Source organism: Prosopis cineraria, unplaced genomic scaffold (assembly GCF_029017545.1).
Source record: "Prosopis cineraria cultivar Desert tree isolate PC_DT_omini unplaced genomic scaffold, ASM2901754v1 PC5, whole genome shotgun sequence".
NCBI classification, from domain to species: Eukaryota; Viridiplantae; Streptophyta; class Magnoliopsida; order Fabales; family Fabaceae; genus Prosopis; species Prosopis cineraria.
Window position 1 is genome coordinate 39215101 of NW_026555336.1, and position 287765 is coordinate 39502865.

A 287765-nucleotide genomic window follows, 5' to 3' on the forward strand; every position below is an offset into this window, starting at 1 on the left:
AAGGAATATATATATTCCAACATTCCTGCAAAGCACATAGATCGATAAAGAAAAACAATAATCCAATTAACTACAAGCCATTGCACTCATCCAAAGCATTTAATAACTCGACACCCACCCTGCAAAATCATTTAACATCAATTACGCATTTCATTGCAGGAAAAATTGTACCGCGTACGTATACAAAGCTTAAATATGTTTTAAGCGCTCTACGTAGTATACCAGGGGTCTACCATGTTGATGTGAAATTGGATTTGATTCTATATATACATGCAAATGCAAGACCACCAAAGTCGAAATACACTTGGATCCATAATTTCAATGCAAGACGGAACGTAACTAAGATAGTGATAAAAATGGACTAGAGTACCGTAAAACATTGATCTCTTCTATTCCTTATTGAAGCACATATACCTTACCCTAAGGAATTTAGCATGAACCGAAGTACCGAACATGAACTTAACACTTAAACAAGATGCAAAATACTAGAAATTAATATACATGCTCTGAATTAACCTGCTCTAATTCCAAAACTAGATATATGGAGTAAGGCATATGTTGGCAAAATTTCATCACCAATATTAAAATTTAAACCAATGGGAATTGTATGACCCGACATCTCAAGAGAATATGAAACCAAAAGCATCAACGCATCATGATTAACCCAAGTCTTCAAGCTCAAAAGGATACTTATCAACAGATGCCAAATTGTCAATCAAAGAGTAACAATACTGACATGGTTCGATCGAATCTCAAGGTCAAACAGAGAAAATAACAACAAAAATGCTTGTTCATCAGATGTACAAACTATGGCTCCTTAATCAGCAGACACATATTTAGGAGCAAACAGGAACATGACATTATTATGTCTTTAAAATTCTCTCGCAGCATAATTAGACGCCTGCTGAATCGCCAGAAGGTGGAGGAATATTTTTTCCCTGTTAAGAAATGATATATACAACTCAAATAATAATAGTGACATGCATTTAAGTTGACGATTCGAAAATGATCAATCAAGTAAGTGAAGAGTACCTTTAGAAAAGTGGGCAACATGGCATCCAATTGGAGTTGGATCCTGTAGTCTATCTCACCTTTCATCCACAGGTGAAGCTGAGCTCTCTCTTTTTCAAACTTCCTTTCCAACTCTTCACGCTCCTCTTGGAATTTCCGAATCATCTCTTCGCGCTCCTCTTCAAGTTTCATCTCCATTGATTTCTGCTCTTCTTGCTGCCTCATTTCCATTTCTTCATGCAAATGAGACTCAGTCTTTCAACATAGAACAGAAATGGTAGAAGTTTGTGTGGAAGGTAATTAACAATGTTTTTTAGGAGGAGTATTAAGAAGAACGGCTGGAGTGACTATCCAGAAACGAGTTGAGAGAACAATGGAGCGAAGAGAAGTGTATGACACCACATCTTAATTATAAATCTCAAGACATGTACTATATATATTAATTATTAAATCTAGCTTTATTTGGTGTGAGATTTTTCATATTAATTCAAGTCCATTTACGATTAAATAACCTAACAAGGATAGAATTCCTAACATACATGCAGAGAGTTAGATATCTTTTAATTTGAAAAGTTACCTTCCCAAGACTCAGACCTGATATCATTGGGGTGATTCATATTATGCCAGGCTTCAGCTAGGAATTTTTCAACAAGAATTTTATGTTCATTTTTGTTCATCGGCGCCATGTGAATCTTTGATTTTCTGAAATGTATGTGACATCATGATGTATAGTAATAGAGATGAAAGAAATGAGTTATAAACCCAAACCACATATTTGTAAAAATTTGCAAGTAAAACTCACCCTTTGTTATTCTTTCCAGCAACTGATCCCTCTGCACGAGTTTCAATACTCGGGCTCGTTTCTTCTGTCTCCTTGGCCTCCATTTTTCAAACAATTTCAACTTCAAATCCCCACACGTGCACACACATATATACAAACATATACAATAGTACTAGGGAGAAATAACTGATTGAACTCACTTTCTTTTCAGCAACAATGATTTCCTCTTCGTTTTCCTTTCCTTTGGTTCCAGGACGAATTCCATGTAACGTATACCTTTCTACTTCTTTCAGTGAACGGCATCTCACATTGGTCTCTATGTGATAGTAAAACTGCAACAAAAACATTAACGTCGATGATAATATTGTTGCTTAATATATGTGTGTGTTATTACAAAGAATGGTACCTTATCTACCACTCCATTTTTTCGAGTTCTCGCCTCACAAATCCATCCTTCAGGTGTTTCAGATGATCTCCTCTAAGTGGGACAATGGCACAAATTAGAAGAATGAGTCTCCATATATGAATTTAAGAAGCAAAAGAAATATAATTGCTTCAATATAATATGTATAATGTCAAATCCATAATATTGATACATTAGAAATATTTGACATTAGGGTACAACAATTAGAGTATATTGCTTAATATTTATGCATAGCTTTTCCCAACATACTAGCTTATCGAGTGGTCCACTCCATAACAGTTCATTCAATTATATTTTTTGTTGGTTAGAAGTAAGTCTTTGCATAAGTTAAAAAGAATGTACATATTAAAAGACTAACTTATAAGATGAAAGAGCCCTTCACACTTATAAATTACACCTATTTTGTAATGTTTTTTGATGTGAGACTTATAACAAGTATTCACTCTAACATTCTTGAGATTACTAGAATGATATCGCATTGCTAAATACCCTATTTCTGTAAAATACTATCGCATGGGTTTTTTATTAGTTTCCTCCAAAAAAGAGTCAGCAAATGAACTAGTTAAGGAAGAAGAGCACCGACTATAGTCTTTTAAGAATATAAATTTTATGAGCAAAAGTAATTTACATATACCTTTCTCCTTGAAGAAGTGGATGCTGTGATGATAGCATCATCGCTTGGCCGTTTATATGACAATGGAAATACAATAATCGCTTGCGAGGTTGTTTTGGAATTGGGCTGCAATTAAATATAATGTAGATACATTTTGATGAAAATCACTATTATAGTAAAGAGAAAACATACTATTAAGATGGTTAACAGAAAATAAAAACGAACTTTGTTATATAGACAACATTAAATAATTACATTTAAAGCATAACATATTGAGAAAGACCCAAAAACATTATTGCGTATCTATGTAAATCTCATCTCAATGATCACTAAATCTAACAACATAATATAATCAATGGAAACAAAAATTATGGCTAATGTTAAAGAAATACGTTTTCCTAATGTTGTAATGAATCTTAAATAAGTAAGAGAGCTCAACACAAACCCCCCCCCAAAATGAAGATTCAATTAATTAGGGCATAAAAGTGGTTATATTGTGGCAAAGATAATCTCTTTTATAGCTATTATTGTTTTCTTCTTAATTATCTTCTGAGGTTCATTGCACCCCCGCAAGTGTGGCACATTGAGTAAGAAATTTTAATCATTCTCGTGAAAATGTTTGTTCTCCAATTGCAACATATATATCAAATTGATGGGAAAAAAAATCACAACTGGTTGCACGACATTCCATCATCTATTAGGCCTAGATACACAATAACTCATCATTCAAATCGTATAATTAAAAGTAAATCTAATTTGATCAAACATAAATTTATTCTAGGTCTTTTCCCTTTTACAGAACAAATTAAAATTTCCCTCCCCAAGTTTATATCTGTTTTCAACTTCACTCTTTGTATTCCCATGTAAAATACCAATCCTTGATGACCTGTGAATACAGTGGAACCATATATATGTGCAATGTATGTGTTTAACTGGCTTAGTTAAAATTCATGTTTGATTGGACTATATATGACAATAATATTGCAATGAGGCTCTTAGACAAAGAGATTCATTTTCTCCTGGTCATGGCATAGATTTAGGTTTGAGATCGAGTGGATAAGTAATTAGCAAAACTACCCAAAAAAACAAATATCAATTAATTTTCAAAATGCAAAAAAGAGAAGATGTACTTGGTCTTGGATTTTGAAGCTTCAAAAAACTAATTTGTGAAAGAAAATGATCTACTTGTAAAATCATAATTTTTCAATCTAATTCTCTTTCAAAATTACTTTCGAGAAGAATCTTCCCTGATAAAAAAATGGGGATCGAAATTATGTTTACAAATATTTTCAATTTAAAGTAAAAATACAAAAAAAATGCAGAGAAATATCAAGAAAACAAGTGAGTAAATCTAGGAAGGCTTGAAGGAGATGGAAAAAAATAGCACAAATATAAAATCTCTTCGATGTTTACTACCAGATAATTAATTTTGAAGGGTGAAAAATCAATTTATAGTTGAAAATTACTCATTTGAGTTTTAGATCAAAACCATAAGCTTCTCATCAATTTTTTTAACTGACTGTACATAAACGCATAAGAAGCGAATTTAACAAAGATTATTCCAAAAAATTAGAAAAAATACACAAAATATTTAAAAAATGGAAGACAAGAAAACATCGCAAGGGAAGAATGAAGGATCTTCAAGATAAGAGAATAGTTGGAAAATCTTGGGGAAAAATAAAAGAAAAGCCACTAAGCAAGTTACTTACTGTCTGTTTTTCTCGATCATCATCAGGAGTATCGTTTGTTTGTAGATCTGAAGTTGAATTCATTTCTTCTAGTAACGTAGAGAAGGTGAGTTAAGAGAATCAGAGTATTCAAAATTTTAGATCTGAGAGAGAACGAATGAAAATGAAGTAGCTCTTTGAAATATGAAGAGACTATGTGCAAAGTAAAGTAACTGTCACCGTGTCATTTAGTATGGATTGCGTGTATACATTTTATTCTAGAAGTCTCTTTTAGTAAAAGTGATTATTATGCACAATATTATGAATAAATTCAGTTTGTCAATAATGTAATATATTAGACACACTTTTGACAAAAAATTGCAAATTAATTGTGTACTTTTTCTATGGTTTCAAAGTACATCTCACACACAATGAATACCAAAAAAAAAAAAAACTCTGGTTTTCACCATTGTATTAGAGATGGTTATAAAATCCACGGTTAAAACAAAAAACTTAATGACATTTTTTCAAAATTGCAATCATTTTTAGTGACAATATGAAAAACTAAATTAAGAATTATGATAGGTTTTTTTTTGAACTGACAATAAACATGTACAGAACTAACAAAGATGACTTTGTTTTTGATTTACTATCTCGCACCTTTATAAAAATATTTAAAATTTAAAAACATTTTGATGAATAAAATTTTAAAGGAAACATTTGCAACGGTTTTCAAGAAAACCGCCGCCAATTCACATTAACAATGACTTGGTACCAAAACATCAATATGGCATTAGCTTTTGGCCTCAAGTAAAACAATTTTGAAACTTCGGAGCATCTATTCATGCTCCTTTTGAAGCTTCACTCTCTTTATCTTGTTGCTTGTGTTCACGCTTCATTTCATTTTTTTCAAGCAAATGAGAGTCGAGCTTTCAATATATAATTACTATTATTTATTGCACATGTTGTAGATATAAGATGTGTAAGGGAGAGAGAAGCGAGAATGACCATATAACATCAAGATGAGATAAATGAGTTAATCGAACCACAAATATGTAGTTTATGATAATAAAGTTGATTCAAAAACAGTTTATCGATGAAAATCGTAAGAGATCAGTAAAGTTGAAAAATATGATATATATATATATATATATATATATATATACAAGAAGAACAACTATCAAGTTGTTCGCCACCTTTCAGTCTTCCCCCCTGATCCTTGTTGGACGTAAGGAGCATTCATTTGTTGATTAGAAGCTAAATCCATTGCTTCATTGTTTTAATTTTTTGTTGATATGAAGTTGATTTTCCTATGATGAAACAATGAATTTCAAATATGAGATTATTAAAAATTTTGAATCTGTGAGTGAGTGAAATGAAGCTCTTTGAAAGACACATAAAGATTATAAACAATCAAACAAAATAATTGTTGTTACGTTATTTAGTCTAGATTTCATACTTGTATTTTATACAAGAAATCTCTTTTAGTAGAAGTGATTATCGTGAATATTTTATTTGCATTCACCAAAATGTCTAATTAAAATTATACTTTTTAAGAGGGGATGATCAATTTTCTTTGCGATAATGTAATATTTAGACAACTTCTGATATTTTACAACTTACTTTTTCTAGAATATAGTTTCAAGATACATCCTCCACACAATCTATGCAATACCACAAAATTGAGATCTAGTATCGGTTCCAAAAACCACTGTAAAGGCATAAAATAATAGAGGTGACCTCTCATCAATCACTAAAATAATTAAGAATCGCGAACATCGTTGTTGATTTTTCAAATTACCAATAAATATATTTGCGAAGCTAGTAAAAATTTCTAGCATGTATATAGCAGCTTTGCCAACGATGAACAATTTGCATGACATTAACATGACACAAAATTGTGGCATGGAATAAAAATTGAAAATCTCACCACTTAATTAGTGTAGTTTTGGAAAATTTTAACCAAAATGGCAAGAACTTTTCGTTCATGGGTTTGTAAATTAGTTTTCCCTTACTTCACCTGTGGTTGTGGAAAAAGCTCAATTCTTTAGCAACAGTTATAGCCAATTAACTTCTAATTAATGGCATTTATCAAAATATTTGCAAAAAAATTTTGCTTATGGGGTGTTTGGTTGGAGGGAAGGGAAGGGATTGGAATGGGAGAGGCAAAATTTATCATATACTTTAATCACTATGCTCTTGGTAATAAATTTAAAAATACAAATATACGTTTTCAACATCTCAACACTTACAACGTGAGGATAAAGTTGTACATATATAATTATTTTTTCTTCCATCCTCTTAACATCAAACACTTATTTTTTCTTTCATTGAAATTCCTCTCCTTCACTTGAACCAATCACGCTAAAGTTGTAGATTTTTAGAGGTAATTCAAATCACTCTTAATTCAAGCAAAATTTCACCTGCGCCATTATTATTTCTGACACTTTATTTCTTTTTCTTTTTGGCCAATACATTAACTTCCTTTTACTCCATCCTTTACTCGTGTCTCGTGTCATGACATCGCTTCGAGACTGGATTGGTGAATGAAGCTGGCATATGGATGGAGAATAAAATTTGAAAATAATAGAGAATCATTATACAGAAATTTAAGAATATACACATGAATGTTTTCTACATCTTACATTAATTCTGCTTCGCTTAATTATGAGCATATATTTTAAACATGGGATTGTAATTGATCCTGCCTAACTAAATTTTTTGCATGAATTGAAATTAATTTATATACATGTAGCCAAAACATCAAATTTAGATTATATTAGGTTAAAATATATATTTAATTCTTTAATTTTATAAAAAAATTTATTTTAATTCCTTAACTTTATAAAATTTTTTGTTAGTTTTGGAACTCTAATACCGTTAGTATCTTAATAAATTTTTATATTAAACTTTTAAATATTAATAAATATTCTCAAATGTTGACATATTAAATTTATTTTTTTAAAAATAATATTAATTAATATAAAAAATAATTATTTAAAATTAATGATGTTAGAGTTAAAAATTAAAAAAATATTTTATAAAATTAAAAAATTAAATTAAAACTTTATATAAAATTAAAGAATTAAAAATATTTTATATTATGACATAACTAGTTGTATGCATATATTTGGAGCTGGATTTTATTAAGAATCGATCTTGAAAATTTATTAACAAATTGAATTGCTTCGTCAATTGGAGTAATCATTGTCCTTTATTGGTCGATTCGGTTTTCATGAAATCTAATATTTAATTTGTGCATGTGTCTTGATATAGAGTTCAGATGCAGATATATATATATATATATATATATATATAGTCCAGACAGGTTCAGGTTATGTATATAGAGGCAAAGCAAAATATATAGTAAAAAAAATGTAATGATTAAAAATAAAGGAATGAAATGCAGACTGTGAACACATTGTACTTTAATTTTCTGTTAAACCAGATAGAATCCCTCTTTCACCACAAATGTATTATTTTTAAAACGTCAAAATAATCTCTCAATTTCTTAATTATTTTCATCATTTCAAAGTAAAAACAATTTCCTTAATTTTTTTTATGACAAAAACTTTTTTGTACTGTTCAATCCTTTAATTTTACACTAATTTAATTGTTTAGTTTTATTAATTTATTTTTAATCTTCTTGACTTCTAAAATCTCGCATAAAAACTTCCCTTTTTTAACAAGTTTAATTTATTTGATAAAAAATGCTTATATAAAATTAATCTTTTTCCAGATTATATAAAATTGAATTTAAGAAATAAAAGATGACATTTCTTCTCTCTTTCATTCATCTCTCAATTTTTTTAGTTAAGAAAATACTTGTAAATCTATAATATATATATAATTACGGTCAATTTTCAATGGGGAAACGAGAAAACTGTGTACCAAAATTTACAACTGGGATTGTCAAAAAAAAAAAAAAATACAACTGGAAAATAGAACAACAATATCGCAACCCTCTAAAAATTCCTTGGCAATGCAAAAATTTCTCCAAGGTCAGGACAATATTGAAATTTGTTCAATTCTTTCACCCAAGTTTTGCTTGGTCTGTACTAATTAAGAGATTAATCAAGAAAAATAGAGGGCAAGGCAAGAAGAGCGTCTATATCACAAGCAATGATGCGTTTGAATATTCTCATCAGAACCCTTCATCACGAAGAAAAATTGTCAGAAAATTTCACACAGAACAGACACTACCATCTTTTAGGATCAATTCATACGCAACGTTCACACACACACACACACACATTGATTAACAGAGAGAAGGAGAAGAAAGCAGCGTTATTCAGATATCCATATATAGCTTAGCTTGTTGCATTTTGAATATGGGCCAATGCGCGTCTCATCACAAGGATGGAAGTTCTGGTGCTTCTTACAGAAGAAGACAAGGGTGCTTCGTCATGTTGAAGGAGCAGAAGTCCAGGTTCTATATTGCTAGCAGATGCATAAAGATGCTAATTTGTTGGCACAAATATGGCAAGTGTTGATCACCACATTTTGTTTCCTTTTCTTTTCGTTTCTTGAAGTTCAGATAATCAGTTTGTGTATTTTGTACAAAAACAGAACGGGTTTGACCAAAAGGTCGAAGCCTATATGTTAAGTCCAGTCCAAGTGATCCAGGAAAAAAAAAAAACAGAGAGAGAGAATTTGTATATTTATTAGCAAGTGAAAGATCAGGACAAATTAGATTTACGATGACTGTCAGTTCATTAATAACAGGAAATACAACAGAGTTTAGCCACATGATTGTGAATAAAATTGTGATTAAACCTTGACTTGCCCAAAATTATAAAAACTACAGTTAAATCATTGTTTAGCTTCAATTTTTTAATCATAGGTAAACCGTATGATATAACCATGCATATAAAGCTTGTGCTTTGGAGTAAAACACTCTTAACAATAGGGTTCAGTTGGAGGAATGTAATAAGAGGGTGTTGACTGAACAACTAGCCAATGTAGCCAAAGCTGAGAAATCAGTGAAGGATTAAGGTTGTTTGGGACAAAGAAGAGATTTACTGAAGGTCAGGATTCATTCGTTGTAAGTTGGTGACAGTAGAATGCTAGAATTTTGAGGAGGGAAAGGAACAAAATACTAAAGATTGAAGAGGGGAGAATAGGTGTTGTTTAGAGAAAGCTAAGCAGTAGGAAGAAGGGCGGGAACTATGAATTTTCTTTGAAAATTGAGATGAATAAGGCTTACAATGGGGTGGAATGTGGTTCTTTTAAGGCTTTAATGCTGAAAATCGGCTCTGATGAGCAATTGGTGAGGTGGATCATGACGAGTGTGTGTCTGTATCTTCAAGCAGTTTTGGGGTTCAAGTCTTCGGTAGAAATGTGAATGACATTGTACCTACCAGGGAAATTAGGCAAGGTAATCCTATATCACTTTATCTAGCCATCATAGCTGCAGGTGTGTTTGTCCTAAATGGAGAAGCATCAAGTGGAGTGGGGTGAGAGAATTTCATTGTTTTTTTTCACATGATGCTTTATTTTGTTTTGTTCTTTTTTGTTTTTTGGCAAGTGGTGAGAGTGAGATTTGTTTAAAATTGAAATGTACCATAGATGCCTATTGCCGTACCTCAAGTCAGCAAGTGAATCTTGACAAATCATGATTTTTTTCCAAGAAAAGAAAAAGTACTTCAAACTTCAAAGTAAGTCAGGGATGAGGCAATGGAGGGGTTGGAGATGAAGGATATCGAAGATCCAGGCAGATACTTGGGCTAGCTTATGGTGTGGGGAAGGTCCAAGTATGAAATATGAAGCACTTCCGTTTGTGAAGAATATGGAGGGTTAAGAAGGTGCAAAGATGGGAACATGAATTACTGTCCAGAATTGATCCTGCTATATTTGAATACGTGATAGGAAGTGGGATATTCGTTTGCCGGATAGAAGGATTTAGGAGGAAGATAAATCAAAAGATTCTAAAAAGTTCAATTACCAAGAAGACAGGTGAGAAACATAATTGTGTGGATTAAAGCAAGGGATTGAGTGCATGGACTGGGGTTTATCCTGCATGAAGAAGAGCCAAAGGTCATAAAAGTTTAAATTTTATGGAAATCGTTTTATGGGTGTCCCTATTCATTTCTAATTCATTGGTTTTTGACATAATCTTTTTTACATAAAAAGTTGAAATGAGTTGTATCTTAACTCAAATAACTTATATTTTTTACTTATCTTTAACTTGATTTTTAAGTTGATTTGGCTAAATTGGCAATAGGTAAGGGCATGTTTGTTTTCAGTTTTTAAAATTTGTTTTTTATTTTTGAAATCAAAAAAATTTATTTGAATAAGTGTTTTCAATTTAATTGTTTTCAGAACCATTTTTGTTTTTGTTTTTGAAAACAAAAAATAGAAACAATTTCAAGTTGTTTTGATTAGAGGTGTTCACAAGATGAAACGAATCAGGACAATTCTGTCTCATGTCCCATCCAAAAAAAAAAGATTGAAATTGAATTTTTGTCACGTATCTCATTCCATTTCAAAAGTCTTCCCGTCCCTTAAGAATCGAGATGAAACAAGGACAAGATCAAGACGTCCCGTCATCTTGATAAATCGAACAATGTAGAAGAAATATCTCAATAATAACATTCATTAAAATTTTAAATCACATAATTTATTAATTTTAAAACCAAAACAACATGAATGCATCAATCACAACAATTCAAAGTCATTTATTAAATTACATCAATTACAGCTACAAGTGTATAACACATTATGATAGTAATTATAAGTAAAAATATAAGATATAAGAGTGATAACAACAAACAAACTAGATGCAACATCAAGTTATTGTTTTTCTTTTTTAGTTGAAATATGCTATGTAATTACTCTTTTAAAAATAAAGTAAGAAATATAGTATAAACAAAAGTTATTTAATAGATAGATATAAGAATAAATTATATTAATATATTTAATATGTTATAAAAAAATATATTACCATGTACTGCTTGTTTTGTGTCATTAAAATTATCAATATAAAAAACTTAATTTTAAATAAGAATTGCACTTATTAAAATTATAATTGATATAATTAAAATAAGTATAAATTATATTAATATATTTAATATATATTTTTAAAATAAAAAATAATATATATAATATACGAAACTAACAAGACGTCCCAAAGACAATCTAGTGTCTCGTCCCATCTCAAACTCCTTTTTTATTTTGTCTTTTAAAGTCCTATCCTGATTGCTTTTTAGTAGAGACAAAACCCTTTCTGATATGATCGGGACAGAATCGAGCCAATCGGGATTAATATAAGTTAAACACTCCTAGTTTTTATTTTATTTTTCTTATTTTCAAAATACATTATATTTGATTTTTTAAAATTACAATTACTTTGACTAATTTTTATTATAAGCTATTATCATTAACCACCTATAACTATCATCATTAGTCTATTTTTTAATTTTGAAAATATTTTTAAATTAATATAACTAAATGAATTTTCATTTTTATTTTGTTTTGAAAAACAATTTTCAAAACTATACTACAAAATATTTTTTAAAAAAATTTGGAAACAAAAATCAAACCGGCTTTTAAAAACTGTATTAAGAGCATCTTTGGTTTCTATTTTTATTATAAAAAAATATTTTGCAATACAATTTTAAACATTGATTTTCAAAAAAAAACAAAATGAAATTAGTTTGGTTATGTTAATTTTAAAAATAATTTTATAATTAAAAATAAATTGATAGTGATAGTTATAAATAGTGAATGATGATTATTTATGATAAAAATTGATCAAGATAATTATAATTTTTAATAATCACAAAGCAATGTTTTTAAAAACACGAAAAACAAATTAAAATAACTTGAAATATTTTCTATTTTTTTAATAATAATAATAATAATAGCTTTAAACACAATTAAATCAAAAATACATATTTAAATAAGTTTTTAATTTTTTTATTTTTCAAATCAAAAAATAGTTTTTAAAAATAAAAAAAAACAGGCCCCTAAGTCATCGATTTTTCAGTTTTTTTTTTTTTTGGGTTGGTTAAACTAACAACTTCAATCCAATTTTCTTATTTCCTTAACCTTGATTATATTACAATGTTGTGCCAAGTCTAGCATCCAAGTCGGGGACAATATCAATATGTAATAAAATTTTTTAAAAAATTGGAATTTATTTTTTAAAGTATCAGATATCTATATAAATTTGTGATCCTCCTGTGAACCGTAGATGAATAGTGGCAACCACGTAAGCTTTTTTTGTTTTTACTTTTTTAATCATCAAATACTCAGATGAAAAAGAACATGAATAGTTCACCTTTCATATTGGGTTGCGTTTCCTGTTATTTTTTTATGTTTTCCTGATAGCATGTTCTATAAGGATTCTTTTTTAATTCAAATTTTCCTCTTCGATCGCCTGCCTATTTCATTCATTCACTCTTTACTCTTTAATCAGAACAATTCCATAGCCTCTGTCCTTAAGGCTTTGTTTAGTTAGAGAGGAGGGGAGGGAGATCTGAATCCCTCCAAATTTTCCCTCCCCTCTAACCAAACGCTACCTACGTATTTTCCTATTCAACTTCTCTTGGCCTCTCCAATCTCCATTAGCAAGTTCATATGTTCACTTACTTCCCTTAGTTGCTTTGAATTTTGTCTGCTACTCAACCTTCGCTTCTCTAATATCCTCTATGTTTCATGCATTTGCACTAGGCACCCCTACATGTCCGTCCATAGGTGGGGATGCGGAAGATGATCCTTCAATCGTCCTTTTCTGGTGGGAGTCAACCGTTCATGACTGTCAACGGGCACTTCCATCCACTCAACACGATGGCGGAAGCTTCATAAACCAAGGGCAAGATTGGAATCCACATTTTAATCCAAGACCTTCACCACCTTACCATCCGAACCCACGATGATGGAGAAGCCTCCGTAGCTACTCACCCTTCACTCTGCGACAGATCTATATTCAACCTTCCATGACCCTGTTGAATCAAGTGGCTGAACCCGTTAACATTGTCGCTGCGCCTAGGATCTCCACTTCCATTTATGGGTTCCGACATGGCTTCCAGTGATTAGTGTCAAGTGAACACAGTTTTGTGATGTCGACAATGAGGTAATGTACAATTTGCGAGTTCTCTGTGTATTGTCCTTTCATTATATTGTTGCTGCTGCTCATATTTTGGTGAGGAATGCGTAGGTGATGCAATTAGATGTGGGACGGATGGTTGCCTCCGTGATCCTTATTCGAACTGCACTGTGTTAAAATCGGAGAGATGTTTTGTACTCTGTATTTCGTTTCCTTTTGAATGAATTTTCCCTTTTCATTAAAAAAATTAAAACTATTTATAAAATAAAGTCAGAGAAGTCTGGAATATATGAAGAATTATTTATGGTATTGATAGTAGGGGCCTGGTTTGCCACCATCAGTGGACATGGATTCAATCTTCATTCTGGCATTTTCTATTGAGGGTCATATGATTGTCCCAACAATTCGTTTTCTTTTTGAACATTTTTAATGCATGTTGAATCATTAAGTAGTCCTATAGTTGTATGTGTACTGTGAAAAAAGGGAGGACATATAGGTAAGGAATTATAGCTATGATGAGCCTCTTTCCCGTTATATTAATTTACATTACCGCTATTTTGTAAATTGCTTTTGCCCTTAAATATCATCTAGAGATGTGCTAATAAAGCTTGCTGCTATGGTACAATGATGATGCGTTTGGTAAGGCTGTACAGTAGTAGCCAGTTTGAGGCTTAATCATTGTGGTGTAATGTACCTGAAAGTATCTTCAAGTTTGGAATCTGTCAAATTCGTTTTGGTATGATATACCATTATTACAAATATAATCGTATTATATCTGGCAAAACTATACCATTGTAAGCTGACATTCGCAAAGATTTTCACTAGACGGTAATGTTGCAAGGATCAAAAAATGACTGCTGGGATTGTACACTCTGTTGACATTCATCCATCATGAAAGCACACTTGTCTAGTAAGATGGTTATCCCACTTCCCCTTATTTCTTATCGTGTTAAGACTTCTATTTTGATCAATGTGAGCCACTAATGTTTATTTTCATTATTTAGTGTTTAAATGCATATTATTCTACAAATAATCATTTCTTTTAAAGGTGTAATAATCTTGTAAGTTTTCAATTACAAGTATGATATTATGCCATGACAGTTACGATATGCTTCCATCTCTACTGTAATCTAACTATTGCTTTGTGAGACTTTTTGTGAACTATTACAATAACTATTGCTATGACTTCACAGCAAGCTCAAAACTTTCTTTAATAAAGTTAAACGTTAGATGTTATATGAAGTTTTAACTACTGTTTGAAAAAGGCCATTGCTTTTCTTTTGGTCCTTACCACCAAGTTCTAACATTTCTGGAATTGTAGTTTTTTTACCAGGCAACTGGTTCCTTAAGTACTCTTTTTGCCTGGTGTCTCAAGTGGCAGCAGCAGCCTATTATTCTTTCAAGGGCAAGGACGGGAGTGAAACAACGAAGTCCACTTACCATTTGAAAGTGAGGCTTGGGAGGTTTAGTATGATCATAACACTAAGTCTAACATGCCATCCATGGATCAACCTGGATCTTATCTGCCATGATCTGCTCAGAGGATGGATTCCTTGCTGTCATTAAGCATGGTATGTATAGTTGCAACATATTGATAAGTCTAACATGCCATCCATTGGATCATCTTTCCTCCATTTGCAGGTTTGGTGGAAAGAGTAGGCAAACAAGCAAGGAGCAAGAAAACTCAATAGCATACATTTTTTCCTTCCTAGATTTAGTGACTTTCATTTACGAAGATACTGGAATTTTGTTGATTATATAGTTCAAATATAGAAAATCACTTGCAATTGAGTTTTTTTGTTTTTGAAGTTATAAATAATTTTTGTGTGATTTTTAGAAAATCTATTGAAAATGTGCATGGAGTGCTTAAAGAAGATTTAAGCATTTAAAAGCGTTATCTATGTCATATCTTGTAGAAAGTGCTTTATAGAAACTTCAAATATTATATTTGATTTGGTTTATTTTTTTAATGATTTTCCTTATTTTTTTATTTTTTAAATGGTCAATATAGTATATTTGATTTGATTTATGCTATTTAAAACCCATCTATTGTAAATTACATGCATAATTTATGATGAAATACTTTATTATTTTTTGATTAATAATTGAATTACTCCATTGTTATTGTTGTATGGTTTATGTTGGATGATTGATGGGATATGGAATTAATTAATTTCATATTTTTATTTTATTAGAATGGTTTTAGGATTTGATTTGAATAAATGTATTCTTTTATATTACTAGGCTATCTTTTAAATTATTTTAGAATATTTGTATTATTTAATTATGGGTTAATGAGTAAATAAGACTGAATTCGTGCTTGAAAATTACTCTAGACCTTGAATTCTTAAAATATATAAAATAAATCTTAAATTTTTAAATTCATAACAAAATAAACCTGACTGATAGTTTTTTTAATGATGTTACTATTCACGCAAATACTGTAACAGTCAAGCTTAAATTTGTAAGAAAATAAATCGTGAACAGTACATGTGAACAGTAATAATGTTATAAAAATTAATGATTAGGGTTTATTTTATTATGAATTTAAAAGTTTAAGAATGATGTTGCACATTTTAAGAGTTTATGGTCTAGAGTAATTTTCGAGCAATAATTTAAGGTCCTATTTGTTCATTAAGCATTTAATTATTAGGATTTATAAAATATTATGCTTTTAACACTTTTATTTCTAGGGTTAAATTATGGCTTATAAATAACATCTTAATGTATTTGTTATATACTTTTTTTAAAAAAGAATAAAAATTGATATTGATTTACTTTTTCTCCTTTTTTGTCTCTACTTTCTTCCTCTATTCTTTTTTCCTCTTGTTTCCCCCTCCCCCATCTTGCATCAATGATTGAATTAAATGGGGAATAGTGAGTTAATTAGATAACAAGATGAGAGCTGTTAGTTGTCTGGAATTTTTTTTTTCAAGTGAAGCAATAAATACATACATATTCATATATACACACACACACACACACACAAAAGTAGTCTAATTATAATAAATAGAATTTTTTTTTCTTGTCATAAGTGTATGGGACTGCATTTGCGTTTTTTTTTTTCCCGAAAATGTACTTTGATGAGGTTAGAGGATAAGTCTTTATATACTATTTGATGTGTTAGTTTTGTATATCACTTTAAATTACCTTTATTCGTATGACCACGTAAGGTTACTAATTGAATTGTATAAAATATGGAAGACATAAAAATATTATACAAATCTAAGAATGAATCTTGCATAATGCACGGACTTATTTAATAACTTTTACATTCTTTATTTTATTATAGCAACTTAATTTGTTAATGCTGTTTTCCCCCAATTTTCTTTTACTATTATCATCTTTAAAATTTACGATACTAATTTTTATGACAAAAGAATATCCAGTAAACGTATTTTTAGTTACTTAACTCATAATAGTTTTAGCAATAAACAATCACAATTTTATAGAACATGATTAATTATTAACTAAAAATTATAATATGAAAGGGAAATCAATGAGTGCTTTGAATTCACAAATTTTTTGTTGTTGAAACTGCCTTTTGTTTTTAAAGTATAAGTGTTTTTATTTACTAAGCATGAATTTCATTTTTGGCATGGGGAGGAAGTTATATTTTTAGAACATTAAATTACAAAATAATGTCAATTTTTTTATTTGTGTTTATATGCTTCTAACATTTCACTATAGTCATAGTCCAAAAACATTGAATAACTTACTTAATACTTTACTAATAAAATAAGACATCAATCATTATAAGTTCCTCCATACATGTAATTTGTTTGGTCAGATAAAAATAAATTTACACCTAAAAGACTTAAAAAATTTAAAAATATTGATCAACAACAAAAATAATGTAACGTCTTCAAGAATAATTAATATTATATTTAATTAGATATTTCATAACATTAATGAAAATGGACTGCAATTCTTTTTCGTGTTATACCTTGCAATGGTTATTTTCTTAAACTTTTGCTTATGATTTGTATTTATTTATAAAAATTAATTATGATTATATCATTTACAGTTATTATTGGTTCAACTGGTTGCAAATTAATGCAATTTAGCTAAAGACTATACTTAGTAAAAAAATTAAATAACACATTAATGTTGATTTGAAATATATAATATATAACAACAATGATGCTTTAAAATATAGTTTATTTTATAAGAAAATAATTTTTAAAACACACGTGAATTAATCTAATTAGATTGGATGACATCCCGCCCGTGCAATACTAGTTTTCAATAAAATCTATTTTCCTCCAAAGTCGCTGAATTGGAGTAGGTGAAGCAGGGGAACACTGCGACATTTCGAAAACTTGAGATATGGAAGGCCATGACTCGGATGATGCAGCGCTTCCCAACATGACGACCATTTCTTGGCACAATTTCGGCGACGACCCTGAAAAGCCTGAATTGTGCATCTCCGTCATTGAGGTCCCCTTTTTTCCCGGATACTCGATTCTCTTCGTAATTGGAAACGTAACCATATCAGTGTTATGTCCATGTTGTTGGCGACTTAACGCAGAATATGAAGGAAGACTATGGCCTTTTCGTCTGGCCTTGCAGTATAGTCTTAGCCGAGTATGTTTGGCAACAAAGGCAACGGTTTGCTGGAACTACTGTTGTTGAGGTATGATTTTAATTCAAGCATTGACCTATAGTCGCTCTGTTATTCATTTGATTGTTTTCACGCAGCTTGGCGCTGGAACTTCCTTGCCTGGCTTGGTTACTGCTAAAGTGGGAGCTGATGTCACCCTTACAGATGACTCCAGTAGATTAGAGGTATTGCTTATTGTTTTAATCTTCTTTTAAAGTCTATCAATCATACTTAAGCATGGTAATAAAATGACTTTTGCACTTGCAGTTTGAGATCTTGGATGTCATTGCTTGCATAATTTTGATTGTTACAGTGAAATGTTTTAAATACTCCTTTTTTGTCTTACTTTTGTTTCTATTGGAGTTGGACGTACAAATTGATACCGTGAAATCTGCACTTAATTTTTTTTTTTTGGCATTGTTCTGTAGGCTAGAAGAGCTGTCTTGGGTTCAGTATTGATGACTCGCTAAGTTCTTGCTAAGTATCTGGACTAAAACATTGTAGCCAATTGAGAGCCTTTATTCCTTTCGCACATGAAGCTAAAAATATTGCTGATAGTAACACGGGTTTTAAACTATTCTCTTCTGGAAATGTGAATTTATTTGATGGGCTGATCTGGCCTCTGGAGACAGCCTGAAAGAAAGAAATATTACATGATAAAAAGAAGCATCGTTCTTACTCCACCTTGTTAGACTGTTATCTACCATGGCTGGAACTTCTATATCTGTGAGCTGACTGTTAATTGTATTGGAGCTGCAGGTACTTGACAACATGCGTAAAGTTTGTGCCTTGAATAATCTTAAGTGCAATGTAAGCCACCACCTCAGTTCCTGTCTCAACTATTCCTTGTTTTACAGATTGTGTGCATAAACATGATTTCACCCTCTCTGTTTCTCGGGTGACTTCTCTAATAGGGGGTATCTCCAAGCCCAATTGCCATTGCCTTGTACATCTGATATACCTCATCCAAGATTCAAAAATTTTATTTTGCCATTCTTTCTTAGTTTCCTTAAAGGACTTCCTTTTACTTTGTAGGTTCTGGGATTGACATGGGGAGTGTGGGATTCATTCATATTCCGTTTACAGCCCAAATTTATTCTTGGGGCTGATGTTTTGTATGACTCAAATGGTGAAAAATCTTCATTCTTTTGTTTATTAACTTCCCTATATAATTTGATCTGGAATATTGATTCTTTTCGTATTGTTCAGCCTTTGATGACCTCTTTGCTACCGTGACATTCCTGCTTCAAAAATCTCCTGGCTCAGTTTTTATAACATCATATCATAATCGGAGGTATACTTTAATCTGTTCTATGCTTTGTGCTTGAGATGCATTGGCTTTCTCCTGTATTCTAAATTGTCCATCAGATCATGTGCAGTGGGCATCACCTTATTGAGTTTTTAATGGTAAAATGGGGCCTGAAGTGTGTCAAGCTTCTTGATGGGTTTTCTTTCCTACCACCCTGCAAGGCATCTATGCTAAGCGGTAACATTCAATTGGCAGAAATTACTCTTATGTGAAAACATAAAGCTTGAGGTGGCTAATAATTTACAAGTGACATTCAGAATTTATTTGGTGACACAATGGCATTACTGTTGTTATACTGGTGTGTGCTGCTTTAAAGCTTCATATCTATAATATCGAGTGGTGCAGTTAACCACGTAAGTTGATGTTTACTTATTCACTAATCACAATTTATTCTAAAATGGTTAATCAGATAGAGTCCTTCTCTACCTTATCTTGGAAGTAGTGGACTTCCTTCTAGATTTCGTTGCTTGACGTTAAATTGGACTGAGTATTGAAGTAGTTTCTTTGTGGAGAGAGCAAAGATTCTATATGATGTGGAATTCTTTGGCATTGCCGTTGCCATTGCTGTTGCCGTTATTTCTATTTTTTAGCTTCTAATGTACAATTTTGGCTTGTTTGATCCACTCTTTAGAGTTATGAGGCAATCAATTTTGCAAAATTTGCAGAGATGTCAACAAATTTGTACCTGTGCTACTGTCAATTGGTTCAGAATCTTCTAACTATTTTTGAGCAGACAACTTTAAATCATTCTTTTTTGCAATAAAAATGGTTTTGTCCTCTGTGATATTTCAGCCTGATTTCCTTATAAACACTTCTCCCTCAGTTTTTCTTAGGAGGAGGGATGGTGGTGGTTATGAAAAAAGGAGAAAAAAGCATGGATGCTTGAACACCCACCACATCTTTAGGTTTCTGGATCGTATTGTTCACTTTCAAGCCATGTTTCCTTAGTTGGAGTGGAAGTGTTTATAAGGAAATCAGGCTGAAATATCACAGAGGACAAAACCATTTTTATTGCAAAAAAGAATGATTTAAAGTTGTCTGCTCAAAAATAGTTTTTCTTAGGAGGAGGGATGGTGGTGGTTATGAAAAAAGGAGAAAAGAGCATGGATGCTTGAACACCCACCACATCTTTAGGTTTCTGAATCGTATTGTTCACTTTCAAGCCATGTTTCCTTAGTTGGAGTAGTTTAATTCAGTCGAGGTTATAAAATGTTATGCATATGACAACATTGAAGAGGTTCTTTAATTTAATAATGTCCTTTGTTCTCTCAGATGGTAATGAGATCATTAGAATTTTGTTCTCTTGGATTAAGATGCAAATCATATCTTCTCTGGTAGTTACAAGGATGTGTTACCAGAAATCTTGAGCTCATAATTTTGCGAAGAAACTCATGGCACGGATAAGAAGAGTATGTATCTTAGTTAGCACTTCCAGTGGCCAGGCATATTTTACCTTCAATTCATAGATTAACTCTTAAAGATCTTGAGCTTCATTACAATCAGATAAAAATCCTTTATCAGTATCATCAGATAAGCAATTTCTTGACATCAGGTATGATCTACAGCTTTCATACCTCATTATTTTCAAATTCGTAGCTTACCCTGAATTGGACTGAGCGTTAAGATAGACATCCTAGTTGACAACCCTGCAGTCCTTCCTAATCTCTTGCCCACCATTGATGCTACTCATTTTGATCATTGAATTGGCAAAAGCTTTGAAGAAGGCCTCTCGTGAGGTAGCAAACTCAGACACCAAGTCCTTGGTCTTTGGGGTATCAAGCAGAGCTTGGTCAGAAGAAAATAAACTCTTCCCTTGGAGGATTGCCTTGAAATATATGTTATCAAAAGTAGTTGAAGAAGGGTCTATGGTGGTGCCAGTATTCTTTGCTTGATTTTTCAGAGGACAAATTGACTTCAATTTTGCAGCGAAGGATGGATTTAATGAAGGATCCACATCGTGTGTAGCATTGAAATTTTGAATTCTGTTCTGGAAGGATGAGCAATGAGAGAAACCTAAAGTATGTCCTCCTACATTGAGTCAAAATATATATTACTCGAAACACTTTTCAGATGTATACTGGAATATTATTCAAAGAAAAAAGATATATACTGGAATAGGATATGCTTAGATGAAGAAGTATTGGCAATTTGGATCTTTAGCGTTGCTTGCCTGACAAGGTGACCAGATCCTCGGTTGACAGACCTCTTTGAGAGAAGCTATGCTGCAACTGTGATATGTTGAAGGTTGGTGCTGGTAATTGTCTGGTTTCACTGGCCATAGATGTTCTGCCATCCTTTCTTCCTTTAGGCACATCCCAACCTGGACCTCCAGACTGTAAAAAGTTACAATAAGATATGCATCAGAGAGTCCATAGCTGCAAGTTCACTGAAACTAACCAAACATATCAGTGCCAAGTACAAAATAGCTTTTCAAATCTATACTAAAACTTCGTTTTCTTACAAGAAAAACTGCATCCCTTGCTGCTAGTGCTAGGATGTCAGCACATGAGACCACACCAGGGCATGACTTTTCTACTTCGCTCTTCACATTATCAATGACGTAGAATGCATGCAATGAAATGTTTGGTGGTCCATCCTTTTCTGCTTTGTTGTTTCCTTTTGAGTTTAGCAGCACTGAGGCATCACATCCCTTTGGAATTAGGGGGGAAAATTAGTTTCAGTCAGTTAATGAAGATGTATATGAGTAAAAGGAACGAACAGAGTGGGAGGGCAGAAAATGGGGAGGGATTCTTAATGTCATTACCCTAATGAAACAATCATGGAAGTGCATTCGAAGAAGTGCTGCGGGAACAGTTTTGTCCTTAGAAGTTGCTTCCCTCACGACCCTAGCAGCAATGAACTCCAGATCAGGGCATGTCTTCTCATAGTAGTTCAAGCTAAGTGAATTACCTATAGGAACAACTGAGAACATAATAATTGAGCTCATGACTGCAATTATGATAGCCATTTTAACGAGAAGACTTGATAATCTTCAGCTTTTGGCTGTGGAGAATGCAGATTGATGAAGTGTGTATTTATAGAGAGAAAACTAGATTAGTTATGGACGGGGGATATGTGGCCCCAATCAATAATCATTTAATTAAGCAAGCCTGCATATGTAGTAACGTTTAAGCATCATCATTATCAAAAGACAACCCTTTTTAATACATTGTAGACTGAAGATTAAAACCTCCGGTGGTTTGTAGTGTCTTGGTACCTGCGATGTTAGATACACACTCAAAGGAAAGTGAGGGTACTTGTAGAAGCCCAAAAAAACTCTGAAATTTTGTGGCGTCTTATGGTTACTCTAGTAATTTGGATTCTCTACTCATCACTTTTCTACATGCTCTCTGTCACTCAACTTTAACAGTTCAGATTTGACATCTCGATCATTATCTTTTCTAAATATCACGTTTAAATCTTTCAGATTTAATCCAGACAACGTAGAGACCGAATACTAGATAAAAGTATAGGAATGATGGGTCGAGAAACAGGATTCTTGCCTGATTTGGATTCTCTGCTGCTCTCATGCTCCTCAACTTCATAAGTATTTAGAGGAATTTTAAACTGCTCAATTTTTATTTTTATTTTTGTTGGGTGAAATTTTACTGAGTTTTGACATTTGAATCATTTCTTTTTTTGAAATATTAAATCTAAATCATTGAGATTTGATATAAAAAGCGCACAGCCCCCGAATGGTTAGTAAATGAGCGGCACAGGAATTGGCTTATTATAGTTGTCATTATGATTGATGTTCTTTTCTTTTTGAGAGATAATTATGCAGCTTACACTTTTAATCTGACGGACTGGATAATGATGATGACTGGTAAGCTTATAGTATCACGCCTGTTGCAGCATAATAGTGAATATTATATTACTTTATGAAATTGTCCTGATTTGAGAAGCGATGAAATGTTAGAGGCTAGTACGATCTTTCTGGGATGGTACTGCATTTTGGAGTTGTGTGCAAATGGGGATTTGAGCCTAATATCCATGTGTTTTATTTGAATGAGCTGGAAGGTCACTGATCAGAACCAACCGAATCAGCCTTTAGACTTTGTGTGTTGGATTTTTGTTAGATAGGAATGCCTTTGGTGGTTGAGGTTGAGCTATCCAAGTTGTTATTTTTGTTGCCTGAACATGAAACTTAAATCGCAAGTCTTCAACTTTGTTATGACTTAGTCAATTGAGGTCTTTGCTATTATTATTAATTGTTATATTCCTTTCCCAATTGATAATCAAGGTCCCAAATGAAGCTTCCTGTGTGTTTCAGTGAGAAATAGTTGTCCAATAAGGATCCAGAAGTACATAATCCGTTATCCTGTACTAGAGAAGGATGTACAAAAATTGAGATAATCAAATATCAAAGTTTTTATTACTTTCTCAACTCACATGATAGATATTTTTTATATGTAGAATTATTTTATTCTATATTATTTTTATTTTTTATTTATAAAACAAACCTTGCGCACACTGTGATAAATGACGTGTTGCCTTGCCTATGTCACTCCTAACCTCTTGATGAGCTAGATTTGAATTCGATGTTGATTTTAAAGACGAGTGGTATCCAAATTTAAAGCCTACCAATTTTAATTAGAAAATTATCTTTATTTTTCATTTTATGTTTGTTGAAATAAAAAAGATTTTAAAACCTTCAGAATAAAATAAAATAAAATCTGTATTCTAATTTAAATACTCTAAGTTTAATTGGAGTCTTTCAATTGTCATACTAACCTGATATGACCAGATAACATACATATTTGACTTGGCTTCTTTTACTAAACTTTGTTTTTGAATTTTCAAAAGCCAGGGAACCAAAAAATCATCATCACCATCATCACCATCACCATCATCTTATTATTATTATTATTATTATTATACCAAAACAAGGAAATTATCATCGGAACACAAAAAGAAGCTTGGAAATGACACCATGAGTAAGTAAAGAAAGGGGAATTTCGAAGTTCAAAATTAAGCTAACCAAAGATTGGATACCTTCACGGATATGTGGAACACAAAAAATTATGTATAAGTCACATAAAGAGTCACTCTCGTATTATTCTCTCCTGATACATGATTGCGTCAATAGACAGGATCCAATTTGAATTTAAGGTGAGATTGGGAAATGAAATGTTAAGTTACTAAAAAAATCATGTTGAAGAACTATTAGAGCATATTAATTGTAAAAAAGAATCAAAGCATTTTGAATTTATTTTGAAGTCCCTATATTTGATAATAAAATCAAAGGAGAAAAGACAAAAATAGTTACGCTTGTTATTTTTTGCCATCATTCTTATTATTTTCCATACTCGTGATTGATAAATTGATATAGTTGTCGTTTTTTTATTATATCCATACCAATCAAAACAATACTCTTGTAATTTTTCACAATATACTTGTCAGAACATTTCATTTGTTATTTCTCACATTTGCGCTTGGTAAAATGTCATGACTATTTATCATTTTTTATGTATGCTTGTGAGAACAATGTCCTTTGTTGTCATTTTCACTATCATGCTTATTAAACATTATACTTGTTATTTTCAACACTTGTATTTATTAAAACTTTATGAGTACCTGTCAATTTTTTATGCATATGTTTGTCAAAACAATATTTCTACTAGTTGAAATTCAAAACAGTTAATTCTCTCTCTCTCTCTCTCTCTTCGATCTTATTGATAAATGTAATGTCAAAGACTCCTTAGAATAAATTCAGAATACTTTGATCTTTTTCAATTTATTCCCTTCGTTCTTATATATAAAAGGTTTTTTAGAATTTTTTTTGTTTTTAAATATAAGAGATTGTTAACATATTTTTTAATAAACGAACCATTATACCTTTATTAAATTGAAAAGAGAAAAAGATAATACTCTCATTAATTTACTTTGAAAAAAAGTTTCATTTTTTATTTACAATAATTAACGACAAAATTGAAAAGTAGCTGTACTTTTAATTAGATAACCAACTTTTATTAATTTGAGTGATTTAGTTAAAAACATCTTAATATAGAGACAGAAGGAATAATATACTCCAACGATCCTTTAATGCAATTTTCCCTTAGTTATTCAAACCATGGTTCAACTTCAATCCAAAAACAAGAATACATGATATAACTGCAACTAATCTTACCTATCAGAAGAAATGACAAGTAGAGTTCAATAAAAATGCAGATCACCGCTTTCTCCACATCTCAAAGAGCTTTGGGGAAAAAGGTGATAGGAAAATTACAGAAGCCTTTATATGATTTATGTCAATGTCAAAATACATTAATCACGTACGTGGACGGAAAAAAATTTTGCTTTATCACCAAGCCAAAGTATTTTACCCTATACTTCAAATAATACAATACTGAATATATATATATATATATATATTGTGAATGTGAAGAGCACTCTGTGAATTAATTTTAAATAAAAATAAAATGGATAGCTGAGAACTTCAATATACAAATTGATCAGGAGAAAGGGAAAGACAGAGAGGTAGAACCTGCTTTTGTAAAACTCAAGTTTCACCCCTTGCTTTGTTTCTCTCTTCTCAATTTGGCTGAATTATGCTTTAGAGAATTCGAATTCGACCAGAGTGATCAAAAAATTGCAAATCCTGTGAAAAGAACCAGAAGAAATGTGACCATAAAAGGTTTGATCTTGAATGAGTGATTAGGCTGCTGCGGCCTTGAACTGTCAGACTGGTTAATTGTGGCTTCAGTTTTTGTAGAACGTGCAGGAGAAACAGCAGGCGAAACAACAGGAGAAACTGCCGGAGAATGTGCAGTGTTTATAGTTGATGCATTTGAGACCTTGTCATCATAACCTGAGTGAAACATCTCGTTGGAATATAAGACAATTCTTGACACGCGCGCAAAAAAATTCGTTGCAGAATAGCCAAACTATACTCACAGCTGGAATTCTTCCAACCCAGAAGCATGTTATCACGATCAAAGACTATATGGTAACCAGTCATGAAATTCTCTGCATCATGAAGTAAGATGAATATAGCAAACTGAAAACTATTGACTGGCATATATGTCTGCTACGCAATCATGCATTAATGCTTTTAGCAATGACTGTTCTTTGTAAAACATCAATGTTGTATCTCGGGATGCTGTTTTTTAAAGTCATGATTTGACAGAATTAAATTTCCAACAACATACATGAACAGAGTGAAAATTTTCATGACCATGTATCTTATTTAGGAGTGTATCAATTGGATACTCACGTCCTATGATATTCACACCATCATCACCTTTCACGATGCCGAGGCAAATCGCTGTGCTGACGGTTTCAACATCCTGGAGACCACAAGAAGAATTAGAAGACTGAGAAGAAAGATGATATATCATATAATCATGTGTCAGGAACTTGTATGAATAACCAATAAAAACCTTTCAAAATAAGTGTTTCAAAGGTGAAAACCAGTGATACGTCCATTTTAGTTAAATATCAGGTGGGTTCTATATTGTATGATGCGTCTAGGTGGGATTTTGTGCATCATAAAATGTGTCGACTTTTTCCTAGCAAAAAGTCGTATTGTTTACGACTTGTAAACATGACGCTTCGCACAGGTTTATTACATAGAAGATTTTTGTGCACCGTATGGTTAGTTTCACCTCTATTGCTTTAACTTAACAAAGAACGTGTGTAAAAAATTCTTGATATCATGTACTAGTCAGATCTTCCTTACCTCAAAAACAATATAAACAAGCGGATCAATAACATAATAATTGTCTCCCCCTTTCATTTTCAAATTCAAGGAGGGAAATTCAAGTCTGGTCTGATTGCTGCAGATCACATAAAAGACAGAAAATTGTTAAAAAAGTGAAAATTTGAAAGAACTGAAGAGTAACTTAAGATAAACCAACCTCGTTGTATTTTCATAACAATACTCAAAGGGAATTTCAATATGAGAATCAAATTGATAGCGTTTTCCTTTGACCATGGAATTGAACTGCAAATTAAAAAAAGTTTAGCGACTCAGCACAGGAAACAAAATGATGTCATCATAAAATACAGTGAACACGGATTACTTACACTGCTCGTAATGTTTGCATAAGCAGGATCGTTTAGGTATGTAAACGAAGTTCCAGAGTCAAAAATTGCATTGAACTCGGAGTCTGTAGCTTTTTCTCCAACAATAATTTGAGTGATAGTGATATTGTAACTTGGACTGACAAATTAGTTGCGAAAGAAAATTAGTATAATTAGTGTGAAAAATAGATGCAAGATTTTCACGTGTCAATGATGTCCTCTGCATGCATTGTGAGTGGCTTCTAATATACCAAAATAACCAAAGAGATTAATTCAGTTGGAAGGAGAAATAAGAGTTCATCTTAACAATTACGTTCAAACTTTTTGAAACCGGTCACTATTGGAGAGCATATCTTTAAAATCTCTTCTGAGAAAGAGTTTAATCTAAACAAAATCCAAGACACCTACCTTAATAACAAGAAAAAAGATAAAAGAATCCATGTGATGAGAATCTAATTCTACCAATGGGAAACCAATGAACCAGTCTCTAAACCAATTTGGTTAGCCAAGAAAAAAAATTAGCTCAAAAATTTGTCAAACCTAGTAGTACCACCAGTTCGAGCAGAACTAGTCAATAAACTATGAACAAATGCGTCTACTGATTTAATGATCAATCCAACTTTGAAAACATTGAAAAGAATGACCACTTACTGCAATGCTTCAAGGTTGATCGGTGTTTTTCTTTGGTCTGAGCTGCCATTATCTCCAAATCGTATTCTCCCTACACCATCATCCCCAAAACACATAGAGAAAGAATTTGAAGTGAGCCCTTCTTTAGCTAATATGCTTGGCACTGATATATTGCTTATACCAAGCCCAAACAAACCATTCGGTGCTGCACCAGTCAAGAAAGAACCTGTTTGAACAATACCACATCTGCAACAAATTGAACCTCAAGCAGCTTCAGCAAGCAAGAATCAAACACAAGCCATTGCAATGAAAATAACTTTCATATCATCTTAAAAAAAAAAAAAAAAAAAACTCTGGTTTCCATGACTATACATGGCTTCTATCATAAGAAATCATCCCATTTTGAATAAGGTCTTAGAGAGTTATTTACCCAAAATCAATACGTGCCTCAACTTCTTTGGTCTGTTCATCATCCGTAATTAAGTGCAAGACATCTTCCACTAGGACTCCAGTTGATGATGTGTTCCTTGTAAGATAGCGAACTTGATATTCACAACTGCTGTCAGATGAAGGACATTGTTTCTTATGCCTACATATGGTGCTGTTACAGAGAACATTCTTGCTTGTTGAGGATGCATGAGTATCATAGATGTTGAGTTTCAATCTCTGTAAAATGCAAGTGCTGAAGAAATCAGTGTCATTTTGGTTTAGCATGAAGGACATTGTAAGACACCCCTCAAATCATAGTCGATTACGCCTCTATCCTTAGAACTTGTAAAAGCATGAACGTAGACCACCAGGGAAGACATGTTGCGATGACAAATATCAGTGTGAATTTGTGAGACACGATGAAGATAACAAATGACATGTGAGCATGTAATATGTAGTATTTAAAAGTGGAAAAACATGAAAACAAGAAACTAGGAACATAAGATGCAACAAATATTAGATTAGATCTGGGGGGTTTCGGGCATTGCACGAAGCGACAAGTCATATTGTTCATGGCTTGTAATCAGTGCAACTTGTCAAAACTTTTAGAAATTTATTAAAGATATGTACCTTCCCTTTTGGTGTCCGCAAGGCATGCACACAATTCGTGGCGGTACAATTGCATGGCAACCAGAACAAGTTGCTACCAGTGTCTAATGCCACAAGAAACCATACAGGTGGTGTCCCAACAGAAACATTGGCGTAATGCAAACTGAATTCCACAACACAGGCATAAAATATTACTGGTCAATTCCATGATTTGCAGAAGTAACTTCCCAAAAAAACAATTATATCTCTTCTGATGTTTGGTGCATATAATAAGTGTAAAGTATTTACAAAAAAACGTATTTCATTGGTCAGTTGTTGAATATAGTGCTTTGAGGACGTGGGAAATGACTTCCAGGGACAAAAGAAACTCCAGAAAATTTCCACATGATGCATTATTTTCTGTTAAATGTATGCGGGAAAATATTTCAGTTGGGACCAATTTTCTTGCGGAATTATATCCGGTGAACAATTTGTTTCTCATAGACGCAGCAAAGGGAAAAAAAAAGTGATTCCTTTGATTTTCTTTTTCAATTTTTTTTAAAATTTAGAATAGGGATCAGGGACGGAGAGGTCGGGCAGTGCCAGTCTCCCAATGTTTTGGGAAAAAAATATATATATATATATATATATATATAAACCTTAATAAAATGGGGCCGAAAATGATGTTTGCCCCTGTTCCCCCCCCCCCCAAAGCCACTCGCTCTCTGTATATATAAATATAAATTATATTTTTATATTTGTGTCTATCTTAATAAAAAAAAAAAACTATTGGCAACAATATTCTGAAATCTGTCCTCCTACTTTTACGCAAAACTTGGATTTACCAGCAAATTTCTACTTTCGAAACAAAATGTGGGAAATATGAAAATATAATAAATAATAATTATTTCACCAAATAATAAAAAAATAATATTTCTCGATTTTTGTTAAAATAAAACTATACTATTACGAACCTTTCCAACACAGATGATAAATTAAACTGACTTGTCTTAAAAAATAAAGAAATTACTCCCTCCGGTCCTAAACATCTTTCAAATTAATAAAAAAAAATTGATGAAAATATATTATTATTAATTTTTTTCATCCGTGAAAAGAAAGTCGTAAATGAAGGTGGTAAATTTAAAGATACAAAGAATCTAAGTTATATAAGAGGTAAACGTTCGCCAATATATATATATATATATATATAAGAGGTAAAAGGAGAAAAGAAATTTATAGGATCTAAGTTGTTTATACTGTAGATAAGATTATCGGAAAGAAAATGGGGCAATTAGCCAGGCTTCTATTATATTCAGTTAATAAATTACACAAATGAATTTTTTTGACGAAATAAATTACGCAAATTCATCCCAAAAAAAATTACACAAATTAATTGTGTATTTTTAAAACCTACACAAATTTTCACGAGGATAACATCCACAATTTTTATATATATATATATATATATATTGTAACCAAATTAAGCCAAATTCTCTGATATAAATAATGAAAAATAAATCAAAAAATGGAGTAACTGAGCAATAGTTGAAGAAGACATACAATCCCAAGGAGGAAATACGACGAGTATCGTTGCCGGCGGCGAACGTCAGAGCCTTAGGATCCACACCGGCGAGTCCACGAACTCGGACTAGGCGGTCTCTGTAAGACATGGCCACATAGTATTCTCGACTTCCCTTGGCAGGTAGGTCGTGAATGCCCATAATTCCCTTAACGGGATCCGAATACCGGTGGTGCATAGCGAAACCGAGGGTCCGGAATCCATGACAGCTTCGTGAACCCAAGCTCAACATTACCATGAACAGGAGCAATCCACAAGCAGAACTTAACGGCGAAGCCATGATTGGGTGAAACTGTTGACGGAATTGAGCCGAGATGAAGAAGCCTAGGAGGTAGAAACAAATGAGGAATTACCCCTGCTGGGGTGGCCTAGACTTCTGTAATTTACTCTTTCAAGCCGTGAGGCTTGCCCTGTTTATTGCAACAACAAAAAAGAAACGAGAAGAAATAAATGAGGAAGCCTAAGGTCGTCCGGGAGACGAAGTGAGAAAGAGAGGCTGGGAAAGAGGGAAGTTTGGGGTAGTGTCATGGTACTATGTCTAGGAAGAAAAGTCAAAGCTTCCAAGCGCGGCGGAGGACGGAGAATGGTGACATGGGGTCATCGCCATGAGTGTGTCCCACGAGTTGAGGAGTGAAGAGTTTTCTTTCTTTCTTTCTTTCTTTTTTTCTTAATAAACAAAAATCCACAATTCCTTGTTAAGGCAACCGAACGACACCACTCAGAGAAGATGGGTGTGATGCAGGATCACGAGTCACGACTCCGTAGTGACAGTGGAAGCCTCCACGTATCGCGGAAGACGAAGAATAGTGATGAGGTGGGTCCCACGAGTTGAAGTACCCAATTTTACGGAGACCGAGAGGTATGCAGAGAATATTTGCGCGTGACAGAGTCAAGAGTGAAGAGTCAGTCGGCCCGGGCAAAAGTCCCAGAGTCACCAGTACTTGTTAGGGAGTCAAGGGGAAGTTTCTTATTTTTAGCCCCATTGGGTTAAAAATCTCAGTCTTCCGAGCCTACAAGCGCCATTTAATTGGGAGAATTACTAGGAAATCCCACCACAAGATTTAGTAAATAATAATGAAATCCAAGGTCCTTAAATTATAACTTTGTTTTCTTATGTAATTCTATAAATGAAGCTGAATGAATAAGCTTCTTTGACCTTTCACTACTTCCTTGAAATTCATAGGCCTCTGGAGAAGTGTGATCAGTGGCCCAGGTTGAGTCCAATTCAAGATCGCAAAAAGTTATTAAGCCACCGGGCCCGCAGTTTCCAACATTGACTGAATGGAGCGGGTCGAGGGAGAATATTGAATGAGGTGGTTGTGCCTGTGGTGGCGACTGGGCGTGCGAAGAAATTCTGGGGCTGAGACAAATATTCTGAGAGGCTTAGTATATTCAAATTTTTTATTTGACATTTGTATCATTTTAAATGCTATAAAAAATTTTAAAAAAATCGTAATTTCAAATAAAAAGTAATATAAACCGTAAAAAAGTGTAACAAATACACATGAAGTGGCCACCATCTTAAATCTATTATTAGTATTTTTTTTTTTAATTTCAATTAGGTAGCAAGCTAAAAATTCTAATAAACAAAAATTATTTGGCAAATGAGTGACAATGCAATAGGGTAATATTTTCTTTCAAAAAGAAAATGATGATAGCAGCAATGAGAATTGTTAGATGCTAACAAAGTGGTTCTTGTCCATTCTATATATTGTGGCGGTATGTTAATGTTACCCAATGGCTGATTGATATTAGAAAATGAGAATGATAGATACAGTGAAACACAGGATTATGAATTATGAATTCTTAATGAAAAGATGTAATTAATAGTAATATTTAACAGCAATAATAAACGAATTTTTTTGAAGCACAAGGCAATTGCCTCATTTGCCAAACCGGCGATTATGGCTGCGATGGAGGGAAAAGCAATGATGACGTGATAGGGAAGACGTGTCGAAGAGAGAATGCTGGTGGTGGTGGTGGTGGTGGTGTCCAAAAGAGGAATCAGAGATGGGGGTGCCGTTGGTCTTTATTATACAAAAACTGAAAAAGAATGGTGGGTTTGAAAGGAGGAGGTCGAAGAACAGGGAAGAAGGCGGAGGTCGAAGAACTGAAAGTGTCTTCATTCTCCTTTTGTTTTTTAAGGCAGCAGGGCATTCAAGTAATGACATTGGAAATTTTATTAGTAAAATCACATCCAGTCCCCTCTTAAAAAAATTAATCATAAATAAGGATTAATGCAAAATGGGTTGTTATTAAAATAAAAAAATTACTTGTTTTTTCTAATGGGATTTGTTATTAGTCTTTATATGTGATTATTTCCTTTGAGAGGGGATTGGATGTAATTCTCCAAATTTAATAAGGATTAAGGATTAATGCAAAATGGGTTGTTGTTAAAATGAAAAAATTACTTGTTTTTTCTAATGGGATTTGGGATTTCAGAATTATTTGTAGATTTGGTGGGATTATAGTATATTTAGCCTTGTGGGGTGGGACTTCCAAATGACTCTCACATTTTAATAACAGGATAGAGATAGACCATGATCCATGACCGTGTTAACGATTTTAGTTTTTCTTTAAAAATAGCTAAAATTTTAATTTTGGTAAAAATAAGCCAAGAAATAGTTTTCAAGTAAAAACACGGGACTTTTTTTTTTAAAAAAAAATACAGTATATTTAGTTTTTGGCCAACCAAAAATACATTTTATTTACCATTTAGATCACCAAACTCACAACATGGACATTGAGCATAGGTCTGCAGATGTTCCTTGATGGAGCGTAGAAATCTCTTGTGAGCCAATTTGCATTTTAAGCTCCATTCTCCTGCCGTTCTCTCTTATTAGACAAATCGATGTCAGAGTCTTTATACTCTAAAGAGTGGGGAAAGCAAATAAAGTTTTAATGGAACTCTAGTTGTATTTGAACAATTTTACGAAAAATAAGCATGAAACAAAATGGAAGATATTGGCGTTCTGTGTTGACTAAATATATTTTAACTAGTTAGACATTTTATTGTGTATTTTACAGAATTTTAAACATAAGCCACAACAGGTTGCATTTTTTTAAAAGAAAAAAATTACTATACATATCATTATTGACTGTTAGGTGCTTCCTTTAACTAGGGGATTTGAATTTGACGCAACGACTGATAGGAGGATCATGTACCTTTTGAAATCTAGTCCGAATCTATCTTTACCTATATCATATGTAAATATTTGGTGACAAATCTGTTGTGAGCATGAATGTAAAAGAAGAACTCATCCTAGAATATTGGCTTGGTAAGAAAGAGATCCCTTTACATTTATAAATCACACTTTAATGCGATTATAATATAATCTCACCCCATTGTCATAATAGCCTGAACACTACCCTAATTATCCCTTTACATTTATAAATCACACTTTAATGCGATTATAATATAATCTCACCCTATTGTCATAATAGCCTGAACACTACTCTAATTATCTTCTTTATGAAAACTTCACCCCACTAGATGATCTTAGGTGGAATAACCCTTTAGGTCACAAAAAAATTATAATAAAATAAGTTGTAAATATTAATTCAGAACAAATGAAAAATTGTAAATATGATAATTTTGAGCTACAAATCATTAGCAGTGACCTATAAGACTTATGTAACTGATTTACAATTCCCATATTTGCAACACTGATTCTAAAATTGGCTTCACCAACATTATCCTGATCTCCTATGAAACTCATATGATGTTTTTGCATAATTAGGATCTATTTTGGTCTAAATCCAAATAAATATCCTGTGGCCAACAACCACTCAGGGTTGCATGTTGCGTTCATTTGAGTTTTTTGGGCCACTAATAAGTAGTAACTTTTTTTCACCATTTTACATTCATTTTTAAAATTAAATTTTTGGCCATTTAAGCTTATCCTTGAGCTCATATTAGGCTATAGCATGTTGCCCAACTATCTCCAAACATTGGCTGCCGACTAAACTTCGTTATTTACCGTGAACCTCCAATGGATCAAACAAATGGATGGTCATAGACAACGTAACCCAAAAAAAAAAAGGGAAAAGAGAAATCCAAAGAAAGACAGAAGTGAAGTGCGATTGTAGTGAGAACTGAGAAGGTGATGCCCTTGACCTCTGAGAATCGGTTCGGGTCTTTGTGGTTGATTTTGGTGCAGAGTGGTTGCCAATGCCAACCCCTGCCGCTACAGCAGGAGGCACATTATTTGAGTGTGGCTTCGCTGGAACTTGATCCTCAACGTCATAACCTGTTAATGGTATCAAAATGTGAAAGATAAATCCCAGTCTACAACCCCCAATAAAATGGAGAAACAGTTCATATAGAGAGAGATTTGTAAAGCTCAATATCTCCATCATTTCTTGTATAGAAGATCTGGACAGAACAGTCACTATGAGAAGAAAAATAACACTTACAATCAATTTTTTCCAGCCCAATATGAGCTTTTCGCGGTCAAATACAACCCGGTAGCCCGTCATGAAGTTTTCTGCAATGAACATCAAAATACACTTGGGCTAAGAATTATCATCTCTGGGAGAAAGACTGATGAGAATAAGCAAATGTTTTATTTTGCAATAAATTGACAATAATTTACTGATTCCATTAATCAACACGCATTTACTGGTATGCAAGGCAAGGGCAAGTCCCATATTTTGTCACTTTGATCTCGTATCACAAGTTAAGCATGCCTCAGTTTTACTCAATTTACTTCAACTTCATGGCATACTAACTCTATATATGATCTAAGAATGTAATAAGAAGGAAAAAAGAGAAAACAACTTACGTCCGATTATATTTAGCTCAGTACTCTTGACAACTGCTAGGCAATATACAAGTTCACTCTGCAAAATAATTAGGAAGGGAAGACACAACTTTAGTTTTATCCTAAGCTTAAAAAGCATGCTCCTAGTAAAGAGGTGCACGGATTTAACAACCACCTGAGTAGAGATGATAATTATTGGATCATAAACAGAAAAATGACTTCCTCCTCTCATAGTTAAGCCCATGCTAGGTGTCGAGCTTGTATTTGCATCAGAACTGTCCACAAAGTAAGCATATTAAGCTTTCAGAGGTTATATCCGCACATACAGACAGACACACAAAATATAAGTTGGACTAATGATTCTATGACCTCATATCATAACAAAATTCAAAAGGAATTCTTGAATCAGGTGGACGCCTCCTATCTCGTATGTGGGAATGAAACTGCAAAGATAACAATTTTGGTAAGGTCCAGTGTCAAATGATATTTAAGCCGTATTTAAACAGAACTGGTCCCTTTTCAGTGCTTACACTCTCAGAAAGCCTTTGGTAGGTTGGATCAATCAAGTATGTAAAAGATGTCCCAGAATCAAAAAGAGCAGTAAATTCCACCTCAATTAGAGTTGTTCCTACTTGGACTTGAGTGACTGTGATGTTATAGGTAGGGCTGTGAGATAGGTAAAAGCATAAGACTTAATATTTTCACAAGCATCCGTAAGCAGCAGCAGTACTATTTTGATTCCTGAAGTCAGTGACAACAAGTAAGCAGGGAATTACCACTTACTGCGATGGGTTCAAATTAAATGGGGTCTCTTCTTGATCAGGACTACCCTTGTCCCCAAAACTTATCCTTCCAATGCCGTCACGTCCAAAACACATGGAGAATGAATCTGCTGTGAAACCTTCTCTGGATAACATGCTAGGAACTGATATTTTCTCCATGCCAAGCCCAAACAAACCATTAGGAGCTGCAACATCTAAAAAAGATCCACTTTGAACTTGTCCACAGCTGCACAAGTGTTAATTTCAATTCTAGTATGTGTAAGTGACAGAAGAAAAACGATAGAAGAGCCAGAAAGCTAAAAGCACTAGACTGACGTATGAATGCTGATGAAACAGTGTTCAGATCATTTCGGTAATATTATAATGAAACTAACCCAAATATGACGTATGCCTCAACAAGCTCATTATGATTATCTTCTTTCGTCAAGTGCAGAACGTCCTCAACAAGTATTCCAGACGTGGAAGTTTCAGCAGAGACATAAGAGACCATATAGGGGCAGTTGCTGAAAGTCCCAAGGCACTGATTGCGGTGTACACACAAACTGTTGTTACAAGTGACCTTTTTGCTCGTTGAAGAACCATTAGGATTGTACACACTAAGATCAAAATCCTGCTACAACATATTTTCATTTTCAAGAACAAATATCCATAAGCAATCCAGAATTTCTTTGCAAATATCCAGAATTTCTAGTATCAAATCTTAATAAGTAGAAGGGAACATACTGAAGCAAAAGCTGTGCTATCAGCTGCTGCACATCTGGTACAATCACATGGTACCCAGAACAGGTCACTTCCTGTATCAAGAGCCACCATAAACTTCACTCCTGGTGTCCCCAGTTGAACTGTTGTATAATGCAGACTGCATGAACAAACAAAAGAAAGGAGAAAGTTAAAGAAATGAGGGAGCAACATCCAAGAACAAGGACTAATTCAAGGGGACAAATTAGATTAATAATTATTCAATATATATATATATATATATGCAAGTTGCATTTAAAAAGAAAAGACACAGAAAAAGAAAGAAACATACAAACCCAGCGAGCTGATCCGAAATGTGGAATTGCCATCAGAGAATGCCAGGGGTGCGTCATCTTTACCGGAAAGTTTGCGGCCACGGAAGAAACGATCGCGATCGGCCAGCCCCGCGTAGTACTCAAAACTCCCCTTCTCAGGCCAGGCATCCACCGCTGAGAACTTTCCAGAGGTGGTCTCCGACCACTTCTTGACAGGCTCGGAGAAACGATGGTGCATCGTGAAGGTGAAGACGCGAGCATGGCAGGAAGCCCAGAAGCTCCAGAATAAAAGAAAGACGAGGATGGTTCTGCCCAATATAATCATTCTTTCGTCAATGAGAGCCAAAACCCCAAAAGAACTGAAATCGAGAACATAGATCTTGGAAGAGAAAGCGAATTAAGTAGAACTAAGGAGAATTAGGGTTTGGAGATTTGGATTTCACACATAAAGAGAGGATCTTGGGATTTTGAGAGTGAAGCGGGGGTAAGATCTTGAAGTACTCGGCAGTGAAGGAGAGTGAGGGAGTCAAGCTAGCACAGGTAGGTATCTACAACGTGAACAAGTGCGTGGGCCCCACGACGCTTGTCTTTGACAGTTGATAACGGTCGGCGGGTTGGCGGGGATCAAAGCCACGTTTACCGTTGAATTTTTTCGGTTCCCTTTGATCTATATCTGCCATTCCCTGTAAGTTACGCTTGTTTTCGTCTTCGGTTCCAAAACGTGGTTTTCTCAAGACTCAAGAGAGACAAAAAGCACCTTGAAAAATCAAAACTTGTTTTGGAAAGCTTTCAAAAATCAATAATTTTTTATTTCAAAAATATAATATTTTTAAAAGTTTATTTGCTTACAGCTAATCACGTGTCCAAACTCCAAATTTACTTTTAATTTTTGAACAATTTTGAGTTGACTTTCAATAATAATAATAATAATAGTAATATATTTGATGAAGTCATAATACTATAATTTTATTACAGCATTCCCAATAATTAACAACGATTTTCCCTGCAAACATTTGCAGGTGCGGTTGATCTATTTGAAAAGAAAAATTGAATACTTTTATTTAAAATTGAATACTTTTGTATTCTTTTAATCCGCCATTCATTGATCTTGACGATGATAACATAATTGGCTCATAATAGACACTAGTCTATACAAAATACATTCAAAGTCTATTCAGCTCACAGTATATACATATCAGGATTCCCGTACGCAATATATGACTTATACTAATTATTATTCTCTACAAAAAAAGAATACTTATCTCTCAATTGGTATATATATATATATATATCCTTTGCAAGTGTTCATTTCTTCGTTAGAACAACTTGGTAGATCCCTTATGTACTGCACAGAGTATGAAAAATGATCAGCCATTTTGTTCATGGCTTGTAAATAGTACAGCTTGCTGTAGATTTTGTATTCTATATTGACGGCTGATTTTGAGAATCAGATTCGTCGGTGTTGGATCAAGCAGAGGTAAAAGCACATTTATCAGAGAGTTTGGTGCGTGAAAATGGCGAAACAATGTCCATTTGATGAAGAAACTCCACGTCATGGATCAGTGGGTTTTCTGTCCGGCGCGGTGGAGAGCCTGAGTAACAAGAAGGTAAGCATCCAGCACTGCATACCAGCTCCTTCTCATGTGTATTCTGCACAAACATGCATTCATCACATATGTTAAGCTCTTTTATTAGGATCATTAATCATTTTGATGATTAAGCTAATCTAAGCCAGAACCTTTTCTGTGATCATGTTCAGAACTCTACTTTCTTCATTGCCTTTTGGCTGACTGTTAAAGAAAGAAAACCAAATCAGAAACATAACCACTGGATATGAATTTTATATTTGTATTAGATTGAGGAACTAGGGAACAAACCTGTGTGTGCTACATCTGAGTGGCTTGAGGAACTCAGGAACTGCAGGAGGAAGCTTTCTGGGCTTAGGGCAAAGGGGTTGATCACATTCATATCCTTTTGATCCTACCTTTTCTTTCTCTGTAGTTGCACCAGATAAATTGCTTTTGACTTCTTGATGATGCATTATATATGTTTCTCTCTTACGCGCGCGAACGCACCCCGTTCCTAGCTTACAAAAAGTTAAAGAAGCAGCTTGCTGCAGATGACTTTGTGACTCGATCGCTATTCAATTTAGCCACACGTCGATCTTCGCAATTAGAGATCAGAAAGACTTGTGATTTACTTATATAAGGGACATGTTAAAATGGATTGAAGAAGAGAGTGTTGTGTTTTTCTTGGCTGAGAGTGGATATAGCATTGCTCTTTGACAACTATGTGGCATTCATTTCCTTATTCTTCTCCATTTCTCGTGTTTTTTTCCTACCATTTATTTGGTCCAGCTCTATTCCAACATTCCAGATCTTCTGGAACCTGTCCTTTTCTCATCAACGTCTTTTTTAAAAAAAAAAAATCATATGCCAATCTATTCCACTAGTTGAGTAAAGAAATATTTTGACAAAGGAAAAATTGTACCTTTTCAATGTTGTTTAAGATCCGGGAATCTCACAAGCAGAGATAGGGGTGTTTGCAGGTGAGACTGGGTCAAATACTTTTATTTGCCCTGCCATGCCAATGTGCGTCGGGTCCAACCCGGAACACTCTCGGACCAATTTGTTTTATTCATAACTCGGCCCGACCCGAGTTGGTCTGGTTTTTGGTTGGGCCAAGTCAGACTCTACTTACTCTTGTACGAAATTGAAGGACGAAATATTATGGCTATGCAACGTGCATATTTGAATTTGAATGGTTTATTTCTCTTATGTCCATATGACCTTGTGGCAATGACAAGGCATGGATTTTTTTTTCTGTTTTAATCAATATATTTTTAAAAACGGTGTTGGCAATTGGTAGGAAGTCACAATACACAAGTCGTATTGATTCACTGATAGTTTCTTTTAAACAAGTTATTTTTCAATGGGGTGTTACTTTTTTGTAACAACTGTTTTTGAATATTATCATGCAGCTAAAGCAAAATAATTTAGAAGCTCGTTTTTCACACATAAAAAATTGTGAGAATTTCTCACGGACATAAATTGGAGCCACGAGAAATTCTTACAAAATATTTCCGTAAGAAAATATGGCACCGATTCCAACCAAAACATGCTAATGTTCCCGCCAATGTTATCACACATTTCTCACATATTTTTTCTCTCAGGTATCTTCCAGTGAAAAATCTGCGAGAAACTTACAAAGTTTGTACTTTCGTAAGAAATTTTGCGACAATTTCTTGCTACAATTTATTCAATGAGAAATATCTCTATTAGTGAGGATGCATATATATATATATATATATATATATATAAAAAGAGACTGGTCTAAAATTAACAAAAAAAGTAAAACCTAAATCTTTCTCGCCACACCATTCTGGCATGCAAAAGGTTAGTAGTTAGGTGGTTTTATTTAGAGTAGCTGTTGTTTGCTGTCAATTAAAGTACCTCCTCCGCGGATCCATTTGTTGGATATGTTATGACAGGAATAATCCTTTAAAAGGGTTCTTTTCCTAAATTTCAAGAAAATTATATATATATATATATATATATATAATTTAACCATTTTCTCTCTCTTCAGAGTTCAGACACACTAACGTTCTTATATTCAGATCAACAAAAGGGTTGAGTAGTCTATATATATGACGCAAAAACAAGTCCACCGGAAGCCGCGATACTACACATATAAACACACTACGAGCATTAATCTATCACGTACCTAAATATACTTCTTGCAATAACCCCATAACATTTCTTCACAAGTCACAACCTTTGGGAGCTCTCATGATGTAGTAGCTCACTTCCACAACCTTATATATTTTCTTCTCAGTTCTCACTGGTTAGAACCAGTAAGCCAACATGTGGTGCTGGATAATCATCTCCGTTATGTTCATCAAGTGATTGCCCCTGTGCCATTGAACTATCTCGGCCACCTCCAAAGGCTGATCACCACCGCCATGCCCGACGTCAACGATCTGATCCGCCAACTCGATAGGGTGAAGGATCTCAGCCGCCTCCGTCAGGTGGTTATGGTGGTTCCGGTGAATGACCTTAGCCGCCTCCATAAAGTGAGCGGTGCACAGGAGACCCACAATAAGAGGAGTCATCACGAGGACTAGAGCCACCATGATCACCGGGATAGCCTTATCATCGACACAAGAGAAAGAGTCAAAATCAAAATTTGAATTTTCCAGATCAGAGGAGAAATAATACAGGAAGATGGTAATTAAATTCGCCATATTCGAGATATATGAGAGCCTCATCAAACTTACCATAATCTTCGTAGTTCTCAAGATAATGCCTAGGTGTTGGAAATCTTAGCTATGAGTTTCTCTCTGTGCATGACTGAAGTATGATGAAGTTCGTGGATCCTTGTTCGTACTGCATGACCCAAGTCGGATAATGGTACTAGACTCAATTTGTCAATTGCAGTAATCTTTTTTACACAACACATACTGCATGCTCACTTTTTTCCATTAATAATGTAGTTGGGCGGCACAGAGCAAGTTTTTCCATTACCTTTGACTTTTTTTTTTGAAAAATTAATTATTTAGTTTTTATAATTTTGATCTAATTGTAATTCAGTTCTTAAATATAATTTTAACTCATTATAATTCAGTTTTTAAAGTTTTGATTCAATTATAAATCAGTTTCTAAACTTTGCCTCTTATAATTAGTCTCTGAAGTTTTAACCTTTTAAATATTGGTCCTTATATTTTAAAAAATAAAATTATAAAGATTAAAAATATTTTAAAATTTATTACTGATATATTAAATTACTAAAGCCTTTTAATTTTTATAAATATTATAAATATTTTAAAATATTTTTAACCTTTATACTTTTATTTTTTAAAATATAAGGATCAATATTTAAGAGGTAGAAACTCCAAAGACTAAATTGTAGGAAGCAAAGTTTAAAAATTAATTTATAATTCGAGTTAAAACTTTATGGACTAAGTTATAATGAGTTAAATTTAGAGATCGAGTTATAACTAGATTAAAATTATAAAAATTAAATGATTAATTTTTTTTGTTGGGTAACGAATTACTCATTATGGCTACTCTCACTCAAATTTACACTCCTATCCCATTAAAGAAAATACACATCCATCACTTTTTTGCCTAACTCGGGGCTCAAGCGCACAACCTCTTGGATTAGAGGAGGGGTGCTAATGCCACGAAGCCATTAGGATCTCGATAGATTATCTTTAACTTAAACTCTAGCAAATAATTGTTTTCTACGAGAGAGTAAAAGAATTCCAAGGGGATTTAATTAGTTTAATTTAATTAACACATTATCAAGTTATTATTTACCTAAAACTAAGTTGTTGTTTTTTATTTTGAATAGCAACTACACACATATAATATTGTGCAATACATTGTCAAAGTGTATCAATAGCCTATTGGTTGGTCTTTAAAAAAAAAAAAAACAAGTGATCCTGAACAAATAAAATTAAATATTGATATTTTAATAATTGAATATGAAAATTTATTTATACATAACGAACTTGAGGCTTCAAAAATGTTTATACAAATATGCATTTCAATAAAACTCATTAAATAAATTATATAACCTTATTTTTTAAAAATAAAAATATAAACTTTAAAAGATATCGTTTATTTAATATAATAGCAAATGATTAATTAGAGAGAGTATAATAAAAAAAGAAGGGTAATATAAGAAAAATACATTTAATGAAATCTTATTTTTATTAAATTATTTTGTATTTTAAAATAATAAATTATTTTTAAAATAATTTTACAATTTGGGACGGAATAGAATAATCTCAAACTCCATACAAAAAACACGACCAAAGTCTTGTGTGTGTGAAATTCTTTGAGGAGAGATATCCAATTATTAATGTTAACATGATTTAATTAATAATGCCATAAAACCTGAGTCGATTGATGGAGATGTACAAAGTAGTTGAAGGTTGAAACTAAATGCTGAGGTTGTGAAGTCGGTGAGCAGTAATATGTGATATCAAATGCCGCTGACATGATCGCTTGACGACATGAAATTTACTATGCCTGCTTACCACAACCATGAGCAGAAATTACCCTCCCATCTTTTTATTATATTTTATTTCCTTGATTTTTATATATAATTTTTTTTAATTGAGTCATGTAAAGTAATAAAAATTAATTATGTAATTAAAAGTATAGTAATATTTTAATTTTGCTTGTAATTATTGTAAATAAAAAATAAATTTTTTTAAAGTAAAGAAATGAGAGTACTTTTTTTTTAAATTGAATAAAGATATAATGATTCATTTATTAAAAGATATGCTAACAACCCTTTATATTTAGGGATAAAAAATATTTTAAAAAATTTTTTATATAAAAGGATGGAGGAAGTATCTTTTAAAGGAGGAAATTTGCTCCATATTACGTGTTTTGTACAAATTTTGAATCAATATTTAAATTATTAATGATATTTATTTTATTAAATCCTATCCGGATTGGCTGACCAGATCAATGAACTGAGTTGAATGGGTTGGATTTTATATATTTGTCTCTCTCCTTATGAACTTGAAGGGATATTGTTTGAGTTAAAAATGCATTAAAAAAAAGTAATCTATTATATTTCTACTTTTAAAACTCTATTTTTTTGGATTATATGTGATTTATATATGAATATTTTTATTTGCTTGTGATTTAATTTTTTTTATTTAAATATTACTCTTTTCAAGGTTTCTGATATATGAGTATTTTTATATATTTTAATTAATTTATATTATTTTAATCATAACTATATTAATTCTGGATGAATCATTGACATTTGAATTGTTATGTCGACTGGTTTATAACGCATCCCAATATTTGAGATGCTCGATTGATGTAGCATATAGCGGCTTTCTCCCATTTAAGAAACAGGACCATAGCTACGACTTATGGAGAGAGGAATTGACTTAAGAGGGGGACGCAGGCCCAAATATTATCATTTTTTTTAAAAGATGATATCAAGCTTTTCAAAAAGAACAAAAATAATCGTTAAATAAAAGAAGAACTTAAAAAATAAACAAATAATAAAATCAGTGAACCCAATTGTATTTTTATTAAAGTGCAAAAATATTTAGGGTGAAGAAGTGCAGTGGTTAGTTAAGTTACTTAATGAACTTTTATAATTTGAGAGAATGCCTAATGATTGAAGGAAAATCCCTTTAGCTCTTATTTACAAAAATAAATGGATATTTAAAATTGTGATAACTATAGGAGAGTAAACTTATGAGTTATTCAATTCATTGTGAAAAAAAGTGATTGATTGAGCATAAGTGAGATGAAAATTGGTATTTTTGAGAATTGTTTTGGCTTTATATTAGGTAGGGGAAACTATAAGAGCGTTTATTTATTAAGGAGATTAATGAAAAATATAAATGTAAAAATTAAAGATTTACATGTGATTTTTATTAATTTGAAAAAAAAGTTTATGATCATATGTCAAGAAAAGGCATTGAAAGATAATGGTATCCAAGTTGACTATATTCGAGCTATACGAGAGACACGTGTAAAGGGGCAACAACTAGAATAAAAGCATCTAGTGGCGAGGCAAAAGACTTTCTCATAAAAATTATACTGCATTAGATATTATCTTTGAATCCTTATTTATTTGACCTAATGTTAGATGTTTTGGCTGAGCAAATTCAAGAAGAAATTTCTAAATGCATGCTTTTAGCGGAAAATTATATAACCTTATTTTTTAAAAATAAAAATATAAACTTTAAAAGATATCGTTTATTTAATATAATAGCAAATGATTAATTAGAGAGAGTATAATAAAAAAGAAGGGTAATATAAGAAAAATACATTTAATGAAATCTTATTTTATTAAATTATTTTGTATTTTAAAATAATAAATTATTTTTAAAATAATTTTACAATTTGGGACGGAATAGAATAATCTCAAACTCCATACAAAAAACACGACCAAAGTCTTGTGTGTGTGAAATTCTTTGAGGAGAGATATCCAATTATTAATGTTAACATGATTTAATTAATAATGCCATAAAACCTGAGTCGATTGATGGAGATGTACAAAGTAGTTGAAGGTTGAAACTAAATGCTGAGGTTGTGAAGTCGGTGAGCAGTAATATGTGATATCAAATGCCGCTGACATGATCGCTTGACGACATGAAATTTACTATGCCTGCTTACCACAACCATGAGCAGAAATTACCCTCCCATCTTTTTTATTATATTTATTTCCTTGATTTTTATATATATTTTTTTTTAATTGAGTCATGTAAAGTAATAAAAATTAATTATGTAATTAAAAGTATAGTAATATTTTAATTTTGCTTGTAATTATTGTAAATAAAAAATAAATTTTTTTAAAGTAAAGAAATGAGAGTACTTTTTTTTAAATTGAATAAAATATAATGATTCATTTATTAAAAGATATGCTAACAACCCTTTATATTTAGGGATAAAAAATATTTTAAAAAATTTTTTATATAAAAGGATGGAGGAAGTATCTTTTAAAGGAGGAAATTTGCTCCATATTACGTGTTTTGTACAAATTTTGAATCAATATTTAAATTATTAATGATATTTATTTTTAAAATCCTATCCGGATTGGCTGACCCAGATCAATGAACTGAGTTGAATGGGTTGGATTTTATATATTTGTCTCTCTCCTTATGAACTTGAAGGGATATTGTTTGAGTTAAAAATGCATTAAAAAAAAGTAATCTATTATATTTCTACTTTTAAAAACTCTATTTTTTTGGATTATATGTGATTTATATATGAATATTTTTATTTGCTTGTGATTTAATTTTTTTTTATTTAAATATTACTCTTTTCAAGGTTTCTGATATATGAGTATTTTTATATATTTTAATTAATTTATATTATTTTAATCATAACTATATTAATTCTGGATGAATCATTGACATTTGAATTATTGTGTCGACTGGTTTATAACGCATCCCAATATTTGAGATGCTCGATTGATGTAGCATCATAGCGGCTTTCTCCCATTTAAGAAACAGGACCATAGCTACGACTTATGGAGAGAGGAATTGACTTAAGAGGGGGACGCAGGCCCAAATATTATCATTTTTTTTTAAAAGATGATATCAAGCTTTTCAAAAAGAACAAAAATTGTTATTCCATCCAAAAATACATCGTTAGGAAGTAAAAGAAGAACTTAAAAAATAACAATAATAAAATCAGTGAACCCAATTGTATTTTTATTAAAGTGCAAAAATATTAGGGTGAAGAAGTGCAGTGGTTAGTTAAGTTACTTAATGAACTTTTATAATTTGAGAGAATGCCTAATGATTGAAGGAAAATCCCTTTAGCTCTTATTTACAAAAATAAATGGAATATTTAAAATTGTGATAACTATAGGAGAGTTAAACTTATGAGTTATTCAATTCATTGTGAAAAAAAGTGATTGAGCATAAGTTGAGATTGAAAATTGGTATTTTTGAGAATTGTTTTGGCTTTATATTAGGTAGGGAAACTATAAGAGCGATTTATTTATTAAGGAGATTAATGAAAAAATATCAATGTAAAATTAAAGATTTACATGTGATTTTTATTAATTTGAAAAAAAAGTTTATGATCATATGTCAAGAAAAGTACTGTAGAAGGCATTGAAAGATAATGGTATCCAAGTTGACTATATTCGAGCTATACGAGAGACACGTGTAAAGGGGCAACAACTAGAATAAAAGCATCTAGTGGCGAGGCAAAAGACTTTCTCATAAAAATTATACTGCATTAGATATTATCTTTGAATCCTTATTTATTTGACCTAATGTTAGATGTTTTGGCTGAGCAAATTCAAGAAGAAATTTCTAAATGCATGCTTTTAGCGGATGATATAGTTCTTATTATAGAGACAAGAGAAGAGATTAACTGTAAATTTAAATTATGAAGGAAGACATTAGAGTCAAAAAGTTTCTACTTGAGTAGGAGTAAGACAAGACAAATATCTACATTATAATTTTGATAAGAAGTCAATGAGTCATAATTTGAAAGTGAAATTGAATGATCAGATTATACCTTAAATTAAAAAGTTTCAATATTTGGGAGTGATTATTCAACATAATGAAAAAATAAATGGAGATATTGCACATAGGATATAAATTAAGTGGTTTAATTGAAAAAAAGCTAAAAGAGTTAATTGCGATTGTAAGGTATCTAATAAATTTAAAGGAAAGTTTTATTGAACTAATATAAGATTAGAAATATTATATGTTAGTGAATGTTGGGCTTTAACGAATTAGTAATGACATAAAGTTAAAATTGCAGATATGAGGATGTTCAAATGGATGTGCAAACATATATGTGAAAATAAAATTCAAAATGAGCGCGTATGTGAAAAAGTGGGTGTCACATCTATTAAAGAAAAAATGGTAAAAAATCGTTTGAGGTAGTTTGGATATATACAAAGAAAATTATTGAAGGCACCTGTGAGGAGAGTGAATAAATAATAATTTTGAACCTTATCAAGAAGGTAGAAATGTTAAAGAGAATACTTTTAAAAGTTGTTAATTGAGACATCTTAATTAACAATATTTTTAAAAATTTTATAAATTATAGAACATAATGATATCATATAATCCATGCAACTGACCCTATCTAGTGGGATATGACTTGTTGTTGTTAATATCAACCTTTCACTTCTTCATTTTTTTTTTTAAAAAAAAGGGGCGCTTTTAAAGTTAATAACAAATTGATAGTTAATTATCGATTTTCTCTCTACACTCTTTTTTTAAAAAATAATTATTTTATACTCCTTCTGTTAAAAAATATAATGCATTTTTTGAGAAGTTGGATGTTAAAAAATATAAGATATTTTTAGTCTTTTAAGGTGCAATCATTATTTTTTTTTCAAAAATGCCCCTATTAATAACTGATTTTATATTAATTGTAAGGCATTTAATAAAAATAAATATGAAAAGATAGGGTTAGTTTGAAAGTAACAACTTTATTGGTGGGTAAGATTCAGTTAAAAATATCTTACATTTTTAAATGAAGAAAGTATATGATATTATCAAGTTTATTTTTTACTAGTAAATCTGATATTATCAAGTTAATAAAAATAACACACACACACACACAAATAAAATAATATTAAATTTGGACAACTTAATTTCAAGTTAGGTTGTTTAAATTTAAGAGAAAATTACATATAAGAGCTATGAAGTTGACTTATTTATAAATAAATTTTATAAAATTTAAAAATCATGACTAGGTCCGTAGGGACTTAAGAGTAATTTAAAATTGAGCTTAAAAGATAATAATGTCTTTATTAAATATATATACATTATATCAATAAAATAATTTACAACTATTTTACTAGTAATTTATAATTATAACTTCAATTTTTTACAATTATAAGTTCACATATTCAATAGTTAAACTGATCAATTTAATTATTGAATATGTGAAGTTATAATTGTAAAATGTTAAAATTATAATTATAAATACTCATAAAATAGTTGTAAATAATTAATATTAAACTTTATTAGTAACACATGATTGTTTAACTATTAGATATGTGAGATTATAATTATAAAAAGTTAAATTATAATTGTAAATTACTAATAAAGTAGTTATAAATTAATAATTTGATTAATGTAATATATGTTTTATAAAATTTTATTATCTTTACAGCCTAATTTTAAATTATATCCTGATTTTTGAATTTTGCAAAACTTATTTATGAATAAGTTTACTTCACGAAACCTATACATAATTTTCTTAAATTTAATGATAAGACCTAGACTTACTCTTAAATGATGGTCTTATTATTCAAAAGTTATAAATTAAAAATTTAAAACCAATCCAAACTTTAAATTAGATTTGGAGTTTTAATAGCACCTTATAGTCTTTTTTTTTTTTTTTTAATCAATGAAAGTTTAAGTGAGTTGGATCGCAAAAACTTATCAGATCCTAAGCATAAGGGGAACAAAGTTAGGTTGTTGGCCATATATATCACCTAAAACCCAAAATGAACAAGCAGAAAATGATACAAATTCCTCTCCAGTTTGTTTTGCTTTGAAGCAGATCCAGATCAGTAAAAAAAAATATATATATATATATATATATATATATGTGTGTAAGTATGAGAATATGCGATGCATGTCTATCTGATATGGATAGCTATACTCATTTTAAGTATAGGTGCAACATTGAACAAAAATAAGGAATGAAAGTATCAGGAATGAGCAAACGTGTATTCATCAATTCAATTTACTTGCTCCCAGTTGAAAAGAAAAACATTCAAGGGTATAACCTCAGAAATATTTTATTTATATTCAGTGTTATTGGAAAAGTATACAATAATTGAAGAAATTTAAAGATACGAAGAAAGGATCGTGGGTAGGTGTTGTAATTAAGAAGGGAGAATTTTACGGTCGAAGAGAGATACAGCAAGAGCTGTTAGTAGAATAGCAGGTGAGGTTGAGGAAGAGGTTGATGACCCCATGTCATTTCATTACGCTCCTCGTTTGCGCAATCGACCATCTCATTGTCAGCCCCTCAGGTCAAGTTCATCCAGCTCCATCCTCCATGTGCTACCCATGGAGAGAGAAAACAGTCTGCTTTTTGGTTGGGGTGGGGGACACAACAGAGCCTGTCAAGTTCCAACTACTTTTTGTTTTTTTTTTTTTGTTTTATTAGCCAAATAGAAGTTCGCACGTATAAAAGGGGATGAGATGACCATTGAATTCCCGATCCATCAAAGCTCATCGTATCTATCTATCTTGTCTACATCAACGAAGTCGATGACTTGTTGAAATTTAAGACAAATTAGACAAATACCCAATCTTTATAAGTTATGTTTTAAAATTAGCAAAGGCAAAGGCAAATCCCTTCTCTGCCCTACAACAGGCATATGCCAAGATGACATGATCTGATCCATACTATATAATTACAAACATATGTTTTTAAACTAAAATATTAGATCATACATAAATTTCTCAACTCTATAACATAGACAAATTAAATTAATTTTTTTCGGGGTATTTCCAGATGGAGCAAAACAGTCATGGAGCGGTGAGGAAAAAAAATAAAAAAAGGAAGAATAAACAATAAAATTATGGAACAATAAGTGACAATAGTTTTTCGTTTGAAAAAAGAGAAAAATAAGAACTAAATATCGTTCCATTGTCATCTCTATCCCAACATTTTCGCGTAATATTTCGGCCAATAAACTAATTCCTGACCAGAAAAACAAGTAAAATGTTCACCCTCTAGCTTTCTTACTCCTCTTTGCCTTTTGCCAGTAGGAGGCGAGGCTAAATCTTAAGCAATCATTTATGAACATGAAGGCAAATTGAGGAACTAGAGAACACTATGTTGTTAAAATATCAGGAATTGTAGGGGAATGAGATCCCATAACTTTCCCGCCAACATCGACGAAAGTCTCGTATCCGGGTAAAGGGCTAACCTTCCCATCAGCATCTACTTGTACAGGATACTTCAGAATATGTCCCTGCAATAATGAGAAGTTCTCTGAAGTGTATCTTCCCCAATTCTTCTGCAATAGAATTCACCTTACGCACACATTCCAGACTCTCTGGTTCTTCAAAATTTGCGTCCAGCAACCCAAGATGCTCTGCCCACAGTGACATTCTGTAACCATAAATCTGCAGGCACACACACATATCAAACCATCCATCTCAAGCTAAGCAACACACAGCTGATGAACACTGATACAACGAGTCATGTGATTTCCAGATCATTCATGAGACGAGGAATTTGTAATTGGCAAGAGAAGGAAAAAATCTCCAATTCAAATATTTGCTGCGCGAAGAAAATATCTTTGCCAAACACGACAATGGAGTAGGCATCATTATAGATAAGGAGTGGAAGAAGAACTTTGTAAGCATTAGCAGAATGTTGGAGATAGAATTATTTCTTTAAAAATGATAATTGGACGTGAGACTGTTAATATTATTAGCGCTTATGCGCCGCAAGTCGGACAGAAGCCAGTCTTAAGGAATTATTTTGGGAGGATCTAGAGGGGTTGATTCGACACATACCACAGAGTGAAAAGATTTTTATTGGAGGAGACTTAATGGGCATGTCGGGAGGGAAGCTGGTCAGTATGCGAGGGTGCATGGTGGTTTTGGTTTTGGAGAGCTAAACAATGAAGGACAACTCTTCTTGATTTCTCATTGGCGTATGATTTTAAGATTGCCAACACTTGTTTCAAGAAGAGAGATGAGCATCTCATCACTTACAAAAGTGGAGCCTCAAGGTCGCAGATTGATTTTCTTTTGGTTAGGAACACAGATAGAAAACTTTGTAAAAATTGTAAGGTGATACCCGGAGATGCTGTAACGACACAACATAGGGTCCTAGTCCTTGATGTGGGTATTATGAGTAAAATCCAAAACGTCGACAAGTAGTAACACCAAGGATTAGATGGTGGCAATTAAAAGGTGAGAAGCAAGATATTTTCAAGCGAAATCTTTTGGATAAAGGAATTTGGGATTCTCAGGGAAGTGCTAACATTATATGGGAGGATATGGCTAAAAAGATACGGGAGGTTGCAAAAGTAGTTTTGGGAGAATCGAAAGGTTCTGGTCCGAGAGATAAGGAGTCTTGGTGGTGGAATAATAGTGTACAGGACAAAATCAAGTATAAGAAGAACTGTTTTTAAAGCCATACATTTGTGTAACAATGAGGAAAATTGGGAGAGGTACCGTATGGCTAAGAAGGAAACTAAGAGAGCTGTGGGTGAAGCTCGTTCTAAAGCTTTTTAAGAATTTTATAAGAACCTTGAGACGAAGGAAGGAGAGCAAAATATTTATAAGATTGCCAAGAGTAGGGAAAGAAAATCAAGAGATCTAGAACAGGTAAGGTGTATTAAGGATGAAGAGGGAAGAATTTAGTTACAGATGATGAAATTAAAATAGATGGGAGACTTATTTTTCTAAACTTTTCAATGATGGAGAGGATTCATCTAGTAACTTGGAGGATTTAGTAACTGGTGAAGGAGAACAAAATTTGTCATTCTATCGAAAATACGTGATAAGGAGGTAAGGAAGCTCTTAAGAAAATGGCAAATGGTAGAGCCAACGGACCTGTTGTATATCTATCGAAGCGTGGGAAATGTTTAGGTGAAGAAGGGGTGAGATGGTTAACTAAGTTATTTAATGTGATTTTACGGTCCAAGAAAATGCCTGATGAGTGGAGGAGAAGTACATTAATTCCTATTTATAAAAATAAAGGAGATATTCAGAATTGTACTAACTATAGAGGGATTAAACTCATGAGCCACACAATGAAATTGTGGGAGAAAGTAATTGAGCACAGGTTGAGATTGGAGACAAGTATTTCTGAGAATCAATTTGGTTTTATGCCAGGTAGATCAACTACAGAGGCGATTTATCTACTAAGGGGATTAATGGAAAAGTATCGTTGTAAAGATAAAGATCTACACATGGTTTTTATTGATTTGGAAAAAGCTTATGACCGTATACCAAGAGAAGTGCTTTGGAAAGCGTTGGAAAAAAAGGGAGTACGGATTGCTTATATTAAAGCCATACAAGATATATATGAGGGGGGTAAAAACTAGTATAAGAACGCCTAGTGGTCAAACAAAGGATTTTCCTATAAAGATTGGACTACATCAGGGATCATCTCTGAGTCCTTATTTGTTTAACTTGATTTTAAATGTTTTGACGGAACATATTCAAGAGGAAATCCCGAAATGTATGCTCTTCGCGGATGATATAGTTCTTATAGCAGAGACAAGAGAAGAGGTTAATTGCAAACTTGAGTTATGGAGGAGGACATTGGAGTCGAAAGGTTTTCGTCTGAGTAGAAGTAAGACGGAATATTTATATTGTAAATTTGGTAAAGGACTATTCGAAAATAATTTGGAAGTGAAATTGGGAGATCAAATTATACCCTCAAGTGGAAAAGTTTAGATATTTGGGAGCCATTATTCAAAATGATGGCGAAATCAGTGGAGATATTTCACATAGGAGAAAAAGCGAAAGGAGAAAAAGCGAAAGGAGTTATTTGTGACCGTAAGGTGCCTAATAAACTTAAAGGAAAGTTTTATCGTACTGCTATCAGACCGGCAATGTTATATAGTAGTGAATGCTGGGCTCTAACGGGACAGCAAGAGCATAAAGTTGGAGTAGCAGAGATGAGAATGTTTACGATGGATGTGCGGACATACACGTAAGATAAATTCGAAATGAGCACATACGCGAAAAAAGTGAGGGTGGCACCTATTGAGGAAAAAATGGTAGAAAATCGGTTGAGATGGTTTGGGCATGTACAAAGAAGACCAAGGGAGGCACCAGTGAGAAGAGTGGAACATATAACTTTGAGTCCGATTAAGAGAGGGTAGAGGAAGGCCTAAGAGAACACTCTTGGTAAGTTGTTGAACGTGTCTCTTAATTAATAATATTTTCTAAAGCTTAATAAATGAAGAGCACAATGGCGTCTTGCAATCCATGTAGCCGACCCCACCTAGTGGGATAAAGGCTGTTGTTGTTGTTGTTTTGTTGTTTTTTTTTTTTTAAGTTTCTGAATCTTTTTTTCATACCTAAATTATTACTCTTCTTTTCATTAATCTATAAAGCTCTAATCAATCTTTCCATTATCCATGTGAGTAGATTTTAACAGTTTTACTTTCTCTTTAAACAATAAGAACCAAATTGATAAAAAATTAAACTTGAAAGACCAAATCGATAACTAAGACAAACTTGAGAGACTAAAAGTTTCATTATCCCTAAAAACTGATTAACCAGCCATATCATATCAGCCAAACTAGCATTTTCTACCCTGAAACATGCCAGTTATCAGGATCATCTTCACTGTTGACCCATAGTAAAGGATTATCTCCTGGAACAGTTGTGCTACCATCCTTTGAGGGAGGCAAGGGAGGACTTAATATCCATGAGATGCGTTCTATTTTCAGTAAAGCGTCATCATGCCAATGAGAAGCCTTTTTGAAAAGTATTCCAAACTCTTTCCACTTTGTTGCTTTTCTCCACCGCTGCTCAAATTAAGAAGAACATCATATGCAGCAGGTCCATCTATTCTGCAGTGCAAATCATGCCTGGTTGCCTAGGAGTCCTTGTCCAGCCTATCAGAAACAAAAGATATGAGCCACCGTCATAAATTGAATGATACATCAATTATATTTTTGAGAGAAAGTTTAAAATTCAGCGTATCAGCCCATCAGGATGATAATAAACCACTACGCCCAACACATGCTAATCGCCAAAAATGACTGTAAAATAGAAAAACATTTCATATTCTTTGTGATAATGGCTACACCATATTACTTATAAATTGGAGCTGACATTTACAGAAAGTGGCATACGACTCATTACCCCCCACACGGTCCTCTGACGAAGACCTATAAAGTTGATATCTCAAACTGTTCTATTACATCATTTATTTTTTTTTAAAAAAAAAAGTTGAGTTACTAATTCAAATTAGATTTGCATTCGAAAACATGATATATAATCCACAGCTTCCACTTCCAGCTGAGCAGCCTGAGATTTGAGGGGCTGACCAGGTTACCCAACTAACTAAATGAGGAGAAATATTTATCTCAGTGGCCCACATGACTGAAATCACAATCTTTCATATAAGTTCTAAATTTTATGTAATGTGTTAGGTCATGTCCTCGAATGAATGCTTGAAGACACGAGAGTGATAATTATGGTGCATGCTTTCCCTGACATTTTGGATGATATTATAAAATATAAAATTTGCATACTTGGCAGCCAAAACATCGTAACAAATTGTCTAAGCAGCAGTCTAAGAATTTAACAGTGTGGCCTTCAACCCATTAACTCAGGGCTTGAGTTTTGCCAAGACATAGCAGATGATAGTACATATATCAATTTCTATCAAGAAGCTTTTACACATTCAATGATCAGAACATGAATAATGCAGCGTAAAATCCATTTTTGTGCAATATAATCAGTGTAGCCCGTCAACATAGTAACTAGGGTTTTACTGCTACGTCATGGCTGGCTTCAACACAAAATTATGTTGAGAAGTCTATATACTTAGTCACCAAAACGTGCATAATGGTGAGTTTGGACAACACTTTTCATACTACTTAAATAGAAGTAATTTCAACATACAAATATGCCCAGCTGAGCTGACAACTTACTGAAAATGTAGGATTGTGAAAATCACCCGAAAATACAGTATCAAGATCATGAAAAAGTCGATGCTCAGGTGTGTCATAGCGACCATCACATAGATCAAGGCCTCCTAAAAAAGCAGTGATCTTACGGTTATTACCAAAGGCCTGTGTGTCAACAAGGACACATTTTTGGTGATGTGTGAAAACAGTTCCAACAACCTGTATGAATTCACACAGACAATTTTATAATGGATTTTATCTCAAAAGACAATTTAATAAATATCACTAATGACTTAACGATATTAGCAAGTAGAGAAATGAATAGAATGTCAGAGTGAATAAACGTGTTTTTGTCAAAACAGAGAAGGTGAGTAGTAGGAGAATTTGAGATATACATCTTCCACATGCCAGTTTACGTTTACAAATACAGGGCATTTAAAAATTACTGGAAAGAGGAAACTCGACTCTTCAGTACACGTGCTCAAATATTAACTACAAAATAAAATAAACATTAAAAATGCACCTTAAAATGGTATAAAGTCTGTTCAAAAGTGAATTTGCAGGTTAGAGTCTCACCGACTTGAAGAACAACGTGTTCATGGAAGTCTTATCATCCCAAATCAGCAAGAAACTCGCACCCCTTCTCAGATTTGTATTTGAGCAATTCACCAAGAGTTAAATCCCCACCTCGTGGCAAAGGCTTGCTAGGTTCCCTCACAATCTTTACTTTGTGGTAGATTGACCAACCCACAAGATAAACCATATGATGAGCCTCAGATATAGCATAACAAATATCCTCCCAACACTTTCCATGCTTGTAAACCTCTCCCCCCCTCTAGCTTTATCTCAGGTAGGATCCCATTTGGAACATGGGCATCTTGGTACACCTCACCGAGCTTCCCTTCCGCAAAGGAAAATACGTTTGCCTCACGCCCTTGTGCTCCGGATCAGCCGCAATGCCTCGCCGTAGAACGAGTTCTCTTCAACGGCTATGAACTTCATTTCTATACGAAGAGCGGTGTCCGGCTTGGGAGGCTTACCGGAAGAACCAAGAATGGGGAACCATCCGGCTATCAACTCACCGGAGGCAATTTCCTGTGCAGGAATACTGACAGTTCCCAATAGCTGAGCACCAAATAAGTCGTCGTCTTTGACTCGAAATTCCAAATACTCCCACGGGGTGTGCCAATGGGATACTGAATCGCTCGTTCCACTGAGGGTCCGGCATATTCTTTATCACACGCGTCCGGGCAACAGTAGACTGCGGCACCGAGACGGTGACGTATGAGTCGCTGTGATAATGCTCCGAATGCGACGACGGTGAGTCTTCCGGTGGCCAGCATCCGAGGAATGGAACTTGATATTGTCACAGGCGGTGATGCAACGACGGAAATGCTCAGAGAAAGCATCCATGTTGGGCAAGTTTCGGGCCTCAAAGATGGTCAAGTACAGGTCGCCGTGAAGATAGCTAATTCCCGTCTCGCCGTGTAACCGTTCTCCGACATTGTTCCTGGATTTTGGATTTTCAATGCTGACAAAAGATGTGAATATGGTTTCTGGTTTATGATTACATGTACATCGTCTACATGTCGCGGGCACGTTGCGCCTCGGTGGCGCCCTCACTCATTTTTGGGGAATTTTTTAAAACTTCTCCACTGTTCTCAATACGCACTATTTTATTTTATTTTATTCTTCTAATACAGTATTTTATTTTATTGTTAAAAAAATGTAATTGTAATTCTAGATTAAAACAATTCTTGGTACATTCACACTCTTGTTTGGCGTTCAATAATATTAATAAATAAAATACAGTAATCTCCTTTCATTTTATTAAGAATACAGAGACTTGTCATCTATTTTAAAATCTGCACTTTAATCCAACATTTACTATCAATAAGAATATTTCACTCAAAATTTTAAAATATTTAATTTTTTTATTTCTAATTATTTAAAATTATTAATTTTCTCATAGAGTATGATTTATTTATCTTCTCTCTCCCAATTTTAAAAAAATAAAAAAAATTAAGCATGTCTTAAAAATTAGGTTACATGTAATGAAATTTAAATAAAAATAAACGTAAATTATATTGAGTAATTTATTATTGAATTCTTATTTCATAATTTTAACCACATTTTTGCATATTATTTTTTCAATTTATGCATTTAATGTTTAAAAAATTATTAAATAGAGACAATTGTATAATTAAAAATTTTAAAATATAGTTTATAAAAAAATTGAAATATAAATAAAAATTAAAAAAATATATAGGCAGTAATTTTAGGTATTTTGAATTATTTTTATCCACAGAAAATATTTTAATTTAATATTTGTGACTTAACTGTGTATTAGTGATTGAATAGATGAAAATAAAATATTAAAAATAAAAGAAATTTTCATATATTTATAATTATTTATATTAAAAATATTTCTATAGGTTTTAAAAATAATAATCTCCGTAATTAAGATAAAAAAGAGGAAAGTTCTGCATATTTTACTATGTTAATAACTGCTACAGTTTTTGTAACAAAAAAAAAGAAAGAAGGAAAGAAAGAAAACAACAACAACAGTTCACATACGGTGGAACACTGCGTAGAAATATCAAATAGTCCAATATTTCTTTTCAGAGGACAGTATGAAAATTTCGGCGAGGAATTAAATTTTAAGATGAAAATGTGGGGTTCGAGAGGAGAATTAAACTAATGACAGCATATATATTCATTTTATTCCGTTTTAAAATCTATTATATTATTTGTCACATATTAATATTATAATATATGGTATATAATACAAAATTTATAATAAATCATATTATTTATAGCATATAGTATCATTTTTCGAACATGTACTAACTATATAACACTTAAGCAGCGAATAATATAGTTTATTTTAATTTTATGTAAATCTGAATAGATAAAACCTTGATAAAAAGGGATAAAACCCGCCCTACCTACTAATGAAAGAAAGAACTCCCTTTATCTTAAATTATAAATATTTTTAGATAAAATTTCACGTATCAATAAATCTCATTAAATACATTTAACAACTTTATTTTTTCAAAATAAAAATATAACTTTTAAAAATACCTTTCTTTCATTTGATAACTTTAAATCTACATTTAATTAAAATTAAATAGAGGGAGAAAGGATAACATTAGAATAAGCTTATTTAATATAACAAATATTAATCTTTTCAAAATGTTTTATATTTTGTGATAACAAATCTTTTTCAAAAGTGCCTTATAATTTGATATTGATAGAGTATTATTTATTTTTTTTAACAGCAAAATTTAGATACTAAAGACATTTTGACTGATAGAGTTGTTTTCTATATTTGACAACTGGATTTTGTATGTATTTTACTTTCTCTGAAACTTAAAATAATTGATAAATTTTTTAATTTAAAATATTTGATATAAAATTTCTGTGGCTTGGTTTGAGAATCGAGTCTAGAGGATAATGCCCCTTAAGTGTTTGACAAGCATACTTTTAGAATAAACACTCGAAAGAGTGACTAAAATCAAGTAATTGTATGGGTTCTTAATATCTTTTACTGTGATTTTCTTGGAGTGTCAAAGATGTACAAGAAACAAGGATACACCAAGTGACGCATGAAAGTCTATTGCATTGTAAAAATGCAAGTTCAACTAGTGCTCCATCAAACGGAGGGAAACAAAGTAAGGACTAGTTTGGGAATCCTAAGCTAATATGAACAAAATGAGTCGCGTTGGCATTCTTGGGTAACATTGGGTTAAAAAGTCGAATCTTTGCGTAGGACAAGTTGAGTTGATTTTGGGTTAATTGTGCAAAACGTCGAGAGATCATAAGTTACATGCTTGCGGCCTACTTATAGAGGAAAACAGCTGTGTGCTCTTTCAATTTGAATTTTGGCACTTGCAGATAACAAGTAACTTTTCGCACCACCACCTTATTGCAAGGTAGCAAGTAAAGTTGATCACCTGAATTTATTATGATTTGTTTTATGGACAGACCGAGAAGAGCAAAGAAGACGAGAATTGTCCTAAAGAATCAAAGAAAAAAAAATTATAATCCTCACGCCTCACCACGTTATTGTAAGGGAAATATTGAAAAGAAAGAGTTAAAATCTATTCCATTCTATACAACTACTCTTATTTTATTTAAAAGTCATTTTTAATATATTTTATCAAAATTAAAAAAATTTTAAATTTTATTAACTTTGACTTAAAATTTAATAAGTTTTCATCTCTACCCCAAATAAAAACAAAAAAAAACTATTTTTAATGATTTTTTTGACATTTAATAAATACATAAATTGTAAAAATAAATATAGAAAATAGTAAATTGCTTTATAAATAAAACTAAAATTATACTCGCAACATTTTGTTCTATTCTGCTCTATTACATACCACTAATAATTATTATGTTCCATTTAATTTCATCCTAACCTCCAGAAACACCCTTAAAGTTATACTTTCATCGTGCTGTTATAAAAAAATAAAATAATATTAAAACCTAACAACCTGCATATTAAATTTTGTTGTCCTCCTCGCATAAAAAAAATTATAATCCTCACGTCTCATCACGTTATTGCAAGGGCAATATTAATAGGAATAAGTCACAATCTATTTCGTTCTATAAACTACAAGGCAACATTAAAACACCCTTAAAGTTACATTTTCATGGTGCTGTTATAAAAATAAAATAATATTAAAACCAAACAACCTGCATATTAAATTTTGTCGTCATTCTCGCATAAAAGGAAGTAACGCACTTGATCTGGGGCAAAATATTGTACCCGGGTGAACCTTCAACTAGACCCCTCACAGAAACAGAACACAGCTAGCCCGAACCCGAATGCCATAACCCTGTTCTCTAAAATTACCATGTCAAAAACTGCCGTTCTCAGCCGAACCCTCCTAATAGTTCCCGGGGAAGAAGTCAAGAGACATTTTTTGCGGGGTTTGCATACTTCCCTTGTGGCGACTAAAGGAAAGCATCAGTCTCATTGGGAAACGGTTCTTTTAGGCGAAGTGAAACTGATATAAATGTACAAATAATATTCAATTTTGATACAATAGAGAACTCATTCAGCGTTAGCGACGACATTTGAACCTTGCACTGAATATTTAAATTATTCAGCGGGTACTGGTACACACTTTTGTCCGTGTTCAAATACCATAGGATCAAACAGACAAGCATGTATAGATCGCTCTGCCAGTTAAAAAGTTGTAGCCCAAAAAACAAATGCCTTGATGAACTTGATATTTCCCAGCAACAAATGCTGAACTAACGCAATCATGCTCATCTCTTAGAAGGGTAAAGCTTGAAACATCTCAAAGGACCCAGAAAGGCTTTGCTACTCAATCCCCTGCGCGTAGCCTAAAGTGGCTCTTTCACATTGACAATTGCCAATTAGTCCTGATATCTACATTTTGCGGCAAATTGACAAATGTTATATATATTAATTGCAATAAATCAAAGTCGAAATGCAGAAAAGAAATACACCGATGGAATTATTCTTGGGCCTGATCAAGGAAAATTTATTCAAAGCACATACTCTTTCATTTTGTGTCCCGACACCATACAACTTCTTTGGACCTATCTTGTACGAAGTTCTATCGAAATTTATCTCGTCTCCTTTCCACCATTATATTGGGAAAAAAATTAATGTTCGGTAACTTTTTATCCTGACCTGACTGTTATGAACACTTCCCGTACATTTTGAATGTTGAATTATATTATGGGGAAACAATACTCAATTAAAAAGATCAATTTAATAATAGTTAAATTTTCAAAAAAAAAATTGTCGAAAGCTGAGTTGCAATATCAATTTAGATAGTTACAAGGAAAAACACAATCATTGATCTCTGTAGTTTCATCAAATTTTGCTTTTAATAGTCCCTATAGTTTTTTCAATATTTTCAATCCTTATAATTTCAGCAACATTGGATGACATTTGTTACTTAAGTCCCTAACGATGTTAAATTAAAGGAACTATAAGGACTGAAAATAAATTATAAGGATTAAAGTAAAACTCAATAAAATTATAAGGACAAGTAATTGTGTCACTCCTAGTTACAAATATGGGAGGGTTAGTTGCGAATCAATCATTTAAGTCTTGCAGGTCACTCTCAATGATTTGCTACTAATACTCCCACATTTACAAGGGTATCTGGATCCATATTCGGAATTTTATCTTTCAACAAAATTTTTAAAACCTGTCATTAAATTAATCTTTTGGGGCCCAAGTGTCATTCCCCCTTGTTTTAGTGCTTTCTGTTTACCCGAATACACCATGGGGTGCAACACGTTCATTAACATAAAAGCTTAAATTCGCAGTCTAATCTCACTCCAATAAAGCTCTCTAAAGCAGTTATGCACCTCAGCGAGAACTCCGATCATCCTTGTCACTAGTCTGTGGAGTGTACTGGCTGGTAGATGATGGCGAGTACCCAGGCTGACTCGGCGAGTAACCAGTACTGGGACTGCAAAGTATCCCATAAAATCAAAACAGTCATAAATTGATCACACTTGTGGATCACTGTGACATTGAAAAACAAAGAATAGAAATGCTCACCTGAATTGTGGAGAACTTGGGCTATAGTCCGGGCTTACACCAGAATTATATGGGCTAAAAAAACAAAGACAAAATATGTACCGTCAAACACCAGATTTTGAACTATTCAACTCTCCCGCTTTCATGACAGATTAAACGTAGAGATAGAAGTCAGGATAAATAGCAACTTCCATGTACAATAATAAGCCAACTGCTTCATGAGCATAGATCATAAATGGAGTTGACTTACCTGCTGGGGCTGTATGTTGGGCTTGATGGTGAATAAGATGGAGATGTTGGTGAATATGATGGTGAAGTAGGGCTGGACCAAACAAAAAGACAAGCTACTCAGTGGAAAGCTCTAACACGATGAATTAGCAATTGATTTATATTTTAAAAAAAAAAGTACAGCAATTACACACACACACACACACACACACACACACAGGATCAACCAACTAGCTAACAATTAAATAACTTGAAATCAAGAGACAAATCAATGATATAGAATCCAGTTATCATTCAAAAGTTCTATATAAACCATTTAGTATGAAATACTTTATAAGTCCAAAGATGACTCGCCTGTAATTTGGGGACGTAGGACTGTAAGGACTTGATGGAGATAGCCTTGGACTGCTTGGGGAATAAGCCAGTGACGGGCTGTACCTTGCTGATTGTGGATTGTAACTAGGGGAAGTGGGGCTATAACTTGGTGAGGTAGGACTGTAACTAGGTGATGTTGGACTGTAGCCAGGAGATGTGGGGCTATATGCTGGGGATGTTGGGCTATATGATGGGGATGTGGGGCTGTAGGATGGGGAAGTTGGGCTGTAGGATGGTGATGTTGGGCTGTAGGATGGTGATGTTGGGCTGTAGGAAGGGGAAGTGGGGCTGTAGGCAGGGGAAGTGGGGCTGTAGGCTGGGGAGGTGGGGCTGTAAGCTGGCGAGGTGGGGCTGTAGCTCGGTGAGGTGGGGCTGTAGCTCGGAGAGGTGGGGCTGTAGCTGGGTGAGGTGGGGCTGTAGCTTGGTGACGTAGGCGAATAAGAAGGGCTTGTAGGTGAATATGCAGGACTAGTTGGACTATATCCTGGAGAGCTAGGACTGTAAGTAGGAGAGGGTGGGGCTGTAACCAGGTGACGTGGGACTGTACCCAGGTGACGTGGGACTGTACCCAGGTGATGTGGGACTGTACCCGGGAGAGGAGGGACTGTAACCTGGTGATGATGGGCTGTAACCAGGAGAAGAAGTTGGGGAGAACGCCATTCCACCAACATAAGGAGAAAACTGTGCATCAGTAGTAGGTGACAGCCGCAGATTAGGGCTCAGCAAATAACTTGGTGACATCATGCCTTCATGATAAGGAGTTCCTGAGATGGGGGATCTTGCAGGTGTCATGCCAAAATCAAGACCTTCCATGTAACTAGGTAGCTGGAGCTCTATAGCATTCTTCAGCATCTCGTCGTTGAGATACAAGGCACAGCTTCCAGTTCCAATGGGGGCAAGCTGGCCTAACATAATATTTTCAGTGACACCCCTCAAGTAATCAGACTCAGCATATACTGCAGCATCAAGGAGAATATCCACCGTCTCTTCAAATGAAACACCTCATCATTGGTCCAGTGTCATTACGATTAATGCCATGACGAGTTATTGCCATCAAATGGCCACGATAAGTCATGGTATCACAAAGAATAGCCAGATGCCGGTAATACGAGCCATAAAGATATAACACATTGCTCATCATTAAATATACAAGTCAAATCATCGTCAAATTCAGGTTGATCTTTTCAGCAATGTCAGCCATACTTAACTTCTTATCCACCATCATTTCTCGATTTAATTCTATGCGAAGTAACCAAGGAGATATTTTTTCAGGGAAATTTCTTCATCTGGCATTTCATAGTAGGATTTCACAAAATCAACATCCTCTTCGATAATTGTGCTCATTGGGTCTGGATCATACCACACTTCTGTGGCTTGTGTAACACTCCTAAGAGTAGTGTATTCCAAGGCACATTGAACATTCTTTGCCCTCTCTTTTGTCTTACTGACCTCAGGTTTCAGGTAGACAGAGAGAGAAGGTGTTTTGATTCTTTTTGCTACATTAATGATTTCCCTCAACCTAGGAACACCCAGAGTAACGTTCTTAGCACTGACACCAGCATAGTGAAAGGTGTTCAGAGTCATTTGAGTGGCTGGCTCACCAATAGACTGAGCTGCAACACAGCCAATCATTTCTCCAGGGGCTACAAGTGACTGTAAGAATCGGGATTCAATTTCCCCCACAACCCACTCAAATGCCTCACGAGAAAGCCTGTATTCCTCTAAGACCCTCTTACTAGCAAAAGTGCTACGGAGGAGAATGTTGAACAGGAGAGTTGCATTCTTTTGAGCTTCTTGACTCAAGAGATCTTCACCAGGAACAACCTTCAATCTCTCTTGGAGCTTATCAATGGCTTCAACAATTTCCATAGGATGCATATCTGAAGGCCTTCGGAAATCCACCTTGAATGTCTTCTGAGCATTCCAGATCAGTCTCTTCAGATTTACAGGTAGGGGCAGAGAACTATCACCAGAAGTTACTATCTCATTTGCAAGCTGGTATCTGTCTGCTTCAAGCTTTTGAACTTCAGCTTCAAACACATTCCGGAATTCTCTGATGGTTTTCAGGTCTTCTACAGGTTCTTCAAGCATATAATTAGGTTTCCAGTTTTCATCATCAAACTCATACCTGAAAGACTTGTCAAATTCTGATTTTTTCATTTTTAATGAATCCAACTTCTGTGTTTCTATCCAGACAGCATCCATACCGTCTTCTCCATACAGAAATTGAATAACATCTCCCAACGAGTTCCTAACTGTACCATCATATTTAACCATAATATCCTCCATAGCCTTTACAAGTCTCCTTTGAATGTACCCAGTTTCAGAGGTCTTAACTGCAGTATCGATAAGACCTTCCCTCCCACCCATGGCATGAAAAAAGAACTCTTGAGGGGTTAGTCCACGAAGGTATGAGTTCTCCACAAAGCCACGGCTTTCAGGCCCATAATCATCCTTTGTAAAATGGGGCAATGTCCGATCTATGAACCCATATGGAATTCGCTTACCCTCAACATTCTGCTGGCCCACACAAGCAGTCATCTGAGATATGTTAATGAAACTTCCTTTTGAACCAGCCGTAACCATTGCTTTCAGATTATTACTCTCGGACAAACTTTTCTGTGCACTATTTCCAGCATCATCACGAGCTTTATTCAGTGTCTAAGAGTATTCCACAAAAAAACTAACGAACATTAGGCTCAACTGAAGAAGCAAGAAAATTTAATAAAGCAATGCAATACAATGTGAGCACCTGATTCACTCTATTTTCAAAGGATTCCATCATTGTTCGTCCTGGTTCAGCCTCCAACTTTTTCTCCTGTGCATCCCTAATAAGCCTTTTCACCTCCTCTTTAGCATTAGCGATAGTCTGATTAATAGTCTCCATGGTTGCAGCATCTGCAATTGTGTCGCCAATTCCAATCGTAAAACCATTTTGCAAAAGCCAATAGTTGACAAGCCACTGAGTATGACCAAGGAATTTACGAGCTGCATCAGGGCCAACCTCCTCCCTGTATTCAAAGCAGACATTCAGTAAACAAGAGAAAGAATACAGGAAAAGTTTACTCAAATAGCCGCTGAGAACCACAAGCTTCAATAATATTTTTATAAAGAATATTCCACGATATAACAAGCAATCTTCTTAGAAGATGGATTTTCATCAACACCCCAAATTCATCAATGTTAGGCTTGGGAAGTTGACCCAAAAACTTGTTATTTCTAAAGAGGTTGTAGCTGCAGATATGATCTTAGTTGTTGTATTCAGAAATGATGTAAGCTATAAATGCTATAACAATAATTATATACGTAAATTACATACCAAATGACATGTACAAGACTTCCAGTAGATGTTCCAAGCGTCTTTTTACAAAGAGTTCCAGTAAGTAATTCCCCTTTCTCTATTCTGACAAGGGTATCACCTGGAGTTGCATACCCAGATTCACCTTCTTGGTGCCAGCTTGACTGTCTAATGAGATTTATTTGTTTTGGTATGATGAGATTGAAAACTTGCTTTCCAGTCCACAATGGCTCTGGCTTCAGAATTGCTGGAGCTGGCACCTTCCCATCAAAATCTTCCCACCACATCAAAATGTTCATAAAAACATCCTACAAAGAATAGCTTTTATCATACTTCTGAATGGATCATACAACAACAAACAAGTAAAATGCAACAACAAAGAGTTGTCTAAATCAAACCTTTGTGATGAAGGTATCCCTCTTGGTGATTTTTCTGCATCCTAGAAGTGTATCTTGGACAATTCCCATGACTGGCCTATTTGACTGAGGCGATACAATGCACTTAGGCACCATCATGAGCTCTAACACCTCAGCTCTGGTTTCAAATGACTGAGGAACATGCATATTCATTTCATCCCCATCAAAATCAGCATTATATGGTGAAGTAACAGACAAGTTCAAACGGAAGGTAGAATAAGGCATGATTTTGATTCTGTGCCCCATGATAGACATTTTATGAAGGCTGGGCTGACGGTTGAATAGGACAAAGTCTCCATCATTCAAATGACGCTCCACCTAAAACCACATCATTAAAAGTTGTAAGAAGACAGTGAGACTAAAATTTAACCTAGAAGTTAGCCATAGTTTAAAAACGATGCCTTGTATCCAAGCTCCAGATGGTGATCACTACTTTTCTTCAAATATCGAAGATCAAGCCTTTGCCCATCATCTCGAATGATGTACTTGGCACCAGTTTTGCCAGGTGGAGGATGAGGTCCATATTCAACTAGTTCCTTCAACCTGTTTTTTTTTTTTTAATTCCCAATATAAATAATATAACATGTGTATAAAGCAACAAAAAGCATATAATTTAACCTTTCGATGTTATAAGGAGTCACTGTCTCAGGGTACGTAAGATTCAGAGCAATACTCCACGGCACTCCCAATTGATCAATGTTAATTGTTGGATCTGGTGTGATTACTGTTCGTGCAGAAAAATCTACTCTCTTCCCCATCAAGTTACCTCTAATCCGGCCTTCTTTTGCCTTAAGCCTGCTGCATATTGATTTGATAGGCCTACCTGATCTTTGTGTAGCCTATAAGAAAACATAAAATGAATTTAAAAAGAATGTATCATCCTCAAGCATCATAAAATACGCCAAAGGTTCAAGTCAGCATAAAATATATCACCAATAAGTACTAAACGCCTATGTATAAACAATTATACCCTTGGCAACCCAGGCAATTCATTATCAAAATATGTAGCTATGTGAAACTGCAGCAACTGGGCAAACTCAGAAATAATATGTGCAGGCGATCCATTTCTCTCCTGTCTCTTCAAATTCTCATTGTGCCTAATGATCATCGCCAGCTGATGAGTCAAATCATCCTACACAAGACAGAAATAATCAGTATCAACATATCACCAAAAAAAATTACAGTTGGCCAGCAAAAACCACCAGAAATCACTAACAATAGACAGTAGGAAAAGAAAATCAACAAGAACCGAGAACAAGGTGTTAATTAGATTTTAAAAAAAAAAAAGGTGCTTGCCTCACTCCTAGAGGAAGTGTCCATCATTACAGAAGGCCTCACAGGTGGTGGAGGAATAGGAAGAACTTGTAAAATCATCCAGTCAGGACGGGCATACTTAGGATCCAAACCCAACAATTGGCAGTCTTCATCACTAATCCTTTTTAAAACACTAAGAACCTTCAACAGATTCAACAAATCATAATCAACACATATTATTTAGCAGTGGACATATAAGTTCAATAAGTTCAAATCATTACCCTTTCCGCAGTAAGAGTCTGTTTCCTTTCCACAGGTTCAGGAAGTTGTTCCAGGTCATCACTTTTCTTCCTTTGAGCTTTGTACTCCGCAATCATTTTCATACCCTCAATAGTGAGCTTTGGTTGCTGGGCACCGCAGCCACCCCGACTCTTCTTAACTGGTTTTTCAGAGTCTTGAGAATGAACATCAATCTCATCACCACCTTCACATTTGGTTTTGTTTTTACACGCATCCAAAATCTTTTTCAGCCTATTTTTCGGATTCCTTATCCTCAAGGCTTGCTTAAATTTATGATCTTCCTACAGAATGAACAACCAAATCAAAACTTACAATATGGTTAACAGTTTTCTGCACTTAAAACAGAGAATCAAATAAGAAAACACAAAACAAAAGCCTGTCACAATGGAGGTAACAGAATCCTATCAGCGAAAGCAGCAATAGTTACATTATTGTACCATAGACCAACCATGAAAAATCAACCGACCCAACAGAAAGACAAAAATTTAAACTTCCATGATCAAGCATAAGAAGAAAATCACACGTGAAACTGACTTCCTGAGTGTGTGCTTGCCTGCAAGCTTCATACAAAAAATGATGTGTTCGACCATCAAAACAAATGCACATGACTGAGAGCTGACAAACATGGAAACCATCTCATCTGTGCTCATTCATACAAAAGTTTAAGTTGCCAACATTTTGTGAATCAAGTACAAAGTATAAATCGAGAATGGTTTCATGGAATTCAAATTCACGTCCAAAAATATAATGTAGCCGTGCAAAACCCACTTGATCCTTTGTGAAGGTAATCAAGTACCTCATCGGCTAGAATCTTAGAGCAGTTGAAGCAAACACAACGCATAATAGTGAGCACAGTCTTTATGAACCCAATATGAAACATAGGCTTTGCAAGCTCCAGGTGCCCAAAGTGGCCCGGGCACTCTGCCATGTTCGCTGTACACGTTTCGCACTTCATCTTCCTATCAATGGTACCAAGCCGAGGGTCACTCAATCCTCCAATCTTCGGCTTGCCCCTCTCCGTTGTCTCTCCATGTTCAATCTGCACCACAGACATTTGCCTCTGCGCAAGCCAAACCGAGTAAAAATAAGTTCAGAAACTACCTTTGCAACCACACAAATCAATCAGAAACTGAAGATTCTCATTTCCATCGTGTTCCAAGAAAACTTAAAGAAGTAAATACGATAGCGAGAATTACGATCTCATCGGGACTGAGTATGCCGAACTGAACCAGACGGACTTTGGCGACCTCAGCCGGCGAGTAGGGGAACCGTATATCCATGAGGGGTGTTGATCGAGAAGGGAATATATCAGATAGGGTTCGAGAGTAAATGCTTGAAATTAAGCTCAGAACTAAGTTTCGCCAGCACTTTTCTTATGGGTTTTTGGTTTATTTGTCGTTGTTGTACTTCTCAGTTTCCCTCGCTTTCTCGGTTTTAAGCAGCTTCGAGGGGATCTGCTGCAAAATCCTTTCCGCGAGAGGAATTCTCCTCGGGACGAAAGGGCAAGAAGGCAGGCCCGGAGGCCTTATTTATAGACGGAAAACCGCGCAGCCGACCTTAACGATAGCTATCGTACGCCGTATGCGCGCTGTGCCAAAAGTCAAAGGTTTCATCGTTGAGATTACTTCCCACGTTAAAAAATATAAATATTTTTAAATAAATTTTATCATCAATAAAATAATTACATATTTTTAAATTAATTTTATTTTTATATTTATTTTTATTAAATATTTTGTAATAAATATAAAATTTAATAGAAATATTTTTAAAAAAATTATAATGATTATATTTAAAAAAAATTAAAAATATCTTATATTTTTAACATTTAATTTTTTAAAAAAATACTTTATATTTTTTAATAGAGGGAGTACATTCACTCAAAATAATAATAATTACAACAGCAACAACATCATAATAATAATTATAATACATGTTTGCAATATCTAGACTAAATTTGGATCCTCTCATAATTTTTCTCTTCCTTTCTTCTCATCTGATAACATTTAGATCTATTGAGATTTTGCAACAATAAATTCATTTTTGGTGTAATCGTTTCCTTTTCAATTTTAAAAACAAAACAATGTGACTTCTAGTTAATAAATTATTAATATATATTACAAACGTAAAAATTATCATACTTTTTAAAAATTTCATAAATTAAGATATTTTTAATCCTATGAATTAAATTACTCATATTTTTATAAATGCATCCACCTACTCATTAATTGTCTTATTTTTTACCTTTATTTTTTTAATTAATTTCTTTTTATCAAGCAAACAGGGCCTAAATTATAACTAAACAATACTTTTTAAAGAATCATCTGTTAAGGAACTATTTAATCTATGATAAAAGAGGTAACAAGAAGGAATAGATGGATAGTAATGAAAAAGAATTGAATAAGAAAGAATGAAATAATTATGACTATAGATAGATTTACAAGGCAAAGAGGGGTTCTTGCCACCTAAAGAGTCACACATTCTTTAGTAGAAGTTTTTTTTTTCTTTGCAAAATAGTTTAAACTAAATTTTAGCCACCCATTTCTTATTTTATTTTCAATTTGGCCCCCAATCATAAAAGTCAAATCCATCCCTAGTTATGACTATAAGGTATTGTTTGGTTGTTAAAATAGAGCTGATTAAAAAATTAATAAAAAAATGACTCAAATCACCCTTCTACTTCATGACAAATATGATAAAATTTATTAACATATACTAAAAATAGAAAAATCATTACACTTTTTAAAAATCTTATGAATCTTAATTCTTAGTCTTATAAACTAAATTACCGCTCTCATTCATGAATATGACTCACCGTCCTTTTTAACCATTTCATTTTTACCTTTATTTTTCACTTTATTTCATTCAATTATTTTCTAGTAATCAAATGAGACCTAAATTTATTTGATAAGATAACATGTGAGAATGGAATTTATGAATTTTACTTAGAGTATGAGATGAACTAAGTAACCTTTATTTATGCATTTGCCTTTATCATTTTATTTGGCCTTTCTCTAAAAAATAAATATCATGAACATGAAATTACATTTGAACTCTCATCAAAATTCAAAAACTTTTTAAAGAAGAAAATTACTGTAAGTTTTAAAGTATTTTGAAGGGGACATGTAAATAAAATTAAACCTAAGAAAATGGTAATGAAATATTTTTTAAGAAAATATGCTTAAAAAACATAAAACTAACAATCGGAGTGGCTGTTTTTGTCTATATAAAAAGATTGTTAAGACATTTTAGCAAAATAGTTATTGGACCAAGGTGGGTGACATGATTCCTTTTGTTTTTCAAAGGTGGACATTCTTGAAAATATGATAACCCTCGTTCTTGGGACTGGTCATTCATATCTCCAAAAATAATGAAACATGAATAAGGCAATACTTGAGCCATGATCACCATTCTATAACACAATATTGTTACAATCAAATTGTAACATCTCAGTTTTTTTTTTTAATTTTGATTATAGACCCCTCAAACAACAAGCTAGTCCAAAAAATCAAGTGAGATTGAAATAAGATTTCATGATAATTGGAAATAGTTGCTAAATACTTAAAAAAAAAAAAAGAGTAGGCACACGCGCCAAAGGTCCACCATTGATTTTGATCTCTGTGTGTATTATACCTTTACAATGTGGCTACATCCAGCATTTTCTCCAACATTATGAGACGTTATGTGTATTTGGATTAACTCTCCACCTAAGGTTAACTTGGCCCAAACCTTTATAGGGTTAAAAGCTCTTTACTTAGGTTAAAATCTTGTTTGGATTTAAAAAAAAATTAAATGAGCATTTTCATGAAAGCTGGGATGAGTAGCTTTTTAACGTAATGTGGGGGTGGAGCGTTGGGATATTGCAAATTTTTTTCTCTCTCCTCACATCTTTACTTTCAGATTGCTACTCCTTTCTCTGCCCAACCTCCCATCGTCACGAGCGCTGTCTTCACCTCCTTCTTGCCGCCGTTGTTGACTAGCCATTGTGCCAGCTGGCATCATTGTCTAAGGAAGTCAAGGGTGTTGTGACGGCTTGTGTAGGTTTAGCCAAGATTTCTTTATCCCTTATTTTCTTCCACTGTGTTGCTCGGTATTAGTTGAGCTTCCTGGATCTGTACGTCCTTGCTTTATAGCCACCGTTCGGTGCTTCTCATAGTTGTGCTCACTAGATTAGCTCTTTGTTGCTGTAACTGAATTCATAAAAGGCAAGAAACTCCGATCCCCTAAAACAAACCAAAAGCTTGGCCAGGGGCAAGGAAGAAAAAGTTGCACTCCTTGTAATTACAGGATGTTGATTCGATGATGGAGAAACAATATATTAATTTATTTGCTTGGGGTTTTTGATCTTGAAGGGAGCTTTGACTTGTTCTTCGTGGCTGGATTTTTTCCCCCTTCGTGAACAGTGTCTTTTTTTTTTTGGTTCTGTGTCTTTTTTTTTTGTTTATTATTTCAAATTTAGTTTAAACATCTCTCTCTCTCTAAATTTTGAATGAAGCTTAGTGCTTGATTATCTTTAGATATACTCTAATTTTCATTATTTTTTTGTTTTGTCCACTGGGTGTTAATTTGTAATTACTGAATCAATTTTTCCAGTTACGTGCAATGGACTAATTATATACTCATCCCTTTTTGTTTTATTTCTAGAAGAAGTTCACAAATAATGGAAATCAATAAAAAAAATACCAATGAAGAGTTTTTAATTTACCAATTCATTTTATATTTTAAATTCTAATTTTAAAAAAATTATAATTTCAAGTTTAATATTTTTTCCACAATATTAAATTAATCACCAAAATATATTCAAAAAATTTATGTCTATTTTTGTCATTATACATCTTAACTAGCTTTTAAATTAAATCATTTAAATAAATTTCAGTTTGTCCAATTGACTTAAAAAAAACTATCCAACATAAATTACATTATATTTATAAACTTTTCTCTTGACCTTAATTTGTTAACTTTATTTGAGTTCTAACTTAAATTATAAATTTTTTAATTTAAACACTCACTTTTATTTCCAACACCGTGAGATTGTACGAGCGAGAGAGGGATTGAGTTCGAGAGTAACTATTAAGCGTGAGAATTTTATTTCGATGTTGTTGAGCCCCAACAAATTTTGAGACTTTTAAAAATTAGGTGAATAATTTATGTGTTCTTTTTTTTCTCTCTCTGATTTTTTTTGGATTTGACAAGGATAAAAATGTAGAGTTGGATGGAAAATAAATTTGTTAAGTATTTTTAACTGATCGTTGAACTATCAAGAGAGCTAAAAAGTTCAGGCTGAGTGTCTATATGTATTGGTTTTGCCCAAATAATTGATCTTACGGATTTTAGAGTAGTTTTTAATATTCTAAGATATTTACAATTAATAATGATTTATTTGTGACCTAACAGGCTGGAAAACTTCTCTAAAATTTAAATTTATTTATAACTAAGTTGCATATAAAAATTAGAATTTAATATATGAATGTGAGATAAATTTAAAAAATATAATTTGAGTCTTTTAAAAAAATTGAATATAAGGAGTTTTTATTAAATTTGTATAAATAAAAATTGGACAAAATCTATGGAGATTAATTTAAGTTAAATGATAAAATAGTAAGAGATTAAATGGAAAACGTTGAGAAATGTTAGAATCAGCTTTGGATAAAATAAATTATTGACACTTATTAAATAATTATATTTATTATTGTTATTAATGATACTGGTATACTAGCATTTGTACTGGTGGTTCTTTGAAGGTTTCAGAATGTATATTTTTAATTTAAAAAGGAGGTAATAATAGTTTTTATTAAATTTATAGAAATAAAAAATGGACAAAATTTATGGAGATTAATTTAAGTTAAATGATAAAATAGTTAAGAGATTAAATGAAAAACATTGGGAAATGTTAGAATCAACTGTGGACAAAATAAATTATTGAGACTTATTAAATAATATAATAATAATAATAATAATAATAATAATTATCATCATCATTATTATTAATGATATTGGTATACTAGCATTTGTATGGGTAGTTCTTTGAAAGTTTCAAAATGTATAGTTTTAGTTTAAAAAAAGGTAATAATAGTTATTCTTTTTACAGTGGGAAGCTATTTTATATATGTACATGAACTGTGTTGGGAATACTCTGCCCCACTGTGTGCATATTTGATTGCTGAAAATTTATGTTATAAACTTAATAGCATGTTTATGTGATATTTGAGCTGTTATATAGTTATTTTATTCTTTTCAAATATGTTAGTTTTTGTTGAGTGATGATTGAATTGTGAGAATGATTTTTTATGATGGTTTAATTTTTTCAAGCATGTTTGGATGTTTTGAAAATTAAAAATAATATGATTTAAACTTTTTAAGAGCATGCACGTGTGTTTGAAATTATTTAAATATGATGCACTTATAGAGAGTATAAAAAAGAATATGGTTATAGTAGATGATTTGAAGACTTTGTTGTTGTTTTTGCCATATGATAACCCACTACTAAGTATCTGGTGATTGACAATTTTTGTTAGGCCCTTCCCCTAGTGTGAAATTGTAAGACACTAGACACTTTCTATTTTAGAATAGGAGTTTAGTCTCATAGGCAATGCGCTTTTAGTCATATAAATCCTCGAGCTAAACTTCAATAAGATGGATAAGAGACATAAGGGAAGGTCAAGATGCATGACTTGTTTGTATAATTCTTCCAACATGCTTTTGCTTTGTGAAAAAAGTATTAAAAGATATTATATATATGTAAATATATATTGAAAAATTAGATTTTAAATTGGTTTGCTGTATATTTAAAATTCTCATTTGCTATTCAGACATTACATCTCATTTGTTATTTCTTATAATTTTTAGGCAAGAGTTCTGATATGTTACAAGAGAAGACGCAGGAGAATTGAGCACGTGTGTTCGAAAAAAAAAAAACTTAGTTTAGCACAAGTTTCGTTTTTAATTAATTGCCGATATTACAAAAATTTATTTAATATTTGAGAACTCTGGTGAACTTAGCATTTAAATACTTGAGTTTTAGCCGAGAGTAGATTTATTAGCCAGTATTATTTAAAAATGAGATATTTATGCCCGCTCATAACCATCTAAAAATTTAAGAATTTGTCCGGGCCGCATGAGGCAAAACAAGTTAGATTCAAGCATAAAGAGACATCTCCAAACTTCTGAAGTGCAGAGAATAGAGATTGCTCCCGCAGAGTGCAGTGTTGCCCTTCCATCCAAAATTACCTCACCCGTTGTGAGTATTTTTGTACACTTCTTGAGCCCGTGGAAATACATTTTAGTTTTCTCTCAAATAACTAATCAGCTTCTAAAAGAATTACAACATGTTTTCAACATACACGGTTAATGTTAATGCTCAATCATTCTGCACGCCAAATGTTGCATTTACTATTCTGTTTTGTTTTATTTAAGCGTATATAAATTTTATTAAATTTTCCCATTCGGGATAATTTACAAATTCTAGTGCTTATTAATTAATTCACTTACATAGTTATATTTAAAACAACATTTTTATATACAGACATTTATGGTAAAATATTAACCTGCTTAGTAACGATTAATTTCCATTATTTTTATAAAATGTTAAAATATTAGTATTTATTTTTCTTCACATGGAGCGGATGCCACAAATGTTTTCACATCTCTCCTTTCCACTTCCTTCAAAAACAGTTTTAGAATAATTATTATCATATATAGATGTTTTAAGTGTTATTTTTCTTCACAATGGGCCAGAAAAGCACCATTTTCCTCGTCGAGTAATCAAGTTCTTGTTATTGATTAATCACTATTATCATACTTATAATATTGATTTAATTTAATAAAACAGGTGGTTTTTTAACATCACGATACTTTATATATTTATTTATCAAGAATTAATTAATTATATTATTATATATATATTTATATATATTGCATACAGATCATGTTCAATGTAATGCTAACCATGTCTGACAAACCATATTACCTGAACAAAACTTGATTGACAAACGGTAGTTAATTTGACAAATCTGCTTGTAAAAAAATTGACAAATCGTCTTCAGGGGATGCAAAGTCCATATTGGGAGGATACGGAGTCGGGCTTATTAAATCTATAATAAATACCAATACTTATGAGGAGCCCACAGACTCATTCTCAGACGATCCACAGAAACGCAAGACGATGCCATCTCGTGGGAGCTAAGTTCAGCTAGCCGAAGGTAGAAACTGGAACTTGCGAGGCAGTGTAGTTCATATTTTGATTCCATTATATTCATTCGATTTGATTCACTGGGATCTGCGTTGAGTTTCCAGATCAATTTTCGAATTTCGATCCCGGAGATCCACGATGGTGAAGCCCAGGTACTCGCGCCTTCCTCATCGGAAATCGTCTTTGTCCACGCTCATCCTCACCTTGCTCGTTATCTTCACCTTCCTCATTCTTATCCTTCTTGCTCTCGGCATCCTCTCCGTTCCTAGTAGTTCTGGTGGTCGCGATTTGCCCAAGGCCAACGATCTCAACTCCATTATTCGTAACACTCACGACAGGTATAGCCATAGGTGGCGTTCAATTCGATCTGGTTATCCTTTTCTTCTTTTTTTGTTTATCTGTCAGATGGTTTGAATTTTCTGTTCTCACTGTTATCAAGCAGAAGTGAGGGTGAAGAGGGAAAGGGAGAGCGATGGGTTGAAATAATATCATGGGAGCCTAGAGCTTTTGTTTATCATAATTTTCTGGTGAGTTTAAGCAAGAATCTTTGTTGTTTTGTTGATTGTTTGTCGGCATTCTTAATTTTTTGTCTCTTCTGTCTATACTTGGAAGATCTGGGGAGTGTTGTCCAGCGGTAACTGAAAAATGAAGCTTGTCTGATTGGCAAACTACATATGTATGTCTGATGAGTGATAAATGAAAAACATGATTTTTTTTTTTTTTTGCTGATGTCACTTGCAATCCAGGTTTATCGGATGCATTCAGATGGTTTGCTAATAATAATGCCATCTCGAGATTCATGAAAGGTTTCCAAAATGGGATGCTATTTTTGTAAAATTGAAAATTTTATCTGAATTATTGTCATGATCTCTTAGAAAGAAGACTTGCATAATATTTGGCAATATCAATGCATTTTATGAAAATGATTGAGTACAGCAACGGCTTCTATGTTGTCTCAGAGGAAAAAGTACCGGGGATGGTTTGAATACTGCAGAACTGGATGTAAAACCGGTGTTCTTGTAAAATTCCTCGCTTTACCTCCATTTTCATCGGTTGATGGTTACTGCAGCATTTTATCTATGTTTTCTATGACCATGCCATGCTTGGCAGAACAATCAGATGATGTGTCTCATAGTTACAATGTTACTTTTGCAATGTGTCAAACTCTAGGTTAAGGTTCAGGCTCTGCTGGAGCGTTAATATGATTATATTATGTGGTCTTCGCTTTTCAAATGCTAAAGTTGAACTGATTAATCTGAGCAGACAAAGGAGGAATGTGAATATCTAATCGAGATGGCCAAGCCACATATGCATAAGTCAACAGTCGTTGATAGTGAAACTGGAAAGAGTAAAGACAGCAGGTTTGGTTATTCCCCCATCATTTTCTATCAAGTGTCTTGTGAATTCATTATTCATTATTGAAGATAATAATGACTTATTTCCGAAAATAAAAGAGAAAAAAATAATGACTTATGACTTGCTTTATTTAGATGCACTTATCCTTCCCTGATATAATATTTTAACTGTCCACACTACTTTTACATTTAGAGTACGTACGAGTTCTGGAACATTTCTGACCAGAGGACGTGATAAGATTGTGAGGAATATCGAGAAAAGAATTGCTGATTTTACTTTTATACCTGTAGGTAAGTGCTTAAGGCCTCTTCAATTCACACTAGTATTTAGCTTGTCATTAAGAAATTTATCCTGTATGATATGTCAATGCAGACTACCATTTCTGTAAGTTGAATATCTAAACCATGATCCTGTTGGAGAACCCTTGTGCATTTTTGCGTTTCTGTTTTGTGTTCTGAAATGACAAAAATATGCAGTGCAAACAATTTCTTTTAGACAACACTTGTAATTTGCATCCATATTATTTTTGGCAATTAATATGCTTAATAATGCAAAGGATTTTGAATTACTGCTATTAGCTATAGACTTTGCCATCGTGGTATTTTTTTTTTTTGGCCAAACATTGTGGTAAATTTTGGCACCGTTTACTTTCATGAAAAGAATTATTTCCAGCTGATGGCCATGATAGAAATATTTATAATCACCTCCGCCATCAGGATTTCTGGTTCGTGATGTTCAGACAGTAAATTATTATTCATCCTATTCGCGTGCTCCCAAAACCTATAAACTATGCCTCACAACATGCAGAGCATGGTGAAGGACTTCAAGTTCTCCACTATGAAGTTGGACAGAAGTATGAGCCTCACTATGATTACTTTCAAGACAGTTTAACACCAAGAATGGGGGGCAGCGTATAGCAACTGTGCTGATGTACCTGTAAGTGACACCAAGTGCCCTCTTGATTATTCTTATCCCTTTTTTTTATGGTCCTTTGGATATGAACAGGTTCATTCTGTATTATTTTTGTATTTAATGATACAGTACGGATGTTGAAGAAGGGGGAGAGACAGTGTTCCCAGCTGCAAAGGGGAATTTCAGCTCTGTGCCATGGTGGAATGAACTTTCCGATTGTGGAAAGAAAGGACTTTCAATTAAGCCGAAGCAGGGTGATGCTTTACTTTTCTGGAGCATGAAGCCTGATGCATCTTTAGATCCTTCAAGTTTACATGGTATGATATTACTTTATTGCTTAGCTGCTTGATATGCTTAAACCGGCGATAAACTAATTAGATTAACTCCGGTTGAAAATCTTCAGGAGGTTGTCCAGTAATCAAGGGCAACAAGTGGTCATCTACCAAATGGATGCGTGTCAATGAATACAAAGTTTAAAAATAGATTACTATATAGGTAAGTGTCCCACAACCCTTGTGCTGTTGAAAAATATTATTTTATAGTGGAGACTAGAGTCAAGACAATATTTTACCTTTCAAGCGCTATCCAAGCTGGTAGATTGTTTACGTGCGGTTTTGTGTTGTCATGTATGTGGCCTTCAGTGACATCTTCTCAGGATTAAATGGATGATCGGTTCAAATGAGCGATTCATGAATTTATGATTTATCCTGCCCTATCACGAACATTATTTTCTGGAATTGATGGATTGAACTGAACTTAAGGTTGTACATTCAGTCCAAACGTCTAGAGTGGAGACTGGAGATAGGTTTAAGCCATATGCAGTCTGTTTATTTTATTTGCTGCCCCTTCCAGTGCTAAATGTAGAAGCTAGATGTCTAATTTATAGGAGATTAAGAAAATTAGCTAAGTTAGTTATTTGTAAAAATGTGCATTGGTTTTCCTAAAATACCTTCTTAAATAATTTATATTGGAATAACAAAGTAGATTGAGGTGTTACATTTAGGACCAAGCTCTTCAACTAGCTCCTACATTTAAGAACGAAGAGAGTGTTGTGTTACAGTCTGTTTGGTTTCTGCTTTTAAAAACTGTTTCTTATTTTTAAAATAAAAAATAAACTTTTTTTTTAGGTAAGTGTTTTGGATTTAAATATTTTCAAAATTGTTCTCATTTTTTGTTTTTAAAAATAAAAAAATAGAAGCAACTTATAGCTGTTTTTGTTTTCTTTTTTTATTTTTAAAGTGCACGACATTTAATTATTATAAATTATTTTTAGTTATGGCTAACCACTATTGTAAACTATCATTATTAACCTCTAGCGACCACTTCTATGGACCATTTTTTAACTGTACATTGTTTTTAAATTAATATGATCAAGCATATTTTCATTTTGTTTTATTCTGTAAATTAATTTACAAAGTAGTTTTTTTTTTTTAAAGGAACAAAACCAAACAAATCCCCCCGCCCTTTTTTTTGTCGAGAGCAACATTTCTAGAGCTGGGACACTCCTGTTTTCTTCCCATCCTACCCAGCTCACTGTAGTCGTGCCCATCTTTATTCAGAGCTGTTCTGGTTCTTTGTTTCGATGAATAGAGTAAATACTATGGATTTCTTTTGAACTTTGCTGCAATTATGTGGATCTTCTTCCTATTTTTAAAGCCTACTTTACTCTGGTCCAAAAAAGTATGTGGGGGGTTTTAACAAATCGAGGTAAAATCTACAAAATTTTAGCAATCGGGAAATTTGCTGTGGTTTTAAAAATAAAGAGAAAATTTGTATAAATTCAATAAAATTCAGGGAATGTCTGCATCTAAATTTTAATATATGCTAGCCGCTGTTTTTCGCCTCACATTCTCACAAATTGATTTCGTTTCCAGGCTTTTGAATTACTCGCGCCAATGTTGTACCATTTGAGAGCCTGAGCATGTACTTGACAATGATTCCCTCCAAGTCTTTGAAGGAGATATTGTTAACACTTCCCAGATACGCGACATTTTGTAATTTTGATCGTATGGCTTGACAAGCTCTTTTGCCCCCCCCCCCCAACCTTTTCCTTGTGTGTTTTCATTTATATTAGCAATATTATAATAAAAATTTCCTATATTTGTTAATCTTGCAACACAAAAGCTGATGAAAAATGTACGAAACTAACATGTTAGCTGAGTATATGTGTCTTGAGTTTTCTTCCAGATGTCTCTGTCCGTTTTTCCTTTCTAAAAATTGCAAACGTTTGGTTCTGATTAAATAAATATCTTGACAGCTCATGATTTCACTCAACTTGGACTTGAGACTTTCTTTTTTTTTTTTTTAAATCGACAAATGTAGGTTCAGTTAATAAGTATTTAGTCTGTAACCTATAAAGTTGTGGGATCAAATCTCACTATTGATGTGAAAATTTTATTAGTAGGTAATATATATGTGCACTTTTTTTTTATATATAAAAAAAATTGATTAGTTCAAATGAATCAGTAGAAGTTTAAGGATTGATCCCCAATTTTTTTTTTCTCCCTGAATGTAGATAATTAAAATGGTGATGAGTAAAGCTATATTTTAAAGTTGTTCGCACTCAGATTTTTTTTCTTTTGATGCACAAGTTTCTTAAAGAAACAAATATAAAACATTTTTCAATTTTAATGTGATAGGCGTTGGATATTATTAAATCAAGTTTTTAGGAGTATAAAAAACTTAGAAGAGAGACATGAGAGAAAGCAGGGCTGCTAATATTTGAATATTGAGAGTAGGTAAAGTTGGGTGCAAACTCTGGAGCTGCCTAAATGTCAATTCTTTAATTTTATCTTAAATTGAACAGGTTGTAGGATCTAGATGGTAAGAAAATCACATTTGAGGGCAGATAAATTAATTTGTTTAAAAAAATTAAAAACTCCCACAAAACTTTAATGGCCTTTTATGTTTTTTTTTCCTTTTCTTTTTTACATCTTTTAAGTTTTATCTAGATTTTAATAATTTAAAAGTTCACGGAGCCCTTAACCAAAAAAAATCAAGAAGTTCACGGAGCCATAGTGCAAAGGTCTTACTGCAGGTCTCGTGTAACGATAAATATGGGCCAACTCACAGGCAACCATGGGCTTAAAATCCTCAGATTGAGCATATGGATCAAATGTTTTATGACTGTAAACAGCTATGAATAGTAAAATTTTAAGTGAAAATCACCATCATTGCAGTACTTATAATTATAACTAGATTTTAGACTTGCGGAGTATTAATCCAAATTATTTAAGAGAAATAGAGGAGAGAAGATTGAAATTTAAATTTCATTTATTTTTTAAATAAAAATAATTATTTTTTTAATTTCTTTAGCAACTACTATTAACTATATTTTTTTTATTCCTAGTACAATATAAAAAGTTTTTCAGTTATTAGAGTATACAAATATAAATGATAATTTATTTTATTTTCATATGATTTATTTTAGAATATGTGAAAAACATGACTAACATTTTATTTTATATAAATTATTTTATAATCAATTAAAGTTGGTGTGTATGATAAGAACTTTCAAGCAATTAGTTAGGAATGAATTCCAATTCTTATGTATGTAATAACTTAATTGAAAAATGTTTACCATTTACCATCATTGCCTTTCTAAATCAAAATAAAAATTAATAACTAATTACTTAACAATGCGGATAAAAAAAGAGAAAATAATAATAAAATCCCTCTAAAATATGTAAATGATAATATGATCCTTTGAAATATCAAAATTCTCCTAAAGTCTTTAGGAACTTTTCTATCATTGATGAATTTATATAAATTATTAAATTATCTTTGTTGAAAATAAATGATTCACTACTTTCCTTCTTATATTCACAACTTTTCTTTTTAAATTCACAATAATGTAACAGAAATCATAATTTCACATGTTAAATTCCTTATTTGCTGTTATATTATTGTGAATATAGAAGAAAAATTACGAATGCAAGAAAAAAGTTGTGAATCATTTATTTTTAATAAGGATAATTTGATAATTTATATAAATTTATTAATGACAGAAAAAGTCTCTAGGGACTTCAAAAAAATTTTGACATTTTAAGGGACCAAATTATTATTTATATATTTCAGAGAAATTTTGTTGTCATTTTTCATAAAAATATTAACATTAAATCATAAAATTTAAAATGAATATATTTAAAAAATAACATTTAAATTTTAAAAAGATAAAACATAAAATATAATTTTAACTTATATTGTTAAAAATTAATTTTCAAAAAAATTAATTTATAAAAAATAAAAAAATTGCATCGGATGGCACTGTAAAACTAATCCAACACAAATTACAAAGAAAGGGAAATTTATAAAATCGATAGCATTTTTTTTTATAATTTTATAAATATATAGTTAGATACTAATTAGTATTTCAGTCAACATCACTAGTTATAATATGAAATGATCCAAACCAATTATCATAATTTATAAATAATTTAAATTCAAATCTCGTGCAAATGCATGAGGACTAATCAAACCAACGTACAATATCAATTAAAATGAATAAAATGTCATGTATAAGCATATGAAATAAAATTTTAAATAATAATATTTTATTCATTAAGAGTTAATTTAAAATGTCGTGTGCATAAGCATTCTTGGTTATGGGTTATAAAATTAAAGACTACAAAGATTTCAATTATTTTCAATGATAATCAACCATATGTATTATTTGAATTTTTAACAATTTCAAACATTAATTGATTAAAAAGTGGTTGAACAATTGGATATTATATTTTAGGCATCCAAACTCAAACTCGTATTCGAATGATAACTAATTAAGATAAAATCAATATTTTCAATTTGACCATGACATTGTTTAACTTTTACAAATAATATATATTATTGAATGTTTGATGGAATAGGTAATCTATCAAACTATATAGATTATGATTGAATGTTAAGCTAAAAATAATATAATTTTCATTAATTAAACAAGGATTCGAATATGACTATTCATACATCACAAAAGAGACCAAAACAGTCACAAGACATAGTAAATAACATTATAAACACTAACTAACTAAGAAACATTACTTATTATCAACAATTCCCTTCAAGTTGAAATTATGCAAATTAATAATTCTCAACTTGCAGAGAAATCTATCATGACATTTTTTCTTTAAAGCTTTAGTTAACACATCTGCTTCCTGATTTGCATAATATACATGATGTAGATAAATCTTTTCTTGTTGTAATTTTTTCCTTACAAAGTGGCAATCTATCTCCATGTGCTTGGTTCTCTCATGGAATACAGGATTGTTGGCTATACGGATTGTTGCCTTACTGTCACAGAAAACTTGCATAGGGACTAGACCATGCAATCCCAAGTCCTTCATCAATCCTAACACCCAAATTATCTTAAAAAAAGCAACACTCAAGGCCCTTTACTTAGCCTCAGCTGATGATTTAGATATAGTACTCTACTTCTTTATCTTCCAGGAGATTAAGGAGTCTCATAACTTTAATAAATAGCTAAAGATCGATCTTCTTATAGTATTACACGCTGCCCAATCTGAGTCATAGAACACTTTAACTTTGAATTGCCTTTGAAACTCAAGAGTATTTCAGGCCAAGATTATTCTTTAAGTACCTTAGCACATTCTTTGTTGTTGCCATGTATATTTTGTATGGGCTTGCATAAATTGACTCAAGTGCTGCACGAAAAAAGAAATGACAAGACACGTCGTTGTCAAATATATTAACTTACCAATAATTCTTCTATATTCTCCAAGGTCCTTTGACATTTTCTCTCTTTTGTTTCTTCCTTCCTCATAGGCTGTCAAGTTAAAATTTTGTGCCATAGGAATTGACAATGGTTTACAACCACTCATCCCTATTTCAAACAAGAAATCCAACACACATTTTCTTTGATTCATGATAATACCCTTATGGGATCTTGCCACCTCAATTCCCAAGAAATATTTTAATAAGCCAGGATCTTTTATTTTAAACTTGCTATGCAAAAAATTCTTGGTCTATGTAATTCCTTTTTCAGAGCTTCCAGTGATTAATAAGTCATCCACATAAACAACAATTAAAACCACACCATCATGAAAACGCTTAACAAATAACAAGTAATCATGCATGCTTTCATTAAAGCCCCTTTCTTTTCAAGCTAAGGTCAACTTATAATTCTGCTATTGTGAAACTTGCTTTAGGCCATACAAGGACTTATTGAGTTTGCAGACTTTAATTTTACTCTCCCACTTTCCAAGAAGACCTTAAGGTATAGTCATATAGACTTCCTCATTTAAGTCTCGCTATAAAAATGCATTATAGACATCCATCTAGTGTAAATAGAACAGATCAAATAGTGACCATCTTTATAATAGGGAAAAAGGTTTTCTGATAGTCTACCCTTCCCTTTGATAGTAACCCTTTGCTACCAACCTAGTCTTGTATAGTTCAACACTGCCATCAGCCTTGTATTTAATTTTGCATGCCCATCTACAACCTATAGGGTTCTTTCCCTTTAGCAAGTCAACAATTTTTTAAGTCTTATTATCTTATAATTCTTTGAGTTCAACATTTATAGCCTCAACCCACTTAGTATGCTTAACAACCTCTTCATAGTTCCTAGGCTCTATATCAAAATCAATAGAAGAGAGAAAGCATTTATGGGATGCAAAAACAAATTCATAAGAAAGTTGCTATTAGATGAGGTACTAAACATTATATGTATCATAGGTAGAACAAACATAATCTTTAGACCAAACAGGTGGTTTCTTCTCTCTAACAGGTCTAACTCTATGTTGTTCTTGATTATCATATTCAATTATGTCATCATTCTCTAATTCATGCAACTCCCCTAGGTAAATTGTTCTCAACAAGTTCAGCATTACTAGAATCGTTACTCCTACCTTTTAACCTTATTTGTCGGGTTCATGCTAAAAAATATTATCAAAAGCTTTAAATTGCTAGTCTAGTTATTCACAATAAAATCTTTATAAGGAAATTTATGTACAATAAATCTAACATATCTGTTAACAAAAGTTTTATTAGTTTTCAGATCAAGGAACATGAAACCTTTCTGATTATTAGGATAATCTAAAAAGATAGAAGGAATAAACTTGGACTAGAATTTATCCATGGCATTCAAATTTGTAATAAAAGCAAGAGAACTAAAAATTCTCAAATTGTCAAAATCAAGCAACTTCCCATAAACAATCTCGTAAGGGGTCTTGAATTGTAAAACTCTAGAAGGTGTTCTATTTATCAAGTAGGCTACCATTTTCATGCAATCCCCCCAATACCGAATAGGAAAACTATATTGGACAAAGAGACACTTAGAGACCTAAACCAAACTCCTATGTTTACGCTCAACCACCACCATTTTGTTTCAAGTGTATAAGGGCAAGTAGTTTCATGTATACTTCCCTTTTCCTTAAGAATATTTCTTAATTCATTGTTCAAAAATTTTTTCCCATTATTAGTTCTAATCCCTTTAACATGAGCATTAATTTGATTTTGAACATAGGCTAGAAAACTCTTAATATTGTTCACAGTTTCAGACTTGTAATAAAAATACCCAAGTAGCTCTAACAAAATCATTGACAATAGTTAAGAAATATTGGTAACCTTAGTGTGTGGGTACCTTATAAAGTCCCCACACATCCATATGTAATAATTCAAAACAAAATGTGGATTTTATAAAGCTAATAGGAAAAGGCATCTTAGTTTGTTCCGATTGAATACAGGTTTCACAGGTCTTATTCTCAATATTCAAGTGAACACCCCTTTGAGTGAAGGCAATGCTTCATTACAGGAAAAGAAAGGTGACCTAGTCTACAGTGCCACAATTAAAGTTCACTTGATTCTTTTATTACATCAGAATTTTCAATATGATCCTTATCAGTTAGAATGTATTGGCCTTGCACAATCTTACCAATTACTTTCATGCAGCCACCCCGAAGGTCCTGCACTAAACAGAGGTTAGGAAAAAAGGTAACCATATAGTGTTCTTCTTTAGTAAGCTTAGGAATAGATATTAGATTGAAACAAAGTTTAGGTGCATATAAAACATCTTTAAAAAATATGTCAACTGATAGATAAATAGTTCTTATACGTGTTACTAAGACTCTTTACCTATTAGGAATCTTAATATTTTTGAGAGGACCAATGTATTTCTCATAAGAATAAAAAAAAACGCCAAGTCACTTACCACATAAGTGGTAGCACCAGAATTAAGTATCCAACTAGTTCTAGTTTTAAAGGAAGAATAACTATGCAAACTATACCAGTGAGTGCATGGATGGTTAGTTCAAAATTCCTCTTTAACAACTACAAGTATTTGCTCATATTGCTCCTAAGTTAAGGTTGGCACAACAGTTTTCTCTTCATCCATTCCATTAATCACCTCACTCTTTCCCTAATTGGATTTACCCTTATGAGATTGCTTATTTTTATTGCCCTTAAAACTAGTAGGATAGTTAATGATTTCATAGCAATTCTCCTTAATATGCCCACGTTTGTGATAGTAATACATTCGAGTGAAGAGTTGCCACGTCTACGTCCCCTACCTACAGCCACAACAGCTCCTTCTATAGGTGAAGATTATTTAATCTAAAGATAAATTTCTAAGTCTCATCCTCCATGATCATATTGTGGGCTTGATTTATAGATGGAAGGGGAGTCATTAGGAGTATTTGACTCCTTGCTCGACTATAGGACTCATTAAGTCCTATCAAAAAATGAAGAAGACATTGTTGTTGCATTAAATCGGCATAAACTTTTGAAACCTCACACTTACATATTGGAATAGCAATCAAGGAAGACCATTCTTCCCAAAGTTCCTTTAGCCTTGTGTAGTAGCTTGACACCAAGAGAGATCCTTGAATGTGAGAATTAATCTCATGGTATACAACAAAGATGAGAAATCCAGTGACCTTATCAAGCCTTTCCTTGAGATATGTCCAGACAAGAGACGCGCTTTGAGCATATGCCATTCCATTAGCTAATTCCTTCGAAACAGAACTTAGCAACTAGGAGAGCAACAGTGGTATTACACTATTCCTACTGAGTATGAGGTGATGAATCTTAAGCTTCTTCCTTGCAAGATCCATCAATGAACTTGAGTTTGTGTTTCCCAAGCAATGCAATTCGCATCGATCGACTCTATATGGTATAATTATTGGGACTAATAAGAACGTGAGGCACAAGGGCCACTGCTTGTGTATCAGAAGGATGGAGGTAGAGCTTATGAGTAAAATCAATGGTAGCAACAACATTTTTCTCATCAACAATCATAGTGAATATCTTTGTGGTTAAGGTTTGTGAGGAGAAATAGTTTGAAAGGAAGAGGATGAACTCTCTGGAAAGATGATTGAAATTGGAAAACCTAGAGGCAATGAGACAAGTCGGGGCAGAGCATTTTTGCAAGAGATTGAAACACAATGTCTTAATCCATTCTGAATAGTTTGTCAAGTCAATTCTTTAATAGCTTCGGATTGTTGTTTTTTTGATCCATTTCTTGAATTGGATACAGTATTTTAGGCAATGTAAAGATACCTGTTGTAGCACCTTCTTGATGGGTCTGCATTCTTGCATTTTCGAGCCCATTTCTTAAGCTTCAGTTGCAGTAAATAACCTTCTCTGGCTCAAAGAATGTCCTAGCTCTATGATATCATGATGGAATAGGGAACCTATCAAATTGTACTGATTATGACTAATTGCTAAGCCAAAAATAATGTGGCTTTCATTAATTAAACAAGAGTCCGAAAAAGACTATTTATACATCACAATAGAGACCAAAACGATTACAACAAATAGTAAATGCCATTATAAGCACTAACTCACTAAGAAACATTATTTATTTTCAACAATGTTAATTAGACTCAAATCCTGTATGTTGCATGGAAGATAGCTATTTAAAATAAAGAGAACATTTTCAATTACATGAAATTATTTATAGTAAAAGTTAAACATAATAATGTCAAAAAAAATATTCCTATCAAAGGAATAAAGCTGCAATCAATTTAACATATTAATTATTTGGAAATATCATTTTCACTTATAAAAAATTATTACTACCACGTATCAAACGAATAAATGTGTAATTTAAAAGTGTAATTTAAATATAGAAACAAAATAAACAAATAATAATTTGTTATTATTAAGAGAGCGTTTTAAATTTAAATACATCGTCATATTTATTATGGAAAAAATTCCATATTTATTAAGATTGATTATACAACAAGTTTAAACACAGCACGTAATTAACATCGTTATTATATAATCGTGTATGAAATAGTTAAAATCACATACAGTACATAAGTTTTTTCATTTCTCATAAGCTATACAATCAATAGAAAAACCAATAAAATTAATGTATTTTTATTATACTAAAGTATATTGTTTTAACAGTAAATGATATCTTATTTATTTTTAAAAATATCACATATAAAAAGTACATGTATGGCCCATTGTCAAAAAATAGGCATAAAATTCATAGTAAAAAAGTTTCATAATAAAAAAAATTGTGATAAATATGAAATCCATCAAAAAAAAAAAGAGTATCTAAGGCCTACCATTTGTTGCTTTAAAATAGTAGTGGATATGACACTATATAAGACAAATAGATAAATATACGTACGTACGTACATATATCTTATACTAAGAAGGCTTATATGTATATGTGTGTGTGCATGTATATATATAAAAGATAATAAATTTTAATTAAAATGAAAAACTAATAACAAATCAGGAAATAATATATAATTCATTACAGTACATGTCTCATTTTTTTTTAAGGTGATGAATATTGAATAGGAAAAAAAATCTGAAAAAGAATAAGATAATTATATTTTAATTTGTAGAAGGTAAGAAATTTTAAAAATAATGATATTTTTAATAAATTTTAATTTATATATGGGGCGACAAGTGATGGATCTAGGAATATTATTGTATGGCAAAAATTTTTCTTTAATTAATTATGAAGGATATTTTTTAACATGATTTTAAAATTTCCCATCATGTTAATAAAAGAAATTCGGCCAAAAAAGAATCAAAGAAAGCACACCCATAAATGTCCTAGACAATTAAGTTATTATTTACTAATAGAAATTAAGTCTAGCTAAAGGAACTGGTCCATCACAATAAGACAAATTATTATTTGAATCATCATTGGAGAAGATTCTTATATTTTAATATCCAATATTACTTCGCATGTGAGAAAGAAAAAAGTTATTATTTATATATTGAATATGCATGAACAAAATAAATTTTAAAATAGAATAAATTGTTATTGTTATTTTATTTTTATCTTTCAAGTGTTAAAATATTTTCGTATATAGTTCTGAGAACAGTGAAATGAATAGTAACAATAGGGCTAAATGGCTGATATTTTTAAAAGAAATATATTTTTTAGCTTTTTATCTTTGGCTTTTTTTATTTTGCTTAAAAAAAAATCAAGAGTGCCTCTCAATTATGACAACATACATTTTAAAAAACATTGGAACAACTAGCCCTTTAAAAACATTGGAAAAACTAGCCCTTGACAGCATGTTATTATTAGTTATTAGAAGTCCTGATGTTTAGTAATATTGAAATTCTTATTTTTAGAAAAATTTTGGCAGGAATTATAAATGTATTAGAGATGTAACTTTATTTTCAAAAATACCTATTTAATTAATAATATTATAAAAAATTTTAATGGTTTAGCTGTTGACAAGAAACGTCTAACTCATTTATTTATGAGAGTATTAAAAATTTAATAAATAAATTAAACAAAGAATATTTATTTCTTGTCAATAAACTCAAAAGAACTCACATGAAATATACTAGAAGAAGACAGAAAAAGAAGATTTCAATCATTTAATTAATTTATAAAAAAAAAATCTAACAAATACTGTGCATCGCACACGGGACTAACTCTAGTTTTTGAATTAACTTTCAAATATGAAGCAACCATTGCATCCATGTTGAAGAGAATCCTTGCAGCATTATGGAGATTATTCAAAACCTTATCATAAACAATCAATAAATGACTTTCACAAATTGATAAAATTCATAAAAAATGATGTAACTTTAAAACTACACAAATACAAATGATATCAATCAGTAAATAAATAGAATAAAATAGTTATGTAGAAGATGGAAAAATTATAATAAATTAAAGAAACGCAGGAACTTGTCCTAGGTGTACATTGTACCTATCAATCAAGTTAGAAAAGCGTATTAACATGCTGAAACCAAAAAATTAAAACATCCAAATTAATAAATGAATATCGTAAGCAAACATTAAAAAAATTGATGACGTAGATTTCATAGTATTCAAATTGATGAAATACAAAAAATCAAATTGATGGACATGTGGATGATTCCTTGGGATCCATCAGAAGACAACAAAGTTTATAGTACTCTTCAATTTGGAAGCAATCTTAGCATCCACATTGAACATTCTTGTACCAAATAGATATGCTGTGTAACATTTTAAATTTTAATTAAAAATTTAATTGTAAAAGTTATGGATAATTGAAGAAATTTAATTTGAAAAATTATTTTAAATGAGAAAATATGGGTATTTAAAGATTTAATTGAAGAAACATGTATTTTGAGGATTCAATTAAAGATTTATATTGATTTAGATTTATGGATGTTAATCAATTATTTAGCTCTTAATTATTGTTTAAATTGAGCTAATATCATGTACTATAGTTATTCAGGATTCTAATAAGTATTAGATCCATTTGAGCCCAAAATTGAGCTTAAGTGAGTTTTTTTTTTCTTATACTGTGCCCATCATGCCATGGCATATGGCACATTTTCAGCACTTATTGCTTCAACTTGAAGGTCTAACAGAAGAAAGAGTGTTAGGGTGAGGCTAAGTGTGAAAATTTATTGCTTTACTGAGGTTTGATCAAAAGCCATTATTGTGCACAAATTTGAAATTCAAAAACCCTGAGGTAATTATTCTAACATCTTCTTTAACCTCCTCTCTTCATTTTTAAGGTAATATCTCCATGGATGTTATCAAAGTTTCATTTTTTATGCTAATCAACCCTTGGATTTGAATTTTATTGATGTTTTAAGGTTAATTAGTGTAACTTGAGCTGTTTTAATGTTGTTTATGGTTATAAGAGGGTTGGATCCAAACCTTAGGCTTATTGGGTGATTTTAAGTGATGATTTGGGTATGTAAAGGTTAAATAAATGTTAAGAGAGTATAATGATAATGATTTTAAGGGTTTTTGAAGTTTTGAATGGTTAGGACAATTATGGTTTAATTGGTAAATGAACCTAACCCTAAGATTAGGTGTAATTAGTGTAACATCTCAATTTTTTAAAATTTAGAATGTCATTAATTGATGAGGATAAATTAGTCAATTAGAGTATTTTTGAGTTAATTCCATTCTCATATAACCAATAAACTTGTTAGGACTTTGGTCAGCCTCCGTATCAAGTTAGTATGGGTATTAGGCCAACCAAGCCTAAGTGGAGGGCCTGGTGTACAGAGTGGCATGTTGTGCCATTCATCGTGGTGCAAGCATTATACATCGTGTTGAACGTGCATTTTTTAAAGATAAATCAAATGCAAAAATGTGTTTGAAACAGAAGGAAGAAAAGGAGAAAATGTAAGGGATGACGGAGGAACTTCTTGGGGTTGTTAGGGCTTGGATTCTTCAGCACTTTGAAGGATTTTTGAGTTAGATTCAAGTTAACTAAATTTTCCTTACCTCTCTTCTACCCTTTATGCGATTTTTTAGAGCTTGGATGTTAAGAGATAATGAATTTCATCTTTTAGGATGTTTTGTCCAAACCCATTAAGTTTGTTGGGATTATTGGGTGTTAATTTAAGCTTCTATACCTAAATTTAGTGATTTTATGATGTTTTAGAGTTGAGTCTTAGGATTTGAACAAACCTAAGCTAATTTTGGGATGTTAAGGGCAATGTGGGCTCTGATATAATATTGTATGAGTATGTGAAAGCTAAATAAAGTTAATGAACATTGTTAGAGCATTAGATTGGTTAATGATAAAGGTTTAAGGTTATGGTTAGCTAAATTAAGCTAAATGATGCTTATGTTAGAACCAATAATTGATTATTATCATATAATTATGTATATTTTAGTTGGTTGGAACCGCTTTGAGCTTGTGGAGGCTTGTGAAGCTTTGGTACTCCATAAACAATCCATTTAGGTAATAAAAAAGTTGAGATAATTGAATAATCTACCCTACTTATTGGATTGCTAGACCATTGATGAGATTTTGTGAAAATAATAGTCATGTATTATATATGTAAGTATATGGGTGTGTGGGTTGATTTTAGAAACATGTGTGAAGTGGGCAAAATAGTTTTGAAAAAAAACTTTGTTCATATGCCTTTATGTATTCATGTATATAAATTTTTGAACTCAATTTATGATAAGGTGATATGAGCATGATAATTGTGATGTGATAATGGAATATATGTAATGCATGATTGGGAATATATGAAGGTGGGAGGTTCACCCTGGGTGTAGAATAGTGCAAAATCATACGATACATATTGACATCATGAGTAGCCCTAGTGTTTAGTCATATATCTATTTGGAAGTTATAGCTCATTGTATGTGTGGGGTGGTTAGACATGTAACACCCCATTATTCAAAAGGAGAAATCGGTGGTTCAAAAGTGGAATATAGCCTTAGCTGGCTTGCCTTCTCTATTCAGTAAGCTTGAGTTAGTCTAGTTACATAAACTTGGCCTAGTTGTGTGTTTAGCACATAGATTCAATTGTTAACATTGAGGAGGTTTGAATGGACTTGAGATCATGCATGTGTGAATTGTGATATTTGTGTACATTGATATATGCCTTGATTGTGTTACTATATGTGCTCCCATTTTACATACTTGTTTATGTTTTAGCTTGCTAATAAATAGTATAGCTTATTAGTTACTGGGACTCTATCTCACTCCTTGGTTGCTATTTTACAGGTTAAGACACACATAGGAGTAAAGGGAAAGAGTAGGACAAAAGTAGACTTGCCTATATTGTTTATGCCCATTGACTTTTATTATATGTATTAATGAAATATATATATATATATATATATGTATGTATGTATGTTGTGTATTGTCAACTAGGGACATGTCATTATTTTGTGTGTACTTGCATGATTTTGGTATTTGAGATAGTAAATTGGCTGGGAATTGTATGTTTCATCATGCAAAATAGGAGGGTGAAGCCAAATTAGCGTGCAAGTGCATGTTTATTATTATTAAGCATGTGGAATGGCCTAATGTTGATTTTGTATGGCCAACTATTATTTTGTGATAATGCTTCTCTTTAAGTTGAAAACAAGGTTGTTGTGTCCATTCTATGCTTGGATTGTTGTATTGATTGTAATAATTGTTAATTAGACACTTATCGATCCATTGAACTTGATTTAAACTTCATGAAAGCTAAGGGCATTTGGTTTAAATTAAGGCACTTAGATGTTTGTAGATTTTTGAAAAAGGGTTATTTTGTATTTAGGTGTCCAATTTTTAAACATGTTATCTTTTAGGATGAAACTAGTGCTATTAGCTAAATAACTGAATAAACTTCATGTGAGTATTTAAATCACTCCAATTGAATGTCGAACAGCGAAACGAGTTATGTTGGAAGTTAGGCTTTCAGCGCTGTCACGTACTTATATACCATGTTTGGTACAAACCATGTGTTCAGAAGCATGAAATTGTTCAGACATGTTTTATTATTTGGATATACTTGAAATATGCATGACTTGTTGATTTTTGAACTATTATTGTTGGGGATTTTATTTGAAAATGTTCTACTATGTTGTATGCCCTCATTAGAACAAATGAATGGCTGGGTTTGTTGGTTTTAGACACAGTGCTTGGAGGGATATAAAGTGTGATCATGTATTTTGTTTGGATTGTTTGGATTTTGTGTTTAAAAATATGTTTTAATATGTATACTTATCAATGCATGGTAAATTGCATCATATGCATCATTGCATATTAATTTTAGTTATTAAGACATCTATGCTTACTCTCCTTGGTTAACATTTTTTTTAGAAAAGGATTCAGCTAAAGAAGCATTGGAGATGTGTATGAGTAGACACCATAAGGCTTTGTCAGCTTTTTGTTTGATTAATTTATGTATAATTGCCAACCTTAAGGCATTTGTTTTATAAATGAACATGTAACTTTTATATTTTTAATTAGCTTCTTATGTAATTGCCATACAACAGTTTTTGATGACATTCATAGCTTTTGATATACTTAAGTGCTTCTATAGGTATTTTTGAATATAAAGATTTTCTTTTGACATATGTTATGAATTTGAAGCCATTCAACAAAAAAATACGTCATTACAAACAAGGACCATTATCTATTAGTTATAATTAATATTCTTACAAAGTACTCCCTCTATTTTTATTTATAAGAGAAAAAATATATCACACATTTTAAGAAAATTGACTGACTCTATTAATTGTGTTTGAAAATAAAAGAATTAAACTATAGTACTTTTTATTAATTGTTTTTTATGACTATGAATGATAAAATTATGAGGGATAATTTAAAAAGTTTATAGTAAATATTTATTAAAAAAAGTAATTTTATTTATATAAAAAAAGAAAAAAATAATATTTTTTTTATAAATAAAACTGGAGAGAGTACCTGTCATTTTTCCAAATAAGCTTAATTAAACGCTCGGCCTAAAAAGAAAGTCACGGCCAAGATATTTTAAGTCGCAATCATCATCCGTGGCAAAGAAAGTCACTTTGTTGGAATTCTCTTTGTTCATCGTGCATAATTATCACATGTATTTAATATTTTATTCGTCGAACTTGGGGGTAATGCATAAATTCTCCGTTCATTGAACAATCAACGAAAATGCATCTCACTCCTTGTCATTCGTTCATTGAACAAACTAATGAACACACGTTTCACAGTTTGTCTTCTATATTTATACATAAATACCTACTGAAATTGTCATCAGAAAAAAGGAAACATCTATTAAAATGGTTCATTAGGAGGAAGGGAAATGCTTTCACCTTTTATCCATAAATGTATTTACATGAAAAAAACTCTTATTAGACAATGACCGACACAAAATTCAAAGTAATAAATTATTTAACCCCGTCGCCAATTTATAGGTCCTCATCAGTCATAAGTTAGGCCCTTTATGCAAAATAGTGTCAATGGAATGAATAGTGATAAATTAATATATTTTTGATTTCAAACCTCACACATGTTTCCCAATGCTTCATAAGAAAAAAAAAAAGGAAATGTTTGGCAAAAAACAGTCTAGAAAATGAAAATTATTATTGGCAGCTTCTTTTTTGAGCAAATATTATTGACAACTTCTAAATATTCTAAACTTAACATGTTTTATATTTTTGATTTCAAACCTTACACATGTTTCCCAGTGCTTCATATAAAAAAAAAAAAAAGAGGAAATGTTTGGCAGAAAAAAGTCTAGTTAGGAAATCGTTATATGAGAAGCTAATAGCTCACGAGTCAGATAAGAATTGATGAATATAGTTTACTCGGGGTTGTATGCTTTGTTTAATCGTGCCAGTTTTTTAAAATATATTTATTTTATTGGTAATTGTAATTCATCACGTTAATGAATCTTATTTATAAATTATTAAATTTGATTTATTCATCAGATAAGGGATTTTCACGTAAGCTTGTTAAACTCATGAATTCAAATAAATTTATAATAAAAATGTAAACTTAAAACATAAACTTGGATTGTAAATTTTTATGAATTCATTTCTATTAATAAATAATTTTTAAAAGCATATGATTAAATAATTTAAATGTTGAATATGACTACAACTTAATTTAAATATATTTTAAATATAAATTATTAAAATTAAACACATCTACATTTATATATTGTAATGTTCAACATAAAAATTTTAAAATAGGATAACTTAGGGCCTGTTTGTTTTATGTTTTAAAAACTATTTTTTATTTTTTAAAAAGATAAAAATTTTAAAATTTATTTGGATAAATATTTTTCATTTAATTATTTTTTAATTTTTTTCATTTTTTTTTTTTTAAAAATAAAAACAAATTTAAGTTTTTTTATTTTTAAAATACATTACATTTAATTATTAAAAATTAAATTATATTGATCAATTTCACCACCATTAATTAATTATAATCATCACTATTAATTTATTTTATAAATTCTAAAAATTTTTTTAATTGATATAATTAAATAGATTTTTATTTTATTTTAACTTTAAAACAATTTTAAAAATTATATTATAAAACAATTTTTAACAATAAAAATGAAAACAGAAATCAAACACGTTCTTATTTTTGGTATTTTTTTGTTTTAGTTTTTTTATTAATATTAATTTTTGTTTTTTAATTTTATTTTTAATTAAATTGGATCCTATCACTTCTATAAATCAAATTTTATACAATATGTTTTTTTTCTCAACAAATTTATGAGTAATTTGGCACGATTTTATAAGTTAGAAATGTAAAAATCTTAAGTTCAAATAGTCAACTCAAACATTTAATTAAATTTTATCTAATTCAAATTTATGAGTGAGAGTTAATATGATTTTATAAATTAAAAATATAAAAGTTAATAAATTTAAAGGGTTAACTCAAAATTTTGATAGCAATGATTTGTGTGCTTACAGCATCTCATGAATTAAACTTGTATGATGTACAAATGAATGTTTAATATATATATATATATGTATCCATAAAAAGTGTGTTTTATATACTTAAAGAATCACATTAAAAACATGGATTTTTTACGCCTTACTTAACCTTGACTTTTACTATTAAAATTTTAATCTTATTTTTAAATTTAAATTTCATATACATTTTTTATGTCAAAAAAATCATATACTTTAATTCGATTGAAAATTATAAACTCGGTGTTCAAGTTTAAGTGCATAAACTTTACTTTTATATTTCAACTGATCTCGATGATTTTACATAAAAAATAAAAGATTAAACTTTGATTAACTTTTTAGTAAAATTTTGCAAATCTTATCATGAAAAATAAATTTACGAAATGCCAGTCTGCGGATGGATTCTTTGATATGAGGAAGTACGTACGGATAGAATTTCATCAACTTTTAACCAATTTGTATTGATTTTACCGGCGAAGGCTGAGGGACCTGCTCTTCTCTTTCAAAAGCAGTATAATTCGGTAAGTCACGCTTTAAATGCCCACTTCGTTGATAGCAGTTTCCTCCCCTTTTTCCCCACACACACTTGTCTTGGGCGATAACTTTCGTCCAGTCACTTTAATTAATTCTTTCGTGAACAAAAATCTGACTTCGAACCTAATCTGGGTATCTGATTCGTGCCATTTCTAAGCGTCTCACATGGATTTTCTGGCAAATCCATGTCCTTTGCCTCTCTCTCTGCTGTTTTCGTTCCGGAATTTCGTCGAAAGGGTGAAACAGATTAGCAGTCTCGCGTTTTCTGCCATCGTGGGGAACATCTTCTCTGCGATCTTGACCTTCTGCTTTGCCTTAGGTTCGAATACGATTCATCGCTTTCTTTTGATAGCATTCCTTTGTGCTTTCCTCGGACATTTCGCCAAATTCTCAGTCTGCTTCTACCTTTTCCGTTCGTTTAACCCTAGAAATGGTTTTGGGGTTTTGCGTTTCTTTACAGGATTGAATGATTCAGGTGTTTTCGCACAAGAAAGAAATCTACTTTAAGTGAAAAGTGAAACCTCGGTGTGCCGTTTATTTATGGCATAGATTGGCATTTGTTCACATTTGTTTTGTTGTACTTTCTCCCTGTTCTAATCTATCCAAAATTATGATTCTTCCAAGCCCAATAATCTAATGCCCCTGTTTCTGCTACATATGCATCTGTTCAAAATCATCAAAAGGCCAATAAGAAGTTAAATCTTAAAGCTCTGGAGATGACTTCTGTATATCTGACCCATAGCTGATTAGTATATGTTACACTGGAACTTCAAAGAAGTACTTAAGTGTGTCCATATTGGATACATCGTACTATATGCGTATTGTGCTTTGCAAATGCATGCAACATATTCTAATAGATGTACCATAAACTTTCTTTTCCCCCTGAAAACAAACCGGTTCAATGGCTTGTGGAGAGGGTTAATGATATGAGCAAGACTCAATTTTACGTTTGAAATGCTTGTTCAAAACTTAATTTTTTATATTTTTCATTTTTCACCTGATGATTTGTTGAATATGCTATAATTATATATGCATATTTATCTCTCATGCCCATGTTCTGAAATTTTAAATTTGCAAAATTTGCTGTATCTCGTGTCTGACTGTACGTGATACCGGTATCCTTGCAAGTTGAATAAGGTAATGATTTTTTTGTCGTCCTTGTTGACAGTGGGAACGTTGTTGGGGGCTATGACTGGAGCGTTGATAGGCCAAGAGACAGAGAGTGGCTTCATTAGAGGAGCTGCTGTAGGAGCCATATCAGGAGCTGTGTTTTCCATTGAAGTGTTTGAATCTTCTCTTGTTCTTTGGCAAACAGACGAATCTGGTATCGGGTGCCTCTTGTACTTGGTGAGTAACTCAACTTTTTAACCCTCTTGTCAAAACTAGAGGGATATCTTCTGTTGATTAGAAGCTTATGCTGATATTTGACCATCAGTTTCATTCTCATTTGCATAATTTTTGGGTTATGTATGCAGATTGACGTTATTACTAGCCTACTGAGTGGGAGACTTGTCCGTGAGAGGATAGGTCCTGCCATGCTAAGTGCTGTCCAAAGCCAGGTAATTTTGCTGTGTTTTGAAGTCCATTTTAAGCTAAGAAGCACAGAAACATGTACAGATACAAGATACTACCAACATGAACACTGATAAGTTGTATCGTTGACATGTGTATTTGACGGAACTCCTTTATTATTTATGAAAATGAGGATCTGATTAAAATTCCCGGAATGGAAAAATAGCTGATAGACCTTGGTACAAGAGCAAAATGCAAAAGAAATATCCTCCTCTAGATTTTCAGAGTTAGATTCTGCCTACCTCTTTCTTCCTCCCCTTCCGCTTAATTGTCTCTTCCATGCCTTAATGCGCCATCTGCCAGGGTAGTTAGACTTGTGATTAATCCCCGTTTTGGCATAAATGCACTAGTGTGGTAAAATATAGCTGTCAGGATGTGAGCTCTCCAAAGCGACCATTTGATTGAGACCAAGATAATGTGAAATGAAATTCTTAATTAGTTTGGTTCTTTCACCTCGCTGACTTTTCTGGGGTTATTCTCCATCTTGCTGGAGTGCCTGTCAGATTTGAAGTGTGATATGCCTTATCTGATGAGTATTTGTATGTTAGACACTGTTTGTGAAGCAAGTTTCCTTCATCTTAATTTTCTAGTGTTAAGACCGAAAACTTATCTGGTAATTCTTCTGATATACACATTTCCCCATCCTTGTCAGATGGGCGCTGTTGAAGCAAGCTTTGATGAGATTCAAAACCTCTTTGACACTGGAGGAGCCAAAGGTTTATCAGGAGATTTAGTTGAAAAAATTCCAATAATAACAATCACAAGTGACGACAATATGGATGCTTGTGGTGAACGAGTTTCCTGTTCAGTTTGCCTCCAGGTTTGCCTATACTGCTAGAACACACGCCCACACAAGTGTATATATAAAGATGAATTGGTAGTGTTCATTACTATGTATTACTAATCCATGAGATCAAATCAACTAACTGTGTTTCTGAATATAAATTTCATATTTTCATTTTTACTTTATTTTTATCCTTGACTTCCGTGAGGTTTGATTCAGCTTATCCATTTTGAAAATCATATTGTAAATATGCAGGACTTTCAGCTCGGAGAGACAGTTAGAATATTGCCTCATTGTCATCACCTGTTTCACCTACCTTGTATAGACAAGTGGCTCTTCAGGCATGGTTCTTGCCCATTATGCAGAAGAGATCTGTAATCTGTATATGCAGGTTCATGACTAGAATGATTGTATTTAATTAGTGTGAAAAAATTTTGTACACACAAAAGGTGTCACTTCGGACTCTATATATATATATATATATTCAAACATACAGAGTAATAAAATTTTAATTTAGATATTGATATGGTAGTTCTGGTAGCACAAAACAATCATGCCAGTGGGGAATGGTGATATGTGCCAAAATAGGGTGATTTCTTTTACTGACGCAGTATTTGAAATTTGGTACTGTTGGGTTAAATTTGAACATCGTGAAGTTTAAAACTTTAAATAGGCTAGTTCCCCTAATAGCATAGTGTTTGGGCGTTGGCTTCTTTCCTGGTACCTAGGAGCTGGGAGAACACTAGTGTGCAAGGAGAAAGGATCCAAATATCAATAAAGATTAAAGGCTTGAAATTTTTTATGAGGGATGTCTGATATTTTAAATTTTTTATGAGATTAACGTTGTCTCACAACTCTTTTTTTTTTTAAAAAAAAAACAATTTTGCTCTTTTATTAGTATTGATTGTTAGTTATAAAGATTTACAGCTGCAGCTTGCATGACGCTTCTCATCGCTTCTTTCCCCATCTACACGCTTCTCCAGTTCTCGTTCTTATCCCTTCTCTCTCCCTCAGTCCCTCTCCCTCCACCTCTCTCTATCTGCTTCCTCTTCACCCAGCAACAACCCACGGTGGAAATAATACGTCTTCACCTCTCTCTCGGATTCGAAGCTTCAGATTTGGCATGGAGGAAGGAATGAAGTGCCGTGCCCTGTTCTTAGTTTCGAAGAGAAGGTGAAGCGGTGAAGGTCCGAGGAGAAAGGAGGTGCCGATTTGATTGGAGGTAAGGAGGAGGTGCGGAGTAATGAGTGAAAGCCCTTGGACAGCCAAGCAAGAGAAGTCGCCATTTGCTGGAATCTCTAAAGGCAAACCCAGGAAAGATGACGAGCACTTCGGGTACGCTCCTCCACCGACTCTCGATTGGAAGGGACGATTTGGATGTCGACAGTGAGAAAAGAGCAAGAGAAGTCATGGTTCGTAGCTCGCTGCTTGTTCCCCCATTCCTGAAACCGCGGTTTGGGGTCGAGAGATAGAAGAAGAAGAAGAAGAGAGAGAGAGAGAGAGAGAGAGATTTGAAGAGCCAACAGGCAAAGTCGTTTTCTTTCAGTCCCTTCCTTTCCCTTTGTTTGGAGCTCTGCGTGTCCGACACCTGCGGGACTCACCTATTTTTGGAAAGATTTTGCAATAACCTTAGAGTTTAGAATTAGAACCTTATTTACTAGCGATGCCAATGTAAGTACTCAAGCCTTTAGGATTTTTGGATAATTTGATCGTAATTCACTTTGTTTCACAATTTTTGGATCTAGGATTTTGTTGCACAATTTTTATCCTTGAAGTCTGTGCATGAACTTGAAGATGGATTAATTATTATTAAAATTTAATTGAATATTTGTTGATCTTGATTAATTTTTTACCAACAAATATATATTCATGTTTTAATAATAATTCATTTTAAATTAACAATAGTACATTTAGATTTATTTATCAATAAGTATTCATTCGAATTTTGATAATAGTTGATTTTAATTACATGCAGTCTTTGCTTGTTATTTTCCCTAAAAATATTTAGGATTTGAATAATTTGATCCCTAAAAATAATTTAGGATTTGAATAATTTGGTCATAATTCAGAAAGATAAGTGGATGTCTAGAAACTGATTGCTTGTCTGAAAAACAGATAGGGATTTTTGAAATTTAAGATTGATGCAGCAGGCTTTTGGGTGCTGTAAACCTGGGACTTTGTTATGCAACTTGATTGATGCTGTTGGCTTGTGGGTACTTGAGTTACAACCACTGTCAGTTGTATACAAAGACTCAAATTCCTTCTCTAGTTGCACTCTTTAAGTCCCGAAATCCTAGTCCATTTTACTGACCTTGGTAAACCAACTAAACCTAAAAATTAAAATTTGGAATGTTATACTCGCGGTCAACCCCTCCATTTGCCTCTCATTCAGAGAGCCTCCATCATCGTTGTTGTGCCTTCTCCTTTTTCCACCCAACACGAGTTTGATTCGAGAATATTGTAAGGGCAACTGGACCGTTCAAGAAACCTTGATCCTCATCACTGCCAAGAAGCTCGAATATAGCAGAGGCAACCTTTATACATTCAAGAATACTGCTGAGGGCAATTGTATGAGGGCTTTTGTTTCTTCTCCTCCATCGCTACCATGTTCATTGTTCGGTTGAAAGCACAGCTTTTCCCTCCTCATTATGATAGTCAAAGATACCCCCTATCCTCTTCCCCTTTCTTCCCTTGTTTTGCGAATCGCCTTGCCTCCTTCTATTTAATTTCTCCACCCATGAATTCAGCTCCACCCACTCTTTTCCCATCATCTTCCTCATGGACGCCCCTTCCTCCTCCAAGCCTCAGCCCTCTCTCGAAAGGAAGCCTTCCATTGATTCTGAACCCAAGACCTTGCTCGACAATGAAATCATCTCTCACCCTCACGGTTGAAGAAGATGGAGTCAAAACCACACGCTGAACTGACTGGTTCTTTTGACATGAACATAGCTCATTCAGAGTGCAGTGTGTCCTTCTTCACCATAGTCTTCCGATTCCCCTTGTGTCTTTTTACTTGTTCAATCGTGCGAGTCTTCCACATGGGTACGGGGTTGTTGAACCTCCTTTCTTGGCAACTGAAGTATCTCACTTGAATGAATATATTCGTTGCGCCAAAGAAGAGGAAGAAGAAGAACAATTGAGACATAGGGAGAGAAGATTTCTGGACAACAATTTAAAAAAAAGAATTGGTCAAAGTTAACAGTCAAATATTAGTCTAAGTTAAGGGAGAAGCAAAATTGCACACTTGTTGAAAGTTACTGGATGACATTGCTTTTTTAAAAACTGGTTAAAATACTAGGCACTCTTTGCAAAAAGTTTCAAGTAATTTTTGCTATTTAACCCTGAAATAAGTATAAAAATTTAAAATTATGGAAGTTATATAAAGAGTTTCTGTAAAAGGATAAATCTATATAAATTAAGTTGATCATGCTATAATAAATATTTTAAATTTTGACCCAGAACACAGAAAAAGCATTTTGATTGGTTGAAAGTCAAATTGTCCCTTGCTATATTTGATTTTCTCGATCTTGAACTGGAATTTTATTCAGTTGATTGTAGAAATCATTTAAAAACTTCAGTAACTTTGTTTTTTATACATCTGTTATGTTTTGATATCAAATTATTATTCCTTCTCCGAGTAAAATCATTTACCCGATATCGTCTAAATGGTGATTATGGGACATTGAAGTATTGAACCCTGATAACATGGGACACCTGACTAGAAATTAGGTAAGCTATTGTATGTTATAGGACTTAGCTTGGATGATTATATGTTATTTAGAATATGTAATATAACTTTTTAAATCTTAGTCGGGGATAGATTTTCTATCCCAGCGATTATTTTAAGGATGCCCTGAATACCTACTTCTTCGTTCTAATTCGGAGGCATGCATTTTTTATCTATTAAATTTGGTGGTGCAAGCGTGATTGCGTGAACATGGTGGATAACGATGTAAAGATTGTCATACCATGTGATCTCTATGATTTATTATCATTCTCCTCAATTCATGAATCTAAAGTATTAAGATAAAAAATATTCATATGTACTAAGTACATAAAAAAAATTGCCTTTGAAAGTTTTTTATACGAATTCTTTTCCTTTGCCTTTTCTTTTTCCTGTTAGAAACGAATGAGGAATTCAAATATGGAAAATGATTAAAAAAAAAACCCCTGAACCATATAAATGACAATTAAGTATAATGAAATGTGAATTATTATTTAGTTCCTAGAAACTTGTTTGACATTTTAAATTTTTTCAAAATGACATATTTGTCCCTACTGACTATTATAAAAAAAATGACTATTTTCATTGCATTATAAACTAAAAATATAATATAAAACGACTACTTTCTATATGCAAATTTGTAATTTACAAATGGATTAAAACATGCTCTCTTTGTTTAAAAATGTAAGATATTTTTAACCAAATCTCACCCCAATAAGATAATTACTTACTTTCAAATTAATCCTGTCTTTTCATATTCACCTTATTAAACACCCTACAATAAATATAATGTCATTATCAATAGGAATACTTTTAAAAAAAAGAGAATAATTACATTCGAAAGACTAAAAAAATTTTATATTTTTTAACATCCAATTCTTCAAAAAATGCCTTATATTTTTTAACGAGGGAGTAACTACTTACTTTTCAAAATGACTACTTCAATTGCATTTTATTGATAAGCAAATATGCACGAAAAAAATAGTCATTCTTTATGATGTTTTAGTTAATAACACAATCAAAATAGTCATTTTCTATGATAATTACTAAGGATAAATATGTTATTCCGTTAAAAAAAAAAAGTCAACAATTCTTTAAAAACTAAATAATAACTATTATATTTTGTGCTATTTAATTGTGATTTGTCTATTTTTGGAAAATGTTTTATTATCATTTTCTAAAAAAAAATTTCATCCGCTGGGTCTTGTTAGGTTTATGTGGCCATCAGTCAGTCTTACACGTTGAAAAGATGAAGAAATTTATGATATTTTGGCGGCCACATTACGTAAAGCTGAAAAAGCGAAATAAATTAAATGTAAATCTTTAAAAATAAAAATAAATATTTTGAAGAAATTCTAATAGTTCTGATTGATAAATCAATAAATATGTCTTTGGTAAAAAAAATCAATAAACATATTAAAACCTAGGGAAAATGACAATTACAAACTCTATAAAGATATTAATGATAATTATAGCTCTTAAATATTTGGAATCTCCATAAAAGGATCAAGGTATTCACTCACAGTTAAAATTAAAAATAATGTAAAAGTCTGAAATGCCCCTTATAAATGAATCAAAATAGCTGGTAAATGGGCTAACTCTTTGTTTCTTGTTGTTTTCTTTGATAAACCGTGTGCTCCATTCATCGATCCCATCAAATGTTGTTTTGTTAGGTAGTTATCGTCGCATCCGCTTGCACTGCTCTTTCCACTTGAGTAAATCTCTCGACTTTCAATTCTTTCCCTTTTTCTGTATTTTTCTTTGTTATATTAAAAAACCTAAAGGTTGGTTCATTTATACAAATAAATTTGAGAGTTTAGCGCGGGATCTAAATTGGAATTTGGGTACTTGAATTTTTTTTTCTATATTTTCATTTTCTAATTTTTTTAATTATTTTTAACTCCTTCTAGGGCGTGTCTAGGACCAATTTATGTGCAAGAGAAGCCAATTTAAATTAGAAGATTTAAATTGTCTTTTCAATAGCGTGATCATGTAATTTCAATAGTGATTTAAGGTTTTTTTAACTTCGATGTAAGGTGGATCCAATTATGTCATGAGTATACTCAATAATTATGTTAGATATATTCAATAGTTTGATATAACAGTTCAGTAGTTGTTTGTTTTTTCCCGTTTTCTTCATGTGTGTGCAGATGAATGGCTGAGATACAATAATGTTAGTAGTAAAATCCCAGGTTAAGATATTTGTCAATGAAACATATTCAAGATAATGCAAATTTTAGTCCCTTACATTTATATGAGTTATCAATTCAGTCCGTTACATTTAATTTTTAGCAAGGAAGTCCTTAATGTTTTCTTCCATTATCATTTTAATCTCCAGAATTGTAAAATACATAGTCATCAAAATATGATGACGTGTAAGTTATATTGCTAGCTATAGATTATACACATGAATGAATCATAAATGAATACACATAATCTTTTTTATATTCTTATTTTTTTTAATTTCTATTTTCCCTTCTAATTTCTAATTGGGGGTGTTTAAAAAGTCCCATAGAGACATCCTGTACAGCAAAACATAATAAAGGAAGCACAATCATGAAGTAGTTTGTAGTGTGACGGTCGAAGATTGTGAAGTAGAGTGCAACACCACAACGGTGTTCAATAATGACATGGAGGTGAACTACGGACTCTTAACAACAAATGCAGATTGTGAATAATCCTGCTTTATTTCTTCACAAGTAGTTCCAGATCTCTATAATTACCAACACTCATCAAAATTACAACCCAGTCATAAGATAACATGATAGAATACAATAAGGCGCAATAGAACCAAAAAAATTTATGGAGAATTTGTCTACATATTTTCCTTCTTAGTCTCTTAGAGGAATATGAAAGAGGCAAATCCGAATGCAAATATTTAGACCAGAAATTCAGTTCGTCTGTGATTTTGAACAAGAAATATTTTCAATCAAGTTCCGATCCATCTATTAATTTGCTTCTCGGGTGCCTCTGTTTCTGAATGAAGACAATCAAAATGATGAAGAAAGATGAGAAAACAAACTTGAAGATGGATCAAAGGTTAGTCGCACGCTGTCCTTGCAATTGATGAAGAGAAGTGATGGCTAGAATTCTAATTCTTCCTTTTGAATGATTGTGCCCTATAGTAGAGTGATGGGGTGGGAGGAGAGGATATGCATTAGGTTTGAATAGTTTAATTTCTTAATGTTTTTCTACCATATCCATGTTAGCTCTATTTTTCTATTAATCTATATGGCTACCATGTCATAATTCTATCAGTCATATCATCATGATTTACTAGTGTTAACTTCTCTTCAGAGATTAAGGATTGCTCAGATACTTTTATGAAACATAAAGGATTGACTTGGTAAAAATTAAATTTAAAGGACTAATTTAATAACTCATACAAAAATAAGGGACTAATATTTGTATTACCCCAAAATATTTATAATGTAATTGACATCTAGAAGAATTTTGTTGGATATGTTAACTACTAAAATTAGCTAACATTTTGGATAAATTTAGTTGGATATAATTATGAAATTAGTTAACATTCATGAGATATAATTCTAATGTAACGTTGATATATCTTTATTTTTGGTTTAAATGTGTGCACATATAATTTGTTGGATAAACGTTAATTACTAAAACCAGTTAACATGAATTGGAAATATTATTAATGTCAATTAGAAAAACTAAAAACCGAACTTGGAAATGGGTTGTTTTCCCATGTGTAATTCATGGACAACATCATCTTCTTTCAATCCCAACTCTACTTAATTTGAATAGCATTAGTTTGTGAACATGTGAATTATGGTTAGTCTCTTGTAAATTTAGGGATAGTTAAAATGTTAACTACTGAAATTAGCTAATACTTTGGATGCGATTTGTTGGACATAATTTTAAAATTTGCTAACATTAGTGAGATATAATGCTGGTATATTTTTATTTTTGGTTTAATTATCTGTACATGTAATTTGTTTGCTAAAATATTAACTACTAGAAATAGCTAATATGCATTGGCAATATTTGTTAATGTCAGTTGGAAAAACTAAAAACCAAACTTAGGAATGAGTTTTTTCTGGTGTGTAAATCATGGACAGCCCCATCTTCTTTCAATCCCAACTTTAAACTATTTAATTTGAATAGCATCAGTTGTGAACATGTAAATATATATCTAGTCTCTTGTGAATTTTAGATAAGTCATTTATGAAATTATGAATACTCAATTATTAATTCAATAGTTATGCCATGTATTTTTAGTAATAATGTTAGACATAGAGGGAAGATAAATGATGTTTTTTTCTTGTTCTCGCGCTTGCAACTCAACATTTGAAAAACTTTGCTTTGTGCTTGTACTGTGATGAAAAATAAATCAATGCAAAAAAAATGTAAAATGAGTGCTGAATTGTTCAAGCCTTTGTTGAGAATATTGGAATGATAGTTGTGAAGTAATAGAAATGAATTCTCATTAAAAATAACATGTGGTGAAATGTAAATCTGACCCTAAGAATTCATACACTTGAAATTCTTATGATTGCCATTGTACCCAATAAATATACGCTATTCACTCCAAAATTGAAATTTATTTTAGTTGTACAGTCTAAGACACAGGTAATAAAGACATTTAAACACTTTTAGATTGACATAGTTTGGAGCTTTGTGATATAAAACTTCAAATGGAGATTTATTCTATCACACAAAAGTAGGTAAATAATTAATAATTTGTACACTTGAGGCAAAAGCATCCCCCCAAAATTGAAGAGGTATATGCATCTAAGCAAGGAGCGACAAACCAACTTCAACAATAGGGAAATGTTTGCGTTCTACTCTACCATTCTGAGAAGAAGTATAAGGACAAGAAGACTAGGCAACAATTCTTGCTTTGCTAAATAATGGCACAAATGATTGATACTTACCTTTATTATCACTATGAAACACATTTATTTTCCTATCAAATTGATTCTCAATGATGTCTTTAAAGTGTTTGAAGGTAGATAAGGCATCACTCTTAGCTATAAATGGATATAACCACATGTAATGACTAAAGTCATCAATAAAACAAATGCAATAATGAAAGCTAGAAAAGGACAGAATCGATCTAGGCCCCATAAATGTGAGTGAATTAACTCTAATGATACTAATGCTCAATCTTTTTTCTAGTTTACAAACTTGGCTTAAACTATAGTCTAGGCTATTATCATATGAGTATAGACTAGATCATTTACATCAATCTTCTACAACAAATCTGATTAATGCCTTTGCTAATCTCTCTATTTAGTTTGACTCTATTTCATATGTTTAGAATAGGGGTGTTCCTCATGGTGGTTTTAATATAAATAATCATAGACGAAGATGAGGTTGTTTTAGCCAAAGCAACAACCTTACTTGTCAAGTTTGCACTAAGCCAAGACACACAGCTTTTGACTGTTTTTACATATTTATGTTCTACTAAATCTGTAGCATATTTTGCAACACCTAAAGTAGTTAATGATCCAACGTGGTACTTCAATAGTGGTGTAACTCATCATATTACTCATGATGTTCTTAGTTCTTCCATTATTACTATAGTTGGGTCAGGTATTCTTGAAGTGGGAGGTAAACATAAGTTACCTATTCATACAGTTGCTTATGCTAAATTTTTCTAACTATAGTTCTCAACATTGATGTTGAATAATGTTTTAGTTGTTCTTAAGATTCAAAAGAATCTCATGAGTATTTACAAAATGGCTATTGATAAGAATGCCTTAATCATGTTTGATGCTATTGATTGTTATGTTAAGGACAAGGCAATAGACAAAGTGGTTCTCATAGGAAAGCCTCGTGAAGGTAGACTTTATCGTGCCGAACAAATGCCTCAATTTGTTTCTCCTACTGCTTCATTTCTTACTAATGCTCTGATACCAAAACAAATCTTGAATGAAAACAAAAAAGCTATAAAACTGAGACAATAATACGATATGAGATAATCTCCCTAGATACGTGACAATCACACACACATATATATAGGCTTTGAAACATTTACACAATGATTTACATACGCATGCCAGCTTATAGTTTAGATATAACAATATTATACAAAATAAATAATTCAATTCAAACTAATTAGTTACAGATAACTAAGTCACATGCCATGTAATCTGCTTCCATCAATCTTAATGCTAGTACTCTTGGGCTTCTGTTTGGGCTTGGATTTGGACTTAACCTTAGGCTTAGCAGTGAGTTCAACAACTTCCTCAACAACCATTAACAAATTTTTCTTCTTTAGTTACTTAGGTACTAGATTTTGGTTTTAAGTTGTATGGAGATGTTTTTGAGAGTGTTATTCTCATTTTTCTTTGGATAATGTTTTAATTGGATCAAATAATGTGATAATATAGGATATTCTATTAAAGAAAGAACAAAGAAAAATTTGATTTTCTAGCATAGTATTACGTGTGAGGGGAAAGGTGTAGTTTAGTTTAGTTTTTTTTTTTTCATCAGAAAGGTGTAGTTTAGTTATTGTTTATATTATAAACGTGAAATCATATTATATATCTATATTATACTATCATAAAAGTTATTTTTTTATAATATAAAAGTTGATGTAGGACAATTATCATTTATACTCTTGTGAAATAAATGTATCTTGGAGAAATCATTTATCCTATCTTCTAATTATTTGTCACCAACGTAAGTGTATATTCCAACTAAGACATCTCTAACTAAATTAAGAAAAGGTTGTCATATAATTAATTAAGTTAATATATAATTTGAATCTCGAATTTTAGATCCATGGGCAATTTAAACCTTAAATTTATCTTGGATATATTTTTAATTATAAACAATTAAATTTAAAAAATTTTAAAGTAAAAGGCCATCTTTCTCAAATAGTGGGGTCCACAAGTGCATGGATTTTTTCTCTCTCCTTCTCTAGCAATATGCATTCCGTGGCATGTTTCCTCCCTCCTGTGTCTTTCTCCCTATCTCTTGATCACTTTCATCTTGATGAAAAGGCTCGCCAGTGACCATCAAAGGCACCACTACTCTAGCGCTATTTGCTTTGGTAACTTCTTCACTTCTATCTCTCTCCCTGTCTTCTAGCTTCTTCCACTCGTTGTTATTTGCGAGCACGTGCGAGCGAGCTCTCCCTCTCACTCACTTAAAGCAACTGTAGCTGAAAGACGTCCCTACGTAATGTATAGGAAAAGACAGATGCTTCCATATTGAACTAAAACAAGCAAGAAGTTAATGGTAATGGTGGAGAGTTGAAGGATTCACAAGCAAAGGGTGAGGTTGAGGTGGTTGGTGTGGTAAACGAGAGGTTTGGAAAGTATATGGGAGAGGAAGAAGGAAGGGGCTGGGGTTACGGTCAACCTCTCTCTCTCTCTCTCTCTCTCTCATGGTTGTTTTGGTGGCCACCGAGCACAGGAGGTTTACAACTTGCGAGGGCAGTGAGGGTAGGGAAAAATGTAAGGCGATGAAGGTTGTGACGGCTAAGACTCTGTAGAGGGTCCTACAGGGAGTAAAGACATGATTCATAATACTTGTGGAGGAAGCAGAGGCTCCTATTATGTCCTTCACCTTCACTTTGTATATAAACCCACTCATTCCCCAGCTTCCTTCTCAAAGCCCAGATGAATATACATTCTCATCGCACATAAATACACACGCTTTAAGTTTCTCAAAACAACAAAAGGTGATAAGAGTACTACTAAGACGACTAAGAAGAGGAAAACAATGGTAAAGAAGAGTGGGGGGAAGAGAGTGCGCGTGCGTCATGGGACTCAGAACAAGGAACACGGTGAGAGAGAGAGAAGGGTTGGGGCCGGGGGTGGGGAGACAGAGTGAGTAGGAAGGAAAAGCCATGCGTGATGCATATATGGACAAGATCGCCCATATCTTAAAGTAGCATGTGTTTAGTACAAATTACTTCCTCTAATTTTATTTATAATGCACTTCGACCCTGTTTTACAAAAATCAAAAAAAATATTAAATTTTATTAACTTTATTTTAAAATTTAATAAGTACATTTAATTTTAATAAATATTTTTAAATCTCATTATTATTATTTTTATTTTAATTATTTAATAGGAGCAAAAATATAAAGAAGAGCATTAGAAATTAAGGTATCTTACAATTAAGATCACATTTTTTCTTCTCTTTGCCTTATAATCAAAGGAGTAATCCTGAGAGCCAAATTGTCACAAATTTAGTTATTTAAAATTTAAAAATGTTTTTAAGACATGTTCAGAGTTCAAATTTCTTTAAATCTATAATTTAAGATTCATATTGCATATCAACCTTAATTACTTTTATTTGGAAAAAGAAAATACTTTTAATTTTATCCGTATTTAATGAAAATTTTTAATACATTATCAAATGTCTTATAGTAAAGATTATCAATTTTTTTTAAAAAGCGCCTTATAATAATTTAATAAGGACAGGAGGGAGTATTAAAAATTTAAAATGTTTGAAACACACGCCGAGATAAATAATTTTGTTGATCCAGTAATCAAACAATTTCTGAAAGTGCACGGAGACATTCACGTATTGAAGAACCAACAAATTCTTCATTAAAAAGGAAAAAGATCTCTAAATTAAAAAATTGTCATGTGTCATTTGTTCTATAGCTAAATTACCACCTGCCTCACCTGTATTAAGAAAATTGCTTAAGGTTAGTTTTTTTTTAATTAAATTTGTTTCAATTTGATTTTATCTTAAATATGCTCTTGATAATTAATGTTTCTCTGTATTTACTTGCTCATTCATTAAATAAGTAGTTAATGATTATTAGATGTATTCATATTCCCTCCCATCCTTAAATAAGGAAAGAAAGTAACTCCATACTTATTAAAAAATGATATATAGCTACTATATTCTTAAAATTATTTTTAAAATATGTGACTTTTCAATTTTATTCTTCTTTATAATTAATACTAATAACTGTAATAAATTATTGTTTGTGGATTCAAGCAATCATAATAAATGAAACGGGGTATAATTGCAAAAATATTAATTGTTCTAACTTTATTTTACATTAAGAATAAAAAATTTCCAAACTCTGCCTTATATAAAAAAACTAAGGCTTTAGAAAGTGTACATATTTTTTTTCCGAATGAAGTTGGAGACCACAAAGGGTCAATTACAAAATCTAACAACCAACTCACTAAGGCATGTTTATTTTAGTTTATTTCATAAAAAAATTACTTATTTTTTGGAAAAAAATATATTTTATGATTTTTATGATATTTGTTTAAACTTTTAAAAATAATCAAAATTTAAAAAAAAGCATATTTCTAAGTCGCTTTTGAAAATAATCTCATGTGATAGATGAAAGAGAGTTTTTTAAATAGGCAGGATATATGAAGATATTATAAAATTTTCTTAAATAATATAATAATAAATTATTTTTATAAAACAAAAATCAAGAAAAATATCATAAAATTTAAAAATAATTAACTAATAATTATTTTTTATTATTGTAACCAAACATAAAATAATGTCTACTTTTTATAAAATCTCTACAAAATAATTTTTTTATAAAATCTTTAAACTATCTAAAAATTACTTATTTTTTAATCTTAAATCAACAGATCCTAAGGCTACGAGTTCTTTTATACATCCACATGGAGAGGTGATAGATGATTAAAGAAGCAAAGAGAACGAACCAAAGTATTATAGTATATGTTTTAGACCCTAACTTAAAAAAAGTCTTATATTTCACTGAAAAAAGAGCCTCATATGTCTACCAAAAAAACTCTTATGTTTACGTGTGGAAATAGATGGCAAAACCATTACTGCCTGAGGAGGAATCTTACACTTAGAATTAGAGCGTAATAAGGTACGCGTTATAGCCTTGGTTGGCCCGGAGAATATTGTAGTGATCTATTTATTACATAATTATATGTGTCTATATATATATATATATATATATAAACATTTGGAAAAAAACTAATGGTGTATTTAGATTTATGGTAATTTAGATTTGAATTGAATCCTTCCCTTGGATACACATTTAGATTTGGCTGATTCATACTCCCTCCGTTCAAGAATGTAATGCATTTTTTAAAAGTTAAATATTAAAAAATATAAGATATTTTTAATATTTTGAGGTGAATCATTATTTTTTTCAAAAGTATCCTATTGATAATGACTTTATATTTATTATAGGGTGTTTAATAGGGGTAAATATAAAAAGATAAGATTAATTAAAAAGTAGATAACTACTTTATTAGGGAATGAGATTAGGTAAAAAATACTTTATATTTTTTAATAAAAGGAGTATTCAAATTCATTTCTTATTATCATTTTTTTATAATTTCAATTCTTCTCTACATTCTAATGACTTAAAACTAGATTTTAGACCTATGCGATGCATTAGAATATTAATCCACATAGTTTAAGAAAAGTGGAAGAGAGAAGAGTAAAAGGTAAATTTTATTAATTTTTTTTAAAAGAAAAGAAAAAATAACTATATTTTTAATTTCTTTAGTAACTTATATTAATTATATTTTTTCATTCCTAGTATGATATAAGAATTTTTTAGGCTATTAGAATATACAAATATAAATAAAAATTTATTTTATTTTCACATAATTTATTTTAGAATATACAAAAAATATTACTAACAATTTATTATAAAAATGTAAGGTATTTTAACAAAATCTTACCTCAATAAAGTAGTCAATTATCTTTAAAATAATGTCTTCTTTTTATATTTTCTCTTGTCTAATAGGATATTTTATTTTAAAATAAATATAAAATAATTTATTTATTATGAACACTTAAAAAAAACACATGAATGACAACTTGAAACATTAAAAATACCTTATATTTTTTAACATTTCACATCCAATAATTCAAAAAATACTTCATATTTTTAAATAAGAGAGTGCAATTTAAATTTTAAAAAGATAAAACATAAAATATAATTTTAATTTTAATTTATGTTATTAAAAATTAATTTTTTAAGAAAATTTAATTTATAAAAAATGGAAAAAATAATTGCATCTATAGTGCCAATCCGACGCAAATTACAAATGAGAAAGATTTCAATCATTTTAGATCTCTTGTTTTCTCTATTTTTACTATTAATACATTTATAATTCTCGTATCTTCTTTTATCTCTAATCTCTCATTCTCATTTATCATTAATTAAAAAATAAAGGTAAATTTATCAACTTTTTTATTTTTGTTTCAAATCTCACTCATTTTTATTTTTTCATTTGAAATTTTTTAAATTACACAAACTTTAAATATGAGATTTATTTAAAATTCAAATTCAATTTTACCAGTTCAATTCAACTGCTCCTAACATATATTTGTAGGGTAAAAAAAAATAGAGCTGATAATATGAGTTGGGCCCGTGGACTCAATCTACCAACCCACAAAAAAGTTGTGGGTCGAGCTAAAGAAAATGAGTTTAATTATATGCAAAACGATTTTAGCCCGCCTTGTATAACTTGAACCCGCAGCGAGTTGGCAAGTTAGCCCACTTATATTTTTTTTAAAATATAGACAATAAAAATAAATGAGATTTAATTTAAAATAAAGCATTTAAAGTAAGCATACATGAAATTGCAATCTAAGTACTTGATACTTTTACATTTATTTAATTTAAGTTTAAATTATGTAGAAGAAAATAAAAACACATTGCTTATATATTTCAGTAGTGATATAATATATTATGAATGTGATCAAGACAAAATTAAATAAAATATTTTATTATACTCTAATTCATTCATACAATAGCTTATATTGTTTGCAAAATAGTACTACTTGAGCTAGCAAATAAAAAAAATTTGTTTGCCCTTTTTATTTAAAAAATTAAATATATTTATGAAATATTAACCATATATTATATTGTCATTTTAATTTGAACATAAAAGAAAAAAAAACAAATACAGAGACATTAGAACGTTTAGGTAATATGAACTAAATATATTATGAGTACTAATCTAATAGTCATAGTTTAAATTATCATTATTTTTTAAAAAAAGAGTTGATATTTTAATTTGTGGCATCAATTTTGTAGCAAAAATACCAAAATAAGATGAAGAGAAAAGGGGATAAATAGAGAATAGAGAATTTCTATCAATGCATATATATATATATATAATATTGATCAATCATATAAAGGATTAGAGAATAAAAAAATCACAACATTAAATTAATTTATATTTTAGTGGTGATATAAGCATATTTTAATTAGAAAAACTTTTATTATTATTTGGATAGTTAATTTTTAAGGGGAATATATGAACTTTTTATAGTGAAAAAAAATGAAAAGAGATAAATTTATAATTTTAAAAATTTTAAAAAATTATTAAAAATATTTTTTTACTTATAAATTGACCTGCTAATCCACCAACTCGCCTTATCAAACCCATATCTCACGGGTTGACCTATATTACCCATTCTAAAAAAAAGCATAAGATGGAGTATTTTTGCAGGACAACGATCGCATTGCATATTGCGCGGTTGACTCGGACTCGAGGACCATCATGTAGTTCGCAATTGGATGGGCTTCGTCAAATCAGCGGAGAACTACGCCCTGTTTGGTTTGTTAGAAGCATTTTAAAGAAAATGGAATTGAAAATGAAATTAGAACTAAAAATAGAAAAAAAAATGAGTTTAAAAGTATAGTTTGGTATGCTGAAAAATTGAAATGGAATCCTTGTGCCTGAAAATGTTAAAATACATAAATACCCTTAAAAATATAAATTAATAAATCAATTTATAAAATTAATTGTCATCCGTAATCCACTTCATCTCCATTCTCCCTGACATTCCTTTTCATTGGCATCTTCAACATGCTAAACAACATTTGCCATTGATCTCCATCTCATTCCCTTCATCAATCTTAACTTGTAGCAACAAATCAAGGAAGCAAGGCCGACATGATCGAGGGAGAAGCTTTGATGGAGGACTACTAAGGATATCTAAAAGAGGTTCCTTGTCGTCGACGTCGTGGATCCTAGTTAGATTCAAAGCAAATGACAGAGAAGACGAGAAGCTCCGTCGAAGAAGATAAGACACGATTGCGACAGAGAAATCAGTTGGTGGAGTATGGTTGCTAGTTTGCTGTGAATCAAAAGAGTGGAGGGCCACTCAGTGGTTGTGAGTCTGCGATGTTCTTTAAAATAGAGGATAGCAATTTTCAGATAAAAATCTAGTAGAGCAGTGCGTCCTAGGCAATCGCTGGTTGCAAGGAGGAAGGGTCGGAAGAGGGACGGTCACAAGTGAGTGGGGTAGGGGTCTACTTGATGGAGGTAATGAAAAGAGGAATCACTAAGAGAAGACGAAGATGATGAAGGCCATGGGCACAAAAGTTGGCAGATCCAAAAGTGCTGCTGCATGAAGGAGATGGCGGAAGTATATGAAAAATGAAGACGTGAAGGGGATGATGCAGTCATGGCTCGCAAAGGAGATTTAAGAAAAAAGTTAATGGTGTTTTGGTCTGTAAAATATAGGGGTCTAGCTAGCTCGGGACATTAATTTCCACCCTCTTTCTTGAAAATCATTTTCCAAGAATTTACTTGATGTCAACCAGATTTAGGAAAATGTGAAATTCCACTCTGTCCTCTTCCGGATGCAATGTTGCTGTACGGATCCTTTTAGGCATGTGATGGAACAAATGGGAATGTCTCAACAATAAATCAACGCTATCTGGAGCAGGCCAAAAGCATGCTATGCTCACTTCACCATTCTCCTCCTTCCAGTATAACATGGCCACAAGATAATGTTCAAGCCACCGATATGAGTTTGCATATGATACTTAAATATATAAAATTAATCATTTGACTAAACAACCTCTAAAGCATGTTATTATTAAAGCAAAGACAGTGTCAGGTGCTGATGCTGGGATTAAAGTTTCCATTCCCAGAATCCGCGGTCTCACACCATGCACGGCTCCTTTTTCCTACTTGCCTTGCTCCTTGCATATACAATTTTCTGTCACAGTTATCTTTTGAAGCGATCCTATGAATCAGTGTCAAGCTCAAAAACTTGTATAACACTGGCTTACGCGGGCCTTTTAGACATGGTCAGATTTACGTGTTTTTGGTAGAAAATTGCAAGTTTTTATTCCTAATCTTGGCGGCAATTTTACCTTGTGTTTATGGTTTAATCAACATGTTGACCGTGATGTCTTCTTCGTGTTCTATATGTAATTTACTGTGCAATATATTAATTTTTTTTGGACACCATAAACACCCCATACATCACATGAGGTGAAAAATCTAATTATGAATACATACAACGCATACAAGTTTCAACATGTAATTAATATTAATAAATGACTTTGGAATAGGAGTAACAGAATAACACAATTCTACTAACAATTTTTTATTTCGTATTAGTATTGATCAATTTTATTTCTAAAACTATAATTAAATTAAATAAATACTCTCTCTATCTCACATTATAAGATATTTTTATTTTCAAACAAAATATCACATATCAATAAATCTTATTAAATACACTTAATAATTTTATTTTTTAAAATAAAAATATAAAAGTTTAAAAACATTTTTCGTTTAATAATCTTAAATTTACACTTAATTGATATTAAACAGAGAAAAAAATAATAATATTAAATTAAATCTATTTGATAAAACTTTATTCTTCTGTAAGTATTTTACGTTTTAAAATAATAATTTTTTTAAAAGTATTTTATGAATTAGAACGGACGGAGTGAGTATCATTTTAGTGAAATCTCTGAATGCCAAGAAGTTCGTATTTATTTGGCGTGTGAATGTCACATTCTCTGATGAAACGACAAACAGTAACTTCCGCTCGCCGCTCGGACCCCAACAAGCTTTGCGCTCAATTGCTACGAGGGAGGGAGTGGGGAGTCACTGTCAAGTGTCAAGCGAAGAGACCAACATTCAGTGTCGAGGGCATTCCCGTAAAACCGCACGCCACGGAAAACCTGGCATCGGAAGTATTCCCACACCGAAGCAAAAAAGTCCAAAAGCCAATGGAATGCCAAGTAGCCAGAGAGAGAATAAAAGGGGGAGACCAAAAAAGAGAGACAGAGAAAGAAAGAGCAGCCCGGAGCCTCCGTTCCCCTTCACGCCTTCTCTCTCAAGCCAGACCCATCAGCAGCGATCTGATCGCTCAATTTTTGGAAACACTACTTTGCTGCATTCATTTCGACTTTGTCTCAAACCCTAAATCACACTTCCCCAGATCAATTTTTTCCCAACAATCTTTCATTTTCCTCTCGTCGATCATCTCATCGACGGCTTCCTTCCTACACTAACCCTAAAATGGTCGTGAGTGGTACTGCCTCCAATCATTCTCCTCGACATTCCCCTGATCACCTGAGCAGTCCTCAACCACGGCGTGCTGTGAGGTCCGCTGTTTCTTCGCCGTGGAACCAGATTGTTCGCGGTGAATCGGAGCCAACTGCTGCTGTCCCTTTGTCTCCGTCGCCTCCGGCGACGCTGGTTGAATCTTCCCCGGTCGCTCCGCCCTCTTTGCCCATGGATGATTCGAGCTCTGTCGGCGAGAGCTTGGAGAACGGTAGCCTGCCGAATGGCAATACCGGTAAGAGGCCTGCTTGGAACAAGCCGTCCAATGGGGTTGATTCTGAAGCTAAGCCGGTCATGGGAGCTGTTTCTTGGCCAGCCTTATCGGAGTCTACCAGAGCAACGATGAAGTCGACTACTGAATCACCAAAAGGGGGGGCTGATGGATCGCCCGAATCCCAGTTGCAGGTTTGGCGTTTTCTGATTTTAGTTTGTTGGAGATTGGGAAATGCTTGTGTTTCCGGTACCTTCATCTTTCCATTTTTTGGTTAACTTTAGTAAGAGCAGCGTAGTCGAGCTGGTGTTTCCTTTATTTTTTATCTGAAATTGAAATAACAATAACGGCAAGAGAGGATTATTCTTCTCATATCTATAATTTGCTGCAATACCTGTCAAACTGATTATTAGTTTAGTTTGGTTGCTGCACTTTTTTTTTTGAAAAAAAAGAAATAAATAAATTGAGAGGGTAATTGTTGTTTCTCTGTTTTAGTATGATATGAATGTTGATTTAGGATTGAAGTGGTTCATGTCCTTTTTGGTAGCTATATCAAAACAACCTTTTGCTATGCCGTAGCAGCCATATAGGTTTCAAAACACATTCATCCTTCGCATTCGTGGTGTCTGCGGGCTTGCATGTTTTTTGTGTGTATATTTTCTCTTTATATGATTTATATCTGCACATATATAGTTCTATTGTTTGAAGTGCCACTTACAGGGTGCTGGAATCACACCTTCCTCTTCACAAAGACAAGCTGGTGATAATGCAAACCCAAACAATGTGGTGCCAACTCGCCAGAAATCAATAAAACGAAATGGTCCAAATGCATCATTTAATGGCAGCCACCCACATCAATCTGCACCTCAAGTTCAAATATCTGCACCAGGTTTCCACAACACCTCTCCAAGGGACTATACACAAAGAAGTGGATTTGTGTCTCAAACCCATAATGTTAATGATCACCCACAACAGCGTAATTCATTTAGGAATCGTAATGGTGGTCCACACCAGCGTGGCGATGGTACTCATCATCATAACTACAGCAGCAGGCGTGAACAAGATCGTGGGAATCAAGATTGGAATACTCATCGTAATTTTAATGGTAGAGACACTCATATGTCTCCAAGAGCTTTTCCAAGATTTATGAGGCCGCCACCTCCACCTCCTCCTCCTAGTTCTGGTCAATTTATTCCCCCACCACCGGTGCGGCATTTTGGTGGTCCAGTTGGATTCCCTGGTAAGCTTTTTAATTTCAAGATCTCCCCCTTTTTTGGATATTGATATGATCCGTGACTATTTATTTTCAGAGTTAACGCCGTCAGTAGTATATGTAGCAGCTCCACACCCTGATCCACTAAGAGGTGTTCCTTTTGTACCACCAATACCACCTCATGCGATGTATTTTCCAGCTCCTGATCTTCAGTTACCTGCTAAAATAGTCAACCAGATTGACTACTATTTTAGGTACTGTTTTCACTAGCTAGATTTTTTTTTTTTCATTTGTTTTCTCTCTGTTATATTTAACTTTCTTTTTAAAAGTTAACTGTAAATATGCCATGACTTGCCTATTGCAGCGCCGAGAATTTAATTAAAGATACATACTTGCGGCAGAACATGGATGGCCAGGGTTGGGTCCCAATAAAATTAATAGCTGGATTCAAGAAAGTGAGTTGCCTGGGGTATTTCATTGCTTGCCCCCCTTTCTTTTTATGTAAGATGTTAGAGAGACTGTACACTTCTTAACTTTTATATAAAGGGTTGCTCTGATTTCAAGACACTAATGTGAGGATCATCTGTTATCACTTCCTGGAAATTATTGGTGATTAAATTGGGTGCTTCTTTGCAAGTAATAGGTGATGATTGCATACAACTAGTTTTAATGTTTTTTGTTTCCCGATGATTTTAGAGTTCCTATCAAATGTTATCAGTGGAAAGTATGTTATAAAGGCAAAAACTATGAAGTTTAGGGTTGAGGTTTTTTAATTGGATTTTGGACAGCAAGGTACATGTAGATGCTAGGTTCTAGGCCGGATGTGAGGATGCAAAAGCATCTAACTTTAATTTTGGCAAAGATAAGTTAGTCACGCTTGCACTTGTGTGATTCTGGTTATGGTCCTCAGTTTGACTTTCATAACTACTCAAGTGTGCTAGTTTGTTGATTCCTGTTTATAAATCTATTGGAAACAGAAAACAGGTATGTAAAACAGTGCTTGGGTGGCTTATACCATTTTCATTTCCTCATTGTCTAAATATGCTAATCCAACTATTACAATAGCGGCCAGCTTGCATGCTCTGCAGGACATATTCACAGAGGTCCATGTCTCTGAGTTAGCTTGCTGTCCAGGAAATATTTCATACTAGCATCCAGTTTGCCCGTACTCAGATTTCTGTGATTGCATTTCAGCTGTTTTTGGCTTATCATTTTAATATAGTTTGTTTCCAACAATAGATAGGCTTCATCAACTTTTTACTTGATTCTCTGAGTGATCTTCCCATAGCCATCACATTTATGTGAAGTGAAAATCTTTGCTGTTGGTTGTCTGAAACTTTCGGTTGTGCATTATACTTACTAATCAGACATCTCTACTTATTGAGCTTTATTCATACTTGCTTCTAAGCTTTGCCTTGTGATCATGACTTGGTGGGGGGAAAGTTTATGTCTTTAGATTGATGATCATGGTATTTTGTTTAACTGATTTTATGTTGTAGGCGTGCTGTAGCGAGAACCTCATCCGTAGAAACTTGAATGATCAGAATAACTCTATAAGACTGAGGATTAAACTATCTTTGCCTTTTCCTTTTCCTTTTCCTTTTCCTTTTCCTTTCCTTCTCTTTATCTTTTTCTGCCAACAAGGTATTAAACTAACTCTTAATTGGATGTTGAATTTTTTTGACTGATGGAGGTGAAATGGTGATATATGATTTGATGTGTAATTGGATTATTGTTTTGCCCTATTGGTGCCCATTTCTCTAACTCTACTTTGGCAGCCTTTTAAGTTTTAGGGCATTGTCTCTTATTTCTATGCTATATCAATTATTTGTTGAAATATTTCAACTGGCAAAGCTATCTCCATCAAGTAATATAGACCTCTTATGCAGCTTTAGTTGAGGGTGTGGACTTGTCTGGACTGCCACTAATAATGTCTGAGAATATTATGTGGCCTTGTTTATCATCATGTAGTGATTTTTATTGTTCTGTTTTTCAAAGTTTGGAGTGATATCCCCAAACAATATAAAAATTCGTCTACGTTGGATTGAGTTGTAGCATTGATCACTGCTAGATGGTAACATTTATGTCTCTATCAGGTCATGCAGTTGACTGACAACGTCCAGCTTATATTAGATGCTCTTCGAACTTCATCTGTTGTGGAAGTGCAGGTATTTTTTTTTTTTGGGGGGGGGGGCGCTTCATTCTGATGCTTGCCTTGAAGTTTGTTGTATACGATAAGTTTTAGAACTTGACGGCATCATTTTATTCTTTCATGCCATATTTGTAACGTGTGAATTTAAGTAAACTCAAGCATATGGTTGTCAAAGTCACATGACTCGTGAACTTGGAAGAGCTTTGCTATGTAACTGTAAGTGTTAAAATGTATATTCTCCTGTAAACAATTCTTAAAATGCATTATAAATTGCTAAAGAAAAGAAAAAGGAAAAGAATTATAGCATACTCAAATATTTAGAAATCATATCTAATCATAATAATTAATAGAAGATTTAAAATAAAAAGATTATGAGACCATGGAGTTCTTATGTATAACCAGTCAGACTACCTCCGCCGAAAAACAACCACCTACCTACCAGGCTTATGTTGCTTCTTTGGTTTCTTGCTCATGTTGACAGTATCAGGAATCTGAAAAGTAAGGATGCTTTAGATGCTTGAGGGTTTTGTTTAATGAAATGCAGAATTCTTTCCCATTTTTTGGTTAGGGCTGGATTTTCTTTGAAGCCATTGATTGGTAAGGAATAATGGCTGTGCTAGATCCTAGTAAGGGAGGACAGTATCATTTTGCGGATGTGGTTGAACTTGTTAAACTCAGTTCTAACTTGTCATTTTCTGAGTTTTATGCAAGTTATGTGAGTTAACAAGTGTTCCCACCCTAGAATCCTAAAATCATATGATTTCACATTTTAAAAATTAATTGTAACTGCCGTGCTCGAGATTTGTTTATGCAGATGGGGAAATGAGTTTATTTCACATTTTAAAATAAATTCTTAAACTTTATTTTATGACTTGATAAGAGTTTGTTTACATCAGGAAAATGAGCATTGCAATGTTTATCCCCTACGTTAATACTTAAATTGCATCATAAATTTGAAAAATAGAATGCAATATATGCAAATATTCATACATTAGAATCCAAGTGGCAATGGCTAGTTGCCTCACTGGCAACGCCACCTCCTTACAGACACGGGTCTAGGGTTCAAAGCTTACACTGGCATGTGTGTGTGTGAGTTGTAAATATTAAATTGATTAATCTAGACAAATGATAAGATTCTTTTTTCAGCAATAGCAGTAGCTGTAACAGCACTGAACAAAGAGGGGGAAAAGAAATTCACTTAGTTATCATGAATAAGCTTGGATAGATTATTTTAGAATATCGACATAAGATTACCAATGATATCTCGACATTAATAGCCTAATTTCTTTTTTAATATTTACGAGTGCAAAATAAATTGGAGGCTAGAGAAAATCAGGGACACGGACACAGGAAGCTGAGATAAATGGAGAGATAATTTATAAGTTGATTTTGACAACCATGTGTAATGGGTACCTTCTTTTGTGATTCAAGTTTCAATTCTTGATAATGTGATTTGTCTTTTGTCATTGTTTTATTAAAATAAAACAAAAAACATAATTTGAAATATATATACATATCATAGGGTGACAAAATTAGGAGACGAAATGATTGGAGCAGATGGATCATGCCTACTTCTGTTCACCCTCCTGATGTTCTAGGCTCTCAAAGCCTTGGCCAGTTTGGTCAGGATATGTTGTTAGCAGTGCAAAATATCTCTCTAGAGAATACAACTGGCGATCATGGTGCGGGACGGTTAGATGTTCCATCTGACACTTCACAGAACGAATCATCATTTGGTGATTTGAACAATCGGTTGCAGCTTTCCACTGTTGAGGCAATTGGTGAAGTTGGAATTCAAGGATCAGATCACACTCTTTCTGCAAGAAATTAATTGTAGATGTGCTTTAGCACAATTTTGCGCGGAATGTTTTTTAGAGGAAGTCAGGAAGCAGGAATTTAAGAATGATCTCACGATTTATGCAGAGAGCGACTTTGCACCAGGAGCAATTGGATGTATGATATTTCTCGAGGCATTTGGGACGACAATGCTGAAAAGACGAAACGAAAAGATAGCGGAAGAAAACAGATTCAGTTGTAAACCATTCCACAAAAAAGGCACTTTCCTTTTCCTCTTTATATATGGAGCTAGTAGCATAACTCTCTTGATTGCTTCTTGTTTTTATGGAGTGGACTCTTTGATGTTGGGATGGTTGTTGCATCAATCGGGGGATTTTTATTTTCTTTCCCCTTACTACCCCACAGCTGCTTTTTATAATCTTTGGGGTCAGCATTACATGTGAGATAGATCGTGGGTGTTGAATGCTTGGGCCACACAGTTGGTTAACTGCTTGTTTCCTCCGAAGATAAAAAAGAAGTAAAGATGATTCTGCAGCCGGAGCTTGTCCTGCAATTATGCTGTTTTTACCTCACATCATATTCGAAATGACATTGATGTTTATATGCTTTCAGTTTTTCTGGATTTAAACTTGCAGAGATTTCAAAGCATAAATGCCTCTAGTGGGCATATCAGAACTTTAATTATCCAGGTTTTAGCTGGGGTGATGTTGGGTTCTTGTCAATCTAGACTTTGATGTTGCATGCTTCTTAAATCCCAGCTGTTGGCTACTTTATCTGGCTGATTTATCACTATCTATTGTATCGATTTATTGGTATGATTGGTATCACTAATAATTTGTCTTCTTAAGCATAACTAGATGGTTTGTAAAATATTTTTGAAGTGACTAATATATCAGTGATTTAAAGGTATTTTATATATTGTATGCTGTATGCTGTGAGGCCCCTTTAATTTGGTGAAATAGGCGGAAGACACAGGAATGAGAGATCCTATAATTGTATTTGGTTTGGTTCAAGTTTGTTGAGACTTCAGGTATTTACCCTTCAGTTACCTTATTGGCTCACTTTGTTAGTGCAATGAATATATATATATATATATATATATCAAAAGAAGTGTATATTTGGTTGTTTAATTTTATGATGAGTTTTATCTAAACTTCTTAACATTGTTAAATAAGTTGTTATTGAAAAACAATGATATTATTTTTGAATAAAAGTCGATGTGTTAATTATAAAACGATTGCAAAAGTAAAGACCCTCCGAACGCTATCTGGGGGCCTAACAGTATGGTCTGGCTAAAAGTTACAAGAGCAAGTAAGAACCAAAACCAAATGAAAATGCACAGAAAATGAAGAATGAAGGAAACCAGAACATGACCCATTGCGTATGCTGGAGCAGCAAACAAGGAATCAGGTGGCTCATTCAAAAAAGATAAATAACCTTTCCGAAGAAAGGCCGAGAAAAATATTGAAAAGGCTTCATGAGCCTAAAAGAACATTGGCCTCCAATGAAATAGGAAATCAATATAAGGAAAAGTATCCCGCAAGATTTGAAAATCCCAAGTCATTGCTTTGGTTTAATAAAATAAAAGCCTTGTCTGTCAAGACCTGAACGAAACGAAGTGGGTCATGAGAACCTAGGAACATGAAAAAGAAAACCATACAAACTGATATAAGAGACTCAAAAGAAAGATGAAGAAACCAGACACGAGGACTACGAAACCAAAAGCTGCAGCGTCGGAGCGCCTGTTTCTGGACCTTCACGATGCTGCAATCCGTAAAGGTCATTGGAGGAATCATCCTAGCAAACGAGACTTTTCCGTTGAAACCTCGTGAAACCCAGAAGGCAGAGAGTGCTCCGTTTGTTTGTCGCTGAACAAAGCAAAGTTTCCGCTTGCAACAAGGAGAGCTTGGCAGATTAGCAGCAGATCCATTTGAACCAGCAACAAAACCAAGATCAGCAAACGAAGAGTGACTGAATTGGAGAGCGAACTGCATGATGCTGGAAAGTATTAGATGAATTCGAGTGACCTACATCGTGATCGTGGACATGCGCCAGAAGTCATTGAGCTTGCTCTGAAAGATGAACGTAACGCGACATATACTCAGTTGGTGGTCCCAGACTGAATGTTTTACTGGGTGAAGGAGTGCATAATTGTGCAGTAAAAAAGAGTGAAGAACTTAAAGCCCTCAAGTGAAATTGTAAACCTCTTAGAACCATTTGATGACGTCTCTGATGATGAAATTAAACTCGGCAGAGTAGGTACGTGGCAGCCAAAGAAAGTATGAAAATTTCCAGCTGTTAATAAATTAGACTGATCAGATTTCAAAATAGACAGCTGTGAGGTCACCCTGAGATGATCTTGAGCAGACGGAGATGCTTGAACATCTTGGCATAATTTAGATCTCTTAATCCAATCTAGTCCGTCCAAGGCAGATGCTGCCTCCCTCTTGCGACAGCTAGGCATTTCAAAGTCTTCAGCCACGAAGACACTTGGCGAGGCAACCTGGACTAAGTTTTCTTCATCACCGACTCGCGAAGTCCAAGCTTCAGAAGCATCCAAGAATGTTGATGAATAATGAAATCCTGTTGGGTCTGGTGGATCTCTAAACATCGACGGTCTGCAATCCGAAATGACATAAGAAGTGACCAATGACTCCTCTTGAAGGTGTTTTAAAAACCAAGATCTGGTGAATGAAATGAATAACTAGGAAGTAGATACGCCAGATTGTTGATGAACATGCCCAATGCAATGACAGTTGAAACATAATCTGTTAATTCGTTCATAAAAAATGAAGAACTCAAATTCATACCCGTCAGGAAAGAAAAACACCCTGCAGCTTTAAAGGCTGAGCAACGTCCACCAAAGCTCGGAATCTCATACCAGATGAGTCCTTAGAACAGTGGTCATCAAAAGAAATAGAAGTTCCCAAAGAATTACCAATCAAAGAGGCAAAATATTCGGAGTAAAACTGTATTGGTAACCCGTAGAGATTGTTCCGAAGAGGAACATGAAGCATGGGCTGCCAACGTTGCAGGATAATTAAACAAGCATTGATAACCCAACGTCCACTTTGGAGCATGAATTCTAGATCATAAGGGCAATTGAAAGAGAGCAGGAAACAATTGGCTGAAGACCGAACAACTTGTACATCTCCTCGTAAATCCCAGAACCGAGATATATAAGCCTGCAAAGGATGGAAGCGTCTTTGGTCATGAACTTCAGCAAAGAGGTAGTGAGCTAAGCCCCAATCACAGTTAAGAAGACGTCTGTCTAAGATAGTAGTGGAAAGAAAAAGCAAGGAACGCCACAATCAAAAGAGCAAGGCCGTCACCAACGGAGCTGATAGTTCAAACCAAGTTCGACAAATTAGTCTAACTAGGTTTGAAAAAATTCAGGAGCTTGGCCCAAATATCTAAATTTTTTTTATTTTTTAAAAATATATAAAATATAATAAATATTAATTAATTTTTTATGTTTTAAGTCATTTAATACTAAAATATCATATATTTGAAATTTATATATTGTTTAAATATAAAAATATATTTTTATAAAATAAAATAATTAATTTTAGAATAAAAAATTAATTATATATAAGTATTAAAAATAAAATTCGAGCATTCAGATTGCATGAAACCTAAAGGATATGTTTATTGAAAACTTATGCTTTTGTTCTTATTCATAAATCAATCTAATTAATATTAGAATAATATTTTTTATGTTTGAAATAAATAATTAATAATTAATGCTTTAAACACAAAAAAGTAAAACTATTTTAAGACAAGAAAACTATATAATAAATTATTTTAAAATATTTTAAAGAAATATTTTAACATTAAAAATCATTTAAGTATTGAAAAAACATATTTTATATTTTTATAAAATAAAGTAATTAATTTTAAAATAAAAAAATTAAAACAAATTTTAAAAATAAAATTTGAGTATTCAGGCTACCTGAAGCATATGTTTATTGAAAACTTATGTTTTCACTGTTATTCATTAGTCTATCTAATTAATATTATAATAATATTTTTTAAGGTTTGAAATAAATAATTAATAATTAATGCTTTAAACACAAAAAAAAGAAAAATATCTTAAGAAAAAAAATAACTATACAATAAATTATTTTAAAAATAGTTTAATAAAATATTTTAACTTTAAATATTCCAGCTTTGCTGGAAAATTTGGCTTGTAAACATAAAGGACAAGAACTGAAATTCGAATTTTTTTTGAAATAAAGTATGTTAAATATCTTAAAATAAATATTTAATGTCTTAAATTAAAATATTTTGAATGTTCTTCTTTTTTTGGTTTCATATATCCTTCTATTAAAAAAAATCATGTTTAAAATATGATTGAATAGTGATGTGAACAACTATTCCAACAAAAATTTGGAGTTGGTTCGTCACATTGTGAAGGATTGGACAGTTTTACTAAACCCTACCTTGTTAGTAATATTTTGAATGTTCTAATTATTTATTTTAAACCTTGAAAGTGTTAATTATAATTATTATCTAATTAAAATATGATAGTAGTTAAAATATAGCCTTTGAATATTAATGTGTAAACGATCACTTTCCAGCTTCCATGAACTTATTCAACGGGATTAAAAAGCAAGAAAAAATTTGGTAGCATCTTAAAAGAGAGAGAATCAATATGAAAGTTGATAAAATTGAGGGGCTAAAATGAAAGATATTTTAAAATTAAGAACCAAAGGTACACCAATCTCTGATGGTTGAGAAGATGGTATCAATTCTGAAAAGCTGCGAGCAGTGGCTCAGTATGGCTCATGAGGAAGGACATTGTGTTTGTGCCCTTCCATTGCCGTGAAATTGTGCTTGCCTGTGTCAAGCTGGACAGTTCTGGCCTGAGTTTTCTGCAAAGCATCTATCCCATTGCTATGTTAAGTTTCTTAAAATCTTCTTCACGAGAATGGACCAACCCTACATTTTTATTTATTTCTTGATTTAGTTTCCTAAATCTATAATTGATAATATGGGTGAACCCATGACTCATAGGATTAGCCCATAGCAAGTTATGGGTTTGGTGGGGCGAGTTAACATAACTCTCATTTTGCATGGGTTGTATTTTTACCAATTAACAGTGCTCACTAACCCACCAATATAAAATAATTTTTATATTTATTTTTTTACATTTGAAAATTATAAATTCATTATAATTAATGTTAAAAGTTTTATCTATCATTAATTAGTAGCATCACACAATTAAACATGAAATATAATTAACTTGTAAAAGTTTATAAGATAAAATAAAATTTAACATTAATTTGAGTAAAGGTTAGCGAGTTAAACTTTTTTTTTAATAGCTGAGAAATTTTGAGTTTATTGAAATAAAATATAATAACAAAGATGATATAATGAAAAATAAAGTTAGGATTTATCCACAACTTGACAACTTAGTGACTCATAATTTAAAATAAATAAATAAATAAATGACTATATTGCTCTTGCCTATTTGAAAATATTTTACTCAAATTAAATTGTAAAAAAGTCTAGGTTGGGTATATGCTACACTAATACATTTGACTAGTCATGAATTTATAGCTATTTTAGGTAATTAAATGTAACAGGTAATAATGACAGTAGATAATAAGTACATAATTTAAATTATTTTAATAATTTGAACAATAATGAAAGTTTGCGAATTAAGAGAATGATTCTATGATTCTTTCTTTTATATATATATATATATATATATATACATGCAGGTCAATCCATAAATTCACGGGTTAGCCACCGCGTGTGCTGTTGGTTCAAATTAACCATCTCGTATAAAAATAAACTCGTTTTTTTCAACTCAATTTGCCTTTTTTGCGGACATTACCAACTCTATCTAAATCTTTATAACCAAATCTAAAATCTCCCTCAAACATATTTACATATTTGATTTAGTTTCTCGGAATTAAGTATTCTTCAAACAACCACTCTAAGTTAATATTATCATTATAAACTCTTATCTTTTAAGTAATTGAATTGATTTTTTATTTTTATATAAATAAAGCAAGTCTAGTAAAGAGATACTTATCCTGTTTCTTCCTTCATATATTAGGATTTTTTTTTAATCAAAAAAAGACGCGTAAAAGATGAAATGGAGTTCCACTATTAGTCAACTTTTGGCACGGAAATGCGTGCGCCCCATGTTGGCATCAGAACCCGATATGACCGCAAGCGCAAAATGGGTAACAGACTCTCCGTTCCTTTTCTTTTATTTCTGTCTTCTTGTGTTTTTTTAAAATCACACCATCTAAAGAGCATGAATTTAACTTGGATGACTAAATTATGGACATAATTAGGTTTAATCCATGTACACAATTGCATGAGCATATATTCGGTGCGTGGAATCAAATAATCATTATATATCAGTGTTATCACCATCTTCTTCCATTGCAAGATCCAAGAAAGCTCCATGGAAGAGTTCTGGAAAGACATTAATCACGTTCCTCTCATCAGTCCCCACTATGTTCCTTCCTCTTCCTCCTCATCACCCTCTCCTTCTCCTTCTTCAGCCTCCAAGCTCCATGGATTCCTCGCCCAGCCCCCTCGCATTGACTCGTCTTCTTCCTCTTCTGCTAATCCCAAATTTGCCTCCTCCGCTTCTCTTGTCCCTTGCTCCACCCACAAGAGGCTCTCCGAATCTGACTGCGACAGGCGAAGCAAGCGTATGATCAAGAACCGCGAATCCGCTGCTCGATCTAGGGCTCGCAAGCAGGAAAATATTGCTTCTTCTTCTTCTTTCCATTCTCTCGTTTCTGAATTCCTCTTGCCTTTTATTTCTGCTTCTCTGATCTTCTTTCTTTCTGCAGGCTTACACGAATGAGTTGGAGCAAGAACTCGCTCTCTTAAAGGAAGAGAATGCGATGCTCACAGAACAGCTACAACGGGTAGGCTCTGTATATATTATATACGTTCTGTACAAAACCGTGTGTGATGATCAAGGTATTGTTATTGTTATTGTTATTGTTATTGTTATTATTTTGGTTGGTGTTGTAGATGGATGATGCTCCTACAACGAGCGAACAGAAGCTGAAGAAGCCTCCGTCTCGAACATTGACTGCTCCATTTTAAGAAATCTTAGCTTGCAAGTTCCGGCCTTGGTTTTGTACAAATCCGAATGTCTGGGAGTGGATTCTCTGCAGCCATATTTTTATACAGAGTGCTTCAGATTCGGCTGCACAGAAGTCTGCAAAAAAATTAGCTGCAAAGGATTCATTTCCTTATGATGATATTGGAATTGATGATGGGTTCTGTGATGTACTTGGCTACTTGCTGCTGTTGTTTATAGATCATCTTTCAAAGAAAAGGTCAATAGATATATGTACCATATTATTTGTCATTTATGTCAGTATTAGTATGCCGTTAGATACTTAGATCTTGTGTGTTTTGTTATCAATGTGTAAGTCATGATGTTATTTATTAGTTGATGAACAAACTTTTGCTATTGCGTAAACAATTATTATACGTACTGATTATGATGCGCTATATTACTGTAAAAAAAAGTATGCGAAATATAATACAATGGCATTGTCAAAAAATAATAGAACGAATTGAGTAATTGATATATATATATATATATATATATCTATCTGTGAACAATAAACCTCTTATTACTGTTGACAAATCTTAATTCTAAGAGTTGTCAGGTGTTTAGGCATGATCACTTTCACAAATGCCATTTTTTTCATATACAAAACTCCGGTATAAATCCTATTCAAAGAGAAGAAAAATATGATTTTAAGATTAACATTAAGAAATATTTATAAAATATTATTATGGAGATGACTCTTAAAAAAAATCTAATAATTTGTAAATTTTATATTTATAGGTGAGAGGAGAGGGGCGTCATAGAATAAAAAATAATGAGAATGATGGAAATATTTTATTATTTTTATAACTAAAGGACATTATTTGGCTAATCATAATAAATTTATTAAATGAATAAATAATAAGAAAATAATTGATAGAGTGGGATGAGGGGGAAGCTACCAAAAGTGTACGAAGCTAGTCTGAAAGCAAAAGTGAAAGATGGGACACTTTGTCCTCTTAGGAACATTTTTTTTTTTGGTCAAATGTTCTCTTCCCAGCATGCTGCAGTCAAACATCACCATGTCTCTTTTATCTCTTCGCTTGCTTGCCGCCCTTTTTCCTCTTCCCCAATCTTAACCATTCATCAACTCTGATTAAAACAAATTTATTCAATATAATAATATTAATAGTCATAATTAAAAAGTAAAAAGAGAGAGAGAGAGTGAATAAATAGAGAGATAGCCTTCATTTCTTCTCCACATTCTTTTATCTCAGGAATTTATTTAGAATTTAATGACAACTTTTAGATAACTATTTGGCAAAGATTCAATTTTTTAAATAAAGTTTAAAATGTAAATATTGTAAATAAAAAGTATACTCACTTATTTTTGTAACTAAATACTCATTCAATTTGTTTGATATGAATTATTTTGCAAAAAAAATGGATAATATGCCAATGAATTTTGAGATATTTGCCAAGGATTTGTAATTACTATAAATCACAATTAGTTTCAAATTATGTGCAGTGCTGAAAAAATATATCTACTTATAAATAAAAATCAGTATTTCTACTTTGATCGTGAACTTCTTGTGTGAATTCATAATCTCCCCCAGGATCTCTTCCTTCCCAAATGTTGTTTTATGGATCAGTTTCCTTTATAAAACCAACTTTGAATGTCACACTTTTGAGTGTTAGTTGGTCATAAATGATAGTTTTAAGAATTTTTATTCAGTCTTTTGCTAATAAACACCCTTTTTATTGTTATCCATTTATTTAGGAAGGAATGTTCTTATCCCTGCAATTCTAATGAGCTCGATTTTTTTTTTAAAAAAAGGGGGGGTCAAAAGACTTTTTAATTTTGTATTCTTTTCATTTACATGTTATCTTTAATAAATTTTATAAACCCATTTACATTTTTCTCTACTTAAATTTATTAGAATCTATCCTCGCGTCTATTTCCCTCGAACGAAACAAAGGATAAGCGTATCATATTGATGGGGACTCTGGTAGTATTACCTGAATAGCTTGACAGTATTAATGAAGGATAAAACTTGCATGGTTTGTTGTCATTTTGTTGTAATGAGACAAGTCTTTCCATCCTGAACTAGGCCATTTAACTCAACTTCGTGGTGATGATTATGAAGAAGAAGAAAAAGAAAAAGAATAAATTGAATTTTACTTGATTGGCAGATGCTTTTGATATGTAATATTAGGTTAAATAGAATGAAAGAATAGGAAACAAATTTAAAAAAAAACATAACTTTAATTTTCTATACTTTATTTAAATTTTATTATAAATTCCTGTATGTTTTTATATTTTAGATTTATATACTTTTATTTTTTTATATTATGGGTTCTTCTATGAGTGATGTAATGGAGATATAAAATATCTGAAAAATAAAAATATGAGGATTTAAAAAAGGTGCAAGAACTTAAAATCATATATTTTTTTCTTTTTTTAAAAAAGTAAGAAATGTAGGAAGAAAGGGGCGAAAGGAGATGATGGGAAATGAGAAGGAAGTGGGAGGTAGTGTGGGGAAAGGACAAGAATAATGGGGAAGGGTCGAGTCAGAGATTGAAACGTGGCAGTGCCAGCTTGGAGCACTATGTCACTTCCACTGCATCGCATGTCAATTCACACTTGTCAACCACTCTCATCTGATCTCATCTCCATATTCTCTCGTCCTTCTCCCCTTCTTTTGCTTTGTTTTTGTCCCTTCCTCTTTTTTCCCCTTTTCTCCTGTTTTCTTCTCTTTTTCTCACTCCAACACTTTCTCTTCCCCTTCACATGTGACTTAAATCTTACATGCCAAATCTAAGTCTAATGCATCAGTCACCACGCCCACACAATTTCCCCCCGGTTACGAGGAGGCAATAATTAATGGGAGAGTGCTTGGAGGTGAAACAAAGGGCTTCTTTGTAAAGATTAGTCTATATTACAAATCATTTTCATAAACCCTTTATTCAACCTAGCATTAAATGTTTTGGCCAAGCACATTTAAGAATAAATTTCTAAATGCATGCTTTTTACATATAATACAATTCCAATTAAAGAGTTAATTAGAGAATAGGTGAGCGCTAAACTTGAACTGTGGAACTCTTGATGAAAAAACATGGGAAAAAATTATTTAAAATGATTATTTAATTTAAAAAACGGATGAAAGTACTAAAAGGATATTATCTAGGAGTGAACGAGAAGGGTTGAGGAAATTACCTTTAGCACCCACTAAACATATGCAGATGGGAAGGGTGACCAAAAAGAAGATTCTAGGAAGCTACCAAATAGTCTTATTTATATGATAGAGAGAGAAAATTAATTTTAATTATATTTATATAACACCTTATTATTTTTATATTTATCTCTACTTTTTTATTTTTATTAAATGCGGAGGCTGAAAATCATAAAAGGAAAATAACCAGACTTTCTATTAATTTTGTTTACATTGATTTGGGGTGTAGAAAGAGAAAGTAGATTCTCTACCCTTAAATAAACTTGTTCGATGCAGGAAGTGCCTCGACTACTTTCCTTTCTACTCAAGCATGCTGAAACCGATGTAAAAAATAAATTTTTTATGTTGACAATTGCTAAAACAATCCTAAAACTAGTGTAAAAGTCTGACTGTTTTATTAACTTTTTGTTCGTACGTTAACATCATGAATGAGTGTTCATACTACGTAGAGTTGATTGTCTTTCATGACGATGAAATAAGAAAAGTTTATGCATGTAAGTTAATAATTAAGAATTAATAATTTGTGAGGGAATTAATATTTTTTACTTTAAAATCGAACTCTCAGGTCTTAGTTTTAAATAAGTACTCTTATTCTTAAATAACCAATAAACTTTTAAACTATTCTTGTATATATATCTATAAAGTTTTACTTAAAAGATTAAGTGTTTGACTTGATTTTAATTTTATAATGATCCTTTATTTTACTTAAAAGATACCTCGATTGATTTTAGAATAAAAAATTTAAATTCTAAGAGCCTTTATAATCGTCTAATGTTAAGGCCCTTATTCTTTATTCTAAAATAACTTATTCATGTATTTGATTCTTATTTTCAAGGAACCACTCTTTTGCACATTTGGGAATAGCACTCATTATTTTATGAATAGTGTTTTCTTTTCACAAAAGCTGTTACTTGATATTCCATTTTGAAACATCCTAGTTTATTGAGGAATTATTTAAGAATAGCTTCCCTTATTCTCAAATAAAGTTATTCAATTCATCATATGTGTAAACTTCTTTCAATATAAGAGCGATATTTCAAAAGAGTCAATCTTGTGCGTCTAATAGTTTAGTTTTTCATTATTTTAGAATAAGCTCACTTATTTCAAAATAAGCATAAAGATTTATTCTCTATTTTGTGACTGCTTATACGTCTCTCTCTCTTTCTTTATCTCTCTCTCTCTCTAAATATTATTTTCACTTCTTATGAGTTGTGTTAGCTTTCTATTCATTCTAAAAACCTTCTGAGCACAACATCGCAGGTTAGATTCAATACTTCTTGATTATTCAAAAAATCCTTATTCCTAAATAGTCTTTATTCTTTAGAAAATAAACTCTCACCTAACTTTGTTATAACATTTAGTGCAAAGAGCCATTATTTTTTCTTACTTGATATGGGAGAGAAACTAAGCTTTAAAGCACCATGCCATTGTCTATTTTCTTGAGACAACTCAGAAGAGAAAAGACGATGACTCTGATGATTATATTTATGAGTATGATGGATCATTCATAAAAACATTATATAAAGGCGCATTTATGAAGACGATGAACAAGAACGAATACTTGAATTATCACATGGGCTATTTCATTTATTTTTTTTACCAATTTTCTAAATTTGTATTCATTACAAGTGAGCTTCGTTGATTGTAAATGAATTCTTTTAAAAAGCATTTGGTAAAAACAGTCCATTCTTAAACTTACTTCATTTATTTATAATTTTTATTCTTGAAATAGAGGATTTTAAATTTGGGGAGCTTGATAAGGTTTAATTATTACTTTTTGTAAGGGGAGTGATGCAAACTTAAATGTAAATCTAAGATTGTGTTGAAGCAACTAAGAATCTGAATTAATCTTGATAAAATTAGTGGAAAAAATTTCAAACAATATTCGGGGATTAGATGTAAGCTTGAGTAATTAAAACCAAATGAAAATAAGTGATCTAAGCAAACTTCTCTTCATCATTCTCTATTGTGATTGGTAATATTTTTCTAAACTCATATGTTTAAAGTTATTTAAATTAACCAAATTTCTATTAAATCCAATTCACCCCCTCTTCGAACTTTCTTTGACAACTTGAAATCCAAAGTTACAATAGCTAGTTCCAACTGTATTTGTTGCACATTATTAACATAATATTCTCTTACACAAAAAGCCTTAAAAAAAGGGTATTTTCAGAATTCAAATATTCAAAACCACCGAAATTAGAAAATAAATGGTCGTCATAAAGGACGCTAGCTACTTATCAGAGCAACAAAATCCCATATTATTTGCTCAAAAAAAAAATCCCATATTATTCAATTAATGGAGCATGCCTGAACACGCGCACACAATTGAGCGTGCGTGCGACCGTGTCCTCTCGTTTTCGTCGTGGGCTGGAGAGGACGAGGAAGTGTGTGTTGGCCTTCACCTTCATCGTAAGCTCATGGACTTTTAGCAAATGGGCCTTTAGGTTTGCGAGTTCGGCCGTTCAATATCACGTGTAGAGTTCAAACCCTTTATCACGCCCACCCTTTATGCTCTGTTTGAATGGAAGTAAAATATGGGAGAAAAAAATATAAAAAGAAAATAAGGAGAGAAATAAGTTTTTTTTCAGTTTAAATGAGGAAAGAAAAGTGAGATGAAAGAAAAATGAAGGAGAAAAATGAGACGTGAGATTCACCACATTTTCTCTCTATAAGTGGAGAGATTTTGAAAGTAAGAATTTTATTCCATTCTCTGCCCCTCCTCTCTCCCTCTCTCATCCATCATTTTCACCCCTCTACTAAAAACTCATCATCTTTAAACCAAGTACTGGCATCATATTTTGCCTAGGCATGTTCTTTCTCAACCTAGGTAGCTTCAACTACATCATCATACACTCTTCTTTTTCAATTTCATGGTAACAATCGGGAAAAGCAACTTCAATAATTGGTGTATAATTTTTATTTTATTTCTCTTTTCTAAATCCTTTTGCTATTGAATTCCAGTTCGGTAGAATGGTTTATAATTCTTTTATTTTAATTTTAATAAATTATTCACTTTTAATTTTTAAATAAAAAATATATTTTTAGTAAATTATTTTTTTAAATATGATAACATGAAAAATATTTTTAATAAATAATATGATTTTAAATTATTTTGGTGAAATTAGTTTTAATACAAATTTTTCCTAAATTTATTTTTATAAATAATTATATGAAATATAATATATTTTGATGTGAGGGCATTATAGTCTTTGTAATATTTGTTCATTTTCTTTTCTCTCTATTTTCTTCTATTTATCAAAACACAATAAGAGATAATATTTTTTTTTCAATTTTTTTCCTTTTTTATTTTCTTTTCTCTTAACTTTTTTTCTTACCTGTCTTTCTTGTGAAGGACTGAGGATCCAAAGATGGGTTTCCCCAGTTTTGTTTTTGATATATCCCAGCTTGAAACCATAATTGGATGTGTTGCTTCATGTACCAATTTAATATTTCCTTCGTTTTACATTATAAAATATTTTTAAAAGAGATTTAATATTTCAAAATATAAGATACATTGACAAAAATAATATTTTATTAATAATATCTTTTTAATATTATTTTTTAATATATTTTTTTCTTAATATTCTTTCACAAATGATAATGGAGTATTGAATTAAGGATATTTTTTATAATTTATATTTTTATTTTAAAAAAATAAAGTTATAAAGTGTATTTAATAAGTTTTATTGATATGTGTGATTTTATTTAAAAATATCTTAAAAATTAACATAAAAAATAGTAAAATATATTGTTTGTGACTTGTGAGAATTGTTTGACCAAAGAGAAGACTTATGAAAATTGCAAAGTATAATTTATGTTAAATTGCACCTTCAATTCTTCAATTTTACATTAGGTTTTATTTTGGTCATTTAATTTTATGAAATTTTTTTTTCAGTTGTGCAACTTTAGTACCATTACAAAAATTCTTACATTAAACTTTTAAATATTAACAAAATATTATTAAATTTAATTCTTTAAAATTATAATGATTGGAAAAAAATTATTTAAAACTAATAGTGTTAGTGTTAAAAGAGTGAAAAGCTACTTTCTAAAATTAAGAGATCAAATTGAAATTCTATATAAAATTAGATGATAAAAAAATTTATACAAAAAATGATGTGTTTGTTAAGATGGTCGATCGGGGCAAACCAAACGCGCAATGGCTATGAAATGTTGTTGGATATTTGTTTCAAAATGACTATGTCAAAGGATTCAAATTTTATACAAAACTCATCTGAATAATTTCAAAAATTTTAATTACTGCCGAGAGTTAAAAGTTATTGTCACATTTTGATAGCAATTTCCCAAAACTGTTGAAGTAATTTCTTTTGCAACTTTATTATATCATGTCCTTAAAATTTGGTTGCTACTTTTGATCCATACTTTGAGACTTAAGAGTAGTTATAATCCTATTGTCAACTTTGTCAAGTATAAGCTTCTGACGTAATTTTCCAATGACCTGGAAGATCAAAATGTTCATGCAGACGCCTTCAAGGATAGATGCAGCTCTGTGTATACAACGTATTTACTGTTAAAATATTCATTTTGAAGTGCATTCTCGTGGACCTTGTGAAACAGAGGTTTCTTGAAATAGTTTTCAATCGGCAATGGACAACCAGTCAACTACTGATATAGCCTCACTACCTAATTACCAAATCGATAACAGAGATTCAAGAGACGTATTTAGAACTGAATGCATCACTGTATGTTCAAAGGTAGATATGAAAGAAATTTTAAGTACAATAATAACATGTAACCCCCACGAATTATTTTATTCTTTCTTTTTGGATGCATGAGTGCATACAATATCACTTATCCTAAAATCACACGCAAAGAGTTTGATTATACAAAAAAGAGAAAAAAAGTGATAATAAGTGTATTAAAGTGATATGAACCACTTTGACACCCCCCCCCCAAAAAAAAAGCGATATGAACCACATGCATACATAGTCAATTTTTGTTATCACTTTTTTCTGAATGTGAATGTATCACGTTAAAATCACGCCCAAAGAATCGAATTTTGTTCACCAATAGCACAAGTTAGGGGGCGAAATAAATTCCATATGAACAGGATCGAGCTGCAAAAAAGGAAAAAAAGAAAGTCTGTAATTCATAACTTCGGAGAAAATTAAACGATTATAGCAGCCATTTTGATTAAACGGCTGTAAATTCTGATATTAACATTCTTCACCATCAGCAATTCTTTACTAATATCCACTTGTTCTTTGGCACCCATAAAACATCACAGATGGGTCCATTTCATCTAAGCTTCTGCTTAGTCTTAGATCATCATATTCAATATAATCAAAACTTGATGAAGGAGCAGTGCCCTTATCTGGACTTGAACTCATTATTAGAACAAGATGGATCATTCAGATACCAGCAATATGGAAAGAAGAAAACCATATTACCATATCCTCAGTGAATTCTGCAGAAGCAAGAGACTTGTTCTCTTCTGCTACCATTGAGAAACGACACAGAGGACACGTTTTGTGGCGACCCTTATTAAGCCATTTATCAACACAAAGTTTATGGAATCTGTGAAAGCAAGGAAGAACCTTCGTATCGTCTTTCTCCTTCAACCTTGACAAGCACACGCAGCACCAATCAATTTCAATCAACCTTGGTGCTTGGTCTGCTGATTCACTCGCAATTGCCTGCTTCTGATTGATCTTGTGCGGCACAAGACCAATAAAATCGAACACGAGCGAAACCAGGCCTGTAAGAGTCATTTTGGTTCAACGAAAGCCAAAGATGTCAATCTGTGCTAAGACTCTTATAATAAGGCATATAAGCTATTGATTAATTTATTGTAGCTGCATCACAGTTGATTACAGTCTTCTTATTTAGTCACAATGTTAGTTTTTTGCTTGGTTTGAAAGGGTGGTTGGCTGAGGTGTGACAGCTTCAGTGTTCCAAACACGAAGCGGTTACACCAACAGAGAGTGTTACTCTTGACCTATATATATATTACGTTATTTCTCTTAAGGGAAAATTTGCTCCAAGTTACGTAACGCTTGAAATTAAGCATAGTAGTAGCCAGCATGGGTTAATTAGTTGTCTGTTTTCCTTATAATGTCTCTTTCATTCTTTTCCAAGTGTTATTGAATTTGACATTTCAGAGCTGTCCCAATATCTTACCTACTTGTCAGCTAAAAGAATCAATGCATCTCTTTGAAAAAAAAAAAAAAGGAATTAATGCATCATTCATCACACAAATATTTAAGAAGGGCTTCGTAACAAGTGAAGAAACCAAGTGTCAAACCCAGTGGGATAAGGGAAAATTATTGAAGCTGCAACTGCAAGAAGGTTGATGATTGGACATAAAGGGGGAAAAAAAAAAGGGAAGTATACTAATATATGATATTTCCATATAAAACTTGAGTGCATTTTCTAGGAAACAGATATTAGGAAAAGAGGTCATAATAAGAACATAGATCAAACCACAACTTCAAATTTCAAATGAGAATTAAAATGCGTGAAATTAAAAATTAAATTAAGTTGGGATGTGGACCGTCGGAATAATGATAAGGACCTCCATGGAATCCATTCTACATAAGCCCAAAAGGTGGCTTGACCCAATCAAATAATACATACTAGGCACACCGGCCCGATATGATATGGTGGAATAAAGCTATATGTTCCACTTCTATGGGAAATCGAACGTTGGCCACGCAATTTCGTCTGGCGTATCAGATTAAACAGTATCACGTGGTCAACCTCATTTAGTAGAGTCGGGTAAAGCTCGTTATTGTTATTGTACTAGATCAGGTCACGCTGCCTCAAGAAAATACATTGTGTAAATGTAATTTCTTTTCTGAGAGTTTTTGAGGCTTCCAAGGACGTTTGGGTTGCCAATCTCTGAGGATGATTTTAGGCTTCTAAATTAAACATCACTGGACCAACACATGGTCCATCCAAACAAGCCCTCAAGCAAATTCCAATCGACTTGGATGATCTTCATATGTTCGACCCCGAAAAAAGAAAAAGAAAAAGAAAAAAAAGGATGCTCTTCGAATGAAAGAGCACCAACGTTATCATCAAAATTCAAAACAGCCTGCGGTGCCTGGGTGTGAACAACTGACACGTGGCAAGCCCGAATATTTCATCTTCACCTGAAGCCGTGTCAAAGAAATCGATCATCCCACTCGCATGCAACTTTTGGTTGCCGAAACTAAAATATCTACGTTCATCATATCCGCAGGAAAAATATCTACGTCCACGTTTCGCCGTACTACCATTCTTCCCGAACTTTCCAGCATTTGCCGAAACCTGCAAGACTTTCTTTTTCGCAGATATTTTTAGAGTTTCTAGAGCCCCAACTTCTGCAACCGCCATTAACCTTTATAAATGCACCTAGGGTTCCTTTTTTTTCGTTCGCTGTCGTTAGCAATGAGTTCTTGTTTGTGACTGCACTCGTCTGTTTTGTTGATTGAAGCAATTCTATGCTCTTTGCATTTTGGTGGTTGTCTGTGTTCGATGGTTCGGGGTTGATTGCATTCGGTGATATTGATGGACGCTGATTCTGACGCAGTAAGCTGCTCATCATCATACTACAGCATTCTCGGTGTCGATTCGGATTCTTCTCTTGAAGAAATAAGGCGCGCTTATCGTAAGCTGGCAATGGTATTTAGTAATCAGTGCTTTCCTCTAATTATTAGCCCCTCGTTTTTTCTGATTCCTTGAAGGCAAGATTAGGACAATATGTTAGAAGTCCCGATGATTGAATCTTTCGCCCTCTTTCTTTCATAGTTTTGATTCTTCATAATTAACTTGAAATTAATTTTTGGTTAGTCTGCGTATGCTATCTATCTGTGCTTCCAATTGAAAGGATTTCACTCAATCATTTGCTCGAGAAGAAATTGTGGTTGAAGAAATGTGTAGTTGCAGACGGATAGGTTCTGAATTTTTGATTCAAGTCTGGGCTATTATTTAAGCTGATATTTGGGACAATGTAAATATTGTTGGACAAAGGTACTGATGTAATTGGGTTTTTCTGAACCTGATGTAGCGATGGCATCCGGATAGGTGGACAAGGACACCTTCTCTACTGGGTGAGGCAAAACGAAAGTTCCAGCAAATCCAGGAAGCCTATTCAGGTATGATGATTTCGGATCCTCTACCAACTTTTTTAGATAATCTTGCACTTTCAAGTTTTTGGTTTATATCTCTAATTCTATATATCTCATGGGTCCGTACTTGGGCTTCGGTTTTTTGTCGGAATAATTTCACTATAACTAAACTTTTCCCCGACTCTCATATGGAGCAGTATTATCGGACCAAAGCAAAAGAACGATGTACGATGCAGGCTTGTACGATCCCCAAGAAGAAGAGGATGAGGTAAGTGCTTGTTCAGGAATTGCGCTTCTTTCGATCGATATGTGGGGTTCAGAATGACCCTAAAATCACCTTTTGTTTGTTTTTTATGATGTTGATTTCAGGGGTTTTATGATTTTGTGCAAGAACTGAAGACGCAAGTGAGCAGAGAGGTATCGTTCGTAACCCTGTCCGAGTATCTGCTCTGGTGTTGAAATTAACTTTCTGCCTTCCTTTTATATGGGTTTTATTTTTTATTGATTGGGGCGTTCAATTAGCAGTAATTACAACGCGAAAAGAACTAAGTATGGCCGTGGTATCACTTGGATGTTTTCAGTCAGAAAAAAGCAGGGAAAAATATCGACATATGTTTGTGTGGTGTGTGGTGATTGGTGCAGGAACGGGTATACAGTATAGAGGAGTTGCAGAGCATGCTAATGGAAATGGTTCAAGGATTCGAGGATTCTTCATGGCATTTCGGAACCTCACCGGTCGAAGAGGAAAGCCAGTGCTCAAAGAGGGCCCGGCGGGATTCGAAGGCCAATGTAGGGTCACATTTTCAGGAGCCTGGGTTTCATTTCTATGAAACGAGGGGTTACTGTAGCTAGGCTTTTGTTTTGGTTTAGTGATCAAAAATAAGTTTTTGCAACTTGCCAGAACCTACTCGGGTGAGCGGATGTTATTAGTAAGTGGTGGTGTTGGTGTTGGTTTTTGTTTCGGGATGTAACTGGGCTTTGTACGTCGTAAAAGATGGGCTTCGGAACTGGACAGCTTTTGTGGGCTTGTCCAAAATTATGTTGATATGGGCTAGTCCACTATGTCCTTGGCTTGAAGTGAGGTCTCAGTTAAAGATAAAAAATGCAAAATTATGAAATGGAGTGTGGGAATAGCCAGAGACAGTGAGCTTTTGTTGAATATGAACAGGATGTGTGAACCGAAGGAGAGAGAGTAGAGCAGGGAAGGTGTAAGGAAGGAGGGTGGCCGGGGGGGGGGGGGTCGTGTGAGTTGTATTGTATATATTATTATTGCAGATGGCATTCATCATACCCTCCACTCTCTGAATTATTTACATCCTGACAACGATTGATGTGTTTGTGTCAAACTTCTATCCTCATCTCAATTATTTTTCTGGTTCGCCTTTGTTTAACGTTTCATTTCATGACCATCCTTGCTTTCACCTAACCTGTCGCGTTCCCTGTTGACCTCTCGAAATTTATAATCCTCTTTAGTCTTCTCAGGATACCCCAAAAAAAAAAAAAAAAGAAAGAGAGAGAGAAAGAAAGTTTCCCTTCGGACATAGACTAGAAATTTCCTCTGATAATTTTTATATCTAATTTAATACTGAGAGCTTGGCTTATATTATACTGATTTAAGCAAGTGCCTTTTCTATTTGGGTTACTGGACTCGTAGTCGGCGACCTTTTCTTTCTTTCTTGTTTTTCTATTGTACAAATTGATATATAAAGGTGAAATGTAAAACCATTCAGAAAAAAACATCTATTTTTCGATCGATGAAATTCATATTGACCTGAAGCATCGCTGCTATTACGTGTTCCATGATTCAAAACTTGCTATGACATAACAAGTTGTTTAACTCAAGTTTACATCAACGACAAAAGCATGGCGCTGCAGAAGTTGCACTTTAACAATTAAAGAATATGATGACCAAAGCCATATGATCAATTCAAGTATTAAGCACATCGCTTTTGCTGATGTCTTGGGTGCGTACCCCTGATCACATTCCTTCCGTGATCCACAGAATGGATTCAAGCATTAAGCTCACTAGTGCTAAGCTAATAAATTTACATATAATTATGTAGTGTTTGAGGAATGTGCACTTGTAAATAACAGTATTTCAGAACAGAGTGGAGCCCACAAGGGCACATGGAGTATTGAACAAGGTAGAAGAAATGGGCTTAGGACTTGGAAGTCTGGTATCTCTGGTAAAGTAGGCTCCCTAGAAGACCAGTACCTGCGGTGCTCTTTAGTTTTCCCCTACAATTTAAAGTCCCCATGCACCTGATAACGTAAGAAATCCTTCACCTTCACCTTTCTTCCTCTAACTTCTTTCTCTTCCTCATCACGCGCGACCAAAACTCTGAACTCCTCGTTCCCTACCACATCCGACATGATAATCCAAACCCATCCTCAGATCAAGATTCCTGTGCCGATGAACTTGTTCCTGCTCGTGATTATTTGTGTCGTTTATACGGCTCCTCTGCTCGCCGCCGCCGTGGAAACAAGGAAACTTGATGACACCACCGTGCCTGCCACCCCAAACAGCGGCCAGAAGTGCACCCCATGCGATAATAACTCTCCCCCTCCCAGCCCTCCGTACTATCCATCACCGCCGCCTCCTCCACCTTCTCCGCCGCCGCCGCCGCCTACATATTATTACTCGCCGCCGCCTCCGAAAAAAACCCCACCGTCGCAGGATTGCCCTCCACCTCCCTCATCGATCCTATACATCACCGGACCTCCGGGCAACCTGTATCCCGTGGATGAAAATTTCAACGGCGCAAGCCGCCGGAGTTTTGGCTCTGCCTTGCCGCTTTTAGCTGGCTTATTGGCAGTGCTGGCCTTGTGGTGATCGGCGAATTGCCGATTACTGGCTTGTGAAAGGTATTAGAAAGGAATTTAATTTTTACAAAAGGCAGACCAGAATAAGTTTGTACTGTCAGGTTTTAGTTTTTAATTTACTACCAATCTACCATATTGTAATACTATTTCTTTCTGTTTCATCCTTCCGTGATCCCGATACTCGTGAATAAGTTCGGCAGCTTGTGTAGAAATTGAAGCTTCGATTCTCTTATCTCGAATTAATTGTCTGAATTTCGGGGCAGTTTTCATCCCAAACGTGATTCACGGTCTTACGGATCAGAATTCAGAAATGCCGTGGAACTTGGATAGCTGAATTGGAATGCATTTTTCAACATGCATCAAGAAGTCTTTTAAAAAAAAAAAATATGTAAAACCTATAATCGTTTGAAGGTGATATATAGAGTACAAGGAAGTGATTTGATGAATGAAGATAACAGATCATCCACCCAATTCCCAAACACAGCCTGTTCTCTCAAATTGCCGTGTGATGTTAGAAAAGGCGCATTAATTAAATAAATAAATTCAATTAGGTGGTCCAACGTCTCGGTGCTTTGAATGAATGCTTTAGTGAGGCGTGGCCTAGCATGTTCATATTTACACATGTCCAACTCGGCTTCATTCACTTTCTGGTCTCTTCACGTCTCCTTGAGTTTTAATTACAGAATACATGTGGCACGTTCCAATGTTTTGTTAAATTTTAACCGAAAAAGTTATCAGACTTTGGGAAGAAAGGGGAAAAGTATAGGTATACCAGGGACACCTCACACTTTCTCAAAACTTGACAGTATTATCAGAGAAGTTGTCAAACAAGACTCTTGAACAATGAAATTAAATAGTCATCTCTTTTTATAAGCATTATTAAAGAGTCGTCCTTAACAACGAACAGGATCATTGAAATGAAAATTAAGACAGATGCATTTTAAGGAAAAATGTCAATGGTGCTACCCTTTTATTGATCTTTAAAATATCAATGATAAGAGTGCATAATGGAAAGGACACGAAAAATATTACGTATTAAGTATTATACCCTAAATTACCATTGACCCATGCGTAACAAAATTTAGCGATTTGTTTATAGATCAATTCGATGGCCATTTATGTGTATCGAGTTAGGGTGCTTATTTTCAGTGGTCCATATTTCAATATTTAAGAGCATGTTTGGAATATTAAAGTTTTATTTATAAAATAGAGGAAGGAAAGAGAAATTTGTATATAAAAAGAATAGCATTGGATCACAAAATTATTTAGAATCCTGGGACCAATATGAAATGTCATCTAGCAAGTATGAACGATTAACAATGAAAAAAGCGATGTCCAAAAAGCAGACATTGCAAAAAGGGCCAGGGATAGAGACAAGACGCGTGACTAGTGTGAGGAATTTCATGGTTATCATTTTGGTAAAGTGGATATAAAATGAAGGAATAAACTATGGGTGCTGTATGGGATTATGATGTCAGAGTTCAATTGAATTTTATCGTTCCTGTGATGGGGAAGTACAGAAGGTGTCAGTGTCCTGAAAGATCAACTTCGATATTCACCAATCAAGTCATTTGTTAGAGGGACCTACATCGCAACGTTTCGCCCCTTAACTTAGTTTTACATTTTTTTTTTCACTGTTTTTATTAATCCATTTTTCAACAATAAAATTAACCCCGCTAGGTAAATTCTGTGGGGCGCGCCTCCTTCCCTGAGCCTCCTCAATGGATAATTGGATATACTATACGGTTTCTTCTTGACACGACTTGGGAGTGTTTAGTGTACAAACACATTCTGAAGCCGCAAGATAAGCCCAAAGTTGCATGAATCAAATTATTTATTAATATTTTATCCTATCAACATATTAATGATCGAATTTATTTAATACGGTATATCGGTTCATTCTAGATTGATTTGATCCTGATGTGGAAATTTTGATTTTTTTTTATTTTTTTGGAGTTAATGCTTCGCTTACTTTTTTATTATTAAAAGAATTATCACTTTTGATTTATATTTTTTTATAAGTAAAATTACTCATTTCAATAAATATTTATTATGTATTTTTTAAATCACTTTTCATAATTTATATTAACGAGAAATAATTAATGTATACTTATATTGATTAATATAGGATATTTTAGTCTTTTTGTATTTTCAGTATAATGATTATAGTTAATCAACTTTCTAAAAGTGTATGATTATAGTTTTTTTTTATCTTATACATAGAAACAAAGAAAGTATTTTATTTACTTGTAATTAATGTGATTAGCAACTCTAATCAATTTAACTACTAAAATATTGATACGCTACATAGAGATATCCAAATATTATTTTGGTCCCACTTTAGGCAATTTTTTTAATGGAGTTTAAATTGTTCCACATGAAAAAATTTTACAGGATTAAAAATATTGTCATGTATACATCAAATTTAAGAAAAAATAAGGCTTTAAAATCAGCAAATTAACATCATACAAAAGAAGTAAAAATAAGAGAAAGTATTGTCATTTCCGGTCATTCATTAACTTGCGTCTCATTATCAATATTAATAGTATGGTGGTCGATTATATATGATAAGTTCAGTATAACTTGAGAGATGATGGAAATTATTTTAATGCATTAGTAATACTTCAAATTAGGATAACATAAATTTAGTGTATCTATACTGCCAACCTGTTTCTGGAACTTTGGATACATGCTTATATGAGAAGACAACACTAACACGTCGAGCAAGAGGGGTCCCCTTTTTGTTTGTTTTTTGTTTTTTTTGTTTTTGGAAAAATTACGCTGTTGCATATCTTGGAATTTGCATGCGAGACTTTAGATTAAGCTGACTCACCCCCCTTTCCAAGTGAGCCAAGCGTGGTGGTCACGCAGGAGAGGTCTTTCACTGAATTGGATGCACCTAATTGGAGTAGTTAGTAACTAGTTAGAAGTATTTTTTCAATTCTCATCCATTTCATTATAGACTATTCTTTTGTTTGGTTTTTTGTCTATGTTGGGCGATGTCCTTTAACACCTTTCATCCAACTTTGACAAACCAATTGAGAAGAGGGGAGATAACACTTTTTTCCTCTTGGTTTGGTGCTCCGTCCACTGATTTATCGCTTCAACGTCGATCCCTCCCTTCTTTTCAATGGATCGTCTATCTTTCTATGCGACACTTATTTGACTAAACCAAAATAAACAGCCGGTGCATTATATTTGCAGACATGAACATCTAAGGTAAATAAATATTCTACCATTCAATTTTAAATAATTCAAATCAATCGATGACATCAGTAATTAACTACAAATTATTTAATTGTAGAGTTTTGTTACCTAAAAAGTATAGCATTTGTTGAATATTAGATAAAAGTCGTGCAATATAATTTAGATATAATGATTGGAGTGAAAACCCATTTCCCATTTAGGCCAACTTTGAAGGAAATGGACTTTCTTTGGGGGTAATGTTTAAGTAAAGTAAGATAATTTAAAGCGCTTTATATTTTTTTTCTATTTTACTTCTAATCTAATTCTTTTTCATAAAAATGAGAGACGTGTACGCCTATCCATGTATTCACACAAACTTGCTCATCCCAAAATTCAAAATTGCAATATCTCTCTTTGAAGGGGGAAAAAAAAAGGTGTGGTGGCTTAGGCTTGAGTTCCATTTCCACCCTACTGCTTGCGTACTGCGCAGAGCAGTGAAGAGTTGAGAAATGCACGGCGTCGTAATTAGGAAAGTGCAAAAAAGTTGGGAGTCATGTTCATAGCAGATTCTTCAGCTAGCCTCTCGGAAATTTCCGTCTTGCTCATTAATTTTCCGACCGACATGGACGTTAACCAATTCACAAAGAAACGTCGCACGGCAAGCAAGAATTGACATGTATAGTTTCCCTTATTTCGGTATAATTCAATTCAATACCAAAATTAATACGTTAATTTTATTGAAATGTAATCTAACTTAACTGAAAATATGGATGATAAATTTTTAATCGCATATCACTTGTATGGCTCACTAGTACTTTGCAGTTGGCACCGTATTTGCAGTTTTTTTTTTGGTCCTATACTTTATTTTTTTCAACTATATTAATATTAATGTTAATTAATATCATAAATATGTTTACCTATTTTACTGGCTTTTTTAAGTTTACCTATTTTACTGGCTTTTTTTAGTTCAGTTCTATTGATCTCGAGGGTTACTAATCATGCATATCATATGCAATGTGTAAGTTATGGAGAGACAAAAGCTCTTCATTTTGAAGTAATGCATTAAGGAGAAAATAATTGAGGTGTTAGATTAATTAGTAAGGGAATCTTGGAAAGTTGAGGACTGGTGCGTGAACAGACAGAAGCAAACAAAAAGGAACAACTAATAACGTATGTTGAGGGATTGAAATCAAAGGTTGGGAATGTTGAAGGCCAACTATCAGTGGCCATTACCACTACCACACGTCAACTTAGGAAAACCGATACCAACTATACCACTTTTAATTTCCACCGACACCACACCAACCCAAGCCTTCCTTTTTGATTTTCAATACACTTACTTATGTGGCCTATCAATATTTCAGTTTCACTTGACTGTTGACACTTCAATTTTTTCAAAGAAAAACTTTTCTAGTAATAACATTGCAAAGACTTTGACTTACCCTTGGTCCCAGTAAATAAAAGAAAAAAGCGCGGCTTCAACAACCCTTTTTTGTTTGTTTATTTTATCAAAGTTTACATCACTATTCAACAACCCTTACCGCATGAACTATGTTGAAGTGGTGGTTAATTATAAACTTTAACTATTACTGTTTATGTGTTAATCTCGAGGAAATAACTCAATATTCATACTCTTGCTAATTTGAATAAGCCTAAAAAAATCAAACCAAGCCCAGTTACAAATTTATTTTTTTAAACATATATATTATTAAATATTAATTAGTCCCTTAATTTTTAGTTTATTTTACATCGAGAGACCTATTTGAGTATATTATTATATATTTTTTAAAAAATTTAAAACATTCACGCTAATGCGTTATTATATTTTTATTATTTTAAATCTATAAAACATCTTTCAAAGATATTAAAAATATATTTTAATCTTGATTTTTAAACTATACGACCCACAAATTTTGTTTTTGAAAAATTTGAGTCTTTTGTACTGCTAAGTATCCTAAAATTATATTATATATTTTTTATAATATAAACATAATTAATTTTAAAGTAAAAATTGAAATTTATTTTAAAAAATTTGCTAATTTATGTATTTGGGTTAGTCTGAATAGACTCAAGGTTAAAGTCAAGCTTAATTATTTAGGTTTTTTTTTATAATTTTAAGCTTGTTTGAGTTAGTTTGTATTAAATACAGCCTAATTAAAAAACTCGCCGACACGTGATAAAATTTTTGTTAAATATAAGAAATAACGAAGACTTTGCAGTTGAGGAGTAGACGTAGGGAATTGATAGTGTGTGTGTAAATGATTGAGTGAGAGAGGGGCAAACAGTACAGGAATTGAGATGTAAAAAGGCTAATGAAGAGGCGGTGGAGAAGGAGATGAGGCTAAGTGGTGTGTGGGGCCAGACACGAATTAGGCCGACTTGTCATCATCATCGTGGACCATTAATATATGAAGTTATCGTTATCCGCACTCGTGTCTTCCTTGTCTCCGATGGTTGCGTGTGAAATGGATTTGTGAGGTCCAAAATTTCATTAATTAAGCCTCTCAACTCAGCGTGTGTGCTGATCGCTTCCTCCATCATTTGGCAATCCCCCCTCTATGTTCATCCCAAATACCCCTTAAATCTAAAAATATAAAATATTTTTTAAAAAATTAAATATTTTGTTAAGATATTATTATTATTTTTTACAAAAGCATTATCATTAAATAAATTATTTTACATTTATTTTAAAAAAATAGATATAAAAAGATAGAGCTAATTGAAAGATCATTAATTATTTTATTGAAGGGTGAGATTCGGTTAAAAATATATTACATTTTTTAGGTACCTTTTTGCTATTGACACTTATTTTCCATGCCTAATAATCCATACTCTTAATTTATTCTCTCACGAAATTAAATTACATATACATCAACTTTTCCCATTAATTAACTTCCTTATAATTTCCCCCAATATTCTTATCATAACAATATTCTTTCGTGATCCTTAATAGAACATTATTTGTCTAATAAAGCATTAATTCCCCTTCGCGGTCAAAATTCCTGCGTCGTCAAACATATTTTACAATACTCTCTAATTGATTAATTAGGTGATGCATTCATTCTCTATTCTCTTTTAAATCTTCGAAATGTATTGATTGTTTTGAGGAGAATATTGTTCTTGGGTACTCGATCGAGACAAAGCCTGCAAGATCCAATGCAGGGATATTACAGCACAAATCTTAATTGGCGTTCTCTCAAATGGGATGAAACTGGAAAAGCACGATGATGATGATGATTCTGGATCTTTCGTTGAAGGGAAGCATCGTTTTTCTTGTGAGAACACACGCCAATCAAACACTTTGACCAGTTTCTATCACTCGGGATCATGGAAATCCATGCTTGCTCCTCTCCAAGGAAACCCCTATCACTTTCTCCAACACTCTCTTGCACTGATCCTGTGACTTTTTTTTTTTTATCTTAAACAATCTAATTAGATTTTATGGCGTTTGACAGACTTGATGATCATGAGCTTAAAAGTTTACCTGGTTTGATAAGTTCAACCCTGAAAATAATTGAAAACGAATTCAAAAAATAAATTTTAAGCAAGGCCCAAGGAAAAAAAAGCAGAGAGAGAGGGAGAGCTCATGAAGAAAAAAGTATTTTCTGCATACGAGTTTGATATGTTCTTTAAAAAGTGTGATCTGGTTTTAAAGTCAGCAAATAATTACACTAATGCTTGTTTACCACTTTAGCTAATCATCAATTGCTACTTTAATTGGTTTCTTTGTTTTTGTGAATTCTCATTGAAAGATTTCTTCAATAACTAATAATAATGACTTTGACACAACTATTTGTGATGCCCATATAAGTGTTCTTCATACTATGCTTCAACCTAATTGAATTTGTATTTTTTTCACAAATAAGACATTCAAGTTTTTATTTGATACTATACTTTGACAAATTATCATATGCCGAAAAGTCATTTATGATACCAAATAGCAAGACTCTCAAATTAAATTTTTTCTTTCCCGTACCTATGATACACCTCAACACTTATCTCCTATAATAATTTAAATCTTTAATTAAAAGAGTCAAGCAAATGTCTGTCATTTTTGGGTTGTTTTAGCCCTGAAAGTAGCATGAATAATGTAAGATTTTCTTTACTAATCCATAATTAACTCTATAATTGAGGTAATTACAAGACTAACCCAAGTAAATTATTAAATTTATAAAATTTACATAAATGAAATTTTAAGTTTTCAAAACTTAACATGCTAAAAAAATTATTTCATAAATTAAAATTAGAGTAAAACATGTATACGGAAACATGATTATCATACAAGTAAGATAACAACAAATTGGGGTAAAAAAAATAAAAATAGTGATTTTGGCATAATACGTTACAGAATCAAAATTTATGTTGTAGCATTAAATGCAAAAACACATGACAGCAACGGCAGATTTTCTAGTCAAATTTTTGACAAGCCCCACTACTCCGTCTGATATCTGATTGAAGTAGTCTAAATATCTACGGAAAGCTTTTTTTTAAACTCTAACTAATGGCACTAGTTTCATATTCAAATCATTTTTCAATCAAAAGTTGGACACTAAAATAAGAACTTACCCATTTATGCTTTCAAAACATAATTAGGATGTCTAAAATTACAACCAAGTGCCATAAGCTCACAATCACACTTAAACTTACCTATTTTAGATACTTAATTAGTGATACATATTCATTTCTAAATAATATACATTCATTTAGACAAGTATGAATCTTTTTATAAGTCATGCCAATAGCAAGTAACATTTGTTTTGCTTCATATATGTTAATATGAAGCTCATTCACTTAGCATAACATTACTTTAAGAGTTGCAAGAAACTCATTAAAGCTCTTGTCACTCTACCTGTTGCTTGCTTTCACATTGTACATGTAACATCCTGAAATTTAAAATAATATTAATTTAAATTAATTAACAGTAAGATGAATTAACTCGGGTCTTAATTGAATTAGTTAGAGTAACTAGATGGCCTTTAGGTCCATTAAACCTTATATGAGGCTTAGAAGGGACTAGAGGACTCATTGGGCTACTTTAGGCACAAATTAACTTACGAGATGTGTTTCAGATAGTAAAATGGTAAGAAATTTTGAAAGAGAACATGAAAGGAAGGGTGGAGCTTTACCAGGGTTTGCCATTGGAGGTAGTTTCAAGCCATCTAATCCTTGGTTAAGGTTCCTCTTCCACTCTTCCTCCTCCTTCTTAATTAGTCTTAGGAGTTTTCTAGTTATGGGAGTTGTTATGCATAATGGCAGACACATCTTACTCTAATAACTTCAGTAGAATCTAATGATGGTTATTTAACTTTCTAATCCTTGGGTTTTGCTAATGGTAATAGTTAGAGTTGTTAATAATGGGTTTAAAAAGTTAACAATAATGTTAAATAATTAAGTTCAAGCTAATGAGATTAGCTAATAATGTCTATTGACCTTAATGGAAGATAAATAAGTTAATGAAAATGAGTTTTGAGATTGATTTTTGCTTAATCATGCTTAACGAGGGTTTAAGACCTTAACTATGATTAAGGCTAATTAATAACAATTAATCATTAATGATGTATGTTAATCTCAATCTATATATTGATTGCTTCAAAGCTCCCTTAGAATCAAGATCAAACTCTTAAAGTGGTAGCCTAAGCCTTAAGGATTAAGGTAACCAGGAGTTAAATTTTTATAAATAATTATTGTTTGTAATTATGAGCTACATATTATTGATTACGATGAATTTGATGATATAAAATATGTTAGTATGTTGGTATTGATTATTGAGAATTATGTGGCTATTATTAGTTTAGTTATATGATCAAGTTATAATATATGCTTAAGTGAATGCTTAGTATTATGATAAGCATAAGCATATGATTATGGCATGAAATTGAGTATTGGTTATGTTTTCTTGACTTGATAGTATGTGCTTAATTATGAGATAAGTTAATTAATTTTATATTATAATGTATCATTGAATAACATGAGTATGTTACATGATTATGGAAGGGTAGGAGTTTACCCTAGTAAGAAAGGGCAATGTGAAAATTTCACGTGATGTAGCCTCCATTGATATTTGCACATGGTGGTTGGCATAGTTGATTTAGGTGCATTTATGTCCATTGTCCTTTAGGAATGACATGTGTGAGCATGCCGCTTGAGACCACCAACTTCCTATAAGGGACGGTGAGGGTCAAGCAACTATGATATCCTAGAAATTCAAGAAGGTTTGAGAGTAGGGAGTGAGTACATTGGCCAAGTAACCCCTCATAATTAGAGAGTGGCCTAATCCAATCATACAAGTTAGTCTTATATGATAGCTCATAGATTCAGTTAGAAAATGAATAAGGATGAATTGCATATGATCATGCATAAATGACATCATTGAATTATATGCGTGTGATTAATGATTAATAGTTTTATGATATATGTTGAATATCAAAGGAATGTTAAATGTTAATCTTTGTTTTATGTGCTTGTATTTGTCATGCTTTTATGTATTTGAATTTATGTACTTTGGTTATTAAAATTGTATAATCTCACTCTCGTTTGTTGACACTTTTTTAGGTGACACTAAGAGAAAGGCTGAGGGGAGATGCATCAAAGACCAGAGAAGCATGGGTTCATAAGTAAAGTTCTAATTATTTAGTTTATGTATTTGAATACTTATTATTACTAATATTATGGGCTTTATGGTTAGATTATATTTATCACTTATATGTAGCCCCATTTTTGGAGTTGAGGCCAAATGTGTAAATGTATGATTAAATTATGATTCTCAAATGAATTAGCATGTTGAGAAGTTAAATATGTAAGGTTTGATTATGATTTATGTTGGATATGATTGTGGTGGCTAGTAGCTAATTATGGAGGGAATATACTTGATTGATAAGTTATAAATGTGACAAGTATATTTTAACTCCAAGTGTTTCAAGATCCTCACTTCATATCGAATTGAGGTGAAATTAAATCCATTAATTAGAGTGTTTACTTGTCTATGTATAGATGCTTAAATAACCTTAATTAAAGGTTTGAGCTGAAAATTATGCATTTCAAAAGTTAAATTTTAATTGTTATCTTTTCTATGCTATCATGTGCATTATGGTGGAATACTTCGTTGGCCACAACAAACATGTCATATGCATTGGCTGTGACAATTTATTCACATCTAGATTCAAAATTCTGATATTCATAAATTTCATATCTATAATTGTGATGGTTTTCAATTTATTCATTAGACGATCATGTTTCGTAATTCCATTAATTGATTAAACAACTTTAATAACTACTTTTGGCTACAATTATTTTTGCTTTACTTCAAAACAAGAAGAAAGCCTTATCACTTAAGAAATGCCAGATCGGAAAAGCACAACTTTTTGTGCCTTCTCTTTTCTTTTCCCCCCTTTCACTATCAACGTCATGCATTGATCCTACAACTTTGTTATCTTAAACAATCAAATTAGTTCTCATGACGTTTGATAGACTTGATGATCCTGGGCTTAAAAGTTTACAAGTTCAACCCGAAAAATAATTGAAACCAATTCAAAAAGTAAATTTTAAGCAAGGCCCCAAAAAAAAAAAACACAGATAGAGTTCATAAAAATATTTTGCGCATACGAGTTTGATATGCTTTTTTTTTTTTTAGAAGTGTGATCTGGTTTTAAAGTTAGCAAGTAATTACTCATGCTTATTTTCCAATTTAGCTAATCATCAATTGCTACTTGTGGTTTAGAAGCTTCAAGAAAACCATAATTAGGTTACTACATAAGCAATTTATATTTTAAATACATACATATATACATGCAAACTTTCTCAACATTTGCAGATGCATCATGTGCAATGATTGTTATTCTCCGCCAACAACCCAATAAAAATTTCCTTCTATTACAATTTACAACTTCCATTTATTTATTTATTGATAGAAACTCTACCCCTTCTTAATATCCGCAATCACAATCAGCTGTTGGACTATTCAATAATTTTTAATTGCTTGGAGAAAAACTTAGTAAGTAACAAAGACTAGATCACAAATTTTTTGGACTGTACAAAAAGAAATTAACTTTATATATAATAGTTATTACTTTTTTATGATTCTTATAATTAGAGTTAAAAAGGGATAATAATTAGCAGGATCAAGACTTCCAAGGGCATGTGAGCCCAAGCGTGACTGTAGTAGTTGTTTAATTTCCTGCTCAACATTTACCAAAAAAGCATCTAGTGGCAGCTACAACTTCGTTTTCAAAACTTTTAATCACTCTCTCCCTTTTCTTCCTATGATTCATCACGACGCTGCACCAACCAACCCTCCATATCCTCGTCACTCTCGCCTTCTTTGTTCTAAATTCACTGTCCCAGCTTGAATTTTCTCTCCACCAACCTTTATAATTTTCCTTCACTTTCCCTTGATTTTCCTTCTTCCTCAACATGTCCCAATTCGCTTCCTTGGTTTTCTTCTCCGTAACAATCCTCCTCAGTTTTCCCAGCATCTCGATATCCGACGAGCCATGTCCATATCCATGTTACCCGCCCCCCATCCCCGGCGCCACTCCCGCAACTCCTTCCGTCACCCCAGCTCCGCCGGCACCGCCTCAGTCTGTCTCCTCATATTCACCCCCTTCTGGTTATTACCCTTACACCCCTCCACCTCCCTATGGCGGCGACTTTAACGGCGGTTCAGGTGTGACCCCACCACCTCCTGATCCGATTCTGCCTTACTTTCCGTTTTACTATAGGAAGCCTCCTCACAGGACAGATGACACGTCGGAAGCACCTGCTCTGCACAGATGGACGGGGATGATGATTGCCGCGACCTGCTTTTTGTCTCTGACTTCTCTCCTTGTGTAATAAAAATTTCAGCGAACAACTTGATGTATTTGTTAAGCTGTAGTCTTGAAATGAGGGTTTAGAGTATTTAATTTGCAGTAATTATTTGAATCTCTCTTTTCTGTACTTGGATGAGATTTCTGCTATGCGTGTGGTTATTGTATGCAGTGGAGGGAAAAACAGAGGAGATGAGGAGAGGGTGGATAATTTGGAAAGCTGCTGAGAAGAAAGAAAATGCAGAAAATAACCAGAGATGATGTATCTTCCTTTTGTCTTAAGAAATTCAAATTACTATATCAAGGTTTCATCAAAATATTCAACAGAACTTGAGTTAATTATATAAATATGCATAACTAAGGTTTGACATTATTAAGATTGTTGTTTTATTGATGTAACTCTTTATTTAATTGTTAGTGGAAGTACAAATTATGTGATAGATGCAACATTTTTACATAGTCGCGACTATTAATGGGTAAAGATGAGGGATTATTAACTGGGAAAAGAGAAGATTCTGGGTGCTCCTTTTCTTTTGCGGTCATGATGAAGTTGCAAGTGTTTTGGTTTACTCTAAGAGGCAGTTTGAAAACTTAGTATAGCGCGTAACATAAGTTTCACATTGGGCAGAAATAAAATTTCTAAAGGGTTTTAATTGACAAGAAGCATTTGTTAGCAATGAGGAGTAATCCCTTGAAAACAAGGGAAGAAAAGAGACAAGCAAGATTAATGGAAGAATGTAATATCTTAATTCAAAATCTTAAAACTCAAGTTTATGTATCATTTATCTTTATTTTGTATTAATTATTAATTTCAACTTTATTTTATATGAGATTTCTCATATTTGTTTAGGTTCAATTACACTTAGACAATCTAATGGTACATTGCACGTGGAGTATGTTTGACCGTTGGATGAGGACTCAGTACTGATCTGACTGCCCAGGAAAATTGGCACTAATGGGGGTACTGATGAGAAACAACAGGATCATGTTGATGCAAGCAGCGTAGATAAGATTGTTGCTTCTGCGGCCAATAAGCAGGCTCCAACTTCTCCACCAGCATCCACTCCATTTATAGATGATAGATCCTCCGGTTTGGATTATAACTAACGTTGATTCATCCAAATGCTTTCACCGGCAAACAATTTTTCAACGACCTTCGCTCCCCCTCCTTCGCCTGCTGACATCTCTAGATTTTTTTAAATCTCATCGTCCGTCACTTTCTTCTTTTATAAATAAGCCCGAGTCATCAAAAGGTAGCAGGAATAACGTTCATTGCTTTCCACCCAGGATAAAAAATAACGTTCCTCGTTTCATGACTTTGATAAATGCAATCTATTTTTTAAAAAACAGAGAAAAAAGAATTAACTACTAGGAATGCAGAAGTGACGACCGAAACAGGAGAGAATCCAATTAGTAAATGATCAGTGAATTGATGTAACTAAAAAAATCCAAGACTCAAGTTCATGAATCCTTCAGCATGAATGCTTGATATATAATAAGTCTAATTTGGTTATGATGAAGGAGTTGTACTCGGGCCCATAATTGACACCAGTAACGAATTTAAGCTTCCGGGGCACATTCTGTGCCTGACACTGCAGATTGAAGAGAAGGACGACAAATTTAGAGCGGCGGTTGCTAATATATGGGCAAGAGAGGTGGAGGCCCAATTGTTGTGAATGGATTCGTGTATGCTCTGGAACAGGCCTGACCCCTCAAGAATGGGTCAATGGGCTCTGGGGGTTTGGGGAGACATGTCAGCAAATATCGCGGCGCTCATTGAATTCCCCATCATCACTTTTGTCTCTGCGTGATCCTTCTCTGTCAACAACATGATCGAAGGTTTCAATCATGGACCACGCCCGCCTGGCTCATGTCCGTGGTTCCCCTACAAGGCTCCTTTATTATCTTTTCTTCCCACTCTCTCTTCTTCAGCATACTCTCTTACTTTGTTTCTCCTTCTTCTTCACCTGAATAAATTCTTTCCCACCCTTGCATTTTCTTGCTTCATCAGATTAAATGCTCCCAGGAGTTCTCCAATATTCTAATATGCATCGCTTTCTGTACTTCCACAATGGCCACTCAAATCCTCCCATGTGTTGTGTGTATGGGTCTACTATATATGTCTGCTGCAACATGAGGCCACGCACACGAGGGCTAAGCCATGTATCCACGGGACTACCCTTTCGTTTTCAGCCATCCCCACCTTATTAATTATTTAATAGTAGGTTGTCTCCCCCCTCTTACTACGTCTCTCCACTCTTCTGGCCCTTTTACTATTGGGTGATTGCAATCATCACTTTTTCAAACTTCAATTCCCATCTTCATTAGTATGGTTTAAAATTTAGTGAAGAAAAATAGTCGCTCAAACGACTATATCTCATTAATTATATACACCCAAGTAGCCTGTACTATGAGATAACAAGCTAGAACTCGATAATTTCACAGTTACGATGACTACAGACAAGACCTCGATGCAAAATTTTCAAGTAGTGTTAATGATATCAGGTTCCCTGAATTGTTTCCGGTGACAGGTATGTGTGGTTGATAAGCCATATCCTGACTGTCAGACGCAACAGGGAAAGTAGTTTATGACTTTCTGAAACTGTCAAATGTATAATACAAGCTAGCCTTGTTGTACTTTGTACATATCGATCTAAGGGGCATTCTCTTAATTATCCGTAGCATGCCATATATGTCTGGTGGGGACATTTATATAGCTCTCTCCTTTGCAGATTTCTGACAGTCATGATCCGTTCCTCTCTTTCTCACTTTCTTTATCACACCTTGCATCGCCAGGTAATGAAAAAGATCCAGAAAGTGGGACTAAAATGGTAGGACCTGGTGATGGTAGTTGATGTCAAAGTGAGGGGTCCATGTGAAATAAAGAGGCATTCAAAACCTAATCGATCAGATTCGTTCAAAGCCTACAACTACAGCCTGTGATCAGTTTTTGCTTTAACTTCATTCTCATCTCCGCCTCTTTGACCCTACCTTTAGTTGGAATTCAGTTCCTCCCTCTTTCCTCCCAAGTGTGCAATAATTAATGCAAGATATACACCACGCCATGTTTGGTTTCCGTCACATGAAGCCTGTATGGGCAACCACAGAAGCACGGGCCCCGTTTATCCTTCATGATATGGCTTTGAATTCCTTGTCTAAATAACACCTCTCAGGTCTTATTCTTAAATCATGGATAAGTTTTAAGTTTGCCACACAAGATTCATTTGACGAGTTCAAATTGCATGTATATATTTCACTGTTGACAGTCTCACCCATTTCTCAGAATAATTCATCTGTAAACTTGCTACGTTTGTGTTTATAACTTCCTTGGCCCATGCCTAGCTTTTCTGTGGGAGCACATAGATTTGCAGTTAATATATAGGACTGACAACGAGGCTCTGATCGAAAACTTGGACCTCTCTAGCCAGTTTGGACAAGAAACCTCATCTTATATATTAAAAGCAAATCTAAGACATCAATTTTTTCATGGATAAGAATATTTGGAGGAATAGATAAAAGATAAGGAGTATACATCAATAAGCTTAATTACATTAAAATGACTATCATTCTCTTCAATTCAATTCTTGTCCCCCCCCTCCCAACACACATTCATTGGCGAAACACGAAAGGAAGAAAGCCGTCACAAAAATTCACATTTAATATGACAACAGAATGGCTCTTCTCCACTCACATTTCAGCTCGATCGTGAAATTAATGAATTGAACTTGCAGATATATATTAAGAAAAAAAATTAGCACCACCATCAACCGGTAGTGGTCAATTTACCTAACTATATTTCAATTAACAGAATCTTATAATTAATCTGATTAAAAATAAATAAATCAGTTAATTAATTAGGGAATGGTATTAGAGATAGCAACGCGTGTCCAAAAGCCCGAGGATAAAGTGGGGAAAATAAACGAGGGACAATATGAGAGAGACGCGAGTGTCTTTTGCGAAGGTTGCTGGAGAAAACAACGTAGTGAGAATATGCATGTATACGGTAATGTTTAATATGCGAAGTTCGTGATGATTACAAGCAGACAAGGAGATGGGGACATAGGTACACACATATGGTTTGATAATTCTGCCGTGTTTTCCAGACCAGGAGGAACAAATAACGAAAAAATATATGATGAGTCACAAATAAAGGAGCAGTGTGTAGATATGGCTTTGGCATATAAATGCATGGAAATTAATTGTCGTTTGGGATGGAAGGCATAATGACTCGGTTCGTGTTGCCATTGATGATTGATTGAGCACGTTACTTGATTGAAGGATTATCACAACAGTACTGATAAATCACCATCCACACCTTCATTATTAGCCCCCCTCACCTTTCAATTAATACCCCTCTCCATATTCTCATTTTGCTTTAACTTTAATCATTTCTTTTAATTTCCTGCTTTTCCCACTTTAGTTTTCAATATGATTTTACTTTTGTTTATCATTTATTTAATAATTCCATTTCGAGATTTTTGCCCCGGTAAAACAGCATTGATTAGTTGATCGGTCATACCGTAAAATTTTCCAATACATTCAATGGAATTAAAAAAAAAATATTTTTCGAGAAATCTACCATTGCTAGTCTTGTTAAAGTTACTAAAAAAAATCAATTAGATATCGGTGGTGTATTTAATGTATATTTGGTTTTTTGTTGATAAAAAATTAATTTGTTAATAGTTTATTTGATAAAAATTAATTTAATAAAAATAAGTTGTTGTAATGAAATTTAAGTTTAGATATTTTTTTTAGAAGTCAGTTTGATAAATTAAAAATTGGTTATATTATATATAGCCAAATGTTCTTTTGAATATATAATTACTAAAAAGGATAATAATTTTTTATGATTAGTAATTTTTATTATACAAATATAATATATTAAAAATACTTAAAAAATGTGATAAACATTCCAAATAACATAAAATTTGAAATGTTAAATAATAAAAATAAAAATATAAGTTTGATATATTAGAAACAAATTATATAATAAATAGTTTAACATGCATTAATATTGAAATTAATATTATTAATTTTTAAATTTTTAATGTATAATTTGGTATCTAGTTGAATTGCAAACTCTAATAAAATATGATAAAATTATTAAATAAGGAAGCAAAAATCAATAAAATGTATGGAATATAAAGCACAGAGTAAGATATACCTAAATGGAAAATCTTTCGTATTCATTATTCAAATAAAACAAAGCATGTAATAAAATATTGTAAGAGGTTACTGACACACACACAAAAAGCCAAAAGTTGGAGCTCGAACTAACAAATGTAAGGGAATAAGGATAGTAATTATGGCAAATTCAAAAATCCAACACCAAGAAGTTAATTTAAAAAGCTCCAATATAATAATTAATGTGTGTTTCCAAATTCATTTCCAATGATTTTTTCAAGTGCATTCAAAAAGTTAATTTACCTGATCATAAAATTATCAAATAACATCCCACATCCCTATTTTTTTTAAAAAAAATACCACACCCCAAAAATGTAAAAATACATGCCAAAAACCAAAAGTCTACCCGAAGCCTGAATTGGGGTTATTGTGAAACACCAATTTTTGAATTAAATGGTGAGAAAATGAAGAAGATAAGCCCTTTAGAAAGCTAAAAATATAACAGACGATGTTATAAGGAGTAGGGGAGAGGGGAGCAGCAATTACTATTATATGTGAGCGTGCAATAGTGTGAGAAACCGAAATAGCAGTGTAAATGTCAACTTCAAATGCAGATAATGAGGATTCTAATGAATGAATTAAGAAGGCGATCAAACCCATGACTCAAGGATGACCAACCAAGTCTGTTAAGGGACAGAGTTAGGTGGATATCGTGTATGGGAATGGGAATAATCAAAGAAAATGTAAAATGAAGGAAAGGGAAAAGACACAGAAGAAATCGAAGAAGGTGAGTCACTTTCAGAGAGGGAAAGAAGAGATGGCAGAATTGGAGGCCAGACGGATAAGCGGCGGGGGGGGCCCAGTGAAGGCCAAGATTTAAGGGCAAAGCAATTACTAATCCTAATCAGAAGCAGAATCACACGTGAGCTTCTACCTACTCTGCCCCATTTGCCTGCCCAACTATACTCCCTCTCCTACTAGCCTGCCATATGTTACCTTATTTTTTTTTTTAATAACTTTGATTTAAAATATAAATTATTAGATGGACCCTTTATATAATATATAATTTTTTTGTTTAATAATGTAAGATGTTTTTAATTAAATTTTATTTTTTAATAAAATAATTACTTATTTTTAAATTAATTATATCTTTTTATATTTATTCTTATTAAACACCCTACAATAAATATAAAATCATTCATCAATAAGACACTTTTAAAAAAAGAAAATGATTATATCTCGAAAGACTAAAAATGCCTTATATTTTTTAATATCTAACTCTTCAAAAAATACCTTACATTTTTAAATAAAAGATGTATTAATTACTATATCCTTGTTTTATTATTATCCAATCCATCCAAGTATTTATTGATGATATTTTAAATAAGTCTAATGTTATATTTATTTAATTCAAAGATATGATTGAGAAGATGGGAAATTTTTTGAAAAAACATTAAAATTCTCATTAATTTTTTTAAATGTAAATTAATTAATAATAACTTATGTTGTGGTCATATGGATTATATTCATAACATTTAAGCATGAGACTAACACCCGCACAGTAACATTAGATTTAAATTCCAACTATCTTGCTTGTGTTTTCACTAAAATAAAACAAAGCTTTTATGAGTTTAATAAACTAAGAATATATTTCGATTAAAGTATTCAGAATATTGAAAAAAAATATTATGAATAAATTATATGAATACTTATTGTGTTTTAAATTAAAAATAATAAATGTATTATCTGATGGTCCTATATATCAATTACTTTACATAAAAATGAAGGGTATTAGTTATTATTTTTTAAATCATCATCCCTATTTAAAACTTCCTATGATTTTTTTAATTCATGTTTTTGTGTAGGAGTGAATTTTGAAAGTTAATTCATTATTATTATAATGATTTAATTATATCTTCTTAATTATAATAAAATAAATAAAATATATTACTCTTTTTTCAAAAATATAAAGCATTTTTGAAGGATTAGATGTTAAAGAATAAGAGGCATTTTTAATATTTTAAAGTATAATTAATATTTTTTTAAAAGTAATCATAATAAATAAATTATTTTATATTTATATAAAAGTAAAGATAATTAATTATTTTATTAATACTAAAATTTAATTAAAAATATTTTACATTTTTTAATAAAAAGAAAACAATGAAAAAAATTGCATGGGGCGAGGCTGAGAAGAGAATCAATCAGGGAAATGGCCGCGAGGGCGGGCTGTGTTGTGACACCAAGTTACCAACGTCGCTTTCGGTGCCAATGATGCGTGCATGTTGGTCGTTGCGTGATTTAGCGGCCTCTGTCTGTTTTCTTTTCTTTTCTATTATTTTAAATATGACACCTCCTTTGTCTTCATTTGCCTTGTAACCCCGTTTTGACTCTCCACAGACTCCCAATGCAAATGCAATCGCCCTCCAACCCTCTCTTACCTCACACTTGCTCCCCTTCTGTCTGCTTCCAGCCCTCCCACAATAAACTCACAAATTTCATTAAGCCATCCTATTACTTTCCTGAATAATTTTTTTTTTTTTATGTACCATCTTTAATGAGATTTTCCTGATGCAGGAGCGGCTCATGGCATGGCATTACAAAGAACTGAATCTTGTTGGGAAGGGGAAGGGAGAAAGTGGAAAGGGGGTATCAATTTAATTATAGGGGAATCGTGTAATATAATCACAATGCAACAAGTTGCCGTGCCTGTGTTCCCTGTCAATGCTACAATGTTGCTCTTCTCAAGTCTTAGGATTCGTCAAATTACGAATTTACGTAACCCAGTGTGCCCTTTTCTCATTCATCAAATCCTCCCCTGTCATGTCATCTTTCTCCAACAATCAAGTTTATTCACTATTGTATGTCTTCCCTTCTTCAAGCTACTGCACTTTGGTATTAATTAGTTACCCGGTATTAATTCAACTAAATAAAACAGTAAGATAGGAGAAAGGAAGACTGAGAAAACTGGAATATAGCGACTTCGAACAGGAAGTCCCTGTTGGGTTGTTGAAAGATTTGCAAGACATGTAGTTACTTAAGAAAAGCAAATGAAAAGGCACAAATTTCTTGTTCTTTAATTCCATAATTATTCTTTTGTTTAAAAAAAAATTCCATAATTATTGTTGGTTCCCCTCTGTTGTAATTATTCCTTGGTCAACAACACCCTATTAATGTTGGTTCTTTTACCGGCGGTTTCTTATCTGATCGTCCTAATCGCCAGCAACATCACAATCTCCTTTAAGGCAGGCTCTGTTTTCGGATGACACCAAATAGATTCCTATACCTCTTCTTGTTTGGGTTGGAATGCCCTTGTTATTGTGACCGGATGAGCCTAACCGAGGAGCTGAACCACACCTTGTTTTAGAAGACCAAGGTTAATTGAATGGAACATGGAGGAGCCATCATTTTCTTGGTTAAGAGAAGGGGCTCATGAACTTGACGGTTCTTTGACAAAGGGGATGGCCTGGTTAGGGTTGTGGGCGCATCAACTGTGGCCTAAAAAAGCACATGAGAGGGGGGTTTATGCCCTTTTTTGACTCCCTCGTGCCTATCTTATCTTTCTCTCAACTTCACATCAAAAGGTGGCCTCAAAAGGAAAAGTACAATACCCCCCACTCACTTGAAGGAACCGTGTGTGCCTTAAAACACCATCTCTCCCTTTCTTTCCTTCTCTCACTCTTCGCTTCTCCTTTGATCAGAAAATTTTAGAGAAGGACAATCATGTGACAGGTCTTTGTCCCAATGAAAAAAATCCTTCCCCAACTTTTCTGTAAAACAAAGTTGAATGCATAATTGATCTGGCAACCTCTTCTTTCTCTCTCCTTTGATTATTTTTCAATCAGATTAGAGTTTGATAGTTTTATTGTTCAAATATTTTTGTACAATAATTGAATATAAGGTGACGCATGAAAGACATTATCTTCCTTTTATTAGCTGAAATGAATCCCTTTGAATAAATCTCGAGTGGCTTTGATGGGAAGGGGAAGACGACAAAAGCAAATAATTGGACGAACAGTGAACAATCAAAGGCAAACGCATTCCATTTTTAAAGAAAACATGGAAGATAAACCAAACAAAAGGTGAAATAAAGAAAAGCAACTCTTCTCCTTCTATTCTAATGTTCATTTCTTCCACCTAATTATTAAAATCACCTTTGTCACTTGAAGACCCAAACCAAACTCTCCTTGTAACATTTTTTTTAAATATAAAATTTACAATGCAAATAGAGATGGAACTGCTTATAGAAATCTTTGACTCTGCTAATAATAGCTTTCCCCTGTTTTCCTCTCTTGTTGTCTCCCATATTGTGAGCTAGTTCCTCCAGTTCCTTCCCCTGAGGTCTCTGAAAAATCACATCACTTTGGAAGGGCACACAAATCATGAGGATTTGGACCAACCAGTCAAACTTTTCCTTAAATCCCCCAAAAATTGTTGAGAATTGAAATCATCTCCCCTGTTTTAAGAATATGGCCACTTTTTTAATAGCAATTTCCTCTCCTCTCCACCCGGAAAATCCTCCTCCCTGTTAGTAATAGAATATTTTGCACTAGCTAGTGGCATCAATGATGCAAGCATCCGTTCTAACTCCAAAATTTAACAAATATTTTAAATTGCCATTCACTTTGTCCTTGTTTTGTCGGCTCACAGACCAAGGAGTATGTAGTAGACTAGAGTTATTGGCAGTGCTATCAACATCCCAAATATAACCCTGCAAGTAAAAGCCAGATATATAAGAAAGAGGGAATGTGTATGTATATATATAGCACTCTCCCAGATGAAAATTGGGCGATGTGCTAATAAACTGTACAAAAATATTTATTTGATATTTTCATATATTGATGTTATAATTACTATTAGTTTCGTAATATGTCTAACAAAGTTTCATTCACCCGTATCTTGAATTTTTCGCAGCAAGAGAAAAATAAGGAGATCGAGTAGCTTACGCTGTGCTAAGAATGGCGGGGTGAACATTGTACTCCTTGGCAAATACAAACGGGACAATTCCTTGTGGAAGTGCAGCCTGGTTTCCAACGATTACATTTCCACAAGTTAACTATATCCCTTGAGTTCTGATACGATTTTGATTTGATGCATCACGAAGTAAACAAGACAAAGAATTAGTTACCTGAACAATAGCTATGTGTAAGAGGGTGCCACGGAGGCCGACCGCGATGGAAGCCGCGGCCATGACGGCGGGGCCAGTGAGGAACCGAACGGCCATGGCAAATGTCGCAGCCGAGTTCCCACATGCGATGATCTTAGGTTGAAGTGCCATAAACAGACCTACCAATCATTTTTAATTAGCAATCATAAATTCATATTCAAACTGAATTTTTTAATGTGATTTTTCTTTTGTTGAAAAATAAAATAAATTAACCATCACCCTCAAAAGCCCGCTGTTTTTGGACCACAAAGCGACGAAGTTTAAGATCAGACCCCACGTGTCGGTAACGTCTTGAGGCGGTTATCCAATCCCCATTGTGGTCAGGTAAAACCAGATCAACATTCAAATCTTCTGGTTCATGTTATTCACGGATTTTTCTCAAAAGAGAACATATAGTAAAATTATGGCACGGTAATTTTTTTCAAAATCATTGAAGATTGAAATTGCTTGCTACAACGTTGTGCTTTCTTGATTTATAATAAAAACAGAGATGGGCATGAGGGCTGGAAGGCACCGAAAAAATGTGGCTAGTACATGGAAGAGGAAGTTAATGAATCGATTCATGAATATATAAGAGAACAAAATAGTTGAGCAGGGTAGTAATTTGGAAATGTAGTGGCGACCACTCACCTAAGCTGAACATGGCCATTCCGAGCCCGGCATCTGATAAGATGGAGATTGATTTCTCTATTATTTTCGGCATATGCACATTCCACCTACATTTTCATCAAATCATCATTCGTAACCATCTTCATAATTAGTGTTACTCTATTTATCTATTTCACTTTTAGGTTGTTGAATTTTTGCGTTACGCTTTTCAAGGAACATTTGATGGACTATGATTACATCATTTGAGAGATTATTATTAATTCAGTTTTCAAAAATTAATTTACCTGAAGGCAATGAGGGACCAAACTAATCCAATGAGGCTTGAGTATGTGTTGGGATTACGGATGAGCTTCCTCCACACCATTATCAGTATCAGACGGGTCATCACACTCGCCGGAGGCATTTGTTTCCCGACACCGGAGTCCGCATTTCCAGCAGCTTTCGGGTGGAGCTCTGCCGTAGAACTCGAGCCCAGCTTGTTCAGCCCAGCGAGTCCCTCTTTTTGGTCTCTCTCTTCCTGATCTGTCGGTACTTCTTTCGCCGGAAACCTGAACTCATCGCCGCCAAGCTCCGGCTCCGGCATAGCTTCATTTTTTGCCAGTAAATACAGAATTAGTGAATCTCATCATTCTAACTTTAACTGAATCTTTCTTTCTTTTTTACCAAGATTACATGTGTGAAATACCTTTACTGGTTTCCCCATTTGGGGGGTGGTCATCAGCTACAATCATCCGGATCTCTTTCGCACCCTGATCGGACCGTCCAGATTGCTCTGACCCAGCGAAGTCGGTACTGCCAAACACGTGGAGGCCGCCGCCTTCTGAAACCGGCGATGCGCTTGAGCTCCACACGAACATGTGGAGTTCCTTAGCATCATGGCTAGCTTTCCCTTGAGTCTGAGTTTGCACTTGAGACTGCTGGGAATGCTGCTGAGGATGTGGTTGCTGGTTTTGGTTCTTCACACTCTTTCCCAAGGTTGATGAGAATTGTGGATTCGGAGCTGGATACGGCGCCGGCGCCGTCTGTGCAGGGTAGAATCCGAATCTCGGAGAACTCATGGCCTGAGCCATTGGAGGAGGAGCACAGTTCTCTTCGAAATTGGATGGTCTAGGCGTCGGGCCCCGCGATGACTGAACAGAGTACAAGTCCGCAGGGCCGAAGTTCGAATGCCTCGGGAACCCCATCATGGAGTAGAAATCTGCGTGGTTGAAATTCGAACCCCGAGGTGTTGGATTCCGCGAAGAGCTCAGGCTGTAAATCTCGGCACCGGTGAGGTTTGACGGTCGGGGAGTCATCGCAAACGATCGCCTCGAGGCGTTGGACTTCCTCACCGTCACGTGGAGCTTCCCATCGTCCCCAACCTCCGCGTCCGTCTCCAGAAAGTCCCGGCCGTCGAGTGAGACGACGTCGGAGTCAACCTTAAACGACACAATTGACGCTGCCGTCTCCGGGAACTGCTCCATGATCAGCAACTTGGCTCCACGGTACTCGAAGAGAAACAGTAACAGTGTGTACCAAATAATGCACTGCAACACTACTATCTGAACCATGAGACTACCTGAGTCATATTGACTACCGCCGTACATCGCTATCAGCAGAGGAATTCCCATGACAAGAGTGTTGGGCAATGTCGAGAGAGAGAAAATGGTGATCATCCATTCGAGGCTTCCGTTCCTGGTGAAGTTGGTCCATATTCCAAGGGCAAAGAGCATGATGATCTTCTGGAGGGTGTCGGCGGCGATGAAGCGTAAGTTCATGGCGTAAGGATTGTTGGTGGATATAAAGTGGAAGGAAAGGAGAGGAACGGCGAAGATGGCGACGAAGCGGTTTATGCCGGAGCACTGGTCCGGTGAGAATATCTTCCACCACCGAACGGAGCCATACGCTAAGATCATCGCCACGTACAGAGGAACCACCGCCGACATAACGGTGTAGAAATCCTTCCATGTAATCATTTTTCCTAGCAACTATAAAGAGAATAAGATCTGAGTGTGAGTCGGTGAGCAATTAAGGCTTTGCCTGGCTTCGAAACTGAGGACGAAGGTGAAATGTCATGTGAGAAGAGAAGAAAGGGTAAAATGGGGAACGAAGAAATAAAACCGTTAGATAACTAACTAGAGGAAGGGATTTATGTCTCTGCAAAATTTTGGCTAGTCCACTGCTAAGTGTGCAGCTGATTCTGCTGCTGGCGAAGCTTTTGAGAAAGAAGTGTCAGAAACAGAGAGTGCTTGTTGTCTGGGGGAGAGGGGGAGAGGGGGAGAATTTACAATGGTTTAACTTGCATCGAGTGTGATCAGTATATATACAGGTAGGCCCCGAGAAACAGGCTGAGGGATTATTTTAATTTATTAATTTATTGTGGACCTATGAAATGTTATTTCAATTATCCTTGAAAATAAAATGCAAGTGTGAGCATTAGTTTCAATATTTTGAGCTGAGTTTAGGGGATTGAATCCGCGGGGACCCGCGGGAAAGTTGGGTTAGGCAATGACCGCCTGATGTGGTTAAGTTAACCCAACACGGGTTAAGGAGGAATGGGCTTTCCGTTTTCCATCAGTGAAGTGACGTGGACAGCTTCGTCGCTTTCCTTTTCCATTATGATTTTTTTGTTCCTTCGGTCAAAGTTTTTCTGAGATGGTGAAATTATTAGTGTACTAAATAGTGAATGCCGTGGAAAATCCCGCTACAATGTGTAACCATGAAAGGATGAGAAACATCTCAAAAAGATTAATTAATTTAAATTGAATATTAAGTATTAAATTTTAGGGATTTAAAACTTAAGACATGTTTATTTTCTGTTTTTTAACCATAAAAACTGTTTTTCTTTTTAAAAATAGAAAAATAAAAAAATTTATTTAGATAAGTACTTTTCATTTATTTTTTTAAATTTTTTAAATTTTTATTTTTAAAAACAAAAAAATAGAAATAATTTTAAATTGTTTTCATTTTATTTGTTTATTTTAAAAATACAACACATTTAATTATTAAAAATTATAATTAATTTAATTAATTTTTATTATTAATCATAATCATTAAATATTTATAACCATCACTGTCAATTCATTTTTTAATTAATATAACCAAATGAATGTTTATTTTATTGTTTTAAAGATAATTTTAAAAATCATATTACAAAATATTTTTTTAAAAATAAAAAATGAGAACAGAAATCAAATAAGCCTTTAATCTCTCAATTTTATAATTTTATTGTGATAAATTTATAACTTATATTTTAAATGTTAATAAAAAAATAAATTTTTTATTTTTCAATTATGTTAAAATCTGAAAAATAAGTTGTAAATTCATGATAACACAGTTGCAAAATTAAGAAATGAACTTGTAATTTTTAAAATTTAATATTTAAAATTTAATTTAAATTAATTGATTCTTTTAAAATTTTTTTATTATTTTCCTGTCTAACCTTTCATTTTTCATTACTAAATACTAATTGGTATGATCAATTAATGTGTACTAAATATGTTGCATTAATATAAGTGATATTAGTATTTGTATTAATGGAAAGTAATGTTAATACATGCGTTACGGGCTTGATTAAGCTTTTCATAACTTGTTTGGAGCATATTACCATGAGTATTACATGATTGCACCTGAGATTATTTATATGCCGCTCCCTCTTTTTTTATTTATAAATTACTTTTAATATATTTTATTAAAATTAAAAAAAACCTCAATTCTCAATGATTTTATCTTAAAATTTACTCCCTTTGTTAAAAAATGTAAGACATTTTTAATTAAATTTCACCCCAATAAAGTAGTTATGCACTTTCAAACTAACCCTATCTTTTTATATTTATTACTATTAAATACTTTATAATAAATATAAAGTCATTATCAATAACGGCACTTTTAAAAAGAAGGCAATAATTACATCTTGAAAGATTAAGAATGTCTTACATTTTTTAACATTTAACTCCTGAAAAAATGTCTTATATTTTTATACGGAGGGAGTAACAAGTTTTTACTTTTACTTTTAATAAATATTCTTAAATCTTATTAGTGATATTTTTAGTTAAAGCATTTAGTAAAGGAAAAAAAATGTAAAAATAAACATTGAGAATTATTAAATGTCTTATAAATAAGATTATTTTTTTTATTTTTTTTACCTTATAAACAAAATTATAGTAGTATGTATTACTCAAAACAGAACTTTTGAATATAATTCAATTGAATTAACATAAAAAAAAAGGAAGAGAGAAAGGAAGAAGTTATGGTTATTTATACTTGCTGGTGGGCGGAGTCTAATTAACTCCCCCCCCCCGCCCCCCAAACAAGCCTTGCTCAGAAACTCAATTTCAGTGTTTGCATTAAAGGTGGTTCAAGTCCCGTTGTTGTTGTTGTTTTTTTTTTTTTAAGATGAAGTAGTTAATAATATCTTATATCATGGTGCAAAGAAAGTTAGACTTTATATCATTGGGAACACAGTATAAGATATATTAGAAAGTGAGGACCAGCGAAAGAACATGAGGGAATCTCGTTTCGTTGGGAGATATTCCTTCCGTTTTTATATATAAAAAATTTTATAAATTTTTTTAATTTTTAAATATAAAAAATTGTTAACATATTTTTTAATAAATAGATATTATACTTTTATTAAATTAAAAAAAGTACTCTTATTAATTTACTTTAAAAAAAGATATTTATTTTTATTTATAATACTTAGCGGTAAAATTAAAATATTGCTATACTTTTAAATAGATAATTAATTTTTATTGATTTGTGTGATTCAATTAAAAATATCTTATATATAAGGATGGAGGGAATAATTGAAAAGATGAATCAGAGAATACAATATTATGGATGGAAGAAAAAAAGATTGTATAAAGGAGCATTAGCTACACAAACTCAGCATAAGTACTTGCATATCAAGCTTAACTGTCTCTTGATCAAGACATTGTAACCAGTCACATGATTTGTCAAAGTTAAAACCCCTACAAGACACGGGTGGAACCAGGGTACAGAACCCCGGGGGGAATTTATTAAAAAACATTAACACATACTGTATTGTTAGCTTTTTTTTATTTTTTTTAAATATTTAAAATAAGTGATTTCATTAAAATAATTTTATAATCTGAAAAAATTATAAGATAAAAATACTTCAAAATACATAATATTTTTTAAATACATAATCATATTAGTTTAAAAATAATTATGAATGATAAATAAAAATATTACATTTTTTTTATTTTTTGGGGTGCGTGTATTCACATGTAAATAAAATTTCCGAATTCCTCACAGTGCCTCTGCGATTGGTTATAATATGTTTTTGCTACTTGCCTTTGAATTAGAGCTCATGCTGCTGTTGCTTGTGGTCATTGATACTACGTACTCATGATGTACACTTGTTTTAGTATTGGGTGCCAATAGCTATAACACTGCGAGCGTAGAGCTTTCTTCTGGTTTATAAGAATCAGCACATACCTCATCAATTTTGTTGTCCTTGCCACAAACTCTTCTTAGCAAAAATAATAAATATTAAGTGTGCTAAAGACGTTGATTATTAGGGGTAACAATAAGGTCCCCCACCTCCCTTAACTATGGTTTACTTATATGTGAAAATGTGAAGAGATTAGAACAGAATTTGTTTTTGAATTGATGGTGATAATAAAAATACACAGTTGCATTGATTGCAACTCAAAACTGAAAGTGATTCTTAAACGAATTAATCACATCATATCCACTCAATGGTTCCTAACGTCTAGCGGCCACGAATCTTGAGGATTAAGCCGATCTTGTGCACAATCCCTCTCCTGAAAATGGATCGAGTTTTCATCTTGGACCTGCAGTCTGTCTTAGCTCTCTCTTCTTGTCTTGGGGCTGATGCTCCAAATTTAGGCCCAAACGGTCAGAAAATAGGCTAGTATATGCTCTGCAAAATTAGGTATTAGATATCACTTTCCTCTCAGGAATGAAGAGTTGAGGCAAATTAATAGATCATACAAAGAAATCAATGCATATACCGCAGGGAGAGGGAGGGGCCGGGGCCAGGGCCAGGGTTCAGGGGGATCGGAGAGAGCCACCTAAAAAGGTTCTGAGCCCTAACAAAGTAAAGAATTATAATTGTCAGAAACTCATAATTTGGTTTTCAATTTTAGTGTTTGAATTTTAAGGTGTGGTTTAAATTGAAGGCAGGGCTGTTGTTGGTTAAAACAGTGGAGGGTGCTGGGGACACAGTACAAGACATGGAAAAGCGAAGGCGAGGGACTCTCGTCTGGTTGGGAGATAAACGATAAGAAGATGAAGCAGGGGACACAATGTCATTCATGAAAGAAAGAGATCGTGCCTCATATTACCTGGACAAACCCAGCACACGTCATTTTAAGTAGTTAATTAATTGTCTCTCCATCAAGACACTAATTAACCATCACGTACAGGGAGTGTTGATCATGTCTTGAAAGGCAATAATATTTAATTAATCTTAATAGTTTACGAATGACGAAGCGCGGCGGAGTTAAAGAAATAGGAGGAGGGAGTAATGAAAGAAAAATTAAATGGGTGATGTGATTGATGATAGTGTAATTAATTGAGGAAGGAAAAATGGGAAAAAGGTTGGGCACGTGCACGTGTGCATGGGGGAAGCTTGGGATGGCATAGCATGTGGACGAGTGAATCAATTCCCGTGGTCTCACTCCCGTCGCACTCTCATTCATTACTATTCTATCTCCCAAAGCTACTTAAAGGCTTTCTTTTTAATTTCCTCCGCCCACACACAACAGCACACACGCTTCCTTCATCTTCACCCTTCTTATAGTCTACTCCTACATCAAATCTCGCATTTAATTAATTCCCCAATATTTGGTTATTCTGCGCTGTTCATCCAACTCCATCTGTGTCCTTCGCCAATAATTCCCGTTTTCCCTATCCAAAAACAAGAAGAGAAATTTGGTCCCGTAAGTGCGTGTGGATTTGGAGGATGGGGAAGGAAGCAAAGCTGTGCACAGTAATTAGGTGAAGTAAGACTAAGCTCATGAGCTTATCATCCTACGTCGGAAATACGTGAGCTTGAGACGTCCCCACCCCCACGCGCCTTCTCTAATTAAGCTCATGGCAGCCATTAAATGCTCTCCTCAACAATAACACCTCTCCTTTTCCAACCTTATCTCCTCTACTTTTCTATTTTATTCCTCCTTCCACGCATCATCTACTTTACTTTCCCCCTTTTTCAGTATCCTTCGTCTTCCTCCCTCATTTGCAATTCACTAATTACACAATATGGATATAATCTTTTAACCTAATCATCTGCATCCCAATGTGCAGAAAGATAGCATCAACTTCACTGATGCTTCTAGATTTCCTTAGAATTTTGTTTTCTTTCTCACCCCCTGTTTGATTGGAGGGGGGAAATGAAATTTTAGTAAATTTTTTTTTTTAAAAATGGATAAGTGGGTTATGAAATTAAAAGACTCAGAAAGCGTAATTAAAATCCTCCACTTTTAGCAAATATATCGAACTTTTTTAGAATCTTCCCTTCCCTTCATTTTCCTCCAATCAAACAGATCATTATTCATGCATGGATGGGAGCGTGACGAGGCATTCCTTGTAATGTATACTGGAACCATTGTTTTTCAACATGTTGCAAGGTTTGTATGGATGGCATGTAGTACATATTATAAAGATCCTCGCTCATCCACGCCGCCCCTTTCCGTCCTCATGGACATGCCCATTCCCGTCTTCTGGTTCTCATATAGCTTCCGGACCCATCCTTCGTATCGACAATGAACAAAACAGCCGAGACCTTGTTTCAAAATCTCATGATATATAATCTCCATCGATCTTTCTTTCTTTATTTCTTTCTTTCTGGGTGTCGTGTCTATACTGTAAGGGGATCGGAGCCGGAGACATATTCAGTGGGTGTGATGGACATGTTTGGACTATGTCTGGACACGAATTTAGGTTGGGAAGGAAACTTTTTTTTTTTGGTGACATAATATATTTGGATTTGCGTTTGTGGTGTTGTTGTACGGGAACGGTGCACAGCGGGAGAGCCGTGAATGGCCATTGATTGGGAATAAAGCTCTCTCCACGGTGTGAGCCCCATGCATGTGATGTTGTTCGTCTGCCTTTCACTCAATTTATTCTCCCAGTTCGCTCCAAGTGCTCTTCTTCTTCCTCTCTTTCTTCATCCGTTTACAAAAATTATTTCTTTGCATAAACTCTTTCAACGTGATGACAGAAAAAAAGAAGAAAAAATTGATAGATAATAATGAAGAAGATTTACATGCACTGTCCTTCTTTGTCCGTTTTAGAAGATCAAACAATGTTGAATAAATTGTGAAAGTTCGATACAAAATAATGCGGGGAAAATGTAAGTGATGGATGAAAGCAAACGAGAAATTAGAAAGAGAGAAGAAATGGAAAGGCGGAAAGGGGGGGGGGGGGGTGAGCGTGTGGGCTACGCATATCTGAGAGTGCATATAATTATTCGTTTGGCACTTATTTATCATTGATGAACTGCCCACACGCCTCCCCCATGTGCCGCACTCTCCGAGTACCATCCTTTTCTAACCATGCTTCTTTTTTGCTTATTATTATGTTCCCTTTTACATCATATAATATAAATTAAAAAAAAAAAACATGTAAATAATAAATAATGGAAGCATTAGTTATGTGGTAATTGTTTGAAATCAGTGAGTTAGGTATGGGGATAAGTAGGAATGCATGCAAAGGAGCTTGGAATAGAACCATAATACCAAATAATATTGAAAAGAGGAAGGGATGCAATAATAAGGAAGATAGTACTGAACCCTCCCCTCCCCAAGGGTTAAGGGTCGTATGATGGTTGTCTGGGACAGGATCAAGGCGTGTCTGGTTGGGCCTATGTGGGTTGGGGAACCTCTCATCTGGGTATGTGCGTCTTCTGTTTCTCCTCTCATTCCAATCATCTCCTCCAACCTATCACTAACCCGCCCTGTTTCTTTTCTCTTCTGCTTCATTCGACACCTCACTCATCTTCCATTCCTTGTGGGCCCCTTGCCTTGTTCTCCCATTTCGTGCGAGGAGATGACTGTGACTACCCCTGCTCTGCTACTGAGCCCGTGGGCCTACACATCTTTCGGGCCCCTTCCCTCTTGTCTTCATGACCCTCACTGCTACATTGCTACTCCAATATAATCCATGTTATCGTTCGTTTTGTATTTAATTATAAGGGAGAATCATAAATAAGCATCTTTGAAAAATGTCAAGGACTTTATACCATTAAAATTTCAAGAACTTACAACTTAAAAAGGTCTTTCTTTTATATTCATTTCCTTACAAGAGCTTTAATCGTCATTCTCCTTGATTAAAACTCTCCCAGCTACAGCTACACTCCCATATCCAAAATTTCTTCACCATTTGCCAGGTGAAAAAAAATAACATAAAATGCGCGAGCGCATGTGAGATAGAGAGTGTTTGTGGAATATAATTCTCTAACGTTGTTTCTAGACGAGACTTTTTTTGGGCCAACTTTTAAGCCGGACACAAAACATGTGTTGGCCCATATTCGCTAGCGTTTTTTAACACTGGCATTCATCTTGTATTGGGCCCTATCATGCATAATAAAAGCTGTGTAACTTCCTTTGGACAAGAATTCAAATCTTGCTCATTCCGATGTTGCATTGCATTCAACGATCCTACTGTGATTTATGGGTGATGAATGAACTACTAACTGGCGAGTATATCAATGAACATAAATTAATGTTCGTAATAAGCCATATAATTACAAATCAGGAACACCACAACTTATTCCTCATAGTCCGTACAATGGGAAAAAAATATGTCTAGTGGTGTAGAATAGGAATGTGGATAAGAATTAAGATGGCAGTTTCGAGGGATGATTTCAATATTGTTTTATTTGACATACTGCTTATTGACTATAGAAGTCTTAAAGCTTCTGACGTGACCTAATTTTAATCTCCTTACATGATTTTTACCATAGCTATGTAATTGAAAAAAAAAAAAAAGAATTAAGATGGTAGTACTATTATCCGGTACTCAAATATAATGTAAGGAGTAATTCTTTACAGTTTGAGTTTTCATATGTATAACTTTAAATCTCACCTTTTGTTTTTACTTAGAAAACTTTTACATCGTGTTGCTGGCTATATATATATATATATATATGAATTAATTACGGAAGGACCCTGAGATTTTTATACTCGTTTGGGAGATGATGGAGGCATTGCCATCCAACGTGCTGTAATTATCAATCACGCGCCACCATCTGTAATTATCTCACGTAGCCAGCAATGTGATCTTTCATAGCTAGTAGAAAAAGGAACAAGGATGATGGCCGCAAAGAAAGAAAAGCGAGTGATATTGAAAGGTTGGCGCTCTCTTGATTTTCTTTTCCTTTTTTTTTTTTTTCAAATTTTGTTCCATTAAAGGAAGCAAATCAGATCACTTTTTGAGTTTTAATTGCAAACTACTATTTTGCATAATTCTTTTGATTTTATAGGACATATATCTCGAAACGGAGGGGCACACTCAGAGAGAGAGAGAGAGAGAGGTAGAGAGAGACAGAGAGAGACAGAGAGAGGTAGGATTAATTAACTTGAAAGGCCACTAACATGAATGGAAAATTTTGGGTGGAAACCTATGTAATTAATTAATTAATTTTGTGGCGAAAACAACGTGTTTATAAATTCATAAGGGTGGCGGATACAAGTGGATGCTTCAAGGAGTAAGCAAAATAATGCAGCGCGTGGGGGACTAGCTAGAAACTCCAGAGGTGATTGGCTTCAAAGATTCACGTATAACATGGGGAACTTACGGTTACAGTGGCCTAATTAATTGATGATCGCAAAGTGCTAGTGCAAAGTATGGCCCGGCATGATGGCAGCATCCAAGACCCAATTTTTGTTTAAAAAAAGAAAAAGGTATAAAGATTAAGAGGAGAGAGAAGAGAAGAGATTGCTTTTTGGCATTTAGTGAGAGAGAGGACATTGCAAGATTATAGGAGGGAGGAGGAGACGGTGGGGCCGGTGTCGGCGGCGGGGGTGGCGGTGGCGGTGACCTTCTCGCAGCGAGGGCACATGGTGAGGGTGGAGGCGGGGAGCGGGTGGCAACTGTGGGGAGAGATCACGGTCGGGGGACCCACTTTCATGGCCCTGAGCTGCTCCACCTCCTTGCGCAGTCTTCTGTTCTGCTCTGTCAGGGATCCGAACCATCTCTTCAAGTACTCGCACTCCATCTCTGTCTGCTTCAGCTTGCTCCTGCACCAGTACTCTTCCCTTGTTACCTCTCCATCTCAGTATTATTCTCCTCACATTATTCTACTAGATTTGTACCTTCACTTTTCATGTTTTATAACTCTCGTGAGTCAATTTCCCATTATATTATTTTTAGGTTATCTGTTCTTCATGAATTTTTAAATTAATGAGCAGCACCGCTGGCGGACCTGTGTTGTTATGGTGACCTTGTCACACTGGGCAAAGTCAAAATATTCAAGATTAAAACTATATAACACCGCACATTAGAAAAGTTAAATAAATGAAACAGTGTACGGAGGACATGAACGTATTTCAAAGAGATAGGATATGATATTAACATAATATTGATAGAAAATGAAATTAATTATTGATGGCAAATTAAATAGCTTTTCAAGGACATTAAACGTGCAATAAATAGTAGCATGACGGTCCTTGTGCACAACTACTGGTTACAAGCTGTAATCCGCGGAGATCATTACAGGGAAAAGAAACGTGTCATAAAAAAGCAGTAAATGAAAACGAAACAATTCCTAAATTTTGTGATATTATATAGTGCTAGCTAGTGTGCTTCTTGCATGATGGATAGGCATATGAATGCATGAAGGATTTACTAACATTTAATGAATAGTGATAACAAAATGGCAGTAATGCGAAGGGAAGCGTGGAAATGCATGGAAATTGAAGGAAAGAAAGAGAAATGAAAGGAGGGGAAGGAGTGGTCAAAGGAAGAGTAAGGACTAAAGAAAGAGCACACGAGGCTGAACATACAAAAGTCCATAAATGCACCCTGCTCGCCATCATGCCGCCTCCTGCCCTCTTTCTTTCCGACATCCTCATCATTCTGTCTTCCCCTTTTCCTCATTTCCACCCTCCCCACCATCCTCTAATTACTCCCACCCTCTCCCTCTCTCTCTCTCAACTTATACTTCCATATACGCACTGCAATGGTGCGCATGTAAATACTCTACAACGTTAACATTCATTTAAGTTGAGAGAGAAAACAACACACCTGCACCCTCTGATCTTGTATATGGCAGATGGATAAATATTGTCACGCTATATGTATTACCCTAACAAGTCAAGTCCCTTTCTGTTTCTTAATTTCCCCTCAACTACTGAACATTCATTTTAACCACTACTCTATCTCTATGCAGGCGTGTGTTTCCCCAAGGAAATCAAATGCTCCCAAAGCAGCTCTCTACAGCTACTTTCCCAACTAGGGATTGTTAATAAATATATATAGACAAAGGGTTATAGATGAAATGATCAGGTTATGAGGCATGCCGCTTCTTAATTATTTTTGTCTCATTAAAATTTTGACCCAGACCCACGCCAAAAGGAAACGGCATTTGATAGTAATAAATCAGCTGGGGTTACATAGTATACCTGGCCCTACGGTTCTGAAACCACACTTCCACCTGCCTGGCTCGCAGATTCAGCTGCTTTGCCAATGATTCCTTCTGCTTCTGCACAACCCCCAAACATCTCCTTTTAGCATCATCAATCAACTCCCATTAAATTCTCTCCAAATGAACACTCTTCAAGCACTAAACTCTTAATTTTGCCTAGATTCATAGCGTGCTTCAAATAAAGAGAGTTACTGGGTTCAGAGTGTGGTTTTGTCTGAAGCTGTCCTCGAGGAGACGAGACTGTTCCTTGGTCAGACGGAGTTTCTTACGCGGAGGACCTCCTCCTCCGTTACTGCTTTCTTCTTCCTCTTCCATTGTTATCCATTCCTCTTCTGATGACGGTACTCGGTTCATGTCCAACTCTCTCACTGCACATTAACGTAACATCACCATATTTAATTTCTACATATATATCTTCAACCTTTCTTTTTGCTTCTTGACTACTTATGTACTTCCCAAAGTTTTAATTGGAAAAAAGAGGATCATCTACCGGAATATTAATATCTCGTTCAAGATATATATATATAAACTCTGAGTTGTGACCTTCCTACAAGCTATAAACAATTTTTCAAAAGCAGAGAAAAGACATACCGCACCAAACCTCTAACGACAATCATGAAATTAAGAATTGAATTTAACCTTGTTGTCAGTATACAATCGTAATCCTTTTGGCTTCTTACCGACAAATAATTCTTGCGAAACGCGATCGTGGGAAGTGAATGAATAAACCAAGAAGAAAGGTGAAAGATAACAAATTTCCACATAAAATTAAAGATCAGAAATATACAAGAGAGAAGATCATGAGAAGGGGCAGAAGAAGTATGTATATATGTAAAAAAAAAAAAGTAAAGATGATGACCCGCAGATAAAGGAAGACGAGGAGGAGAAGCAAGGCCAGGGACAGATATGGTCAATTCCAAGCCGGAAGAGCTTCTAGGTGTAACCGCCATGGAAAATGATAGAGGACAGATATATTTATATGTATATATAAAGCAAAATCTTCTGGAGAGAATGAAAAAGATGGTGCTGGTGAAGGAGAAGGAGAAGATTGATCTCTCTCTAAGAGCAGAGGAAAAGGTAAAGCGACAAACAGAAGGAGACAATAACATCCATATATCTGAAGGAAAGGAAATAAGAATATAGTGGAGGATATATCTATATATACTATGAAATAAAAAAGGTGAACATAGAAAAGTCAAATAAATAGAGAGGATACGCATATTAATTAACAATTAGTAGCCTGTATAAATGAACCCTGGGAAATTTAACTGAAAAGGTTGGTTTTAGTTCAAAGGGTCGAGACTCCAAAGAACTGCTACTATTAACAAGAGTTTTAATTAGGGTTTCTGACCGAGGTCGTCAAAGTCAAAGAACAGTATGTGACCCGTTGATGGGTGTCACGTGGCAGCAAAATAATGACGCCCATAAATAATTGAGAATCACGTCTAAGGATTTAGGAAGAAGATTTTCCTCACCATTAACAAGTCTCGTTTAAAAATTAATAGACTGATTATAAAATTTATATAATAATAGGAACTAATATTAGTAACTTATTTTATTAATTAGTACAAAATTTATTTACATGGAGTACTTTAGATTATGACTCTCTAGTCTGTACTCAACAGTGCACTCACGTTAATACTTGATATATCGTATCCCTTTTAAATATAAAATTATCTTGGCTAAAATAATTATAGTTTTGTTCACATTTCTATCAATAATTATTTTATTAGTATATAATTTGAATAGTTCTTAAATTATTACTCCTATCTATCTATTGTTTCAAAGAGATTTTTAAAAAGATGAACACTTTGATAACTATGAAGCTAGTTTAAAATGAGAAGTGATGGAGAGTAGCAACAATTAAAAAGGTTGAGTTGAAAGAGGAGAGGAAATGAAATAATTGGCCACTCTCTGTCTCTGCCTTCACCAACCAACCACTTTCATTGCCCCCACACCCAAACACAACAACAATCACAAGCTTTTCACTTTTCAGACTCCTCTGCATGCAGCAAAAACAAATACTCCTATTTGGTGTTAATCTTTTTAATAAAAATATATTATAGTATGCATACGAAGTTTCAATAACACCTTCGAGTTCGATTGGTTTGATCTAAGAAAGCCAAGACGAGGTCAATCAGAGTAGCACTACTCAAACACCTGTACTATAGTGTAATCTCTATTTATTAATAATGACGTTAACAAAAATTTAATCCCCTGTAAAAGGATAAGACAATTAATTGTTAGTCATTACATCGTCAAAAAGAAAATGAAAACAAATTCACAAATCTATACGATTTGAGTTGGGTTGAGAAAATCTCAAGTTCCTAATTCATGTGAAGATGAATTGAATCCAATCCATTTCCTCTCGGTTCATATGAATCGGATTAACGTATATTTTAACCTTTAATTTTCTCCCAGCATATAGTGATTTATTTTATAATCTATTCACATAAAATCTGTTTATAATAACTTTATATACATAACATCAATAGCAAATGATGTCCTGAATACTATATATTGGTTCGAGTTGAAACATATAGAGTATGTTTTGAATGGTAAATTTGCGATTTTTTTCTCTGTATAATAAAATAATTAATGCATATATAACTTATATGAAGAAGTATTAACCTATGCTACATCTAACTTATATATAGACTAAGAAAGATATTATTATCTGCATCACTAGTTTGGTGGCAGGAAAAAGAGAAAATCTCTGGCCACATGTTAATTAGAAGATTCAATTATGTGCACCAAATTATAATTTCTTGTTTTGGTAATTGAAGTTTCATGAAATAGAAAGGTAGGTTGTATGCAACATAGTGATCACCTTTTCACATTAATGATCATGTTATCAACATATAACATTCAATGAAACAAACTAATTACTATGGCTTGGCTTAGATGGAGAGAAAATTGGAAGAAAGTAGGGAGGGGAGAAAATATCCTTAGTAGTTTTATTTTTTTTACTATTTTTGAAAGTTTTCTTCCTAATTTTCTCTCCCCTCTATTTTTCTCTATATCCGAATAAAGGATAAATCTACTTTGTTTGATAAACAAGCTGGAAAATTTCGGACAAAATTGTCTCACAAATCATTACAAAGGACTGCAATAATGAAACGCATCATTTCTAAAAATAGGCTCTCATTATGTTGAGTCTGTAATATATAATCACTAGTAAACTTAAACTTCAACAAATTCATATAATCCTGGACAACTCATCCGATCTACGTCAAGAAATATTATGACACAGGACACCTATCAATCACATCTTGGGGTTAACGGGAAAATAGACAAATGAGGAAAATTTGCGAATGTGAATTCTATCACATAAGGATTTTGAATTAATAAATAAAAATAAAAAAATATTGGAAGCAAAGATGCAAATCTTATTATTTATATATTTCCAAGCCTTTCGGGTCTCTTTTTAACAATTTATTATCCAATCATCATTGTGTTCACCTGACAGTTTCATATTAGGTCACGTGGAATTTATCTTTATTTACAATTTCATAGATTAAATGTTTTTAATGCCCTTTTACTTTACATGACTGGGCTTATTTTTATATGTATTATAAAAAAAAAAACTTAGGAAATGAAATTACAAACTTAATAAGTTATAAACCTCCATTATTTTCTTGGAAACAATGGATTATCTTTTCCTACTAGAATCAACATCATGCTTCATAGTCTATCAGCTCCGAGTTCGAATGAAGGGAGGTTTAGAAACATTTCATATTCAGCTTACTTTTGCTCTGGTATTCGCATTTTAGCAAGATCGATCCGTTGGCTAGATAATTTCCTTCTTGTTCCAGTTATGATTGGTCTCTTCTTGTTGTTGACGTTTTTTCTTATGCGATTTTGGTTGTATTTTCTAGCTTGGTTGTGTGTTTTGATTTGGCTTGTCTGCAATTAGTTATCTTTTTTCTCTCTAGTGTGCTTGGCCTAAAGGAATGGTGTCACTATTTTCGCGGGCTTTAGTATCGCAATATTTTTACTTTGTTTTTGATAAAGTTAGCTTGAAAAAATTATAGATAATATGAACAATTTATAAATAATATGATTTAATATACATTTTATATTATTACGCTTCACGCGACCCTTATTAGGATGAGATATTAAACACTTACTCTTATTTTGAAATCAGAATATTAAAACATTCAAAGCCGAGAGTTTTAAGAAAACAACATATTGGAATATAATTAGAAAATAACATAATTGCTTCAATCTTTTTAAAATTAATTGAATTTTAATTTGTAATATTTTCAAAATAATTATTAAGTATATCACATGATTTTCTCACAAGGCTGCATCCAGGGCGTTGGATGATGGCATGATGCAATGAAAGCTACGTTAGTGTCCAAGTCACAGTCCACTTTTGCCGTTCCTCGGTAAACAAAAAACTAGATTATTATATAACTTTCACTCCTTTTCATTAAATTTGTCCTTCAAGATTCAAGTGCATAAATTTAAAATATACAAAAATATCACTTTACTAAATTTATGTCTTATTTAATTGGGTTGAATATACTATTTAATTGTATCAAATAAACTTGTTAAATTATTGGTTTAAACAAGGGTAAAACAGGAAGAGTATGCATTATTAAATATTTCTTTAAAATTATAAAAAGCCTCATAACATGCAACAAAAATTTCACCCCTAAAAGACTTGGAAAGGAGGGAGTAGTTTGTATCATTATGAGGACAAAAGTAACAATATTTTGAATTTAAAAAAGAAAAAGGAAAATAACATCAACCCACTCATACTTACTATTACATGTTTATTTATCAGTACCTCTCGATCTTGAGGTTAAGCGATGGTGGGTCAAAAACTCGAAACGAAGAAGATTAAGGATATGAAAGATTTTTTTTGTTGTTGCTTAATTAGTACTCCTTCCGTCTCCAAAATATGAGACATTTTTGGATAAAATTTTACATACCAATAAGTTTAATTAAATACACTTAATAATTTTATTTTTTCAAAAATAAAAATACAAACTTCTAAAATACCCTCTATTTAACATATTAAAAAGAGGAAAGGAGGGACAGAAATTAAATAAAAAAATAATAATAATATTGAAAGCATTTTATTTAATAAAATTTTAATATTTTCAAAGTGCTTTATACCTTATGGTGCCAAATCTTCTCAAAAGTCTACTACAGCTTAGAAAGGGAAGAGTATTAAGTATGGGTATGAAGTTTTGCTAAAAAAATAGTATGAAAAAAAAAACCAGTAAAATTGGATAGCTTTTCCTTCTATTTGACATGAAAAAAACTAAACATCTGAAGAGGATAGAAAGCATCTGGAAGAAATTGACAAGAAGGGAATGATGACCAAATAAGGACAAGAGGCAAGATTTTTGCAAAAGTGAAAAAGCAGAAATGCGTGAGGAGAAGAGTGACATGATTATGACGGGAACGAGGGGAGATAATGGGAAGGGGACAGCACAGAGAACACGGGGAGAGGTGGACCCACCTTGTGACCACTTGGTGGGGGGCTCCCGAGCATAACTCTGCCTCCACTGTCCCCTCTAATCACTCACCAAATCATCCTTCCAAGCCATTGCATCTCTCTTTGTGTAACTTGTAATCATAGATCAACCGAAACTCATACTAGTTGTTAATACATCAGGATGTTAGTTTAAGAGTAAGGGGTCAAAATCTCAGATTAATCATAAAAAAATATTTTACTAAATCAATTAATAAAGTGATTTGCCAACTCCACTTAATAAAATAAAGGTTATTATTTTTTTTGTAATTAATATATTGCTTCAACGATTTATTAGTTCAACCGGTTATAGTAACTCAAGACTATGGCAATCATCATCATTGACCATCTCCCTCTACTCCACTTCCCTTTCTCTTTCTATGGTCAAATTTACAGTTTTGTAACTTTTCATTCATGCCACCGCTTTTAATATTATAAAATTTCTTTTAAAAAGCACCTAGCACTTTGAGGGAATCAATGGAATACAAATTAACCTTTTGGCTTTTCATGATATAACATCATATAACTCGTTTTCACTTCACAAAAATTATGGTTATTTTCAGTAAAAACGAAGTGTCGGCATCATTCCAATTTCGTAATAGTATAACAATAAAAATAAATTTCCGTTTGTTTCAATCACTATATTGCACATTCCGTATCATAACAATAGTTCGGGGCAATTCCTTGGAAACGTACACCATGTGCATTTCGTGTATTTCTTAATTTATTTTTTAATTAATACCCCTATACATTCTTTTCGACATATACCTTCCCTCTGATAATATATAAAAAAGTGAACATGGTGCACTTCCACGAAGAATTGAATATACAGGAATATAGTAACAACATAATTACTAAATTGTTACTAATTTAAATTTAATTAATTTTCGACAGCTCACCTTCCATGTCGCTTCATCACAGTTATGCTGGTTCTTATCATCATATAACCTTCATAGTTCATATTAAATTCTGTAGCGTAACAGTGTACTTGAACTTTTTTCAATTATTGATTTGTAATTGAAACAGTAAAAGACCTGCTAAGTTATATATATATATATAGGGTAACGGAAAACTCAACTAAATGTACCGTGTCCCTAGACTGCACCATCGAACCCAGTAAACTTGCTCATTTCTTTTTCCACAGCAACACAAGTGTAAGCTTCTAAGCAAATTCTGCTAAAGACAAAGATGTGCCATGGCTGAAGAAAAGGGAAAAAGAGAATACACTGATGCACCAATGGCATATTGTAGCAGTCCAGTTTCAGAAGTCAAACCCACAGCCCAGATCATTAAATTTACAAGTAAACTACATCGCCTAAAGGGCAAAGCCTAAGTCATTGAAAAATACAAAAGAAGAACCCATCAAATCGAATCACACAATATGTGGAAATGCTAATAAAAAACGAGCACGGTACTTTCTAAATACCAAATGGGGTCTCAATCGCCAAGCAAGCAAAGCGGCTGTCTCATGCTCAGCTCCAGTTTAAGCGCAGGGAACTGCTCCAAATCATGGGAAGTACTTAGAATTTTCTGCATGCAAATAACAAAGTGAGACCCATCTTATGGACTTAAGCACTGATTGTGCAACATACGTTCTACTAAGCAAGGAATCAGAATTTGGAGAGATAAAAGGTCATACTTGTAAAAGCGACAACTTCAATTTCAAAGAAATAATGTTATCACTAAATAAAAGTTTGGTAGATAATTGTAAACTCTTCAGCAAGTCAAATTCCTTGCTGTGCAAAAGCGAGAATAACCTCAAGCTTCAGATCAAAGTCAATCACGGCTGTACATGAAATTCATTAACATAAAGAGGTTTCAAACTCTGCATATTTTTGTCCTCCAGATGACCACCTGGATTTTGTTCAAACTGTTTGGCCTTTAGCTGAATGTTTAAAATTGTATTCATCCTTGTATGCTTTACTTCCTAGTTGTTTTCTTTGCATTCTAACTACTGTCCTCTGGACATATAACAGGAGCTTCAAGCATAGGATGATGTAGGATATTAAATCTGTTTCTTCAGTAGCTAAGAGTAACCCAGAAGTTAAAGATGCAGATAGTGAAACACACTTGAGCAAAGAACCGCCAGATGCCCAGAAAAGTAAAGTTGACATGCCCTTGCACCCCAAAATACATCTCCTGGAAAAAGATACCAAAGTTCGGATTTTGGAATGGAGAGTTTGGCCCAGACTCCTTACCTTCTATAGAAGAATAGGATACGTACTCTAGAGCATCTAATTAAATAACCCTATACTATGTGAAAAAGCTATTCAATGCTCCTAGTCAGTAGCACCAAAAGAAGTTTGATGATTTTCAACTGCGGTTTATGATGTCAGTAATTATACCAACAACATCAGCTGCCAATAGGTTAATCTAACTGAAGCGCTGGAGCAACGACCAGATGGCTGCTGTTGAGGATTGCCAAACTTACAATCCTAAATCTATAGTCGACCTGTGAACATTGAAAGTAAAGCAGTCTGCTAGATCATTAGTTAAAGTAGATCACAATCATCAGCAGTCAACATGGTCTCAGCATCTTTAAGAGATCATCTTGTTACAATTGTCATATTCAAGTGATATTAAACCAACAACTAATAATCAAGTCAACAACCTACCAAAAGAAGAGACCGGATAAATCAGGCAGATAACTTAATAACTCTTGGGGAATGTTAACAAATTTACCAGTGCAGCATGGTGTGAGTCTTGTAGGATATTCCCATCAACTTCCAATCTAGCAACAGGAAACTCTGGAAGATGTCCTGATTGTTTCTTTCCAAGCAAGTCACCTGGTCCCCGTGACAAAAGGTCCATCTTAGCAAGGTAAAAGCCATCTGATGAGTGCTCCAGAACCTTCAACCGATTTAGGCTACCAGCAGCAGAGGCTATTAGTATACATTTAGATTTCTTTGCACCGCGTCCAACTCGTCCTCTAAGTTGGTGCAACTGAGCAATCCCAAATCTCTCAGCATTCATAACAACCATCATCGATGCATCTGGAACATCAACACCAATCTCAATTACTTGTGTGGAAAGCAGGATATGGATTTCTCCAGTCCTAAACCTTCTCAATGCTTCCTCTTTTTCATCACTTTTCATTTTCCCATGTAACAAACCACAGTTGTATCCTTGAAACCGATTTGATATGACTTCTAGATCTGCAGATGCTGCACGAAGCTGTGGCAGCTGTTCAGAAAGTTCAATAATTGGGTACACAAGATATACTTTTCCCCCATCTTCCAACTCATCCATCATCATCTGCAATATATAGAACAATTTGCATAATCGTAAAAAATGTTCCTACTATAAAATTATAAATAACTTATTTACTAAAACTCAACATCTTATATCTTACAAGCAATTATACTTGATCTTTAGCTCAGGATTCACCAACTAAAAAGTGAGAAATTGGAAGGATCATGCGTGAACACGGGTGGGTACAGAGCAATAACGCACATGAAGAATTCTATTTAAGTTCTTACAATCTAAGATGGAGATTGCATATGTTGTTACAAAACAACAGTCAATCCCATGTCCTTGTGAGAATCAGTTTAATTCTGGAGTAGTCAATTCCATTATTTACTATCGGTTTGTGTGTAATATCAGAATAGCAACAGTTTGATGCATTAGGTGATTTTAAGTCATTAAAAAGACAATTTTTAAAAAAACACATTAGTTTATCCTTACCCATAACACTAGGATTTAGGAGCACGCCAAAATATCAAAATGAAAAGAAAACTGGATTCCCAATATTAAAGCATTCAATTTTCAGGGTGTGGAATGAATGCCTGATCATGCATAAAAAGCAGATATTGTTTACAGGCCATATAAAAAAAGATCGAAGCCCATGTCTATCACTAAAACTTAGTTGCCTAAAGTATTAAACTGTACATCAATTACCAAGAACAAAGGTAAGAAAAAACATAGTGCCCCCGGAAAAGATGAGAATGCAATGATTAAGCACATTGTTCCCAAAGACTTTAAGAATTGTCACCTTGTAGACACACTCATATCCATTTTCATTTCCTTCAATTGCAAATGTTTGAACAGGAATTCTTCCAGGAGGCAAATCAGTTATCTGTGATTGGAAGCCAAAAATAGTTCTGTTAGCAATTGAAGAGCATTTTGCACACTAAATTAAGAAAATTTGTACAAGCAAACGAAAAGAGAAATAAATAAAAGACAAATAGATGTTAATCTTCAATTTTGCTCCTTTTACTTTTCCTTCTCTGTTGCTGATATTCTTCACAACTGTATTAATGTGATCCAGTAACTGCATGGCTAAAAATCTGTCTAGACACTATGAGCAGCATAAACTGCTCCTTAATGTTTCAACATGAAGCTATAAAAGGTTTCATGATGGCTAATGACAAAGTAGAAACAAACAGAAAACAATAAAAATGAAAAAATCCCAAGGTTCAAGGGATTAACTGATTCCTATGAAAGATGCCTACAAAAGCCTGGTAGTTTATCTGGATGCCTGGACGCTGGTGCTTGATAGGATTCCTGCTAAAGACATGCTGTAGATTCGCATACCAAACACAGCAGACACCTCTATCACCGCACATAGATCATATGCATGTCTGGTACTTCAACTGTTGTTAATTTACTTTTACTTTGTTTAGTGATTGCTTCTGTATTTGTTTGGTAAGAATCAGGCGTGCCCTCTCAAATTAGCGCAATACTCTTGGTAATGTTAACAAATCTTATTCACCGAAAGGTTGACCAGGTTTTATAGCAATGTGCTATCTTCAATTTGTTTTGTTGTATACTTGAATGGAATGCTCGTAGAGGTTCATTCTTGTCCCCTGAAAACCTATGGGCTAGGATTTATGTCAGCGGCTTCTCTATGATTCTGTCAGTTATGCAGATGGTTTGGGCAGCTGTATTACATGATTAAGTTTTCGCACTGTGCGTCTCATCTTTCTTGCTAGTTTTTTCTTCCATAACAGAATATTTCATATCCACTCTAGGTTTTTCTTCCGTTTTCTTGAAAAAAAAAAGTTTATTTTATCCATAAATATAAAACTTTGTCTATAATATACCATACACTGTACCTAAAAATGTGCAGGACAATGAATAACTTGGAAGAGCAACAGAATATCAGATTAATTCTCACTATAGACATAATAAATTCAAAGGTCTTGCCTCCAAATAAGAGAGGGGAGGGCGTGTATCATCTGAATCACAAGGACAGGAAATATTAAATACCTCAGTCAGTGACATATCACCATATAAAGCAAGAGCAAGTGTTCTTGGGATGGGAGTTGCAGACATCGCAAGAACATGAGGAGCCATATATGCATCACAACCACTCTTTGGGGATCCATTTGAACTAGCATCTTCCAATTGAGAAGCTGATGAAGTGTAATATAACTGCAGTATGGCAGGTTGAGAGATAAAAATATCACCCCACCAAGAAATTAGAAAGTAATATGCAGTGAAAAACTAGCCAATTTTGAAAATTTTCAATATCAGGCTGCATGAAAGATGCAATTTGCAGAGGCAAGGAACATGTAACCAGAACATTGGACCCAGATCCCTACTACTTTCTATAAGGACAATAACTTGTGATTAACATATTTAGCTCGGTAATTATAGGTTATTTATAATTAAACCATTGTTTTTTTTTAATAAAAGAACTTTATCAGAAACAGAAGAAAGTACAAATTGTCTGTCCAGAAAAACAAATCCTCAAATCGGAAAAAGCAAATTAACAGATAAAATCTTGGGAAAATTAATCTTTTGATTCCTACAGTTTACCTCAGTTTTCAATTTAGTCCTCATAGTTTGATGATGATGATGACGATTTTTTTTTTTTTAAAATCCATCCTAGACTTCACAAAATTTAAGATTTAGTCCTTGCCATTTGTTTCAATTGTAACCCTGTCGGCTTCCATCTCATGTATATGGAAAAAAACATGGCAGACATGCACGAGTAGTAGAGATATCTTTTGTCTTGACGTCTTTAATTGTCTTCTGCTTTGTTATAAGACGTCTGGTTTTCCTTCTTCTCTGTATGTCAACCATTAACGTCTCATGTAGGTTCTTCAATCATGTGCTTGTTTGCATGCATAATATAACTAAATCAAAGATGAAAAAGATAAGTGGGCCACCTTACTGTTAAATCTTCCTCTTTGAATCACACCAAAACGGTGCTGTTCATCTACCACAGCAATACGTAAAGCTGAAAATTCCACATTTTCTGATATCAAACTGTGAGTTCCTATGACCATTGAGATTTCTCCAGTCTGGATACCCTGCCACAACATTATTTGAATAAACTTATCAGAATTTAACTAATGAGCAAGAAAGTGATATGAATTCACATCCACACCTTACGAATCAGCCGAGATTGTTTTAGTGGGGTTGAACCTGTGAGTAAAGCAACTGTGGGTCTGCGCTCAACCTCAGCCAAATTCTCTAGCAAATTAAGCAAGTGCTGAAAATGCTGGATTGCAAGCAACTCTGTTGGAACCATGAAAGCTGCCTAATTATAATACAAAAAAAAATTGTTATCATGAATTTAATTCTAATTTTTTTCTAAAATGAATTAAGATCCTAATTACAAGATGAAGAAAAGGAATTCAGCCTGTGTAAAGGCCCAAAGCACATCCAGGCCAGACCTAGGTGAGATGAAGAAAGGGAATTGAACCTGTGTGAGAGCCCAAATATTTAGTAAAGAGAAGGGCTCACTTAATGAGGAAAAAGACAAAACTGGCTAACTAACTCAGTAGACCAGCGAGGAGAATATAGTGGGAGGAGCAGAGAAAGAAGGGCATTGAGAAAAGTGGACAGAAAGCCTCTAGCCTCTTGAAACCTAGAGAACCAGCATTTTTATTTTCTCATCTCAGTTACTGTTTCCTGTTTGTCTGTCTCTGTTTTGCAATCCACCAGATATTACCCGTTTTGCAATGGAATATCGGTGCAGGGCTGTTTTCTAAATAAAACTAATGCTGGATTTACAAAGGATTCCATCGTAAAATAAACGTGACCTACTTGATATCCAGAGCCAATAACCTCCATGCATACCAGAAAAGCTACCACAGTTTTTCCACATCCAACATCACCCTGTATGTCACATCATAACTATAGATGAGCAGATTTTATATTTGAACATCTATGAAGATTGAGACAAGATTGATCAAAAAATTATATTAAAAAAAAAAGCATTTCCACATACTCTCAAACAAAGTTTCTGCATTTAAACTATTTTCATTGAAAATGAAGAGTTTTATAAGAAAAGAGTCTAGAAGAAAGCAAATGAAAGAGGTCCCCACCTCTAACAAAAAAGAGAATGAAAGAAAGAAAAGAAACCGTGCAATGCCAAAAAGCAGAAGCATATTGAAATTCTGGTAGCCGTCTGGCTAGTTTTGCAGTCTCAATAGAAAAGAAAACAATAATAACAAGTCTTATCCCACTAAATAGGATTGCACGACATCATTGTGCTCTATCAACATAGAAAAGTAAGACAGATTAAAATTCTATCACTTGCTGATTAAGGCAAATCGCATCATTGTAATTGAAGAAGCTCACATTGAAAGTCCAACGAGATTAAAATGTGTAAGTTTAACGAAAGCTTTTATACTTGATTGAAAGGAAGGAGATGAAGTTGAATTCCATCTTGATGGGCCTGATAAAGCCCAATCCTAGCAGCTGGTCACTTATAGCAGAAGAGGGAGGGAACCTTTCAAGACTTACAAGAAAGAAAAGAGGAGAGGAATGACTTGGCGGAGAAAGAGGGAGAGAATCACAGAGTGACTAACTTGCGAGGGTAATACAGTGACAGGCAGGGGTGAGAGAGAGGCAGCTTGGCTGTGAATCGAGAGTCCTAGCCTCTTGAATGCTAGAGGCTAGTTTATCACAGGTTTCATTTTATTTTCATGCATTTGTCTTGATTGCTCTGGGTTTAGCTTCTATATCAGATAATGTTCAGAAGTTTGTAGCTCAGCATTTGTGGATAACCCATAGAGAAATTCAGTTTAGTCCCATCACATTCATAAACAGGAAGAATAAGAGCCAAGAAGCAAGAAACAATTAGAAACAGATAACCTACTGCTTGGTAATAAAGGAACAGAAAGACAGAAATTCAAACCTGTAGTAGTCGATTCATAGGGACAGGCCTTTTCAGATCCCAAATAATTTCTGAAACAGCACGAAGTTGACTAGATGTAAGAGTATATGGAAGTGCCTCCAGAAATTTTTTGGTGAGAAGTGACCATTCCTCTGTACAAACAGAATTATCTTCTGGTTTCCGATACTTATCTAGCAATACATCCTTTTCTAGTTTTGTACCAACACCTTCAAGCATTTGGAATAAGCGGCCTAACTGAAAGGTTAAGATAATTGAGCTAGCTTAAATTATCAAATGATATGAACTTCTAAAAAGAGCAATGAGTCATTTCTAGAACAACGTTAGAGTTGTTGTATAACAGGAGCAATTTTAAGTTAGAAGAATTCAAATGTAAGGAGAAATGGTCGGTGGGGAGTGGTAATGTTAAAATAGCTAACTGACAGACATTCCTTTAGATGTGTGAATAGGGTAAACGAACCAGAGGCATGAATTAAGTAACATACTGAAAAAATATTAATAGAATATTTGACGGATGAGACTGTAAGAGAGATAAGAAAGTGTTACACCTCACCTGCAGGTAAAAAAATTCGTCAAATATAAGCCTCTTGCGAGCCAAATCAGCTTCAGTGATATCCATTGGTTTATGGATCCCAATATATGCCTATATTGTAAACACAGAAAATTGAATTTTCAAGTGATAATATGCAGGAAGGCACAATTGTAGAGACCTAGAATAAACAAGGTTGTTGAGAGCATGTGTTTTTCCATACTTTGTAAAAGGTAATGTGTTGGGTACTAAACCCATTTTCAGGCGTTCATGTAACACTTTAAGCTTATAAATCAAAAGGTTCTTTGAAAAATCTTAGGGCCTGTTTAGTAGGGAGAATGTATTTCGCTGGAAACATATGAGAAGGAAAGGAAAGGAAGAGAAAGGAAAAATTCCAACCACTGAGACATTTAGAATGCCAAAGAGAGGAAGGTAAAATGATAAATTTAAAAAAATAAACAATGAAATAAAAAACATAAAATACCCTAAATAACCTCATTTAAAATGAAAAGAAGACAACCCCTCCCTCTTCCTGCAATCTTCTTCCTCAATAGCAAGACCCAGACCAGAAAAATCAAATACCACGACCAAAAAGAGAGAAGAGACCACCACACCAGAAAAATTAACAAACCAATATGTTAGAATAGGATAGTAGAGGATATTATTGACTATGTTGTAGGTTATATATAGAGTCTGCTAGAAGGAAGTAAAGCTTCTTTTGTGATAGGTTGCATAGGATAGGCTATATTGATAGGCTGTCAATAAGCCATAATTTCCTAGACTCATCTTCTGTGTAAATATTGTAATGACCCAAAGTTTTAAGTAAAAAATTAAAATTTATGATAAGGTATTTTAAATATATTTTTATTAGATTTTGGGACAAATATAACAAGAAAGATGTGGCGGCTTAGTGGAAACTCTCTTGATGTTGGATTCGAATCCTCAAGGTAAAAAGGGAGGATTTTATCTTTGCTTCAGTTTATAGTGAAATTCCTATCATGCCCTTGCTAGAGAGAGAGATGAAGAATCAGAAACCCTAACACAACCTCCTTCTGCATTTTCAAAGGTTCCAGAGCTCAGTGAGATCACCCTTCTCTCCCTCTTGCTCCGGCATTAGTCCTTGTTGTCATCGCCAACATGTGAGCTAGAGAAAGCTTCAAGAGTCTACAGTCCTTTGTTCTTCTCCATCCATTCCTTCTATACATCTCCAAAGTGCACACGTGAGGGGCTAGGCCTACTGTTCAGTTCATCACTGGTGTCTGTATTAACCGTGAATCCACCACTATCAAGGTCAGAGTCATGAGTTTGTCAACTCCCCTGCTCCTCCATCAGTCTTCTCTTCATGCATCGGTGAATGCCTAGATCTCCTTCCTCCCTTGTTTTTCATTGCTAGAATCCTCCTCTCTTCCCTTTGCTCAAGCTATTGTGGTTTAGAGCATCAAGTTCTTCCTCCTCCTCCATTTTTTGCTTCTTTTTCTCTTCACTTTGTTAGAAAGGCTTGATATGGGGAGTTTTGAATCCTCTCTCTTGTACGATCCGTGTGTGTGGGTATTAAGTTATTGAGTTTGCAATTTGCTTTGCCCTGTGCTGTGTTGAATAAGGAAAGGAAAAGTTGAATCAAGTTAAAAATTTGTATTAAGAGCAAGATAATGATGGTGTGGGTTTGAATTCTAATTGAGCTTAAATTGATTTTTGGAAAGGTACCGAATTTCAGAAGAATGATAAATTTAAATATTAAAATTGGAAAAAGGGATTTAAAGAGTAAGATTATTGTTTTATGGTTTAATTGTTGAACGCATGCAAGGTGTTTGATAAAACATGTAAGAGGTGGATGTTGGTCTTTGATAACAAATAAGTATGATAAATTGATTGTTGTTAATTAAATTATTATAAGAGACAATTATTTTCTATAATGAAGGTTGAAAATAGAATTAGAGGATTTTTGGAAGGCATATTTGGTTGATAATTCAAGGACCAAGTTGGTTTGTTCTTATGTTAGCTTCTAGGATGTCGATAAAGTGCTTGATGATGAAAGTAATGAAATTGGACTTTCATGAAGTGGTACCATTGAGACTTGAAAGCTATGAAAATTGTTTATATATATATATATATATATTGTAGTGGTAAAGGTTGGGCTACTGTAATGAATCATGAAGCATATAAAACAAGGAGATGATGGGATTTTCTTTCATATTTCCCAGATTACATGTTAATGGGGTGCGTGCGTGCGTGCGTGTGCATGCGTGCACACTCTTGATTAAAACTTAGTTGTATGTGTTATAGAAGAGTTGGAAGGACAAGTTAAAATATAATCAAAGTGTCGAATAGAAAGGTAGACATATAAAGCATTAAGGGGATTGGAGGAACTAAAGCATAAATTATAATGATTTGAAAACTTAGTTGATTTTGGTGTTGTCAATAATGGAATATTAAACTTGAGTAAAGGATTTTAATTTTTTTTCTTTTACATTGAATAGAGTGTTTAGAAAACAGAAGACTTAATTGAAGTTTTAAGGAATGAATTTTAGTGCCAGAGAACACTTGAGGTAAATGGATAATATCCTAAATTAACTTATCCACAATTTATTTTTACTAAAATGTTTTCTTTTTGAAATAGATTTCATGTACAAATTCAAGTGTTGAATATTTTGTTAATTATATTGCCTTTGCACATACCACAGAGTGAAAAGATTTTTATTGGAGGAGACTTTAATGGGCATGTCGAGAGGGAAGCTGGTCAGTATGCGAGGGTGCATGGTGGTTTTGGTTTTGGAGAGCTAAACAATGAAGGACAAACTCTTCTTGATTTCTCATTGGCGTATGATTTTAAGATTGCCAACACTTGTTTCAAGAAGAGAGATGAGCATCTCATCACTTACAAAAGTGGAACCTCAAGGTCACAGATTGATTTTCTTTTGGTTAGGAACACAGATAGAAGACTTTGTAAAAATTGTAAGGTGATCCCCGGAGATGCTGTAATGACACAACATAGGGTCCTAGTCCTTGATGTGTGTATTATGAGTAAAATCCAAAAACGTCGACAAGTAGTAACACCAAGGATTAGGTGGTGGCAATTAAAAGGCGAGAAGCAAGATATTTTCAAGCGAAATCTTTTGGATAAAGGAATTTGGGAATCTCAGGGAAGTGCTAACATCATATGGGAGGATATGGCTAAAAAGATATGGGAGGTTGCAAAGTAGTTTTGGGAGAATCGAAAGGTTCTGGTCCGAGAGATAAGGAGACTTGGTGGTGGAATAATAGTGTACAAGACAAAATCAAGTATAAGAAGAACTGTTTTAAAGCCATACATTTGTGTAACAATGAGGAAAATTGGGAGAGGTACCGTATGGCTAAGAAGAAAATTAAGAGAGCTGTGGGTGAAGCTCGTTCTAAAGCTTTTGAAGAATTTTATAAGAACCTTGAGACGAAAGAAGGAGAGCAAAATATTTATAAGATTGCCAAGAGTAGGGAAAGAAAATCAAGAGATCTAGAACAGGTAAGGTGTATTAAGGATGAAGAGGGAAGAATTTTAGTTACAGATGATGAAATTAAAAATAGATGGAAGACTTACTTTTCTAAACTTTTCAATGATGGAGAGGATTCATCTAGTAACTTGGAGGATTTAGTAACTGGTGAAGGAGAACAAAATTTGTCATTCTATCGAATAATACGTGATAAGGAGGTAAAGGAAGCTCTTAAGAAAATGGCAAATGATAGAGCCAACGGACCTGATTGTATATCTATCGAAGCGTGGAAATGTTTAGGTGAAGAAGGGGTGAGATGGTTAACTAAATTATTTAATGTGATTTTATGGTCCAAGAAAATGCCTGATGAGTGGAGGAGAAGTACATTAATTCCTATTTATAAAAATAAAGGAGATATTTAGAATTGTACTAACTATAGAGGGATTAAACTCATAAGCCACACAATGAAATTGTGGGAGAAAGTAATTGAGCACAGGTTGAGATTGGAGACAAGTATTTCTGAGAATCAATTTGGTTTTATGCCAGGTAGATCAACTACAGAGGTGATTTATCTACTAAGGGGATTAATGGAAAAGTATCGTTGTAAAGATAAAGATCTACACATGGTTTTTATTGATTTGGAAAAAGCTTATGACCGTATACCAAGAGAAGTGCTTTGAAAAGCGTTGGAAAACAAGAGAGTACGGATTGCTTATATTAAAGCTATACAAGATATGTATGAGGGGGTAAAAACTAGTATAAGAACGCCTAGTGGTCAAACAAAGGATTTTCCTATAAAGATTGGACTACATCAGGGATCATCTCTGAGTCCTTATTTGTTCAACTTGATCTTAAATGTTTTGACGGAACATATTCAAGAGGAAATTCCGAAATGTATGCTCTTCGCGGATGATATAGTTCTTATAGCAGAGACAAGAGAAGAGGTTAATTACAAACTTGAGTTATGGAGGAGGACATTGGAGTCGAAAGGTTTTCGTCCGAGTAGAAGACGGAATATTTATATTGTAAATTTGGTAAAGGACTATTCGACAATAATTTGGAAGTGAAATTGAGAGATCAAATTATACCTCAAGTGGAAAACTTTAGATATTTGGGAGCCATTATTCAAAATGATGGCGAAATCAGTGGAGATATTTCACATAGAATTCAAGCTGAGTGGTTTAATTGGAGAAAAGCTAAAGGAGTTATTTGCGACCGTAAGGTGCCTAATAAACTTAAAGGAAAGTTTTATCGCACTGCTATCAGACCGGCAATGTTATATAGTAGTGAATGCTGGGCTCTAACGGGACAGCAAGAGCATAAAGTTGGAGTAGCAGAGATGAGAATGTTACGATGGATGTGCAAACATACACGTAAAGATAAAATTCGAAATGAGCACGTACGCAAAAAAGTAAGGGTGGCACCTATTGAAGAAAAAATGGTAGAAAATCGATTGAGATGGTTTGGGCATGTACAAAGAAGACCAAGGGAGGCACCAGTGAGAAGAGTGGAACATATAACTTTGAGTCCGATTAAGAGAGGTAGAGGAAGGCCTAAGAAAACACTCTTGGAAGTTGTTGAGCGCGATCTCTTAATTAATAATATTCCTAAAAGCTTGATAAATGATAGAGCACAATGGCGTCTTGCAATCCATGTAGCTGACCCCACCTAGTGGGATAAAGGCTTGTTGTTGTTGTTGTTGTTTGTTTTTTTCTTATGAAATTGTAATTTGTATAGTGAAGACTATTGAAATGACATTCCCACGCATGTTTTCATTATAAAATATATCTTGAAGGTAGACAAAAAAGTTTTATTAGCCCTAACAATCTTTTATTAGATAAAGGAAAGCCTAGAATTAGTGAAGAATTTTATATTAAGAAGGATTGAGGTTTTTAAAAGGATCGTGCAAGTTTGATATTGAGAATAGAAAACTTTATCTTGATAATGATTATTTTCTCGCGTGTTTGAAAGATGATTTTGAGATGATTGTACGCAGAACATTGATTACTAACAACAGTTCCGTTAGTTCTTGGTGCACCATAGTTATAACTAGCTAGTTTGACTTTTATAAGCATCACACTCACGTTTGTTATTCGTGAGTCCTATACCTGAGTTTGATTCCATGGCTTCGAGCTACGTTTGAATAGTGTTATTCTCGTGGACTGTGTATTCACATTTGTTTTCATAGCCTAAGCTGCATTTGGTTACTTATCCTCCTAAACTGTAAATCCACGTTTGTCTTCGTGGTGTAAGCCACGTTTGATTATTAATTCTTATATACTGTATGTCCACATTTGTTACTTGTTCTACAAAGTCATCAGAATATTAGCTTTTAATTAATTCGTGAACATACACTTCATTGATTTTAATTAGTAAATGTTACCATTTTCAGTTATTTACTTAATCTATTTTATTTCACAAAATCAAGGGTTAAAGTTGTTTTGCTATTGTAAGTTTAATGATTCGATATTTTTGAATCTCTATAAAATCTCTTAATCTTCAAGTTTGGTGATTATATTATATTGATTGTTCACTTTAATTGGTATACAATTACTTGTATTTATTCATCTTGATTCTTTTAATTTTATTATTGGGATATTATTTATTGAAAAATATTTTGGTTTCAGATAGTGCAGCTAACCATGTACCTTCGACAAATCACTGAAGAGGTTTTACTACTGAATTGAAATTGAAACGTCATTTTGGTTAATCTCTATCTTGATATAAAATTTTAATTTATGTATTGTATTTTAGAAATCTTGTTTTAGATGCTCCATATAAACTATAATTAGAATCCTCATTCGTTAAACTATATTGTCGGTCTGTTGATAGGAGCTGAACTCCTGGTTGTTGTTTTATGTAAAAATGTTGATATATAATTTTTTGGACCTCCTATTTATAGAGGAGGTGATGCCGAAGTTTCTGCATATAGTTTAAAGTGTTTATTGGTGTAAAGAATATTGGAAGGCTCCTAAATCTATTACATGTATATTTATGATTTGAAAATTGAAAATTTATAGAGTAAAGGCTTAAGGAATGAGTTTTTATACATATCCAGTGTTGGTCACCCCCATATTTTGGGGTGTGACATATATACCCTCTTCCCAGATGAAATAAACAAGTACTTGAACCATATTTCACTACACAAAAAGCAGGCCATTAAACATAATAGTCCAAAAATCATAAAACAAGACCAGTAAAATGAAGATGAGCAAGCAGATTTGAGCAATCTTGAGAGAGCAATCCTTCGACGGTACACTCGATGATAGATGAGCCAGTCCCAAGCAAATTGGTGAACAAGATCACAAGTGGATCTACTCAACAGATCCAACAAAAGGGAGGGAGGGAGGAAGAAGATGAACATGGTTTAGGTTTTTTTTTTTTTTTTGGTCCTTTCTCATCATTTTCCTGCCAGAGAGCTAGCTTCTCTTGCCTAGAGTAAGGAGTTGCTATTCCCATATGTAAAAGAAAATGGCTTCCCATGGGAAAAATGGTTCAGTATACCAAACAAGCAAAGTGATGGAAAGAAGGCTATTTTCCATTTCCATAGGCTGACTTTTACCCTACCAAATGGCACCTTAAGCTATCAAACAAGGGCTCAATAATGGCCTCAATGATTTTAGCATGCCTTTTCATGTGAAGGTTTCTGGACTTGAAATGTGGTTGATAGCTACATTGTTATCAAAATTAAACAATACAGCACTTCGGCCATGTATATGAATTATAAGACTGATGGTTGAAAGACCAATCTCTATATTCCTTTTTGGGGTAGGCTTACCACCTTGTCAAGGAACTAATTAACATAACAGCTTAAAGCATTAACATAAATGAACAAGCAATGGCCCAATGGCCCAATGACCCAAAAAAAAAAATAAAAAAAATTTACATTCATACATCATACATCAAAGATTATGCTCATAGTCTTGGAATAACGCCCAAAAAATGAGGCAAGAAACATGCGAACTTAGCAACAACTAAAACTCAAAGAAAAAATATCAAAAGAACCTGCAAAAGATTAGCATAAGAGGAAAATTCAATAGGAAAAGGTGAAATGCCCAATTATGAAAATCAATTTTTCATTCTTACTTCACAAAAATCCTGCTTGTGAGTACTCTCTTCTGGTAATAATGCAGATGAATGACCAAAGGTCACTAATAATCTTATGATTCTTCAAGTGTTCTACCAGTACAATCCCCTCAGATGAAAATTTGGATGCTTACCAAAATCCAGAGATACATTTATCCCTGATCTACAACATATACAGAGGGAAGGCCACTCCAACATTCAAGACAGCAGATTGAGAGAGGTGTTTGAGAATAGTAAAGAAGAAGAATATGATTTTGAATATTATCAATGTAAATTAAGGCAACATATACTCCCCTATGCTTGTACATCCTTAATACTTAGGGCGCACTTATAGTAACTACTCTATTTCCGTAAAGTTTCCTGATACTGCAAAAGGCATATACATAGAGGAATTTCTAGTTCAGTTCAAGCCACCAATACGGAAGGCAGGGACTAGGGAGAAGTGAAATAAAGAATGACAAATATAAAGATACTTACATCATGAAGACTTAATAAGCCAAATTGCTCAGTGATTTCTTGAGGTATTGGATCAATATTGACAGGCAACGCCTGTAAGCCTCTGGAAGAAATAAAATAGAAATTCATAAATTACATATGGAATATTAGTATAATTCTTGATGTTTCTTATTAGACATGAGAGGACAAATAGAAAATATGAAAGCCATATATACACAGAAAATTCCTCATCAACACATCAAACACATGTTTTATCCAGAGAAGTCGAAGATTTACTTAGCAAGGTCAGGTCCCCCACCTCCCGTTTGTACTTTTTAAATAGTTTGTTGTGTCAGGATAAACTTGAGACTATGACTATTTTTTAAGCAGATCACAGAGGCAGTGCTGAGATATCATGCTGCAATGCAAATTTCAGCATGCATATTTAACTGCAACGACTGCATGCTGCCACTGCACTTTGAACTCCTCCTCCTTGGCGAAACCATTGTAATTTGTCAACAGAACAATTCCCACATTCAAAGGTTCACTCTTTGCCAATGGAAAAAATATCTAATCATTTATTTTATACGAAAAACAGCTACCCAACAGCACAAAAAAAGATGTTGATCAGTAGATTTAGATTTAGAAGTACACATGATTGATAATTCATGATGCACACGTCAGGGGATAAGGTTATCGTTTGTCTTCAAGCCTACACCATTTTTTTTGGTCAAAAGCCTACACCATTTATTGGCACTTATCCTGTCAAGAGCCTTAAGCTTCCAGTTTGGCTCATGAAGAACAAAGTTGTTTTTAGAACAAGTCAAAAACTAAAAACAGATACAAGAAAGAAAACCAGAACGATCAAGAGACCAAGTGCATGTCTGGATAGATGATATAATCAATTTTGGGAGTAAAAACTATGGTTTTGTGAAAATACATTTAAACACCTTTATTACATGTCAAAATCAATTATGAACTCAAAACCATGATTTTCTTAAAAATATCCAAACACCATTATAGAAGTCAAAATTAATTATCAACAAGAAACCATGGTTTCGGGCTATACAAGTCAAAATTAATTATAAACAAAAAACCATGGTTTTGGGTGTGTGGATATTTTTAAGAAAACCATGGTTTTTTTTTATAATTAATTTTGACATGTACAATGGGTGTTTGAATATCTTTACAAAAACCATAGTTTTTGGTTCATAATTAATTTTGACATGTACAATGGGTGTTTTAATATTTTTAAGAAAACCATGACTTTAAGTTCATAATTGATTTTGGCATGCAACAGAAGTGTTTGGATATATTTTCACAAAACCACGGTTTTACCTTATTTTTAATTCGGCTTAAAATCAATCTTATTAATCAATTTTATAAATCAATTATATCACATAATATAATCAATTATATTCAAAAAATCATATCAATCAATTTTTCTGACAGATAGCCAAAGGCACCCCAAATCATCCCACCTAAATTAGAGTATTATTACTGCTTATAACTCAAAATTGAAGGGTCATATAGAAAATTCAAAAACTAAAAATGGAAAAAATTGGCAGGCCTTGAAGTGCATACCTTGTAATGATATTCCTGAGAAAATCTGGGTTCAAACCTCCTTTTGAAGGGTAGATAGGATATGGCCTTTCTTTAGCACAGAAGGATGAATTGTTTCCATCTTCAAGCACATCAAGATTATATTCTCTCATCTCGTAATGGTTTTTAGCACGCATAGTCCTCACCTATTTTAAAAGAACGACTAAATTCAACCATAAGAAAATATTTCAACCAAATAGAGATAGAAATTCATATATAACTGAAGGTAAAGGCTTTTGGTAATGCATGGCTACTAATATCAAAAACTCTGTCTATTAAAAGAAAAAGAAAGGAAAATAATTTTTTCAATTTCTTTTAGCTTATTTGAATTTCAATTATTGCTAGTAATTTCAAGGTTGATAATGACGTGGCTAAGAAATGTTATGTCAGCTAAGCCATTTCAGTTGGTCATCCACTTGAAGGTTTGTCCTGGAGAGTACAAGTAGGAAGGACCCAGTTACAAACTTCAGTGTTGGAGACCTCAGACCCCCTTTCCCGTTTCCTAAATCTTAGGCATTTAAGTTGTTTTAATTTACTTTATGATTTGACTTTGTATCTTTCCATTTACAAGACTTAACGGATGGCTAGCAACTAGGAGAGCCTGTTTTCTTATTTCATGGGATTTAGTGTTTATGACTACCATTTCTCTCCTATATAATCGTAGCATCATTCAAGTCAAACTGTGAGAATTGCAGAATCTCTGCATCTTCTCTCCTACTATGAGTTTTTGCACTCTAACATTATAGGGAACCATTAGAAACTTATATGTACTAACTAATAAAATAATGTGCAAAACTATAAGAATCGATGGAGGACTTAAACCACAACTAAATCCAAATATTTCTAAGAAAGTATGTTGTAGATTGTGCCCAACCAAGTCTTGATAACTCACAGAACAGAATTAAATACAGCAGCCTACTTCACACAGTTTGTTTCTATCAAATATATTATCAACTTCAAAAATGGTATGCATAATGTATCTGTCAACCTAAGGGGAAAAAACAATTTCTCCATATTAAACAATCGCAAAACATGATGTATCTGTCAACCAAAGGGGGAACACAAGAAACTCACCTTGCCACTCACACATGCCAAATCTCCTTTTTGATATTTCTCAGCAAGACTATTTAGAAAAGGCTTACAGGTAAAACGAGTGCCACGGAAAAATTTCTTCAGATGCAAATAAATTGTCTCGTTTCCCTTGTTAATAATATTGTCTGTCACTTGTTGAAAAGCGGATTTACTGTCCACAACCTGACATTCCACAACCACCTCAAGAAACGAAAAGGAAAAACTAGCTTTGACTCCCCTGCAATGAAAATACTAAATCTTACCAAGAGGCTAACACAAACATGTAAGACCATCCAATATCCTAACTAATTGGATGCACATAAAAACATGGACATGCAGCTTGTGCATGTACTGAGATGCACATGGGCACACAGAAACTTAGTCATAAAAAGCAATTAAGGTAATGGTTGGAGAAGTATGAAAATTCAAAAGAAAAGGTACAAGTCATCTTCCCATGTTGGAAAAATGAGAGAAATTTTGGGAAGTCATAACCACACTTTTGGTTAGGCTCATAAACATATTCACAAGGTTACACAAAATATATAAATTTCAAACAGAAAATTCCTTATAATGCCTTTTTTCCCATATATAAAAGAACTTGAATTAAGAGAGAATAAAGATACAAAAGCTATTAGTAACCTTAAAAGACCAAAAAGGATCTTTCATGCGTTGAGAACATTGTTGTCTAAAGTTAAAATTAGTCTGGGAAAATAATTACATGAGCGCCAAGCTTCTGCAAGCACAAAAAAAATGAATGACAGCATCATATGTACCTTTAGGTCATATATATCATTTGATGTGTAAGCAAACCATGCAATTCATTAGCCACAACCATCTATACTTGCCATATCAAGCATCATCAATTATGAAACAATTTGCAATGAGCCATGTCATGTTGCATGAATACGCATTTTACTACATGCATGATGGGCAAAGTCAAGTTGCTTCAAGCATATTTATCATCTCAGTCCCCACCCTCATCCAAGTGACAAAGCAAGATTTTATATCACTTAAAACCTACATTAAAAGAAAACAATAAGTATGAATATATCTAATTAAAAAAAGAAATTAAAAAATAGAAGCTACCTTGATGATAAGATTTTTCCAACAAAAATCAAATACTGCCCATCAGTAATTTGAGCATGTGCATTCTGTAGATCAGCATATGTTCGTGGATAATGGTGTAACAATTTCCGCAACTAGATGGAAACAAGAGGATCAATGTGCATCCAAACCAATTTTTGAAATTTAAAATCCAAAGAACACATATTTCAAAATCCAAACATTTCTAGGAACTCACAGTGTGAAAGCCACAGTTTTCCAGCTGCTGGAAATTTCTCTTACTTAATCCAGGTATACAATTAATAGGCTTGTCAAGAAATAACTCATTAGGTGTAAGCTTGACGTGGGACCGTAATACTACATTCCCATGAGAATCCCCTTTGGTGACTTGGTGATCCAGTTTTTCTCTTACAGACTTTGAAGACATTGAATGAGGTGATAAAGGACAAGTACAAGAATCTTCCCTTAAAGAGGAGGATTTTACACTAGAATGATTGGCATACATAGAAGGCTGAGCTTCAGAGAGCGAATTTTGCACCCATCTTGTCTCAGAAGAATCAGAAATATATTGTTCTAAATCCACTGTTTGTAGAATGCTCATAATTTCAGGGAGAGATTTGGTCCCATCATACAAATCCACTTGAGAAGCACTTCCCAGAATGATTGATGGAAATCTTTACATGCCACAGAGATGTCCACCTCATCTACTTCACCTCCAAGATTCATTTTAGACTTCTTTTCACCTCCTTCATTTCCAGTTAGATCAGGAAGCTCATAATCCATGACAACAGATACCTACATTTATGATTAATGACAGATGAAGTTAGCTTCATTGTAGCAAACTACAACCAATCAAATATAGACTGAAACAGAGCAAAGCTGTGCAAGATCACATTAGAACCTTTCCATCTAGCAAACATTTACACTACCATAGAACCTTTCTGTCTTCACTTCTGTCAATTGTATCAGAAATTTCTCCAAACTTTCTGGACAGACACCAAAATTACCAAACTTCACAACAAATATTTAGCAGTTACTGCTGGACATGGCTGGTAGTTTCAGAATTAAAGAAGAAACAATAAACAACACATAAGCAAAGAAAGTTTTGGGTGATCATTGAACCAGCATCATTGTATCAATTTTAACATGTACAACAGCTCAAATAGAACAAGACCTCAGAGGAAACCTTAGTCTTCCGAAGGGGGTCAACAAGAAGAAATTGCCCCCCATTTCAAGAACAAATAAAGTTCTATAAATAGTTTTTACAGTAATAACCCTGATGGAGGATAGGACTTAAACGAATAACTCAATAAGAACATAAAGTCCAAATCCTACTTTCCAATGTAAAAAGAGGGACAAATAAAGTCAAGCAAACCACGATGAGATTTCAATTTCAGTGCTTCACTGCTCTTTTTGATAAAATAAATCAAGGGCATGACAGTCAGATTTCTCATCAGTGTCTATGCAAGCTAAATAAAGCTCAAACAAACTTTCAGGTCCTCACCTCAATAAAAGCAAAGATGAAAATCTGCAGAAAGCAAAATATGCAAATTTACTCCTCTGGTCCCCCACCCCAAGATCCCCAGGAATAACACAGATATCAAAGTACAGAAGCATCCATCTACCTTATTATGAAACTTTGAGCTGCTTCTTGAACCAGGTCGCTCAATTTCCATCAGCATCTTCTCCGCAAACTTGTGCTTTAATTGATTACACGTTTTTGAAAGTTTTGATGGGAGAAAATAACTACATCTGCAAAAACTAATGCATTTTGATTTCAAGAAAATAGAAGTTCCTCCATTATCAAAAGCTCAAACTGAAACCAGAATCAGGCACAGTACCTCATTCTCCTATTCAAGCAGCCCCAGTATCCTCTCTCAACTCGAAAGATTACAAGACCTCTCAGTTGCTTTCCACTAAAACACTGAAAAGACACTGCAGTGACTTCAGACAACATGTTCAAATAGACAAAGTCAAACTAAAAGCCAAATATCAAATTGTCTGTCTTATCCAAATACAGAAGCATATAATTAAATGCTAATGGTAATGCTAAATACTCGGGTCAAGGTACAAATCTCCTCTCAAAGTTTCCAAACAGGCGCAATTGATATCCTTAAGTTTTTTTTTTTTTTTTGGCGCAATCGAGCCCTACGGTTTTTTAAATGGGTACAATGTCGCCTCACCGTCAATGATTGACCGCGTTGACCGTTATCTACCTTACTCACATGCCACTGACGCCACGTCTGCACTCCTATATCTCTGTCACTTCATCCGAAACCCCATCCCCTTCTTCACCAAGCTTCCTCTCTCTCTTCTCTCTCCAATACCTTCTTCCCCAAATCTACAAAATGAAAATAACGGGATGCCAGATTCCAGTTGCTCTATCGCTCAACAGAAGAATCATTAAAAGCAAACAATAAAATCAATAAATCCATACTCCGGAAGAATTAATCGCGCAACAGAATAATTTTCTCATCCAACCTCACACGTGAAAACCCAGATCAAAATGAATTGACTGATTCCATCAAAACATGTGAAAACCTAACAGAGAAGAATCGCAAGAAAGGAAGTGTGAAGCCTAATTTTCCACACGTGAAGGTCCAAGAAATTCAACTGACAAAAACAACAAAACGAACAAACAACAAGAGAACTAAAACGCGACGATTCAATACGCACTTTCTGATGAGAGGGAACGTCGCGCAGATCTGGAAAATTGAATGCGGATCTGGAACGAGGACGACGCCGGAGGACTTAACGCAGATTGAAGACGACGGACTGAACGGCAAATCTACTTCGGCGAACTGAACGACAAGAGACGGACAGAAGCTAACCGAGTTCGGTGGGCCCATATGACAAGCTGGCGCCGAGGAGAGAGGGAAGGGAGGGAAAGAAGGAAGACGGAGGAGACGGGTGGACTTGGATTTTGCTCATCCGAGACTTTTCTTGGAGGAGCGTCTGTGAGGATAATTACTCTCTACTCCAAAAATTGATTCATTAAGACATATAACACATCCACTTATATAATTAAAACTCTTCAAATTTTTTTAATATGAGACCTAACAATCCACTGCACCTAATAAAAATTTGGAACGTAATTTGAACTTTTCAGACTTAATATTTTATTTTTTATTTTCATTAAAATAAAACACTAGAAAAATTATTAAAAAATTTAATAAATCTTGTTATCAAGATTAACAGTCTAAATTTAATATTAATTATCTAAATTTAATATTTAATTTTTTATAATTTTTACACTATGATGTAAAATATTTAAAATGTAATTTTTTAAAATATTTTTAAAAAATGTTTTTAAATAGATAATTGCACTGTATAAAAAATATTTAGATAATTAATTTATAAAAAATTTTAATATTCAATATGAACCATTCATATTAAATTTGTAATTTTTAGAGTATATCTATTTGGATAGTCAATATATAAAAAATTAAATATTAAATTTAAATCATCAATATTAAATTTAGATTGTCAAGATTGATAATATGATTCATTAAAAAAACTATAATTTTATAATTCTATATTTCAATAAAGATAAATATTAAATATGGACTGTTTAAATTTAATCTGACCAGTCCAAATTAAATCTAATATTTAAATATGTAATTTAAATATTTAAATATTTTATTTCTATTTTTATTATAGTAAAAATTACAAATTTCTAGATAGTTTTGTTCTAAGTGTAGCAGACACTCCTCTAAGCCTTTTCTCGGAGAAGCAAAGCCAAACAAAGTTATTAAAACAGGACTAGCCATTAAACAAGCTAAGGCGGCCATTCACAGTTTAATGGTCTGTTCGAACCAATTAGAAAAAATTAATATAATTAATATATTTTAAATATTATATAAAAGTTCTCGGCAAACTTTGTGCTTTAATTGATTACACGTTTTTTGAAAGTTTTGATGGGAGAAAGTAACTACATCTGCAAAAACTAATGCATTTTGATTTCAAGAAAATAAAAGTTCCTCCGTTATCAAAAGCTCAAACTCAAACCAAAAAACTTATTGCTAGTAATTATGTTTTATAATAAAGAGGGAAGAAAAAATATTAGTGAAAAAAATATACAAAAATCATTACATTTTTTTCAAAAATACCCCTATATAATAAATTGCTTTATATTTGTTTAGAGTAAAATACTTATTAAATAATAATAAATATGAAAAGATAAAGCTAGATCAAGATAAATAACTATTTTATTGAAGAGTAAAATTTAATTAAAAATATTTTATATTTTTAAATAAGAAAAGCAATACTTATTTCACTCATGCCTCACCCACTTATTTTCCACCATTTTTAAATCATCATCATATTTATTTAAACTTTTAGAGTTCTAAGTCTCTTTTTTCGCTTGGAAAAAAATTACACACATTATTATAATGTGAAACATAAATTCAATAATTGACGTATCAATAAATTGGAAGAGCATCTCCTACAAAATGAGAGTTTTTTTAATATAAACCATCTGGTATCCTGAATTATCTCGAGTTCATTGTACGCCCCAAACTAATCTGAATCTCTTGCAAGAAAATCTTACAATAATAGTGAGGTGTCAATAGAACAATCTCTTTGAAGTCGTGTTAATTATCACATCTACCACTTTCTAGAGTTTGAATCTTTGCCTTGAAGAATGTCGACAATAGCCTTTACTAACCCTACCGACTATCCATTGGTCAAAATAAAAGATTTAAATAACCATAAAACACTTATATATGTTAAAGCCGTGTCTAAAGCCTCAGAAGCCCAATAGATAACATTAGCTGGGCTCTATTTATTTGCTGTGCAGATCCCATTCTTTATTTGTTTTGTGCATACACGTGGCTCTGTACAATGCCATAGGGTTTCTGTGTGTCTCTATGTAAGGGATAAAATACAGGCTTCGTGCACCTCTATGACACAGTTTCCTTCTTCATATAATCTCATCTCTATAGACATTAACTATTACCAAGTCGTTCATGAACACATTTTTTTTTTGGGCAAAAAATTCCATGAACTCAATAATAGAGTTTATTTAACAACAATTTTATAGCTAAAAATCTATTAGAATCATTCATAGTTTCTAGTCATTGGCTGAAGGAGGCCTTCAATGAAAATAGATAATTTCGTAAAGTGCTTGATACGCAATGCATCTTCACATCCTCTGTTATGCCATCACTCTCCATCTAGCACAGCCCCCCACCCCCCCCCCCCCCAAAAAAAAACCCCGTTATCTGAAGTTCACGCCAATATTTAGATGTTGTAACTATAATGCCCCACTTGACAGCATGAAAGGGTTTGTGATGGACGTGAAAGTAGGGTAAAAAAAAAAGTGGAAGTGAAAGAAGAAGTAAGGTGGAACGGAGTTCTAAATCATATTTGATATGCCCATGAAAGTAAGGTATAATTTTTAATTAAAATGTGTTTATAATGTAAAAATACCAAAATGCCCTCCAATAGAAAATATCTACCACCATCAGAAGCATTCATCACCACTATGAACTACCATCAAAACCCAAAACGGAAGCAGGCACAACAACGATGATTAATCGAGAATCAAAGCCCCAAATCGAAAACAATAACCCAAGCACAAATAATAATTTCAAAAAAAAATAATGAATACAGACACAGATAATTAAAACCCCAAATAAAAAAAAAATCAACACAGAAAGAGGGAGGAAATCAAAGCTTCGGCCGAAAATCTTCAACCCTTCTGCCATGAAATCGACCTTAAGATGCAATGGAGTAATTAAAGACAGAAATCGAAGAAGAAATTGAACTAGAAATTGTCATTCGTCGGTCATGAGTCATCATCGTTTGCCATCATCTTCACCAAAGTTATTGTCACCCTCTACTCCACCCTCTTTGGAGTTGAACCGGAAATAGTGGGTTAGTTCGCTAGAATCTACAGGCATCGTCACAAACTCACAGTAGTGGAAAAGATCGAAGACTTCAAAGATCTAATTTTCAAATATTATTCTCAACCCATGCATTGCTGGAGGAGGATGATCGAGAATCGTCACCATTGTTGCTAGTGGAGGGTTGTCGCTGTCGCTGGTGAAGGGAGGGAGAACATGGTGAGGGTGGGAGGGAGAAGGCAAGGGTAAACAAGTCCAGGAAGATAATGGAACCCAGTTCCAGTTCCATTAGGTAAGGCACGGAACCCAGTTCCATTGATTTTGATGGAATTGGGTTTCATGGGGAACCGTGTTCTATTATACCAAACAGACAAATTATGATTCCACTTCCACTTCTCTCACCCCAATTCATTCCTACCAAACGAGGCATAAAATATTATGAACATTAGAATTAGAAATGGGTATCATCCATAACTACATGACAGAAGAAAATACAATTTGCGAAGCATTTCTCATAAAAAAGTATACAAGAAAATGCATCTCGCTAATAGACTGGCCTAGAAGAAGAGGGTCCATTAACAGGAAAATTGAAAGAATGGTCAACCCAAATAAAATTGTTTAATAGGATAAATTCCAGTAATTGATGGCAACTGAGGAAAGGCATCACTCAATCTCACTAACCAGAGTCTAGAGATCACTCAATTCCTTGACGTCGAACAACATGTTTTAAAACCAAGATAAAATAATCATCAACATAAGTGAAGGAGAGACAACTGACAAATCAATTTATAGGAGAAATACCTTACAGTACTGACTTATTTTAAATCCTGTACAACACATGAAACCCAAACTGGTTAGGTTCTATTTTGAGGAGGGTATAATTCCCATAGAGCCACTGTTGCGTCCTCTGACGCAGAGGCCATAGTTTTACCATCCGATGAATAAGTGACAGCATTGCACTGCGAGATGTATAACCACGCGTCACTAGAGTTATACGTTTTCAAAGGATATATGAAGTCCGATAGTCAATGAAAGGAAGACAAGTAGTTCTCTTTCGTCAAAGGTACTAGGAGATAAATCAGATATATGAAACAACTAACATACCGTGGCATGATGATACTTCAATATTGCCAAAGCATTTCCTTTGCGATAATTATATATCCTCACTCTGCCAATAAGAAGAAATAGATAGCAAGTTCATGCAGCGGGTCTTACATGACATCATGCACGTAGTCATTTTTCAAATATATGTGGGCGCAAAAATTACTTTCAGGGTTAAAGGGAGAGGAGTGGTGGTAGGAATTAGGAAAGGCCTCTCGGTTTGATGTCAATACTTTTGAAACTTACCTCATGCCGATATTTATGCTTCCATGTAAATATAACTACCTCACTCTAAAGCGGTGAAAATCAGAAATTCCGTAATATGTGCTCCAAACCATATATTTTTCCCACAAAAACTTCAACTCATACCACAAGAAGCTTGGTCTACTTTTCTCATAAATCAGAGAATCCAGGCATGGATATTAAAAGCAACTTATTCTGACCCATCTTCATCAGAAATCTCTAGGATGAAGTATAATTAAACATCCCATCAAGGATATAAAAAAGATTTTTTTTTTCCTTCACACAGCAAATGGAAAGGGTCACATTAACATTTTCAATTAAAACTTTAATATGCCAGAATTCCCTACCCTATAAAAAGAAAACTGCACAGGTTATAATTTCCGATTTCAACTACAAATCAATACATGTTTGCAAGTGATGCAAAGAGAGATTATTTTCCTTTCGGTTTGCACTTTAGAGTAAGTATGGAGTAATCAAGAAAATATGGTAAATTCTAATAGATTAGCTGAAGAGTAGAAAAGACAAGCTGAAAACCAGTAACGAATTTACAACCTGTGGTCCCAGCCAGCAGCAGCAGCAATTTTTCCATCCGGTCTGATTGAGGTGCCTGATATTCCAGGTCGTTCCAAGTTGATTTCTCTCTTGACCACACATGTTCCCTTAAGACAATATGTTACATAAAAAGAAGAAGTGATTCATTAAGTTATAAACTGCAAACTGAAAAACCATCATAAGATACAGTCAAGCAACCTGTAACTCTTTCACATACCCAGCTTCACAAAAACTCAATATTGAGCATACCCACTCATTTCATGTTTAGTTAGTAGTTTACAGGATATATCTAGAACCCCTGTTTATCTCACAGTTTTTGTATAAGAACCTAGAACATGACCAGTGATAAATTCCAATGAATTGACAGCCAAGCTGAGGCTGGATTTAAGTGCATTGCCTCGTGCCTTTTGCCACTGGTGTTTCTTGGAATAATATCTGGGTTTTGCCTTGCAAAAGTGAGCATTGACCTTGATCTATGGAGTCCATTGTACTCTTAATATGATTCCACTAGCATCGAGCCTTCTTCTAAGAAGACAAAACAAATGATTTCATAATACTAAATTTTAACATTATTTGATGCCATAACATTTTGTTTATTCCATTAACAGTAAATACAAGCAACTAATTGAACAGTAAAGATATAGATGGTAAAACAGATCTATTTTGGCATAAACCATGCTCATGAGCTAGTCACTGGAACATGTTTATTGGCTCATGACAAAATCTAGAGAAAGTAGAAGGCATGGCAAAGTTACAAGTACCATGCTCTCTTCCACACAAAGTTCACAGATGCAGAACAAATAACCAAAAGAAAATTTTATAGGGTGGGAGATGTTTTGACGGAAGAAGAATTATAAGATAAACAAAATTACCGTAGAATTCTCCAAACCGTACATTACAATCTTGTCATCTGCAGCTCCTGATATACCTCCATTACAAAACCCGTCAATACAAACACTGAGAACTGCACAAAAGACAAGCAATGTAACAAATTTTAGTAAGCAAAATAACTACACAAAGTTTAATGGTGCTAGGGGCAACACCTGGCTCAGAATGGAACTTCACAGAAGTTACAGGAACTCCAGGATTCCGTACATCCCACCAAAGCATAGAACCATCTTCATATCTATCACATAGCATTCATGTTATATAAAAGGAAGGGAAATTTGTTCATTTGGTTCCTATAGTTTTGACCAAATTATAATTCAGTCCTGAATTTTAACTCGTTATAACTCAATCTTTATATTTTTAAGTTAATTGTAACTCAGTTTTTGAACTTTGCCTTTTGCAACTCAATTCCTAGAGTTTCAACTATCTAAATATTGGTCCTTATATTTAAAAAAATAAAATATTAAATATTAAAAATATTTTAAACTTTTAATATTTATAATATTTATAAAGATTAAAAGGGTTTAGTAATTTAAAACATTAGTCATAAATTTTAACATAATTTTAATCTTTACAACTTTATTTTTCAAGAATTAGGGACCAATATTTAAATGATTAAAAATATAAGGACTAAGTCACAAGAATAAAAGTTTAGGGATTGAGTTGCAAGAGTCGAAACTTCAGGGACTAATTTCCAATGAGTCAAAGTTAAGGGATTAAGTTATAACTGTGTCAAAACTATAAAGACTAAATGATTAATTTTTCCTAAAAAGAATCAATCAATCAAATGAAGACGTGTTCTACAAAATTACAGATACCAGAAACAGAGCAGTCCTGATTTTAATGATCCTAACAAGCATTGATCATACAAAAAATGTCCTAATGAGATAAAACATGCAATTCACCACTTCAGGGCATAATTTTGTCCAGCAAGGATGAATCAAATCAATAACAGATTGACACTAGGTCATATCCTCAAACATCCCAATGATAAGCAGAATACAGGCTAAGGTAATTTTGGGTATGATATTTGGTAAACAATTATTAAAAAAATCAAATATGCTACAATAGCTCCTCCCACAGAAACTTGATTACAGATAAATGCCAAAAGCAAACACTCTGTAGAATGCAGTGAGACATTAATTTGTCATAACATACTCCACATCTAGAGTAGTGCGGCAGTATTGTTTAATTTATAAATCAATACCACATATTCAAGCTTTATAGGAACAAAAAGAAAAGATGACAAGAGGATTAAGACTATACCCAGCCAAGACATTTAAAAATCCTTGAGATTCAGAAGGTAAAAATAATTGAAGCGCCATGCACATTCCTGTAAAACACTGGATGTTTAATGTTAAAGCAAAAAACAAAAAGGGAGAAGTAAAGAATATGAAATCTAGTAAGGAATAATGATGTTAGTATAAGCAATGTAATAATAGACAAAAACATTTATACATAGTATAGCAGTAGCACTGAATATATGACTACATCAATAATGATTTGGTGCTCGTCCGTTACTAAGACTAGTAAATATGCAATGGGCAACAGACAGTCTACTTGAATGATAGAGTGAGAATTGCATGACAAAATTACTGTAAAACCTGATCAATACCAATTTCCAAAAAAGATGGTATTTGAGAAACTGAAGTTCAAACATCATAAGGAGCAGAAAATAACCCCTGTTTTTATTGCAGACATTTGAAGAGCTACAAGGAGTGTTTGAAGGCAGTTGTGCAAACTTCTTTGCGGACTTGAGGTCCCAAATTTCAACCTTCACAGCAGGAATTAACGAGCATCAAGAACCCCTGACTTTTTCCAAGAAGAATACATCAACAAAGATAAAAAATTGTATACTTAAATCAGATGCCCGCTAACCTGGGAAGACTGCTCCCCTGATAAAGCCACATACTCTTCCGGACATGCTTTATCTAAAAACGACTAAGTTTCATCAATCAACAGATTCCAAACTATAACACTCCGTAATATAATCCAAAGACAAATGAACTTACATAAGAAATGACCAAAGAGAACACAAGATGAAAAACCTAATCCATCACAGAAGAACCTCCAAAATGTAATTAGCCAGAGCAGCTTTTCAGAATAAGCTAAATTTGTTTTGCAAATCCACTTATCCAGGTATTCTAGTACTATATAATAGAAATATTACAATAACAAAGTTCGAAAATATACCTAAATTCTGTAGGTAGAAAAAATAACAAAAAGCTGAAAAAATGCTTGTTTGAACTCAGAAAGCACTTTTAAAATATGTCCGAATATAATAAAGAATCTTCAGATATTTACCGTTGAAAAGTATCTCAATCAATGTGTGAGAATTCTAGGACAATGTCTACCCATGACAATACAATAATAGAGTGAGTGTGTGTGTGTGTGTGTGTGTGTGTGTGTGTGTGTGTGTGTTAAAAAAAAGTAACCACAGTTTGACAAATACAATAGGTTCCCCCAGCAGACATTCAACAATCATCTCCAACTTGCATTTGGAATGCCATCAGCAATACATTGCCAGAAATTAATAAGATATGCACACTAGTGATCATGTCCCAATTCTCAAGCAAAGAACTAATTGTTTTAAACCCCAACTTCAATACGAAACCAACAAGTACATATGTATTTCTACACATCACAACATGATGTGATGTTACTCTAATATCATAAGAGACAGGAATAATTCTAATGCTAGAGGAGAAAACTGCAAAAAATAAGCAAATGAAGTAGTCTGAAAATTCCATTAAAACTAAAATCTACAGACCTTTAAGGCTTTCAGAACTGCTTTGGTCAGTCTGAGTCTCTTCTCTTCTAACCTCTAGATTTTCAGCATCAGAACTTCCCTTTAGCTCCATTTTGTGGCAATCTCTTGATGCATTCTCTTCTTTAAATTTAGACCAAGTGAAAGGCTTCTTCGCTAAGGAAAGCTTGCAAAAATGGTAAGAGTTTGTCTTGATAGTAAGATATGGAATCCTAGAAGGAGAAAGTTAATTACCAGGGAGTGAGATGATACTCATTATTATTAGTATTATTCAGGAAAAAGATGCTGAGTCATGTTTAAATTTAAAAAGAGTTTACTCAACATCGACAGCTGATAACGTAGGATGCCAGCAAGTATGAAATTTAAAATCAAAATCTCACAGAACATAAAGCAGTAAAAAAAAAACACACAAAGGAAAAAAGAAAGGAATGAGTGGAAGAAAGAACTAAAAGAATCTTCTGAAATTCAGACGAATTGATGATTTATTCTTTGGGTAATGAATACAGTTAAAAATGGAGAGAGGGGAATGATGTATAAGATGACCAGTTGCTACGTCAGCTGAAAAGTAGAAACATCACATCATTTGAATCCCAACCCACATGCAGATATTTGCAAAAGGGGCAGCAACCATAAATACTACATAAGAACACTAGTAGCTTCTGCAAAGGTCCGTAAATCTACGTGACACAATTCATATGAAATTAACAAAAAAAAGTTGGCGAAGTTCTAATAGCAAGTTTCTTTGAAAACTTGCCTTCTAGTAAATTGCCATTGATAGAATTGAGCATTTAAACGAGACATGGCTACGTACCTGGACACACCACCATCACCGATATCCCAAAATTTCACAGTCCCATCCCTACCCTGGCTAAATGAACACAGAATAACTTCAATCAAAATGAAACTCAATAAAATAAGCTAATGAACTCCCACAAACTATATTTTGAAAATATAGAATGGAAAAGTGCGGAATGAAGATAAGCACCTAAGAAATTTATTGGCTCCGAGGGATGCGCTACTGGCAACAGCAATAATCCCATGGGAGGCACTATGTATCCTGCCATTTGGTATTGCACCAAAATTAGTTTTACAATTGGTGAACTCGAAAGAGAAGTCCTAGATTTTCGATATAAAAGGGGGTTCTTTGCATGATTATGAAGCAAAAGGATCAAAAAAACTAAATATTAACAAAAAAATGAAGAAACGGATACCATGCAGATGACACAGTTCGACGTTGAATCGTGTCCCAAATCCGTAGTTCACCATCAGCAGAACTGCAAGCAAGAAGACAATGAAACCACTAAATGAACCAAACTTATCATATAGGCAAACAATTAAACAAAACAGTCACATCTAGCAACAACGAGTACAATCGATGTCAATAATTGCAGAGAAATCAAATTATTTACCCGGAGAATAATATGGATTTACACGGATGAAAACAAATGTCCATGACAGAGGCACGATGGCCTCGCAGTACTGCCACTGGATCTGGTGGCGGCCTTTTGTCCATTCTTTCTCTTTCTCTTTCTCGTCCAAAAGCAACTTAAAAACTTAAAAGTGCTGCAGAACTTATAACTAACAACTGGAAGTGGCGAACAATGTCTCCTTGTCACACACTAGATTTCATCCTCGTATCAAGTCCAATGACTTTGACCAGTGCGCAATGCCGTGACACTGGCAGTGACCGTGATTTGTGCTTGCTGCTGCAGTGCTTTTAGTTTGTTTGCAAAATCAATAGCGAGTAAGGGCAAATTTGGGAGGAGGAGAGAACCCAAGCCGAGGTAACCGTTGCTTTCAGAACACGCAGGAGAAGGGGTGCCATTAGAAACTGACAGGGGATAGGTTGAGTCTTGCTGTCAAACTTGAGGATGTTTCAAGGATGATCGCAGAGAGGCATGCAATCCGTGAAGGCCTTGGTTTTTGCCAGGAGAAGAGGATTGAGGAATATACTAGAAGTTTTCACTTAATTCAGGAGTGTGCTGTAGCAATTTATATTGGGAAAATTACAGGTCCCGGGGTAGAAAAAATAATTAAATTTCTAAAGACCTGAGTGTAATTTAAATTTTAAGCAAAAATACGTCTATAACCCCACCTGCCGGAACAAAAGAAACTCAAAAGGTTCTCACAAACAGATTCCCACAAATCATCCCATCCTTCTCCAGGCTCTTCCCTCGCCCATCTCTTCATCTTCTTTTGCCTTGATTGATTGTTGATTTAATCGTGCTTTTTCCAAAACACAAGTTGCAGAATTGTGTCATTTGCAGCTTCAAATCACCAATATTTCTCTTGAAATACAAATCCACAATGTAAATCCCCATTATCAGTCACAAAGGGTTCTTCGTTTTTTCCAAAAGTTCTCAACTTTTCCACACGACTTGAATCCTCGAACAGTTTTTTAAGCCTTGAAGTAGTGAGTTTCCAGCAAATGGATAAATAAGTTTAATGATGATACTGTTTTTGTTAATAATACGCATTGTATTGCCTGTTCGACTAAACCAGTTAACTAGGATAAATAAGTTTATCATTTTCTCCCTCGGGAGCGAACTGCCTTGACCTTTAACCAGATTCAGATGCGCTCCGATTTTCATGAGCTCGTCGTATTAGAATCACAGGGGGGAAGGAGAAAGGTGAGGAAGAGGAGTAACCAGAAGCCGCGCCTCGATGGCTGTTGGGGGAGCTGATAGCGTAGGAGAAGTGAGAACTCCGAGGCATAAAAGTTTCAATGACACATCAGGCTTTTTGTTTCAGTAAATAAGGCATAAAGAGATTTTTACTTAGAATTTAAATTGTATTTAATTTCAAGAGAGTTCAGTGTATTCTCTAGATCTATATGTAATTTTTATTGATATTTAATACATTAACAATGACCAGTCTGGCCAAAACAAAGCAAGATCTTCGATTTCGAAGGAGAAAAGTAGAATTTTACTTTGATTTTATAAAAAAATACAACAATAAATTCTCTACTTTAATTATGCTTTGTTTTGTTCTTAGTTCTATAATTCTATTTTACTATTTTAATATTTTCATTCATTTAGTTTAAGGATTAAATAGTAATTTAAATTTTAAATTATAGATGTAAAAATAATTTAAACTCTAAATTTATATTTGATATATTTTAAATTTTAAATAATTAAATATGAGGCAATCACACCCGCTATCAATTTAAATTTAACGCCCTTACTTTCTCCTTGTCGTATTCTTTAGAAGCCAATTCTGCCAAGAGATTCTCATCTTCAACCAAAGCTACTCCAAAAACCACAAGTCAACGCTACCAACAAAAGCATGGTGGTTTCAAGATCTAGGCCATATATTACTGGTGGCAAATATTATTCCCTACGTTGAGTTAGGATAGGAGGCCAAGCTCAAAATGTCGTTGTTGTCGATGCCCATTATGATTTTGATTCCAAAGTTTGCAAGAGGGCTTTGATGAAAGTGGGATCGACGTCATAGAGCTAGACTTTGCCCATGGTGGTGGTTTGGAGTAGCTTGATTGTCACCTCATGCCAATGAATGATTGTGACTCTATGAGAAAGGGGAAGAAACAAAGAAAGGCCTTGAAAGTTAAAATTTACTACAGAAGAAATAAATCGATGTGAAATCCAAAATTCAAGAAAAATGAAATTAATCTAAAAGTGTAGTATTATTAAAATCAAACACAAGAGACTTGTTCATTTCATGTATCAGGATGACTGTAAGGTGTCACTTTTTCGAGAAATTTCAAAAAGAAAGACCCTAAAAAAAGAAATCTATAAAGAGGGGACACAGTTTAAATCTATCGTAAAAATTTACAAGAAATAGTTGTTGCTCTGCAAGACAAAAGATATAAGTACATGCACTCAAATATGATTAAATCATTCAAAATCTATTTTTTTTTTAAGAATAGAAGCGATTTCAAAATTATAGTATTACTTTAAATAGTGAAATAAAAAGATTTATTCTTAGTCTTATCTATTGGAAGTCTAAAACGAATGACTTCATCATTCTTTATGGCAAATGAGAAAGCTAAAAACTGTCACTTTCGAGAAAGAAAAGTTTCCAAAAAAGTGGAATCGCATTGCTGCAACAAGGAAGGTAAAGCACTGATCTTAACTTTTTCAAAAAAAAAAAAAAACATAACTCCGATCCCAAAGGAGTATTATTGGTTTCTAAGGTAGCTTTAGTTGATTAAGAGAATCTCTTGGCAAATTGGTTCTTGGAGAAGATGAGGAGGAGGAAGGCAAAGAGCAAGAACAAAGGGGGGAGAGGGGCTCACTTAAAGTAATGACGTTAGGTTTAAATTAATGGTGAGAAAAAATTATCCTAAATTTAATTATTTATAATTTAAAATATATTAAATATAAGTTCAAGATTCAAATTTTCCATGAACCTATAGTTTAAAGTACACATTGTCATTTATTCTTTAATTTAATTTGCTCGTAATATTAGATTTTATAATTTTAAAAATATAAATAAAATAAGGAACTTTTATTTATGGAGTTAATTTTCATGGCATGTATTAAATTCTTTTAACTCTTTTACTTTTATTCAATGAGTGATGATGAGTTTTATACTTATAATTAGATTTGAGTTTTATACCAAGAAAGAAAAGAACCAACACCATCAAAATCATTCCAAACCTTAAAACAGCACCAAAAAACAAGAAATGTTGCCACTGTTATAAAAGTTTTACGAGATTAAAAGTCGCATTAGAAAATAAGAATGAAGGTTTATAGAACTATCCTGACAGTCATATCCCTACATAAATAATAACTACTACCTAGATAATTAATAGATTTATCACCTCCATGCATCACATTCCATGTACGGAGAATTAAAATCACCAATAATGACCAGTTATCAGCATCACAAAAAAGCACTCTCATCTCCCTACAGCCTGAGTTAAGAAGCAAAAGCCCAGACCATCATGAAACAAATTGATTTATGAACAGCATGAGTAGTTAAAATTTTCATATTTACATCAACACTAATGACGCTAAAACTATTTTTTTGAACACACGAGTACAGGACTGTCAATAGTAGGTTAATAAATATGTAGCTTTTACTTTCCATTCTCAAACAATACTTTTCTTTTTGCTCAACATCTTTAAGATAATGCAAATGCCCAGAAAAAAGATTTTTTGTTTAGAAATGGTTAAACAGGCAGCATTGTTCTTCGTTGAAAAGAAAGAAGATATTTGATCTAGTTCTCATGGGAAACTATGGAAATGGATTGTAGCCGAAGAGGATTGGGTTGCTAATTAAATATCGATGGAGCCGCCTAATTAAATATCGATACAGGCTACAGGGACATGCGAGCTGGGGAAGAGTACTCCAGGATCATGAAGCAGCATGGAAACGGCGGTTCAAGTGAGAAGACACGCCCATTTATTAGGGCTTCAAGTGTGTCGGGAGAAAGGAGAACCCTAACAATGATCAATGCTGTTAAGACTAACAGAGATGATCTACAAGGCTACAATCTACTCTTGCAACAAATAAGAGCATGGATGAAGAGGGAGTACGAAATAGAGCTCAAATACATCTATGGAGCGGCAAATAGATGAGCGGATCAAAGAGTTTCCTATAGTCTTAGTAGGGAGGGATACACTACACCCCGCCACAACCAAAGCTTCTTTTGATGGGAGATCCTGAGGAAATAGCTCCGTTGTTTTGTTTTCTTTTCATTTTAATGTCTATCTGACCCCTTGTAATCACCCAAAAAACAGATTGTAACTGTAGTTTAAATTATTCATACCTGTAATAGGCTTAATTAAAACGTATTCACGTCTGTACAAGAATAATAATAAAAATATACATGTCAGTCTCTCTAACATGGAATGTCCAGTATTTCATTCTGTCTTGTTCCCCCATTTTCTGAATTGTCCATGTCTCCCATGGTAGTGTCTCGGGGCAGTGTCAATGTCTGATCCTTAAAATGAGTCCATGATCTAGATGGTAGTTGATGTAAGCAAAGTAGCCTTAAAACTTACTTCCTGGTTTTGGTTCCATAACAACTGGACGCATGGAAGTATTCATACTGGCACTCTTTACAGGTCTATGACCCTTGTAAGCTGTTTTGCATCGGTTGTTCTGCATTATTAATGAGTTTCTGCGAGCATCTTCCAGTCTCTACCGTTCAGGGACCTAGAAGGACTCAGAACGGTTGCACGCACAGCAGAAATTGCATTCTCCTTCTTCAGTGAATTTCTGTCCATTTCCGCCTCCTGTTTCTCAGCTGCACCAACCCGCTCCTCGTAGTGAAAGCTGGCCAATCAATTCAGAAGGCACAAGGAAGTCGAATAGCATAGCCACTAAGGCCTAAGGGTACAGGTCAAGACATGAGAAACTATATGATATTTCAAGGGTTGTTTTATAGATGCTTCCGCATGGCCACTAGCTAAATCTCAACAATATGGTCAGCATGAGCATAGTACCTCGGCAACGAGGCATATTTCCCATAAAGCAGTGCGCTTCTTTCTCCTCAGCTATTATTTTCCTCAAGATCAGCAAATCGGTGCTTGAAGCCATCAAGTCCACTGGGTAAATGTTCATCATATGATCAAGGATTTGCAGCAGAGAATGGTATAAACAAACAGAGAAGTTACCTGGATACAATTTTTTTAAGAGGGCCAGAGTAATCCCGCTCCCTAATGGGTATTGAATAAAATGCTGTGTCTTGAATAAAATGCTGTATCTGAGTTCTGAAACTAGTTGAATTTGATGGATCTGTTGGCCCAATAAAAAACACTCTTTCTTGTATCATCGGTACAAGATCACTCTTGGTTCATTATCCTCAATAAATCACCGGAAGGAAGAAAAATCACAATTAAACCAGGTAGCGCTCCAAGACCCTGTTTTGCTAAAGCATCCGCAGCCCTGTCATATTCACGGCTTACATGTTGAAGACTCAACTCCCAATCAGACCAAGACCTGACGACCCTCCAAAATGACTCCCAGATCATGGTGCTCAGGATTTGGCTCAACAAGCAACGCTTCTAAAGCCTCCGCGGAGTTTGAATCGAAGATGATCTTCTTGAAGCCAGAGTCCCAAGCAGTTTTCAGACCCAGCAGACACGCTGCTGTCATACTGTCACTTTCCTCCAAACGGCATATGAATCGCATGCTCATTGCGCGGCAGTCCACCACACGCTGTGCTTCCACCTGTCGAAGCCACAGCCCCGTCTACATTTATTTTTATATTTATCCTTTTTTATGTTGCTTTCATGATTTAGCCTCTTTTATTTAAATTAGATAAGTTTTTTAATGCATTTTATTAAGTCTAAAGTAAGCCATGCTATGGATGATCTATATAAAGTAGATGATATATATATATCACGTAAGAAGGAAGCAGGATTCAAATAAACATCGACAAGATTTGTTCCCAAACAATATAAGGGATAAATAATAATTTAATTGAAACTTCTTTGCTAAAAATGTTTATTGATTTGAACAAAAATTTAGGTACGAAATTCACATTCAAAATTCTAATTTAAAAAGGAAAAAATTAGTAGAAATAAACCTAAAAAAATAATACTGGCAAAATAAAGAGGCATGAAGTCCTTTGCAAATTATATACACACATACATACAACGTGCATATATAACTGTTTTATTTTGCAATTGCAGCCTTCTTTTTTAAAAAAAAAAATAGCTAATAATTAATGCACACTTAATTTGAACACTGGACATCATTCTAATTGATGAACTAGGGTACTAAAGTGGGTGCATTAACAAAGTATACATGGATGACGATTTTGTCGGTTCAATATTTTAGTTATTTGGTATGCAAAATAAAAAATAAAAACAAATCAAAATAAAATAAAATTGTAACTACAAATTACAAATATTCTATATGCAATGTAATAAGAAGATTAAAATTTGAACAATAATAAACAAACAATTATAACAACACTAAATATTATATATGTCACTCATTTCTTACACAGCAAAAAATAAATATTTTTTTCCAATTGCAGTTGCACATACCGAATACCCCTGCTGTCTTCTGCATTTATTTTTCTAAGCAATAGCAAGTTATAAGCATGCTATAACAAAGATCGGCAAAAACGAATTCACAAAAGGAAGATCAGCAAGAGGAGTAGAATACAAGAATCCTTATCAAATCATGAACGTTATACATGAACTAATATAATAATTAATAAGGCGCATCTCAAACTTTGAGATTCCACGGTAAGAAAGCGTTACAAATAACATGATTGTTCTTTCCTCTTACACGGTTAGAGGGTTAGCTTGCACATCAGCTTGATTTAGTCAAACTGGACCTCAACAAGCGTTTACCTTGACTCTGACATGTTTCTATAGATAGCTGCTGATTGCTTTGGTGTGCATTAGACATATTCAGCCGCAGCAGCTCGCGCTTACCCCGAACTTGACTGCTACTACGTGGCAATAGCATATGCTGCTGACAGCTTCCATCCGCATCTGACTTTAGTTTAGGACGCATCCAGTGTGTCTGCCCCCAACTTCCATTATCATAATCTGGCAAATAAGGAGAATGCACCTGAACTTGAGCTTGGCCTTATGGCCAGAACTCATAACGGCGTTGAATACAACCTTGTTTAGCAGGCCTCGCCTTATCCCTATTCCCTGGGGATTGCAGCTGCCTGTGCTTCACAATGTTGTAGGAATTTGGGTTTTTGTCACAATGAATGCGAGTGTTTGAGGACACCACTGGCACCCATGATTAGTCTTTGGTAGGCACTGGATTAGGAGGCCTCCCTCTACGTCTTCGCTTTGGCAACTGCTGCTCAAGATGTCCAAATTCTGTTTGTCCATCTAAATTCAACCTTCGCTTACGACCTCTTTTATTCCCATGCTGCAGCGGATTATCTTCTGAATCACTCAGAGAAGACAATGAATATTCCATTTTGGGTGCTGTACCCATTGCGCCCAAATCTCCGTATACAAGTCTATGCCATGACATTTGCAGTTCCAACTGTAGTTGTGATATTTCTCTCTTTAGGCAACCTGGGCTCTCTTCAGAAATTGGATCAACTAACTGCTGCTGGTTAAAAGAAGCAGGAAGGTTTGGAGAAAGTAATGAGTAAATTGGTTCATTTGGTTCTAAACTAGGAAAGCTCACTGAAGCGAGAGCTTGGTCCTGGAGTTGTAACTGCTCCTTGTGTTGATAAAGATTTCTGTCTAGGTTGGGAGACATTCCACGACCGCGCCCTCTACCTTGACCTTGAGGCTGTAACTGCGGCTTCCTTTTAATATCGTAATACCTAGGCATTTGCTTGTCAACAATGCAACTGTCTGAGGGCAACAATGACACCTCTGGATAGCCTGCAATAGTCTCCTGATTAGGCTGTCTCTCACTGCATTGAGGCCTTAGCATGTGCTTCTCCAGGTCCCCAAAAGTTGTATTCTCATCCACCCTCCCTTCAGGACTTCCTAGTATATCATCCTGTGGTTGTTTGTGCTCATGAACAATCATAGAAGCTAACGTTTTGGTTGTTGGGCACAAATCAGTCTCCGGAATTCCACACATTGAGGCTTGAACCAGCAATTGTGTATGGGTTAATTCTATCCCTTCTGGTGGTGTGTGCTCAAAGAACTCGGTAGAAATAGGAACTGACAGACAATTCTGGGAGTCGGAAGTCAGATCAACTGGAAGGTCTGGTGCTGTGGGCTGGGATGAACAAATAGTTTCCCAATAAAGTACAGGCCCCTCCTGATCCACAAGCAATTCACAGGCACCAGAGAATTTCTGCTGGATGGAGGGCGTCTCATTCTGATCCTGTTCTTGCCGTGAAATTTGCAATTTCTCCTTTGGAATAACTGACACAGTGGGACTACCAAGTAAAGCACTCAAGTATTCATCATCACTGATTTCATCTGAATAGAATCTTGATATATCAGTTGTGGCCTCAATTTGTTTTGTAAGTGTCTGATTTTCTACCACGGCCAACAAATTATACGGCTGTTTCTCACGTTGATTTTCTGCATCAGTAGGACTATCAAGTGAAGCACTCAAGTTTTTATTATTACTGATTTCATCTGAACAGAACCTTGATATCTCAGTTGTGGCCTCAATTGGCTGTGCAAGAGTTTGATTTTCTGCCATGGCCAACAAATTACCCGGCTGTTTCTCACATTGATTTTCTGCAACAGTAGGACTACCAAGTGAAGTACTCAAGTTTTCATTATTACTGATTTCATATGAACAGAATCTTGATATCTCAGTTGTGCCCTCAATTTGTTGTATGAGTGTTTGATTGTCTGTCACGGCCAACAAATTATCTGGCGGTTTCTCAAATTGAACGTGTTCCTTGATGACCATAGAATTCTGTTTTTCCACCATATGAGGCTCCATATTCATTATTTCACTTGAGCCGATTTTATTGTTCAACTCCATGATTGCCTCCTACATCAAAAGCAAGACAAAGTATAAAATATATCTCAACCACAAATAATGACGAGGGATGATGAAAATAAATTTCTAACAAATTAAAAAATTCATTAGATCAATATAAATTTAATAACAAAGCAATGTAATTCAAGGAATCTAGAACAAGTCAAATCATATGTACCTAAAAATGACATAACAAAACCAAAAAATGCAGAGTAATCAAGAACAGAATTTGCCCCACTTTACAATTTTCAGGGTTTTAAAGCAATCGAATTCCATTTCCTTCTGCCGCACGCTTTTTGTTGACAAGTATTAACGTAAAAAATAGAATGCCTTTTTACATGAAGCAAATTAAAGATAATTAGCTCAAACAGAAAACAACCTCAATCTTTATCTTTATGACCAGAAAGTTCATAGCATATGACTATCTAACGAAGGGGATTGAGAAGGTACACTCTACTACTCAAGAAATTTCTTTGGATAGTTTTTCTAATGAAAAAGTTACGATTGTGAAATCCGATAGGTACCAAATAGTAGGCTATTTGCATGCCTTAATTTCTAAGTTAGAGGTAGGAGAAAAGAATGCATGGTGAGCTTTAAGAATGCAAGGTGAGAAAAAAATGAATCAATTAAGTGCTATTACTAAAAAGTAACGAGATGTTATTGTTATAATATTTTAATTTTGATTTTCAAAAAGGTTCTCAAGCTTTTGTCTGTTAGTGCACTTACTCCTCGGAAAAGAATGCACGGTGAGCTTTATGAATGCAAGGTGAGAAAAAACATGAATCAATTAGGCTTTCCTTTTTTTTTAAAAAAAAAAAAGAAGTAATGACGATGATGATGCTGTTGTTGTGATATTTTAATTCTATAAAAATGTTATCTAGCTTTTATCAGTTAGTTAGAATATTAGCTTGCTTACACAAAAGTGAAATCCAAATACTACAAAGGTAGACTAACCTGAAAAGAAAAAACCAAAAATTACCGTTAAATCATACATTACCTGAATTCGTTCGTCGGCATTTTCATTTTGTCGCGTTTCTGCTTTACCTTGTCCCTGAACCACCGGCCCATGGCCCTCTTCAGGCACCCCAAGTTGCCTTATTTCAGACTTTCCCTGTTCCTCAATTAGCTCACTAGTCCTTGTACCATGTAACTCAGAAAGATGATTTTGTCCCTCATTTTCGCGCTCTTGCAACTCGTTACATCTCTTTGCACCTTCACTTCTTTCCAGTGTCTCTCCACCTCCGTGGTTTCTTCCCCTTTTGCTTTTCTTTCTCCTTTTGCTACCCCTCCATCCCTTCTCCTTCGTCCCATCAAACTTATAGTCATCAGTCATAAGCATATATCTACCACTCTCTGCGCGCAAAAGCTCCTTAGCCTGGCAAAGCTTTCCCAAATGAAGACCAAGAATCCTCGTATGAGCCCAGGGCAAATCTTGAAACTCATTTTTGATAAACTCCGAGATAGCCTCCTCAGTCGATCCATTTCTTTCATTCAACTCCTTCACTGCCTTCTGTATCATCTAAACTCCCAAACCGAAAGGAATCGCGTAAATGGATCAAACAATAAGGAAAAAATGGTCAAAATTTTCAAAAGACATTCAATTACAGCATTGCGCAATTCGATTCCCAAAAAAAAAAAAAAAATAAAACAGCCACAAAAGCTCGTGAGTTAGGCGAGATAGTTACCAAGGCGTACGGCGGGTGAGTTGGGGTTTCGAAGGAGGGGAAAAGCTTTTGAATTCGACGTTCGATGATGGAAGGATTAATTGCGGAAGCCTGAGAGAAGAGAAAATCCTTAATCTTGCCGATAATGTGGGTGCCTCTGCAATCGGTGACATGAAACTGTAGCCGAGATGGGGGCTTTTCCATGGCAACCGGAACGTCGAGGTGCCGAAGCGCCGAAATTTGAGTCCAGAGTCGATGGTAAGACTAGAGAGCCCTTGCCCGGTTCGAAACTTCATGCAGTATTTATAGTTACGGATTCTCGGCGGTGTATAGGCTGTAGACTGTCCCCCCCCCCCCCCCAAAAGCTTTACATGATCAATTTTGTTTCTCTAAGTTAAAAAATTTTGTCCATCGTTAATGTTAAAAACACTCAATATTTATTAATTATCAATATAATATATTATTTTTAAAATATTTTTTATTAAATTAAAAATTATTTTTATTTCTTAACTTCTATTTAAAGTGTCAGCAAATATTCTCAACTCAAATTTTATAATAAAAAAATTAAAAATATAATGTGAATTCATTCATGGCCAATTAAACTTGACAAAATGATAATGTAATAAAAAAAATCTTTAAAATTTAAGAATGAAATTGATTATAGTTAAATTTAAAGTCATTTATGACTTTTCATTTACAATTAAGAAATAAAAATAACCCTTAATTCTAAAATAAAATTCAGTTGGCCCAAAAAAAATAAAATTTAAATAAAAAAAACAGAAGTGTAAACAAAATAGAAGAAAAATCGAAAATAAAATTACAATATGTGCAACTAATTTAAATTTTAAGAATATGTTACTTTCCGTGAAAGTATTGCTTATAATTAATATTACTATGGAATATTCTTAAAAAAAATAGTAGATAATCCCTTATAGAGCCAGTAATTCGGGTGGGTCGAGCTTATTCAAATTGAATTTACAGAATTCTACTCATTTTAAAAAGTTCATATAGCCAAGCTCGGCCCTAACATCTTCGAGCTTCAAGCTTATTTGGAACGGCCTGAATACTCAAAAATTTTTAAAAATATTTTTTTCTTTATTTTTAAATCAATTTTAATTTTTAAATAATTTTATTAAGCATAAAATATTATTTTAACTTGAAAGGAATAAAAAATAATAATAACTTATTAATTTTGTAGTTAAGTACTTAAGTAGCTCTATTACTATTTTGTTGTATTATATGTAATTTATTTATAAATATTTTCTTTACTTGTAAATTAATGTTTTATTTGTTTAAACATTGCCCTTATCATGGTTATATAAAAATATTTATAAATTTTAATTAAATTATATTATTTTAATTATGATCAAATTAATCTCAATTCAACTACAGTTAAACCACTAATTTAAAATGATTGCCTTAATTAGCTCAAAGTTTTTAATAACTATTGAATAAATTATATTTTTTATTTTTAAGAATATGAAAAAAATAGCCGTCATTATATTATATAAAAAAATTATTTAATTATGGGTAAAATACTATTTTTTTAATTTTTTTAATCTTTTATATTGTTTAAACCCTATATACAAAGGGTATTTACTTTAATTCATTTTTAATTTTTAACCAAGTCTAGCATGAATGATAATTAAATAATTATTTAAAAATATTATTTTATTTTTTATATTTATTTAACAGTAGAGTCAGGAATTCATACATATCCAAATTTTATTTTTAAAATTATTTTTAATTTAAAATTATTTTATTTTATAAAAAATGTAAAATATAATTTTCAGACAAAAAAATGGTGTATATGACTCAACTTTTTTTTTGAAAAAAATTGAATCTTAAAACATAAAAATTAATATTAAAATATATTTTAATTATTAGATTGAGATATTTTATTTGACTAAAAATAATAAAAATAAGAAAATATAAATATTTTTATTTTTTTAAAATAACTATAGTAATATACTCAAATATATGATATTTTAGAATAAAATAATATAAAACTTTAAAAATAATTAATATTTATTATATTATATATATTTTTAAAAATTTATTTTTTTCTATTCAGGTATTCGGGCCAAGCCCGATCGGGCTTGGCCCAAATTTTTTCGACAGCCTGAATAGGCCCAAACAATAAAAAATTATTAATTTTTTGGGCTCGTGCCTAAATTTTTTGGGCGAGTTCAGGTTAGCCCATCTGGTTTGGCCCAAATTATCGGCTTTAATTCCTTATAGTTATTTTATTCAAACCAAAAAATAGAAGTCAATTTCAGTAGGTCTTAAAATAAATTATTTTTATTTGACAAAAAAATATTTTTTTTGGTTTTCCATTAAGATTAACTGTTTTTAATAACATTTAGAGTTAAAATTAACATTTAACCAATAATTACTGGTATTATTTTCTTAATTATATTTTGATCAGCTGATATTTTTAACTATATTAAATTTAATATTTATTATTTTAAATGAAAATTATATAAAATATTAACATTTGCCTAATCAGACTGTTATTTATAACATAATTTTTTTGCCAAAATTATAATCCTAATCAAGATAAAGAAGCGGTGCCATCTAATCAGAAGTTTATCATCCTAATTCTTAATGATAATTTAAAATATAAATATGAGACTTTTTATACATATTTTTTTACCTGAATATTATATATTGATTTTTCGTTTTGCTTTTGGACCATGAAAATATCATATATTACTAGTCTTTTGCGATTTTCGCTTGATATGTAGTGTTTCAGGTCAAAAACAGAAATTGCTCTCGAGCGCAGATGTATCATTATCATTTAGTTCTAAAATTGTATTACTAGCACTGATGGTTTATCTAAATTGTCTTTGTTAAGATTCTCCATTGAAAAGATCAACGAAAAGCATAACCATTTAAAAAGATGAGGAATTTTATATTCTCACGGCATTCAGATTATCTTGAGAAATTTGAGAAAATTATTAGAACCCATAAATGCTTAAGCTTTGAGACTCACTGTCCCTCGTGGTCCGGGAGACCGCAAGTTACAATGTTATAAGATTTGTTTGAAATTATTTTTATTTTATTATTTTAAAAATTATATTTTATAAAACATGATATGAGAATAAAAAAATAATAAAAATAAATATTTTTTTCATTCTCCTCTATTTTTCAGAAGAATAATCTTTGAATACCTGAAAATTATTTTTATTTTTTTATTTTTCAAAATAATATTTTATTTTTTTATTTTCTAAAACACTTTTTAAAAATACATTCTCAAATAAATTTTTTTTATTTTTTATTCTGAAAAACAAAAAAACTGTTTTCAAAACAGGTTACCACATCTTTCTTGTTTCCTTGAGAATTTAAGAAAGTTTCTTCATTTGATTTTTTTTAAGCTTATTTGTATGTTTATTGTTAATTTAAAATTTATTATTTTAAAAAAATTAAATTGAATTATTCCTGCATCCTTCCAGAGTTCTACAGAAATTTATAAAACCTTCACTCTCAACCCAAAATTTACACAAAACCTTAGGATATATTATTTTACAGAATAGTTATCAGATCCATATTTTTGAGTCATCAACAATGCAACGCGTTACATGGGACTTCATGAAATAGAGGAGCCCTACTATCTAGTTACTTTTGAGAATCTTAATCTAGTATTTTGGAACAAGTTTATAGCCAATCACTAGCTAGGCTTCCTAAACCGCATGCCACTTGCACAGAGACACCTTTAATCGTAATCGCAGCAAAGTTTAGAGGGGGAATATAATTAGGTACTGAAACATATATCCCATCATTAAAAGCAGGAACCAAGTAACTAATGTCTATTTACAGAGTGACACGTGCTACCAAACTGCTTAAATAAAATTACTTAACAACATGGATAAACTACGATGTGCATTTATACCATTCACCACTTTGAAGATTTACATTTGGCAGATATTGCACTCCCTTGAAAATAAGGCTTGAAGGTTCTCAAAACTTCTTCATAGATTGGTCTTTTGTAGTCTGCCGCCTGTAATCAGTTCTCTGCAATTAGTCCTTCCAAGAGCAAAAATGAACAGACTTAAACGTTTATGATAAGTTTTGGCAACTAGCCTGCTCAATTACTTCTTCAGGGCTTGACCATTTCCATTCTGCAAATTCAGGGTCTGCTTCACCGTTAGTTAAGTTGATCTCACTGTCATCTTTAGTGAATCGCATGAGAAACCTACCAAACATTCAATATTAATGTAGAAAAAGCAAAGTTTTGGTAAAATGCCGAATTAATTTACTGACAGTCAAAAAAATAATAAGATGGTACCAATCTGACTAACAGTACAAATATGATCAGAGAATGGAACAATGGAGAATTACATGTTATGTCCTATTTTCAGTTCCTCACTACAAAATTAGCATTAGTTAATATTTTACTAATCACCATATGTAAGCCTACTCAGTCACAAATTTTACAAAAAACAAAACTAGAAACATTGAGGGGAACACCATAGGACAAAGTCCAAGAAGTACTCCACAACATCAAGGATAACAAGTTAACGACGTGTACAATAGTCATTTTTCTCCTAAAAAAAAAAAATACAGCTACAGCGGGGCCGTTCTATTCAAATACAACATCTCTCAGTGACTATGGTGCTGAGGAACATAAGAAACAACACCAAAGCCATTCAGAGGAACTTTTTCACACCACGCAGTTTCTTTCACACTCAGAGGGCTTTGATTTTGATTTCCCCCTTCTTTTCTCTCCCTTCAAGAGCAAGAAGACACATTACCTTTGCGTGCTAAGCAGCTTTAGTTTGAAGCATGCTTTTGCACACATAGAAATTGACTAGTTTTCTACCCTCTTTCATTTTCTATTTGTTTATGTCAAAACATCGCTTTCCAAGATCTATGCTACAGGGGCACAAATCGCTTACTTCCCACACGCCAGGCAATCATATACATGAAGAGATACGTGGCAGAAACAATACAAAGATACATGAATGATATCATGATATTGTAGGTCAAAATTTAAGGACTCAAATAAAACTCATGCTTTTTGTGCCAAAAAAAATATATAATAATAATAAAACTCGAGCTTTTCTTTGAAGCGACAACTGACAAGTATGTAAGTATTTGGTCATTCAGCCAATGACTTAAAACGCAAAAGACAAGCGCACCACTTCTGTGCATGTCCATGCCAATCACCTCTCCAGAGACGATTGACTTTAGCCCTCACATGAGGTGGAAAGTCATAAGTTAACCATTTTGGGACCTGTCATATATACAAAATGATTAACCTCCACTTAATCATAAAACCATGCTCAAAAGAATTACAAATATAATGTATCAAAATTCAAAACCAGCAAGATGTCTAACTGCTTCTCTTATATCTGAGTCGAGCAGTATAGCTTCTTGCTTCTCTAAACTTTTTTGTTCGCCTTTTAATACACGAGGATAAAAGTAATTTATATTTCACATAGATATTAAGTTGTCAGATAGCACTCATTTATAGAGCATAGATGAAAGCCTGCATGATACTCAATTTTTAGCAAAATAAACTATAAAAACTAAAACAAACTCATGATAGAAATTTCGCAAACCTGAGTAATTATTTCAGCAGATACTATTCCAGTTTCTTGTCGCAGTTCCCGAATGGCAGCAGATGCGAGCTCTTCACTGTCTTCAATTCCCCCCTGATATTCAAGGACAGAAAAGTGCATGACATATGGTCTTAGCAAAAGAATTCCAAGCCATGCCAGAGTTGAAAAATCATTACAGGAAAAATGAGTAAAATTCCCCAAATGATACCTAAAATACCAGAGTCCACTTTCAACGAAAGCTTGGAACTACAGTCTATATCCCTCTCCAGGGCAATCTAAGCTATACTTTATGCAAATTTCCGGAAGGGGTCAGGTAGCTCAGTATATTGTAAGACCAAAATAGACCCAGGTACAGAATAGGAAGAAATTTTTTATATTCAAGAGAGCTGCCAATAACGATGCATTGAATATGCTGAGGGCAACAATAAGACAACATCAAATGAAAGGGAGCGTCACACTCTCTATGGCATATTGTTGGAAAAATCCTCTCATGAGAACACAATTGGAGGAATCAGGATTCATTAAAGACACTAAGCCCCAGCTCCCACCATTGAAGCAACAGAATGGTACTTTGAATTTGAAACAAAATTAAGCTACTAAAGTATCAGCATACCCTTGCTGATACTTTAATCTATTTTTAAATAGTGTCACAAGGAAGCTTACTCAGAACAGGCAATAAAATTGTATGATTCATAACGAGTCACAAAGTCAATGCTATAAATGGATGACTAAATCGAAAGTAGCCATGTCTTTGAATCTCATGACTCTACTTCAACTGCATGAAAATATTAGATATCATCGGAGTTTGCAAAGTTGGATCGATCACAACTCAACATATAACTGCAAAGAATACATTTTCATGAATTTGTTTTAAGTGGAAACCAGAAATCACACGGGAGGGGCAGGCTAGACGTTAACGTTTTTTTATCAGAGTTAATATTGCTATGTTTATTGTTATTGAATTATGAGTCATTAGAGAAAAGCAAAAGAAGATAATAGTTGAGAAATTGGGATCATTTAAAGAATGAATTTGTGCAATTTTTTGACCAAACAACTTATTTTGGACTTGGGATTAAGTATTTCCCTTAGCTCTTGGGTTAAATTTATAATCTTAAGTATTTTATGCGCAATGGAGGAATACAAATATTATATTTTATACTTCAAGCTACTTTCAACTTTATTATTGAATCTTCTCATTTAAAATGATGAGTCACTATTCAAAAACAGGCTTTCTGATTTGCTATAGATATCTTGACTTAACAACAATGACTCAAAGCCCTAAACAACAAGGCCCAGCACATCTTACACAAGAAAATTCCATGAGTTGCAATTTGTATCTTCTTTGAATTAATGGTGTCAAAAATGTTGTTGTCAAGGCAGAAAGAGCACGTTAAGGAAAGTCACCTGAGGCATTTGCCATGCTCCTGGAGAATTCAATTTAGAAGCCACAAAAACCTGCAATAAACGATTGGATGTCATGGATTCCTCCTCTTGCTCCTCTAGATATACATATTGGAACAAAAAGACTATGATATATGGAGGAAGGGTCATAATTTTTCTTCAGATATATACATGTCTTTGCAACTTTCTGAACAGATTGCTAGTAAAAAATGCAAACCATGGATTGCGAATAGCACGCTGAACATTACAGTGAAAGTTTCGCAAATACAAATATTATCTTAAAAACAGTAATAACATATCAAACTCCGACTACCAGAAAATAGAAAAGAGAGGATCAATAAAATCAATATTTAACAATGATTAACAACTATGACCAGGTTTTGAATGAAAAAGTTGAAAACAGGAGAACTTAGGATCTCGGTAAGGGACGAACAGAACAGAAAAAAGAATTATAAAATCCTTGCAGTTTTCATTTACACCATTTGCGACACTGCTCCTCCAGTTACTTGAGCTTTCAAGCAGTAAGTTATAACGATTGACAAGCGGAAAATGGCAATACACTAGTATAATTTTCTAAATCTAGATAAGGAAAACACGCTGAAACGAAAATCACGAACTATAAATGACATAATTTATAAAGGAAGCCCCCACCAAAAAAAAAAAACACAGAAGCGATAAACCGAAAGTAAACCATAAGTATCAATTAAACAGAACAGAAAGTGCAGATTCCTGGAAGTTAAGGGGACAAGCGGGGAAACCAGAGGATGAAAGAGGAGAACGAGCAGCAGAAACCTGATAATCGGAGTTGATAAGACAGACTCCAACATTGGGACGATAACCTTGAGGAAGATCTTCCATGGCTTTTGAGAGAGAGCGGGGGAGAGAGAGAGAGAGAGAGAGAGAGAGAGGAGTGGGTTGATGATGGGATCTGCGTCAGAATTGAAGAACGAAAATGGAGAGAGAAAGTAATGGAGATGCTTCTGAGTTGTGACTTGTGAGCTATAATGCGTGAGGCAGAGGCTGTCCTGTAAGCGTTATTTTTGGTGTGTGTGGGACTGGGAATGGAGATTAGTAAGCCACGCTGACTATGACACAAGGTGGACTCAAACGCACGAAGGGGTGGCGCAAATCTTATCCTGCGCACTCCTCACGCCTGATCCGCTCTTGGAATGAAATCATATATTCTTAGTGACATATTAATATTTTTAATTCAAATAAATTTGATAAAAATATGTATATACACTTTTTAATATTTTATAATAATTTTTTTATTAATATAAGATAAGTATACATTTGTTATAAGATAAAATCATAAAAGTATTAAAAAACATATTTCAAAAGAATGTGTTATTTTTTTACTAAAACAAAACTTCATTAATCATAATTAAAAATATAAAAATTTTACTTTTTTTGTTGTTTCATGATCTCACTTGAAAATATAGTTGTTACTAAACATAAATAAAACTAATAAGTTATATTTTTCGTTGGGCGCAAGATAGAAGAAAGAGTCAAAATCAGAGCACGGGAAAAGAATTATATGGAAAATGCAGTGACTAACAAAGGACGAAAAAAAGTAACGGGGACCACCACTAGAAGCGTTGACTTTGGTATTGATAATAAAAATTCGAATCAATTAATCTAATTAACTGCTAGTGCCTCTCTGTCACCTTTTACCTTCGCTATCACGATCGATGATGTATAAATTGTTATATTCTACCCCTTTTGACATCCGGTGTTTCTGTTTGCTTTTGATAATTTAAAAAAAAACATAACTTTTATTCTAACACTTTACTTATATTTTATTATAAATTTTTATATTTTTTATATTATAAATTCTTACACTTTTATTTTTTAATATTTTTAATTTTTAAATAAATAAAGTGTAATAATTTTGGAGAGACTTAAGACATCAAAAAATGAAAGTGTAAGGATTTAAAATACCAAAAAAAAATATATGAACTTATAGTAAAATATAAATAAAGTGTAGGAACTAAAATTAAATTATTATTACCTTGTTTAAGTTATCAGATGCCCTTGAAATTGCAACATAATCTTTCAAATAATACAAAACATTTCAATTACAAAATAGTGATAATTTTAAATTATTTTTAATATTAGAAATATTGAATTCTAATTTTCAAGAGTATAATGTGTAATACATTTAAAAATTAGTATACCTCCTTCTGTTAAAAAATATAAGGTATTTTTAAAGGAATTGGATGTTTAAAAAATGTAAGGCATTTTGAGGTATAATCATTGTCTTTTTTTTAAATGCCCCTATTGATAATGACTTTATATTTGTTATAGAGTATTTAATAGGGGTAAATATAAAAAAATAGAGTTAGTTGAAAAGTAGGTAATTACTTTATTGGGGATGAGATTCGATTAAAAACGCTTTATATTTTTGAACGGAAGGAGTATTAATTTATTCTATACTTTTCATGAAAATGTTTTTATTATTTGAAATTATTAATGATTATTTATTAGTTATGAATCTTAAATGTAGGAACAGATCAGAGCTAACTACCTGGGGGCAAAAAATAAAAATAAATTAACAAATTAAACATATAACAAGAATTAACATGTATACAAAACATACTTGTTTATGTAATTTATCAAAATGGAACACACATTTTTTTTATCATAGAACTCATTAATGATCATTGTCCTAAAAAAACTCACTAATGATAGAGTTCGTGTTAAATTTTTCAACAATTTTTTCCTTCATAAATGACTAAGCAATTTGTAAGATATTCATCTTTTATCTTATCTCTCAACTTATTTTTTATGATATTAGTACCTAAAAATAACCTCTTACTTGTTATATTTGAAACTAGAAGAATCAACACTAACTGAAACAAACGATCAATCAAGTAATAAACAGAAGACTTTTCAATTTTTATCAATCCTTGACATAATAGAGAGATTGTTGAGATGTTCTTAAATTCAAGATGTTAAGGAATGTCAAGTTCAAAATGTTGTACTTGTATTTTTAGGTGTAACCTCTCTTGCTCAGTGAAATTACTAGGATAAAATCTTGTTGCCAATTCACAAACTTGATCAACATTAGATAACTTGTAACCACCTCTTAGATTCAAAGTTAAGCTAAGAGTCAATAACTGAATTGCAGCCTCTTTAAATCCATCATTCATTTCTTGCAATTGAGTATTTATAGTAACAAAGAATATGTTAACACAATAATGGTGATCATTTAAAACATATTCAACATTTGGGCAGCATCTTCCTCTTTTAGGAATATAAAGAGCATTCATTTCAGGAACATGTGATCCCAAAATAATTGCCACCCATTAAATGCCAAATTCTAATCAGGTAAACTAATAAACGCAACCCAAGGTTGTTTGAACATGGGTTTCTTCACCTCTTTTGCAATCATATTAGCCTTAGACTTAAGAATGCTCTTAATTGTTCCAATAGTGTTGCTGGGCTTATTTTATGATGTGCATGGATCCTTTCATTCTTGCATTCTCATATATTACAAATGATGAAAATAATTACTACAATTGCAAAAATTGTGTCTAGGTCTTTACTGTACAGATTAGCAAGCCATCCTTTTAGCCACGGTACAATTCCATGTTCTTGAAGTGCTATTGTATGTACTCTTATAGGCAACCCAAACCATACAACTCATGTAAAAAGGAAAAATAGAAAAACATGGTTCATATGCTCTGCAAACTCCTTACACAACACATAATTAACACTGAATGATAAATAATGACTTCTTAAGATATTTGCTATTGATAGAGCCCCCTTCAAAAACCTCCAAATCTTAAGGATCATTCTATAAGGCATCCTAAGGCTCCACAAGACTTTCCATATCTATGACGACTCTTATTCTTTGATGACTTCAATTGCTAGAGCATAACCCTTTTTCACATTGTAAGACCCACCATGACATCATCCCTATGAAACTTTATCTTTTTGAATCCAACAATGAGAATAGAGTGCTAGAAATAGAAAGTTAATGTTATAAATAATACAGCTATTAAAGAAGTTTCTAATTCCATTCTTGACCATGATGTTGTAATAGATCCATGATCTAATTAACTCTCAAGACTTATTCAACTAGCATCGACTACCATAATCTGTGGTTTAGAGGTATGTCAAATCCAAAGTAGATATTCCACAAAAGTTGACTAGAGATTAAATTTGTAACTTGGAGCACTCTTTTCCACATCCAAGAAATGGAAGGCAAAATTTTAAAGGTAAGTGTCTTTTCATCCAAAATTTTCTTTTTAAAAATTTTTGTGAGCAAAAGAGATTAATCATCAAACAAGATCCTCTACAGGTGTTTAGCAAGAAACACTTCATTGAAACTAGCATCCTTACACAACTAGAAACATCTAATCCCTGAGCCTCCAAACTGAATAGGCTTGTATATTTGTGTCTTTATAATGTTTTGTTAATTTTTATCTTTGTGATGTATCTGATACCATAACATCCTCAAAAATTAACCCTATAATAATCAACATAATTATGGGTAATTAAATAGCATTTATGTTGTACATGGTCAGAGAGGACTAATAAACATTTTAATTGTGGTTTTAGGCATAAAGTTGGACCAAAAATGAAATTAGGTCACTTAGGTATCAAAAGTGGAGATAAACAAAGAAAGGAGTCTTTTTGTCACATGCCACGGTGTATGCATGGTGTGCTGAGGCGCTTGGGGCTAAAAGAATAAGAAGGAGCCTCTCTATACCATATACCATAATGCTTGTGACACAAGCCACAACGCATGGCCCATTTTCTACAGAAAATAGACACAAACAAATGTAAAAATAGAGAGAGGAAAATAAGAGAAAATGAAAAAGGAGAAGGAAAGAGTTTGAGCTCTATTAAGGCACGACATTGTAAAGGATTTAACAAGGTTTGAAGCTCTCAATTATAAGCCCTTCCCATCCTTTCCCTTCCTCTTTACACTAGTTTTAAAATAGGGTTTATAGTGTAAAGTTAATTTTCAATCTATATAAATTATGAGTTTGAATCCATTAATTTAAATAGAATTAATGAAAGTTATTTGGGTGGTTGAAACCATTAATATAACATCCTAGAGAATTTAATCCCTAATTAGTTGAGTAAATGAAGTTAATTAAGTAAATTAATATAATGTATGGTTACAAAAAACTAACGGATGTTGTGGGTTGGGATTTTAGCCCTTGAATTGAGTTTGGGGAAAGGTCGAGCCACTTGAACATAAAAAAAGTGAGAAAAATAAAGAGAAATTGCTCTATGTTACAAGCTACAGCACGTAGTACATGCACCGCAGCACACAGTAATGAATCTTCAGAAATAAGAGCATATCAAAGGAGAAAAATAGAGAGGAAATAAAAGAGAAATGAAAGAGCTCTACTAGGACTTGCAAAATTGAAGGGTTAAAAGAAATTTTAAGCTATCAAACATTAAGGTAAGGCTCTTAAGCTCTTTTTCTCTCTTCCTCTTACATTTTCTTGAATTTAAAAGTTAGAGTTCAGTTGAGAAAGACAATTCTTAGCCCACAGAAACTATGAGTCTGAATTCATTAACTTAAATAGAGTTAGAGAGTTGTTTAAGTCATTTTAATCTAGCATTTATGATTCTATTCAATTTTTTATGGTTGGGAGTCATAAATACACAAAAATCCTCCATAATGAGAAAGATAGAGTTATGTAAAGCTATTAATGGCTAGTTAGGAGTTTAATGGAATTAATGTGAATTAAATTTTGAGGAAATTAAAATTTGAGAGAGTGTTAAAGTGCGAATTAGGTGTTGGAAATTATCCTAAGGAGATTATTGATAATTATTGTGTGAATAAATGTTGAGTAATTATGACTTGGAGCCATTCGAGCTTCGTGAAAGCTTTGGAAGTGATAAATTGAGGGGCAAACTTTTAATCTCTTAAATATTTAAGGTAATTAAGAGAAATCTTTCTTATATTTTTGTGTGTTAATTGATTTATTAATTTATATGTTATAATTGAAGTAATTAAGATTATAAAAAAAATGCAAATATGGCATAGATTACTTGAAAATCAAATACTATATTTTTATGGGGTTCAATAACTTAATTTATGTGAAGTTAATGAAGTTGTGTTTATGAAGTTCAATGACATACTTATGTGAGATTCTATGGAATAACATTGTGGAGTTCAATGATATCATGCTTGTAAAGTTCCATGAATATTTGTGAATGAAGTTTAATGAGTATGTGTAAAGAGGAGTTCAATTATGTAATGTGTTATGTGATGAACATGTAATATGTGAGTACTATGAGAATATTCAAGTATACTTGTGAATTGATTCCTTGCATACTATAAGAAATTGCATCTTTATGCCTTGTATGATTGTGAAATGCTAAAGTTCGCCAAAGAAGAAGAGTAGTGAGTTAAAATCCACGTGATAAAGCTTCCATCAGAGCTTGATGGTTTTTCTGAATTTGTTTATAATTATCATCTCACTTGTTTAATGAGGGGCTGTCTTACTTGTTCTATAAGATATTTGAACCTAATTAGTTTTTCACTTGTTCGATAAGGAAACTAGTTTAGAGAGAATGACACCCTACGATGTGAGATTTGGGAGAAACCATAACCCACAAGTGAATTAAGAAACCTTGGCCAAGTAGCCCTCACTCATGAATGGCTACTATAGTGTCATCTCAAAGACGATCACAGTATGTTATAGCCTACAATTTCATGTTAGAGGCATAGGAAGAATATAAGGAAGGTGTGATCATACATATTATGATAAAAGGAGCACATTTTTTCTGTATTGTGATCTTCATAGTGAAAACATATGACCAGTAGTATAATAATGTAAAGTGAGTTGTCATGTTGTCACTTTATGATTATATGCTCGTTATGATGTGAAATGCGATTTTGGGCTAATTGACATGTGTATGACTATGGTTGCCACTTACATTTAGATTAATTGACACGCTTTATGTAAGTTCAAAATACATTGATTATTAAGTAGTTGTACTCACTCCTTTCTCTTCAATATTACAAGAGCTAGGTCATTGAGACAAGACCAAGGGAAAGAATTTAAGGCTTAGGATTCTATCCTAAACTGTAGGCTTCATTTAATTTAGATATTTATGTGTATAATCTATTTTGATATTGTCAATTAGGACAACTCATGGTTATTTATTTGCACTATATGAATGTTAAGTTTAATTGAGTATTTTAGGCTCCAGATTATGTATGTGTTAATTGTGAAATTCAAAAACAGTTAAAATACTAGTACAAGTAAGAAGTGAACAAATATGATGGTATGTTGATTGAGTAAGATGAGTTATGAATGAATTATGCTATTAGAGCTCCCCCTTCTATTTTTATAATTAAAGAGTTGAACATTGAAAATGTGTTATATATGATGTTTGCAAGATGTGGTGTATTATACAAATTTGTAATAATCTATTGAGCATGGTCTAAAGTGTATTTGAGGCTTTTAGCACTTGATATGAAATTGGGACTCCCAAGATGTGTTTGAATTGTAAAAAAGAGTGAATTATGAAATGAGTATCCAATGTTTGATTGAAAAATAATTTGATTATAAAACCAATGTTATTAGCTACAGCAAAGAGAAAGCTATCTGTAAACACTTAGATCGCCTTAATCAGACATCAGATGGAGAAATAGGGTACGTCAAAAGTTCACCTATATTGTTGTTAAATGACAACAAAAATATTGTCAAAAATGTGCAATGCACCATGACGCATAGCACATAGAGCAACATGCCGCATCACATGTATAACAAGCCATTGCGTATGTTTGTTTTTTGTACTATTTTCAACTCTTCTGCAAATGGTTTAACTCTTTTTAGATTCACATGCTTTCGTTTAACATTTGCACTCTGGTTTATATTTGTAAAAATGCTTTATCATGTTGAAAAACCTTAAAAATTTAGGATCTATTTTAAAAATGTTACAACTTGAAAATTCTTATTCGGGGTTAATCCATTGATTTCCTTAAGATTGGAGTTAATTGAAGAATATTAAGGGAGACTTTATACTGTCAGATGTTTCAGGTGCTTTATTGGGACTGTAGCAGATAAAAAATTTGTTTAGTTTAAAAAAAAAATGTAGCTTACTTTTTTGAAACCAAAGACTATCAAGAAGTAATATCCTTGACGCAAAAGTTTTACACTTCGGATAAAAAAAAATTCATTACCTTATATCTAGTTTAAAATTTTGCCTAATAACATGTAACTTTCACATTTCAGAAAATATCTTGCGGGGCCAAAAAATTTTCTAATTTTTTTTAGACACAAAAACTACTAATTTCTTAAAAAAATTCAAATTGTTTTGGGAGGAGGGAAAGGATCCCCTTTGCCCCCCCCCCATAGATCTGTCCCACCTTAAATACCATTCTTATTATAATTATATACTCTTGGTTTGCATATTTTGTTTACATGAAAGTTTAAAAAAATAATGATATTTTTAAACCATAAAAATGTACTTTTTTAAAATAAAAAAGACTTAAGTATTTAACCAAATTTTACAGACAATAAATTATAGAAAAGGACAAAAAAATTACAATAAAAGATCCAAGATTACAAGTAAAGATCTAAAAAATTATGGTTCTTTAAATTATTTTTTTATCAACTAATAGTTAAAGTTAACTTTTATTAGTGATAGGAACTAAATTGTATTATCTTGAAAAATTGAGAAAATAATTTACATAATAAACAAATTCAGAGTCTATAATAGGTGTAAAGTTCAAGGTAATTTTCTCACTTATCTTAATACTAATAATAAGAGTTTGTTATTGAATAAATAATATATAAAAAAATCATCATGTCTTGATGTCATGGAAAAGAAGCACCTAAAGCATATACAGTTAAACTATAAATTTTTTCTTTTTATTTAATCAAGTTATATCATTATCAAAAACTTCAAATATCAATATATAACATTGAATATATGCCAAATATAGATATGGTATGGAGATAACCTTTTTTACAAAAATGGCTAAGATTGCGTAGTCATTTTATTAGAAAGGTAAGATATTTGTTTTTTTTATTAAAATCAAATTAAATATAAAGTATAATAATATCGTACAATTTATATAGTTGATCTCATCCAATAGGATAAAGTTTATTATTATTACAGCAGTATAATCAAATTAAATACACACAAACATGTCGACATGTCAATGTTGGGATTGAGCTTAGGAGCTCGTCCAAATATGAAAAGTGAGCAAGTGACACGGCCAATGAGACAACTTTTTGTCCAAACAAAATAAGAAGAGCATGAAGGAGTATGAGACAAATTGCCCATGAAATAAATTATTCTATGAGATGCATGATTTATAGGGAATATAGAAAGTACCTATTGCATATTCCATGGCTTTGCGAGTTAGAAGCTCTCTTTTCCGATCACATGCATTTAGCATATTAGACCAATGAGACGATAATATGCATATAAGCAAAGAATAAGGGATAAAATCTTGTATTATCCAAATGGACTTCTTATTATGTTCCCTTGATTGTATTTTTGTTTTCCCACTGGATGGAATAAAAGCATAATTATAATTCAGGAAAGGTTTCAAAACACAATCAAGGGAATAGGAACACACAAGCTAAACAAGATTATCAAGTAAGCCCAAAGAAAAGAAAAAGATCTTGATTAGAAATTAAAATCGCACCCTTTTTATCTGAAAACAAAACGTATCCCGTTGAAAAGGACGCCGAAGAACAACTGGTTGGCGTTGGCCCAAGAAGGTCAAACTTTAATTGGTTGCCTCTTAGAGGATGATGACTCCGCCATGAATAAAGTAATCGCAACTGTTGCAGAAGGAGGGACGGGGAATACCACCATGGCACTTCAAATCCGTCATAATGGCTATAACAGAGACTGCTTCAAGAAGGTAGCATTAAATGAAGAGGAGCTTCTGAAATACTTGATTCAGCAGCTCTGCAATGTTGATTCTCAGAGAATTCAATTTCACACGATGAATACCTTTAGTTGTCTGGTTTCTTTACAGAAGCTAAGCATAGTTGAAGTAGCAAATGAAGAAGAAAGTGACTTCTTGGAGAAAGGCTTGGGGATGCTGATCCAACTGAGAAGACTGTGTTTGGTCAATCTTCAAAAACATCATCAGAGTGCTCTGTGCTTATTCATCTAAAAAAAAAAAAAAAACAAAGAGCAATCTATGTTCTCTGTCTCTTAACACAAGCGGAAAATTCGACTTGCAAGATACCACCTCCGCTTCTTGGAAGGCTGTGCTTGGTTGTGTTCTCTGAAGAGCTTGAAGGTGTTAAGGCTAGTGGGCACTCGACTTAAGGAGGATCCTTTTCTGTGTCTTGAGAAGTTGCAGAGCTTGGAGGTCATTGGACTTCATGATGCTTTTATTGATGGCGCGACAATGCGCATGTTGTCTGCTTTCTGTGATAGATTACAGTGGTTCATCATGGGAGAGCATATTTTTAATTTTTCTCTATAAAATAATCATGATCATATATAGAGTTTTCCTTTACACACTACAATGTAGTTGATATTGAGATCAAATGGTGTTTGGATTCATTCGTATGCATCTCATTTGATTTTTCAGGTTTGATCCAAGACATGTCCATTTATGCCAATTCAAGAAATTCATAAAAAAAACTCTCATCTTCCGCCATTAGATCAACATTTAATTGTGCTAAATAAGATGTCATGTTGGTTCTACAGTTACGAAAGTATCATAATTGTATTTTATTCCTCAATTGAAATAATATTTATTATAAATTGATGGTATCAAACTTTTGCAAGCAATTGATTGACAAGTAGGCAGAGTCACACATGACAAAATTCCCACTCCTTTCTCATTAATGCTCCTCAATCATCGTAATATCAAATCATTTAGACTAAAGAGATATACAATTTGCTCCATTTCATAGCTACTATACTCTCTTTCTCTCCTTCCTTGCGGCTTCTTCATTTTACTTTTGATGATTTTGTTTGCAAACTTGCCCGTATAATTATGAAGTGAGGCATTGCTTATGCCCCTTCTTCCATATTTGATGCTTGGCTCTTCGTTGTTGATGAAAGTGAAGCCACAGCCTCCCCAACTGTCAAGAAAAGGTTATCTGCTCTGATCAAGTCGTTGCCTTCATCTGCTTTCTTCAACTTCTCCATAACTTCAGCCAGAGGATTCACCAGCACAATCTGTCACAAGCCACACCATTGAGTCACAGTCAAGATTTGAGAACTTCCTGTCATATTAAATGAAGTAGCAAACCACCAAGCATATGAGATTATAGCATTCTTGCCTCAATGCCCTTATTTTTCATTGCTTGTTTCAATTCTCTGAAAAGTGAGACTCCACTTGTGTCAACGCTGCTCACAGCTGAAAAGTTCCACCACCATATTTCTCTTGTTCAGTGTTCCTTTAATTTGAATGTTCTACTAAACATGCGCTTAATATGCTTTAACTAACATTTCAATGCTTCAATCAATGTACCACAAGTCAAGAAGAATGGGTACAAGACTCAACATATACAGTACAGATATAAAGTATTACTAGCAATTTATCTGGTAGCATGTGATTCTACCAGAAATTAAAATAACAGACCACCAAACTTCGGTTTCAAAACTAATCTGGTTACCTGACATTTCCAGAATCACATATTGAAGACTTGAGCCTTTCTTAACGCTATCTTCCTCTTCATATTCTTCTATCCATCGTAAAATCCTGAACAAAACAAATACTAGTAGTTTAGTAACAGAGGAAGGACCCATCAGCCATTGATAAAAGTGACAATCTGTGAAGTGGAAACCCAACCTCTCGTTGAGATATGTGATGTTTGCGAAATTGATGGGAGCCTCGATGCTTAAAAGGAGAAAACCAGGCAACTTCACAGCTTCCTCATAATGATCAACATTTCGATATATATCTGTACCTGGTATGTTCCCCAACATCACTGTCTTAGGCCTTGTAACTTGCAGGAGGATCTTCAAAATTGACAACCCAACCTGACCAAAAGCATGTCCATCACCCCCATGTCATTTTAAAAGGGGGAAAATCATAAACCTTTTACTTTTCCTGTTCTTGAGGAACACCTAGAAGTTGAAGGTTATAATAATGTTGTTGCCAATAGAAGCCTCATGAGTAATAAAATAGTGAAAAATGTACTTACTGCAAGAGCAAGGCCTTCCTGCACAGAGATAAAAATGACGCCCAAGAATGCAGTGAGCATCACGATGAAATCGTATTTGTCTAACTTCCAGATGTAATAAGCAGCAGGGATATCAATGAGGCCGATTACAGCTGTCACTATGATTGCTCCGAGTACAACATTTGGAGTGTATTGAAACAGTGGCATGAGAAACAGGAGAGTCACCATAACTGTCACAGACATTACTATATTTGACACTGCTGATTTTGCTCCTGCATTGTTATTGACTGCTGATCTAGAGAAAGCACCTGAAATTCATAGTTAAGTCGGGTAAATCACGAAGAAGTACGTACAATTCCCAAAAAAAAAAATGTTCATGTCTAAGATATGATAAAATCTTGTATCAGACATTACACGATTCTCTAAATCACAAATGGACACCATCAGTCATACATAAATTGTCCTGTCTGTCATTTTCATTTGGGGGGAGTTTAGTTTCTAAGTTGTTGGCTGTACCTGTTGTAACATAGCAGGAAGTAAAGGAGCCAACCACATTCATGAAGCCAATTGCCATCATCTCCTTATTTCCATCCACTTTGTAGTTCTTGAGAGCTGCAAAAGTCCTTCCGACTGCAATACCTTCCTGTTTGAGAAAGTCCCATAACGTTCAATCAGGATAAATCTCTCTCTCTCTCGCGCGCGCGCGCGAATATTTAATATGCAACACAGGATCCTAAAGATGCAAAATGCCTAACGGTACACTTCTACTTGTATTATAAAAAGTATCTGCCATTGATATCTGGCTTCTTCTACACTACTCATCCTTGTAGTTCAAAATTTTGTGATCGAATTTTTTTGATTTTAAAGAATTTTAATGCATTCTTAACCAATAAAATCCTGTATATTTCTATGTACCAGGATGCTACATGATAAGTCAGATTAACAAAACTTAAAAGTTGATTGAAACTACAGAATTGGATGTGGTAATTTAACCTACAAAGAAACAAAAAGCAAAAAAGAAATAGAGAAAAGGTAAAACTTAACAGTGAGGGACAAAATGCCAGTGATAAGCCCAGTTTTGATTACTAGACCCAGACGACTTCCATGAAAGCGCAGCATATTCCATGAAGGAGGATTTAAACCTTCTTGCAATTTTCCTATCTAACAAACACACCAGAATCTGGTCAGTACACAAAAGGTGATATTTGGCGAAAAAATGTGAAGTAATTACTAAGGCAAGTAATGAAGCTGTTTGAGCAAGTGACATACAACACTGATGCCATGATGCTGACCCTTTATTGCAAATACCAGGAGGGTAGAGATTATCACGGACACGAGAGGAGCACCAGCTGAGACCCAGAAAAGCTTTGGCCTCCTCATGCTCTACACATATAAATACCAAGGGATATGAAGTATTTCTTTCCTATGATATTAGAAGTTACGTTCTAGGCTCAATATGTTGAGCAAACAGGCATTAGCATAGATATTAAATATAAAGATCTATACATATGCAAGTTCTGTTCAATTTGGGCCAAAATGTAGCAACTAGAACACCCGCAAATTTCAGGAACATGATATTTCTTTAAGTTCCAATTCCTAACGAATCATAGGAACTGGTATGATTACATTTGTTTTCCTTTCTTGTATTTTGGTGGAGGGGCGGAAACCAAATCTTGCGAAGAACGACATAGATTCAGTATTACGTGAAAGGGCATTATTAGGCTAAAGTGAAATACTACACATAAAAGTTGGATTCAACGGTGTTCTCTACCTCTGTTCTAATATTTATTATAAGACACTTTTACCTGTTTTATATATATAAAGAAAAATTAGATTTTTTTATATATCTGGATATGTACTTTTATTTTTATCCTCAATTTTACATAATGATACAATTATATTAAATACCTTTATGCTAATTAAAAAAAGATAAAATTAAAAAAATAATTTAATTATTATAAAGTGTCTTACATGCTAGACAAAAAATTATTTTTAAAATGTGTCTTATAAATAGAATTAGAAGGAGTATGCTTTATCAAATCATGCCTTTACAGGGGGAAAAAACAAGAAGAGAGGAGAAGAAAAGAACGATGAAACCAAAACAGGGATTCTAATGTTTCTTCATGGGCGAATTAAATCCAGAATCCAGCTTTAACCTCACCAAAGTGGAGACTTTTAATTTTAACCAGGCCTATTGGTTTTACAGTTGCTACGCTTTCATCACTTTGACACTCTTGTATTGTTGCGAAATTTCTGTAAATATGGTTAGGGTTTCTGCTCGAAGTTCGAACCCAAAATGGAAACTTTCTTCAGTTTTTCTTCGAATAAGGTCATCGGAGTGTAACCTTTTTGGGAAGTCCAGGCATCATCAGGGTGAAATAAGGCGTGAGTGTGAGTGATAACGCCCAAAAAAAATAAAAAGGTCATGCGGGCGTGCTCAAAAGCAACTTTAAAAAGTAAAGTCAAGACTGTATTTTAGAAGCTTGTCAATGTGATTATTATTATAATTCCAATTAATCAATGCACATAATTGTAATCGAGTTTTATTAACAAAGTTCAAACAAAATCATGATCTACATATATACTAATATGAAAGCGGTACGGGTTAAAATAACATTTTCAAGAAAAATATATGCATGCTAACTAAATTACTAATTATGCGTATTTTCTCTCAATAAATTATGTGCATATTAAAGTTTGGAAATGCAAATTTAGCATGTTTAAAAATTATATATAGTAACGTAAATCTGAGTCATTTATTATTTTTACTTTTTTATAATTTTAAGTACGAATTTCATCTCACTGTTCAATGCAAACAGGTATCAATACATCGATACACGACGATTGAAGTGTGTGAGCTTCGTGAGGTTGATCCAGGAGTTTGATCACTGTCCCAGTTGAAAATAGGTATTCTCACCATTTAATACCTGCTATGATGGTCTCCTTCTGAAAACATGTTGCCAGTTATTATAACTTTTATGGCATGCGTTTATATATTGATTTCAATGAAAAATTTAATAAACTAGTAATTTCAAGAATTTAAATTTTGGCTATTTTTTAAAATTATTACGATTTCTTAATATTAGACTTCGTTGTACATAAAATTAAAGAGTTAAAATATTCTTGCAACACTGAAAATATTAAATTATAATTTATTAAAAATTTTAATTTTGTAAAAGAGAATCTTTAAATTGTCTAACTAAGTATTGCTACATGATTATGCCTTGGTGGTATTTTTGGTTATGGAAGGAAAAAGCCAAATGGGTATTTCTTACTCCTACTTGCAATCAAAAAGTATACCACACAGACAGAGACAGAGAGAGGAACAACATACAACGTGTCTTGCCAATAGGAGCAACACCAAGAAGCAAAACCCCATCACTATTGTTTGCCATGACCACTGCAAAACATCCACCAATTACCATTTCTCAAATATATAAACCAGAAAGGAAAGCTTCTTCTCCGCAGTTTTTATCCCAAAATAAAAAACAAAGTTAATTACCAATACTGGAAAAAATATGAAATATAATTGAAAAAAGGAAGATCTGAGGTTGCAGAGAAGATTAGCCCTGGACCCAAAAAACCATCACCCCCAAGATTTACCCAAGTTGGATAGACTTCCAAATCAAATAAGGTAGCTCCAGGTGGTGGCTCCGCGGCTGGGTTGAGTCATCATGAATGTCTTTTTATGAAGCAGTTTTTACATGCAGTGTATGATATTTACACGCAAGGATTAAGACTGTATCTAGGCCCACCACGAATCACAAACCAATGAACCATCGAGTGTGTCTTGGTGAGTGTGATGAGGTTGATAGGAAAAAAATGGACTGGAGTGAATAAAGGCAATCAACAAGAACGACAGAGAAACAGAAAGAGAACCTCATGGGAATTGTGAAAAACTGAGGTCATCACAGGTACTAGGCCCATCTGGGTAGTGAAATGACTAATCCCCAAGAGGCTTTTTAGTTGTTGCAGAGACACAATTATAGCAGCTCCGGCCATAAACCCAATCAGGATGGCCTTTGATAAGAAGTCAATGATGAAGCCTAGCCTGCAAGTAATCAGAAATTAATATGTATTCCTTCCAGTCTTTTCTTTAAATAAGTGGTTGTCAGAAAATAATCAACCTCAGGATTCCAAGAGACGCTTGAAAGAGACCAGCAAAGAGGGTTGAAGTGAAGGCCAACTCGAGAAACAGAACAGGGTCAGAAGCCGGGGACACTTCCTGCCTCAGCATCGATCCCAGCACCAGGAAGCAATCGACACAGGTCCTACTGCAAGGTCCCTCGAGCTTCCCAGAACAGCATAAACCAGAGGAGGCACAAAACTGGAATCTGAAATATATCCAAAAGGTTGATACAAAATTTGCAGACGCGAATAATCCCAGAAAATCAATATATATAATAACACTCACAGAGTCCCACAATTGGAGGAAGGCTTGCTAGCTTAGCATAACTGATTCCCTGAGGATAAAACAGAGGTACTGATGAGCGGACGCACGGAGGAATGTCTAACTGTATCAGAATCTGAGTTGCTGTTCACTAACCTGGGGGATGGCCAAGCTGGCGATGGTGAGGCCGGAAACGATGTCGGATTTGAAGAGAGTGAGGCTGTAATTGGGGGCCCATTGAAGGATAGGGAAGAAATACTGGGCTGCAAGGACCAGCTTCTTCCTCAATGGCTGACCCTTGAATTGGCGAAGAGGGTCGTCAGGGAAGAACATTTCCTTCAGCTTGGCCCTCAGCTTCTCCAGGGTGGTCCTGCGTGGCGGTGCCACCACCTTGTGAATTTCTTCCATGCTTATTTGGAGGCAATGCGACCTGTAGTTGGTGGTGGTGCCATTAGGCTCCATGAAGAAGAAGAAGAAGAAGAAGAAGAAGAAGAAGGCTGCTTATTGGAAGGAACGATGATCCGGTGGCGAGTGGGTGGTGGTTGGGTTTATAGGCAATGATGCTATTTATGTCGCTTCTGGCTGTAGTGAACCCTGATCCATTAATCAACGCACACCTCGCTACAAACCGCTACGTAGTACATCCAGGTCGCACCTGGGTGTATACTACTGAACAAATGGATAAAAAGTAAAAACATTAGAAAATACTGCATCATAAATCATCATTACTATTATTAAATAAATTATTCAAAATAAAAAATGCCAGAGGTAACTAAGGGGATTTGCAGTTTTTGCCAGTGGCATTGAAAATCTATTTTAAAAACAGCTTTTCATTCTTTAAAATAAAAGAATAAAAAAATCTGTTTAATAATATATTTTCAAAAAATATTTTATAGAATAAAAAAATAAAATATTATTTTAAAAAATAGAAAAATGAAGATAATTTTTAAATATTTTGTGATTATTATTCTAAAAAAATAATAAAAAATACTTATTTTTATTATTTTTTTATTTTTAAAATATGTTTTATAAAATATTAATTTTTAAAATAATAAAATAAAAACAGTTTCTCTCATTCGCCTCACTCACCATAGAAGTACGATGAACTCCGCCATGCAGGACATGTATCTATAACCCATATTATATTATTTTTTATGTAATATATGAACAACTCCTTTGACCAGTGACGATAGTGCTGCCAGGACTTTTATTGTTAATTAATAATTAATAAAAATCAATGTTGATATGTCATTAGTTAATATAACATGTAAAACTAATAAGTGGTTGAAATCAAAAGCTTTGCTTCCATTTTCTAGAGTAAATAATTTGACTGTTGAGGATTGAAAAAAAAAATTACATTAAGAAAATTGTTTTCTATTAATCATAGGTGTTTTCCTAATTGAGACAATAGTGTTAAAAATATGATCAAATAATAAATGTAGACATATTTTTTTAGAGAGATTCAAATATTAATTTGTTATATTATAAGATATATTTAAAATGTTATTGTAATTAGGTTCAATAATACTTAAATTTACTTAACATACACAATATCAAATAATTACATCGAAAAATATATAACGAATAAAAATATTAATGGTAAGCCATATTTTGTATTAGCTACTTTCTATATATTCATCTGTGCTAATTTGGAAAATGAAAGCATACTAAATTTTCTGAATGGAAGCAAGAATCCAAGGAAATTTAAATAATTGACCAAATATTCATATTTGTACTTCAATATGTTTATGTTTTTCTTAGGAATATTTTTTTAGTCAAAATATATTGATTTAAGTAAAATACTTTTTCGATTAATTGCAGTAATCTTTGTTTCAATTTCCTGATATCGTGGATCATTGCATCATCATTTTAATTTTAATTTCTGTCCCGCGAAAGAATAAACCAAAAATTACGAACTTTTTCTGCAAATTCAACTTTTCCCCTTTCTCCAGTGTCGGGATTAAGTACCAAATTGACTGTCATCTGTTAATTTATCTTCCTATTGAGGCAAAAACAGTCCATGTATGAATGTAATATTATCAAAATTGGAAAATAGATTTGGTTAACATTGTCCCTTTTTTTTTGGAAGGAAACCCTGTGAGTAGCCAGAAAAGAAACATCATAAAACCATTAAATTGATGTTCATGGGAAACTATGATGATTGTTTTCATTTGAAACTATCCTACAATTGGCTAAGAATGCAGCTTTTCCTGTCAAAATTAGACATAGTTTTGCCATAAATTTAATACCCCCTTCAACTCTACCCTCATGGTACATACCCCCCAATTCAAAATATAAATATTCTTTAATTAATATTAATTTAAAATATAAGTAATCTAGTACATATAAAAAAAATTATTTTACCACTTATATTTATTAACATAGATATTTGTATAAATATATCTCATTCATCATAGAATGTATTGGCAATTAAGACTAGGGCTAAAAATAAAAAAATAATTTATATTTTTATGAGAATGAGAACTTTATTAGTATGATAATTAAAAAAAATACTTATATTTTGCACCGAAGGGAGTATTAATCAATTTTTTTACTTTATAAAAATTTAACTTTTTTTCCAACTCTACTCTTATCCAAGTCTAACACTTACAATTTATCATGCATATTAATTAACACAAAGACAATTTTTAAAAATTACAAAACGTCCTACTTTATGGATCAATGATAACTCGTAAACTAAATGTGCTATATAACATTTCAAATTTTTAAACCTACATTACTAATTGACTGAGGAATGAATTAGTAATTTAATGTGATATTAGAGTTTTGAATGGTTGAATGTTGTATTAACTCATTGAGATATTATATGAATAGATAAGAGTAAAAGAACAGCATCTCAAAATAGAACGTATGAGTATAGTGAGAATTTTTCTCATTGTGCCATACACTACAGCTAAGGCTAGATGTGTAGCAACACATGGCACAAAAATCAAATAAAATGGGACATGGTAGCTCGTGGAAAATAGAGAAGAAAATGAAGAAAAGAGGATCAAGCATGGAGGAAAAAGATTTATCATCTATTGCTTGTATTTTGTATGCGTATAAGAAAATTAATTGTATATAATATACAAATTTAAATGATAAATTATAAAATAGAATATTTTATTATTTAAATCAGTCAACTTACCATTTTTATATATAAGTAAATTTTAATCAATTCATATAGTTTAAAGAATTGGTTAATTTTAATAATTATCCCTTAAATTAAAAATTTTTGATTAAGATGTACTTGTGATTAATATTTTATTTTTTTCTAATTTAATGATACTATCATTTAATGAAGAGTAGTTAAGAAAATATATCATAAATAATTTTTTAAAAATTATTTTTTTCTTATAAAAAATAACAACAAACCATATAAAAATTTTGCTTATATTTAAAAATTGAGGAAATATATAGTAAATTTTTCAATGAATTATATATGATAGAACTATAGTAATATTTTGAGATACATCATATTTGGATTTAATGGCTAAAATAAATTCTATCACTTAACAAGTGTCACATATGATATGATAATAACTCTTTAATTTAATTTGACTGTTGTAAGATATTTTATTATACAACACTATCTACTTTTTTTTATTGTAAATGTGGTTGTAAATATTAAATGTCAAACATGTAATAAAAATGTAAATTAAAAACTTATAATAAAATTATAAATTTAATTTTTAGAAATTATAAAAATTCAAGTCTACATCCATTGAAATTTAGGCCTACATGCACAGAAAAATAAATTATAGAATAAAACAAATTTTTATAAAATAAATTACTTATTTTTACACATAAAATATATTTTTAATTTGTTATCTTGCACAATAAATTTTAAACTAGAATAAGTTGGTGCTCATATATTTAATATCTATGGGTAATGAATTTTAAAATAAAGTACATTGTTTATTTTTAAAAAGAAAATAAAATTTTAAGTCCCTCAAATTTATTTAATTATTAATTAATTTTTTTAAGTTTAATTTTTATCAATTTAATTTCTCATGTTTTCTTAAATTGTTACTTTAATCTTGTAGGTTTTAAAGAAAAATTAACCCTTAAATTATTCTGACATATAAATTATGCTGATAACCTGACCTATTACACATGGCTAAGTAAGAATAATTTTCCTTCAAGTCAATTTGATTTTATTATTAATTTATGTGGCTATCAATTCAATATTTTTTTTATCTATATTAGCAAATTTTAACAATATATTACTTCTTCTTCAAACAATAAATTTGAAGGACTAAATATTATTGAAGCAAATTTAAAGAACTAAATTGTTATTGAGTCAAACTTAAAAGACTAAATTATTATTGAGCAAATTTTATCATCCCTTTTCCAATATGTATTAGATAATAAATTATAAAGTAGAATGAGTTATAATATATATTGAATGATAGTATTTTTAATATATTGTTTGTTTATTACAATTTAATTTTTAACTTTTAAATTTTAATAACAAAGTGTAAGGATAATAAATTTTGTTTATAAAATTTCATTTATGTTTTTAATATATACAAAATGACAAGTTATATAATAAAATAAGTTGATGAAACGGTAAAAAATTCTATAATAAAAAATTGTGTGAATGTAAAATTATTTTTGAAAGAACTATTTTAAATTGTGTTAAAAAATACTCAAATTTGACTTAGTTAGATAAACATATAAAAAAAGTGTGTTATTTACATTTTTTATATGCACAAGTATGAGAAATTCTTAAATAAAATAAGTTTTTATTTATATTTTCAAGTAATAACTTTTTAACCAAAATATGTTTTTTAAATTTTAATTTATGTGGAGATCACATATAAAAAATGTTTATATTTTTTGTATGCACATGATATCATATTTTAAAATAATTTGTGTGAGAATAAAATAAATTTTTATCTACTTTTTAATTAGTAATAAGTATTCTCCTGTTAGAAGTAATTATATTTGAGGTACAATTAAGCATTAAATGTGAACAACTCTCCTAATGAAAAATAATTTTTATCCTCCCTTTTATTGTATATAGCCAATACTAAAATAAAATAAGATGTTCATGCAACTTAAAAGAAAAATATTCTAAAACAACATATATGTTTTAGAATTTTAATTTACATGACTATAACAATTTATAGATTAAAATAAATTATTGTCTATATTTGATTATATATGGGATAACAAATTTTATGAAAAAAACAAGTTATTGTCTATTTCTATTTTTTAATTACAAATATGCTAGGGAAATAAAAACATATAGTTAATTTTTTTTATAATTATTTATCTTTAACCACATATACAATTTTATTTCACACTTTCTATAAACTATTATTTTTATAAAATTATCAACTTAATATTTATTCATAATTTAACTTCTATTAATTTTTATAATTTTTTTGGATCAAAGAAAATAATTGGGAGGTAGGATTTTAAATTTTGGTGACCTCAATCTTAAAGAAAATGGAGAATTGTGGTTAGAAATTTTTTAATTGATTTTTTTATTTTACATCTCTCAAATAAAATTTTATAACATATTAAGTTTGTCTATTTAAAAAAAAACTCATTAAAATATTATCTTTTTTTATCATTTATTTTAAATAAAAAAAAATGAGGATTAGATGGATGGGTATAAAATCTAGTTATATATGAATCATTGAAACCGCTCACAGGGGTCCAAGAAAGATGCTAATTGAAATCTCTCTCTCCAACTAGCTTCTTTTCATTTCTCCCCTTTTCAGTTCCCATTCCAACTATAAAATTAAATTTTAAATAGTTAGGATCTAACATTTTATAAAAATATGTTTATTTTTTATTATATCTTGAATTATAATTTAAATCAAATTTATTACATTTTAAATTTATTGATTTCTGATAATTTCACATTTTATATTTATTTTATAAGAGATTAAATCCTAACAATTAAAAATTTAATTTGAGGGCTGAGATGAGAAGCAGAGAAGAAATGGAGAGTAGAGAAATGAAGCCAACTCCTTTTTGATGCACACAAAACAAGCGTTCTCTCGAAGTTGGAGATGTGAGCCACTCCCTTCATTTTTACTTACAAGGTGTTTGATATAAAAACACTTTTCACCTTTTCAATTATATTCATATTAGTTAGAATAAAGACGATAAATCACATTTACAATTTTGTTTTTAAATTAAAGAATCTGAATTGAAATATTATTTTGTCAACTTGTTTGATTTCTCATAATTATGACTGCTTTTTATTTTTGTAAAACACCCTGTAAATAATGTCAGGGTAGTATATATTTTCCTATCCATCGTAACAATCGTGGTTATAAAACTCAAGTTTCCCCAAGAATTTAATGATCGAACTTGTAATATCCAAGGAACATGAACACGAAAATGAATTGTTTCTTGATATGTCTGTCTTGTAATTAGATTGGGGGGAAAGAGAAAGTGGCCGGGTTAATCATATTAGATGGGAATTAGGTGGGCATGCCTTTAATTTGTTCAAAGGATAAGACGAAACAGAGGACACAGCCATGGGTGGTGAGCCTAATAATCCATGCGACCAAGCATATGGAACCACATGCCTCTAACGTGCCACACTACACCTTAACAATTTCCTGATTAACCTTCATTACCTTCTGCTTTTATTTTATATATGTCTCTTTTCCACTGCATTCCAAAAATTCATGACATGTAAGATTCACGATATTTTTTTTAATCTATAAGCGTTTGATTGATGGAACATACGGTACGATGCATGTGTGTGTGTGTGTATATATATATATATATATATAGCACAAATATCTAGCTAGTACAGAATCATAGAGAAAAGAATTCAAAATTCACGAGACTGAATTATATACCGGTAAGGATTAAAATCCTCTCCATACTTTCTTTTCATTGAAACTTTTTTTCCCCCGCTGCTAACTCCTCTGTACCAATCAAACTCTTATATTAAGCATGCTTGGTAATGACTGTAATACTGTATCGAATTCTTATATTAAATGCTTGAAAATATAACTTACTTTACCAAAATAACTTGAATCACTTGATTAAACATATCCCAGGTTTTATATGCATTTCCAATATATTTTTTAATTTCTAGCTAGATGTGAGGTTTTTCAATAACTTTTCGTGGACTTCGTTATTCAAACTCGGCATGAGCAAACACTCTACGACAATCTTTGTAAGTTTTTTTATGTATGTACTAGCAGATAAGATATATTTGCATTAATAATTACCATTTTGAGGCATATTTACAGGGATAATGCAACTTTTAATCCCTTACATTTGTATGAGTTATTGATTTGATTCCATACATTTAATTTTTATTAATTCAGTCCTTTACACTTTCTTTTGTTATCTTTTTAATCTTCTAAGTTTTAAAACACAAATTAGCCCTTAAAATAAGTTAATGTGTAAATTATTTTGTTGATACGGAAATATACACATGGATAAATGAATACACATCAACCTTTTTTTATATTCGTATTTTTTTTAATTTCTAATATTCCAATATTCCCTTCTATTTTCCAATCAGGGCAAACAGTTTCAAACTGGGCACTCGCATACGATCAGCATATTTCATATGAAACAGTAAAGCACGACGACAAAGTGAATCACGATTGTAAGGCAGTGAGAAGACGGACGAAATCATAATAGAAGAAAAGGCAAAAAGAATAGCAAACTAATAGACTGATTGATGAGAGAAGGATGCTACGTTTCGTTTGGAGAATATATATATATATATATATTGAAAAAATGTTGGGATAATAAATTTCTTGATTTTTCATAAGTTTTCTTTTGTTCTTTATCCATGTCAGTTATATATTTCTCTTTTTATTAACTTACATGCTTGCCATATCCTAATTCCGTTAGTCACGTCATCATAATATAACAGTATTAACTTCTTTTTAAACATTAAGGATGACTTCGATATTTTTATGAAGCATAAATGACTGAATTGATAAAAATCAAACGTTAGGGACCAAATCAACAATTTATGTAATCATAAGGGATTAAAAATTATATTATTCCATATTTATACAAGCCTAGACAAATCCCATGTCCTGAATATATATATATATATATATATAATTTTCCACACTTATAAAATTCGTGATGTCTAAAGTGATATATCGACCCGGCCGCATTGAGAATGGGAGAAGGCAAAAGATTCTTCACGCTACATGCATCGTTTGTTTTTATTTCGAGCTGTCTATTATTTATATTAATTATGCATGCGTGAGTGATAATTAAACATCATCTTATTTTAATTTTTTTAAATATATATAGAGTCAAGCTTTTAGATGGGATCTTCATGGTCTCTATCTGCCTACTGAAACCTAATCTGAAAAAATATCGAGAAATGTTGGTAACATTCCAAATTACATATGATTGATTGGTCATTGATTCAGAATTCTGTTTCGAACGTGACTTCTTGGAATTGCCGACTTGCTATAATTAATGTTTACACACGTCTTCATGTTCTTTTGAATTTTGAAACCTCTGATGAAATTGATATAACCTAAACATCGATCTATGATTGACCAGGGAAAAAACTAATCACGTGACACTTTGAATAACTAGTATATATGGATGTCTGTACATACTATATTAAACACATTATACTGACCAGTATTATAAAAAAAAAAGAGTTAAGAGCGAGAGGTCAGATCATTATTTTTGAATTACTTGTAAAGAGATCACAAGATGAGCTTAGAGAAATGGATCTTGGTAAAAGAAAGTTACTGATTCTTTAAATAATTCAGGACCCAAAAATAAATATAATACTTCTACGTGCATAGCTCTTAATTATTTTTTTTTTCTCCTCAGTTGTTGAAATCCTCTATAAAAAACCAATAATCGTAAAAAGAATTCGTAAATATCCAAAATATATTGAAGTAAGACTTTTTTTCCCTATATATTTAAACTCCATATTAACTCATCATTAAGAACTTAAATTATTTATGTGCTAGATGACTATATCTAGAGGGAGGGAGTAGGTGTGGAATGAAACAAGGTTTCAGAGATTGTCGAGAAGAAGCGCAGGCGCGCGCGCAGAGATCCAAATTAAATCCAAATTTATGGGGTTTGGGAATTGACCACGAACCCATCACATAGATTTAGATGCTGACATGCTGTATGCAAAACCACGGATTGTGATTCACATGCAAACACACTCACGCCCACACGCACGCATATAGACACACACACACACATTTATGTATCACATGCATGCGCACGCACGCACATATATATAGAGAGATAGAGAGGGAGAGAGAGCAGTGCATGTGATTTTGGATAAACGCGTAGGGCGATTAGTTTTTATTATTGTGGTATTAAGTTAAGTCAATTTGACATTAATTATTTATGTAATATATTTAATTAAGCATTGATATTTTATTTGTGGATAATTAACAGAAGAAAGTCCACATGAGAGGATGGGGCGTGCGTGTGGGCTTTGTTTGATAAGAAATGAAGTGCGTGAGCCAAGAGGGAGTGAATGTTTGGCATGAGACTCCACAAAATCTGACTGGTCTGTAATTATCTCAACGACATCGATGTGTCTTTAATTTGTGAAGTTACTTCATGGATCATATATATTCTTTGTTTCAATCCATTTCATCAAACTTGCTTCAAGAATTTGTTCTCTCTTCGTTGCGGGGCTTCATTCTCTACTTTTAAAAATATATGAGTGGAATTATGCAGCCCATAAAAATTTTTATACCAAAAAGGTAATGATTATAATTACTATCACACATAAATGAGGAGAACTTAAATAAAAATGAATATAATCGTTTACAATTTTATTCCTTTTTTCATATTTCAATCTCCAAATTTCCGTATCTCTCATAGGTGTGTATTCATTCATCTTTATTTCAGAGTGACTTTTTTTGATTAAAAAGGAGATGAGTCGTTTTATGAGAGGATTTCTGAATTCTGATAGATCACTATCCTTGGGTAATAATATTCAAATGGACACACGCAATCAATATATTCAGGCTTAGTTGAATTAATTAATAAAATACATAATAATTAATCTCACTAAAAAGGGGGTGCTATATTTTTTTGACAATTTGGTTTAATTCCTCTTAATCAATACTGATAAAAGATAATTCAAATAAAAATTTAATAATATTTTCATTGTAAAAACAAAACACACACACCCGCACACTCGTATAATTAACACTGATGCAATAGTTAAAGATTCATACTATCTGAAGAAATAAATAACACGTCCGTGACATTTTTTACACGAAAAAACTGGACAGCAACGACTTCCATAGACTGACCTAAATTGATGATCTGGCAATATAATTCCTGTTTTTTCCATCTTAATTTACAATTATTCTTAAAAGTAGTGTGAATTTAAATTCAATAATCACGGGAAGGGAAATTTAAATAATTATAATTAGCATTTTTATAACATTTCTAAAAAGATAATGAAACTTCTGATTCTTCAAACCTGCCTCACTTATGATTAATTGGTTTCTGAGCTTTAATTTTTATCAGTCAAGTCATTAAAATTTCATAATTATATCAACTGGCCTTTATGGTGTTATGTTCCCCTTGACTAATTAGAACTAGTTGTGTTTGACTATAATAATTTGTTGACTCAATTAATAAAGATTAAATTTGAAGAATTAAAAGTTTTATTTTTTTAAAAAATATCAAAATTTCAGGTAAAAGAAGGAACAATCTTATTTAAATTATACTATCTTCTTTTAAGGTGTTTTTAAAAAAGATTTGACATCTGAACATATAAAATATTTTAATAAAAAATAAAATTTTATTAGTTATATTTTTTCATTATTTTATCATGATCTGCATCAAACCGCCCAAGCCATTTTCTGACAGCACCACCCCTCCGCCTGCATTTCTATGCTCTTTTAATCCCACACTTCGCTACATCTCGGTTTCTGCTCCGTTTCCACTTCATTCTCTTTCTTTCTATAAATCTAAGAATTTTTCTGGATTTTTTTGTTGGTCTCTGTAATTTTAAGTCTTACAGTTTTGGAATGATTTGAGGAATTTGCCACAACAATTTAGGAATTGTTTGAAATTATTTTTATTTTATTATTTTAAAAATTGATATTTTATAAAATATATTTTAAAAATAAAAAATAATAAAAATAGTTATTTTTTTATCCTTTCTTATTCTCCAAAACAATAATTCTAAAATACCTAAAAATTATTTTTATTTTTTATTTTTTATGCTTTAAATTACTTTTTAAAAGTACATTACTGAATAAATTTTATTCATTCTCTTAATTTAAAGAATAAAAAATTATTCTTAAAACAAGTTTTCAAACATGGGCTTATTTTGTCTCCGGCAACTCCCGTTTCAAAATGAAATCCTTCTGATCAAGGGCCTAGAATTAAAATGTGGTCATTATTGAACAAACACGAACCGTGTTCTAGATTCTAAAAATCATGATTTTGATAAGGCGTGGAGGGTATCATCAAATTAAATGACGTGATTGACTAAAACTTGTACCCATTCGGCCGATTATGCTTGGTAATAATAATTCATCAAATAAAGCTGCAACATTTAGAGATTCGTGGTCAGAAAAGCGAATGGAGGGTGTCAGAGTGAAACGATGAATCTCAATCATTCAACTTGCATGTGAAAGTAAACACAGCCTTTCATATTCAACAGGAAGACAAAAAAAATAAATCATTATGTTGCTGATAATACCAACTTTTCTAATTCTTTTTCGAAGTATGCATTTTAAATAGACGATGACAGGAGAAGAGCGATAAACAATGGTGATAAGGTGTCTCGCAAATTCGTGAGCGGATAATCATATGGAAGAAGAGTAAAAAGATGCTTGCAAAAGGTCAATTTCTTTATTGGAAGGCTGTGAAGTATTTTTATTGAGTTTTATTTATATGTATAATTTTATTTAAAAATATTTTATAATTAGGAATGGAAGAAGTATTTTTTTTCTCACCAGTTATTTAATAATTACTCTAGTAAATTGTCCTGTCATCATGTTTTAATATGTCTGGTTTATTATCTTTTTTTTTAATAAGATTAGTTCAGTGTTTTTAGAAATTTACATTTTTTTTAAATTGACAAGGCTAAAAATGGAATTTCAGGCTTATTTTTTTACAAAAAAAAAATTAAGTAAGTTAGATTTTAAGATACTTCGAACTCCTTTTTAACACGTTTAGGAATGTAACCGAAGTTAATTTCATTTAAGATGAAGGAGACAATTGAATCCTCACATATTTACTGAAGGGAACTATTTATCTTATTTATTGACAAAGAAAATCATCAGGACAAGGTCAAATAAACTATATCGATATTCAACGTTTTTAATAAGAGAAAGTAAGATAATTAATTTTCTAATAGCCTTGATTTCTAAAGAGTCAAAGATTACGTACGATCACTGCACATTAATTATATTGTAAAAGAGTATTTTTAATTTGTAACAAAGGATCAAAATGTTCTGGAGCTTAATGCTAATTAACATGTGCCCTTTATTACAAGCAGAAATTGTTAAATACACACATAGAGTATTAGGGATGAACAAAACTGAATTGAAATCGAAAATTAAACTGAATTGAATCAAATTTTATCCATTTGATTCAGTCTATTCGGTTTTTCAATTCGATTCGATTTTCTTTTAATAAAAATTTTGATTAATCGATTCGATTCGATCTAAGAATTCAAGAATTAAATAAACCGAACCGACCGAATCATCTATATTTTTTCTTTCATATTTTTGAAAATGTGAATAAAATTTCATTTAAGTGAGTAAGAAACATTTTCTACTACTTGCAGTCATAGTTTTTTTTTTGTTTTAATGTGATGTTCTAATTTTTTATTTCTATAATTTAGTTTTTGGTACAATAGTGCTAAATCTTATTAATTTTTTTTATAAATTATGGTATAAGATTTTTTTTTGTTGGGTTTTCAACATCAAATGAAAAAAATTGGATCGAAAAATATATGAATAATTAAATTTCATAAACCCAAATGAAAACCCATAAATTGAATAGACCGATCGAACCGAATCATTAAAATTCAGTTCAATTTTAATTTAATTGGTTATGTATTTCGATTCGATTTGATCCAAATTTCTTATATAATTCAATCGATCGGTTTTAAAATAATTAAAACCAAACCGATCAAATCAATGGAATACTCACCCCTAGAGAGTATAGAATACTTCTTGCGAATCTTTTGAATTGAGGGATATTATTGCGGAAAAAAATGTGGAGCTATGAGTCAAAGGAGAGGCAGCAAGAGCATAGGACCGTTGGAGATTATGGGCTATACATAATTATACGGCCCCACGAATATACCAGTAAGAGGAAATGAAGTTGCTGGAATGCAAATCTGTAGATTCCATGATGGTAACAAATGTCAAATCTTTCTCAGAAAGGTAAAAAACATAATGCACCAACAGAAAAATTGGTTCAATAAGAGCTCGCGATCAGTGGTCTGTTTGGTATGATTATAAGGTGAATATGTGGTCAATATCTCTGCGACTTCTCAAGTTAATGCGATGATTAAATTGAGTGCATTGTCCCACTTAACCCAATAATATTCTCCAACTCAATCATTACATTGTTTAGGTTGATTGCTTCCTCGAAGCAACTCCTATGGCTAAATGAGGATATACAATTAGTGATGTATCCAATAATTAATATCGAAAGATATGTAATTTGCACGCAATAGCATAGCAGCACCTTCATTGTCGTTTGTCAGCTTCCTTATGGACTATTTTTAAAGGAGGGAAATTCTCACCACCTAAAAAAATACATTAGTTTAATGTATTTTTGGAAAAACAAATAACATTACTCCCAGAAATGTTGTATATAAGTCATATTATAGAAAGATTAAAAAATTAATTATGGTCCCTTTTTTATAAAGCACTTTATATGAACAAGTAGATCATTAACCATGTTCTTCCAATTTGATACTTTCGCAATCTTCTATGAGTATGGTAAAATATCACATACTTCTTTTGTTTTGTTATAAGATATTTTTAATTAAATTGTGTATGTTCATCAAAATTCATTATTCAGTCGAGAGTACATAAAACCATGAGAATTTGTTCGTTTTATCCCCAACAGTGTTACAATTAATATCATTATAATGGGAAATCATGCAATTAATATCCCATCCCCTAATAATAATGACAAAATTATTTAATTATTTAAAATTATCGTTACACCTCGTATATCTGAAATAAAACAAGTTCATAGAAAGCACTGCATACATAGAGATGGGAAGGTATAAGAGAAGAGTAGTTTTAAAAATGGTAAATTTAACACTGATAAATTGAGCAATTTTTGTTGCACAAATAATATTAATAATTTAACCATCATATCTAACCTAGGAGGGTAAAAGTGATTTATACAGTACCATGATCAGTGCTGCACATAATGCAATGTCAGAAGTGTGACATTGATCGGTGATGGATGAGAGAGGAGATGAGGAGGTGGAATTTGTAGTGAGATCTGGGCCTCAAATAAGATAAGGTTGTGGGAAAGAGGGTTTGGAAAAATATATGTTGGAAGAGTGGTCCCGAGAGAATAATGTGAACACTATATAATTAGAAAAGAAGCTGCAGAAGGGCAATCTGTGAGAAGAGAATCTCGCCTCCGCTATAGCTGCTACAGAAGAATCACACAAAATGCATAAATGGCAGACAAACAATTGAAGGAACGAATGAACCAAGTGAACACATATTGATATTTCCTGGCTTGTTTCGCTGCTGCCTGTTGCGGCTGCGGATAATGTCTATCTTCTCGTTATATTGGACTCCCTCCTACCTTCCCAAAGTGCTTGTCCCTTTCATGCTTCTGGGTTCTTTCCTCCCTCACTCTCATCTCATTCTCACTTTGATTTCATCCCCCACATAACATTATTTTTTACATGATCAAATAATAAAAGTAAAGGTATATATGCAAAATAATCCCACCATTTTAAGACACAATTCTTCTATTATCCAATGCTAACAGTAACAACACAGCATCACTACCAGCGAACACTATGTGAATTCTATTATACATGCATATTTGAGGGGGTAAAAATCATAAAAAAGAAATTAACATAGAATCCATTGTCCTAATTCATAAAGTACTTTTAGATAAAATCAATAAAACTTATTAAATATATTTTATAATTTTGTTTTTCTAAACAAAAATAAATTTAAAAAAATATTTAAAAATATTTTATAATTTAGAATGAAGGTAGTGTTTTTTTATAAGAAAAACATAATTTTTAGTCCCTATAGTTTTATTGAGTTTTGCTTTTAGTTCTTATAATTTTTTTAATATTTTTAGTCCCTATATGGACTAAAATTATTAAAAAATAAAAACTATATGAACGTAAAAAAATAAATGTCATTTAATTTTTTTGAAACTATGGATGCTAAAATACTAAAAAAATTACATGAAAAAAAACAAAACCCAATAAAATTATATGAATCAAAATTGTGTTTTCTCTTTTTAATATATTTATTTGACAAGGTTAGATTTGAGTATTGTTGAATTTAGTTAAGGATAATTCTTTGAAAAATATTTTCTGCACTTACAAGAATTTAAATTTGAGACCTCCTACTTAAGATATTATAATTTCTTTTACAAGACCCAATACCTATTAATGAAATTAACATATATTTGAGTCTAGGTTTAGTGGGTTTGAAATTTTAGAAATAGTGAGGGCAAAATTTTCATGTTATGATACTTTTTTTTAAAGTTCCATGGCGCATCTGTTCTTCCTCAACTCTCTCCATATACAAGGCTTAAAGGTCAAACATTTGATTGCAGAATTGATATTGCGATACAAATTTACACTTACCTAAGCAATTTGTTTTTAAGTGTTCATAAAAAAACAATCAATTAGGCATAATATCGTGAGGTGTGTCAGGGATGTAGAATCTCAAAAGAATTGAAGAATTTAATGTATATTCAAATGTGAGGAACTGAGGCTCCCTTATCACAGCTCACCGAGATATGAGAATGAGTAGTAAAGAAAATTAATATACATGCAGGAAAGTAGATATGCATTAATTTAAAAAAAAGTGGTGGGCTATACCGGCTACACAACAAAAAATAAAGACTAAAACTATATGATAAAAATAAAAAATAAAACAAAGTAACAGATGCAGAGTCTAAGATTAGTAATTTGTTGACGCCAATGTTTGAGAGGGGGCTCTTCTATTTATAGATGATCTTGACTTGGTGTTTAAGCCCTATGATCATTAGTTTTCTTAAATTTTAAAAGCACCTTCTCTATTATGGCTACTCATCATAAATATTTTCTTTAATTATTTTAAAATTAATTAAATTGAATTGAGCCTGGATATTTAAATTTACAATTTGAATGCAAACAGTAAGTACTTAAAAAAATTTCTTTCTAAAATTATTCAAGAAAACAACCTTCTAATTAGGGAGAATGGCAGGCTCTCCGAAGAGGGAAAAAAAAGTAACGAGGACTTTAAATAATTAAAGGTTCATTTACATACAATTAAAGATTAATTGATTGACTTGTGTATGGATGAACCCTTACATGTCTAAAGTTTTCACTGCTTTTTTCTCTGTGAACCCGTACTGCCATTTTCACTTCTAATTACATAGGTAGGAATAGGGGTGTGCATGTAGCCCGATTGCCCGATATGCCCGCCCGAACCCAGTAAAATTTTGCCCAACCCGGCCCTAAAAAAAGCTACCCGACATGACTTGGGCATGTTTGGACAGGGCATTGTTCAGGCAGGGCCGGGTCACGAGCAGGGTGGCATGCTCTGCCCATTTGGCCCAGCCCGAGTACATTAATATTTTTTTAAATTTTTAAAGGGTCAATTATATTAACTATTAAGATTTAAGGAAATATGAAAAGAGGAATTGGAAAGAAGCTTTTTGTAAATTAAAGTCTACTCTGTGAAATTATTATTTTTTCATAATGCTCCAAACTTTTGTAAAATTTATTATTTTTAATGGATTATTGTAGCTATTATTTTGGATTGCATTATGGATAATTTCACTATGTGTCAAGACTTATAATAGTTTTATATTTCAAGTTAGATGTTGAATTATAGATAATTGGATATCATAGCTGTTATTTTGTATTTATGGTTTACATTTTTATGAATGTTATTTTGAATTGATGGGCTGGGTCATTGTTATTGATTTATGGTAGTTTCATTTGAAATTGATGGAAAGAAAAATTATTTGATGGGCAGGGCGACCCGAAGGTGCCCAGCTTGCCTTGCCCAGCCCAAGCTAATAGGGCATTTTATGGGCAGGGCTGGGCAACGGGCTACATTTTCTAACCCATGTATCCTTTGGGCAGGGCATCGGGTAAAGCCTTGCTCAGCCCAGCCCTGCCCATGTGCACCCCTAAATAGGAAGATGCATTATTATATTTTAAATTTGTAAAACTTATTACTTTGTATAACATAATTTGATGATAACAATGGCGAAGAAAAGTTGATGATGAGTCATCTTAATGGCAATGTTATTTCCCTTATTTGCAAGACATCTACTTGAACTTGAGATTGATATGTTTATGAAGTTAATTATGTTTGAGTTTCCTTTAATTTTCTTTGAGTAAAGATTATATTAGAAGTAATTTTTTTCCAAAAACAAAAAAAAAACATAGCCGGAAAAACATCATACTGAGTTACTTACTAATCAGCAAGATCTGTTCAATAAAGTCACCATTTAATTTCTTTTAATTTTTCTTGACTATAACTTCATATTTCATTCCCTTTTTCTATTGTTTATATATTTAACCTTTAAAAAAAAAAGCCTTGCGAGGTCTCGTCTTTCCATGGTCGGTCTCGATTAACGGTTCACGTGCCTGTACTGCTTTGTTCCTCACATAACAACAACATACAAAGTAGTGAAGTACAAGGCCACAAGCAACTGATATAATATTTAATTTCTGGCCCGAATAAAAGGAATTTAATATTTAAAGTTAAAATAAATTTTAAATTCTATAAAAAAATTTAATTTAACTTTTTAATTTTATAAATTATTTTTTTAATCATTTAACCTTCATATCATTAGTTTTAAATAATTATTTTTTATATCAATCATCATTATTTTAAAAAAAATTAAAATTAATATGTCAATATTTAAAAATATTTTATCAATATTTAAAAATTTAATATAAAAATTAGTTAAGATTAATCTAATGGACTAATAAAAAGATAATTTATAAATTTAAAGTATTAAAATAAATTATTATGTAAAATTAAATGATTAAATATATATTTTAACTAATATTTAATTGCCAAGTCCATGTGCACCCAAGAATAAATGACTTCATCTGCATGCTTTTGAGTTTAGTTTTTCTTTTTTCTTTTTGGTAAAAAGAGTTTAGTTTATAATTAAATTGACTAGCTTTCGATTATCGTGTATCATTTTGAGCTGTATGAAATTAAGAAAATTAAGTTTCAAATAGGTCCACTTGACCCTTGTAAAAACGTTAAAATTTTTACACTTTTTTAAATGTTCTTGTAACCAAATTGTTCAATTAAAATATGACAAACACATAATTAGCCCATCTTAACATCGCAATTATGTAATGTTTCTTTTTTTTTAAAAAAATATTGGCATATAAAGCTAATTAATTTAGATATAAGTTGCATTGAATCCTGGGAAGAGGAACATTTCAAACATGTTCACTTATTCACAAGATTTGAGCTCGAATTCTTACCCAATAGGGTAATGAAAACAAATCTTACCTATTCGGCCAAAAAAAAAAAAAAAAAACTTCCCTAATAGGCATCGAGTTATGTTATGTTTTGATTGAAAAATTATAAATCAAAGTTGGCCCAAAAAAGAAAAAGAAAAAGTATATATCAATTACTTTTTTTAACTAAAACTAGTGCTGAAAATATAAGAGCTGTAGCTAATTTTTTTTTATTGCGCCCATGCATCAATCCTATTGAGGTAATCATGTTCAAAGTACAAGTAATAGATATAACTAATTGTTTTTAATCACTTAAAAATACTTTTTATTAGAAGTAATCTTTTTTGAAACACGATTAGACCCTGAATATGAACACATTTTCTAATAAAAATTTGAGTTTTGATTCATAAATTAGCCCATTCTGCTAGACTATAACTAAATTTGATGCATGTTAAAAAAGGGAAATTCTCTGAACCTAAGCACGCTGCCTTTGCTATAGGCATACAAACTCAACCCCAATTTTGTTCTTTTTGGTTAAACACAAGGCCCTAGATTTGGACAAAGGACAGATCAAAAGAATGTAACATGGATCCTAAGCCCACAGCCCATTAACCCAAAACACCCTGAGCCCGATGGCTAGTCAGGCAAGAGAAGCGCGCCTGCTTTCATTTTTGTTAAACCCTTACCGCCCCTTAAAACCCTAAGACCTAGAACCTTCCACTCTCGTCCAGAGATCCTGCACTTGGGGCTCCATTGCTCCCATCGATGTTTTAAAAAGCGATCTCGATCACGCCCATCTACCCTGCGTTGATTCCCAACGGAATTTCCCGAGAAGCCCCATTTTCTTGTTCTTCAGAGATGGCAAAGCGTTTGCTTCCAACCCTCAACCGCGTCCTCATCGAGAAAATAGTGCCTCCTGCGAAGACCACAGCTGGGATTCTCCTCCCAGAGAAGTCCTCCAAGGTTTCATATTGCTCTCTTTACCAATGCTTTCGTTTCTATGATTTTTTACTCGTCTTTTTGGCTCTGCCTGCTTATTGGAGTGTTGCATTCTTGGAATCTGTTATTCTAGAAGCTGCTTGATGCATGGGCTTTGATATACATGTTATTTGAATTTCTTGATTGTTTGGCTGAAATCGGGTTTGTTCGACAACAGCTGAATTCAGGGAAAGTGATAGCAGTAGGACCTGGAACGCGAGACAAGGCAGGGAACTTGATTCCGGTGTCGCTGAAGGAGGGCGACACTGTGCTGTTGCCCGAGTATGGTGGCACTCAAGTCAAGCTCGATGACAAAGAGTATGCTACCTGAACTTTGTTCCATTCCAATTGTAGTAAATTGTATTCAATGCCCGATATATTTTAGAGCTTAAATTCACGCTCTTAGTAGCTTCTCATTTACGGTATTATATACTCTCCAAGTATCGATAGTGTTATTCTGTACCTAGCAGTTAATCTTAAGGTTAGAGAAACGGTTATGAAAATTTAGAGTAAAGGAATTTAGTGTATGAATTTAAACTAGAAGATGTTTGTAGGTTTTACGAACTTGCAAGTTATTTTAATTGACAATGAATATTGTTGATTGCTAATTTAAAATGGTACAACTGGCTTCTTCTGTGGCAGGTTTCATTTGTTTAGGGAAGAGGATATTTTGGGCACTCTGCACGATTGAAGAAGTGAACACTCTAAATTGTGAGATCGCGATTGATAAAATCTTGTGGATGTAACTTGGCACAAATATGGATTAACTTTTACCTCCAATGCAATGCTTGATTATATTATGAAAAATGACAATGCCAATCGTGCTTCTTTGATTTGATGGTGGACATTTCTATTGAACCTTTTCATTTCTGCTGTTGCGTCCCTATGCTTCTATCTGATAAATGCATAGCTTTTGCCTAAACATGCTTTCTTTAAATTTACCCGAAGCTTAGCATGTCTTTTAAGCAAATAGGAATTTGCTTGTGACTGATGCAAGCTGCTCTGGGTATTTGCCTTGGACAACAAAACTATAAAATAGCATAGTCAAATAGGAAGCTAGACCCACTCTTGCTTTTGTCCGTGCGAGAGCTCTGACTCAAGTTCCAATTCTAATGTTGTTAAGGAGCGTTTCGATTAATCCCTGGATTGGTTCAACGCTGGGGGAGGGAATTTGATGATTTTTTCATTTAATTCAGTCTCGCTCAGAGCCTTCTAGATTTGACTGGAAAAAGGAAAGAGGTGGGGTGATCTCTCGCACCTTCCTCTGGTTTTCTTTAACACTGTTTAGGTGGAAAGGGGTAAAGGGGAGGGAGAGGGAGGAATCCCTTCCAATCCTTCCAATTTGGATGGGAGGAGAGAGAAAATTTTAATCTTTTTGCCTTCTAACCAAACTGGAGGTAAGGGAAGAAGAGTAACTCCTCTTTGCTCCAAAACACGCTGACTAGATAGGGGCTACAGGACTTCTAAACGAAATAGAAATCTTGACCTTAAAACTAATTCAAGAGACATCCAAAAGTAAATTTCTAGCTTCGTGTGAACCAAGATTGAATTGAGCGAGAGTTTGACGAAGCAAGAGCCATAAGTGTAAAATCAAATGAGCTCGCAGTAAATTAAAAAGTACTTTTATTTTTGGGGGTAGTAGGCGAAGAACTACTTAAGAAATAATTTTGAAGGAGAAACGAATGCAAGTTCAATTTTGTTATCTTCATAAAAAATGACAGAAAAATAACATTCAACTAGTGTTAAAGGAGCAAATTTATTCACGACATATTCTTTGAGGATTGCTATAAGGTAGTGCAAGCAAATCCCTCAACTAAATAAGGTGTGGTAATTTTTCCCACAAGTTATTAACTTTGACTGATAAGAAATGTTTTAACTAAAAATATATTCATATGGCAAACAATAGAAGGAGATGAGGATTGAGGAAATTGAATTGTAGCATGAGAAACATGCTCCCATTGCCATCGATCACTCATCACACTCCTTCAATTACCAATCGAGCTATCAATCACTCGTCACATATCCTCTTTAATTTTCCCAAACTACTCCTTCACCTCTCACACCGAATTCCGATCTCATCTAACCATCTTCCATACACCCACGCCCCCCCTCAGTCGCATTTTCAGGAAAAGTTGTGTCTAGCGATTGAGCTTGGCCTTCCTTAGCAGCGACTCAGAGCACCAAGATGAAGACGACGATGACGATGACGTGTGAACGTCCTATCCACAAGTGAGTAGTCATCCACAAAGTTCCAAAGCCATCCAACTAGACAATGTTTTCGTGCTGTAACAACACATTCATTTAGGAACATCGTTCTTAAAATTTTGCTAAAATTTTAACAACCTAGTAAGGTTGATTCAAGCAAAAACACTTGAATATATGAATATTGAAGATAATCCTAGGGGCATGGTCATGCGGGACTCGCCACAACTAAGAGCTCGGCCTAGAGGTTAGAGGCGTTGTTGGTGAAGAAGACAGAGTCAAAGCCGGGTAAGGAGTTAGACTTGCCAAGCCTGACGGTGGGGAAGGAGTAACAGATCATGGTGGGGCAAGCAAGGCGGAGGTGTCAACGTCTTTGCGTGGGAAATTGAGAAGGTCATGGCTGGATTTGTTGGGGGGACTATGAAGATGAAGGAAGGTCGGGGAGGAGGGGAAGCAAGGAAGATTGGATAGAGAGGAGGGATTCAGTGACATACTTGGAAGGAGAAGTAGGGGAAACAAAGGAAGCAAGAAAGTTGTTGATGTGAACCTAAGAGGACAGTCACTCAAGCCCCATGGGAAATGATGGAGACGGCGACGGAGTGAGTGACGGGGAGAGTATGAAGATCTAAAATTTAAAAGTCAAAATATTTTTTTAATAGTCAAAGTTAACAATCATTTATTTCTAGGTAAAATTTCTGTTTTATTTGAGAGATTTTTTTATACCACCTCATAGTTTAAAATACCCAACAATTTTTAAAAAATAATTCATGAATAAATTCGCTTGTTTATCTTTTAATTATCAGCATGGAGTGCCACATTCAAATTTTTTCTTTCAAAAGAACAGAAAACCTCTGAACATGATCACTATCATTTTATTAGTTGATGTGTAATCTCAAAAACTTTATTACACCACTGACACTCAGAATTTTTTTATTTAGTATTCTATTTTAAATTATAAAATATTTTAAAAAAAATATTATATTAAAATATAAAACATTTTGAATAGATCAAAATTTCATCAAATGCATCATTTTTAAAATTATCTTTTCTCTCTCTATAATTAATTTTTATCCTTTTTTTATGTATTAAATGATGAATATTTTTTAAAAATTTATATTTTTATTTTAAAAAATAAAATTGTTAAATATATTTAATAAAATTTATTAATATATAAAATTTTATCTAAAAATATTTTTAATTTAAAATGAAGGGAGTATTTATTATACACTCCATAATGATGATTAAATGGTTTTCACTAGAGGCGCGTTGGTCCTTGTTTATGGCGAAACAACAAAAGATGCTTGCTCCCACCCTCCCCTCAAAAAGAGAAGAAAACCCACGGGGCAGGGGAAGGCCCCCATGCATACACAAAGAAGAAAGTAAAATTATGCCCAAGAAATCAATGGAAGCCAAACTGCTGGCAGCATTATACAGATGTCCTCTAGCAACAAGATCATGATCTGAGGCTGTAGTCACTTTATTGCACTGGCTAGATCCAGTAAGCACTCTCGCCAGAGTGTAAATTCAAAAGTCTTTTTGAACCTCGTTTACCATCATCAACTAGGCGAAGGTACAACTTCAATTGACTTAATCAAGGACTTCCACAGTTTAGGACCCAATAGAGATGTGAATTCTAATACTAACCAGCAAATAATAGTAAGTCTGAGTGCGAAGGTACAACTTGAACATACTTAATCAATGACTTCCACAGTTCAGGACCCAGTAGAGATGTGAGTTCCAATATCAACCAGCACATAATAAGTCTGAGTAACTTTACAAGCAAACTCACCATAACATATATAACTGGCTGTAACATTAGAACTAATGCTGTCTAAAGCTTGTCTAGAAGATGCTAACTGCATGACAATACGAAAGGCCTCACAATCCTTTTATCAGGAAAATGAATGGCACAGGCCGCCAAACAAATAGAGGTGAACATTGTCATTGAGTAAGCGTTGAGGACATACTTTGTGCAGAATGTTCCTGAACGCAACGACAACAGTATACGGTAATATGTGCCTAATGGATTTGATAGAAAATTCATCTCTTACCAATAATCAAATTCTTGTAATTATAAAAATGAAAAGGATGGACAGAAACAAGAACCCAAAGCCCACACATGTATCGAGTAAAACTTATAAAAACCTGCAAGATTGGATTACTCAGGACGATATGGGGATTGACAATAACAATCATTAAGAATCAAATATAGCTGTGAAATAGTTGTATTTCGATCGAACGGACCGGAATCTTAATGAAGAGCATTATTTTGCAATACTATCACTATGTCATATACCACAAGAACTTGAAGTCAGAAAACATGACCGCTGAAAAAGAATATAGGGTCTGATTCGTGATAATCAATCGTTAAGCTTGGTTCAACTCGAACGTCCAAACGACATATTAAAGACCTTTGCCATTGAAAATCCTTCCTTTATCCATACTAAGTACCCATAATACACGAACACCGCCTCAAACCCCAGCTCACTTGTATTCAAAATTCGGGACTGGCGGAGCATCAAAACTCTCCAAAACCTTGGTCTCGCTTCCCCCGCTCGTGCTGTGTTCGTCCTTATTGCCTCCACCCGATAAACCCCCGAACCATGATTTACTTTTCGAACCCGAATCCGAAGGTACAGTCGACGACGTCATCTCTTGTGGTACGGTTGGCACCGGCAATCTATTACTGGAGGGGTTAGGGTACTCAGGCATGGGCTCTTCAATCATTATAGGCATCTGTTGCTGTGCGCTGAGGAACTTGTTAAGCATGATCCCAGCTCCTTCAATCAAGGCCAACAAGACGCCGCCGAAAGCAGCCGAGCGAGCAGAAGCCCCAAGACCCTGCCTCATGCAGAGGAAGCCACCGGTGGCAGCACCGGCGATAATGGAATTCCAGGGGTCCTCCTTTTGACGAAGATAGACCATCGTGCAGTCAAAAGTGGAGAATAAACCACCCCAGACAGCGAAGCTGCCTCCAACACGCGGCGCGTTGAGGCGAACGGCTTGGGAGCCGCCGATGAGCCGCGATCCCTTGGGAGAGTTATAGAGTCCTTTGAGAAAGTGAAAGGCAGAACCGCCAACGGCTCCCATGCCGAAAGCGCCGCCGATGTCATCGAGAATACGATCGGGGCAGGGCTCTCGAGAAGTCTCTGGAGTTCCCATGAGGAGAAGAGGAAAGTGTCAGGGGTTCGAGCCAGTACTCCCTCCCCTCTTCTGTATCCTGTGGAGGAAGGAATCATTCATGATTGAAGTACTCAAATACCCTTCCTTTGGTTCTTTCCCCTCATCCGGGTCGGGCTTCCCATCGGATACCTTGAGACGGAGAAATGTTTTAAAAAAAAAAAAAAAACCCGAAGCAATTACTACTAGTAATTAAAATTAATTAACAATTCAACCATTAATAATCACAAGAGAGTTTTAGGTAGGGGTGTTCACGGAGGATTGGGACACTCTTATTTCATGTTTTATTTCAAAAAAAGATCTAAACTAAATTTTTATCCCATATTCTGTCCAATCTTAAAAGTTGTCTTATCTCATTATGAATCGGAGCTGGATTGAAACAAGATCGAGACATCCTACTGTCTTAAAAAATTAGATAATGTCGGAGAAGTATCTAAATAATAACATTCATTAAAATTTTAAATTATATAAATTATTAAATTTAAATTAAAAGAATACAAGTATATAAATTGCAATAATTTAAAATTAATTATTGAATTACATTAATTATAATTACAAATTATAATAACAACTATACATGATTTTTAGATTATAAGAATAGCAACAACAGGCAAGTCAAGCATAATATCAAATTATTGTTTTTCTAATTTAGTCGAGATATGCTAAGATAATTACTTTTTCAAAAAATAAAGCAAGAATATGATATAAATAAAAGTTATTAAATATATATATATAAAAATAAATTGTATTAATATAATTAATATATTATAAAGAAAGATATTGCCATGTTTACTCTATGTTATTAAAATTATCAATGTAAAAAACTTTAATTTTAAATAAGAATTGCATGTATTGAAATTATAAATTATATAATTAATATATATATATATAAATTGTATTAATATAATTAATATATTTAATGTATATTTTTAAAATAAATAATATATATTTATATATAATACTCAAGATGGGACAGGACGTCCCAGTAGCGATCTCATGTCCCACCCCGCCTCGAAACCCTTTCTTATCCTGTCCCGTTTAGCAAAGTAATATCTCAATTATTTTTAGATCGGGATGAGACCCATCCCAATATAATCGGAACGATACTGAACTAATCAGAATGGGTATAAGTTGAATATCCTTAGTTTTGGGCATGCTGGCAAATAAAAAAAAAAGTAAGAGAGTTTTCAGTGCATTGGCAAAAAAAAGGCAAAGAGAATGATAAATAAGGACTTTATAAGAACATTAATGTCAAATTAAAATTTTTCAATATTGACATTTTCAAATTTTAGTGCTCCTTCTATCATGTTTCATTACTGAAGTTCCTAATTTGATATTAATATTTTTATAAGATTTTTACTTGTCATTCTCCAAAAAAAAAGAGAGACAATTTTCAAGGTAAAAATACATATCAATAACAAAAAAATGTTAATAATAGCTCAAATTAGGGTGTGGGTTGAGATTTACTCTTTTCATTAAAAAATATAAGACATTTTTTGTTAAATCTTACTTTTTAATAAAGTAATTACTTGTTTTCAAACTAATAATATTTGTTCATATTTATTCCTATTTAATATGATGTTTCACTTTAAAATAAATATAAAATAATTTATTTAATAGGGGCGTTTTTGAAAAAAGGTAATAGTTATACCTTGACAAACAAAAAATGTATTACATTTTTCAACATTCAACTTCTTAAAATATATTTTATATTTTTTAATAGAAGGAATAAAATTTACCATAATAATAATTAATAATGGTTAATGACAACCACGAGTACCACACGATACTAATACTAATACTAATGGTAAAAATAAACACTGGTTTTTAGCCTTGGAGTTACTTTTTCTTTTAATGTGGAGGGACATTCTTCTCCACGGAATATTTGCAATGAAGCAAGACATATAGAATATACTATTATTTCGTAAACACTATACATTCTTTCACTGAACATATAAAATGTGTTTTTTTTTGGCTTTTATTTGCATTCATTTTAAAAATCGAGGCCATGTTCCGCCAACAACCTAAACTAGACATTTGTTTGTTTGTTTTTTTAAACGAGAAACAGCATATGGAAACGAGGATATTTGCCTATGTTTAAACATTCCAAGTAATGGTTCCAGTATTTAGTTGAAGTGTCAAGGTTATTTTAACCTCCTAACTATTTGAAAAAAGCCGTTGAAGACGGTCAATTTTGCAATGCATATTAACTTTAAAAATTCAGTCACCGTTGCCCCGCTATTTTTTCATCAAGTGGGTCTCACACTTGATTTATTTCATATTCTTTATTATAAAATATTTACTTGTGAGTCTTATAATTCATTTTTTAATAATTTTCATGACATAAAAAAAAAAATCTCTCCCCCTCCCCTCAACATTCTCTTTCCCTCCTCTTGCTCTTCCTTATCTGTTATCGTCGTCAACATTCCATAAAAGCTCAATAAAAAAAAATAATTTTTTAACCCTCTTTTGTTTAAGAGGAGGAAAATAGAGAGGAGGGAGGAGAGGAGCATCCTCCAAATTGAAAGGAGAGGGCCTCCCTCCCTTCCCTTTATCCCATCCAATGTCTGGTGAGTAGAGGGGAGATTTTTTAATTTTTTTTTTTCTCTCCTCTCCAATCAAATACTACCTTAACAATTTTTTTAACAAAAGTTCTTAAGAAAATGATAATTAAAGATTTATATATAAAATTTATATTAATTAAAATTTAATTGTTATTAAAATTTAAATGAAAAATAAGTTTGAGTAATTTGTTGTTTTAAAATAAATTATTGTTAAAACCTAAATGAATATATTTATTAATGAAAAATTAATTTAAATTAATAAATATTTATTTAAATTTTAAGAAAAATTAATCAGTAATTAATATAAATTTTATATAGAGGCACTGGTTGTTATTTTTTCAAAGCTCATCTTCCTTCTCAAGCTTCTTCCCTGTGCCCCCCATTGATTCCTCTAGCTATTTCTTCGAAATTTTTATCGTCACTTTCCCGTTCTCATTCTTACTTTTATAAAAAGGAGAATAAGTCCGCAAAAGCTGCTTCTTCTTTGGCCATGCATGACCTTTGTCAAATACCTTGCTTGATCTTGTCGACAACAATCTCAACGAACCCTAGTCATCGCCGGCCCAGTCCATCGACGATGGCTTCCGGCAACAATTTCCCATGTTTATCTGATGATCAGCTGTATATACCTTACTGAATCTGAACGATGCTGGAAATACATATACGAGTGCGCGCGCGTGAATTGAATGAAATGTTGGAATGAGAGAGGATAAAGAGGCGGGGAAGTCTGGGTATGAAGAGAAGAGGCGAAGGTGGGCTTTGTAGATCGGAGACATGAGAACGAGGTGCTACTTTGTATGACACGAGCTCATATATATATATATATATATATTGATATATGCAAAAGCTGCGGACCTACTGGTGCGATAGAAGGAGCAGTATGGGGTGCGGTAACAAATGGGGCAAGGGTTTACACCAACATTGTGAACTCAGATGGTAAGAATTTCAGCTTGATGCCATCAAACATGACGATGACGAGTGGTGGATGGGTGGCGATGAATGTGAGTAGTGAAGAAATTTTGTGGGCGACAGGGACCCTCATCGGAATTACACGAACGGACTAGTTAGTTAAAGCCACAAATGGCGTTGTGCTCGCAGAGAGAGAAGGAGGAGAGGACGAGAGGAGGGAACAAGGATGAAAATTTATATCGCAAACTTAAATTATAAACTTGTAAAAATTTTATTTTTATTAATAAATAATTATTAAAAATATAATTATAATTTAATTTAAATATATTAAAAATATAAATAATTAAAATTAAAACCATCTGTATTAATAAATTATCATATATAAGGTATGAGAATTTTAAAATAAGAAAATTTATTTTTTATTTTTTTATTAATATTAATTTTTGCATTTTAAGTTTTTATTTTTTTTAATCAAGTTTTATATCTTTTATGAACTAAATTTTTTATAATATATACTTAACTCAATTAATTTAAAAAAATTTGACTAATTTAATAAATTTAAGCAAATTTGCATCTAGTCCGAATTTATAAATTAATTAATACGATTTTAAAAGTCATAAACTTAAAAATAATAAACTTATGAGTTTAACTGAATTTATATCTAATTTGAGTTTATGAATAAGTTGATATAATTTTATAAATTAAAAATATAAAAATATTAAATTCGTAGAGTTAACTTAAAAATTTAACAACCATGAAAAGGAGAGAGAGAAATTTTTTTATATATCATAAAAAAATATTAAAAACAAATCATGGGACTCACAGGTAAATATTTTATAATAAAATATAAAAAATGTAAATGTAAGTTCCTCTTGATGAAAAATTAATATCAAATTAGGTATAATAAAATTTTTAAAATTGAAAGATAAAATTAACTTTTAATTAAATTTAGGATCTTCAATGATTTTTCATGTTTAGTTGAGGTTTTTAAATTTAAATTAAAATAAAAATTTTTCTTTGTTTGGACAGTATCTTAAGAACCGAGGACATTTTTTGAAAATAATCTAAGTTAGGGAATCATATGATGATGATAAATTTAATCTGCCAACATAATATCATACGTGTAAATGCAGAGAAATATTTATAAGAAATATAGGCACACCAATTTTTTTTTTATGCGAGTTTTACTAAAATTCTCGCGCATGTCATTGCTAACTTGACAATATTTGGACTTGGAATTTCTTAAATAATGGAACGAGGGATTTTACTCAAGCACAATTATTACGAAGGAGAAGAATCAGTTGTAAAGATCATTTACAATTTTACATAGTGGATTTGACCAATCAAACTTGATTTGCATCGTGTGCTGCAAGGTCAAGCCCAAAATCATGGTAATCAGTATCCGGGCTCGAAACTAATCTCGGAGAAATTTCAAAACCTGGTGTATTCTATAATCGACATGGCCAATCCCTGGAAGACACTGATTTTTTGTTCAATTATTCCTTCAAGCAAGCTTCACAGCTTGTACCTAGAGGCAGGGATAAAAAAAAGGGAGGGGAAAAATTGAAAAGAAATAAGAAAGAGGTGCCTTTCCCTCTTCATCAATCAAAAGGAAATACTTTTCTTCAGAGTCCACCAGAAAACATGCCCAGCTAGCCAAAGCTTGAACCTATCATCCCCACTCCAGCCCAGCACGTGCAATCTCTCTCTTCCCTGGACAAGGCACGAAGTTCTCGTCTTTTTTTCCATTGCTATACTTCCTAACGCTGCCATTGTCTGGGCGTCTCTCAAGTCTCACCCTCTGGATTTTTGGGTAAGGGGTGGAGGAGAGAGGGAGAGAGGTGTGCTCCCGTATGGACGTAATGATGTGATTTGACGTAGAGAGTTTGATCCCAAATGCACCCTTACAATCGGCTACCCAGTAGTGGCCACTCCACGCCTTCGCCGCCTCAGTCGCCACGTCGGTCTCCGAGGTTCCGCCACAGCCGTTCTAAAACTGGTCGGTTCTCTCCAGGACAGCCTACTGGTCGCACAGTTGCCCAACGCCTCGCCTGGATCTTTCTATCCGTCCTACTACGCCGTCAGGGGATTTTCCTCTTCGCTCCCCTCATTTACATCTCCGGCATGCTTCTATACATGGGCACTGTCTCATTCGATGTCGTTCCGGTTATTAAGCACCGTCCGGCTCCTGGGTCTGTGTACCGCAGCCCGGAGCTGTATGCGAAACTCCGGCCCGAGATGGATGCAGATAATTTTTCTGCCGATGCGGTTGGTATTAGTAGATTTGCTTTGCTGCTTCTTCTTCTTGTCTTTGCAATGGCTTTTGTTTATGGTGCGTAACAGAGATTTTGACTACTTTTCTTTCGGTTTTCTTGGATTCATTATGAACGGTGAAGAATTACAAGGCTTTCTTGATATTGTGTCGATCTAGTAATTGGGATCTTACTTTATTTCCTATATTCAACTTCAATTGTTTGTGAATGTTTTGAGGCTAAGAACGGAAAGGCTCGGACGTTACTCTAGTTTTCTTGCATTGAATGTCCTGAATGTTTCGATGATCTCTTTGTTTTGCATAGCTTTAATATAGAATTCATATGTGGCTTGAGCCATTGTGCGCTACATCTGTACTTGATCATCATTATAGGCTTTCTGGTAGAGTTTCTATGATTTCCTAAAGGAAGAGGAGTTATTTTTTATCCTGTCTGAATTCATTGGCTAAACCTCTGCGGCAAAGGAACTAACTCACTGGTTAAGCTCTTAAAACTTTCCAATAACAGATTTTCTGATGAAGGAAATTGGTGCCAGGCCAGGCCATCTCGTTTCCTCTATGATGCTCTTTTAGCTGCTGGGAAAGTTATTTATAATTCTTCTAGTGAAGAAAAGAAAATTAGACACTAAATAGGAAGCTTGGAACTGATTGCTGTGCTTGTGGAAGAATTTTTCTTGCTTGCCATAAAAAATGTAATTGGAACGAGTAGGAATTGATAAGTCTGGCTACTCTTGATTCCACTCGCTCTGCATGTAATTTTCTTGAAGTAATTGTCTGGGGCACATCAAACAGAAAATTTAATTTTATGTCAAGTAGGTATTAGAAATTTTAGATGTTCCTTTTTAGCTTATGAGGGTGAATTGCTCATGTCTGCTTACTTGGAAAACATTTCATGCGTAGTCACTAAATCTGTCATAGGATTTCCCTTTCTTAAAATTTTGAAGTAACATGGGGAACCAGAACCTAAATAATACTAGGCCTTTTCTTTTAAGTTTATGAGCTCTGTAAGGGTCCTCTTGGAATTTATCTTGCTATGATTCTCAGTTTATAGAATTCTCTTATCTCTAGCTCACAGGCATCTCTTTTATTTGGATTACTATTTTCCTTTTTTAATGTTATTTTTCTTTTAAATTATTGAGTCTTCTAAGTTAATTCTAGATCTTGATGCTTTGATTTTGGTTTTTTGGTTCATTTGGTTACTTTTAGTTATACAAGCTATTAACTTCCTTTCAGATATCAACAATATGGAAGAATTCCTATAAAGGTGGTGAGTGGAAGCCATGTGTCAACAGATCTTCAGAAGGTATGATTTGCTTAGTCATGATACCCTGCTAATGAGAACAGTTTTTCCTTCTTATTTTCAATCTCTTCTCTTTTTATGATTACTCGGGTGCTTTTGGTATCATTAACAATGATTTGTCATAGGAGATTTGTATTTTTTATGCCACCCTTTTAATAGAGTACCTTGCACGAGGTTGCATCTTGTTGGAGTAAAAAGAAGAAACAACCAGTTTACTGTTGTCCTTCATTTGCAGTTCATACAATATTATCTTTTCATATACGTTTTCTATCTCTTTGTCTCCAGAGTGGATGTAAGCTGTTCTTTATTGTCCATAAGAAAATTCACTTGTGTCAGTGTGTGGAAGAAAATATGTCTGGCTGTTAAGTCTTCACTCTTCATTGACTGGGACATAGTTTGAATTTTAAGGAATAATCAGATTGGAAAACTTCCTCTCTATGCGTCTCTTGCATCCTATTTTTGTAGTTGATTCTTATTGCGGAGGGTTGAATCTTCCCTTAAAAATGTGGTTGATATAAACTAAATTTCAAATTTTCCTGTTGCTGCATCTTCGGCTAAATGGACAAATACAAAGGATATTCTCTAAAACGATGAAGTCGATGGACATAACTTTTTCTCTGGAAATTTTTTTGCTATATATCCAGTGGTAGTTATAGAGGGAGAAAACGCCCTGACATAGTGTCTTTTCCTTTCTTGACAGTCCTTGCTTTTAGCTACATCAGTTTATGACAAAATGTCTTCTAGCTTCTTGATTTTGTCCTTTTACTTTGATTTTTTTTTTTGGGGGGGGGGGAGCTGAAAGCATTAACAATGTGAGTTATTTATACATTCTTCATTGATTGCCTTTAACTGTGCTTGCCGCAGTTTATTCGTCTTATTTAATTTTAATAATGGAAGGTATATTTATATTTTTGGGTAGTGTGTGGTGTTCTGTTACATTTTAATGGGTATTTCTTTTATTGATTATAGGTCTACCAGAGTCAAATGGTTACATATATGTGGAGGCTAATGGTGGCTTAAATCAGCAGAGGACATCAGTTAGTGTCTTCTTTTCATTCCTTGTTCTTGTTTGAAGTTTTATTGGTGGTTATTGAGATTGTTGTTTGACTTAAGATTTCTTGCTTTGGTACCCCTTGACTTATCCTTTTTATGCATGTTGTAAATGCCTCATAGATATGCAATGCTGTTGCTGTGGCTGGCTATCTCAATGCTACACTTCTGATCCCCAACTTCCATTATCATAGTATATGGAAAGATCCCAGGTTTGTCAGTTTTCTATCTTTTACTCCTAGTTTTGTGAGTAACTGATTAATGTCGGCTGTTGGCATAGTATATATACTAATTGACTTTTGATTCAATGATGATTGTATATGTATATAAAACATATCTTACTGTGACTATTGTTAAGTTAATTTCTTTTATTCTACATCCCTAATTGGTGATTGAATCTAGGCTTTTTATTCATATCAGATGACTTTGTCTTTGTCTTAATTCTTTTTCTTCACTTCTGTTTTCTTCTAAATACAGTATGTGTTAGATGGCATTAGTAATTTAATAGTTGGTGCTAGTAACTTCCCCCGTCCTTTGCCTTGACTCTCTCTCTCTCCCCCCCCCTCCCTCTCTCTCTATATATACTTGAGAGCACTCACACTCTTCTCTAAAAAAGATAAGTTTTGCTGCTCATTTCTCAGATACAGCCGTGCCACACAGTTTGTGTGTGTTTATTGCTTCGTCAGCAATAGACAGTAAGTTTTTTGTTGTAAGGAGACAGGGGAAATGTGATTCTCAGTGTATGTTGGGTAGAAATGGGCATATGCATGCCACTTGCTAGGCTCTGATTAAGAGCTGATGAAACCCAATGATTTTCAGAAGTTGTATACTTGAATGTTCTCTTGTTGGACTTAGAATTGAAGGTTTTTTTTTTTTTTTTCCCTGCTTCTGCTTTGAACTTACATCAAGTCAGGCTCTCATTATGCAAGTTATTGGGTGATGACGTGTGGATAATCCTATATAATATAGAGATTTTCATTTTGGAGTTTGTTTTTCTTCGTTATTTCATGAAGTAGAAATTTGTGTCTAATCTTCCATATTCCATACATAATTACAAATGCTTTACTTATTATGACAATTGGATTTGATCACTAAGATGCCCTATGAATTGTCTTGTAGCACTACATGTTCAGATTTTCATTATGTCAATTATGTAAGAAAACAAGCATTGTAAAATCTAGGGTAAACATAACTTTTGGTCCCTGTACTTTACTCACGTTTTGCTTTTGGTCTCTATA

General features: G+C 33.0%; 26 protein-coding genes, 2 long non-coding RNA genes and 2 pseudogenes across 53 annotated transcripts in view; 11 read left to right on the forward strand and 19 right to left on the reverse strand.

The window, feature by feature from the left end:
• Positions 1-893: 893 nt before the first annotated feature.
• On the reverse strand, positions 894-4601 carry LOC129310897 (uncharacterized). The gene is made up of 7 exons (XM_054952795.1): positions 4539-4601; positions 2851-2955; positions 1993-2124; positions 1814-1890; positions 1589-1713; positions 1033-1244; positions 894-938 (listed from the first exon to the last, which is right to left on the reverse strand). Exons 1-7 carry the CDS (start codon positions 4599-4601, stop codon positions 894-896), a joined length of 759 nt encoding a protein of 252 aa, XP_054808770.1.
• An 8288-nt stretch (positions 4602-12889) lies between these two features.
• LOC129311806 (uncharacterized) lies at positions 12890-15336 on the forward strand. 3 transcript variants are annotated; one of them, XR_008593399.1, is made up of 3 exons: positions 12890-13022; positions 13170-15116; positions 15187-15336. It is a non-coding gene; the product is annotated as an uncharacterized LOC129311806 (long non-coding RNA). The 3 variants fall into 3 exon arrangements; XR_008593398.1 differs by having other exon boundaries at positions 12892-13070; XR_008593397.1 differs by having other exon boundaries at positions 12890-15116.
• Positions 15337-17797: 2461 nt separating this feature from the next.
• LOC129311164 (uncharacterized) lies at positions 17798-23778 on the forward strand. 6 transcript variants are annotated; one of them, XR_008593242.1, is made up of 9 exons: positions 17800-17985; positions 18077-18181; positions 18247-18333; positions 18908-18958; positions 19184-19277; positions 19358-19442; positions 19528-19634; positions 19715-19810; positions 20123-21790. XR_008593242.1 is itself a non-coding variant. In XM_054953227.1 (8 exons), the coding sequence occupies exons 1-8, from the start codon at positions 17875-17877 to the stop codon at positions 20218-20220; spliced, it is 738 nt and encodes a 245-aa protein (XP_054809202.1). In that variant the 5' UTR covers positions 17798-17874; the 3' UTR covers positions 20221-21790. The 6 variants fall into 6 exon arrangements, 3 of the variants coding, with proteins under 3 accessions (XP_054809202.1, XP_054809203.1, XP_054809204.1); XM_054953227.1 differs by lacking the exon at positions 19715-19810 and having other exon boundaries at positions 17798-17985; XM_054953228.1 differs by lacking the exons at positions 19715-19810; positions 20123-21790 and adding an exon at positions 22885-23777.
• LOC129311163 (peroxidase 64-like) lies at positions 20893-22541 on the reverse strand. Of its 2 annotated transcripts, none has more exons than XM_054953226.1 (4): positions 22222-22541; positions 21919-22107; positions 21661-21790; positions 20893-21485 (listed from the first exon to the last, which is right to left on the reverse strand). In XM_054953226.1, the coding sequence occupies exons 1-4, from the start codon at positions 22423-22425 to the stop codon at positions 21091-21093; spliced, it is 918 nt and encodes a 305-aa protein (XP_054809201.1). In that variant the 5' UTR covers positions 22426-22541; the 3' UTR covers positions 20893-21090. The 2 variants fall into 2 exon arrangements, with proteins under 2 accessions (XP_054809201.1, XP_054809200.1); XM_054953225.1 differs by having other exon boundaries at positions 21628-21790; positions 22222-22528.
• Positions 23779-25515: 1737 nt separating the features above from the next.
• LOC129310407 (aspartyl protease family protein 1-like) lies at positions 25516-31508 on the reverse strand. The gene is made up of 10 exons (XM_054952238.1): positions 30690-31508; positions 29172-29313; positions 28543-28778; positions 28134-28358; positions 27486-27621; positions 27317-27402; positions 27139-27235; positions 26674-26746; positions 26355-26426; positions 25516-26268 (listed from the first exon to the last, which is right to left on the reverse strand). Exons 1-10 carry the CDS (start codon positions 30986-30988, stop codon positions 26042-26044), a joined length of 1593 nt encoding a protein of 530 aa, XP_054808213.1. The 5' UTR covers positions 30989-31508; the 3' UTR covers positions 25516-26041.
• Positions 31509-34659: 3151 nt separating this feature from the next.
• Positions 34660-37913, reverse strand: LOC129310510 (aspartyl protease family protein 1-like; annotated as a pseudogene).
• Positions 37914-38733: 820 nt separating this feature from the next.
• LOC129310511 (uncharacterized) lies at positions 38734-39307 on the reverse strand. Its single transcript, XM_054952367.1, has 3 exons — positions 39144-39307; positions 39005-39056; positions 38734-38916 (listed from the first exon to the last, which is right to left on the reverse strand). The coding sequence occupies exons 1-3, from the start codon at positions 39305-39307 to the stop codon at positions 38734-38736; spliced, it is 399 nt and encodes a 132-aa protein (XP_054808342.1).
• Positions 39308-41007: 1700 nt separating this feature from the next.
• LOC129310512 (uncharacterized) lies at positions 41008-41671 on the reverse strand. Its single transcript, XM_054952368.1, has 2 exons — positions 41543-41671; positions 41008-41413 (listed from the first exon to the last, which is right to left on the reverse strand). The coding sequence occupies exons 1-2, from the start codon at positions 41543-41545 to the stop codon at positions 41111-41113; spliced, it is 306 nt and encodes a 101-aa protein (XP_054808343.1). The 5' UTR covers positions 41546-41671; the 3' UTR covers positions 41008-41110.
• An 8912-nt stretch (positions 41672-50583) lies between these two features.
• LOC129310898 (phospholipase D delta-like) lies at positions 50584-56989 on the reverse strand (annotated as a pseudogene).
• A 4377-nt stretch (positions 56990-61366) lies between these two features.
• On the reverse strand, positions 61367-69266 carry LOC129310899 (DNA-directed RNA polymerase II subunit RPB1). Its single transcript, XM_054952797.1, is given in 19 exon segments — positions 61367-61826; positions 61919-61972; positions 62148-62219; positions 62480-63012; positions 63014-63496; positions 63498-63603; positions 63635-63674; positions 63677-63775; positions 63778-65161; positions 65253-65511; positions 65820-66106; positions 66197-66532; positions 66616-66757; positions 66833-67053; positions 67185-67346; positions 67511-67669; positions 67750-68049; positions 68565-68828; positions 68965-69266. Coding segments are annotated over 19 exon segments (5088 nt in total). The 5' UTR covers positions 69049-69266; the 3' UTR covers positions 61367-61723.
• A 6539-nt stretch (positions 69267-75805) lies between these two features.
• LOC129311714 (probable prolyl 4-hydroxylase 10) lies at positions 75806-80407 on the forward strand. Its single transcript, XM_054954134.1, is given in 10 exon segments — positions 75806-75963; positions 76058-76291; positions 76396-76480; positions 77217-77314; positions 77502-77599; positions 78117-78191; positions 78194-78245; positions 78351-78538; positions 78625-78716; positions 80096-80407. Coding segments are annotated over 8 exon segments (870 nt in total). The 5' UTR covers positions 75806-75963; positions 76058-76091; the 3' UTR covers positions 78699-78716; positions 80096-80407.
• A 16951-nt stretch (positions 80408-97358) lies between these two features.
• On the forward strand, positions 97359-167698 carry LOC129312155 (NEP1-interacting protein 1-like). Of its 2 annotated transcripts, XR_008593457.1 has the most exons (6): positions 97359-97672; positions 98522-98700; positions 98829-98912; positions 99578-99745; positions 99965-100193; positions 167689-167698. XR_008593457.1 is itself a non-coding variant. In XM_054954769.1 (5 exons), the coding sequence occupies exons 1-5, from the start codon at positions 97519-97521 to the stop codon at positions 100085-100087; spliced, it is 708 nt and encodes a 235-aa protein (XP_054810744.1). In that variant the 5' UTR covers positions 97359-97518; the 3' UTR covers positions 100088-100233. The 2 variants fall into 2 exon arrangements, 1 of the variants encoding a protein (XP_054810744.1); XM_054954769.1 differs by lacking the exon at positions 167689-167698 and having other exon boundaries at positions 99965-100233.
• LOC129312154 (la-related protein 1C) lies at positions 118373-124899 on the forward strand. 2 transcript variants are annotated; one of them, XR_008593456.1, is made up of 6 exons: positions 118373-119116; positions 119643-120162; positions 120233-120389; positions 120500-120636; positions 122232-122303; positions 123810-123949. XR_008593456.1 is itself a non-coding variant. In XM_054954768.1 (6 exons), exons 1-6 carry the CDS (start codon positions 118667-118669, stop codon positions 124116-124118), a joined length of 1599 nt encoding a protein of 532 aa, XP_054810743.1. In that variant the 5' UTR covers positions 118378-118666; the 3' UTR covers positions 124119-124899. The 2 variants fall into 2 exon arrangements, 1 of the variants encoding a protein (XP_054810743.1); XM_054954768.1 differs by having other exon boundaries at positions 118378-119116; positions 120500-120590; positions 123810-124899.
• LOC129312159 (uncharacterized) lies at positions 125431-127436 on the reverse strand. Its single transcript, XM_054954771.1, has 3 exons — positions 126895-127436; positions 126289-126702; positions 125431-126156 (listed from the first exon to the last, which is right to left on the reverse strand). The coding sequence occupies exons 2-3, from the start codon at positions 126693-126695 to the stop codon at positions 126093-126095; spliced, it is 471 nt and encodes a 156-aa protein (XP_054810746.1). The 5' UTR covers positions 126696-126702; positions 126895-127436; the 3' UTR covers positions 125431-126092.
• On the forward strand, positions 130417-131527 carry LOC129312161 (bZIP transcription factor 27). Its single transcript, XM_054954774.1, has 3 exons — positions 130417-130807; positions 130902-130983; positions 131093-131527. Exons 1-3 carry the CDS (start codon positions 130509-130511, stop codon positions 131165-131167), a joined length of 456 nt encoding a protein of 151 aa, XP_054810749.1. The 5' UTR covers positions 130417-130508; the 3' UTR covers positions 131168-131527.
• Positions 139082-140157, reverse strand: LOC129312163 (E3 ubiquitin-protein ligase RHA2A-like). 2 transcript variants are annotated; one of them, XM_054954777.1, is made up of 2 exons: positions 139918-140157; positions 139082-139437 (listed from the first exon to the last, which is right to left on the reverse strand). In XM_054954777.1, exons 1-2 carry the CDS (start codon positions 140089-140091, stop codon positions 139384-139386), a joined length of 228 nt encoding a protein of 75 aa, XP_054810752.1. In that variant the 5' UTR covers positions 140092-140157; the 3' UTR covers positions 139082-139383. The 2 variants fall into 2 exon arrangements, with proteins under 2 accessions (XP_054810752.1, XP_054810751.1); XM_054954776.1 differs by having other exon boundaries at positions 139085-139437; positions 139771-140157.
• LOC129312158 (uncharacterized) lies at positions 141509-143949 on the forward strand. The gene is made up of 5 exons (XM_054954770.1): positions 141509-141985; positions 142371-142458; positions 142629-142699; positions 142801-142848; positions 143074-143949. The coding sequence occupies exons 1-5, from the start codon at positions 141872-141874 to the stop codon at positions 143281-143283; spliced, it is 531 nt and encodes a 176-aa protein (XP_054810745.1). The 5' UTR covers positions 141509-141871; the 3' UTR covers positions 143284-143949.
• Positions 144537-145493, forward strand: LOC129312160 (extensin-like). Its single transcript, XM_054954772.1, has one exon. It carries the CDS (start codon positions 144803-144805, stop codon positions 145262-145264), a length of 462 nt encoding a protein of 153 aa, XP_054810747.1. The 5' UTR covers positions 144537-144802; the 3' UTR covers positions 145265-145493.
• LOC129312162 (leucine-rich repeat extensin-like protein 3) lies at positions 156592-157573 on the forward strand. The gene has a single exon (XM_054954775.1). The coding sequence runs from the start codon at positions 156850-156852 to the stop codon at positions 157267-157269; it is 420 nt and encodes a 139-aa protein (XP_054810750.1). The 5' UTR covers positions 156592-156849; the 3' UTR covers positions 157270-157573.
• LOC129312153 (auxin efflux carrier component 3-like) lies at positions 166387-170402 on the reverse strand. The gene is made up of 6 exons (XM_054954767.1): positions 168830-170402; positions 168429-168729; positions 168166-168251; positions 167497-167654; positions 167315-167391; positions 166387-167079 (listed from the first exon to the last, which is right to left on the reverse strand). Exons 1-6 carry the CDS (start codon positions 170097-170099, stop codon positions 167013-167015), a joined length of 1959 nt encoding a protein of 652 aa, XP_054810742.1. The 5' UTR covers positions 170100-170402; the 3' UTR covers positions 166387-167012.
• An 8343-nt stretch (positions 170403-178745) lies between these two features.
• Positions 178746-181856, reverse strand: LOC129312121 (homeobox-leucine zipper protein HOX3-like). Of its 2 annotated transcripts, none has more exons than XM_054954715.1 (4): positions 181620-181856; positions 180953-181128; positions 180738-180817; positions 178746-179354 (listed from the first exon to the last, which is right to left on the reverse strand). In XM_054954715.1, exons 1-4 carry the CDS (start codon positions 181708-181710, stop codon positions 179093-179095), a joined length of 609 nt encoding a protein of 202 aa, XP_054810690.1. In that variant the 5' UTR covers positions 181711-181856; the 3' UTR covers positions 178746-179092. The 2 variants fall into 2 exon arrangements, with proteins under 2 accessions (XP_054810690.1, XP_054810692.1); XM_054954717.1 differs by lacking the exon at positions 181620-181856 and adding an exon at positions 181441-181538.
• Positions 181857-187348: 5492 nt separating this feature from the next.
• LOC129311265 (ATP-dependent DNA helicase homolog RECG, chloroplastic) lies at positions 187349-209566 on the reverse strand. Of its 12 annotated transcripts, none has more exons than XM_054953441.1 (19): positions 209263-209566; positions 209024-209127; positions 208812-208927; positions 208428-208521; positions 208212-208338; positions 206825-207381; positions 206611-206723; positions 205528-205762; positions 204436-204599; positions 202894-202975; positions 194891-194980; positions 194341-194574; positions 193245-193316; positions 192583-192735; positions 192362-192505; positions 191457-191621; positions 190240-190323; positions 188931-189503; positions 187349-187778 (listed from the first exon to the last, which is right to left on the reverse strand). In XM_054953441.1, exons 6-19 carry the CDS (start codon positions 207185-207187, stop codon positions 187686-187688), a joined length of 2565 nt encoding a protein of 854 aa, XP_054809416.1. In that variant the 5' UTR covers positions 207188-207381; positions 208212-208338; positions 208428-208521; positions 208812-208927; positions 209024-209127; positions 209263-209566; the 3' UTR covers positions 187349-187685. The 12 variants fall into 12 exon arrangements, with proteins under 12 accessions (XP_054809416.1, XP_054809424.1, XP_054809418.1 ...); XM_054953449.1 differs by having other exon boundaries at positions 208212-208347; XM_054953443.1 differs by having other exon boundaries at positions 208428-208510; positions 208803-208927.
• Positions 209567-212145: 2579 nt separating this feature from the next.
• Positions 212146-220530, reverse strand: LOC129311107 (protein DECREASED SIZE EXCLUSION LIMIT 1). Of its 2 annotated transcripts, XR_008593234.1 has the most exons (14): positions 219393-220530; positions 219195-219257; positions 218969-219040; positions 218795-218851; positions 217987-218195; positions 217095-217147; positions 216897-216990; positions 216483-216549; positions 215372-215454; positions 215201-215292; positions 214329-214435; positions 213537-213600; positions 213234-213391; positions 212146-212846 (listed from the first exon to the last, which is right to left on the reverse strand). XR_008593234.1 is itself a non-coding variant. In XM_054953119.1 (13 exons), the coding sequence occupies exons 1-13, from the start codon at positions 219494-219496 to the stop codon at positions 213287-213289; spliced, it is 1170 nt and encodes a 389-aa protein (XP_054809094.1). In that variant the 5' UTR covers positions 219497-220528; the 3' UTR covers positions 213020-213286. The 2 variants fall into 2 exon arrangements, 1 of the variants encoding a protein (XP_054809094.1); XM_054953119.1 differs by lacking the exon at positions 212146-212846 and having other exon boundaries at positions 213020-213391; positions 219393-220528.
• Positions 220531-223687: 3157 nt separating this feature from the next.
• Positions 223688-225118, reverse strand: LOC129311914 (uncharacterized). Its single transcript, XR_008593420.1, has 2 exons — positions 224568-225118; positions 223688-224498 (listed from the first exon to the last, which is right to left on the reverse strand). It is a non-coding gene; the product is annotated as an uncharacterized LOC129311914 (long non-coding RNA).
• Positions 225119-226032: 914 nt separating this feature from the next.
• On the reverse strand, positions 226033-230317 carry LOC129310702 (uncharacterized). The gene is made up of 3 exons (XM_054952615.1): positions 230022-230317; positions 229334-229855; positions 226033-228348 (listed from the first exon to the last, which is right to left on the reverse strand). Exons 1-3 carry the CDS (start codon positions 230202-230204, stop codon positions 226666-226668), a joined length of 2388 nt encoding a protein of 795 aa, XP_054808590.1. The 5' UTR covers positions 230205-230317; the 3' UTR covers positions 226033-226665.
• Positions 230318-233722: 3405 nt separating this feature from the next.
• Positions 233723-238005, reverse strand: LOC129310449 (nudix hydrolase 25-like). The gene is made up of 6 exons (XM_054952295.1): positions 237758-238005; positions 236969-237019; positions 235565-235657; positions 235142-235236; positions 234084-234195; positions 233723-234000 (listed from the first exon to the last, which is right to left on the reverse strand). Exons 1-6 carry the CDS (start codon positions 237821-237823, stop codon positions 233896-233898), a joined length of 522 nt encoding a protein of 173 aa, XP_054808270.1. The 5' UTR covers positions 237824-238005; the 3' UTR covers positions 233723-233895.
• A 9734-nt stretch (positions 238006-247739) lies between these two features.
• On the reverse strand, positions 247740-254005 carry LOC129311810 (probable sulfate transporter 3.3). Its single transcript, XM_054954279.1, is given in 14 exon segments — positions 247740-248104; positions 248209-248285; positions 248545-248630; positions 248721-248911; positions 249076-249362; positions 249571-249697; positions 250099-250215; positions 250324-250437; positions 252389-252454; positions 252934-253105; positions 253182-253308; positions 253311-253388; positions 253469-253517; positions 253601-254005. Coding segments are annotated over 14 exon segments (1965 nt in total). The 5' UTR covers positions 253907-254005; the 3' UTR covers positions 247740-247936.
• An 18758-nt stretch (positions 254006-272763) lies between these two features.
• LOC129312066 (10 kDa chaperonin, mitochondrial-like) lies at positions 272764-273911 on the forward strand. Its single transcript, XM_054954632.1, has 3 exons — positions 272764-273038; positions 273232-273371; positions 273696-273911. Exons 1-3 carry the CDS (start codon positions 272934-272936, stop codon positions 273742-273744), a joined length of 294 nt encoding a protein of 97 aa, XP_054810607.1. The 5' UTR covers positions 272764-272933; the 3' UTR covers positions 273745-273911.
• Positions 273912-277377: 3466 nt separating this feature from the next.
• LOC129311552 (mitochondrial import inner membrane translocase subunit TIM17-2-like) lies at positions 277378-278465 on the reverse strand. The gene has a single exon (XM_054953891.1). The coding sequence runs from the start codon at positions 278415-278417 to the stop codon at positions 277740-277742; it is 678 nt and encodes a 225-aa protein (XP_054809866.1). The 5' UTR covers positions 278418-278465; the 3' UTR covers positions 277378-277739.
• A 4907-nt stretch (positions 278466-283372) lies between these two features.
• Positions 283373-287765, forward strand: part of LOC129312065 (protein ESMERALDA 1) — an 8271-nt gene continuing 3878 nt past the window's right edge. The window contains exons 1-4 of one of the 2 annotated variants that reach the window (XM_054954630.1): positions 283373-284176; positions 285411-285480; positions 286447-286514; positions 286651-286739. In XM_054954630.1, coding sequence (XP_054810605.1) covers positions 283805-284176; positions 285411-285480; positions 286447-286514; positions 286651-286739 — 599 coding nt within the window. In that variant the 5' untranslated portion in view covers positions 283373-283804. Of the gene's footprint in view, positions 284241-285410; positions 285481-286446; positions 286515-286650; positions 286740-287765 lie in introns of both variants that reach the window. The other variant, XM_054954631.1, reaches the window with a different exon arrangement.

Excerpts from the sequence above, each read along its gene's own strand:
- LOC129312153 (XM_054954767.1), bottom strand. The coding sequence starts at position 170,099 with ATGATTACATGGAAGGATTTCTACACCGTTATGTCGGCGGTGGTTCCT. Across the intron at positions 168,730-168,829 it reads AAATGGGGAAACCAGTAAAG|CTATGCCGGAGCCGGAGCTT; the intron begins GTATTTCACACA and ends CAAAAAATGAAG. Across the intron at positions 167,080-167,314 it reads CCCGCCATTCTTAGCACAGC|GGTTATATTTGGGATGTTGA; the intron begins GTAAGCTACTCG and ends TTTTACTTGCAG.
- LOC129310407 (XM_054952238.1), bottom strand. The coding sequence starts at position 30,988 with ATGGCTTCGCCGTTAAGTTCTGCTTGTGGATTGCTCCTGTTCATGGTA. Across the intron at positions 27,622-28,133 it reads ATCAACCTTGAAGCATTGCA|TCCAAGTTACAATATCACTA; the intron begins GTAAGTGGTCAT and ends CTAATTTGTCAG. Across the intron at positions 26,269-26,354 it reads GGGTTGGAAGAATTCCAGCT|GTTATGATGACAAGGTCTCA; the intron begins GTGAGTATAGTT and ends TGTTTCACTCAG.
- LOC129311164 (XM_054953227.1), top strand. The coding sequence starts at position 17,875 with ATGGAAGGCCATGACTCGGATGATGCAGCGCTTCCCAACATGACGACC. Across the intron at positions 18,959-19,183 it reads TGAATAATCTTAAGTGCAAT|GTTCTGGGATTGACATGGGG; the intron begins GTAAGCCACCAC and ends TTTACTTTGTAG. Across the intron at positions 19,278-19,357 it reads TGTTTTGTATGACTCAAATG|CCTTTGATGACCTCTTTGCT; the intron begins GTGAAAAATCTT and ends CGTATTGTTCAG.
- LOC129310449 (XM_054952295.1), bottom strand. The coding sequence starts at position 237,823 with ATGGAAGATCTTCCTCAAGGTTATCGTCCCAATGTTGGAGTCTGTCTT. Across the intron at positions 234,196-235,141 it reads CATGGACATGCACAGAAGTG|GTTTCTCATGCGATTCACTA; the intron begins GTGCGCTTGTCT and ends AATGTTTGGTAG. Across the intron at positions 234,001-234,083 it reads CTGAAGAAGTAATTGAGCAG|GCGGCAGACTACAAAAGACC; the intron begins GCTAGTTGCCAA and ends AACTGATTACAG.
- LOC129312154 (XM_054954768.1), top strand. The coding sequence starts at position 118,667 with ATGGTCGTGAGTGGTACTGCCTCCAATCATTCTCCTCGACATTCCCCT. Across the intron at positions 120,163-120,232 it reads TGGTCCAGTTGGATTCCCTG|AGTTAACGCCGTCAGTAGTA; the intron begins GTAAGCTTTTTA and ends ATTTATTTTCAG. Across the intron at positions 122,304-123,809 it reads CATCTGTTGTGGAAGTGCAG|GGTGACAAAATTAGGAGACG; the intron begins GTATTTTTTTTT and ends TACATATCATAG.
- LOC129311552 (XM_054953891.1), bottom strand. The coding sequence starts at position 278,417 with ATGGGAACTCCAGAGACTTCTCGAGAGCCCTGCCCCGATCGTATTCTC.
- LOC129312161 (XM_054954774.1), top strand. The coding sequence starts at position 130,509 with ATGGAAGAGTTCTGGAAAGACATTAATCACGTTCCTCTCATCAGTCCC. Across the intron at positions 130,808-130,901 it reads GCTCGATCTAGGGCTCGCAA|GCAGGCTTACACGAATGAGT; the intron begins GCAGGAAAATAT and ends TTCTTTCTTTCT. Across the intron at positions 130,984-131,092 it reads TCACAGAACAGCTACAACGG|ATGGATGATGCTCCTACAAC; the intron begins GTAGGCTCTGTA and ends TTGGTGTTGTAG.
- LOC129312121 (XM_054954715.1), bottom strand. The coding sequence starts at position 181,710 with ATGGCGGTTACACCTAGAAGCTCTTCCGGCTTGGAATTGACCATATCT. Across the intron at positions 181,129-181,619 it reads TCGTCTTCCTTTATCTGCGG|TGAGAGAGTTGGACATGAAC; the intron begins GTCATCATCTTT and ends GTTAATGTGCAG. Across the intron at positions 179,355-180,737 it reads TTTCAGAACCGTAGGGCCAG|GAGCAAGCTGAAGCAGACAG; the intron begins GTATACTATGTA and ends GTACTGGTGCAG.
- LOC129311163 (XM_054953225.1), bottom strand. The coding sequence starts at position 22,425 with ATGGCTATCATAATTGCAGTCATGAGCTCAATTATTATGTTCTCAGTT. Across the intron at positions 22,108-22,221 it reads TCCATGATTGTTTCATTAGG|GGATGTGATGCCTCAGTGCT; the intron begins GTAATGACATTA and ends CTAATTCCAAAG. Across the intron at positions 21,791-21,918 it reads CAAGGGATGCAGTTTTTCTT|TCTGGAGGTCCAGGTTGGGA; the intron begins GTAAGAAAACGA and ends AACTTTTTACAG.
- LOC129310511 (XM_054952367.1), bottom strand. The coding sequence starts at position 39,307 with ATGCATCATCAAGAAGTCAAAAGCAATTTATCTGGTGCAACTACAGAG. Across the intron at positions 39,057-39,143 it reads CTCAGATGTAGCACACACAG|TCAGCCAAAAGGCAATGAAG; the intron begins GTTTGTTCCCTA and ends TTTCTTTAACAG. Across the intron at positions 38,917-39,004 it reads TGAACATGATCACAGAAAAG|AATACACATGAGAAGGAGCT; the intron begins GTTCTGGCTTAG and ends ATGTTTGTGCAG.
- LOC129312155 (XM_054954769.1), top strand. The coding sequence starts at position 97,519 with ATGGATTTTCTGGCAAATCCATGTCCTTTGCCTCTCTCTCTGCTGTTT. Across the intron at positions 97,673-98,521 it reads GACCTTCTGCTTTGCCTTAG|TGGGAACGTTGTTGGGGGCT; the intron begins GTTCGAATACGA and ends CCTTGTTGACAG. Across the intron at positions 99,746-99,964 it reads CCTGTTCAGTTTGCCTCCAG|GACTTTCAGCTCGGAGAGAC; the intron begins GTTTGCCTATAC and ends GTAAATATGCAG.
- LOC129311265 (XM_054953438.1), bottom strand. The coding sequence starts at position 207,187 with ATGAGCATTCTACAAACAGTGGATTTAGAACAATATATTTCTGATTCT. Across the intron at positions 202,976-204,435 it reads CTCAGGAATATCATTACAAG|AGGCTTACAGGCGTTGCCTG; the intron begins GTATGCACTTCA and ends TATTTCTTCCAG. Across the intron at positions 191,622-192,361 it reads GAGGAAGATTTAACAGTAAG|TTATATTACACTTCATCAGC; the intron begins GTGGCCCACTTA and ends GCCATACTGCAG.
- LOC129312163 (XM_054954776.1), bottom strand. The coding sequence starts at position 140,091 with ATGACTCTTACAGGCCTGGTTTCGCTCGTGTTCGATTTTATTGGTCTT. Across the intron at positions 139,438-139,770 it reads CAGAATTCACTGAGGATATG|CTCGATCCTGTTCATATGGA; the intron begins GTAATATGGTTT and ends CCTTTTTTGCAG.
- LOC129312158 (XM_054954770.1), top strand. The coding sequence starts at position 141,872 with ATGGACGCTGATTCTGACGCAGTAAGCTGCTCATCATCATACTACAGC. Across the intron at positions 141,986-142,370 it reads CTTATCGTAAGCTGGCAATG|CGATGGCATCCGGATAGGTG; the intron begins GTATTTAGTAAT and ends AACCTGATGTAG. Across the intron at positions 142,459-142,628 it reads AATCCAGGAAGCCTATTCAG|TATTATCGGACCAAAGCAAA; the intron begins GTATGATGATTT and ends CATATGGAGCAG.
- LOC129310897 (XM_054952795.1), bottom strand. The coding sequence starts at position 4,601 with ATGAATTCAACTTCAGATCTACAAACAAACGATACTCCTGATGATGAT. Across the intron at positions 2,956-4,538 it reads ATGATCGAGAAAAACAGACA|CCCAATTCCAAAACAACCTC; the intron begins GTAAGTAACTTG and ends ATTTAATTGCAG. Across the intron at positions 1,714-1,813 it reads GCTGGAAAGAATAACAAAGG|AAAATCAAAGATTCACATGG; the intron begins GTGAGTTTTACT and ends CATACATTTCAG.
- LOC129310702 (XM_054952615.1), bottom strand. The coding sequence starts at position 230,204 with ATGGAAAAGCCCCCATCTCGGCTACAGTTTCATGTCACCGATTGCAGA. Across the intron at positions 229,856-230,021 it reads CTCACCCGCCGTACGCCTTG|ATGATACAGAAGGCAGTGAA; the intron begins GTAACTATCTCG and ends TTGGGAGTTTAG. Across the intron at positions 228,349-229,333 it reads ATGCCGACGAACGAATTCAG|GAGGCAATCATGGAGTTGAA; the intron begins GTAATGTATGAT and ends CTTTTGATGTAG.
- LOC129312160 (XM_054954772.1), top strand. The coding sequence starts at position 144,803 with ATGATAATCCAAACCCATCCTCAGATCAAGATTCCTGTGCCGATGAAC.
- LOC129312159 (XM_054954771.1), bottom strand. The coding sequence starts at position 126,695 with ATGTTTAGAGATCCACCAGACCCAACAGGATTTCATTATTCATCAACA. Across the intron at positions 126,157-126,288 it reads TCATCAAATGGTTCTAAGAG|AGCAAGCTCAATGACTTCTG; the intron begins GTTTACAATTTC and ends TTCATCTTTCAG.
- LOC129312066 (XM_054954632.1), top strand. The coding sequence starts at position 272,934 with ATGGCAAAGCGTTTGCTTCCAACCCTCAACCGCGTCCTCATCGAGAAA. Across the intron at positions 273,039-273,231 it reads TCCCAGAGAAGTCCTCCAAG|CTGAATTCAGGGAAAGTGAT; the intron begins GTTTCATATTGC and ends GTTCGACAACAG. Across the intron at positions 273,372-273,695 it reads GTCAAGCTCGATGACAAAGA|GTTTCATTTGTTTAGGGAAG; the intron begins GTATGCTACCTG and ends CTTCTGTGGCAG.
- LOC129311107 (XM_054953119.1), bottom strand. The coding sequence starts at position 219,496 with ATGGACAAAAGGCCGCCACCAGATCCAGTGGCAGTACTGCGAGGCCAT. Across the intron at positions 219,258-219,392 it reads AAATCCATATTATTCTCCGG|TTCTGCTGATGGTGAACTAC; the intron begins GTAAATAATTTG and ends TCTTGCTTGCAG. Across the intron at positions 213,601-214,328 it reads GCTGCTGGCTGGGACCACAG|AGTGAGGATATATAATTATC; the intron begins GTTGTAAATTCG and ends TCTTATTGGCAG.
- LOC129312162 (XM_054954775.1), top strand. The coding sequence starts at position 156,850 with ATGTCCCAATTCGCTTCCTTGGTTTTCTTCTCCGTAACAATCCTCCTC.